Here is a 288358-nt window from a genome sequence, read left to right as displayed (position 1 = left end):
GCCTAACTGAAGTTTCCTTTGGATGTTAGATTCAACAAGCCAACATGATAGATAACAGCCATTGGTAGCTCACGCTTGTAATCTCAGCACTTTGGGATGTCAAGGCGGGTGAATCACCTGAGGTCAGGAGTTTGAGACTATCCTGGTGAACATGGTGAAACCCCTCCTCTACTAAAAATACAAAAAATTAGCCAGGCATGGTGGCACATGCCTGTAATCCCAGCTACTCAGGAGGCTGAGGCAGGAGAATCACTTGAACCCAGGAGGTGGGAGTTGAAGTGAGCCGAGATCACTCCACTGCACTCCAGCCTGGGCAACAGAGCGAGACTCCACCTCAAAAAACAAAACAAAACAAAAAACAGCCATGAAGTACACACAATGAGCCAAGTTCCATCCCAAGCAATTTACACGTTTTAACTTAGTTCTTCCTCACAGAGCTAATGAGGAGGGACGAATATTACCCCCACTTCACAGGTGATGAAACTGAGGCACAGAGAGATTAAGTACTTACTCGAGTTCTGTTAACTTTACCTAATATCCATATAATAATGCTTCCACACATATTTTCTTATTTAATGTCATAAGCTTGAGATTCATGGAGAAATATTTTATTATTTTTATCACCTCCACCTGTGGGAAACCAAAGTTTTTGCCTTGGTCCTGTCACTACTGAGCTAAGGAACCCTGAGCTTTTCCTCTCTAGGCCCCAGTGTCCTCCTCTGTAAAGTGAGAGGCTTGGAACTGGATTGTTTCTGAGGTCTCTCCAGTGTAAATACCCAAGATAATAAAGAGACAACCTTGTTCTCTGGAATGTCCTTCCCTTATGGTCTGACAAATGTGAGGTTTCTTGGCTTAAATACAGGTAGGTTGGCATCCCCTTCATGGTTGTAAATAAGTATGTGATTTAATTATCCATGTGCCCAAGGGCAGAGGAGAGTGGATGCATTTTTACATTGATCTTATCAAAGCCTGTTTAATCCAGGATGAGGCCTCTCATCTGGCGCAACATCTCTGTTTCCACGAGCACTAGATGTATGGTCTGGGCAGGCTTCTCTTGAGATGATGATGAAGATACAGGAGTTTACTCATGAAAAGTCCTGGGGGCACTAGCCAAGAAACAATCCACATGTTTCTCAATATATTTTCCTTTAGGACAGAGGGTAGGAGAATTTTTGCCATCAGACCACAACTCTCAAGGGCTAAGGCAGCAGGGAAACTCCCCACTCTCACATGCATGGCAAAATCAGAGGCTGAAGTCTTCGTGTTTGTTCTGAATATATTTGTTTCAATTTGGTTCTTGCTATTTAAGGCGATTAATTCTGCTTATATTTAAAAGGGCACTGTGTTCTGGCAGGATTTACTTTTAAAACAAAAGGTGAGGGATAGATAAGAAATTAATAGGCCCCTTGAGTACATGATGACCTGTCATAGCTTTGACACCTGACATTTGGATAGTGGGATAGTGACATGGGAAATAATATGGTAAGCCTTTCAATTAATCAAAAGGTTCAGAGAACTGGGCATTTTGTCAGAAACTGTCAAACAACTATAATGTGTTCAAACGTGGCTTTCCACCCATTACTAGAGTGAAGATTGTTTTTTTCTGCCCAATACAGAACCTTCCTGCTCTACAGAACTCCCCCACAGTGTGTCCTAGAGTAAGGCAAGCCCGCTTCTACTATAGAAGCCCAAAAGACCAAATATTCACTTTCCTGGCTTCCCTTGCAGCTAAGTCACAGACAATTAAATGGACTTATGGACTTTCAATCAGAAGCTGATGATGCAAAGAAGAAGGGACAATGGAAAAGGCATTCTGGTGAGGCCAGCAGCAATAGCAAAATGTCTGATATCCAGGGACCATGATGGCAGCAGTGGTACGCTCGGTAGTGTCCTCTGTTCAGCGGGGATACCAGCAGCATCCTCACTAGACTCTTCTCAGGTACGATTTTGGGCATAGTCTGGGCTGCCATCTTGCTTTCCTTGTTCCAACTCATGTTCCAAGCCTGGGTCTTCCTGGTGATTATGTGAGCTCCCCGGTAGCCTGTCAATAAATTCCTTTTCTTAAATCACCCAGAGTTGGCTTCTGCTGTTTATAATTAGGAATTCTAATGGATGTACTTGTTTTTTGACTTGGATAAGTTATTTAATCTCCCTAACTCAGCTTCCCTGTCTGTAAAATGAGAATCATACTCCTCTGTCTTTACAATGGAATATCGTTCAGTCATAAAAAGAAATGAAGTACTGATACATGATACAATATGGATGAACCTTGAAAACATCATGCTAAGTGAAAAAAGACAGGCACAAAAGGCCACATATTTCCTGACTCCATTTCTATGAAGTGTCCAGAATAGGCAAATCCATAGAAACAGAAAAGGGATTAGTGGTTTCCAGTGGCTAGAGAGACAGAGAGAATAGGGACTTCTAAATGTTATAGAGTTTTCTTCTGGAATTTCCTTCTGGAAATAGTATGAGAGGCTCATCTGGGCTACTGGGGAGCTCACAAAATCACCAGGAAGACCCAGGCTTGGAACATGAGTTGGAATAAGGAAAGCAAGATGGTAGCGCAGACCATGCCCAGAATCATACCTGAGAAAAGCCTAGTGAGGACACTGCTGGCATCTCTGCTGAACAGAGGACATTACCAAGTGTATCACTGCTGCCATCATGGTCCCTGGATATCAGACATTATTGCTACTGCTGCTGGCCTCACCAGAATGCCCTTTCCATTGGCCCTAGTTCTCTGCATCATCAGCTTCTGATTGAAAGTCCATAGGTCTATTTAATTGGCTTCTAATTTCCTTCTGGAATTAGATAGTGGTGATGGTTGCCCAAACCTGTGAATATACTAAAAACTACTGAATTTTACACGTGTAAAGGGTAAATTTTAAAGTATGTGGATTATATCTCAAAAGAGGGCTTTCACATTTATTCAGTTCTTCATCACTGTTTCCCTTTATGCCCCACCTACTTTCTCCCCTAACACTGATAGTTGTCCTCAGCACTACTAAAAAAGCCTCTGGCAACCTTGCATGCATGCCCTCTGGCTTAGCAGGCCCATCAGACAGAGAACTTCCCTCTCTGGGGGTCTCCCTAGATCAATTCCACAGAAGACTCTGATTGGCCCTACTTCGGTCACATGCCCATCTATGGCCCAATCACTGTTCCAAGGGTAGGAACTGTAACTGGCTCAGCTTTGTTACCTGGCAACCCCTGTTGGTATTGTGGGAGGAGAGAGTACTGTGATGAGCAGCTCCACAAGAACCACATGGAAAAGGGAAAATTTTACCCCAAAGGAAAGGAGGTGTGGTTAGCAAAAAAAAAGGGAGGATGAGATGGTGTACATGGCCCCCAACATCTATCCTGATTCACCATGATCACTACAGAAACCAAGCCTGTTCTAGGGGTGCCAGCAAGACTCTCCTTGAGGACATCAAAGCTGAGACTTAGAGAATAAGTAGAAATAGTGAAGTACCTGAGCAAGATTGCTATAGGTAGCAGGAATGCCTCACAGTAGGTAATATATGTTAAAATGCATCATCGACACTAAACCACTAAGTATGTTATTGTTATTATTTTGGGGCCCAGGAATCCTGACTCCCAGATAAGGTTCCTTTTTACTCTGGAGAGCTGGGACTTAGAAAATACCCTGCCTCAGGTTCCCCTGCAGAAGCTCAACCCTGAGAGCCATCCCTGTCAGTGGAGTAACTGCCTAATTCTTGAAGACTCTCCAGCTGTTTAGTATCACAAGCACAGTAAATACCATTTCATGCCTAGTGTTCCAGCCCTCTTCTCACATAAAAGTTATAATTAGATATTTTAATAGTCCTTGCTTTCATCTAGGTAAAACTGCTCTAAGGGATGATAACATCAGCTCAAGCACATTGCTTGGATCTTGGAATGCTCTGCAGAGTGGGCTTTTTTTCTTTTCTTTTTTTTTTTTTTAACTGCAAAAAGGGAGAGGGGAAGATTGCAAGACTGGCCTGATACAGATTCATAGCCTTTCTGGGGCCGGAAGAGAACATTAAAGTCAATCGCCTGCTCATCTTAAAGATCAGAAAATCAAGGAGAACTGACTGGAAGGCTTTAGTTGACTTAGTCAAATCCGCACAGATGCTCCTGTCCCTTGAACTGCCCATTTCTGAGTCAGTCAAGACCCATTTGGTTGCAAAGAACAGAAAACATAAGACAAAGAACAGAAAACAGAAAACAGGTGGGGTTGAATCCGGGGGCTCAAAGTGTTATCGGGACACGTTTTCACTCTCTCATTTGGGTTACCAACTGTCCTGGTCTGCCTAGAACTGAAAGGGTTCCTACAATGGGGAACTTTTAGTTTTAAAATCAGGACAGTCTCAGGCAAACTGGGATGCATTGGTCACCCTAGTCTACATCTTCAGTTATGCTGTCCTCTGTTAACTCCATTCTCTGGCAGGTTCTCCTCTCACAGAGGCAAGATGGCAGCCAACAGCTACAGGGTTACACCCCACTCTCTCAGGATTTCCTGTGGAAAGGGGCCTTCCCAGGCTTACTAGCAGAAGTCCTGCAATTGGATCTGATTGGCCTGATTTGGGTCACATGCCCTGAATGCCCCACTGTATCCAGGAGGATGATTGACCAGGCTTGTGCTCACCCTTCTAGACTTTCCAGAAAAAGATACACAAGCCAGCGTACTGGTCACCATTCCATCACTATAATTTTATGCCCATGTGTGATGCCTCTCCAGGATAGCAACCCAGAGAGAGAGAGACAGAGACCCTCCCTCTCTGGGGGTCTCCCTAGATCAATTCCCATAAAGACTCTGATTGGCCCTACTTGGGTCACATGCCCTTCTATGGCCCACTCACTGTTCCGGGGGTAGGAACTGTAACTGGCTCAGCTTTGTTACCTGGCAACGCCTGTTGGTATTGTGGGAGGAGAGAGTACTGTGATGAGCAGCCCCATCCAACCACATGGAAAAGGGAAAATTTTCCCCCAAAGGAAAGGAGGGGCGGTTAGCAGAAAAAGGGAGGATGTATGAAACCATACACATATATGGTTACTCACCCTTTATTTAGGGATAATTTGATATTCCTAATCCAAAAATCCAAAGTCTGAAATGTTCCAAAATCCAAAGTTTTTTGAGTGCTGACATGACATTCAAAGGAAATGCTCATTGGATTTTGGATTTCAGATTTTCAAATTAGGGATGCTGAACCAGTGTATATATGTAACCATATAAAAAGATATATAACCCAGGAACCCTATAGCAAGACGGCACTGATGACCCAGTGACAAATTGTTCCTAGAACCTAGATGTCAGATCCAGGTGACATAGCTTACAAAAGCACTTTTTGCAAGCACATAACACTGCAGTGATTTCAACAGGACTTCCTCAATCTGTACCAGCAGAATTCCATCACCATAAACCCAAATGTGTCTCCTGCAAGAAAAAGGGGTGACCTGAAGAAGCAGTTCCCCCGAAACATCTTCCAGCCTGAAACCCTCTGGGGCACTTTGCTAAGAGTGAAGCCTCTGTGCTTCCCACATCAGTAAGATTGTGACATCTGTAAGATTCAGGGTTGGCTTCTCAGAACTTTCAACCCAGCCCTCTGAGAACTGTTTCACCTGGACCCCATCCCCACCCTGTCTCCTGCAGGGGGTCAGCCCACCTGAGGCATGAGTGTGAAGTATCTGGAAGGGGTGGTCCACCAAGGAAAATGGGGGTGCTGCCACCAAAGAAAGGAGGAAATGGATGTCAGAGTGGTCAAAAACAATACACCTCCACTCCACCATACCACGGCTGTTTAACCTGTGCTTTTTCACATTATCCTCCAGACTATTGTAAAGGTGATGTGTGTAAACGTTGAAGAGCTGCTGCTTTAACATGCAGAGCAGACAAGGCAAGGGACCTGAACCAGGAATCTCCTCTTTATCCCTGACTGGTTGCACTGGGTATTTTCCATTTTCCTTTCCAGACCCAACACTTTGCCCTTCTCTGCCTTGGTCTGTGCCCCAGGAGGCTGACCCATATGGGCTGCATCAATGGGCTCCTTTGACCTCTAGCTTCTGGTCGGGCTTTGCCAGTGAAGGCCCTGGCAAAAGATCGACAGGCAGAAGGAGAGTGAGTTCAGAATATTGATATCCCTTTTGGCTGCATCCTTCTACCAAAGGCCACAGCTCCTATCTGGAGGCCCTCCCCTATATCATAGCCCTTCTCTCCAGGGCCCTGTAATTGCTCCCTCTGCCTCCCGCTTTAGGCCTAGAGATGGCGGTGTCCCTCCCCATGGCTATCCCCGGGGTGCCCCCCATTCTTTGTTCATTTCCCTTGCCCTGCCCATTCCACTGTAAACTGTCTTTTCACCAAACTATTCTCAATCCCCGCCATCTGCGAGTGTCATCTATTTCCTACAAGGACCCCAATTTGATATCCCAGCTAGGTGATCTAAAGCAAATTATTCAACTTCTGGGAACCTTAGTCTTATGATTGAGAATGAGGATAACTATACTTATGTCTCAAGGTCATTATGGGATGACATCTATGGAATCCAGCACGTTGCGTGACCCACAGCAGACACTCTACCTGTAGACATATCTCCTACACTAGACTGGTCTGATCTTTGAGACCACAGATCTCGTTTTATTCATCTGTGAATCAGTAGCACCTAACACTGAGCGTGGTATACTCTATGTGCTCAATAAATGTGATTTTATATATTGTTCTTCTCTTTTTGGCCCTTCTTCCTTCCCTTACGTCCTGGAAAATAGATAAGAAAAATAAAGCAGCACTTGACATTGATATCTAATGTCCACCAATGCCAGAAGCTGATTCTTCATGTTGTATCTTATATTTTTGATATGTTGTAAAAGGAAACTGATTTGGTCACATACAATCCATGTGCTTTCTCTAGAAGGAACCCGGCCAGGAAGGGATGCTATTTAAACATGATGGTCCTGTATCAATATTTGGAGACTTTGTACTTCAAGACAATACTCTGGACCCATTGGTTTCCCCTTGCTTAGGGACTTCTAATGCAGCTTCAGCCTTTTCAACTGTTTAAAGCACAAGAAAGTGGAGTGCCCCTCCCACAGGGATAGGCACACACTGGTTTCAACATGCCTCCAGTGTTCTAGGGTTGAACACCATGGGAGATGCTTACCTCACTCACATAGGGCTCTCTGCTTTTATTCTAGCTGAAGACTTCATATGGCAGAGGAAGATCTTCACAGGAGGCCCTGACTTGCCTTCCACTCATTCTCCGTATCTCCTTCCACGCAGCCTCTGCCCCAGCCAAACTGAGTTCACCACCTTTTCCAAAACACCGCAGATACTGTCACTCTTACATGGCTTTGCCCTCTCCCTGGAATGTCTTCCCCCTCATCATTTGTCCAGTGAAATTGGGCTCCTCTTTAATTTTTATTTTTTTCAATTTTTTTTTTTTCTTGAGACAGAGTCTCACTCTCTCGCCCAGGCTGGAGTGCAGTGGCACAATTTCAGCTCACTGCAACCTCCACCTCCCAGGCTCTAGCGATCCTCCCACCTCAGCCTCCCAGGCAGCTGGGATTACAGGCGTGCACCACCACACCCAGCTAATTTTTGTATTTTTTGTAGAGATGGAGTTTCAGCATGTTGCCTAGGCTGGTCTTGAACTCCTGAGCTCAAGTAATCCACCCATCTCGGCCTCTCAAAGTGCTGGGATTACAGGCGTGAGCCACCATGCTGGCCCCAGGCTCTTCTTTTAAATGTCACCTCTTCTATGGGACCCTCCATGATTTCCCCGTAACAGAATAAGTTCTTTCCTTCTCTGCACTCCCTTATTTGCACACATATACCACGCATTACATTTTATTGGAATGAGCCTGTCTCCCCAATAGAGGATCATGATCTCTAGCATTTATTAATCATCTACTATGTGCCTACTGCTTCATTTAATTCTCATCTCATTTAATTCTCACAACTCTGTGAAGGAGATCCCTAGACCACAAACACCATGACTGCAGAGACAATCTGGTAAGTGGGATTTATATTTGTTTGGGGTAGGTTATGTGTTGTTTTGTTGCTTTATCTTTTTTCTTTTCTTCCTGTTTTGGAGGCTTTTTTGTTTTGTTTTGCTTTCTTTTCTTTTTGGGGATTTGTTTCCCTCAGTCTTCTACCTCCACGGCCTGCATTGGCATATAGCAAGAATTCAGTGAGTAACTGTTGAATGAATGAAAGTCAGTATTATTTTTACACATGAAAACACTCTAGGCCTGGCACGGTGGCTCACGCCTGTAATCCCAGCACTTTGGGAGATTGAGATGGGTGGATCACTTTGAGCTCAGAAGTTGGAAACCAGCCTAGGCAACATGGTGAAACCCCGTCTCTACTACAAATACAAAAATTAGCTTGGTGTGGTGGCACACACCTATAGTCCCAGCTACTCAGGAGGCTGAGGCTGGAGAATCACTTGAACCCCAGAGGCAAAAGTTGCAGTGAGCCTAGATCAAACCACTGCACACCAGCCTGGGTAACAGAGTGAGACCCTGTCTCAAAAAAAAATAAAAAATAAAAAAAATAGGCCGGGCGCGGTGGCTCATGCCTATAATCCCAGCACTTTGGGAGGCCGAGGAGGGTGAATCACCTGAGGTCAGGAGTTTGAGACCAGCCTGGCCAACATGGTGAAACCCCATCTCTACTAAAAATACAAAAAATTAGCTGGGCATGGTGGCAGGCACCTGTAATCCCAGCTACTCAGGAGGCTGAGGCAGGAGAATCGCTTGAACCCGGGAGGTGGATGTTGCAGTGAGCCGAGATAGCGCCAATTGCACTCCAGTCTGGGTAACACGTGTGAAACTCCATCTCAAAAAACAAAACAAAACAAATACAAAAACAGAAAAAGCAAAAAGAAAACACTTTAAAGCACAGACTTGAATGAACTTGCCCATGGCGTCTCACACTGTGCCCAGCTTATTCCTGGTGGGCAAAGGCCACAGCTCACTTATCTTTGTTTCACCAATGGCAGGCCCTTGGTGTGGCACTCAGTAACTACCAAATAAAGGCATGGAGAAGGAATAAATGAATGTTTGGTTACTGCAAATCCCAAAGGATTTTCATTTGATGATAGCCAATAGAAAAAGGTGAAGTAATAGCCAAGTTCTACCACCACATGTCTGTAGAAGTCAATTTTCTCATTTATGACATAGACATTTTTGTGATAAGTCTGCTAGGAGGAAAGTACATTTGCCTAAGTTTCTTAGATAAAATCAACTTTTAAAGTAGCCTGCTCTCCTTATTTTATATGACTTCTGGCATGACTTCTTGGAAGTCTGCATATAAATCAGATGTTTGTAGAGCCAATTGACTTAACTATCACAGAGCTTTGCGTTTTCAAAAAACACTGTACATATCTTCTGGGAAAGTGAAGACTGCTTCAATAAAATGAAATCCACTCCCAATTTGTATCACCCGGGGGCCCAGCAGGTTACAAAACTCTGTTCAAATGTTTTGACTTAAGAGATTTTTAATAAAGGGATCAGTTACAGAGGTGCAGATGATAGGGTTAATGGAAACTATGAGACTAGCGTCTGCGGGAAGCTGTTGCTACCTCTGGGTCTTGAGGGACAAGCAGAGGAAAATGATTTCACAGAATCCAGTGACAGCTGAAATCAGGGCAGAGGGGCTGCCTGGCAGGAACTGAGGTCACAGAAGAACTAAGCCTTAGGTGCTGAAGCCTAAGCTCCTCTCATCTTCTGCTAAGAACCTTCAGCGACCAACATCAACTGGCAACCAGACAGCAAGAGAACCCAGGTGAGGTGGTTTGGAGTGCTCAGCCTCCTTGGGCCTAAAGAAGAAGAGAGAATGGATTGGAGAGAAGTGAAGAGGTGAGATGCAGAGAATAACCTGCATGGTCCACCCCTTTTGTTTCCACTCCGCTTCTATCTTGCCCGTCACTCAGGTGAAGAAACTCTCATCTCCAACATTTTCGAGACAGAGAGTCTTATATACTGTCACGTCATGGTAAGAGATGTCAATACATTCATACTCTTACCTGGAACCTAAATTGTAATGTGCCCTTCGCACAACAGAACAGAAAGGTGAGAGGTAAAAGAAAATTATAATCCATTAGATAAGACAAGTACAACAGTTACATTCCATGCCTCAGTAGCTGGTCATGAAATGGACATCAACAGCCATAGCTTCCTCCTTCCAACACCCATTCCACTTCTCCTTACCTTCAGCATCTCAGATGGGTGGAGTTTTTTACCTGATAGAATGACTCAACCCTTTATTTCCCAGGATCTAAGCCCTAGTGATCCTGTGTTACTGAGTTGTCACAGTTTGCCATCAACCATTATGATTGCATATAGGAGTGCTAAGAAGTGACCCACTGAGTCTTCTAGGCTCCTAGACATGGTTTTTCTTGCCATCGTTAGATAGCAGTGGCCTAATTTCCCTTGATTAAGATCAATCACTCTAGTCACTACAGTAACCTTCTTGTCTGTCTGTTGGTTCAGTAGCATGAGGATCTTAAAATGCCTAGGGGACAGTTTTAGCTTCAGATTTAATAGAAGCACGTCTGTGTTCCCAAGTGGAAATCAGATCCTCCAAATGCACCAACTCAGGGTTTCAGGAATGAAAACCCAAAAGGCTACATCTAAGTTATTACGTGTAATAGTCTCAAAGCGAGATGGGGCTATACCCATTCCTTCCACCCTTGATTCCAAGATCATGTATTCTGGACATAGGAGGAACAACACCATATTGACCTCCTTCTGTAGGGCACTACCCCTAAATTTTTAGAATGTTATTTCTCAGCCAGTCTTCAGAAAGTCATTCTGCAGTTCTATAAAGCTTCTGAGTGATGAGTTACACAGTAAGATCAGTTCATTTCATCAATAAGAGCACAGACCTGTACTTCTTTTGCTGTAACGTGAGTTTCTTGGTTATTTAGAGGTGATATTGTATGAGTTACCAAGACAATCAAAACTCCTCAGACTATACAATGGCAGCTATGAAAAACAAGTCAGCTGTGTCTTCAGTCCCAATTCTCATTTACATGGAAGAATGATCTTCTAAATTCTAAAGTCTCTCTCTCTGTACTTTCCTCCCCTGTTGACCTCATGAAATCTTTGAGAGGCAAAAGGTAGGATAGGTAGCTTTGGAGTCAAAAGTCCTGGATTCAAATCCCAGTTCTACCACTTGTGAGCTGTGTGATTCGGAGCAAGTCACTTACTTAGTTTCCTTGTGAATACAACAGAAATGTCATACCTCCCTTGTAGCGTTTTAGGATTTTGAGGTAAATTAAATAAACCAGTGTAAGGCCAGGCATGGTGGCTCACACCTGTAATCCCAGCACTTTGGGAGGCCAAGGGGGGAGGATCGTTTGAGTCCAGGAGTTCAAGACCAGCCTGGGCAACATAACAAGACCCTGTCCCTACAAAAAATATAAAAAGTTAGCCAGGTGTGGTGGCACATGCCTGAAGTTGCAGCTACTCAGGAGGCTGAAGCAGGCAGATCCCTTAAGCTGAGGAATTCAAGCCAGGAGTGAGCTCCGATTGCACTACTGTGCTCCAACCTGGGTGACAGAGCGAGACCCTGTCTCAAAAATAAAATAAATACACAAACCAATGCAGATGAAAGTCATTCACACAATAGGCACTCAATAAATGTTACTCCCTTCCTCCTGCCTTCAAACTAAATATCATGTCTGAAGCATGAATTTTAGAAAATCATTTGCAACAAAACACATGCCTTGGGTACATTTATAAAATCTCACCAAATGCACTTTCTCTGGGCTCGCCCTTGCTGCGGTGATGATACTCTTGCCATGGTTTTATAAGCGAAATCTACAGTTCTAAGCTTTTCAATGCCTCACCTTTGACTGTCACAGAGGGATATTTCGACATTCTTTTCTGTCTCAATATTTCTAAATCTGCCAGTTTTGTGCAACACAAAATCCTTTCTCTGGGCTTCAGTCCAGTTTTCTCAGCAGATGATTTCTTTTGGTAAGTCCCAATACAAATCATTCTTTCTAGTCTAATTCAACCCTTGGCCCCAGTACACACATAAGCACGTAAGATTGGAGGGGCTCTGGGGAGTAATGGGTGAAGGAGAGGGTGAGTGTGTGTGACCCTGTCTCTGGATACCTCTCCTGCATGGAAGGTCTACACTGTCAGGAACAGTTTGCAAGCAACAGAAACCAACCCTGGCTTGGGCAAAGATTTTATTAAAAGACTATTCGGGTACATAGTATCAGCAAGAGGCTGAAGACACAGACTTGAAAAATGCATGAATTGAGAAAGCTCCGGAGGACCAGGCAGCAGGAACCATAGCAAAGACCCCACAATAGGAGCCATTTGTGGTCAGCACCCCTCACTGATGCTGGCAGGAATGCTCTCCCAACAGAGAATCCCCAACCTCCTTCCTTCACTCCCCCAGAAGAATGTGTCATTCGCCAAACCTTTAAGTCACATACCTGACCCTGGCTGGACCACAGCAGAGAGTGAAAAGATCAGGTCTTTTTAGGTCCTGTTTTTGGAAGTGAGCATCACCTCCCACCAAGACTGCACACAGTGAAGTATCCCCTAAAAATGAGGGGGCTAGCAGAAAATGGGTCCTAACCAGATGGCAAAAAAAAATAAGATAAATTTTTACCATGAATTCATTGACTTATTGATTTTAGGTAATTTCATTATTTGTTTGTTTGGTTAAAATAAACAATACAAAAAACTTATAACTACTTTATAGAGAGAACTAGCACAACATATATATTCATAACATTTTTAAGGCATTTGAAAATGGAACATGTACAGGAGTGCTGTAACCACTGGCAGAGAAAGACCATCTTATTCAAGATGGATCAGAAAGGTGAAGGTAACAAGAACAGATCCCTTCTGAATGTTTTTCCAAATACAGTTCCTGCCTCTTCCTCTGGGCAGGCCTGGGCAATTAGGAAGAAGTCCTTCCAGCAACACAGGCAATCTCCCCAGGGGCAAAGGAAGCACAGAATTTGTTCTGTTCTTGGCCCGAAAGTCAGTGAAAGTGAAGTCTCTCTCAGAACAATGAGACTGCAGTCCTCAGGCTTCCACTCAACCATTTATTTCTTCTTTTACCTAAACCAGAATCTTTTTTTTTTCTTTTTTGTTTGCTTTATTTTATTTTTTTATTATACTTTAAGTTCTATGGTACATGTGCACAACGTGCAGGTTTGTTACATATGTATACATGTGCCATGTTGGTGTGCTGCACCCATTAACTCGTCATTTACATTAGGTATATCTCCTAATGCTATCCCTCCCCCCTCCCCTCACCCCATGACAGGACCCAGGGTGTGATGTTCCCCTTCCTGTGTCCAAGTGTTCTCATTGTTCAAATTCCCACCTATGAGTGAGAACACGCGGTGTTTGGTTTTTTGTCCTTGCGATAGTTTGCTGAGAATGATGTAGCTAAACCAGAATCTTGAAAGGCCCTGCTTGGCGCTTCCCTTTCCTCATCCATTGCAAGGAGGCAGTCAAGGTGTCCTGCAGTGTTTGCCTCTTAGGTATGGCATGAGTCTGTCCCAGCTCTCCGTGGCACTCCCAGTTCTGCTGCTCATCAACTGCTGCCTGGAAACAGCCACATCCTCCTAACTGGTCTCTTGCCCCCTGTCACGTACTTCTTCTATCCATCTCTCTACTCCGCAAGAGAATCTCCCTACAGCGCTATCTGCCCATTGGTGGTCTCCTGCTTACAGCTCTTCCATGGCTCCCATCATTTCAGATAAAGCCCAGGCTTTCCAGTAGGGCACATGGAGCCCTCTGCAATCTCACCCTTGCCTATTTCCCCATCACCAGCTATCCTCATGCCCTGCTCCACATCCTATTCTTCACCATGTCATATATATGCTGCTCCTTTCCTCTCTGCCATTGTTCCTACTGTCTCCTCTCCCTAGAATGCCCACCCACTCCCATCCTTACCTCCATTTGCTTGATTAATTCCTACCCGTCCTTTAAGACCTAGTTCGAGACCAACTCCACGAAGCTTCCTCTGACTATTCCAGGCTGATTAGGTGCTTTATCCTCCTAAGTGCTCTAATGGTACCCTGTATCTCTTTCTCTCTCTCTCTCTCTCTCCCCCCCCCCCCCGCCCCTCCCATCCCTCCCTACCTCCCTCTTTTCTCCACCCCCTTCACTGTACATAGGCTCGGCTTTAGGTATACATATTAATGTCTCTCTCTCTCTCCTTACAGCCCGTACACTCGCTAAGGGTAAGTGTTCATCTTTGTGTTCTCAAAGATGCTTTAGAAGAACACCAGGATCATAGCAAGGGCATGATGCATCCCTGCTGAGACAATGAATGAGTAATAATTTGTAATAAATTTTACCACCCCAAAAATGCTCTAAAACAGAACTAAAGATAAGCATTCCTATTGCTTACCTGATAGAGGAGGGGAAAAAAATCTAAGACATGCACCATCTCTTCAAAATACACACAGTTTCAAGACATTTAGCAGAGGTTTTATGGCACACCATTTTTAGCAAAGCAGATGTTTAAAATACTAAATTATTTCTTAAATTACTATCAACCGTGGTTGAAAATATTATTATGTCCCTTAAGGGACTGAACTTCTCAGGCTGTAGTTGGAATGAAAGAGAAGATGAACATTCTGTACTTCCTTTTAAATCACTTTCTTCTTCCTGAAATGAACGCACTATTTAAAAGAAATCAAGGATTCATTTGCTTTTTATTCTTATTGAATCGCCTGAGAGAAGCAGTAAGACGGCTTGCAGTTGATGGGCTACAGTTGACACACACTGAAATCTCCTATGTGCCAAGAATCAGGTTTGTTTTTTTTTTCATAAAATAACTTTGATACAGGATTAGTAGATCTGTTTACATACAAAAACAGAAAGGACCTCATTACAGTTAGATTTCACATAGATTACACATTGACTTTTAAAAACTACTATTCAACTTCATTTAAAGTCCCTTTTAAGGATAGCATTAGGAGAAATACCTAATGTAGATGACGGGTTGATGGGTGCAGCAAACCACCATGGTACGTGTATACCTATGTAACAAACCTGCACATTCTGCACATGTGTCCCAGAACTTAAAGTATAGTAATAAAATAATAATAAAGTCCCTTTTAAAAATTTCATTTTTGCTGGGGACCGTGGCTCATGCCTGTAGTCCCAGCACTTTGGGAGGCCCAGGCAGGTGGATCATGAGGTCAGGAGTTCAAGACCACCCTGGCCAACATGGTGAAACCCTGTCTCTGCTAAAGATACAAAAAAATTGGCCGGGCGTGGTGGCTCACGCCTGTAAACCCAGTACTTTAGGAGGCTGAGGCAGGCAGATCACGAGGTCAGGAGATCGAGACCATCCTGGCTAACACAGTGTAACCCCATCTCTACTAAAAATACAAACAATCAGCCGGGCGTGGTTGCAGGCGCCTGTAGTCCCAGCTACTCGGGAGGCTGAGGCAGGAGAATGGCATGAACCCAGGAGGCGGAACTTGCAGTGAGCTGAGATCGCGCCACTGCACTCCAGCCTGGGTGACAGAGCAAGACTCTGTCTCAAAAAAAAATAAAAAGATACAAAAGATTAGCTGGGCGTGGTGGTGTACACCTGTAATCCCAGCTACTCAGGAGGTTGAGGCAGGAGAATCACTTGAACCCAGGAGGCGCAGGTTGCAGTGAGCCAAGATCATGGCATTGCACTCCAGCCTGCACAACAGGGCAAGACCCGGTCTCAAAAAAAAAAATTTCATTTTGAGGCCAGGCACGGTGGCTCATGCCTGTAATCCCAGCATTTTGGGAGGCCGAGGCAGGCGGATCACTTGAGATCAGGAGTTCAAAACCAGCCTGGCCAACATGGTGAAACCCCATCTCCACTAAAAATACAAATATTTGCTGGGCGTGGTGATGCACACCTGTAATCCCAGCTACTCAGGAGGCTGAGGCAGGAGAATCACTTGGACCCAGGAGGTGGAGGTTGCAGTGAGCCAAGACTGCATCACTGCACTCCAGTGTGGGCAACAAAGCGAGACTCTCTCAAAAAAAAAAAATATATATGCATTTTGAAGGCACAGCGCATGAAATAAACCAAAGACTGAAGTACTTGAGATGAGTGGGTGTTGGACACCTCATATAAACAGCTATAGATTGCTCTAGAACTGGGAGTATCACTTGGAAAAAACTGGAGAGGTGAAAAGTTGAGCAGACTACAACTGCAGACTTTTGCTTTCTGTGAAAAAATTATAGACACAACAGGCAGAAATAGACAAACCACCCCAGAAAAAGGATAGGAGGAATTGTGTTTTTCTATTTCCTAATGAAAAATTGTCATTGCTGTTAATGATAATCCTTCAATCAATAATGTCAAAGATCCATACAACATGGCGGGGCATGGTGGCTCACGCCTGTAATCCCAGCACTTTGGGAGGCACAGGTGGGCAGATCACTTGAGCTGAAGAGTTCGAGACCAGCCGGGGCAACATGGCAAAACCCTGTCTCTACAAAAAAAGAAAAAAGAAAAAAAATTAACTGGACATGGTGGTGCACACCTGTAGTCCCAGCTACTTGGGAGGCTGAGGTGGGAAGATCACTTGAGCCCAGGAGGCAGAGGTTGCAGTGAACCAAGATCGCACCATTGCTCTCTAGCCTGGGTGACAAAGCAAGACTCTGTCTCAAAAAAATAAAAAAGAACCATACAACCACAACCATCTTTATAATGTGTGTGTGTATAAATGTGAAAACAGAACACCAAACAAGTTACATGACTTCTCCAGAATCCAACAAATCAAGAGCTGACTCATACAAGGAAACACACTTAAATGACTCAGAAAACGCTTCTCCAATCACTAGAGTCAACCAGTCAAAACATGCAGTGATGACAAAAACGTGTCCAAGAATAACCAGCAGCAGATCTGCATTTAATCTGGTAGTCAGGTAAGGACTTCCAGGGTGTCTGATTTTCAAATCTGTTGTTTCTCTAGGATTCTGGTTGACTTTGAAGAGTAATCGCTTTCGGGGCTTAAGTACCTGTTATTGTTTTTCTTGTGTTGTTTGGAGTAAACTCATTAGATGAGAAGTCCTGAAAAAATTCAGTTACTGGAATGTATAAATCAGATTATTTGAATTTTACTTCAAAATGACATTTCTCAGGGACATTGGTCAGAACAGTAAGTGTAATGGAATATTCTATCCCTGCTGGTTTGGTGTCATGGTGCCCAATTCTGCTGCTACCAGCTAGCTCTGTGTACCTCAGTGAGTCTCTCTTCTGTGAGCCTTAGCTTTCTCATGGGTAAAGGAGGATTGGACTAGGTCACCTCTAAGATCTATTCTGGGTTTTTTAAATTTTATTTTTGTTTTTAAGACAGAGTCTCGCTATATTGCCTAGGTTAGTCTCAAACTCCTGGTTGGTCAAGCAATCTTCCTGCCCCAGCCTCTCAAGTCTCTGAGATTACAGGCATGAGCCACTGTACCCAGCTCCTGTTATGATTTTTAAGCAGACCTATGAGTAAATTAACACATCTGAGCCTCAGTCTCTTCATCTGTAAAATGGGAATAAAAATATCTACCTTGCAAAGTTATATGAACATTGTTGATATAAGTAAACCACCAGACACATATCTAGACAAATTTCAGTCCAAGCTATTTTTGCATAGGAAAAATCTCAGAACTAAAATTTGACACTCACTCATCCAAGATACCGTTTGAAGGATTATTGATAGGCTGATTTTAACCAATTTCAGGCACTAATATTGTATTGAAAGCTTTGCATCCATAATAAATTTAACCTACAAATCGACGGTAACAAATTTAACATCCTCACTTTAAGATCTTTTTGTAAAGATACACTAGGAATTTGACCTATTGATGTGAATGTTGTGGTTTCATTCATTTCCTTATATTACACAAAAGTTAGCAGTCTTGTCTTCAAATTCTTTTTGCTACTTATTAAGAGAAAAAAAAGAACTTTCATTAAAACTGAGCAACTGGCCTACAAAGGGAGCAGGATTACAAAATCCCCTTGACCCTCTCTCAGAAACAGAACCAGGCCCACATGTGAGGAATGCCAAATGATTCTCATTAAAGTAATGAGCATATTTTCAGTGACATGTGTCTGACCGCCTTTAATTGAGTTGGCAGGACTTGCGGCAGCCAGAGACCCAAAAATAACCCACAGCTGGCAATTCCTGCTCACACACCTAACAGACGTATTTCACACTGTTTCAGGGGTGCCCCACCCTAGACAGATGGGGTTTAAGGTCATATGCAAATTGTTGTGACATTAAACATACATTCCTTGTGACCACACTAACAGGTTGAATTTAATACACTGAATTCCTCTAGCTCCTCCTTTATAAAATTCCCTCTAACTTGAACAGATTTAGTTGATTTCTGCTCCTGCCCTACCCGACAAGCTAAAGTTATTTTTAACTTACAACTACTGCTGATAAGTATTTTTCACCAAAAAAAAAAAACTTTCAGAAAGAGAAACTATGAAAAAACAAAATATCATTGCACTTCAGTGAGAAGTAGTCAGTCCCTCAGCCAAAGCTATAAACGAATGTCATTTTGGTTTAGAAGCAACAAAATGCTTTATATTTACGTTTTTTTCACAGTCCTTTCTACAAACAATTTCTGTAAACAGTCTTATGAGGAAGTGGACAGGCTAAATTTGTGTTGTGTGTACTGTGAAAATATAGTCTTCTGGCCGGGCACGGTGGCTCACGCCTGTAATCCCAGCATTTTGGGAGGCCGAGGCGGGTGGATCATGAGGTCAGGCGTTCAAGACCAGCCTGGCCAAGATGGTGAAACCCCGTCTCTACTAAAAATACAAAAAAAGGCCAGGTGCGGTGGCTCACGCCTGTAATCCCAGCACTTCAGGAGGCCAAGGTGGGCGGATCTCCTGAGGTCAGAAGCTCGAGACCAGCCTGGCTAACATGGAGAAACCCCGTCTATACTTAAAAAAATAAAATAAAATACACAAATTAGCCAGGCATGGTGGCAGGTGCCTGTAATCTCAGCTACTCAGGAGGCTGAGGCAGGACAATCGCTTGAACCCAAGAGGCGGAGGATGTAGTGAGCCGAGATCGTGCCATCGCACTCCAGCCTGGGGGACAAGAGTGAGACTTCATCTCAAAAAAATACAAAAAAATAGAAATAAAAATTAGCTGGGTGTGGTGGAGGGCACCTGTAATCCCAGCTACTCGGGAGGCTGAGGCAGAGAATTGCTTAGACGCGGGAGGCGGAGGTTGCAGTGAGCTGAGATCACACCACTGCACTCCAGCCTGGGCAACAGAGCGAGACTCCATCTCAGAAAAGAAAAAGAAAAGAAAAAAATAAAATATAATCTTCCACATTTTCTACAGAATAAGGCCCATTTCCAAAGTTCAAGTGTAATAAATAGTAACTAATAAGATGCAAGGAATTATTTCATTATACTTGTACCCCAATAGACACATTTGTCCCACATCTGGAAATTTGCTGAGTGAGCTATGCTCCATGCCCTCAAAACTTACAGTTTGATGGGGAAGGTGGACATGGCTTAACCGAGTAAAAGATGGAGGTGCAAACTTTGCATAAAGATAATGACAATAAAGACCCATTGTCATTGGCATTGTTAGAAGTTCTTCATACATATTATCTCAATAAATCCTCAAAACACCTTTTGAGGTAGGTACTATCATTATTTCCATTTTACGAATAAAGGAAGTATGGTACAGAGATGTTAAGTAACTTGCCCAAGATCACACAGCTTTTTAGGTGGGGAATATGATTTGAACCCAGTGAGTCTGGCTCTAGTCAGGGTTAGAGATAAGCCTGGGTACCAGTTGGAATCCCGCCACATTTGCTAGGTGATCTCACGCAGGCTGTTCAACTTTTCTGAGCTGAAGTTTCCTCATCTATTAAATGGGAATAACAATTCCTAGCCCACAGGTTTATGTGGAGTATGTAACAGGATTTTGTTTGCGAAGTGACTGGCACACCGTCCTCAGCATGGCAGGCATCTATCATCAATGGAATAGGACATTAAAACATACTTTTTCTAAGATGCCACCTTTTGACTACCTTCGCCATCTGCCTCACTAACCCGTAAAGCATCACTATTGGAGAATGCAGCTATACGAGGTAGGACTGGGGGCTGCCAACCCTCCCTTTGCTTCACCCTGCTATGTCCCTAGAAGTAATAAAATGTCAACAGGTAAAGACATGGGAATAACAGCCTTCCAGGTCAGCTCAACATTTGTTGATTTTTTTTTTTTTTTTTTTTTTTTTTTGACAAGGAATCTCACTCTCGTCACCCAGGCTGGAGTGCAGTGGCGCGATCTCAGCTCACTGCAACCTCCACCTCCCGGGTTCCAGCGATTCTCCTGCCCCAGCCTCCTGAGTAGTTGGGATTACAGGCACCCGCCACCATGCCTGGCTAACTTTTATATTTTTAGTAGAGATGGCGTTTCACCATGTTGGCCAGGCTAGTCTCAAACTCCTGACCTCAGGTGATCCACCTGCCTCAGCCTCCCAAAGTGCTGGGATTACACGTGTCAGCCACCGCATTGGGCCCATTTGTTGATTTATTGATGTAAATGTACCATGTACCAAGAACCTTATTAGACACTGTGGCACTAAACTCCTAAGACACAGCCCTGCCATCAAGGAGCTCACAGTCCTAGACAAGAGAAGAAAACACAAAAAATCAAATACCCAGCATGTAATCTGGGTAATGTGTTGTACAAAACAGTGCAGGAAAGGCAGTAGCTAAGTGTCTAAGCAATGAAACACACAGCCATGGTACACACATTGTGTACACTGCACACACCATTAGGCTACATGGGGTCCTGACCAGTCTGTGCTGTGCCTTGTGAAATTCTCTGAGTATCTATTTGTCTCTATGTCTTCAGCCTGAAGCTATAACACTGATATTTTGCTTTTGGTGATTCTCAAATGCTCAGCTATGATAGGGCTTACAATCACAGAGTCTTTGCAAAGTCAAGCCAGCAACTGATGTGAAGGTAACTGTTCTGGACATAGCCTAGCAAGTTCTTTATCTTGAGGGGTCCAGCATTACAAAACTTCCCAGTAGAAACCATGTTTAAATAAGTGTCAGCTGAGTATGGTGGCTCATGCCTGTACTCCTAGTAGTTTGGGAGGCCAAGGCGGGAGGATCACTTGAGGCCAGAAGTTTGAGACCAGCCTGAGCAACATAGCAAGACCCCATCTCTCCAAAAAAAATGTTTTAATCAACCAGGCATGGTGGTGCACGCCTATTGTCTTAGCTGCTCAGGAGGCTGAGGCAGGAGAATCACTTGAGCTCAAGAGTTCAAGGCTGCAGTGAGCCATGATTGCGCCGGTACACTCTAGCCTGGGTGATAGAGCAAGACTCTGTTTCAAAAAAAAAAAAAAGAAGTCTCAAGTTAGATTTTTTTATGGTGAGAGAAATCTAAAACAGTCAATCATACTTCAGAAGAAGCCTGCATTAAGATATGATAGCAACAATTCTGTCTTTGTTTGTTTTAAGGAACAGAAAGCTGAAGGACTAGAGACAAATACTGAGGCTTCCTAACATTAGTTATTAGACAAAAAGACAAGGACAAAAATAATTGTAATTTCCTATTTGTGCTTGAATTTTAGAAGTTAAAGAAACTTTCACCAACTTTGAGCCACTCAACCCTTTATAGGAGTCAGCTATCGACACAATAATGCTGTGTAACAGTAAATCACAAAAATCTCAGTGGCATTCAACAAGACACATTTATTTCTTGCTAACACATCTGTGGGGTCAACTGGAGTGTCTGCTCCATGTGTCACATCCTGGGACACATGGATGTCACTCCAGCCACTCCAGGAGCAGTGGCTACTCAGGGTATGCTCTTTTCATGGAGCAGGTGAACGCACAAAACATCAAGACCAACCAGGCAAGTACATACATCACATCCTCTGCTCACATCACATCCATCAGCATCCCATTGGCTAAAGCCAGTCACATGGCCAAGCCCGTTGTCAAGAATTAGAAAAATACACATCACCAAATAGTGTGGGCACATGACACTACTGAAAAGGAGGGAAGAATGTGTACTAATAATTCAATCTACCACAGCTTTTAAACCATCCTGAAAGGTAGGCATTATTGGCTCCATTTTTTCTTGACAGTTGAGGAAATGGGGCCCTAAGAGTTTAAGTCATTCATCCAAGGGAAGACAGGTAGTATGCTGCTGCAGCAGAATTAGAATTCAAATCTTCTACCTTCCGGCCCTCTGTGGTCTCCACAGGTATGTAGCCAGCTTACTAATACATAACTAACACACATTTTTAATAATCACATCCCAGCCGGGCATGGTGGCTCACGCCTGTAATCCCAACACTTTGGGAGGCCAAGGAAGGAGGATCACTTGAGCCCAGGAGTTTAAGACTAGCCTGGGCAAGATGGCAAAACCCTATCTCTACAAAAAATATAAAAAATTAGCCTGGTGCGGTGGTGAGTGCCTGTAGTCCCAGCTACTGGAGACCGGGGCTGCGGTGGGAGGATCGCTTGAGCTGGGGAGGCTGAAGCTACAGTGAGCCATGATCACTCACTCTAGCCAGGGTGACACAATGAGACTCTGTCTCAAAAATAATAATAATAATAATCACATCCCTTAATTACGCAGATACCAATTCCCTCCAACAGAGACCAGACCCAACACTGCCTCATTTGTTAGCACCATCACAGTGTTTAACATTTGTTTGGGACTTCTTCAATGTTTTTACAAGCTTTTTTTACTATTACTACACTAATAAATTATTTACGGTGGGAAATCTAAATCAGAAAGCTCTGGCTACTTGAAAACAAACTTTATTAAAAACATCTTCCCAGTCCAACATGTAGCCTCATAGGGCACACACAATTTCTTTGCCTGAGCCTTAAAGATTACACCGAGTCAATGGACGAGATGATATTGATGGCTGCAGAGAAAGGAGTATGGAAGAATCAAGTTTGAAGCTAATGCTTGAGCATGGGATTTTTACTCTGCTGCTGCTGTCCTGTGCAAACTAATTGCCAAATAGACCAGGCTGTAAAGCATCATAACCAGAGGTGATGAAGGGCAAGAAGCCACCCTCATGCCAGCAGCCTCCCGTATCCATTCACTTATTCACACAAATAGTTGTTGAAGGCCTGCACTGGGCCTGGCAGGGTGCAGGGGCTGAAATGCCTCCGGAACAAGACAGACCAGCTCTCATGGAGTTCCCACTGCAGACAGGGGTAGATTGTTATAACAACAACAAAAAGTAAAAGCAAACAGGGTAGTTTCAGATTGTACCGTAGCATTGGCCCTGGGTACATCATTTAACCCCTCTCTTAGAGTGTTCGGGTAGGATAGGGACGCTGTTCTTTTTCTCCACTCCCAACCTGCGGGAACCAGATACCTCTCGGGGCTTCCTCTCCTTCCCCTCCTTTGCTGCCCCAGGGGCAGGCCTGACGGAGGACTGGTTAGTGACAGCTAAGGGGCCTGGAGGGCTGGGAGGCTGTCCCTCCTCCCCCGCTCTAACCTCCGCGCGCTAGGGCGGGGTTGGGGCAGTGAGAGAGGTCAGGAGGCTGCGCCCCCTACTCTCCGCCGGGCCGCGCGGTGCCGGCCCCAGCTCTGCCAACGGCCCGGGAGGCTGATCTGGCTGCGGATCTGACAGCTCGGGGGCAGGAGGGGGGCTGGCCCTTCTCCCCACGCCCACCCCGCAGGGACCCAGACACCGCTCCGGCCTCCTCCCTGCACCTCGTCAGCCCGGGAGCTGCAGGAGACCGGGGCGCAGCTTTCCGAGCGCCGGGCCTCGCTTTGGGACGACGGTGTCCTGGGGACGGGGAGGGCGCGCGGAGGTGCCAGGGGCGGCGGGGGACCCGGCCTGGCAGCACCGCTTCAAGTTTCCACCGGCGCGGTTGTGCAACCGGGAAGGGAGCGTGAGCCGCAGGCGCCTCGGAAAACAAGCCGAGCCCATAAACAAAGCCACGTGGCCTCCGGGCCGGGGGGCCGGGCTAAGAGCAGGCGGCTCTTCCGGCAACAAAGAGCCGAGGCCGGCGGCGGGGATAAATACTGCCGCAGCTACTGCCGCGCAGCACTCCCGGAGCCTGCAGCGCTTGAGACCCTGTCCGCGCTTGCCGCCCCACAGGGTGCCCCGCGCCGTTCCCGCCGCCCCGCCGCCCCCGTCGCGGGCCCCTGCACCCCGAGCATCCGCCCCGGGTGGCGCGTCCCCGAGGCCACTAGGCCGGCCCCGTCTCCCCATCCGTCCAGTCCGCTCGCGGTGCCATGCCATTCCTCGGGCAGGACTGGCGGTCCCCCGGGCAGAGCTGGGTGAAGACGGCCGACGGCTGGAAGCGCTTCCTGGATGAGAAGAGCGGCAGTTTCGTGAGCGACCTCAGCAGGTGAGGGGACCCGCTACCAACTTCCAGCCCCGGCGAAACTGACCCGGGCTGGTCTGGGGGGCGCAGGGACGGCGAATGAGGGGCAGGCAGGGCTGGAGCGGGCTGAGGAGGGAGACCCTGACCCGGAGGGTGGGACTGCGGGGCCCGATTTCTGTAGAGGTCTTCGGACCACCGGAGACAGGGAATTCGGTTTCTCTTATTGTTCAAGGTCAGTGTCTCCAAGTGGACACGACTCCTTACAGAACACCTGGTCCCTCTGAGAGTCTGATGACATTCGCGGATCGTGTCCCCAAACGCTCGCTTTAGTGGTCCCTCCTTTAAGGACACCGGAGTCGCGCACTTTGCCCGTGTGGGGGCGCGGGCGGGTGGGTTGAAACCCTTCACCGCGGGGTGGCCCGGCTCCCAGCGCCCAAGCGCTGTGGACGCGACGGGTGACGGGATCCGACGCAGGTCCCGCCTGGAGCGCTTCCAGGCCCTGCTCAGGCACGGGCAACCACGAAGTGGCCGGGAGGATGAGTAACCAGAAAGGGACGGCCAGATGGTCCCTGGGGCAGCCGCTTACTGGGCGGACTTGCGAGCGGTGGAGGGTTGGGGCTGCAGAGGTGCAAAGGAGGGAACGGGGCAGGGGATGAAACCCACAAGAGCTCTGCTTCTGGGAGGACAAGGCTCTTGCACCTGTTTCCTCCGTGGCCCTCTCGGTCGGTCTGCTTTGTATAGAGTGCACTCCGTTTCCAGGGGTGCCTGTGAGCTGCGAAAAGCCTGCCTGGCCCCGGTGAGCCTCTGGATTCGAGGTCTCACCTGAGCTGTGTGGTCTGGTGGGAAACCTGAGGTCCGCTGCGCTCCCCGCTCAGCTTGGCTAACGACGCCAGCGCCGGCTAGTAAGTCAGGTAGCCTGGAATTTCTCAGCCCCTGACCTTTCAGAGACTCTTAGCATTTAGCCCGGTGAGCGTTGGGGGCGATGAAAGTGATTCCAGAATGGACTGGTGCAGCCAGAGTCACCCTTGGGAGCCTTTTCCTGCCACCTTTGGTTAAAACCATGAGCCCCTGCACCCTTAAATTGACTTCAATGGAGAATTCTGTTTCTGGGCCAGGTTCCCGCTTACTGAGATATACCAGTCGTTGCTTGGATGAAGCATTGGCAATAAATTTTGAGAAAACTATCAAGAAAATGTGGTTATTTTGGCAGCTTGACCTCCCGTGCCTCCCATTTGTTTGCGATTTGGAATGCATCAAATTCACATTGTCTCACAATGTAAAGAAAGACATTATTTAATTCTGGGGGTCTGTCCGGAGAGACTTGAGCGTATTAACCGCCAGCATATAACCATTTACGTTGGAGTTATTTGGAGGCAGTCCCAGGGGAGTTTAGGGACCACCATAAGGAAATCTTATTTACATAAAATCAGGTAATTTATTTACAGGAAAGTAAAACCAACTACTATTGACAGACTATGTCTTTTATCGACTGGAGTTACCAATTATGCCTAAATTATTCTCCCTCAACAAAATGGGAAACTTCCTTCCTTCCTCCTTTTTCCTAAGGACAATGATCTAATATGTTGGTACTTTATTTCTGTATACAAGTTCAGGTTCTTTCTACAAAAGTGCAGAAAGGGTCTCAAGAGTCATGTTAGAGCCGCTCACCCAAATATAATTGCAGGATGCTCCTCAGTGGAGAACAGATGATTGAGTTCAGCAGGAGAAGATTTAAAATATAGGGTCGTATTAATACTCACCCTACTCGGGAGGCTGAGGTGGGAGGATCGCTTGTGCCCAGAAGTTCAAGGCTGCAGCGAGTCATGACTGTGCCACTGCACTTCAGCCTGGGCCACAGAGCGAGACCCTGTCTCTAAAAATAAATAAAAATTTAAAATTTGTTTTAAAATACCCTATACCGGCATCAGGAGAGAAACTGGTGTCACTCTCCTTTAGAAATAGTAGTATCTCTGTCTTCACAGTATGGAAGACCTGAAGATGGTCTTAACTTACCACAAAAGTTTAGACTGAGCTGGAATCGGGTGGCTTCCTGCACACCCCCCACCCCCCGTGTCCCGTTCATGAGCCTCTTTTTCTTCCCATTTCACACCTGAGCTGGAGCTGTCACATCCATCATCATTACCGCAAATAGTCATTGATATACTGACCACCTGTGGTCCTTTGAGTCAGTGTTTAGGAATCATTTGGTAGCCTCCTAGCAAAGCAGCTGGCTGTTTGTTTGCAGGGTATTTTTTTTTTTTTTTTCCAGCAACTGTAAACAATCTCTTCCCTGCTTAGCATGAGAAGCCTGCAACTTCTTAAAAGCAGTATGCCTTCTGTGGTCTGGGTTTGTCATCTCAAATATCCTCACTGTTTTTGGTCTTGGTGACGTTTCCCCGTGATGTCAGGTTTGGGCTGCGTGCCTGCCTACACAGGTGAAGCTGAATGCCTCTCCTGTTATGAGAAAACAAAAGGCAGGCCCTTAAGCGGGGAGGGACCGTGAAACAGAGAACTACAGAGACATGGTAGACTGACTTCTCTAATTCCACGGACCATTCTGCAAGCGGCCCAAACAAGAGCCCAGGATGAAGGATGCATTTGGCGGTTTTCAGTCTGGGGTTATTGTTTCGTGTTGACCAAGTCTTGGCCACACAGCACACCTATTATGGACTCAGCTGGCCATCTTCTCTGTGGTCTAGGACTCCAGCCTTCTCTAGTGTAGAATGTTACAAATCCAGTCCCAGCCATGCGTCCAGGAGTGACATCATGGGAGGATTTCAGATAAGCTTAAAGCAGGACCCCTTCTCAAAAATGTTGAAATTATATAAAATAGAAGGGGAATGGCAAATGTTAAATATGCTGGGGCAGATCTAAAATGCAAGGAAAGAGCTTGGCGTGAATTGGGATGATCCAAGAATGCTTCAAGGAAGTGGTGGTTCAGGCACCCGCACAGCCCTCCTCAGTAACCACCCCCTCACCGCCCACCCCCAGGATGAGTAACCCAAGCTGTCTGAGCCTCTGCCACTCTTTTCTAAGCCTACACTTCTGTCATTGAAGACTGACTCAAATGTTGCTTTACTGTATAGCTAAGGCTGGACCCGGAAGCAGGAAGTTTACCTTGGTGCCTGGATAAAAATAATAGTTAAGATTTTATGAGTGCTTACTGTGTGCAAGACACTGTTCTATGAGCGTTATACACTAGGCTGTTTGTTTCACCAGAGCATTCCAGGTGCCAGCTTTGTGAGTGTGGCGATCTGGAAATGCGTCAGTAAATTGGTGTAGAAATCTCTACTGGCTTTAATCAGGCTATATAACTACAATTAAGCCTCTGGGGGCACGTCACAGCTTTCTTAAATGGTTTTTATTGCAAATGAAATGAGAAATAGGGCTTTATTTTTTTTCATTCCCTTCTTTATCTGCTGCCAAAACAGACTTATTTATGGTCTGATTTTGAATTTTTTCTACATTTTTAAAAAGTTGCCTTAAAGTATCTTGGTATGTGGTAACGTGGGGCTGTGGAGTAGATCTTTTTCTTATTCTAGGCCTGTACCTATAAAAATCAAGATTAGTAAATAGTGACTACAAAATAGCAACTTGCTGGCTATTATTGAATTTAGTGAAGAAAGCAGCCTCGTTGAGATGGTTTTGCTTATTTAAAAAAAAAAAATCCAGTGCTCCAATTCCTAAATGGTGGTGGTTTTTCTTTTTAAAAATTTCAGTTGTAATTTTCCATTGGCTTTGCATTTTCTTGAAAAGGACACAATTGAACTCTCAAAATAGCCTCTAACTGAATATATTATTGCTTAAAAGAAAACATATAAGTAGGCAACACAAATAAACCCCATAGCCCTTCTTTCCAGGCCCTTCCTCCGGAATCTAAAACCTAATACCAAGTGAAAATATAGGGTTTCTCTTTGGTTAAAACTTTTCTACATTCTACAGTGAGAGAACATCATCAATTATGTAAAATTCTTTCTAAACTAGCTTTTGAAATGAGTCACTCAGGCTTAAAGCAGGTTATTGTAGCTTCTGAGGAAAGTGAGTGCTCCAATTCCTTTAAAGAACCTTTTCAATTGGAAAAGAATAAGATGAAATCTAAATATTTGAACTTGCTAAGTAATGATCACAATCTATGGCCCAGGCTCGGAAAATCTGCTACTGAACCTTAAATGTTGAGAATAAGACAACCTCATTTTATGATTCTCTACATGTGGAATTTATACTGTAGGTTTTTGTTGTTTGTGGGGGTTGTGTGTGTTCTTTCTAAGTAAGCCTTCATGTGGTATTTTTGCACACAAAATGTTCTAGCTTTGCTTTCTAAAGCTGTTCTCAGCTGTGGTACATCATGGACCACTCAAATGACCTTCCATCGTTTGCTGTTTTTCTCAACGTTGATTGAAATGTCTTAAGTTAGCCTCAGGAATTCAGTTCTGTTCTTTGTTCTGTCCCTCTTTTCCTTCTGACCTTGGAGCAGATAATCAGCTGGTCAGTGATTCTGTACCCCTAGAGTCATGCAAATAGACAGAAACACACTCATGTGTTATACAAAGCCTGGCCCAAAACACTCATCCTTGGCTTGCTTTTGAAGGTGCCTCTGAGAGGACATTTCTTCAGGACTCTATCTGAAACCTAAAAATATCCTGTTTCCCTGAATGAAAAGGAGAAGGCTATTGAGTTTAGTAGGAAACTCAATAAATGGTATTAAGCAGGGCCTTATGAAGGAAGATTAACAAATGATTATTTATCATGTTTGTCCTTAAGGGTCCAGAAAAGCAACACTGAGTATATTGTTGGAGATGTCACATGTAAGCATATTAGCAAGATACTTATACTAGCCGAAGTGCTACTTGAGAGACTATTGTATTAATAACAAAAAGATACTAGAAGTTGCTTCAAATCTTTTCTCTTCTACCATTTACACAATGCCAAGGAAATAGAGAAGTGCAGATGTACATAATTGTACCCAACAGATGTATATCCGAAAAAGATGTAAATCAAATTACATTTTAAATTCAGCAGAGAAACTCAGAACATTAAAGGAGTATAAAATATCAGTGGTATAGCAAAAAAAAAAACCCTAATTTATGTTTTACCAGTTGGCATTATAAATCCTGTTTTATATACTTTGTGGGGGTTGAGGGAGTTAGGGAACCTATCTTATCATACCTCAGTATTTCTCCTGCATTCCTTCTGTGGAAATTATTCAGAGATTTACTTTGAAGTTACGTTGTATAGTAGAATAGTTCATTACCCCTCAAATGATTGCTCCGCCCACTGAGGGAAATAAGTGCCGGGCCCGAGATGAGCCTGCGCATCCTTCAGTGACCTGTGAATTAGGCAGGTACGTCCAATGTCTGTTCAGCCCTTATAAATTTATCAATTATAAGTTTACCTTGTATAGTCAAGACCCAAAGTCTTCACCTCGCAGCATGATGCCTAGTGTGTTTTAGTCAAGGCACTACATAAAACCTAAGCAACTAGCACTATACCCAAAGCATCTCCTAGAAATGGAGTTTATAAGTCAGATTTTTGTAAACGTGATCGTGTTTTAAAGACATGTTAGAAGGATGCTACTTAAAAGCAGCTTAAGTATACTTTAAATGGATGAATTGTATGGTGTGTGAAGTTTATCTCAATGAAACTTTTTTTTTTTTAAAGAAGCAGCAGCAGCTTGGGGTAGATGCTTTTACAAAATGAAGGCATTATGTAGTACAGCGATACCAGTAATCACCCCTCCCCCCATTCATCATTTTTGTTTAAAGTAATATTGTAGTGCTCTGCATTGCTCTTAGTTGAAGAGTAGAGTGCTGTGTGTCAAATTACAATGCAAGGCACTGTTAGGGAATTCAAAAGAAGTAGAAGCTCCCATCCCTGCCTTCCGCACAGATGTGAACCTGTTTCATCCTAAAGGAGAAGCCTGTGACTGTATAGACTTTTTTTTTTTTGAGTGATCATTTTATTGTTTTATTTTGTTTGAGAAGCCTGTATGTTTGTTTGTCTTGTAACTCAGTGAGTTATTTATAGAAACAGCTCAGGTTCATGTATAGCTGTTACAGCTCATCCTCTTTGTCTTCTGTTATTCATAGTTACTGCAACAAGGAGGTATACAATAAGGAGAATCTTTTCAACAGCCTGAACTATGATGTTGCAGCCAAGAAGAGAAAGAAGGACATGCTGAATAGCAAAACCAAAACTCAGTGTAAGCCATTTGTTTTGAACTTCAGAAAAAAGCTGTTTGAAGATAGTTATGATTGGTCCTTGGATGAAAAAAAAAATAACACCTGTCACACATCTGCCTCAGTGTTTTACTGTGTGTCACTGACAAAGGTTACTGAGATCTTAGCACTCAGAAACCTGGCTGTGCATTTTACAAGCAAGACTAACATGTTCTTTATAGTCTTGTTTGTAAGTCAGTTGCTAGTTGAGGGACTTTTTTTCCTGCTAGTCATTTGTATTTGACATAGGTTATTTTACAGTGATGTGGTCAGCTGAATCAGTTCCAGTATGTACTTTTATTGTGAACTGTTTTGAGGCTTTGAAAACAGATTTTTCTCCCTCTTTCCTTGTATAAATCCTATTAACATTTCTAGATACTATTTGTAAGTATCAGCAGAGAATATAAAGTTGTATTAATAGCAGGAATTACATACAGGTTATTTTATCTGTAATGCATGTTTTCCTCATGTTATCTGTTTGATTTTCATGGACTTATATAAGTTTCAGGTTTGGCATTTAAAATAAATTTGTACTTGAGTATTAGGGTTTTTTTTTTTTTTGGTGTTTTTTGTTTGTTTGTTTGTTTTTGTTTTTTGAGACAGAGTTTTGCTCTGTCACCCAGGCTGGAGTCAGTGGCATGATCCTAGCTCACTGCAACCTCCAACTCTCGGGTTTAAGCGATTCTCGTGCCTCAGCCTCCTAAGTAGCTGGGATTACAAGCACCTGCCACCATACCCGGCTAATTTTTGTGTTTTAGTAGAGACGGGGTTTCGCCATGTTGCCCAGGCTGGTCTCAAACTCCAGGGCTCAAGCGATCCACCCCCTCTGTTCACAGCATGTAACTCAGTCTGTCAAAGCCTAATTTCATTTTTTGGGGGGGACAGAGTCTCGCTCTGTCACCCAGGCTGGAGTGCAGTGGCACAATCTCGGCTCACGGCAACCTCCGCCTCCCGGGTTCAAGTGATTCTCCTACCTCAACCTCCCAAGTAGCTGGGATTACAGGTGCCCGCCACCACGCCTGGCTAATTTTTGTATTTTTAGAAGAAATGGGGTTTCACCACGTTGGCCAGGCTGGTCTCGAACTCCTGACTTCTAGTGATCTGCCTGCCTCAACCTCCCACAGTGCTGAGATTTCAGGCATGAGCCACTGCATCTGGCCTGTAATTTCTTATGGCATAGAGTTTTAGAAAAAATAATAATAGTTTGGAGCTTTGTATATGAAATATGGCTATCAAAGATTTAGAGTGCTTCAGACAAAGCAACTTATAGCCCCAGTATTTCTACACTGCAGAAATTAAGCACTTGAAACTTCTTCGGTTGTCAGTAGAGTCCTTATCTTTTTTGTCAAAACTTTTAAAACTTTGGAATAAATGAAATGTCTTAAATCTTGAGCATGTTGCAGATGTTAAAGCTGTGTATTCTTTTTGTCTCTGTAGATTTCCACCAAGAAAAATGGATCTATGTTCACAAAGGAAGTACTAAAGAGGTGAGCATCCCATTCATTTACTAAGTTATACTGAACCTTATCCCTTCCTGATAGCGCAGGGAGGGATATGGTAGGGAGGGAAATTACTTCAGATCATGAGAGTCTTCTTGGATGTGGGAGATGGCAGCTATTAGTCTATTATTTAGCCAACCATCAGAGTTTAGAACAGAGAGAGAAAGAAGCAAAAGTCACTAGGTGGACCCTCTAGTCGTTCAATGAGATTATGTATGTAAAAGTGCTTTATAAAGATTGACATGCCCATCTCAACCATATTATTATATTGTCCTCAACCATATTATTATATTATTATATTATATTATAATATTATATATAATATATAATATTATATTATATTATTATATTGTCCTATAATATAATATATTATATTATATTATATTTGCCTCAGGGCAAGGTCTCCCTTTTGTTCTAAGATCTCTTTGGACTTCAACTCAGTTAAATTTCAGTCCTGGAAGGGCTAATCACTAAATATAGTAGAAGTTTTCAGTGCCTGCTCAGTGTGATGTGGGAGGGGACAAGACATTATAATAACTACATTTGTATGGTACTTTATAAAGCCCTTTTATGTATATTTTCTCTCTGCACAAGCATTTGCTAAAATAACTAGGATACAGGCAATATGAAAGAATTTCTATGACTGTCAGGGACCTCAGTGAACATCTAGTCCCCTCTGTGATTTGAGGTCCAGAGGGGGTCACTGATAATTCCCAAGACCACCCAGATACTCAGAGCAGAGCTGGGACTTTATACTCCCAATTCCCTCTGTGTTCATAGATTAAAAGATCAAAACTTCTTTTGCTTCCTCCCAAACCTTATAAACACTTCTGATGATCACAGTGAGAAAAGCACTATTGGTATAAGGCAAGGTGGTGACACAGTTGGCGCAGGTAGGTCTAATTCTCCTCCCAGGAGTACCTTACAGTCACCAACCATCATGGCCTCCCATATCCCGTACCCTGCTCCCAGTCTTTCCTTAATAAGCAATTAGTTATGATTTTTCCAGACTAATATGTGGAAAAATCATAAGCAAGGTCCCAAATGGTACAAGTCACGAAAAGGGGGTGTTTAACATGTGAGGGGCTGACTGAGGCAGCTGCTGGCTGTGTTACCCATCTTGGTGGCTCTCAAGGGCTTGTGGGTACAGGAAAGAAGCCAGCACCCCAGGTCACCTAAGACAGGCATCAAGCTCATTTGGCAAAATCCAGTTGGGTTGTTCTAACTGGCTCATTCTTACTTGGATGACCTCTGCATGGCAGGAGTAACTTCTGTGCCTTTGTTTTCACATTCAGCGCCATGGATATTGCACCCTGGGGGAAGCTTTCAACAGACTGGACTTCTCAACTGCCATTCTGGATTCCAGAAGATTTAACTACGTGGTCCGGGTAAGTCTCAAGTGCCTAAAGGCTCATCCAGGCTCTTTCCTAAGTTGAATCATCTCTTTGGGTTGTCTTGAAGTAGTTTCCCCAAAAAATAACTTCTTAGGACCCTAAGAATTTTGAGGCAAGCAGAAAACAGACCCCTCAATCTCATTCTTCCCCAACATACTTCAGGTTCTTAAGTGGGTCCTACTAGGATGTCCCTGAGATTGGCCAGGACGGGCAGGGGCCGCCATAATACCCCAGTGAGTCGGTTAAAGAGCCAGTCTCTTCAAGTGAAGTTTCACACCAAGCCCCTTCCGAGCCCACCCTGTGGATACATGGGAACGTGTCACAGGCAACGCTGGCCCTGGCAACAGCCTTAGCAAGAGAGAATTCAGCAGGAAGCAAGCCCTAAAGCGCTTTGGACTGTTTCAAAACCCTGCATCTCTGACTGTTCTCACTGTCTCCCTCTTGTCCTACTTCAGCTGACTCTGGGGGACCCCCAAGGCATTCTCAGTTGAGGCCACAAAACTGGATGAGTTAAAGCACCTCCATGTTTTGTGCCTGTGGTTCCCTTCCACCCCCATGTGATAACAGTATTCAGTCCCATGTCCACCTAAAGCTTAAAACTGCCCATTTTGGCCGGGCGTGGTGGCTCACACCTGTAATCCCAGCACTTTGGGAGGCCGAAGCAGGTGGATCACCTGAGATCAGGAGTTTGAGACCAGCCTGGACAACATGGTGAAACCCTGTCTCTACCAAAAATACAAGAAAATTAGCCGGGCGTGGTTCAAAATGGGTGCCTGTAATCCTAGCTACTCGGGAGGCTGAGGCAGGAGAATCGCTTGAACCAGGGAGGCAGACATGGCAGTGAGCTGAGATCACGCCATTGCACTCCAGCCTGGGCAACAGGAGTGAGACTCCATCTTAAAAAAAAAAACTGACTGGATCTGTTGCTTTCCATTTTAAACCGTATTTTGAGGAAAAAAAACACAAAAAATCTGACTGGATCTGTTGCTTTCCATTTTAAACCGTATTTTGAGAAAAAAAAAAAAAAGGCTGGGTGCGTTGGCTCACGCCTGTAATCCCAGCACTTTGGGAGGCTGAGACAAGCAGATCATGAGGTCAGGAGTTCGAGACCAGCCTGGCCAACATAGTGAAACCCCATCTCTACTAAAAATACAAAAAAAAGTTATCCAGGTGTGGTGGTGGGCACCTGTAATCCCAGCTACTCGGGAGGCTGAGGCAGAAGAATCACTTGAATCCAGGAGGCGGAGGTTGCCGTGAGCCGGGATGGCGCCATTGCACTCCAGCCTAGGTGACAGTGTGAGACTGTCTCAAAAAAGAAAAAGTTAATGAGCAAAATATTAAAGATGAAGGTAGTAAAGCAAATCAGCTTAACCATGACTGTCACGTTATTATTTTTAATTGGTTTATTATTTTGTTCCCCCTGCCTGCCCTCCAAAGCTCCCTTGTGTATTTTTGTCAGCAGTCAACCTGGGAGGTAGCAGCTATTTGGGTTTTAGGCTCAGAAGTAGGAGGGAATTTTCCCCCTGTGGGTGTGGTTGGTTTGGTTTTTATTTTCTTTTTCCTGGGTTGTTGTGCTTCTTGGTGCCATGTCACTGAGTCAGATGATTACAGAGGCTCAGCCAGGGTGATGACATTCAAGGCCCCTTGAGGCCTGGATCCTTCACCTGTCATCTGGGCAGATGCAGGCTTGGCTGTCCAAAGTGACCTGATAAAAACGCAGGCCTGCAAGAAGCAGGTTAGGAGCTGTGAGCTGAGCCTGTGACCACATGAGCAGATCTATTCGCTCTTTGGCTAAGCTCTTCTTCCAATCCAAAAGGGATAAAAATAAGAGACCTTGGGTGAAATGTTCATGCCATGCCATTCAGTGTGACTCTGCAAGTTCACGGAGGTCACCTAGTCCTCCTAGGGCCCACAGACTACTCTAGGCTGGTTGGAAATGGGCTCAGGATGATCTGGAAACTTCCATTGCTAAGAATACAAATAGTTTCCATCTTCTAGGTATTAGAGGAAGATACTTAGATCTGATGTCTTATTACAAACTGATCTTCAAAATGGTCAGTTTTTAGATGGTCTTCCTTTCTACCTGCTTTTCCTTTTACAAGAAATAAAGCAAAGGAACAAGCATCATGATAGTGAAAATCTATTTCATCCAATATGTTCATTTTCACCTTTTATCTTTTCAGTAACCCTTTAAAATATGGGTGCTTTTATTATCTCTCTTTAAACAAATGGCAGTACAGTAAGATAAAATGGCTTGTCCACGATCCCAAAGGGATGAAATCAAGATTTGAAATCTGGGCAGTCAGAGTCTACACTTTTAACTGCTACCATGAGTTCTCTGTGAGCAGAGGAGTTGAAGTAAAATAGCCTCAGGGCAGGTCCCAGCTCCACTGATTTCAAACTGTCTCAGCCTCCCTAAGATGTGGTTTCCTCCTCTGTAAGAATGACTTACCTCAACTTCCCAGGGTAGCTGGGGAAACTCAGTGATATAAACAGAAGCACTTTGCACACTAGAATCTGTCTACTGTGCAAAGTCAGCCACTAATGTTTACTGTTACCCACTTACCAAAATTATTGATTTCCCCCTAAAACACCTTTTCAGTTGAGTTGATTAAAATGTTTTCTACTTTTAAAAAACTAATTGGTGAATCTGGCACTTGCTTAAGACTCAGCACAGAGAACACGTATCTAAGAGTATCTAATTGTAAAATATGTCATGAGCACTTTGCTTTAAATAATCTTAGAGAAACTGCTGAATGCTTTCAAAGTTGTTAGGTTCAGAAATGTGGAAAAATATTTCTATTTTGCAAAGAACAATTTTTCCCCATCACTATTAGAGACCTCTGTAATTTGAGGAATAATATGTTATTTTTATAAAGAACTTAAAACATTTTAATGATAGCCACCGTGTTTTGAGGTTTTCCTTCTTAGGAACTCAGTATACTTCTCATACATTCTTATCCTTAAACCAACTCTGCAAAGTAGCTTGCCAGTATATTATCCCCATCGTACTACTTTGACCTAATGGTGTTTAAATGCTACAATGATTACTGGTTTTGCTAAGGAGCTAAACTGATTTTAAGGGCCATTTGGAAAAAAAAAAAAAAAACGTTCAAAGCCTTGAGAGCCAAATACATTTTCTGAAAATCTGTTATGTTCGTGCTGGTTGTCATCTTCTAAAAAAAAAAAAAAAAAAAAGACATGCAGAGGTAATAAAAGAGATGGCTAACACTGCTATCTCAAAATGTTATCATTTTTATCACTCAGCATGAAAATTTCACGAATGTTTAGAGTCAGAAAATTTTTTACTATAACTTAGAAAGATGTTTATATAACATTTCTACATCATTTTCACTGGCTACAAGCTACATGCATTGGCCCTGCTCCCTCCCTACACAGCCCCAATGACATAAAGACAGTTCTAGCTATGTGTTTTAAAGATTTCACGTCTCTAGAAGCAGCAACTTACCTACTTGTGGAAGGACATTTAAAACATAGTTTACCCCATACCTCAAGACCAACACATTTTGGAAATTCCCTTGGGGAGATGGAGAGGATTCCAGAGGCCAAGCCAGTCGGACTGGAAGTTTGTAACCATGAGTAGGTGAGTGCTGACTAACCAGGCCACACAGAGGTCAGAGGATCGAGTGAGTCTTGAGCATCAAGTCAACCAGGAGAAGGTTTCAGAGACCATCACCCGTGTAATGGCTCTGCAGTGAGCCTGCTGTGACTCCAGTGGTTCTCAGCCCTGGCTGCACATTTAAATCACCTTTGAAGCTTGTTAGACTACAGAAGCCCACCTCTGGAGCTTCCGATTTAATTAGTTGAAGGTGGTACCCAGGCGTTGCTACTTTTAAAATATCTGCCTGGTGATCCCAATCAGTTTTCAAGGTTACAGACCAGCTCAGAAACTACTTTGGATCCCAGATGTTGTGTTTTGCATACTAATGAGAATTTTTAAACAAAGTGCACTGAGACATTAAACTCTAGATGTGACTTCTGGGGTGTGTACTGTGGTCCATCAGGAATTTAGTGATGGAAAGAGGACAGCCCCTCCTATATTCCAGCTCAAAGTTCAAAGCTTCTTTTTTTGTAGTACCTTCTGCAAATCAGTCATTTTACTTCTATAAACTGTAAATCTAGGATAACCATACCTGCATTGAAGCATTTTTATGAGAATGAAAAAATAAAATGTGAAAATAAAGGCAGTGGGTGTGAAAGTGTTATATAAATTTCAAAATGCAATGTAACTTAATTTTCAGAAAATTAAGTAGGATTTTAGCATATGCAGCCATCTTTCCAGGGTGATTAAAACCTGAAGACTCAATTCATAGGCCAGAAACAGTTGGGGACAGAGATTTGCCTATTTGCAATGGGACTTTTGAGGTCCTTAGAATGGTCGTACATTTTTAAAATCTTTATATTCTCCCCAGTGAGGCTCAGTGACAGAAAACATCAACATTTACCCAAACAACTGCCCCTGTTCCCCTGGTCCTTAGTGAGTCCCTTGAGAAACTGCATTATTGGGATAAGATGGAATTAAGATAAAAACTGAGCAGTACCAATAAAAAATATGACTTTAAAAGGGCATGAAAGCAACCATTATTTAGTATCTGTTATTGCTGAGTACAATGTAATATAGAGCTGGAACTTGAATTCAAACTTATACTCCTCCAAAACCTGTATTATTTTCTCCAGGCCCTGACACTAGCCAGTGAGGGAAATAGATGAAATAGATCTGACTCTACCTTGAAGGTCTGCAGCAGGGGTCAGCAAACTTCTAGCCCTCAGGTCAATAGCCTACCGCCTGTTTTTGTATGGTCCATGAGCTAAGAATGATTTGTACGTTTTTCAATGTTTTAAAAAATTGAAAGGAGTATAATGTTTCATAACACATGGAAATTATGTGCAGCTCAAATTTCAGTATCCATAAATAAAGTTTTATTGGAACACAGGTACGCTCATTCATTAGATATTGTCTATGGCTGTTTTTGTGCAAAATGGCAGAGTTGGGTTCAGAGTTGAGCAACAGAGAGCTTATAGCCTGCAAGCCTAAAATATTTACTATCTGGATTTCTACAGAAACAAAAAAATTATTGCCCCCTGCCATACAGTCTAACTGATAGCCTGAGAAGTATGCATTAAAAGAAGTTACCTACCCTGACACCATGAGAATGAATTTGAAAAGAACCAAGATGTGGTAGAGGCAGATAGGCTATGAAGTTTCAGAAGGGTAGCATCACTGTGGGCAGGATATTCAAGAAAGACTTCAAGGAGAAAGTGGGGTTTGAACTGGTCTTGAGTAGGAGTGAAACTCAGGGGAACTGGTTTGAGGCAGGCAGCTTTAAGGTCTGTTCAGAGATCAGTAAGCAGAACATTCAGGTATGGACAGAAGTAGCACAGTATGCTTTAGAGTATAGGATCATGGGCTGGGTGTGGTGGCTCACGCCTGTAATCCCAGCACTTTGGGAGGCTGAGTCAGGCAGATCACTTGAGGTCAGGAGTTCAAGACCAGCCTGTCCAACATGGTGAAACCCCATCTCTACTTAAAATACAAAAATTAGCCAGGTGTGGTGGCGCACTCCTGTTAATCCCAGCTACTCGGGACGCTGAGGCAGGAGAATCACTTGAACCCGGGAGGCAAAGGTTGCAGTGAGCCAAGATCGCGCCACTGCACTCCAGCCTGGGTGACAGAGGCTGTTGTTTTAGAAACTGTGTCTCAAAAAAAAGATCATCGAAGGGTGTTGCCACAAGCTAGTTACTATGATCTTGGTCAGGCCTCACTCGCCCATCTGTAAAATGGAGATGATGACAATAGCACCCTGCTCCTAGGTATGATGAGAACTAAATGAGATAAGCAGTTTATGAGTGTTAGTCATGTGTAGTAAGAAGTTTATAAACACTAGTGATGATTGTTCATTTAAATATGGCTAGAAAAGGACATTGGACAGACTTGAGAAGAGGCTTTGAGTGTGAGGCTACATTATCTAGTACGCAGGAGGAAGCCACTGGAAAAAAAACAAGAAACAGCACCTTGGCCAAGCAGTGTTTCAGAAAGTCATGACTTCTAACAGGCTCTGGCATCCCCAGATGCCATCAACCAGCAAATTATAAATCTATTACTTTGTGGTTTACGAATTCCATCTTTGTATATCTACATCTTTGATAAGCACAGTCAAGCTGTACAGTAGGCAGATGTTGTTAACCCATTTTAGAGGTGAGGAAGCAGAGGCCAGGGAACTGAGTGATTTGCACAAGGTTGCCTGCCCAGGAAGGGACATGGAATAAAGGCAGGACCTAAGCCTGGTTCTCCGACTCCTGCTCCAGTGCTCTCTCATTTCGACTGCATTGCTTAGAGGGCAAAATGCAAAATGGAGCCTGCCTTTTATCACCACTGAAATATTTGCACACATGCACACACGCTATCACAGGAGAGGGTCTTAATGCCAGAATAACCTTTGATCTGATTACTCCTAGCTCTCTCTGTAGAATGAGAATGAGCCCAAGTTTACAGTAACTGTAGCTACCATTAACAGCCCAGAAAGGTCACGGAGAACTTGAGTACCAATTTTCTCACTGAAGTAAACTGACCCATATGTGCTAGTGGATCAAGAAGGACAAATAAAAGCTTGCAACCCCAGTTTCTTTGTCCCTCTGCAGCAGAGCATCACAACCTAAACTGATGCACATTCTTATTTTTTTTCTGTGTTACCACCCTAAGTGCATTTGAATGTTTCTAGCAAGTTACTGCATTCCTACCACCCCTGAAAGCATTTTCCAAAAACATGTTTTAGTTTAAGTTGACTGGCGGTTTGGCAAACAAAAGGCTGGAATATGGCACGATGACTCAAATTTAAACCCAATGCCTTAGATTAAGGGCATGCTGTTGCCAAGCCCCTGGTGGGCCTTGATGTGCATCAGCATCCTGGCCCCTTCACACAGGGTCCTCTGCCACAGTGGCCTTGGATTCACTTGAGGCTGTACATGCAGGGGCCTTCCTCTGATGGAGGGTGGCCTCGGCCACCTGGGCTTTAAACTGGTGCTATCTGGGATGGAGAAAAGGCCAACCACTGCAGCAGCAATAAAGTCAAAAGAGCAGAGCCACGGGCCCATTTGAAAATGATGCACAGAGCCGGGCGTGGTGGCTCACACCTGTAATCCCAGCAGTGTGGGAGGCCACTGCAGGCGGATCACCTGAGGTCAGGAGTCCAAGAACAGCCTGGCCAAGATGGTGAAACGCTGTGTCTACTAAAAATACAAAAATTGGCTGGATTGATGGCACACTGCTGTAGTCCCAGCTACTCTGGAGGTTGAGGCATGAGAATCACTTGAACCCAGGAGCCAAGATCATGTCACCACCCTCCAGCCTGGGTAACAGAGGGAGACTCTGTCTCAAAAAAAAGATAAAAAGAAAAGAAATGATGCACAGAAGTGATTGTGATCCCACCCTTCTGAAACTTCATAGCCAACTGCCTGTACCACATCTTGGTACTGGGGTCATTAACTTTGAGGGTACAGGGTGGGTCCTTCAATGCCTGGTGGTTAAACTGCTAGTGATTTCACAGGAGGAAATCTGTATCTCTTGGAATTTCTGGCCTTGTTAGTTGTCATTAGCATTCAGGCAGGCAGATCCTGCGGTGTCTAGGTGTCCACAGAAGTGGGGGACACTCACAGACGGGAGGACCTGGCCACAGCATTAGAGGGGGCTGTGCAGAAAAAGGAGGCCGCCTGAAGAAGCAGGAGATGCCCACACCACCCTAGATGTAGTAGGGTATTTGAAGAAGTAGGAGGGTACCCACAGAAATTAGGGCTCCCATGGAAATGGGGGAAGACTAAGAGACTAGAGCATAGACCCCTAATAGTATAAAATAACTGAAGCATGCACTCTCAATTTATGCATATTCATAAATTCACTTATAACTCATATACCTCTAAAAGATGCCAGTAATGATGTCTACCCTGCAGTGTTGCTGTGAGAATGAAATTGAATTTCAACCTGGTAAATGCTGTAGAGCCGCGCCTGGTATGTGGTAATATTCAAGGAGTGTAATGGTTGTTGCTGTTACTGTCATCATCAACTTTAGGGACCTTATTGTGGGCATTAGAAAATACACAACATCAGAGATTAAAGATGATATAAAATACTGAGATTTCTGTTATATTATTTTTCTACCTGATTTTCTTTCCAGTACCACTTCAGAGACTGCTGAATCAAAAGTGTGCCCATTTTGTATAATTTTTTTTTCTTGATGACTCAGGATCTAAACCTAAACCACCAGCATCCCAGCAGTGTTTTCTTTCTTTTTTTTTTGTTTTTGTTTCTTTGTTTGTTTTGTTTGTTTTGTTTTGAGACGGAGTCTCGCTCTGTCACCAGGCTGGAGTGCAGTGGCGCGATCTTGGCTCGCTCTGTCACCAGGCTGGAGTGCAGTGGCGCGATCTTGGCTCACTGCAACCTCTGCCTCCCAGGTTCAAGCGATTCCCCTGCCTCAGCCTCCCGAGTAGCTGGGATTACAGGTGCCCGCCACCACGCCCAGCTAATTTTTGTATTTTTAGTAGAGACAGGGTTTCACCATGTTGGCCAGGATGGTCTCTATCTCTTGACCTTGTGATCCACCTGTCTCAGCCTCCGAAAGTGCTGGGATTACAGGCATGAGCTACCGCACCTGGTCAATGTTTTCTATTAAAATTCTACCTAAGCGTCTAGGCTCCATTGGGGGCTTATCATAGCTTGGGATATGCCAAATTGGGCAGGTGAGCTGGGTTTTCAGTGCCAGTCCCACAGACCTTTTCTCATGCAAGGAGGGATGCTCCCGAGAGTATTTATACTGTGCTCTGAGTATCTGGGACCCAGAATCTGAAGGCCTCACGAGTCCACTACAGGAAGAGGTCTCTGATAGCAAGGAGTGGGAATTGACAGCATCCTCCTGCTAGGTCTCCACATGCAGCAAATTGCTTAAAATGAATGCTTTTGAGTCCCTGAACGGGTATTTCTGTTTCGGGCCCAAGCACCTAGTGTTGCCGTAGCCACTTGAGAATCATGTCAGACCTGGCCCCTGCTTGTCAGGTACTTCTGGGCTACTCTGGGGGACAAAGTATAACTATTCAAATGGCAAGTTGAATTAGTACAGTCTAGGAGCCTTGGAGATGGCTTCTTGAAAGAGGTAGAACCTGAAATTCTCCTTCCTTGAGGGACGGCCAGGATTTGGCCAGATGGAAAGGCAAGTGGAAGGCTTTGCAGGGACAAGCGATGTAAGCAGAACCTAGAAATGGGAAGAAACAAAAGTGAAGGGGAATGATTGTGGGTCAGGGGCCAATGGCGATGTGACATTCAGCCTATAGAACCGTAGGGCAGAGGTGAGGGTTGCTGGAATAGATGGGAGCTCAGTTTAAGGAAGATCACCAAGCCAGACATCGCTGTTCAGATGGATGTAATGGGGAATAAACTGCCATTGTCAATTCAAAAGTAACCAGCGCTAGGTGTGGTGGCTCACACCTGTAATCCCAACACTTTGAGAGGCTGAGGCGGGTGGATCGCTTGAGGTGAGGAGTTTGAGACCAGCCTAGCCAACGTGGTGAAACCCCATCTCTATTAAAAATACAAAAATCAGCCGGACATGGTGGCAGGCACCTGCAGTCCCAGCTACTCAGAAGGCTGAGGCAGGAGAATCATTTGAACCCAAAAGGCAGAGGTTGCAGTGAGCCAGCTCACACCACTGCACTCCAGCCTGGGCAGCAGAGTGAGACTCCATTTCAAAAAAAAAAAAAAAAAAAAGTAACCAGGATGGGTAAAAGATGAAGAGGCAAGTCTCTCTCTGCTGAGAATACAATTAATGCATGTAAACTTGGCTCTCCTTATTATTTTAACTCCCTCTGTTAAAAGAGAGCTGTTTCACTTGCAAATAATATTTATCCAATCTTGACATGCCTGCAGATTATTAATGTCACTGAAATTTTTTTCTCTTTCAACCTGTCAGTGTTCAAGCTCAAAGTCAGAACAAAACTTTCCAGGTTTTTTATCTGTGTTATTCATTGAGTAAATAAGGGTCTTGGAAGTACCCAGCACTCAGAGCAGAGAGAGACACTGCCTAGTCTAACTAAAGGTTTATTATAGAAGATGCAACCTTCCTGTAGATGGGCACCCAACTTGGGTATTGAGCATGTGAGGCATGGCAAGGCTGCTTGAGGCTGGGACTCGTTTCTGCCTTTGATAACTCTGGCAGATTTTCCAATCAGACATATACTTTGTACTGTAACACCCCACTGTTATATGAGATAAGGAATTTGGGGATAAATTGTGCTCTTATTCTTAACAATTCTGTATGAGAATGATAGCGTATGCTTAGGCAACAGCCTTGTGGTTTTGTCCTTTTAAACTAACAGGTAGAGGAAGCTGCTATTTTTGTTGATGCTTCTGAAAACCCAAGTGTTTACTGTCCCTCCAGATCTCAGGCTGCTTGCCCTTCTGGAAAGTGTTTGAGATATGTTTGCATTATAAGTAATTTACTCCTAGGCCCATGCCACTCCTGGGGCATCAGTCTGGAACCAGTCCCCATATAGATATCAGCCTGACCAGCCAGATGGTCCACCATTGACCTTGATATGTCATTTGGCCATCATGAGCCGCCTCATCTATAGCAGGAGGAAATTTGGGTAAACTGTTTCCTGAGTCCCTTCCAGCTACAACACTCTTTGATTCAAAAAGACAAATGTATGTTTAAAAAAACACTATTTGTTGAGTGCTTACCATGTGCCAAGCTGGGGGTGGAGTGGGAAACAGGACAACATTTGCTGTCTTGAGGGTTCCATCCTAATTAGCCCATCAGCCAGTAAGTGAACAAGACCAATTCAGATATGCATAAATGGAACAATGAAGAACAATCAAATCATAGTAAGGTGAAGATGGCAACAGGGAGGTTCTCGCATAAGATGGCCAGGGAAGGGCCCTCTGAGCCCGGGGCAGGCCACATTTGAACTGAGACCTGAGGGATGGGATGGAGCCGAGCATGTGAAGATGTGGCAGAGGCAAAGGCCCAGAAGTGAGAATAAGCTTGACCTATTCGAGAGATGAATAACCTGTGTAGCCAGAGCAGAATGAATTTGTGCAAAACTAGGCTGGAAAAGGAGTAGAAACCAGATCAGGGAGAACCTTGCCAGTCATGGTAAGGAGCTTGAGTTTTTTCCTAAGTGCAAGGAGAAGCCATTTGAGGATTTTAAGCAAAGAAGTAACGTGAACTGACGGATTTTTAAAACTATGAATGCTATGCTAAAATAAACTGTAGGGAAGAAGACATAAGAAGCCTGCTCTTGACACGAGTGCAGTGAGATAAGAGGGAAATCTCTCTTCTGTCCATTCATCTTGCACACACCACTTCAAACTTTGGTTGATATCCGCTCTGAGATTTGCTATACGATATTGCTTGCAACTAGATTTGTCTCCTATTCATTGCCTCCAGAACTAGCATGAGCCAAAGCTGAAGGGCAGGATGTGGTTTCAGCATGCGGTGACCACGATCCCTCCCTCCAGTAGCTCAGAGCCATTCCTGGTACTGCACAGCTCGTCACTGCAGATCATGCCGGATGCCCAGAGTGCCCACACGATAATGACACCACGGAATTCCAGAGGAGCCGAGAAGCCTCCTCCTCCTTCCCCTTCCTCCCCCTGCCTCTCTTTAAACATAGCCACAAATTACTGGCACCTGGGCTAAAATTTGCCCAGTCAAAAACAACCAGCCACTTCCAAACAAGACATTTTCCTCTGTTCTTTTTTTCTCTTGTGGCTAGGGGCAAAGAATCCAATTGGCTAAGTCATCCTGGTATACAGATTGCTAGATACAAACCTACTTTCCTAGGCACGCATCTCTCTTAACACAAATAAAATCGATAAATTTGGGCTGCGTGCGATGGCTTACGCCTGTAATCCCAACACTTTGGGAGACCAAGGCAGGTGGATCACCTGAGGTCAGGAGTTCAGGACCAACCTGGTCAACATGGCAAAACTCGATCTCTACTAAAAATACAAAAAGTATCCAGGTGTGGTAGCAGGCACCTGTAATCCCAGCTACTCAGAAGGCTGAGGCAGGAGAATCATTTGAACCCGGGAGGTGGAGGTTGCAGTGAGCCAAGATCATGCCATTACACTCCAGCCTGGGCAACAGAGCGAGACTCTGTCTCAAAAATAAAAAAATTTAAAAATCGGTAAATTCTGCTCTCTTCACTACTAGTTCCATACATCACTACCTAGTAGCTCTGGGCCTATAGAGTAATGCTGATGTGGAAAGTAGACCCTGTGGTTTACCCAAAGCAGTTACCTCATCCTAAATGTGCTGTTAGCATTTCTGAGCATTATAGTGCCCTTAATATTAAAAGTTAATTACCAGTCACAACATAATATTATATAAAATTTCTTTTTTTTTTTTTTGAGATGGAGTCTTGCTCTGTCGCCCAGGCTGGAGTGCAGTGGTGTGATCTCGGCTCACTGCAAGCTCCGCCTCCCGGGTTCATGCCATTCTCCTGCCTCAGCCTCCTGAGTAGCTGGGACTACAGGCACCTGCCACCACATCCGGCTAATTTTTTGTATTTTTAGTAGAGACGGGGTTTCACCGTTAGCCAGGATGGTCTCGATCTCCTGACCTTGTGATCTGCCTGCCTCAGCCTCCCCAAGTGCTGGGATTACAGGCGTGAGCCATCACACCCAGCCCAATATTATATAAAATTTCTAGACTCTGTTTCCCCAGAACATAACAATAAACAGTATTGCTCCCATTTTGGAGTAAAATTTGGCCCTCCATACAAATTGATTGGCCTTGACAAACTGAAGTCCTGAAACTATCAGAATATATGTTCTGCCAGGCACAGCGGCTCATGCCTGCAATCCCAGCACTTTGCGAGGCTGAAACACGAGGATCACTTGATCCCACAAGTTCGAGGCCAGCCTGGGTAACATAGGAAGACCCTGTCTCTACAAATAGAAATAAAAAAAATTAGCCAGGCATAGTGCTGTGCCCCTGTGGTCCCAGCTACTTGGGAGGCTGAGGTGGGAAGATAGCTTGAGCCTTGGAAGTAAAGGCTGCAGTGAGCCATGACTGTGCCACTGCACTCCAGCCTAGGTGACAGAGTGAGACTTTGTCTCAACAAAAAAAAAGAAAATGTGTTCTCTGTTAGACATATCTGGGCTCAAGTCCTGGCTCCAGCATTTGCTACTGCTGGTATGGCTTTAGGTGAGTACTTCTCTGAGCCTCAATATCCTCAGTGGTTAAATGGAGAACCTATCTCATTGGGTTGTTGTTAAAGATAAGATTACATATGTATAGTGCTTAGCTGCAGTTGCTGACACATAGTAAGCACCCCATTGTTATTGTTATTGTTAGCAAAATAAGACTCCATGGTAGAAAAACTATGCAAGTCATCAAATGTATCAGCATTAACTTTTATCAACAGATAGGGTGCTATTAAATGTATCACCAACATAGTAAAATGACAGAAAGGAATATTACAGTGTGAAAGCATTTATGCATTTGTTTGACAACAGGTACTATTGAAATACAGCAATTCTGAAGGTCTTTAAATGGGTTGTACTTTGCCCTGTTAACTCACTATTTCCTGATTGGCAATAATTTTACTTGGTAATGCTCTGTATTATGGTAAAAGCTAACAATAATAATTTATTGAGTATATTCTTTGTACCAGGCACAGTTATGAGTGCTATGTGAATACATTTAATCTTCACAGCAACTTTGAAGTAGGTACTATTACTGTGCATATTTTGCAGATGGGAAAACTGAGGCAGACAGTTTGCCTCTGGAGCCCTCACTCTTAAACTCTTATGATAAACACCAGAAACTATGACATAGCCCAGGTGTCAAATCTGGCCCTCCACCTGCTTTTGTAAATAAAGTTTTGTTGGACTACACCCACGTCCACTCATTTACACATTGTCTATAGCCATTTCTGTGCTATAGCCTCAGGGTGGAGTAGTTGCTACAGAGACCATGTGGCCCACAAACCTTAAAACACCTACTGTTTGGCACTTTGCAGAAAAAGTTTGCTAACCCCTGATGCCAACTTTAAACTTCACAAAAAGACTGGAGTTTAAAGGGAAAGAAATAATATCTTATAATAAAAATGCCTTATGTTTGGTGTTTACTGTGGATTTGTACATATTTATCTTACTTAATTCTCATAGCAATCCTGTGAAGTAAGTAGTCTTTTTATTTCCATTTTAGAAATGAAGAATCAGGAGTTCAAAGGGATTAAATGACTTACACTGTAAGCTGGAGAGCGAACTCCATGAGTCTAGGGATCATGTGTCTTCATCATCATGTCCCTGTCACCTACTGCGATGCTAGCACAGGGTGGACACTCAGAAAATACTTGCTAAATGAATGACAGTTACAAAGGTCACCCAGCTAGAGAATCCAGGTCTTCTCCTCTTCCAGGGTTCTTTCTCCTGACTCCACAGCTATCTGACAGTCAAAAAAAAAAAAAAGGTGGGGGGGACTTTCCCTTGAGATAGGATGAAGCACAGAATGGTTAACATGTCGTTATGCTGTCCGTTGACAAATTTTTGCTGCTATATTCCTCCTTCTCCTTAGAGAAGATAATCAGACCAAAAGACAGTTCGTTTCTCCTCCAGTGCACAGTCATAGTGTTGAGAGTTTACTTGTCCTTGTGATTGGTGCATATTTTGACAAGATTAAAACTGACACCCTCATGAGACGGTAGTCACATGGAATCTGGGTTTTGGATGGATTTCAGGCAGAGCTCTGGCTGCCTTCCTCCCAAGCCCTTGCCTCACCTCCTACCCAGTGATGAGTCACAGGGCACAGCCGACTGCCCTTCAAGAGCCGACCCGAAGCTTTTGTTTTCTTTCATCTGCTTCATGCTGGTCATGTGAGGATCGGGGTATTAATAGACCATCATCTTAGCCTTCTGAATCTTGCTGTTGGTCCGGGAGGTAAATGAAAGGTTTGGCCAGTCCCTTTGTGCCATTTTCACTCCCCTCTTGACTGTCACGTGCTGGTTGGTGGCAAAGCCAAACCACTGCATTCGGTGTGGTCACCGCCCATGGCCATGGTCTCTACTGGTGTTTTGATTTCCCGCCTCTTTCAGCAGACACTGGGTGAGCTCCTGACTTCCAACTAGATCACCAGTACTAATTGCAACAAACCACCTCCTCCTCCCAGCCAGCTAGCCTCATCTCTCACTGAATGTGGAAAAGATACAGAAGCCAGGGAGAAAAAGGAGTTTGGTTTGGGGGTGGCTTTTTTTAATATGTAAAGTAAAATTACATTCAGGAAATTAAAAGTCTGTGTGGGTTTAACAGGCTCCTAAAGAGCTCCACGGGGACAAACATTTTATGCAAATGCCATGGAAGCAGAGGTGCTCTGAATTGCCTAGGCCGTTGATCCAAAAGTTTCCGTTCTCCTCTGCAACCCAATCTTTAAAATTTCATTTTGCTTCTTCCCTCAGCCTTGATTCCAGCACCCACCACAGTGTCATGCTCAGTGTTTATTGATCTGAAATGAAGTTGGGCTGAGGCCTGGCCAGGAGATGCAACTCTCTTAGAAAGTTTCCTAGGAGCGGAGATTCTAGCTTCAGTGTAAAGGAGAGGTCTCGGTTCTCTGTGTCTAGTCTACTAAGTCTCAGGCTAGTTATGATCGCAATTACTTTTGCACCAGCCTAATAGTTTTCTCTAGGGGCCTGGTGGGTTCTCATGAAGTTAATTACTTTCACTTTATATCAACCTCTTTTGTTTGTTAACCCTTAGAAAGCATGAAGTGTGTTCTTTTATTTTCCTGTGTTGAGAAGGACTCTGTTGAGTCCTCACTAGTTGTGGAGTGGCTCATAAGGTGGGTCTCTTGAGCCTTGCTTTGTTCATCTGTTAAATGGATTGAACTAGATGGTCTCTTAAGATTCCTTCCAGTCTAAAGTTTCATTTTTCAACAATAGGATCTTTGTTTTTTATTTTTTATTTTTATTTTTTAAGATAGAGTCTTGCTCTGTTGCCCAGGCGGGAGTGCAATGGCACGATCTCGGCTCACTGCAACCTCTGCCTCCTGGCTTCAAGCAATTCTCCTGCCTCAGCCTCCTGAGTAGCTGGGAACACAGGCATGTGCCACCATGCCCGGCTAATTTTTTGTACTTTTAGTAGAGATGGAGTTTCACCATGTTGGCCAGGCTGGTCTTGAACTCTTGACCTCGTAATCCACCTGCCTTGGCCTCCCAAAATGCTGGGATTACAGGCATGAGCCACCGCACCCGGCCTTTATTTGTTTTTTAATCTTGCCATGTCGGTAAAGAATTTTGCTATAGAAGGAAAAAAAGATTGGACTAAGTATGCACTAACTTCAGTTATTATCTTCATTTATTTTTGTCTGGCGATTATGGGGTTGGTAGGAATGGGACATACTTTTTCAACAAACAAACTGGCTGGGTGCGGTGGCTCATGCCTGTAATCCCAGCATTTTGGGAAGCCAAGGCAGGTGGATCACCTGAGGTCAGGAGTTCGAAAGCAGCCTGGCCAACATGGCAAAACCCTGTCTCCACTAAAAATACAAAAAAAAAAAAAAAAAACCATTAGCCAGGCATAGTGGCACATGCCTGTAATCCCAGCTACTTAGGAGGCTGAGGCAGGAGAATCACTTGAACCTGGGAGACGGAGGTTGCAGTAAGCCGAGATTGCACCATTGCACTCCAGCCTGGGCAGCAGAGCAAGACACCATCTCAAAAAACAAAACAAAACCAAAAAAACCCCTCTATTTAGCACCTAATTAGTGCCAGGTACTTGCTGAGGGCTTTATGTGCATTCTCCTATTATCACTCACAACAACCTTGTATTATTGACTCTACCTTGTATTAAAGGTATTAAATACTCAACCTTGTATTAAAGACTCTAAATATTATTAGTATAGATGAACAAACTGGGTGGGGCACCAAGAAATATAGTAACTTGCCCATCATCACGGAGCTAACACATGGTCAAATCAAGACTTGAATCTAAAGCCAAGAGCTACAAGGATCCAAGTTTTTAGCCACAGTGACGTCATATAAAATACATCCCTGAATTTCTCTCTCTTCTATGATTGGCGTCTTTCTACAGAAATTTAAGTGCAGTGAAAGAGTCTAATTAATAGACATCTTTATTGAACACTGCAGAAGCAGGAGGTATCAGGATAAGACTCTCCACTTCCATGGAAAGTGCACATGGCTGCTGAACATGGGCTTTAGGTGCCTTGCGAGCAGTCAGTGCCAATAAGGAAGAAGTTCAAGCGGGGGCAGAAGAATTCCCCCGGGAGGTGATTCTGCAGAACTCAGCCATTCACAGGTCATGGGAGATTTTGTTCCCTTCAGGGTACGTCAGCTTCACTTGCTGAAGTAGGACAAGTAGAATGAGTTAGCCCTGGCTGAAGCCAAAATTCTTTATATTTAAAAGAAGAAAAGCAATTAAATATGCAGCCCAATCCTGGGTTTTGAATTACCCCATTTATCTTTCACTCTGAGCATCTGCTTTTTATTGCATTGTGGCCCTGCCTGCCATTTATCTCTCCCCGTCAGTCTGTATCCACGTGTCATGGGACTCAAAAGTGAAGATTAGAGGAGAAAAATATCTCTGTATTCTAAGCCTGGCAACTTCTATTTTTATCCTCAGCTGTTGGAGCTGATAGCAAAGTCACAGCTCACATCCCTGAGTGGCATCGCCCAAAAGAACTTCATGAATATTTTGGAAAAAGTGGTACTGAAAGGTGAGCCTTCTCTCACTCTCTCGCCCCTTTTTATAGGCATGCAGGTGGGCAGATGGATTTTCCAGTGGAGTGGACGTGTCATTAGATTTAAAGACATGTGAATGGATGGAAATGAATAACTCCAGCTACATTTCAGAGGCACTAAATTCCAGTGCAGAAAGGGGTGCAACTCATCCTCATGGCAAAGGGTGAGACCATCACCCTCCTGTCCTTTCTTTGGGACCATCCACTTGCCCTACTATAAGCCTCGTAGGCTTCTCAGTGTAGACACAGGTCCCAACACTGGCTACCGAGCCTCTGGGTCCCAAATTCCTAGAAAATCGACATGTGTACAAAGTCAGAATAGATTCATAGACTATTCGAGCTAGAAGGAACCTTAGGTCTCTGGTTCAACTGACTCATTGTACCCATGGGGAAACTGAGGCCCATGAGGAGAAGTGATTTGTCCATAATCACACAGAGAGTCAGCCAGACAGGATTAGAACCCAAGCTCCAAACCCCTGAAACCATGCTCCCTCCACTGACTGTCCTAAACGGGGTCACTTCTGGGCAAAAGGAGTGGCTTTCTGATCAGGTGAACCATGGCTGCTAGGAGAACAATGAAAAGAGAAAGAGGCTTTATAGAAAATGAGAGAGAAGAGAACAAAGAGGGACCTAGATAATGGAAACTCTACCCTTTAACCTCAAGTGCAGCAGCTTGGCCAAGGGTACAATAAACACTGGTGAGGAAGAAAACCATATCCCCAGAGGCAGTGCCTGGGTAACATGAGTGGAATAGAGACAGAGAAAAACTCATGTATAAAATACAGGGTGTTCCAGTATCATAACTTTGATTATTTTTTTCTTCCCTACTCAAGTCCTTGAAGACCAGCAAAACATTAGACTAATAAGGGAACTACTCCAGACCCTCTACACGTCCTTATGTACACTGGTCCAAAGAGTCGGCAAGTCTGTGCTGGTCGGGAACATTAACATGTGGGTGTATCGGATGGAGACGATTCTCCACTGGCAGCAGCAGCTGAACAACATTCAGATCACCAGGGTAAGCGGGCAGGCCCAGCCTCCTCCCGGCAGTGGGTCCCTCCACAGAGACACTGGACAGCCTCGCCAAGACTTTGAATTCACTCCCGTGACGGAAGAGTCTGGCCTTTTCTGATCTGCTGCTTTGTCCTGGTGCTGAGGGTGGGCTGGGGGATCTCCTGATAAAGGGAGGTGGGAAGAAAAACTTGGCAAAACGGGATCAAAGTACATGAAAGATGACAGCCTGGTGAACTATTATGGGAAAGCTGGAAATTTGGCTTTTGGGGAGATGCTGGCCATCCTGCTGAAATCTTTAGCGGGGTTCAGAGATGTCTCTTTGCTCATTTCCTCATAAAGGATGAGTTGTTTGCAGCTTTAGGTTGCTGTCTTGAATACAGTAGAGCTGGGAAGGCAGTAGCTTGGAGAACTGGTACCAGCCTTTTAAAATCCTAGTTCCGATTATTGGTAGTTATGACAAAGGAAGCGTTTGATTAAAGTCTGCGAGCTTACATGTGGGAAAATGATGAGCAATTCTCAAAGCAAAAAGAAAAAGCCCTATATTACCAGTGAGGTTTGGCGATCTATAGCAGTTGTTTCTTTTGGCTTTTGCAACATAGCTTGGCCCTCAGCTCTTGTCCTCCTAATAGTGAGCAGGAGGACCAAGGCATAAGAAAAAAAAAAAGGGAGGAAGACGCTGGTGTAATCTCTTAGGGCCCACTAAGGGACAGACACACTCAGGCGGCTCATGTAGCACTTTGCTTATTTATCTCATCACTGACTGTAACTGGCTTAAGTGGTTTCCGGGACCCACACTGATAAAGTTTGAGGTTGCCTCATATCAGGAGAAGGTAGCAGGAAGAAATCCTTTGACTTCTTTTAAATAACTGTTTTACTACATGAAGTTTTCAAAATGCACGTTCCTGACTTTACTGGTAATTACCTCTCTGTACCTTCACTTTTTAAGCTGTGAAACAGAATCATTCGAAGGCTCAGAGGTATGTGACTTCCTTAGTCACTTAGGCTACAACGCCTACACGCTGCACCCACAGACACACACACACAGAGCAGAGCACAGATGCAAGTCATCTTTCAGAAATGATCTCAAGTATTTGATTTTTTAAGAGAATGTACATATTTATTATGAACATTTACCTGATTTATTCTAATAATTTACCCCATTCCCACATCTCAAGTGTAGGCACATAGTCTGACCATGTGAATGTGAGACCCAAGTTCCCAGCTTATCTCTCACAGAAAACCCACATACACTTTCTTCCTGGTTTCTGGCATTCTCTATGGCCTGGACTGACTGACCGGGATTTTTCTAAGGCCAGGAGAGAACTGTCCAGCCAGTGATATAAACAAGCGGGTCCCATGTGTCCCAAGGGCACTTCCCTTCAGCAACTTCAGAACACCCATTTAGATGATCACAGTTGGCCAGGTGCAAGTGGCTCATGTCTGTAATCCTAGCACTTTGGGAGGCTGAGGTGGGCAGATCACTTGAGGTCAGGAGTTCGAGACCAGCCTGACCAACATTGTGAAACTCCATCTCTACTAAACATACAAAAATTAGCCAGGCGTGGTGGTACACACCTGTAGTCCCAGCTACTCGGGAGGCTGAGGCAGGAGAATTGCTTGAACCCGGGAGTTGAAGGTTGCAGTAAGCCAAGATCATTGCTCACCAGCCTGGGTGACAGACTGAGACTCCATCTCAAGGGAAAAAAAAAAAAAAAAAACCTCTAGGTGGTCACATTTGCCTGGAGCTTGCCTCTGTTCCCTCTGTCCACCTCCAAGGACCCCTCCTGGCCACATCTGCCCACATACCCTGCCCTGCCATAGGCTCACGTGCTCAGAACTCTCCTTAGCTGATCCATGAACACTCTTCGGAGCTAGCTATTGTAGCTGTTGTTACCCCTCTTGGAGTGGAGGTGCAGTGGGGACCAGAGACACCCAGTGACTTTCTTAGCGATACACAGCACTTAGGGCCAGAGCTGAGGCCAGAACCTTGGATTCCGTATTCCTAAAATGGCAAAGCTTGCTTGACATCAGTGGTTTCCAAACTTTTTCAATCCAGCCTTCTTCCAACTGTTTATCCAATGATCCAGCTTTTTTAAAAACTCTCTTTAATCCAATGAGATCCCATGAAGAAGAGATCAAACACTGAAGTTCACTCACTATCTCTTCTGCACAAGGAGCTCCAGCTAAGCCAACCCATTCTCTGCACACTCCAAGCTTGGCCCTGCCTCAGGGCTTTGAAGCTTGCTGCCTTCTTTGACCATCCAATCTATGGACATCACCATCATATCACCTTCTTCTGAGCAGTTATGATCTGAAATTGTCTAATGTGTGTGCACTTTTCTGTCTCTGTCCACTGGCTTATAAACTCCACAAAGAAAGGACATTACCCATCTATTCCCTATTCCTGGCACAGAGCAGGAGACAGTCAGTAAATCTGAGCTGAATGAATGAATGGTTGAAAGGGAGTCTCCTCCCATTGCCTGCCTGAGTACTCGTTCAGTGTTCAAAGGAACACAATTGGAAAACATGGCCCTGTATTATGAATGATGATAATTTACCAGCTGTAGGATTTCTTTTTTTGAATAGGGTCTCTGTCACCCAGGCTGGAGTGCAATGGTGTGATCTCAGCTCACTGCAGCCTCCATCTCCTGGGTTCAGGCGATTCTTCTACCTTAGACTCCCCAGTAGCTAGGATTACAGGCATACACCACCACACCCGACTAATTTTTGTATTTTTTGGTGGAGACAGGGTTTCACCATGTTGGCCAGGCTGGTCTCGAACTCCTGACCTCAAGTGATCCGCCCGTCTCAGCCTCCCAAAGTGCTGGGATTACAGGCATGAGTCACTGCGCCCGGCCCCAACTGCAGGATTTGAGGCAAGTTATTCAGTCTCTCCATGCCTCACTTTCCTCATTTGGAAAATAGTTGCAATAGTGTCAACTCATAGCCATGGTGTGAGATTTAATAAGTTAATATATAGACAGCAGATGGCACAGCGCCTAATGCACAGTAAGTATTGTAAACGTATCAGCTGTTATTATTAAGGGCTGGCTCTGTGCAGGCCCTCTTCTAAGTCCTTTGCATGTATTAATTAACTCACCTAGTGAAGAATTGTAAATAGGAGTCATCACAATGGCTAGCATTTATTGGGCACTGTACTGAGTACTTCTATGCATTATCTCATCCGCCCCACCCAGCAACACTGTAGGATAAGCTTTTTCTCATGTTATAAATGAGAACAATTAGAACAAGTAGTTAAGAATAATTTGGCTGAGGCCTCATGCTCAGTAGGATGTGGCACAAGAACTGAACCCAGGCCTGTCCACAGAGGCTGTGCTTTCAACCACTGTACCTTCTTCCCACTGTCCTCTGTCCCAACCTTCCTTGGCTCTGAGCTTCCTTATATTGAGAGCTGTACTGGAACCCACGGAGCCTTAAACAGCTTTTCTTTTTTTGTTTTTGTTTGTTTTTTGTTTGTTTTTGAGACAGGGTCTTATTCCCGTTGACCAAGCTAGAGTGCAGTGGCATGGTCCTAGGTCACCGCAGCCTTGGCCTCCCGGGCTCACATGATTCTCCCACCTCAGCCTCCCGAGTAGCTGGGACTACAGGCACTCGCCACCACACCCAGCTAATTTTTGTATTTTTAGTAGGGGTGGCGTTTCACCATCTTGCCCAGGCTGGTCTCAAACTTTTGGGCTCAAGCAATCCTCCCACTTCAGCCTCCCAAAGTACTAGGAGTACAGGCATGAGCTACTGCGTCCAGCCTCCACACAGAAGCTCAGCTCAGCAGAGGAAAGAGAAATTGAGAGAGAGAGAAAGAAAAAGGACTTAATTACTTCAGTCTGGACTGTATTTTAAAACTTACTTTTTTAACAGTTTGGCCCAAAGAGAAGTATGTTATTACATGCAAATATAAAGTCAACTTTCAGAATAAATGCTTTCTATTTTGCCAAAGTTCTGTCAGTCTCCTTCCAGCATAAGATTTTGTTTTCCTGCAAAATTTTCATATCTAATTCTATGGAGCCAATTTTTATTAGCAAAATAATTAATATAATAAAGAATGAAGGAAACAAATTAAGAGAACTGGGTCTTGGGAAAAAAATCAAATACAGTGACAGTATGCGGTGGGCAGGGCACTGTTTTGAAGCATGTGAGGAGTGACATACACCCGAGTGGATGTTAGCCAAATGCTTGACTAGAGGAGCGAGAGTGACTAATTTTTCTTTTATATGTTTATATTCGAAAGGAAGAGGCATGTAAGCAGTTAACCACTTATCAGGAGGAAGGGCTTAGCATGGGGTCTGGGCAAGGATTTTGGAAAAGTTCAGGTTTGAAAATTTGACAGAGTGAACTCTGCCAAGTGGACTTGCCTTTAATAGGAGTTAATGTAATAATTGGCCTGGGAGTTTTAACCAAAAAAGTAGAGGCTTTGAAGTGTTGGAAACGAAAAGAAAATCTCATGGCAGTTTTATGAGCTCATATGATCAGCAGGAGATGATAAACGATAAATAGGTCTAGGGCCTTCTGCGGTTGGCAAAGACCTGAAGTTTGCAAACAATTGAGAGCTCTGCCCAGCAGCCTGGGGTAGAACTGAGCGGTATAAATTGTCAAGTCATAGATACTTTGAATGAAATAGGAGGCTGAAGTCCTTCTACATCTGAGATTGTTGGAGCTGGAAGGGATCTTCAGAGTCTTCTAAGCCATTCATTTTGGACATGGGGAGACTTCCCAGGGGAGCTGGGATCCAGATGTGCTGCCTGTTCATCTGTGTTCCTCCCCTGCACCTCCCATTCTTCTCCATAGCTCAGCCTTCCCAAGGCCCCTTGCCACTGCTCCCTCCCCACCTCGTGCCTACCCTGCCTTGCTGGGAACACAGGAGAGAACTGCCTAGACCTAGTGTCTCCTGGAATCCTCCATGTGTTTAGGCTTCGATGTGCTTCATACAGAGTTTGGCTCCTGTAAAAATTTAGGCAGGGAAATTGATACCCATTCTCAGGATATTTTCCCCTGAGCTAAGGAAGGGTTTCTTCATCCTGTATTATTTTTCCCCTGTGACCTCTCAGAGGTCACAGAACATTGATGGAAAAATGTGAGTAGTCCAAAATCAAGAGCTCACCCAGAACCAGCAGGGGCAGGACAAGGAACTGCAGTCCCAGGTGGTCTATTGACTTATCTGGATGGCAGCATCCTGTTGCTGTTCAAGACACATCAGCAAATACATATGCGTATTCCCAGGTGCAGATTCTTCCCACAGCGCTTTGTGCTTCCCTCCATGACAGCATTTACTGTATTATTTTATATTATTTTATGATTATTTGTTTCTGCCTCTGGGTCTCTCACCAGCCTGAAGAGCTCATTGCAGCAACTTCAGCACCAGGCCATAGTAGGCATTCAGGAGAGGTGGCTTGTGCTGGGCTAGTCTACAAGGGACATAAAATTAGACCCTGCCTTCAAGGGTGTAGATCTGGGCAGGGTATCATGAGCTCATCAAAATTTAAAACAATAAAGGCTTAAATATATTAATAAGTTCAGGGATGTACCAGAAGCTCTTGGAGAAGCTCGCGATTAATTACCAAGGTATTATCCACAGTCCAGCAGTTTTCACAATGCTCCACAGAGGCCTCGGTTGAAATAGAGATGTCTCAAGGGATGGTGGAGCTTGGGCCAAAGGCTTCTGGACCTGCCATTCCCAATGTGCGCGTACACACACACACACACACACACACACACACCCCAGCACAGAGTCTTTGTGTTATTGTTTTCTACCTATTTAATTATTTGGGCTTCATTCATTCCACAGGTATTTGTTGAGTGCTTTCTATGTGCTGGGCACTCTTGTAGACACCCAGGACACAGTAGTGAAAAAAGATTAAAATTCCTTCCTTCATAGAGCTTAAGTTCCAGCAAGAATGTTCCTTTCAAAGTTTCTTTTAGAAAAAAAGCTCATGTTTCATGACAAAAAGAAGGATATTGCAAAATGTGTCTCAAAGAGATCCTAGGAATTCTAGGAAGGTGCAGTGAGTAAAGGGAGTCACAAAAACAGAAAAGGCCTTTCAGAGGAAGTAGGTTTGAACTGGATCTGAGCAGGATGACCACGTGGCCAGGCAGAGAGGACTGGGGAGGCGAAGGCATTGAGGTCAGGCTGAGCCAGGTGTGTTTAGGTGCCAGTGAGTAAACCTACTTGGAGAGACCTGAGGTCTGGAGGGGGGCCAGAGAGATGGGACTTGGGGTGGCAGGCTGGGCCACTCCATCCAGGGCAGTGAAGCCTTCAGGAAAGCAGCGAACCTTGTAATTGTGTGAACTGAGTAAAGCACATGCGCTATTTGGAGAGTCTTTAAGAGTGAAAGTTTCAAGCTTTGGAAATGTAGGGCGATCCCTCTGGCACCACTCAGCTCAGCACACTCCACGCTTCTTTGTGGGTCATGGCCATGGTCTCGTGTCTGCATTTAGGATGGGGAGATTTACTACTGCTTTCGACCTCTTATCAATAAACTGCCTTGAGGGTGGAGGACAGGGGCACCGCTGCATGCCTGGAGGGTGTGGCTTGATGAATCGCTGCTCTCTGGCCCCCCCACCTATTGTCACCCTTCTCTCTGCAGCCTGCCTTCAAAGGCCTCACCTTCACTGACCTGCCTTTGTGCCTACAACTGAACATCATGCAGAGGCTGAGCGATGGGCGGGACTTGGTCAGCCTGGGCCAGGCTGCCCCCGACCTGCATGTGCTCAGCGAAGACCGGCTGCTGTGGAAGAAACTCTGCCAGTACCACTTCTCCGAGCGGCAGGTCGGCAAGGCCCAGCGGGCTTTCCTCCCACCGTCCTTCTCTGGCCCCCACCCCAAGCTTCCTTGGTGCCCTACTCAAGCCTGAGGTCTGGGTTCCCCCTACTCCTGGTTCCCTGGTTTGACTGAAAAATGACAGTTGAAGGAGTTTTGTGATTTTGTTTTTTGAGACAGGGTCTCGCTCTGTGGCCCAGGCTGGAGTGTAGTGATGCAATCATAGCTCACTGCAACCTCAGCCACTTGGGCTCAAGCGACCCTCCCACCTCAACCTCCCAAGTAGCTGGGACTACAGGCTCATGCCACAACACCCGGATAATTTTTTTATTATTGTTTTTGTAGAAATAGGATCTCTCTATGTTGCCCAGGCTGGCCTCAAACTCCTGGCCTCAAGCAGTCCTCCTGCCTCGGCCCCCCCAGAGCTCTGGGATTACAGGCATGAGCCCCCATGCCCACCCCGTCTGAGTTTTTAAATAGAGATGTTGTGTGTGTGTGTGTTTCAGGTAGTTTTTACGGAAAAAATTAAATTTACATTCTTAACCTATTCTCATTTTACAACTCACTCAAAAAAATCATAAATGGGCACCCATCCTTTTTTTCTATAACACAATAACGTACATTTTCTGAGTGCTTTAAAGTACTTTTTTTAATTTTTGTTTTTTGTTTTTTTTTTGTTTTTTTTTTTGTTTTTTTCTGAGATGGAATCTCACTGTGTTACCCAGGCTGAAGTACAATGGTGCAGTCTTGGCTCACTACAACCTCTGCCTCCCTGGTTCAAACGATTCTCCTGCCTCAGCCTCCCAAGTAGCTGGGATTACAGGTGTGCACTGCCATGCCTGGCTGATTTTTGTATTTTTAGTAGAGACAGGGTTTCACCATGTTGGCCAGGCTGGTCTTGAACTCCTGACCTCAGGTGATCCGCCTACCTCAGCTTCCCAAAGTGCTGGGATTACAGGCGTGAGCCACTGCGCCCAGCCTTAAAGTACTTTTATAGATATTATTTCATTTTATTCTGATGGCCCAGGGAAGGATAGGTATTGTGCCCACTTTAAACAGATGAAGGGACTAAAGCCACAAATGGCTAAGTGACATATCCAAATTAGTGAAGTAGCTCTTTGGGTGAGGAAACTGGCCCTGACCTTGAATTTGGGCCTTCGGACACCAACTCCAAGCCTGTTTCCCTTCATCATGCTGCCTCAAGTTTGTTGGTCTTTTTCCAGTTTCTTTATATGGATGTGTGAGTTCAACAAGTTCTGTTCGTGAAGCCACTAATATTTAGATATAAAATAGAGCCCTGGTGCCAAGCAGTTATTGCATCTCCCTGGAAATGATCACTCAAGTCTACAGCAAAGAAAAGATTAAAGTTGTTTATTGAGATCACCTAAACTTTAAAGGACCATCCAGCCGCAGTTTAGTAAAGGTCACTAGTAACATGTCACCAGCCACCTGGTTTTGTTTTTTTGTTTGTTTGTTTTAAGCTTGGTTAAAAACTACTGTTTAACTGAGGAGAGCTAAGCAGGTACTTCTTTATATAGTGACAGTTTTTCCTCCTGGCTATTGTAGAGCTGAAAAGAGGGGGAAAGGGTGAGAGTAAACCTTTTCAGAACCAGAAAACCACAAGCCATCTTCTTGACAAACTCTCTTGCAATTTCCTTTATTCATTTGATTTTTTAGATCCGCAAACGATTAATTCTGTCAGACAAAGGGCAGCTGGATTGGAAGAAGATGTATTTCAAACTTGTCCGATGTTACCCAAGGAAAGAGCAGTATGGAGATACCCTTCAGCTTTGCAAACACTGTCACATCCTTTCCTGGAAGGTATGTGTCTCAGAGGTGGCTGCCACAGACCCCCAGCCCAGCCCCTAAGAGCCAAGAGTGCCAGCCAGCATGGTGAGGCAGCGCCTTTCCGCCTCTTCCCCATCATAGCCCCCAGCTGAAAGTGAGGGTAAACTGATTCAGTGCCTGGGAGGGTTGGGGGGAAGGACTTTTATAGACCTCCATTTTCTTCACTTTCTTATAGTTTACTTTTTTCTGCATTCCACCCACCCCCCACTTAAATCCTCGTCTCTCTGTGTGTACGGGTACACACACTTACACATGGAAACACATAACTTTTAGTGTTTCCATACTTGTAAAATTTTTTCATTGATGCATAATAGATGTACATAGTTTCAGGGTCCATGTGATAATGTAATTCATGTAATTTGTAAAGATTAAATCAATGTACTTTGACACATTCATAACATTAAATATTTGTCACTTATTTATGCTAGAACCATTCCAATTCTTCTCTTCTGGCTATTTTGAAATGTTCAATAGATTTTTTTTTTTGAGACAGAGTCTCTCTCACTCTGTCACCCAGGTTGGAGTGCAGTGGTGGGACCTCGGCTCATTGCAACCTCTACCTCCCAGGTTCAAGCGATTCTCCTGCTACAGCCTCCCCGAGTATCTGGGACTACAGGCACATGCCACCACACCCAGGCTAATTTCTGTAATTTTTAGTAGAGATGGGTTTTCGCCATGTTGGCCAGGCTGGTCTTGAACTTTTGACTTCAAGTGATCCACCTGCCTTGGCCTCCCAAAGTGCTGGGATTACAGGTGTGAGCCATCGCACCCAGCCTGAAATATTCAATAGATTTTTGTAAACTACATTCACTTACTGATCTAACAGCAGGTCTTATTCCTTCTATCATACCATATATTTGTACCCATTGATCCACTTCTCTGCGTCCCCTTCCTTTTCCCTTTCCCTGCTCTGGTAACCACCAGTCTACTCTCTGTCTTCATGAAATTTACTTTTATAGCTCTCACATACGAGTGAGAACATGCAACATTTAGGCCTCACGCATTATTGTCAGAGAATTGTTGCTTTGAAGTTGGAAAATGCCTTATGGTGCTAAAAGCCAATGAGAGGCCTCTGAGAACTTGAAGCTAACCATGTGTTCCTTTCCAGGGCACTGACCATCCGTGCACTGCCAATAACCCAGAGAGCTGCTCCGTTTCACTTTCACCCCAGGACTTTATCAACTTGTTCAAGTTCTGAATCCCAGCACATGACAACACTTCAGAAGGGTCCCCCTGCTGACTGGAGCGCTGGGAATATGGCATTTGGACACTTCATTTGTAAATAGTGTACATTTTAAACATTGGCTCGAAACTTCAGAGATAAGTCATGGAGAGGACATTGGAGGGGAGAAATGCAGTTGCTGACTGGGAATTTAAGAATGTGAACTTCTCACTAGAATTGGTATGGAAAAGCAAAATACTGTAAATAAACTTTTTTTCTAACAATTTGCCAGCAAGACTATAAGGGCAATAATTCTATTTCACCGGTGAAAATGGAGTCCTCTTAATGGTTACAGAAACTCCCTTATAGTTCCCTAGGAAGAAAAAGGCAAAACTCAAATACAAAATAGGACGCTTTGTTTACAATGTGAAAATTTGTTTAGAAAAGAAAAAAAGAAGAAGGAAAACTACATAGGAGAAATTCCTGGGCTTTGGGGTTTGATCTGGTGTTTGTTTTGAGAAGGCGAAGGAAGCGCCACCCATCCTAAACCTGCATGGGCACAGAGCCTTACCCTACAGAGATACCACACAATGGTCTACCTCTAAAAGCGCAGAGTGCCCTCTCTGACAACGCATGTGATCCAGTAGGCAGTGTCTGTTTTTCTCGTAAGTGTTTTCATCACTATAAAAAGTGATTTAAAATGGAAAGGGATATTGGAGGCAATCCTTTGGTTTCACACTTCCTTTTCAGGCAAACAGGGCCCTCCTTAGAGTTATCTGTTTACCAGAACAACCGAAAAGCACATGTTCGTTTTTTCCTGTCATGTTGTAGCTCATTTGGGGGAAGAGAAGGCCAACTTAAAACAGTCCCAGGGGAGAATTGCTTGAGCCCAGGAGTCTGAGGTTTGCAGTGAGCTATGATCGTGCCACTGCACTCCAGCCTGTCTCCAAAACAAAACAAAACAAAAGCCATCCCAGAGGAAGTCCTGCTGCAGAAAAGATGATAGAATTGGTCACCCAATCAATAGCTGTGAAGACTTCCTTATTCCTGCTTAACTTCCTTCCTTGGATATCTTCATGGATAAGCCTGTGTCTGTGGACAGAGTGGGGCCCAAGTGCTGAGGCTCAAAAGACAGGTTTTACAATCAGCCAATTAAACATCTTACCAGTTGCTGTTCCCCTTGCCAGGGGGATGAGCGGAGGAGCTTCTTTTCTTTAGGTCCAACATCAAAATGAGTCCATCTGAGCTAGGGCTTTTTGCAAAGGTGATTAAAAATCAAGGCTGGAGTTCCAGCCAAATAGGGAGGAGAGGTACCACAAGTTCATCTTAAACTTGCTTCCGGGCTGGGTTGTTAAAACAGGAAGTTCCCAAGGGGATCTTACGAGGCAAATATCAACAGGTAACTGTGGAAGAAAGGAAATCTCAGGACCTAATGAGTTCATTGTAAAATATTCCTGGGAGTAGATGGGGGATCTACTCCCAGTTTTTTACTTTTTACAGAATATTGTTGCTTTCCTACAACAATGTACATATATTTGCAGTTGTATATGCTTTTTTTTTTTTCCAAATAAAGTTGTCACCCTGCATGCCCTTGGCAAATAAGTGAAGCAGAAATAGGAACACAGTCCACATTCAAGTTGAGGAACAGTGTATCTTTAAGAGCTGACCTTTGGATGACCCGGAAAGGGGGAAAGATGGCTAAGCACGGGGAGAAACGAGGCAAGAGACAAGCTATATGATACAACACCTCTTCAGCCCCTGCCCTCAATAGCACACAACCCACGTATCAGCTTTCTGAAGAGAAGGAACCTACTATTTAGTGCTCCTCACTTTGCAATGTTTGTGCTACGCCAGGATTTCTCCAGTTTTTTTTCATTATCATCCCCCAAGGAGAAAAAAATTACACTGAATTTAAATTTTCCCTAATAAGAAAAATTAAATATGAAAGAATAGGATTTTGTTGGGTAAGATTGAGCTTTGGAAGGTCACGAACCATTATTCTATCTAAGGTGTGTGTTTTTTTTTTTGCAATCCCTCTCCCCCTGAATCAATTTCACATTGGGAATGCGGGACCTAGACTGTTGAATAAAAAGCTACTTCTTCCATAATTGTCAGGTTCTCTCCAATTTCTCAGCTTCCTCAAAGATGTGGGGTGGAGTTGGGTGTGCTATCACTGAGAGAGCTCTGGAACGTTTGACTCTTAGTGACATTTTTAGATTTAGGGGTTCGTGGCCTTCCACATGTTGCCACCGACTTGTGATCTCTGCCCCTTCATGCTGATCAAGAAAGTAGAAACTCCTCATCGCCTTCAGGTTTGCAGTCCCAGAAACATTGCCTGCTGTGGACTGTCAGCACAAAACTGGGACACTGGTCTCATTTAGACTGTCAGCAGTGCACATGATTGTATGATAGACTCCAGGCAACCAGTGCATCTGTGCAAGATGACCTCTGCCCCAAGAGAAGGGTTATGGTCTTCTTAAATGTTTACCAAGATGGTACCAGTGGGCTCTCCCCGTGTCCTTTGGTGTTATTGGAGCTGGTGTATGACAGAGTCAAGGAAATTTTTTAAGGAAAATGAAGAAGAAATCAACCTTTATGGTTCTCTTTCATTGGAAGAGGAGAATAAGGAAGGAAATGGCAGGTAGAGAGGGAGGGGGAAAGGAATAGAAATGGTATGTCTTTGATGCTGTGGCTTGTGTGGGGACGATGGGAAGAGCACAGCAGGCACAGTGTATCTGTGTTAGTGCCACGTGGTATCTGTTAAGTATGGCCAGAGCCTCACATATAAGTGAAGCGAGTTAAGACAATTCTTGCTCTTTGAACAATAATAGTCTATAGAATTTCTATTGGCAAACCATCCCAGACAACCTGACCTATCAAACAAAAGCAAATAATCCCTGTCTCAGAACTGCTGGTCTAAAAGCCAGAAGGGGCATGACAATGGAAATTGCTAGAAAAGAGAATGCTATACTCTCTTTCCTGTGCCTACCTACCCCCATCCTAAACCCTGTAAAACAGAATTTCAAAATAGATGTCAAATATGAAGTAATTCAGACTTCCAAAGAAGGAAAGAGTTCTGCCCAGGGCAGTATGAGCAAATCCACAGGGATGTTAAGATTTGGTCCAACCCAAAGGTTTATGGGCAGTGAGCCTAGAGTCTCTTGAGAGTAAACCCTTGCATTTGGGACAAGGAGAATATGTGAAGTTCAGGAGTGCTCACACTAGAGCAAGATCCAGAAAAAAAAAATCCAATGGCATTTTAAACTAGATTGCATTATCACTCAATGCTGTTACTTTGAGCAGACAAATCAGTTGAATGGGAGGGCAAATGGCAGAAATGAACAAAAGCTATTAGGTGAAAGCATCCCCAATGTATCAGTTGTGAGATGATTTTTGTTTAATGATGATCAGGTTTACATTGAAGTGGCTTGGAAGACGTATTTCAGAGGGACTGGGTTTGCACTGCAAAACTCTGAACACTAGAGCAGGTTCTACTAGCACTTGGGCAGTAAGGTAGCGGGTGTGTATTATGCTATTGCCATAGTTCTCGTCTTTGTGGATTCACATACCCTTTCCCATGAGGAGCTTCCTACTAACAGGCTCCTTGTTTCTATTGTTTTTATATGGGAGAAGAGAAAGAGCTTGGAATTTCAATTGTCTAAACAATTGGTATGATTTACAAGGAGGCAAACCGTTCAGGAGATGTTCAACAGTGTATCATTCTTAGCATTCAATACAATGTTTATTATAAAATATACACCTGAGTTTATGTTTTTCTGCCAGGCTGAAGGGCAATAATGTCTTGCTATGCAAACACTCTATTTTATGTGTGAATTTTTTTAACTGTAATTTTATGTGTGAATTTTTTTAACTAAACTCTATCATCATTTTCTATGTTGACATTTTTTTTTTAATCTGTTTCCAACTCTGAGTCTGTGAACTATCTCTTCTGACTGGATGCTGGCCTAAAATCCTATTAGTGCTTAAACAGACCTCAAAACACTCTGAACCTGTAGGCCAACACAGAGATGTTGTTCTTTGATATATCTTGGGTCCTTGAGGGCTTCAACAAACAAGGTCATAATTTGTTTAAATTCAGTGTTTTCTGTAGATATCTTCTTCTCAGTTTCATTAGGGAGAGTAACCATCTTTGGTTTTCCAAAGAATGGAAACTCCTACCCCAGACTTTAGACTTAGAGCTTCTGCCTTTCACGATGAGGAAGAGATCCAGAATGTTTAGGGGATGTGGGTCAGCCCACCTGGTACTCAGTGGCAGAGCTGAATGCGAACTTGAGGCCTCCTGAGGCCTGACCTTGTGTGCCCCAGCCCTCCACCCCAAGCACCTTTTGGTGTGGCTGGAAACACATGACATTGGATGTGATTTTTCTCAAGCCCTTCACTGTGGAAGGCATGGGAGACTGCCCAGCATTGAGCATCTGGCTGTTAACGTTTCCATTTCAAGTCCCTGATTCTTACTGGAGAAGTTAAGGAGCCACTTAATGTTTTCACAGACCTCTGATTCTGTTGTGAATGTGGCATTCCAGTGAGTACAACCTGCTTGCTATAAAGCAAGCAGCATATTTTGACAACTTTATTTTTTCCTTGGGTACTTACATTTTTATTACAAAAACGGCCCTCATAAAAAAAGACAGAAGGGCTGGGCAGTGGCTTGCTCCCTAGAAACTGAGATTCCGAAGCAGGTGTTTCCTCTCCCCTAGACTCAGAGGTACATTTAATCCATCTTCTCCATTTCCTCCTTCAGGACCAGCTATGAGATTCAGTGCATTTCTATCCCAGCGGATGTTCATTCTCCGCTAAACTTCATCTTTTACTAAGCAAAGGGGGATTATTCCATGAGGCAGCCAGGAGCAAGGGGCCATGATATTCATGACTTCATCTGCTGGGCATTTTTCAAAGTGTCCTTGAATTCACTCAGCAAACAAAGCTTTCTGGAGAATCTCTCAAAACTTAGGCCCTGCTCCATTTGGCCAAAAATGATGGCTGCTCCAAAACTCTGAACTTCTTAAAACTCCATCTGCTACATTATTTCTGGAGTTTAAACATGACTTTTTCTGTCTTTGAGTATAGATGTGTTTGTTTAATTAACGAAGCACAAGTCTGTTAAGCAGAAGGCTCCAAGCTGTATTCTATACTTGGGAATCCTTGGTGCCATCTTTATTCTACCAAGTGCCAATCACCATGGCTAAAGTGGGCGTATATTACAGCCTGTGTCCTAAGCTTAGAAGCTTTAATGTACTTTTTTAAATGAAAAATATTAGAGGGGGTTGAACATTGTAACTAAAGCATAAAGTTAGACCAATTACATGCAGAGATGTTTATTTAATATTGTGTGAGCTGAGTCCTTCTGTATAAATTATTTGCACACTTTTCTTGCATGATGAACTGATTTTTTATAGTTGTTTGTACCAGACGGTGGCATATTTTTGTAAAAAGCTTTTGACACTGAATTGCAATAAATGTTTTTCCAACAACACACACTAGTGCATTTTTAGTATGTCCCAATTCAAGTTGGCTTTTTATCATACCAAATATGTTTATCTTTTGCCTATTTAGACTTATATTCCTTCTCCCAGAAACTTGTTACCATTTTTGTAAAATTTCTAGGAATCCATAGAAAAATAAGCTTGTTGCTGAATACCAACCTGAGTCCATAATACAGCATTATGCTCAAATTGAATGTTTTCATATACTGTTTGCCCAGCAGAATGATTAGGGAATAATGACTTTTGAAGTCAACATCAATTTATTCATCAACAGGCATTCATGGAACAGCTACTATACGCTAGACCTGTGCAAGGCACTGGGAATAGGGTAGTGAACAAGACAGAAATTGTCCCTGCCTTTTGTGTGTGGTTTGGTTTGGTTTTGTTTTGTTTTTTGGTGACAAGGATGGGATCGTCCTTGCCTTAATGAAATTTAGATTTTAGTAAGAAAGGGGGCCCAGGTGCAGTGGCTCACACCTGTAATCCCAACATTTTGGGAGGCCAAGGCAGGTGGCTCACTTGAGGTCAGGAGCTCAAGACCAGCCTGGTCAATATGGTAAAGCCCCGTCTCTACTAAAAATACAAAAATTACCTGGGCATGGTGGCAGGTGCCTGTAGTCTCAGCTAATCAGGAGGCTGACGCAGGAGAATCTCTTGAACCTGGGAGGCGGAGGTTGCAATGAGCCGAGATAGCGCCATGCATTCCAGCCTGGGTGACAGAGGAAGACTCTGTCTCAAAAAAAAAAAAAAGGTGGGGAGCCAGGCACGGTGGCTCACGCCTGTAATCCCAGCACTTTGGGAGGCCGAGGTAGGTGGATCACGAGGTCAGGAGATCGAGGCCATCCTGGCTAACACGGTGAAACCCCATCTCTACTAAAAATGCAAAACAAGTTAGTCGGGCATGGTGGTGGGCACCTGTAGTCCCAGCTACTCAGGAGGCTGAGGCAGGAGAATGGCGTGAACCTGGGAGGCGGAGCTTGCAGTGAGCTGAGATCGCGCCACTGTACTCCAGCCTGGGCGACAGAGCAAGACTCCATCTCAAAAATAAATAAAATAAAAATAAAAAAATTTTTAAAAGGAGGGGTGGGGGAGAAAGCAAGTAAAAAAAAATTATTTGTAATAACCAATATGAGGGGAATAAACAAAGGGTTGAGATCTAGAATAACAAGTGGGACCCAGTTAAGACAGTGAGGACTGAAGCAGCAGGGGCCTCTCTGAAGAAGTGATGAAGAAGCCAGCCCCAGAGGAATGAGGGCAAGAGCATTCTGAAAAGAGAAACAGCTTGTGCAAGGTTCAAATCATGGTCCTGCCACTTACCTGCAGAGTAGCCTTTGTCATCTCACTTCACCCCTGTGTCTCAATTTCCTGGACTCTAAGAATACCTATCTCTTATGGCTCAGAGGGTTAAGTGAACTAACACATATGAACTGCTTGGAGACAGGCACATAATATGAGTTCAGTCAATGTTAATGATTATTGTTATTTCCTGAGCAACAAGAGTCTAAGAATCGGGTTCAGAATTGCACTGTGTTTCCGGGAGGGTATGATTTATTCAGGTGACTGACTTGCGAGAGATTGGCTTACTTGATGCTTTCACTCTGGGACGCCCTCCGATCTGACCACTAACTGTCAATCAGAAAATGACAGAAGGTACATGAGAGTAATTAGAGATCATTTTTTTAAACCTCCACCAGGATCACAAAATCTCACCATTCCCTAAATATGACAAGCCTTCTCTGCTCAGGTAATGTGCCTCCTTAGAATGTTCTTCCCCTACCATCCACCATCTGTCTGATTAGCACCTTTGGGCCACTTCCTCACTAAAGCCTCCCCCAGCTGAGTAAATCCCATTTCTTATCACACTTCTTTGCCTAGGGACTTTGTTACATCATAGTCTTACTTGTGGCAATTGCATAGTACCTAGCACAGTGCCAGGGCTGAATGAATTAATAGGACCATATATACCAGGGGTGCCCAACCCCCAGACCGTGGACCAGCACTGGCCCATGGCCTGTTAGGAACCGGGCCACACAGCAGGAGGTGAGCAGCAGGCAAGTGAGTGTCACCACCTGAGCTCCACCTGTCAGATCAGCGGTGGCATTAGTCTTATAGGAGCATGAACGCTGTTGTGAACTGCGTGTGCAAGGCATCTAGGTTGTGTGCTCCTTATGAAAATCTAATGCCTGATAATCTGACATAGAACAGTTTCATTCCAGAACCATCCCCCCCGCACCTGCCTGGTCCACAGAAACCAGTCCCTGATACCACAAAGGTTGGGGACCACTGATATATACATTCAAAAAATGCTTTTGAAAGTCTTAGGACCATATACCTACTCTTAACTAGAACAAAAATTGGCATGAGTTTATGTCATAGACAGAATTATTTACAGCTTTTTGGTTTAAAATTAATGTTCGTTGATAAAGTAACAAATACAGAGACCCAGTTTTCATTAAAGTTGCCTTTAAATTCCACTAACAAATCTTGATATTTACAAGCCTAGTAAATTTTAATACAAAATAGTGGGACCTTTTATTACTCTTAATAAACTCAAATTTAATAGACCACAGTCCCTCTAAAAAGTAATTCTCTTTTACAAACTTAATAAAAAAATCCTTGAAACATTTTAAAGCTGTAATTATAAATCTGATACATTTGATTTTTAAGCACTTCAATTATAAATTGAATGCATTTGCTTTTTAAAAAAACACTGCAGGCTGGGCGCAGTGGCTCACACCTGTAATCCCAGCACTTTGGGAGGCCGAGGTGGGTGGATCATGAGGTCAAGAGATCAAGACCAACCTGGCAAACATGGTGAAACCCCCTCTCTACTAAAAATAGAAAAATTCGCTGGGTGTGGTGGTGTGCACCTATAGTCCCAGCTACTCGGGAAGCTGAGGCAGGAGAATCACTTGAACCTGCGAGGCAGAGGTTGCAGTGAGCTGAGATTGTGTCACTGCACTCTAGACTGGGAACAGAGTGAGACTTTGTCCCAAAAACAAAACAAAAAAAAAGAAAAAACACTGCAAATATCTGCTCATATAAGCTTACAGCCTTAATAAGCAAAACATTCTAAAGTAAATAAGTTACAAATTTAACAAATAAAGCATAAATGTATTTTATCTCAAACTCTTTTAGAAACTCTAACGTTGTTAAACAAGTAAAATTATCACATCTTTCCATTTAAAATCATATCTTACACTAATCACTTATTTTAAATGGAAATCATAAGGCCACCATGGTGGGCAAAATAATAGCTCCCTAAGGATGTCCACATCCTAATTCCTGGAACCTATGAATATGTTGCTTCATGGTAAAGGGAAAATTGCAAATGTGATTAAATTAAGCACCTCTAGATGTAGGGGTTATCCAGGACCATCTGGGTGAGCCCAATGTAACTTCCTTTTTTTTTTTTTTTTTTTTGAGACTGAGTCTCACTCTGTGGCCAGGCTGGAGTGCAGTGGCGCGATCTCAGCTCACCGCAACCTCCACCTCCCAGGTTCAAGTGATTCTCCTGCCTCAGCCTCCCGAGTAGCTGGGACTACAAGCACACGCCACCACGCCCAGCTAATTTTTGTATTTTCAGTAGAGACAGGGTTTTACCATGTTGGCCAGGATGGTCTCGAACTCCTGACCTCATGCTCTGCCCTCCTCGGCGGCCTTAAGTGCTGGGATTACAGGCGTGAGCCACCACACCCGGCCTTTTTTTTTTTTTTTGAGATGGAGTTTTACTCTTGTCATCCAGGTTGGAGTGCAATGGCGCTATCTCAGCTCACTGCAACCTCTGCCTCCTGTGTTCAAGCAATTCCCCTGCCTCAGCCTCCCGAGTAGCTGGGATTACAGATGCCTGCCACCACACCCGGCTAATTTTTGTATTTTTAGTAGAGACAGGGTTTCGTCATGTTGGCCAGGCTGGTGTCGAACTCCTGACCTCAGGTGATCCACCCACCTCGGCCTCCCAAAGCGCTAGGATTACAGGCATGAGCCAGCGCACCCAGCCCCAGTGTCACATTTATGGCAGAATCTTTAAAAATACAAGAGGAATGCTGCAGAGGTCAGACTGATGCAACACAAGGACTCCACTGGCCCTTGCTGACTTTGAAGGTGGAGGAGGAGACCACCAGCCAAGGCATGAGAGCATCGCCTATAATCGGGAAAAGGCAAGGAAAGGGATTCTCCCCTAGAGGTCCCAGAAGGGAACAGTCTTGCCAACATCTTGACGTCAATCCACCAAAACCTGTGTCAGATCTGACCTGCTGAACTATAGAAATAACAAATTTGTGTTGTTTTAAGCCACTGAAGGTGTGATTTGTTGCAGTAGTAATAGGAAACGAATACAGTTAAGCTGGCAGCTTCTCTAGTACATCTAGCAGCCCACCCTTACAAAAGCTTTTCCCTGCCAGTTCTGCCCCCACCCCAGACAAACTCCCACTGTCCCTATTGCTGCATAGCCCTCAGTCCAAGCTGGGCAAGGATCTGTCTGAAAATAAAAGGCACAACCATCTTCACAGCCTAATTCAGCAGCGAGACTTATTTTGACCACCAAATACGTGGAAGTGCAAAAGCTAGACAGGGGGTGTCAGCCTCTGTCCATGGTAGGTGTAAAGTTTTCTCCTTCCTGTTTTACATAGGCTTAAATTGAGGCTGACACTAATCACGTTTCTGCCCAAGAAACATCACAGAGAATCAGTGTTGTCTCCACTGAGCAATGTTTATTGAATGTAAATTGAATGTATTGAATGTAAATTGTCTCCACTGAGCAATGTTTATGAAGCAGCAGTGTTGTGGGCACTGGAGCAGCCAGGCAGAAGTGTGAGCTTAGCCCTTGCCCTCAGGGAACTTACCCGCTGGTGGAGAGTGGGAGGGGCTGGAAAATGTGTAGCAATTACAATACAGGAGCCAAAGTTTTAAATGCCCCAGAGTCAGTTACAAGGTACCAGAGGAGTTCAGATAGGAAGAAGAACTGAGTTCACGTTTTTGAGAAGGAGAACAACGTGGGATGAAACATGAGCTCCTTCGTTGGAAGCCAGAAATGGGACTAGGGATCAAGGGCCAGAGACCAATACTTAACACTTACCAACCAAAGTCCATTCTGTGCGTTGATAGATTTCTTGGGAGGGGAAAAAAAAGTACTCCAAAGTTTGGACAGAGTTCCCTTTTAGAGAGAATTGAAGCTGTGTCCCCTGGGGTCTCAGGACCAGAGCTTTCCCAGTGTTCTAGAAAACTAACAGAAGCTCAAATGAACCTCGGCTCCCTTCAAGTGGTTCTGTGATGGTTAATTTTATGTGTCAACTTGGCTAGGCCATGGTACCCAGTTATTTGGTCAAGCATCAGTCTAGTTGTTGCTGTGAAGGTATTTTTTGGGTGTGATTAACATTTACATCAGTAGACCATGGGTAAGGCCTTCCATAATGTGGGTATACCTCATCCAATCAGCTGAAGGCCTTGAGAGAACAGAGTGACATCTCCTGAAGAAGGAATTCTGCCTTTAGACTGCCTTTGGACTCAAGATGGCAACATCAACTCTTCCCTGGGTCTCCAGCCTGCCAGCCTACCCTGGAGATTTTGGACCTGCCACCCTCACAATTGCATAAGCCAATTTCTTTTTTTTCTTTCTTTTTTTTTTTTTTGAGACAGAGTTTCACTCTGTCGCCCAGACTGGAGTGTAGTGGCGCAATCTCAGCTCACTGCAAGCTCCACCTCCCAGGTTCAAGCAATTCTCCTGCCTCAGCCTCCCAAGTAGCTGGGACTACAGGTGCCCGCAACCATGCCCTGCTAATTTTTTGTATTTTTAGTAGAGACGAGGTTTCATGGTGTTAGCTAGGATGGTCTCCATCTCCTGACCTCATGATCCACCCACCTCAGCCTCCCAAAGTGCTGGGATTATAGGCGTGAGCCACAGCACCCCGCAAGCTAATTTCTTAAAATAAATCTACATACATACTGTATTAGTCTGTTTTCATGCTGCTGATAAAGACATACTCGAGACTGGGAAGACCATGCTGCCGATAAAGACATACCCGAGACTGGGAAGAAAAAGAGGTTTAATTGGACTTACAGTTCCACATGGCTGGGGAGGCCTCAGAATCACGGCAGGAGGTGAAAGGCACTTTTTACGTGGCAGCAGCAACAGAAAAATGAGGAAGAAGCAAAAGTGGAAATCCCTGATAAGACCATCAGATCTCATGAGACCTACTACACAAGGATAGCACAGGAAAGACCAGCCTCCATTATTCAATTACCTCCCCCTGGGTCCCTCCCACAACACATGGGAATTCTGGGAGATAAAATTCAAGTTGAGATTTGGGTAGGGACGCAGCCAAACCATATCACATACATACACAGACGATAGAGATAAATAGAGATAAAGGTATAGAGAGAGATCAAAAAAAAATTTTTTTTTGAGACAGGGTCTCACTCTGTTGTCCAGGCTGGAGTGCAGTAGTACAATCATGGCTCACTGCAACTTTGAAATCCTGGACTCAAGTGATCTTCCTGCCTCAGCCTCCTGCGTATCTGAGACTACAGGCACACTCCACACACCGGGCTCTTATTTTTATTTTTTGTAGAGATGGGGTCTTGCTATGTTGCCCAGGCTGGTCTAACCACCAGCCTCAAGCAATCCTCCTACCTCGGCCTCCCAAAGTGCTAGGATTACAGGCATGAGCCATTGTGTCTAGCCAAACATAGGTCAATTCTAAGGAACAAAATATTTTACTTTACCTAATAAAGTAGTTAAAAGAATAAAATATATCGGCCAGGCACAGTGGCTCACACCTGTAATCGCAGCACTTTGGGAGGCCAAGGCAGGCAGCTCACTTGAGGCCAGGAAGTCGAGACCAGCCTGGCCAACACAGTGAAACCTGCCTCTGCAAAAAATACAAAAATTAGCCTGGCATTGTGGCATGCACCTGAAACCCCAGCTACTCAGAAGGCTGAAGCACAAGAATCGCTTGAACCTGGGAGGCAGAGGTTGCAGTGAGTCGAGATCATGCCACTGCACACCAGCCTGGGCGATGCAGCAAAACTCTGTCACGAAAACAAACAAACAAAAAAACAAAAAACACCTACCTATATAAGCATATATGGAGATGATAGATGATAGATAGATAGATGATAGATAGACAGAGATACTAGAGAGAGAGATTTAGAGACAGAGAGATCATATATATATATATATTTATCAATAGAGAGAAAGACATGTACCTCCTACTGGTTCCGTTTTTCTGAAGAATAATACAAGCTCCTAGAAAGAGAACAAGGGTAAGGGAAGTCTAGAGGAAGGTTTCAGAGGGCAGGGGGAAAGGGAGAAAAACCAGAGAGAGAATGGAATCCAGTGGCGACAAGGGCAGTCGGCCAACCACCACATCCTGAGAAATCATGCTTGGCAGATGCCAAAGGGTGCAACAAAACAGTCACTCCTGACCCACATAAAAGTGCCTGTGTGGCTCTCTCTTTTTTGTACTTTTAAAACGCGTATTCAAACGTTTTCATTATATTGTACTATTTAATCCTTTCTTAATGTCAAAAGTATCCCGAAGAGCCCCTGCTTCCTTCAGAGACGCAGCATAGCACAGTGGTGAGGGGCACAGAACCTGAAGCCAGCCCACCACTTCCTAGCTGTGTTGGACTGTGTGTTAAACCTTGACCAGCCTGGCCAACAAAGTGAAACCCGCCTCTACAAAAAATGCAAAAATGCCTCAGTCCCTCTATCTGTAAAACAGGCACAATGACAGCATCTGCGTCATAGGATTGCCATGAGGAGTCATTGAGTTGGTGCGTTTTGCGTGATTTGATACATGTTATGTGGTTAGAGCAGTGCTTGGCACATAGTAAGCTTCACATAAACATTTATTATTCGTATTCACTAAGTCCACTTTCCATTTTTTGTTTCTGTCTTAGATGCTCAAATCTGCCTAGCCTTATACCCAGTGTTGGTTTTTTTGGGGGGAGTTTTTGTTGTTGTTGTTGTTTCAGAGAAGGAGTCTTGCTCTTTTGCCCAGGCTGGAATGCAGTGAAATGATCTCGGCTCACTGCAACCTCCACCTGCCAGGTTCAAGCGATTCTCCTGCCCCAGCTTCCCAAGTAGCTAGGATTACAGGCATGAGCCACCATGCCCAGCTAATTTTTCTATTTTTTAGTAGAGACGGGATTTCACTACATGTTGGCCAGGCTGGTCTCAAACTCCTGACCTCAGGTGATCCGCCCACCTCAGCCTCCCAAAATGCTGGGATTATAGGCATGAGCCACTGCGCCTGGCCTACCCAGTGTTCTTTTATGACACCACCGTTGTCTCTCCCACACAGCACCTAGTACAATACTTTGGGAAGAGTCTGTGAAATATGTTTCCTGCACCAGATACCCAAGGTCTCTAGGATAAACCTTCATTAGCCTTGCCAACCAAATGGGCTTTCGATTGGAGGAAGACTTGCTGACAAATAATTTTGAAATAACTCGACTTGTGCTAATAGCCCTGCCTCTGATAACTGGGAGTAGACTAGACACAGAGCACTGTTCGGCTTCCATTTCCCTCACGTGGATGAACACAATGCTCTCTCCTTCCCCAGCTAGGATTTGTCCCTCTTTCTATGTCTGGCGCTTCATAACTATGAAGTGCTTTGACATGAATGTAGTTTTTGAAACAAAGATGAGAAGAGAAAAACCTTGAAATCAAGCAAACCTAAAACCATGAACTCTATAGACTCAAAGCTCTACCTGACAAAGATCTGAAGAGGTGACATGGTCCAGTTTCTGCTACCTTCCTAGAGGCATACCCACCACCCCCATCTCACAGATGAGACAACCAAGACCTAGAAATGTTAACGACCTGCCCCCCAAAAAACTATAATAGAGCATCACACTCTGTAATTAACCAATTACTGTAATAGATGTTGAATGGAGTTTATCTTATTTTCCCAGAACTTTGGATAAAACCTAATGCTGGCCGGCCATGGTGGCTCACGCCTATGATCCCAGCACTTTGGGAGGCTGAGGCAGGAGGATCACTTGAGGCCAAAAGTTCCAGACCAGCCTGGCCAACATAGAGAGACCCCCATCTCTAAAAAATGTAAAAAAAAAAAAATTAGTCTGGGGTGGTGATGTGCACCTGTGGTCCTAGCTACTCAGCCTGCAGAAGGACCATTTGAGCCCCAGAGTTCGAGGCTGTAGTAAACTGTGATCACATCACTGCACTCCAGCCTGGGTGACAAAGGAAGACCCTGTATCTAAAATAAATAAATGAATTTCTTTTAAAACCCAGTTCAGAGGACAAATGGCATTGAGTATCCTCCTGATATTTAGTTTCCAGTTTCAATAGTTGGAGCCAGCCACCTCCATACAGGGTTTATCAAGAGGCCAGAATTGATCCTATTCATTCCATTCCCAGCATCGATATAAAAGAAGGGGTGAGGAGAAAGAAGGACACCCTGGAAAGGAGAATAGTGTTCATGGAAAGAGCCTATCTTCTTCTGTAAGTCACAGTGGGGACTCCAGGAGAATCATTCACAAAGCCCCGAAGTGGAACAGCATCATTCATCTGGGGTGATACCTGAGATTCGTTGTCTCATGGCCACAGAAAGCTAGGACACAGACACACAAAGAGTGAGTTTAAGAGCAGACGTTTAATAGGCAAAAGCAAGAGAATAGTTCTCTCTGCTGCAGAGAGAGGGGTCCCCAATGGGTTTCGGTTCCGTGGTGAAATGCAGGGGGTTTTTTCAGATGAGCTTGAGGTGGTGTCTGATTTACATAGGGACAAAAGATTGGTCAGACCAGGTGTGCCATTTGCATAGTGTGTGAATTTCTGGACGCTCCACCTTAATCTTTTATTATGCAGATGCTCTCTACCTGGCTGGCACCAGGTTGCCTATTTCTGTATTGTACATGTGGTAACAAATAAAAGGGAAGATGGAGCCTCCATGTTGAACATACCTGGCCCCCAGGTAGCCCTTTCTATTGGCACAGTGGCCGGCATTCACCTGTGCAAGCTTCTAGCTTGCTTATCTGTTTGCAGCTTGATTTTTCAGTCTGCTCTTTATTAGAAAAAAGAATTTCTTAGGCTTATTTTTGTTAAAAGGGAAGTCCTGCAGAGGACTCTTTTACCCTCAGTGTCTGCCTACATAATTCTTTTTTTTTTTTTTTTTGAGACGGAGTCTCACTCTGTCACACAGGCTGGAGTTCAGTAGTGGCGCGATCTCAGCTCACTGCAACCTCTGCCTTCTGGGTTCAAGCGATTCTCCTGCCTCAGTCTCCCAAGTAGCTGAGATTACAGGCACCCATCACCACACCTGGCTGATTTTTATATTTTTAGTAGAGACAGGGTTTCACCATGTTGGCCAGGCTGAATCCTGATCTCAAGTAATCTGCCTGCCTCGGCCCTCCAGAGTGCTGGGATTACAGGTGTGAGCCACCATACCCAGTATGCCTTAATAATTTCTTTCTGTCTCCTGTACCAGAAGCTCCAGTCGGGAAAGTGTATGGGGAAATAGTCCCAAAGGACTTGCTCCCATGCCCCACGGGATAGCCAGCTTGGAATGCCTGCCCCAGGGAGACCCGGCAGCAACAACCCACAGGGAGAGGAGAGAAACCTCTTCTTGAACGGCCAAGTCAGGAGGCAACTCTTCCTACTCCTAACCACCACCCCACCACGCCCTTATCCCCCAACACCCATGTAAGCTCCAGAAACAGAGACAGCTATGAGGGTACCAGCGGCCATTGTAGTCACAGCCTCGCCCTGCACTGTCAGGGAGAAAAGGAGAACTACAGATGGATCTGAAATAGACATTATGAAATAATGTCCTGTATCAGAAGTGCCAGCAACATGCAAGCCGGTCAATCATTCCCCTATGCATGGCTGCTGGGGCAACAGACTTGCAAATATTGCCTGGGACTGGGGAAGAGAGACTTGGAAAGAACAGAGGCCTGGGAGCTGGAGGGGTGGTGAGGCAGCTTTCATTGCCCCCAGCAGCACACAAGGATACGAGAGCTTTCCATAAATTGAGTGGATACCAAGAAGGTAGCTGGGTTTGAGCCATGTCTGCTGCATCTCATTAAGGGATGTTCCCCAGTTCAGCAGCCTCAGCAGCCAGTAAAGGAGGTGGGGACTGAAGTGGTGTTTGTAGAACCATCCCAGCTCCCAAATGAGGGCTGCTAGTCACTGTAATTACAGGCTTGCAGCCTGTCACTGGGGAGAAAAAAACACGGATAATAGCTCCATCTGCCTGTGGAATCCAAGCTCTCTCTGGAAGTCATTCAGAACATCTACTTTTATTAAACAAATAGAATATAGCTGCCCCCTACCTGAAGAGGACCGTGGCCTCATAAATGACATCATTGCATCTGGGTAGCATTTTGTGAAAGTGAGAGGCTCCTCTGAGGTTCCCAACCATACAAATCCCCCAAAACATGTTCTTTAATTAAGAATAGTGAGTTCCACTTCACAAGCATTAAGACATGTTCATTAATCCATACTGTGGAGCAGGATTCCACATACCCAAATACTGCATAGCATCTTAGATCCAGTGAAACAGACTCGTGACTGAGACACACACAGCCCATCAATTCTAAACACCTTTCTCGGATCAGCCCCCTCCTCTCCTCCACCACCTGCCCTCTGACACGCGCCCTCAGCATTGCTTGCCTGTACATTTGCAAGAAGTGCTTAACCTGTCTCCCCTCCTCTAGGCTGAGGCCCTCCAATCCACCCACTTAGCTTTCCCACAGGTCTTTCTAGAACACATTCCTAATCGTATCACTCCCCTGTTTATAATTCCTCAATAGATGACTGTTGAATCTGGGTAATGGGCAAATAATTCCTTTTACTGTTTTCTCTATATTTGGTAGATTTGAAATGTTACATCATAAAACACATAATATGTCAATGAAGATGCCACCAGGCCATTAACAATGTCTGCAGCAGGACAAGCCGCAGACAAAACCCCTCAGACACCGAGTTAAACAAGGAAGGGCTTTATTTGGCCGGAAGTGTCGGCAAGACTCACGTCTCAAAAACCGAGCTCCCCGAGTGAGCAATTCCTGTCCCTCTTAAGGGCTTACAACTCTAAGGGGGTCCGCGTGAGAGGGTCGTGATCGTTTGAGCCAGCAGGGGGTACGTGACTGGGGGCTGCATGCACCGGTAATTAGATCGGAACAAAACAGGACAGGGGTTTTCACGGTGCTTTTCTATACAATGTCTGTAATCTATAGATAACATAACCGATTAGTTCAGGGGTCGATCTTTAACTACCAGGCCCAGGGTTGGCACTGGGCTGTCTGCCTGTGGATTTCATTTCTGCCTTTTAGTTTTTACTTCTTTCTTTGGAGGCAGAAATTGGGAATAAGACAATATGAGGGGTGGTCTCCTCCTTTTGTCTACCTCGTTTTGGATGGGAGGAGGGATTTGGATGGACACAGAGAGGGCATCCAAAAAAAAAAAAAAACTGCGTAATTTGGAAGTTTGCCAAGAGTTCCTTTTTTCATTTTTGCAATAAATTTTAGAATCATTTTGAAGCTTCCCATTAACTCTGGTCTAACACCCAAGCTCACTGCCATGGCAACAGGCTAGTGCTCCCAAAGCCTCTCATTGAGAGCCACATGCGTCCTCTGTTCCAGCCACACCAAATCATGTGCGGCTCCCTGATCGGGTCGCCTACTTCATGCCTCTGTTGTATATGCTGGTCTCATTGTCTAGAATGCCCTTCCCTGACTTGTCTGCCTGGTAAACTCTCTCCCTCCAAAGCCCAGCTCAATTAAAGGCTTCTCTAAGCATCACCCCCTCCAAGTCAACCTTTTCTCCACTTCTAATTCATTTTCCACCCTTCTTTGTCTTCTTTGTGGCCTGGGAGGTGAACCTGCTGAACTGCATCTATGGGTTCCTTGCCTGTAGCTTCTGGCTAGGCCTAGCCTGTAGAAGGAAGACAGGAAGATTGGAGTATGAGGCAGGGTGAGGACAGAGTGTTTATTCTAACTGACACCTCTCTGCCAGGCCACAGGAGAGCTGGGTGTCAGTTGACTGTCCATGCAGCCTCCCTGGGATCCGGTCACACCCACCTCTCCTTGCTGCTGCTTTATGCGTAAGGGCTGTGAAGCCCCCTGCATCCGCTTCCTATTGCTGCTGTAAGAAATTACCTCACATTTGTGGCCTTAAAATAAGACAAATGTGTTATTTTATAGTTCTATAGGTCAGAAGTCTAAAATGGGGCCGGGCGTGGTGGCTCACCGCGCCTATAATCTCAACACTTTGGGAGGCTAAGGTGGGAGGATCACCTGAGGCCAGGAGTTCGAGCCCAGCCTGGCCAACATGGTGAAACCCCATCTCTACTAAAAATACAAAAATTAGACAGGCATGGTGGCGCCCACCGGGAGGCAGAGGTTGCAGTGAGCCAAGATCTCACCACTGCACTCCAGCCTGGGGGACGGAGAGAGACTCTGTCTCCACAAAAAAAAAAAAAAAAAAAAGAAAAGTCTACAATGGGTTGGCAGGGCTCCATTGCTTCTGGAGGTTCTAGGAAAGAATTCATTTTTTGTCTTTTTCAGTTTCTAGAAGCTGTCCTTATTCCTTGGTTCATGTGCCCGCATCATCTGGCCTCGGCTTCTATGGTCACATCCCTTTGCCATCTCTGACCTTACAGCCTCCCAGTTACAAGGACTTGTGATTGCATTGAGCCACCTGGATAATCCAGGATAATCTCCCTCCATGAAGATCCCTAACTTAACCACATCTGCAAAGTCTCTTTTATCATGTAAATTAGCATATTCACAAGAACAGGTGATTTGAACCTGGGGACTTTGGGAGCCCATTGCACTGCCTGCCACAGCTCTCCATCACTATTTTTATTTTTATTTTATCTTATTTGAGACAGAGTCTCATTCTGTTGCCCAGGCTGGACTGCAGTGGTGCAATCACAGCTCACTGCAGCCTCGACCTCCTGGGCTCAAGTGATCCTCCCACCTCAGCCTCCCAAGTAGCTGAGACTACAGGCACATGCCATCATGCATGGCTAATCTTGTTTAGTTTTTGCAAAGATGAGGTCAAGGTCTCACTATGTTGCAGAGGCTGGTCCCAAACTCCTGGGCTCACACAATCCTCTCCTGCCTCAACCTCCCAACATGCTATGATTACAAGCATGAGCCACCTGGCCCGGCCCACAGCTCCCCATTATTCATTACCGTGGCCACTGCATCGTCCTTGGTTGCTTCTCCTAACCGCTCATGCCTTTGTAAACACTGCATTTACTATGTTAAGAGAGATGTTATACTCCAAATGATCCAGATGGAGTATTACATCTGTTTCTTGCCAGGACTCTGACAATGGAACCATCCAAGACAGAACTCTATTCTGCATTTCCAGCCTCAACCGTCCCTTGGTTCCACATAAACCCTCTGAGGTCGTAATTCTCCTCGGAACAACCACAGGCCTTTCCCATGGGTTTCATATCCAGATTACCAGGGAAAAGGAGGGACACAGGGACCAAGAGAGAAAGCCCCAGAATCACAGGAACCATGGGAGGGCTCAAGGCTATCACGCAACTGGGGATTCAGGTCAAGCGTAGTGAGATCTCTAAGGGGAAGGAAAGCCTCAGGTGATATCCAGGTGACACTATTGTATGTGCAGTTATGACACAGGGTGCAAGAGCTGTCTGTGTTAGAGGCCAGTGTGAGACCACCTGAATACAGTGTACATGACTGTCTGTGTTAGAGGCCAGTGTGAGACCACCTGAACACAGTGTACATGATATGTACACCTGGGACCAGGGTATGGTGGAATGCCTCCTTCCTCACTTAGGGAAAGTTCTTTGGTCTCCACCATCTCTAATAGTTGGTCGGCCAGGCTCCACTTTGATTCCAGCAACACTGATTTCCAGTGGCAAGGAGGTGACTACTACAACACAACAACAGCTCTGGAAGGAAGCTCTTCTCTGGGCTGTGCACAAACCTCCCTGTCATTTGCTCATTGTTCCACTTCTGACCCCAGAAGCCACAAATGTAAGTCTAATTCACGTGCGCACTTCAGCCCTTCCAATATGGAAGACAGCCCTCGTGCCGTCTGCCCTAAGTCTTTTCACACAAACCACACTCAGTCAGGGTGGAACTCTGAGACTTCTGCAATTATTTCTAAGCTCTTCACTGTCCTGTTCCCTGCCTCTGAAAGCATTCCAGAACTTCAAGACACAGGACCCAGAAATGGCCCAAACAGTGCAACTCATCCCTCCCCACTCTGTATACCCCATGTATGTTAATATATTATATTTTAATGTATATATTAAGATGGAATTAATTGTGGGAAGCAACAATGACTTACTGTTGACCCACATTATGTTTTCTGTCAACTAAAAGGCCTGGGACTTCCGGCTCTCCATCACGTTGAACCTTTTTTTTTCAACCTAGCTATGACTTCTCATTTTCTTTACTATTACGTGTTATCCTGATTTCCATCTCTTCCTCAAGTCAACAAAGATTTTTGGAGGTCTCACTTCTGTCATCTCTCTTTTATTTTATACTTTCTGTATCTTTATTCAAGTTGGCACAGAATATATTGAAGAGGATGAGATGAAGGGACAAACTCCACCCACAAGTTTCTCAACCTCTGACTCGGCCCATGAGTGTGCCATGGCTCCACCAGCCTTGAAACCATCCGGCTGTGAGTTAGCAGCCACATTTCTCCATTGCGCCCACATCTAATCATGAGGGCCTCTGCCAGCCGCTATAATGAAATCAAGACACACTTCATTCAGGGCATTCTCCTTTCTACACTTGTTCTTAGCCAAAAGGCTGAGAAGTGACGGGCATTCTCCTTTCTAAGTAGTCTTACACAGTAACACAATAAATTTAAAAAGCAATGAGGTTCTTCTGGTATGAATTTATTCTTGAATTTATGGCGGCCTTTCATGATCATAGCTTCTCTAAGTATGTACATTAATTTTCCCTCTTGGAAATACTTGACCACCTCTGCCACTCCTTCTTCCCCAAGATGCCCTCTTCCACCAGCTTCCAAGGTCCCACACACCTTGTGTTGCATACAGGAGGGTTACTGGTTGATGGGCACAGAAGTAGGAAGTAGTCACTGTATACCCTTTTGCAATTTTATTTTATTTATTTATTTATTTATTTATTTTTGAGATGGAGCCTCACTCTGTCACCCAGGCTGAAGTGCAATGGCGTGATGTCAGCTCACTGCAACCTCTGCCTCCTGGGTTCAAGCAATTCTCCTGCCTCAGCCTCCTGAGCAGCTAGGATTACAGGCACCCACCACCATGCCCAGCTAATTTTTGTAGTTTTAGTAGAGATGGGGTTTCACCATGTTGCTCAGGCTGGTCTCAAACTCCTGACCTCAGATGATCCACCCACCTCGGTCTCCTAAAGTGCTGGGATTACAGGTGTGAGCCACTGCACCCGGCCCCTTTTGTAATTTTAGATCTTGATATCTTATAAATGGATGACATGTTAAAAAATAATTGTTAAAAAAAAAAACTGTGGCTCACGCCTATAATCCCAGCACTTTGGGAGGCCGAGGTGGGTGGATCGTGAGGTCAAGAGATTGAGACCATCCTGGCCAACATGGTGAAATCCCGTCTCTACTAAAAATACAAAAATTAGCTGGGCATGGTGGCGCATGCCTGTAGTCCCAGGTACTTGGGAGGCTAAGGCAGGAGAATCGCTTGAACCCAGGAGGCGGAGGTTGCAGTGAGCTGAGATCATGCCACTGCACTCCAGCCTGGGTGACAGAGCAAGACTCTGTCATAAATAAATAAATAAATAAATAAATAAGCTATTTTCTTCTATTTGAGAAAATCCACAAAATATTCATTTCCAAATTCTGCATATCATCTTTCTTTCCTTAGGTAAGGCATACAAAAATCCCTGACATGTAGCACCACTTCCTTAGTTTCTAACCTAACAAGCCATGTCCTGGGGGTGAGCACCATAACAGCATTTGAAATTGGGGTATTTTATATTATGGTTCCAAATGATTACCCCTTTGTGTAAAAGAATAATTCTTCCTTGCCCCATTGACATCTCTGATGTGTAACTTACTTCTGCCAGTGTAATGCAAGCAGAAACGACATGTGTCACATTGAGTAGATGTTTTAAGAGCTATTGCATGGTTCCACAGCAGCTCTTCTCATGTGCCATAGATTGGTGTGTCCCAGATAGGGGCTATTTCTTCAGCCTGGAGCCCAACTGAAAAGCCACAGTGGACTCACAGTGGACATATAACACAAATGGAAAATAAGATTTTGCTGTATAAATCAGAGAATTGAGGGTTATGTGTTACTGGAGCAAAACCTAGCAAAAACTGACAAAGATAGTAATAAGTTTACATATTTGTTTACTTTAATACCCATGAGATGGTATTTCCCCAAATTAAAATCTATGAGTCACCTTAATTTCTCCCCTTTCCCTCATCCTCCACATCCAATCCTCATGGATCAAGTTTCATCAATTCCCAAATCTGTCAATCTGTCAGCTTCTTTCTCTCCATAGCTGCCGCTTCATCCAAGCCACCATAATTTTTTGCCCAACAAGGTCAAACAACCTTCTTATTCCATCTAGTCCTTTCTCCGCATGGAAGCAAATCAAATATGGCACTCACCTATTCAGGACCCTTTGGAGAGTTTCCATTAAACTTGGAATAAAACCCAATTTCTTATCAAGAGCCACAAAGACCCTGCATGATCTGGTTCCAGTCTCCTCTTATCCTGTTAGGCTCCAGCCACACTCATCCTGTAACCCAGGGTCCCTGGTCTTTGTGGTTACGCTATGATAGGGTAACCACTTGTAACTGTTGTGCCTTGAGCTTCCGTTGTTCCAGGAAGAAGCCCAGCTATAGCAAAACCAAAACCAGCTGGAAGAGAGACGCCTCAGTTAGAGATGAACTTTGGTGAACTCTCAGCACTATCATACTAAAAAGCCCATCCAGGGAGGAGCCTATTCTCCATTTTCATTTTCTTTTTTGTAAGGAGCAGAGAGTTTAACAGGCAAGAAAGGGAAAGAAGGAAGGGAGAAGTAAGAAACTCTCCTGTATAGAGACAGAGGGAGGGAGGCTCCAAAGCCGAGAGAGGGAACCCCACCTGCCACAGATACCAGCTAGGTATGTATAGAGGCTGGAGGAGGCGGTGTCTGATTTGCATAGGGCTCAGGGGATGGGTTTGACTGGGCATGTCGTTCACACAGCCCTCAAAAAAGCTGGCCCTCCCACCCTAGCCTTTTAATATGCAAATACAGGGCACCATGATGTTCTACACACGTGGGGATACATGGGCGCGGCCATGTTGCCAGTAACTTGTGGGGAAAGGGCAAGAAGGCCGGCGGGAATCGCCATGTTTGGGCGGACTCAGTTTCTAATGGCTTGCATTTGCATATCAAAGGTTGCTGACCTGGCTCTAAGAGCCGCGGCTTTACAAGAAACTTTTCTGGGGATGCTTTAAAAAACGAAAACTTCCCAAGGACCCCTTTTCCTCTCTATCTGCCTAAAATAATTTCTTAGTAACTCCTATGACATCCCCCCCTGTGGAGATGCCACACTAACTGCTGTTAAGGGGTTTTGGGCGACGACTCCTTCTGGCTACTTCCTGCTGAAAAAGGGCATTGAATGCGGAACAGCAGCTAGGGCTCCTCCTGAGGCCGATCTAAGGGTCCTTGGAAGAATGGTGTGTCCATGTGTGGTTCAGTTTACAGCACTATTTGGAATTTGATTGCTTCCAGGCGAGAAGAAACAATTTGAGTTATAGTATTGTGTATGCAGGGTCCAAATATCAATACAAGACATATAAGCAGGAGAGGGATTAATAAAGGGGTTAACCGATTCCATAAAGAAGACTGGAATTTATTAAAGAGGCATTGTAGCCACTCGGGACTGAAGCTGGCATTTTCCCTGAGCCTGTCAGTAATTTTCTATTCACCATTTTCAATACATGCCATGTGTGAAGAAGCAGGATCTGCGCCTGCACCTGCACTACCTTTACCCCACCTTTACATGCAATGACTCAACCAGCGGCACAATAAAAGCCCCGCTTTCACCTTCATTCCAGGAGACACTGCTTTGGGAACTGTCCCCAGTGTTCTTACTCGTTGCAAGTACTAAAACCCCATTGTTACATTCTCCTTCATTGTGGTCACTGGGTTCACAATAGCCCTACAAGGGTATAGCATACCAACTAAGAACATATGTTATATGGAATCATATTGATTTAGGTTCAAATGTCAGTTGCTACTCTTCCAAATTCCTTGTCTGTACTTTCATTTCTTCATCTGTAAAGATGTTCACCCACCAAGCAACCGAACCCAACCATTATATGGGTAACAATCCTCCAGCTCCTCGAACTCGTCAAGCTCTTTCCTGCCTCAGAGCTTTTGTGTGTGTTGTTCCCTCTTCCTAGGTTCTTTCCCATCATCTGGTCTTAAATGTCACCTACTACAGGAAGCCTTTCTTTACTACCCCATACAAAGTAGGATCCAGACCCTCCTCCCCATGTTCCAACTCCATTACTCTGTATCTTAACCCTTTGATTATTTTCTTGGTGGCACTTATCACAATTTGCAAATATTTCTTTTTATTTTTAATTCTCTACTAGACTGAAAATTCCATGAGCAAAAGGATTAAGTCTTATCTAATACTGTGTCCCTACAGGCTTTGAGTCTGAGAAAGCAGGCATTTGGTGCAATATTTGTTACATACGTTATATGGTCATTTTATAGACTCTAAGAAGTAATGGTTAATACAGTCAACATTGCAGAATTTATCTCAGTGTAGACCAGTTTCCTTTACTTGTTTACAAACTCTTTAACCCAATCAACTGTCACCATTATTGTATCTTCAGCCTCACTGAAATGCTGCATAATATAAATACATTTAGCACCAATCATCACTACTGCTATTCAATTCTTTTCAAATAAATAGATACTTAAGAGCATTAAGTGCTGCGTGTCTTATTAATACGCCAAGAGGATGAGTAGCATCACCTACTTATATGAAAAACCAGCATTATTTTGCTTACACATGTAAATAATACCTGGAATTAATTGTGATGCTTATCATGGACCTGGGCCTTTGATAAGTTTGTTACATACGTCATCTCCTGTAATCTTCACAACAGCCCTACAAGGGTATAGCATACCAAGTAAGAACATAGGTTATAAAATCATATTGATTTGGGTTCAAATGCCAGTTATGCTACTGTTGCAAATTCCTTACCTTCTCTGTGCTTTCATTTCTTCATCTGTAAAATGGGGGCAATAGGCTGGGCACACTGGCTCACACCTATAATCACAGCATTTTGGGAAGCCAAGGTGGGCAGATCACTTGAGCTCATGAGTTTAAGAACAGCCCGGCCAACATGATGAAACCCTGTCTCTATTAAAAATACAAAAAAAAAAAAAAAAAGCTAGGCGTGGTGGTGCATGCCTGTAATCCCAGCTACTCGGGAGACTGTGGCACAAGAATCGTTTGAACCTGGGAGGAAGAGGTTGCAGTGAGACAAGATCACGCCATTGCACTCCAGCCTGGGTGACAGAGAGAGACCCTGTTTCAAGAAAAAAAAAAAAAAAAAAAAGGGGGCAATAGTAGTAACCACACCTTAGGAATGATTGCTTTGAGGATTAAATAAGATAATGCATGTAATGCACTTAGCTCAGTGCCTGACACATAGAAAAGTGTTCCATAAATGTCAGCTGTCTCTTCTTAACTTGCTCTTCTGGGGGTCATTTTATGTCCTAAAGCATCAATGTGTCCAGCACAGAGGGAGAATGAGTTCCTGCCCTTTAGGATCACACAGTCAGAGATAGCTGGGAGCACGTTTGCAATCAGAAGAGGACAGCAAACAAGTTCTTAGAATGGTTGCGTTCATTTTTATGGTCCACGCATAGTAAACTCATGTTCTCATTTCCTTTTCCACCAAAACAGCTATCTCTGCTCCCTGAAGAGGTCTTGGATTATTATAGTTCCTTAAATTCCCTGAAATTCTCAGGAGAGAAGGAATATTTTTTTAAAGCAAGCACAGCTTGGAGCTAGAAAACAAAAGGTTACTAGGACAATGTAACTCATTTCCTGTTTTTCTCAACTGTCTAGACACAGATCTCATAAGCATTAGCCATGAATCCCACCATCAGGTTAAAAATAGAAGGTTTAAATATGAAATGCTGTGGTGGAGGAAAGATTATAGGTTTCTACCTTTGTCCACAAAATGACTACTTTGAAATAGGATTTTTTGCCTTTTTTGTTAGTTGTGCCGTAAGTTTTGTGAAATAATATTTCAATGGCAGGAATAGAGAACACCTTTTTTCTAAAGAATATATTTGCCCCTTGTAAAGCTAATGCAATTTAGGTTTTAAAAGCCACTTGAAGACAAGCTTATGGCAGCCTATCCAAACAAAAAATCTGATCACAATTATAGTACTTGAAACATTTCAGGTTATTGCACATACCAACATTTAACCTCAAATAAATTTGTGCAACAGAAAATGCATACAGATTTGGTTTTACTTTTTCTTTTTTTCTATCTTCTGCCTCCATAAAATTATTAGACAAGTATTTTGTTTTGAACACAGAATTACTCTGTAAAACAAAAAAAAAATTTTTTTTTGAGACAGGGTCTCACTCTGTTGCGCAGGCTGGAATGCAGTGGTGTGATCTCAGCTCGCTACAACCCCTCCCTCCAGGACTCAAGTGATCCTCCCACCTCAGCCTCCTGAGTAGCTGAGACTACAGGAGTGGACACAGCTAATTTTTTTTGTATTTTTTTGGAGACGAGTTTTCGCCATGTTGCCCAGGCTGGTCTTGAACTCCTGGACTCAAACGATCCACCTGACTCAGCCTCCCAAAGTGCTGGGATTACCACTGTGAGCCACTGCACCCAGCCTGGAAAACAAATTTTTAAAAACTCCTTTAATAATCCATAGGCATGCTGGGCATGGTGTCTCACACCTATAATCTCGCAACTCAGGAGACTGAAGTGGGAGGATTGCTTGGGCCCAGGAGTTTGAGGCCAGCCTGGGCAACCTGGCAAGACCCCATCCCTAAAAATAAATACACATATGAAGAAAATAATCCATCGGCAGTGTCACACAAGTGTGGAGGATCTACAATGCTGTTTCCCAAACTTATTGAACCACAAAACCCTTTCATCAGGATAATGCTATTAACAACTCCTGAAATAGTATTCCATGGAATACCAGTTTAGGAAATATGAATTGGATAGTTCCATGATTTCTTTTTCTGGTTCCAGAATTACATAAGGCTAGGTCTCTTCTCTGACAACCTCAGCTATCCGAATTACAACATAAAACTTGAAAGTAAACAAGTACTAATGACTCTGCAATAGTGTAATGGACCTACTCTCTTTATTATTGGGAGATAAGTAGAAGTATGCCTTAGAGATATTCACACATTTACCTTTGAATGTATTCATTATGGTCCTTAAGAGTTATACAGATATATGTTGAAATAAACATAGATTTATAACATATTTATAATTTTATAATACAGAAATTTAAAATTATACAATTTTATAATTTACAAATATAAACATATGTGTGTGTGTTAGCATACCTACATATATTTCCAAACTCTGTCCACTGAGAGGACGTAGAAGCAATGAAACTCCAGTAGCAATGAGACTACTCAATGCCAAGATCTTGGTTCTTAAGTCCATTTTCCAATAAAAGGAATTAGAGTTCTTTGGAGAAAAGATCAGTTCCATGGTTGGGGCAAAGAAAGTACAAGATGAGCCTAGATTAAAAAGTAAGCATCAAAAAACAAGAAAGCACCAAAAATAATGAGGCATGTTGAAAGGATACAGGAGCCAACCTGTTTAAGCTCCTAATGCCCAGAGCTGGAACAACTGGAGCAACAAAATAAATAATGACAGTGTTCGATTATAACGCATAAAATAAAATAAATATTCATCAGCCCATATTGATATAAAAAAAATGAGGGAGAAGGAATAACTCTTTCTTAGAGAAGAATTCCTATTAATAGAGAAGAAATGAAGGAAACAGAAAATCACTAATAGGCAAATGCCATAGTAATAATTGTGGCGGGCAAGAATCATCCATAGATGCTAAAACTAGTGGGTGAAGGTACAAGAAACAGGATATTTGCATAGTTTTGTTTTTGTTTTTGTTTTTGTTTTGGAGACAGAGTTTTGCTCTTATCCCCCAGGCTAGAGTGCAATGGCACGATCTCGGCTCACGGCAACCGCCTCCTGCTGAGTTCAAGCTATTCTCCTGCCTCAGCCTCCCGAGTGGCTCTGATTATAGGCACTCACCACCACTTTTTGGTAGAGATGATGTTTCACCATGTTGGTCAGGCTGGTCTCAAACTCCTGACCTCAAGTGATCTGCCCGCCTTGGCCTCCCAAAGTGCTAGGATTACAGGCATACGCCACCATGCCCGGCAATATTTGCATAGTTTTAAAGTATTTCCCCAAGATATTTGTTAGTCACTGAGGGAAAAATGGTAATTTAGTGGAGAAACCTGGAAGACACCACTTTAACCCAGAGATCAACGTTAATTTCACCAGTAATAATATATATCAGCATTGTGTACTTCTGGATATGGTGTATGAGAAAGGACATAACATTACTTCTGAGGTATTCTTGCCAAAATTGTGTTATCTCAATTTAATCAGAGAAAATACAGACAAAGCCAAATTGGAGGGCATTCTACAAAGTTACTGACCATCTTTCCTCAGAAGTGTCAAAATCATGAAAGACAAGGAAAAACTGTTATTAAAGACTAAGTTTGTCTCCTTCTCGTAACTAAGTTCAATTGGAGATCAAGGTTTGGATCCTGGATCAGAAAAAACCGTTAATGGGAAAACCTGCAAATTCAAGTCAAATCTATAGTTTACTTAATAGTATTGTAGCAATGTTAATTTCCCAGTTTTGATCATCATACTGTGCTTACGTAAGATGTTAAACAGTAGGGGAAGTTGGGTGACGAAATATATGGGAATTGTCTGTACTATTTTTGTAACTTTTTTAAGACAAAAGTTATTTCAATTTTTAAAATAACAAATATATTCACAAGTCAAATATGTATAACTCAGTGTCTTGCATACCAATGACATTAATAATAACAGTAATAATAACAACAATGCAATTTAAAAAAAAAAAACTTTTACTTCCTGACTACCCATAATGTACCAGGAGCTTTTATATGTGCTCTTTCCTTTAACCTTCACGATTAGAGGTCATAAAGTTAAATAACATAAACAAGATGATATTTCTAGTGAGTGGCAGAGCTATAATGTCAACTTTTGTTATAACCTAGCAGAGAAGATCAAAGTAAATTACTTACCGCTTGAAAGAGACCAAATAGAAACCTAAAATTACGTGGCAATGTTGAATATATGTGCTACATGATTTCTGTTTCTTGCTCATTGTCTAAGACTTCAAGGCATGTCAACAATGTAGAAATTCAAAAATACAGGCCGGACATGGTGGCTCATGCCTATAATCCCAGCACTTTGGGAGGCTAAGGCCAGCAGATCAGTTGAGGTCAGGAGTTCGAGACCAGCCTAGGCAACATGGTGAAACCATCTCTACTAAAAATACAAAAATTATCCAGGTGTGGTGGCATGTGCCTGTAGTCCCAGTTACTTGGGAGGCTGAGGCAGGAGAATTGGTTGAGCCCAGGGCACAGAAGCGCGCCACTGCACTCCAGCCTAGGCAACAGAGCAAGACTCCATCTCAAAAAAAAAAAAAAAAAAAGAATTTCAAGAATACAAATTAATTAATACCCTAGGTGAGTAATGGATGCCTTACTTTCTGAATGATTTTCTACAAAAGTCCCTCAGGGCTGTATGCCTTGGAAGATTTTCCCAGACACTTTCTTACACATTGATTTTGTGATTAGTTGTATGTGATTTAATAATACATGCAACCACCAAATGAGACAAGTTCCATTTTCTCCATTTTTGCAAAAAAAGTAAACTGACTCTCAAGGAGATTGAGAGACCTGCCACTGAACACCTTCCCATCCCCTCACCCCAACAGTTAACAGTTAACAATGGGCATTTTTCTCCATTCAAATGAAGGTAAACTAATATCCAGGGCATCCTTGGATAAGAAAATAGGTGATGAAAGGAAAGAGGGAAAAGGGCAGAGGGGAAGAAGGAAGACACTTTGGCTAATGAGTACACATGAAAGCTCTGCTCAGCCACTTAACAGTGATCTGGGCAAGTTACTCTCCCTGCCTCTTTCTCTTCCACAGAAAAAGAGTTTTAGTATAGGGGGTTGAATAGCGTCTCCCTCAAAATGCATGTCTATCCAGAACTTCAGAATGTGACATCTTTGGAAACAGGGTTTCTGCAAATGTAATTAACTTAAAATAAAGTCATGCTGGATTATGGTGGGCCTTAAATCCAATGACTGCTGTTTTTATAAGAGAGGGCACACAGAGAAACAGAGGGAAGTCCATGTAAAATGGAGGCAGATATTGTGGGGAGCCAGCTGCAAACCAAGGAACACCAGGATTGCCAGGAACCACCAGAAACTAGGGAGAGGCAAGAAAGGATTGGAGACTTCAGTCCCTGGATGACTTCAGATGGAGCATGGCCCCTGTGACATCTTGATTTTAGACTTCTAACTTCCAGAACTATGAGACAATATATTGCTGTTGCTTTAAGTCATCAAGTTTGTGGTAATTTGCTGACATCCCTAGAAAATAAAGTAAGCAATATGGGAGGCCGTGCCTGTAAAGTGACTAGCAGAGGGCAATTAATAACCCATGAGCCATTTCACCCACTCTGCTTTAGTAAGGAGAAAGGGCAAAGGAGGTCAGGGCTAATTACACATTTCTTAGCTTTGGGTATTTTTTAGCACTGTTTGGCCTACTTCCTTCCTTTCTGTCCCCACTCACAACTGTCCTGAGTCACTGCCCAGCTGCCAGCAACCCTAAAATCCTGGAAAATAGCCTCTGCCACCCTTGATGGATAGGAGTGGGGTAAGACCCCTATCAAATAATAACAGTACAAAGCAATAGGTACAGATTTGAATTAATCCTTCTATCTCTTCATCTAAAAAAGTTCTCTAGGCATGATGGTTACTTTTAGGGGTTGAATTGTGCTTCCCAAAAAGATATTTTAAAGTGTGATGGTTAATTTTACATGTCAACTTAACTGGGTCATGAGGTGCCCAGATATTTAATCAAACATTATCCTGGGGGTTTGTGTGAGAGTGTTTTTGGATGAGAGTAACACTTATATTGGTAGACAGAGTAAAGCAGATTACCCTCCCTAATGTGGGTGGCCCTCATCCAATCATTGAAGGTCTAAATAGAATAAAAAGCTCATTCTCCCTTGAGTAAGAGAGGGTTTCTCCTTCTTGACTGCCTTTGAGCTGGGACATTGATTTTTTCCTGTCTTTGTACTTGAACTGAAACATCAGCTCTCCCTGGGTCTCAAGCCTGCTGGACTTCAGACTGAAACTGTACCATTAGCTCTCCCGGATCTCAGGTCTTTAGACATGGCCTGGAACTAAACCAACTGGCTCTCCTGGATCTCCAGCTTGCTGATTCACTATGCAGATCTTGAGACTTTCCAGCCTCCATAATCATGTGAGCCAATTCCTTATAATAAATGTATTTCTATCTATAGAGACGGAACCATCCTCTTGGTTCTGTTTCTCTGGAGAACCCTGACTGCAACAAAGTCCTAATACCTAGTACCACAGAATGTGATCTTACTTGGAAATCATGTTGTTGCAGATGTAATTAGTTTATTTGAGATGAAGTCACAGTGGAGTAGAGTAAACCTTTAACCTGGTATGACTGATGTCCTTATAAAAGGAAGCAGAGGCAAGGCATGGTGGCTCACACCAGTAATCTCAGCACTTCGGGAGGCCAAGGCAGGAGGACTGATTGAGCTCAGCAGTTCGAGAACAGCCTGGGCAACATAACAAGACCCCATCTCTACAAAAAAAAAAAAAAAAAATCTTTTTTTAATTTGCCAGGCATGGTGGTGCATGCCTGTAGTCCCAGCTACTTGGGAAGCCGAGGCAGGAGGATCACCTGAGCCCAGGAAGTCAAGGTTGCAGTGAGCTATGATCATGCCACTGCACTCCAGTCTGAGCAACAGCGTGCTACCCTGTCTCAAAAAGAAAAAAAAAAGGAAGCAGAAACACACAGGGAGAGGAAGACGATATGACTTTGGAGGCAGGGATGGGAGTGAAGCATCTACTAGCCAAGAAACACCAAGGATTACAACCAAACACCAGAAGCTAAAAGAGGCAAGAAAGGATTCTCCCCTACAGTTTTCAAACAAAGCATAGGCTTGATGACACCTTGATTTTAGACTTCCAGCCTCCAGAACTGTGGGAAAATAAACTTCTATTGTAAAAACAACTGGGTGTTTAAAAAACACCCAGTTTATGGGACTTCATGCACAGCACTAGGACACTTATAAAATTACTTTTTAAAGGTGGTGTGTCTGGCCTCCAAAAGTTGTCTTATGAAATAAGTGAATACAGTCAACATAGGTTCACTTTTAAGCACCTACCTGATTATTCTCCACTTACACACTCCACTGTTCTCACTCTTTGGGACACTGACTCCTTCAGACACCTGGTTGTAACCCTCAGCCTGTAGGGCCTCATCCCTTTTATTCCCGTTATAAAATGCGTCCATCTCATCAGTGATTTGCCCTTAGCAAAGATAAGTGAACACAGAGGGACTGCGGAGGCCACGGTAACAAGTTCACGAACCCTTGAGAGAATGAACAGCATCTCACTGTCCCTTATGCCTTGTATTAGTCTGTTTCGGCTGCCATACAAAATACCATAGACTGGGTGGTGGCTTAAACACAGGAATCCCAGCTCTGAAGCCTGGAAATTTCAAAATCAAGGTCCAGCAGGGTTCAGTTCCTAGTGAGGACCCTCTTCTTGGCTTGTAGATAGCTGCCTTCTTACTGTGTCCTCGTGTGGCAGAAAAAGAGAAGAACCTCTCTTGTTTCTTTTCTTATAAGGCCACTAATCCCATCATGGGTACCACACCTTCATGACCTCATTTATATCTAATTACCTCCCAAAAGCCTCACTTCCAAATACCATCACATTGGGCATTAGGCTTCAACATGTGCATTTTGGGGGACACAAACATTTAGTCCATAACATGTCTCTCCAAACTTCTAGCAGAGGGAGGGCAGGCAATACATGTTTGTTGATGCTTCTAACGGAAGATGAGATTCTGCATAGACTCACAGACAGCAGAGACTTGTCTCTTATACACACCTATATTGCCTTGGCTGGTTAGTGCCCAGAACATAGTAGACATTTGATAATCACTTTTGGTGAATGAATTAGTAAAACAACTGCTGCTCTTTGGCATTGACGGCATTTGAAGAAAAGGTTTAACTAGGTCTCCATCTAATAGTCTCAAAGTTTTATTCACATTTTAGTATTTTTATTTTGACCTCTCCACCTCACTCAAAAGATCAGTACATGCTCCTAAATCTACCTTATAAAAGAAGAATTCTGTTATTTTGTTATTTTTCCTGCCGTTAAAAAAATTAACATTAGAAGGGAGAAGACAAACAAAAAGGAATAAGTTCACATTATCAGTGGGATCTCAGATTCCATGGTGTATGTAAATTTGTAGGGCTGTTTTACAGGATGAATAACCAGCCTAGACTCTTGTCTGTAAGCTTGACCAAGGCTTACTTTTCCAAGATGTTAAAGTCCACTCAAACCGTATTTCCTGCCACAGGCTTAAACATATGAAAAAACATATTTCCAGTGATTTCTTGGTATGATACTAAATGCACAGGCAACAAAAAGCAAAAATAGACAAATGGAATTATATCAAACTTAAAAACTTTTGTGCACCAAAAGATACAATCAATATAGTGAAAAGGCAACTTATGGAATTGAAGAAAATATGCTCATGTAATACATCTGAGAAGGGACTAGTATCTAGAATATATAAAGAATTCCTTCAACTCAACAACAAAAATCAAATAACCCAATTAAAAAACGGGCAAAGTACTTGAACAGACATGTCTCCAAAAGTGATATACAAATGGCCAACAAGCACATGAAAAGATGTTCGCATTACTAATCATCAGAAAAATGCAACTGAAAACCACAAGGAGATACCATCTCACTCCCATTAGGATGGCCACTATGAAAAGAAAGAAGGGAGACTGTATAACAAGTGCTTGCTGGTAAAGATATAAAGAAATTAAAACACTTGTGCACTGTTTGTGGAATGTAAAATGGTACAGCCCATGGAAAACAGAATGGAGGTTCCTCAAAAAATTAAAAATAGAATTACCAGCAACTATATGACCAGCAATCCCATTCCTTGATATATATCCAAAAGAACTGAAAACAAGATCTCACAGAGATATTTGCACAACTATGTCACTTGCAGTATTATTCACAATAGCCAAGAGGTGGATGGAACCTAAATGTTCAGTGATGGAAAAATTGATAAAGCAAATGTGATGTATACATACAATGGAATATTATTCAGTCCTTCAAAATAAGAAAATCCTATCATACACAATAACATGAATGAAACTGGAGGACATTAAGCTAAGTAAAATAATGCAGATAAATGCTTTATGATTCCACATATATGAGGTATCTAAAGTAGTTAAACTCATAGAAACAGAAAGTAGAATGGTGGTTACTGGGGGGATATGGGGAGAGGAGAATGGGGAGTTGTTTGATGAGTACAGAGTTTCCATTTGCAAAATGAAAACTTCTGAGATATGTGGCATGATGACGCAAACATACTTAACACTACTGTAGACTTTAAGATGGTGAATTTATGTTATATTTTTACCATAAATAGATAAATATATAAAGTTTTGAATTTATTGGTGTTTGGGGTAGGAGGAAGCTTATTCCCTACCCCACTACCCTCTTTGGGGGCCACACAAGAATCCCTATCTCCTGAGGCCCTTTTCCAGCTCATCTCCTGACATCATGGTGGGCATCTCCTTGCTCTGGCGTCCTGCTTCAGTTTGTTTACCTCTCATTTAGAGATCTCGAACCTCCAGCACTTTGGGAGGTGAAGGCGGGTGGATCACTTGAGGTCAGGAGTTCGAGACCAGCCTGACCAAAATGGCAAACCCTGTCTCTACTAAAAATACAAAATTAGCGGGAAGTGGTGGCTGGCGCCTGTGACCCTAGCTACTTGGGAGGCTAAGGCAGGAGAATCGCTTGAACCCGGGAGGCAGAGGTTGCAGTGAGCCGAGACCGTGCCATTGCACTCCAGCCTGGGCAATAAGAGCAAAACTCCATTTCTAAATAAATAAACAAATAAAATAAAAATAGACACCTTGAACCTGTCTCTTATATTCACTGCTCCTCTGGCCCTTGCCTCTCCCTTTCTTCCTTGCCCACAATTCTACAGGATTTGGTCTGGTTGTAACTGCTCCAAGGAACCCTCTGGAACCTGGATATGAATGGCCAGTAATTAATTTATGAAATCAGACCCTCAGCTACATTCTATACTCAAGATATTAAAGTCAAGCTTAAAGACATTGATAAAACACGTAATGCAAAAATTATATTATGAAAACACTTTTAAAATTATGTCAAACATCAAAATGGCACTTAAATCTCATTACATTAACAATCTTATGACACTATCTCATGCTATTGAATATGTGATAAGACCTTCATACAATATCTGGTGGGAATGTAAGTTGGCACAAACATTTAGAAAAGCAATTTGGCGGCCGGGCGCAGCGGCTCACTCCTGTAATCCCAGCACTTTAGGAGGCCAACGCAGGTCAATCACTTGAGGCCAGGAGTTCAACACTAGCTTCACCAACATGGCGGAACCCCATGTCACTAAAAATACAAAAATTAGCCAGGCATGTTGGTGCATGCCTGTAATTCCAGCTGAGGGAGGCTGAGGATCACTTGAACCCAGGAGGCGGAGCTTGCAGTGAGCCAGGATCATGCAACTGCACTCCAGCCTGGGCAACAGAGCGAGAAAAAAAAAAAAGGAAAAAGAAAGAAAGAAAAGCAATTTGGAATATGTTTCAAGAACCACAAATATTTCCCAGCCCTTTGACCTATTAATCCCATTCTCAGGAATTTGCTCTAAGGAAAATTATACTATTAAAAAAAGAACTTATAGATAGAAGATGTTTATTTCCAAGTTATTTATGTAACTGATATGGTAACATAATCAAAATGCCACTTTATTGTTTTTCTTTCATCATCCCTTTACTGTAAAATCCATGGTATCACCCATGGAAAACAGAATGGAGGTTCCTCAAAAAGTTAAAAATAGAATCACCAGCAATTATATGACCAGCAATCCCATTCCTTGATATATATTCAAAAGAACTGAAAACAAGATCTCAAAGAGATATTTGCACATCCATGTATACAGTTTGCCGGGGGGAATAGGGAGGAGGGGCAGCAGGAGAAAAGAATCTTGTCCTCACTCCAGATGAAAACAATTGCAGGCTCCTGCCTGCTGTGTTACTTTCAAGTAATGACAGTCTGATGGTCACATCAAGTCACAAACATGGTCTTATTAGAGTAATTCAGTGAGTCAGTTCATTCTATTCATCAACAATTCCATCTTCACTCAAAAGATTTCTTCCCCTTCTTTGGGAGAGCTGGCAGTTCCCAGGGAGGTGAGGGGAAAGTAGTCGTTTTCTTCTGTCTTGCACCATACGCCACAATCCTCCTCCACTCACTGGCTACTGGTTTGGATCCCATGCCCAGATGGACAGAAGGCAAAGAGGTAAGTGGTTATGTCTGGAGCTACTTTAATTGGCTTCTGAGTGGCACAGTTGTAAGCTGACTTCCTGCTCACTGGGCTTTGCAGCTATATAAAGCTGCCTCTCACTTGGGGCACTTTTCTTGGGATCTTTGGTGATTCCCATCTCTGGGAACCTCTCCAGTTGTAATTCTCAGAACAAGGGAGAAGCATTCCATTCCAGCTGCTATTGCCCTCAGCCCCTGGTTCTCTGACAATCCCGTCCACTCAGACTTCACTCTTTGGCTTCCTCTCACCCTCCCAGAGGGTCCTCTTGGACAGGATTTAAAATGACTTTCATGCAGAATGACAAACTGTGAATGGGTATACAACCCTAAGTTATAGAGAAAGAATGAACTACTGACACATGCAACAATATGGATGGAACTCAAAGATGTCATGCTGGCTGGGTGCAGTGGCTCACGCCTGTAATCCCAACACTTTGGGAGGCCGAGGTGGGTGGATCGCTTGAGCCCTGGGGTTCCGAGACCAGCCTGGGCAACATGGTGAAACCCCATCTCTACTGAAAACACAAAAATTAGCCTGGCATGGTGGCGGGCGCCCGTAATCCCAGCTACTCAGGAGGCTGAGGCACAAGAATTGCTTGAACCCAGGAGGCAAAGTTTGCAGTGAGCCGAGATCGCGCCACTGCACTCCAGCCTGAGTGACAGAGCAAGACTCTGTCTCAAAAAAAAAAAAAAAGATGTTATGCTGAGTGAAAAAAGCAATCTCAAAAGGGTACGTACTGTACAATTCCATTTACAGAACACTCTTAAAATGACAAAATTCTGGTGATAGAGAACAGATGAGTGGTTGCCAGGGGTTAGGGTTGGCAGGAGGGTCTGACTACAAAGCTTTAGTGTGAGGGAGTTTCTCTGCAGTGACGGAAGCTGGTGACGATGTCCTTGTTGCGGTGGTGATTACACTTATCTATATGTGTGACAAGATTTCACAGTACTGTTTATACACATGCACACACAAGAGCATGTCAAAATTCGTGAAAATCAAGGTCTATAGTTTAATTCACAGTACTGTGTCAATGTCAGTGTCAATTTCCTAGTTTTGAAAATGTACGGTGGTTCTACATTATCACTGGGGAAAGCCAGATGAAGCGCACATGGAACCCCCTTTCATTCTTGCAGTTTCTTCTGAGTCTTAAATTCGTTCAAAATAAAAGGGTTTTAAAAATGGCTCTGGCTCAGTATCGTCTCTCCCATGGGGCCCACACTTTTTTTTCCTGAGACAGAATCTGGCCCTGTTGCCCAGGCAGGAGTGCGGTGGTGTGATCTGGGCTCACTGCAACCTCCACCTCCCAGGTTCAAGTGATTCTCGTGCCTCAGCCTTCCAAGTAGATAGGATTACAGGCGCGTGACACCACACCCAGCTAATTTTTATATTTTTAGTAGAGATGGGGTTTCACTATGTTGGCCAGGCTGGTCTCGAACTCCTGACCTCAAGTGATCCGCCTCCCAAAGTGCTGAGATTACAGGCGTGAGCCACAGTGCCCAGCCAAGGGCCCACATTTAAGTCCCAGGAAACACTCTCTCATCTCTTGCCCCAACAAACCCTGGGAACACAGGACCAAACCCAGCCCTCTGTGTCCTGCTGCCACAGGCCACTCTAGCCAGTTACATATTTCTCAACCATAGGAAATATATAAGTTAAATATGTGGTCCTATGGGAGACCCATCATACCCTTGAGGTAAAGGTGGTAGCACTCCTGGCCCTTCCCCCTGGGGAGGGAGAGTGGAGGCACAGCCTGGCAATGCTCTCTCCAGCGGCGTCTCTCTACCCTTCCTCCTCCTCATGCTGCTGCCACTCTGACCTCTCGTGTATTCAGTCTGAGGGGATCCAACGTTAGGCAACATGTTCATAAGCATTTCCCTGCTGTTATGGATGCTGTGGTCCCTGCCCAGATCTCCCCTTCAGGCCCTCATTTCTATTCCAAGTCTCTCTGAAAATTGCTCTAAGCTGAAGGGAGTTACCGTGATCACATCTCTGTCCCAGGGGCAACCTGCATCCATTGACTGGTCCCTTTAGGTGTATAAAGACCCAGCCTCCTTGCTCCAGAAGGGAACAACTCTGCAAGACCATCTCTATTAGTCTGTTCTCACACTGCTAATAAAGGCATACCTGAGGCAGGATAATTTATAAAGGAAAGAGGCTTAATGGATTCACAGTTCCACATGGCTGGGGAGGCCTCACAATCACGGTGGAAGGTGAAGGGAAAAGCAAAGTCACGTCTTAACATGGTGGCAGGCAAGACAGCCTGTGCAGGGGAATCCCCTTTATAAAACATCAGCTCTCGTGAGATGTATTCACTATCATGAGAACAGCACAGGAAAGACTTGCCCCCATGATTCAATTACCTCCCACCAGGTCCCTCCCACGACACATGGGAATTATGGGAGCTACAATTCAAGATGAGATTTGGGTGGGGACACAACCAAATATCACCATCCCAGCTCTAGAGGTCCCTGGGGATTGGCTGAGTAGGGATTGCATCACAGTTCAACACCTCCCTGTGTCTCATCCTGCTTCGTTTCTTCCCCCTTAGCTGCTGAGCCCCAAACACTCCCCCAATAAACTGCCTCCATACAAATGTCCATCAAGAGCCTTTTACAAGGAACCTAACCTGTGACAGTTGATGAATTCCATATACCACATCAATCTCACACTCACTTTGGATTCTGATATCTATTTAATTGGTGCCTGAGTCAAAACTGAGAAAGGGGAAGTCCCACTTAACGTCATGGTATACTTATAATAGGAATAAACAATAGCAATCAAAGAGAAACTTACTAAAGCACGGCAAATCAACTTTATGAGTCATTCAATAGACAGTAAAAATTATAAGCATTTCGCAGCAAAATATTCCAGAAGAATAACTGTGATCTAATATTAAGAGAATACAAAATTTATTCTGGATTGAAACCAAAAAAAAGCAATAAAGAACATCTTGGGGATATCTGGAGAAGTTTGAATACAGACCACATATTAGACATCATTGTTGCATCAATGTTAAGTTTCTTGGACGTGATAATAATATCATCATAAGGCAGAAGAATGTCTTTCTTAGGAAATCCTTCTGAAGTATTTATAGGTGAAGTCTCATGATATCTGCAACTTGCTTTCAAACTGTTCAGAAAGAAAAATGTGTTTTTCAGTGAGTGAGAAAGAGAGAAAGAAAAAATATTCTTCCTACAAAGAGCAGGAATAGTCATTTCCTGGAGCCACCTTATTCCCATTCCTGTACTAAATGCTCCCCCTGGTGTACCAAGAGAGCAGAATGCATTCATTAAAATGCATTTCAAAATGCCCTTCACAGTGGGAAAGCAAAGCCCCAAGACTTTTACAGAACGTAATCAAAGTGTCAGACTTTTTAATTTATCTTCTCCCAAGTCCTAACCAACAGTGTAGTTCCTGTTCCCCAGTTTGCTCTCTATGGTGTCAAAATCTTGAGTTTCAATTCTGGTGAATTGGGGGCATGCTTGGGGAAGGAGTGAAGAGAAGGGTGCCTGTAGCCATGCCTGTGAATGCATGAGCTCTGGAGTCAAACAGTCAGATGAATCCCACTTTGGCCACTTATTGGCTGGGGGACCTCTTTGAGTGTCAGCTTCGTAATCCGTGAAGTGGGAATGATAACAGGACTCATATCAAAGAGGATTAAATGAGATAACGCAGACCAAGACTTAGCATGGGGCTTGGCACATAGTCTAATTAGAATTCAATAAGTAGTAATCAATTATTATCATCTCCTCCTTTTTGAGGAGGCTGCTAAGAGAGTGCCTTAGAAGTCCCAGTGCCTTGTGTAGTTCAAAAACCACTGCCCTAGAGTATCTGAGTTGTAGACTTAACTCTGCTGAGAAAATCCATCTAATGTTCTTTCTACAAAGTTATAATAACTAATCTCATATTAAAAACAAAACACAGGCCCAGCACGGTGGCTCACGCCTGTAATCCCAACATTTTGGGAAGCTGAGGCAGGCAGATCACATGAGGTCAGGAGTTCAAGACCAACCTGGCGAGCATGATGAAACCCTTTCTATACTAAAAATACAAAAAAATTAGCCAGGCGAGGTGGCACGCGCCTATAGTCCCAGCCACTCGGGAGGCTAAGGCATGAGAATCGCTTGAACCCGCGAGGAGGAGGTTGTAGTGAGCTGAGATCACGCCGCTGCACTCCAGCCTGGGTGACACAGCAAGACTGTCTTAAAAATTTTTTTTAAAAAGAAAACCTCCCTTTTAGGGATACATGCACTGAAAAATATTTTTTCACTAGATTTCCCTGTCTCACACATTATTTTCAAGAAAAATGATTTTTTAAGTTCTCTAATTTTCTGCTCACCCGTGGGCCTCCTGGGCTTCTGCCTGTGACGCTCTAGCCATAGCCTCCTCCAAAGCAAGTCACTCTTGTGCCCCATGTCAAGAAGGAGCACAAGAGTCTCTCTCCTCTGCCCCAATTTCATGCTCCCAACTGTCTCCTCTTCCTCTCACATACTTCCTCTTGCTCTATCTCCCTTCCTTTCAATAAATCCTTATTAAGGAAAGACACAGTTCCTGCTGTTCTTGAATATACAAAGTTATCAAGGTCATAGTTCTGCTTTTTATGAGTTTATGGTCTAATAGGCCAGACTCCTGCAGGAAAGCCCAACATGTAAAAGGACCTAGGGTGTCATTATAGCAGATACTAAGCATGGTAGAGCAGAAGACAACACCAGGCTGGGGCTAAGGAAAGCTGGGTTAAAGTCCTAGATTTGTTACATACTGGATATGTGAGCTTGAACAAGTGAAATAACCTCTAGGGGTGTAGATATTATCATCTGGAAACTGCATTGGGTTGAGTTTCCCCAATGCATGCCTTGAGACAGGAAATTGGGTAGAAGTTGTTTATTTGAGAGGTGATCCTAGGAAACACCAGTAGGGAGTGGGGACGTGAGTCAAGGAACAAGGAAGCCAGCCAGGTCACTGAGCAGGTGCCAAGAGGATAGGCTGTTGTGGGCAGCTGGGGACCAAGGCTGCTGGGGACCCTGGGAGATGGTGCAGCATCTAGCCCAGAGTTGTACCCTCCAAGGAGCAAGAAAGCTAAGCCACTTATCCACCTACTCCCACCCATCAGGGCTGAAGGCTGCTCCAGGATGTATTAACTCCATGCTTCCCGCCTGCCCAAGCCAGGACCAAGTGTGTTAGGTCACTTAGGCAAGGAATAGTAAGGAGGGTGCCTATGGAAAGGGGGGATTGACAGCATCCATACACCACCTGCAAACACTGTATGGAGGAATACATGAAAGAAAGATTCCAAAAGCCCTGAGCAGAGTACCTGACAGAAGCGTGAAATGTGCCTGAATGTAAAAGTCAGACGGCACACCTCCTCAACTCGTCTCTGGATGCTGGCGCATGTTATTCTCTCCTTGCTTCCTTTGTAACCTTCAGCCAATACAGACTCCACTACGTCGTCAAAACCAAACCTACCAGGTCCATCCTTCCCTCATTTCACTCCCAACCCCCTGCCATTGCATGCAGGTCTCCCCCAGCTGGTCTCCACTGACCCTTCTGCCAGCCCAAACCTGCCCACCACAGCCAAAGGACACTGCAAAACGCTGGTCTTCTCACATCTGATGTTGAAGAACTTACCCTGACTGCTTTTTTCCTACAAGATTCAGCCCTACATCGCATCTTGTGGTTCGAGGCTGTCCAGTAGTAAAGACATCCTGTGTGCCACAGACAGCCCACTCCATCTTTTCCCCTTGGCTCTCACCTCTGCAATATGCCCCTCCTTAGACCCAAGACCAGCACAAGAAGCAATGCCCTCATTTTGCCTTTGGATTTATTCCAATGTGACTGAATCTCCACTTTATGGTGTAGTGATTCTGGAGTCAGGCCCAGGTTCAAATCACATTCCTTTACATATTAACTGTGCTACTTTGGGCAAGTTGCCCACTCCCATTTCTTCATCTGAAAAATAAGGATAATAATAATTCCTATTTCATGAAGTTATTGTAAGGACTAATAATTTCATGCCCAACAAGTAGTTTTGAGCAGTGCCTGGCACAAAATGAGTACTCAATACATATTATCTGTCATTAGGGGTTCTCTCAAGGTACTATTTAAGATTTTTTTTTCAAAGAAATCAAGAGATATCTGCTGTGAAATAAGAATCATGTATATTGGGCCGGGCGCAGTGGCTCATGCCTGTAATCCCAGCCCTTTGGGGGGCCAAGGCAGGCGGATTACCTGAGGTCGGGAGTTCGAGACCAGCCTGATCAACATGGAGAAACCCCGTCTCTACTAAAAATACAAAATTACCCAGGCATGGTGGTGCATTCCTGTAATCTCAGCTACTTGGGAGGCTGAGGCAAGAGAATCGCTTGAACCAGGAGGCGGAGGTTGCGGTGAGCTGAGATCGTGCCATTGCACTCCTGCCTGGGCAATAAAAGTGAAACTCCATCTCAAAAAAAAAAAAAAAAAAAAGAATGATGTATATTCGTCTCTACCCCAGGTTCCTGGCACAGAGCTTCAAAAACCCTTGTGATTTCCTGAGCAATAGGTGTTCTAGGAGAAACTTTTGTTGGGATTATTGGGTCTCTGCCCCAGGTACCTGAGACAGACTCTTAAACCTTTGTAATTTCCTGAGTAATAGGAACACCTGACTTAGAGTTCCTGAATCCCTTGGAATTTTTCTGAGGAGCGTGTTTTTTTCTAATGAGGGGACTCTTGGTGAGCTCCTGGACAGGGGCTGCTCACTGGAAAGACTGAGCAATGATTAGAAGCTTGGAGCTTTCAGCCCCATCCTCCATTCTTTAGAGATGGGGAAGGGCTAGAGACTGAATTAATCATCCATCTTGCCTACCTGATGAAGCCGAAGTCCTGAACTATGGGGTTCAGAGAGTTTCCGGGTAGCAGAACATGTCCATGTGCTGGGAGGGTGGTGCACCCCAACTCCATGGGGACAGAAGCTCCTGCACTCAGGACCCTTCCACACCTGATCTCTTCATCTGGCTGTTCATCTACATTTTTTTTTTTTTTTTTTTTTTTTTTTGAGACAGGATCTCGCTCTGTCACCTAGGCTGGAGTGCGGTGGCATAATCATGGCTCACTGCAGCCTTGACCTCCCAGGCTCAAACATATCCTCCCACCTCCTGAGTAGCTGGGACTACAGGCACACACCACCACATCTGGCTAATTTTTTCATTTTATTTTATTTATTTATTTGAGACAGAGTCTCGCTCTGTTGCCAGGCTGGAGTGCAGTGGCACGATCTCGGCTCACTGCAACCTCCACCCCGAGGTTCAAGCAATTCTCTTGCCTCAGCCTCCGGAGTAACTGGGACTACAGGCGTGCACCACCATGCCCAGTTAATTTTTTTGTATTTTTAATAGAGACGGGATTTCGCCATGTTGGCCAGGATGGTCTCAATCTCTCGACCTTGTGATTCGCCCACCTCGGCAACCCAAAAGTGCTGGGATTACAGGCGTGAGCCAACGCACCTGGCAGACTTTTGTAATTTCTATAGAGATGGGGTTTTGCTGCGTTGCCCAGGCTGGTCTCAAACTCCTAGGCTCAAGTGATCTTCCGAACTCAGCCTCCCAAAGTGCTGGGATTACAGGCATGAGCCACCATGCCCAGCCTCTATCCTTTAACAGAGGCTTTATTAATATAATAAAAGAGTAAAGGTTAAATGTCTCCCTGAGTTCTATGAGCCATCCTAGCAAGTTAATCCAACCTGAAGAGGAAGTCATAGGAACTCCGGTTTATAGCAAAATATAGGTGACCACCTACTACTTGCAACTGATACATCAAGTAGGGGACAGTCTTGTGGAACTGAGCCCCTCACCCTGGGATCTGACTCTAACTCCAGGTAGACAATGTCAGAGTTGCATTGAATTCTAGAAGAGCCAGCTAATGTCACTGGAGAAACGACTGAGATGTAGGAAAACCCCACACACGTCTGATGTCAGAGGCGAAGTATTATGTTGAGTGTTGAGTGTGAAAGTACCAACTGTGGCCAGGCGCAGTGGCTCACGCGTGTAATCCCAGCACTTTGGGAGGCCGAGGCGGGTAGATCACGAGGTCAGGAGATCGAGACCATCCTGGGTATCACGGTGAAATCCCATCTCTACTAAAAATACAAAAAATTAGCTGGGCGTGCTGGCGGGCGCCTGTAGTCGCAGCTACTTGGGAGGCTGAGGCAGGAGAATGGCGTGAACCCAGGAGGTGGAGCTTGCAGTGAGCCGAGATCGCGCCATTGTACTCCAGCCTGGGCGACAGAGCGAGACTCCGATTTAAAAAAAAAAAAGAAAAAAAAGAAAGTACGAACAATTTTTCCTGTCTCACACATCTGCTAAAAAGGTTTTCTCTCTTCGCATGAGCTCATGGGCTTTCTGAGCATTTCTGTACCCAGATCACAGCTTAATGCCATAGATGCCACAGAAACACACCCCTGACCAGCACACAGACAGCTACTTAGCTGTTTAATGGTTTCACCTAAACTCACATTTTCAAGGTCTCACTTTCACTCACAGCATTCCAATCAAAGGATTAGAATTGGTAAACAAACAGGCTCAGAGCGGTATAAGAGAAAAATAATTTCTTCTGGCTTTTCTTGCTTTTGGTCAATGAAACTTTGATCAGAGAGAACATCTGAGGCTACACTTGTTTCAAGTTGTGTTTGTTTGAAAAAAAGTTAGCCAGGCACAGTGGCTCACGCCTGTAGTCCCAGCACTTTGGGAGGACAAGGTGGGAGGACTGCTTGAGTCCAGGAGTTCCAGACGAGCCTGGGCAACATAGCAAGACCTCGTCTCTACAAAATAAATAAATAAATAAATAAATAAATAAATATTTAAAAAGTGAGGGAAAGTGTGATTTATTTGTTTTTTTTTATTTTAATTCTTTTTTTTTTTTTTTTTTTTTTTTTTTTTGAGACAGAGTCTTGCTCTATAGCCCAGGTTGGAGTGCAGTGGCGTGATCTTGGCTCACTGCAACCTCCGCCTCCCGGGTTCAAGCGATTTTCCTGTCTCAGCCTCCCGAGTAGCTGTGACTACAGGCACATGCCACCACACCCGGCTAAATTTTGTGTTTTTAGCAGAGATGCGGTTTCACCATGTTGGTCAGGCTGGTCTTGGACTCCTGACCTCAGGTGATCCACCTGCCTCGGCCTCCCAAAGTGCTGGGATTACAGGCGTGAGCCACTGCGCCCAGTCAATTCTACCGTTAATAAGTAATATATTCACAGGAGTCACAACACTTAAAAACACAAAAGGGTACACAGTGAAGTTCCCTCCCTCCCGTGACCCTAGCCACCCAGTTCTCTTCTCAGAAGCAACCAATATTACCAGTTTGGTACTGGATACTGGATATTCCTATAGGCATTCTGTACAAATATAAGCAAATACACATATATGTTTTTATCTTTTAGTACAGATTTCCACTTACTCTTTAAATTTAATTGTATTACATATATAATATAGGTTTATTACATATTTAATATAGGTTTAATTTGAAAGTAAAGGCAAAAACTGCAATTACTTTTGCACCAACTAATACATACAAAAGAATATTTATATCATGTTTAAGATTCTTTTTTAAATTTTGGCTGGGTGCAGTGGCTCATGCCTGTAATCCTAGCACTTTCTCGGAGGCCGAGGTGGGCGGATCACTTGAAGTCAGGAGTTTCAGACCAGCCTTGTCAACATGGGGAAACCCCTTCTCTACTAAAAATACAAAAATTAGCCAGGCATGGTGGTTCACAGTTGTAATCCCAGCTACTTGGTAGGCTGAGGCAGAAGAATTGCTTGAACCAGGGAGGCAGAGGTTGCAGTGGGCCGAGATCGTGCCACTATACTCCAGCCTAGGTGACAGAGGGAGACTCTGTCTCAAAAATATATATATCTATATATAGAGAGAGATTTTTAAAAAATTTTTAAGCCATCACTCAGCTTAAGAAACATAAACATTTCATCAGCCCCCTGTTGATAAGCCTACAGGTGGTTTCCAACTGCCTGTTGTTATGCCCAGAGCTACAATGAGTTTCCTTGTGTATCCACCATTTTATATGTGTGCAATATATATCTGTAAGATAAATTCCTAGATGAGGAATTCCTAAGTCAAAGGGGATGGTCACAGGTCATTTCTATAGATAAATATCTGATTGCCCTCCACAGAAGTCGAAAAAAATTGATTCATTTGTTTTTGAAAGTGTCCAAGATGCCTAGAAGTTTAACAGGTGGCAAAATCATTTAAGTGACAAAAGACAGGAAAGCAAAAGGATCTTATTTTAGTGACATTTCTTGTTAAAAATATATAAAGCATTAACTATCTCTTGTTTCCCCTGAGGCAATCATGTAAAACAACTCCTGACAGTGTCTTCGATACTTGGGGAAGTGCCCAAACATATACTTTATTCTGGTGTAATTCCTGTAAGGCTTAATATTGCTCAGAACTGACAGGAATTATTAGTTCCCACAATGAGGTAATAACAGAATCAAGTTCAGCCACACTTTTTGTGACTTTGTTTACTTTAAAATGCCTGCTGCCTTAGATATTTAAGACGTGCATCTTGGGTTCCAAGTTTTGAAACAAAAATCCCTGCAGAGCAGGAGGCTGCAGTGAGCCAAGATCGTGCACACCAGCCTGGGCGACAGAGCAAGACTCTGTCTCAAAACAACAACAAAAATCCCTGCAATATATAAGTTCTCTCAATATTCAAAAGCATAAGGAACAAACAGGATGATTATTAACAAAGGATTTATCCAGAAATACAACTGTCAGATTATAGGAACCTCTGCAATGCAGTGTCATGGCCACTGGGGTTTGGCATTGGAGATGCAAGCACCTAAATATCACCCTCTTTGGGGAGGGCCACTAACTTGAGCCCTGTCATAAGGATCAGACCTAAAAAGATGTTCTTAAAATCCAGAGACTGGAGAAAGTCAGTATTCCCCCACCTGACCAGATGCCTAAATCAAGAGTATTAGCACATTTTAAAACCAAACAGGAATGGGCTGAGACAAAGTTCCTGACCTCTCTTGCCACTTTCCGTAACTAGCCACACCAGCCACCACTTTGGAAAGGTACTAAAGTTTACCCACTTACTAAAAACAGCCTAATTACACTTAAAATTAGCAATATACCTAAATCCATATTTCATGATACATGGTCCCAGAACACCTGCAGTAGACTTCTGGGTGGGGAAGTGGGAGTGAATGTGGCTATTAAAATGCTGATTTCGGCTGGGCGTGGTGGCTCATGCCTGTAATCTCAACACTTTGGGAGGCCTAGGAGGGTGGATTGCCTGAGCTCAGGGGTTCAAGACCAGCCTGGGCAACATGGTGAAACCCCGTTTCTACTAAAATTACAAAACTTAGCCGGGCATGGTGGTACACACCTGTAGTCTCAACTACTCAGGAGGCTGAGGCAGAGAATCGCTTGAACCCGGGAGGCGACGGTTGTAGTGAGCTGAGATCGCGCCACTGCACTCCAGCCCGGATGACAGTGTGAGACTCCATCTCAAAAAAAAAAAAAAAAATGCTGATTTCTGGGCATGGGGTTTGAGGATATTGGTAACACAAGTGGTTGCCCATTACAGGTCCTCACTGGAAACAGCACTAAAGAACCAGGGTGCCAGGCGTGGTGGCTCACGCCTGTAATCCCAGCACTTTGGGAGGCCGAGGCGAGCGGATCACCTGAGGTCAGGAGTCCGAGACCAGCCTGACCAACATGGAGAAACCCTGTCTCTACTAAAAATACAAAATTAGCTGGGCACGGTGGGGCGTGCCTGTAATCCCAGCTACTCCAGAGTGAGGCAGGAGAATGTCTTGAACCTGGGAGGCAGAGGTTGCGGTGAGCCGAGATCGCGCCACTGTACTCCAATCTGGGCAACAAGAGTGAAACTCTGTCTCAAAAATAAATAAATAAATAAATAAAATAAAGAGCCAGGGTATGGACTGACTCCTCTGTGCAAGTCACTGACAGTGCCCCTGTGTTTATACTGTGGGCCCACGAACCAAGCAGCAACGGCAGCAGGGATGGAGGTGTGCATGGACTCAAACACTATCTTTTCCTCACCAGAGCTGACTTGGCTGCCTTCTCGCCGAAGCCATAAGTGGAGACCAAAGCTGAGCTATGGCATCTTAATTATGAGGGATCCCTTCCAAAAGGGAAGACAGAGCTTTGCGCAGTGGCACTGTCATAGCCAATGAGGTTTATCCGAGGCATGATTATTGCTAATTGAAAACAAAATGGAAGACAGGTGACTTTTCCCCTCCCTTGAATAAACACTTCTTCCACAGATGGATTTCCTTTTCCTAATCACCATGCTTCTGCCAGCAACTTACCAACTCAATGAGTGCCTCGTCCACTGCCACAATGCCAGACACCCACATTGCTTCTGATCACAAATCCATTCACAGCAAAAGAAATGGGTCCACATGCTGGTGCCCCCCAGATACTCTGATCTTACCGTGGTCCCCAGGGGTAGGTGATCTTCTGGATGGTAGAATGAATGGCCCATTGGAGACTGAGCTACAGCATCCGCTGGCAGACACCACCTGGTGACACTGGGGTTCTGTCCCATAAGATGTAGTAGATGCTCTGAACCAGTGACAGTACTGCCAGAGTTCACAGGTCTGGGCACCAGGGCTAGAAGTGAGTGCATCTCCGACTGCTACACCTATGACTGTTTCTCTAGATGTTTCCCGTCTCCATCACTCTGAATCAAATGCCTTTTGGACTCACGTAGCAAGCAATTTCTGTTCTCCGCCGCTGAGACCTGACCGGGATGCTTACTAAACCAGAACCACTCAGGGGGGTTCTGGACATTTGCCTTTTTAACAACTTTGACGTTTACTGATAAAGTTTCTTTGCAGTAACTAGAGGGTAAGCTACTTCAGGTGGACAGCTGTGAAGGACACTTCATCCCGACCGCGGGGAAGCTCAGTGACCCACTCCTGCCCTACAACAGACAGCACCTTGCTAGTGACCCATTATCTGATTACAGCATGTGGGCATGAACTTGGAACTGGGTGAACTGGGAATTGGGTGGCAGCCAGGCCCTGGAGCGGGAATGCCTAGATTCAAATCCTGTCTCCACCACTCACTAGCTATGTGGCTTTCTATAAGTCACTTTACTGTGCCTGTTTCCTAATTTGTAACATGAGGAGAATAATGGTATCTACCTTATATTGTTGTTTTGAGGATTAAGTGAGTTCATACACATGAAGAGCTTAGATGAGCTATCTGGGGCCAGGCATGATGACTCACACCTGTAATCCCAGCACTTTGGGAGGCCAAAGCAGGCAGATCACCTGAGGTCAGGAATTCGAGAGCAGCCCGGCCAACATGGTGAACCCGTCTCTACTAAAAATGTAAAATTAGCCAGGCATGGTGGCAGGTGTCCATAGTCCCAGCTACTCAGGAGGCTGAGGCAGGAAAATCACTTGAACCTGAGAGGCAGAGGTTGCAGTGAGCTGAGATCGTGCCACTGCACTCCAGCCTGGGTGACAAGAGCAAAACTCCGTTCCAAAAAAGAAAAAAACAAAAGCAACAAAACACTTCACCTTTCGGTGTATGAAATATTCTCTTCCCCGCCAACACACACACAATCTCATTTGAGCCTCAAAATAATTCTTAGGTGAGGCAACGAAGGCCCAGAGAGGTTAAGTGACTTTCCCAAGGTCACACAGTATGTCACTAGCAAATGCAAAACTGTAACGGGGGCCAAGGACTTGAACTTATTTTTCCTGTATTCCAGGGGCAGGGACAAGATCTCCTCAGCATCTGGCCCCAAGGAGGTCAAACATAGCTCTGCATCCTGTGGGCCTTGAGTGGGAACTGATTCAACCGTCACTTATGGCTGCAGAAACAGCGGGTGCCAGAACAGTGTGACTGTATTAACATCTTGCCCCACAATTTCCTTCCAATGTTCTTCCCAGAAATTGCTCTAAAACTCCAGGTCCCCATGGAAACCTCAGGAGAGATTGCCTATTGACTCTAAGTGAAGTTCTGCTACGACTGCTCCCTTGATAATAAATGGATGCAATTTTTTTTTTTTTTTTTTTTTTTTTTTTTTCTGAGAGGGAGTTTCACTCTGGTTGCCCAGGCTGGAGTGCAATGGTGCAATCTCGGCTCACCACAACTTCCACCTCCCGGATTCAAGCAATTCTCCTGCCTCAGCCTCCTGAGTAGCTGGGATTACAGGCATGCGCCACTATGCCTGGCTAATTTTTTTGTATTTTTAGTAAAGCCGGGGTTTCTCCATGTTGGTCGGGCTGGTCTCAACGCCTGACCTCAGGTGATCCACCTGCCTCGGCCTCCCAAAGTGTTGGGATTACAGGCATAAGCCACTGTTCCCAGACTTTTAAAATTTTATTTATTTATTTTTGTGTGTAGAGACCGAGTCTTGCTGTCACCCAGGCTGGAGTGCAATGGCTCGATCTTAGCTCTCTGCAACCTCTGCCTCCCGGGTTCAAGAGATCCTCCTGCCTCAGCCTCCCAAGTAGCTGGGATTACAGGCATCTGCCATCATGCCCAGCTAATTTTCATATTTTTAGTAGAGACAGGGTTTCATCATGTTGGCCAGGCTGGTCTTGAACTCCTGACCTCAAGTGATCCACCCGCGTTGGCCTCCCAAAGTGCTGGGATTACAGGTGTGAGCCACTGCGCCTGACCAATAAATGGATGTTATTAAAAGCCTGGCCCGAACAGATACCTGCTGTAAAGCTCAGGGCCAAAGCCACATTCTCCCTGGACTGCCAGGGTAAAAGACATAGTTCATTCTCTGGTGCTAGGCTGCGTGGTCAGCTTGGAGCAAAGGGGAAAAGTGTACTGTGAGCTCCTGCTCTCAATATCAGACACTAGACATGGTGCTTTCCATATCTGCGTTTGTGACAAGAGGCTGGAATGAGGTGCCTGCCAAGAATGTGAGAGAGCTAATTAAATAAATCCATGGTGTTCTTTGCTCTCTGCAGAAGTCATTCATAACGTGCTTTTCACACCAAAAGGTGGAAGAGTAGGGCTTGGAGTTAAGGCTGAAGGGACTGCAGACAAAACCGGACAAGATGAAAAAGGACAAGATCATCTAAAAAAGGAATAGAATCTAGTCAAAGGGAATAATTCAAAGAACAAGACTTCAGCAGCAGTTTTCATGCATTATCCTGAAATCCAGTGGAGTGGCGGACTTGAAGTTCCAGACTCCTTTGGTGACAGGAGTTGTTTCTTTATGGAATACTTGAGGAATATTTGTTGAGTGCTTACTATAAGGTGTCAGATACTGTACTAGACACTGTATTACAGTGGAGAATAAGGCAGGGAGGACTCACAGTCCAATGGAGGGAGATAGAAAACAGACGTTTAGACCAGGTGTGGTGGCTCATGCCTGTAATCCCAGCACTTTGGGAGGCTGAGGTGGGCAGACCAATTGAAGTCAAGAGTTCGAGACCAGACTGGCCAACATGATGAAACTCCGTCTCTAATAAAAATACAAAAATTAGCCAGGTGTGGTGGCACATGCCTATAATCCCAGCTACTTGGGAGGCTGAGGCAGGAGAATCCCTTGAATCCAGGAAGCGGAGGCTGCAGTTAGTGAAGATCACGCCACTGCACCCCAGCCTGGGTGACAGAGCGAGACTCCATCTTAATTTAAAAAAAAGGAAAACAGACTTTTAAACAAGTGTGGAAGATCATTTCAGTTAGTGATAACTGCTATGAAGAAAAAATGGTACTGTCATGTTGACTGGGGCAGTCAGCTTTAGATACGTCACCAGGGAAGAATTACCAGACTCGGAGCTCAGACCTCAATGTCAGGGAGTGTCAGCCAACAGAAGATAAGGGGGAAAAAATGGGTCAGATCAGGGTAAACAGAATGTGAGGTCCCTGAGGAAGGAATGAGCTTGTCCTGCTCACCAAAAGAAACCTAATGGGGGAAGTAGGACAGGTAATGGGCCAGCAGTAGCAGAGCTGAAATCACAGAGACAGCCGCAATCCAGACCACACAGGGCCCGAGAGCCAGGGTAGAGCAGTGGATTTCGCTTAAGGACATGCTGAGGCCATGGCAAAGTGGTGGTGGTTTGTTGTTGTTTGAAAACAGGGGAATGAGATAGTCTGGTTTTTAACAGATCACTCTATGAAGGAGAAATGAAGCAGAAAGAAAAAAAAAAGATCACTTTGGCTGCTTTGTGGAGAAAACACTGCAAAGTGGGAAGAGGTCAAGGAAAAAAAGCAAAGAGTTATTAGAGTGGTGCCTGAGGCTTCCCCATGACCTGGATGAAATATCCCTGAAAGTTATCCAGCTTTCTGTCCTCTCTGTCAATGCTGAAGAAGGGCTGCATGAACCAAGGGATGGATCGAGTCAAAGGGAGTGTCCTTCAGAGTGAGAACTGAGGAGTGTTTGCCCTGCTTGAGAGACAGTGGCCCTGGAAGACAGACAGGTTCTGATGCCATGAGAGGTCTCCTTGGAGGGGCAGAAATGGATAATTCGTTCTTCATAATGGAAGAACCGGCTGAGAGCCAGGCAAACAGCAGTCTCCCCTGCTGACCCACATCCCCCTGCAGTACTGCCCCCATTTTCTGCCCCCTTCCCAAACCACTCTACTTCCTTCCTCCCATTCCCTCCTGAACCTACTGAAATTAGGCTGTCATCCCCATCACTCCACTGAAATTGCCCAAAGACCTCCACACTGCCAAAACCAATGGTCATCCCAGTCCTCAACTTACTCAGCTGATCAGCAACATCTGACAGAGCTGATCCCTCTCCCCTTCTAATACCACTTTCTCTTTTGGGCATCCTTGTTTTCTCCTCCTTCCTCCATGACAATTCCATCTGTCTTCCCATCTCCTAAGCCCTAAATAAAAGCTCCCTAGGCTAGGTCTCTGGACCTTTCCTCTATCCACACACATTCTCTCAATGATATCATAGAGGCCGGTACCTTTAAATATCATCTATTAACGGATGTCTCCCAATTTGATATTCCCATCCTACACCTCTCCACTGACTCTGGGACCCCTTTATCCAGCTCATACATAGATAGATAGATTAGATAGATAGATTAGATAGATAGATTAGATAGATAGATAGATAGACAGACAGACAGACAGACAGACAGACAGATAGATAGATAGATAGATAGAGACAGAGAGAGAGAGAAAGAGAGAGAAAGCAAGCCGGAGTCTCACTCTGTCGCCCAGGCTGGAGTGCACTGACGTGATCTCAGGCTCACTACAACCTCCGCCTACCACACCCGGCTACCAACTCCTGTTTGACAGCTCCTCTTAGACACCCAACTGGCACCTCAAATTTAACATGCCCCCAATAAAACTCCTGATCTTCCTCCCCAAAATTACTCCACCCACAATCTTCCCCAACTCAGTAAATAGCAACCAATCTTCCACACATTGTAGAAGTTCATTGTCTGTCTTCTCCACAAGAATGTAACATCCATGAGCGCAGGATTCACTGCTGAATCACCAGGGCAGTGATACAGCAACAGTAGAGGTCTTGAACTCCTGGCCTCAAGTGATCTGCCCACTTCAGCCTCCCAAAGTGCTGGGATTATAGGCATGAGCCACCACACCCAGCCCTCCAGCTCTTTTAAATAAGCATCCTCCATGAAGAATTTCTGCAAATCATCAAGGTGTTGATTGCTATATGCTGAATGTACACAAGCCCCTACCAGTCTGAGAGTCCTCTGTAAATCATTTTCTCTTTCAAATCCTGATGAAAAGAGGACTCACAGAGAATCCAAACCACAGCCTGCAGGCTTCCTCATGCTTCTGCTTCACTGCTGAGCCAGCCACTGGTCATAGCGTGTACTGCTGTCAACCACCAAAATACCAGACTCAGTCAGAACACTGCTGTCCACTGTTCTACAGAAAATCAGCAGCTACTTCCAAGGTTCCCACAGAGCCACATGGGGCCCCTAGTGACACAGTTCTTTCTTTCCTTCCCAGGAGACAGGGTTTTCAAGAGAGTAAGAGAGTAGGGGTAAGGGTGCACCGTGGCACATCTCTCATGGCACCTGCCATCAAGGAATGCTCTAATGTATAATCATCTAGTCTGGTCCTCTCAGCCAGATGTCATCTTCACTTACATTGATTTTCTCTCAGGGACCTGTTCATGTTTTTCTCTCCTCTAGCAAAGACATCTTTGAGGACCTCTAGCCCACGGGACAAGTCTATACACGTCTGAACCCTAAATGAAAACACAGACCATTTGGCTTCTTTCCCACAAGGCTCCTGAACCTCGTGCAAAACAACAGGACTGGATAGACATCTGTGTTCAGGGTTTGTGAACATTCCAGGAGGGGCAATAATTCCACAAAAACTGTGGGACACTAAGGGGGCAGTCTGCGCAAGGACACAGAGGCTTATACCACAAATTCTTTTTAGTCTTTTTCTTTTTTTTTTTTGAGACAGAGTCTCACTCTTGTCGCCCAGGATGGAGTGCAGTGGTGCAATCTCGGCTCACTGCAACCTCCACCTCCCAGGTTCAAGCGATATCTCAAGTGATACTCAAGCCTCCCGAGTAACTGGGATTATAAGCATGTGCCACCATACCTGGCTAATTTTTGTATTTTGGGGAGAGATGGGGTTTCACCTTGTTGGCCAGGCTGGTCTCGAACTCCTGACCTTAAGTGATCCACCCGCCTTGGCCTTCCAAAGTGCTGGGATTACAGGCGTGAGCCACCATACCCCGCCTGGAACACCACAAATTCTTATTTCTGACCCAGCTAAAAATATCCTGTTACATGCTTGAATGGGCACTGAATTATTTAGGGAGGACTAAACAGCCAAATCAAAACTCACCAAGAATTCTGTGACTTAAAAAATACATAAGTTTGTCTCCTATGAAAGAGTTCCACAATATACTATTTAGGCAGGCATGCAACTCGGCTCCATAGAGTCATCAGGAATCCAGGCTGATGGTGGCTCTTCTGCCTTTGATAAGTAGCTTCCGAGGTCACTCCAGTCATCACCATTTCATCTGGTAAGAAAGTAGGCAAAGGTGTGAAGGAGTGGGCAGGAGTTTCACAGGTCAGTCATGAAAGTGGCACACATACTTCCTCTTATATTCAGCTGGTCACATGGCCACGCCTGGCTGGAAAGGAGAATGGGAAACGTAGTCCATGGCAGAGCAGCCACACACCAGTCACAGCTCTATTGCTGTAGAACAAGGGACAGCAAACTACAGCCCAAGGGCCAAATCTACCAGCTCTTGGTTTTGCAAAGTTGTTTTTTGTTTTTGGTTTTTTTTTTCTGCCATACACAAACATTTTTATATGAAATTATATAAAATACAGAAAGAGGCACAATGAATGTATGCAGTTAGAAAGCAGGATAGTGGTTACCCTTAGAGAGTAAGGAGGTGATCAGAAAGCAGCATGAAGCTTCTCAGGTGCTTTTTTCCCTTAATTTGAATCCTGGCTCTACTACTTACTGGCTAGTGACTTGGTGAGCTATATGAAAACCTCTCTCTGTATCAGTTTTCTCATCTGTAAAATAGGGATTAAAACTAGTACTGACCCCATCAGATTGTCAGAAAATTGCCTGGCATACAATGACTTCTAGATAATACACAATGAGCTCTATTAGTTATTTTCTCTAGACAGTTATATTCTTAAAACCAGGGTGATTATCAAAAAGGACATTCGATTTATCCATCACATTGTGTATTTTTTAAAAAAGAACACGTTCATATATTAATTATAAATAAAAATTAATCTTGTAATATGAACATTAAGCAAAAGAAAAGCACTGCTCTTTAGTTGTATGTGCATCTGAGCCTAAGATTAGGTTTTATTATAAAAATGTAAGTATAATTTTTTTTAATAGTAAGCAACTCAAGCCTAGCAAAAATACTACTTCTATTGCTACTCAGTGAGAAAGCATATTTATATATTTAAGAAGCTAAGTGATTTGTACAAGGACACCCAGACAGAAAAGTAAACTTAGAACGAGGTTTCTGATAGTGAAGGTTATTGTTCTCCCTCTCTATCGATAGACAGACAGAATATTCAAGCAGACAACGAACAGGGCACAGATGATAACAGAACCCTGACCCCCAGCTCGGCGGCGATCAGCATGGAGAGATCAGGATGTGGTCAAAACTTGCAGGCTTCCCCATGTTGTTGTTGTTCTTACTTTCAACTTGGAACCAGACAGAGAAACCAAACATGCTCCTCCAACCAATCACTTAGGATGTCCAGCTTCTAGCTGGAAAAAGAAAACCATGTTTTTCCTTAACTTCCTAAGTTCATGGTTGGAGCAGAGTCTGTTGCAGAGGCTGTAAGTCCAAGATCAGGGCTGAGCAGATTATGTTGTCTGGTGAGGACTTGGTCTCTGCTTTGAAGATGGCACCAATACGGTTCTGATGAGTGGAGGAGCACCAGGGCTCGTCTTGCGCGAATTGGATAAAATGACACGGACACAGTTGGAGTGGTTTTAAGGAGCAGAGTGTTTAATAGGCAAGAAAGAAGAGAGAAGAAAGAAGGAAAAAGCTCCCCTGTACAGACACAGAGGGAGGGGGGCTCCAAAGACAAGATAGGAGACCCAGGTTTTGCAAAGTTTTATTGGAGCTCAGTCACACCTATTCACTTACATATTGTCTGTGGCTGCTCTTTCCGGCTACAAAGGCAGAGTTGAGTAGTTGTGGCAGAGGCCTTATGGCCTGCAAAGTCTAACATTTCCTGTTTGGCCATTTACAGAAAACATTTGCCAACCCCTGCTCTAGAAGAAGAAGAGAATGGGCCAGGTGCAGTGGCTGATGCCTGTAATCCCAGCACTTTGGGAGGCTGAGGTGGGGGGATCACTTGATGCCAGAGTTTGAGACCAGCCTGGCCAACATGGTGAACCTCTGTCTCTACTATAATAAAAACACACACCAAAAATTAGCCAGGTGTGATAGCGCACCTGTAATCCTAGCTACTCAAGAGGCTGAGGCATGAGAATCACTTGAACCTGGGAGGTGGAGGTTGCAGTGAGCTGAGATCGTGCCATTGCACTCCAGTCTGGGTGACAGAGTGAGACTCTGTCTAGAAAAAAAGAAAGGAAAGGAAAGGAAAGGAAAAAGGAAAAGGAAAGAAAAGAGAATGGATTTGGTGGGACAACCAGCAGTCTACAGTTTCAAAATTCATCTTGGGGCGGGCGCGGTGGCTCACGCCTGTAATCCCAGCACTTTGGGAGGCCGAGGCAGGCTAATCTCTTGAGGCCAGGAGTTCGAGACCAGCCTGGCCAACATGGTGAAACCCTGTCTCTATTAAAAATACAAAAATTAGCCAAGTGTGGTGGTGCATGCCTGTAATCCCAACTAATGCGGAGGCTGAGGCAGGAGAATCACTTCAACCCGGGAGGTGGAGGTTACAATGAGCTGAGATCACAACACTGCACTCCAACCTGGGCAACAGAGTGAGACTCTGTCTCAAAAAATAAAAAACTTAAAAAATTTTTTTAAATTCATCTTGGAAATTTTTATGAAGACACATAAACAAAAACATTTATCGTAGCATTTTTTTTGGCACACCAAGAAGCAAAAAACAACTTATAAAGGACTGTTAAATTATGGACCATATGTATCGCAGAATACAATGTAGCCTTTAAAAATAATGTAGATATTTTCTCATTCTTGTTGATTTTCCAATCAATATGTACTGATTAGAAAACATCCAAATATATTAACTTTAAAAAGTAAAATGTATTTTTCTTTGCTTAGTGAAGGGAAAAAAGTAAAATACAGAACAATATGTTTAGGATGCTACCATTTGTCGGGGGGGCAGGGAAACAAAATTTAATATATAATACATACCTATATGTTTACATAGAAAATTCCTGGAAAGAAGGATATAAAATAAACTGAAAAAGAGGTTATTTCTGGGTGGGAACATCAGAAAATTGGAGGACAAAGCAGGAGGGAAGTTTACTTTTCACCAAATACTCTTTCATACATTTTGAATTGGTACAATGTACATGGTACCATCTATTTTTTAATTAATTAAAAATTAAACCAAGAAAAACACACAAAAAGGTTTGCATACTACCATTGCTAACCAACTCCTCTTCTGAAAGACATAATTTCCTTAAAAGCTCCAATAATATCTTCAATCAGGGATAGCCAGTTCTACTGAACTGGGAACCATTTTATATTTTCATATTTGCTTCCCAACTCCTTGTTGTGTCAGGTTCTCAGAGATACTCTGTTTCTGTTGCTTTCATAGTCAATTAATTTACAAATTCTGCTTTAGGCTGGGCACAGTGGCTCACGCCTGTCATCCCAGCACTTTGGGAGGTCGAGGCAGGTGGATCACGAGGGCAGGAGATAGAGACCATCCTGGCTAACACGGTGAAACCCCGTCTCCACTAAAAATACAAAAAGAAATTAGCTGGGCGTAGTGGTGGGTGCCTGTGGTCCCAGCTACTCAGGAGACTGAGGCAGGAGAATGGCATGAACCTGGGAGGCAGAGCTTGCAGTGAGCCAAGATCATGCCACTGCACTCCAGCCTGGGCGATAGAGCAAGACTCCGTCTCAAAAAAAATTTTTTTTGCTTTAGTCAGCCAGGCACTATGGTTCACACTTGTAATCCCAGCATTTTGGAAGGCCAAAGTGGGTGGATTACTTGAGGTCAGGAGTTCGAGACCAGCCTGGCCAACATGGTAAAATCCCATCTCTACTAAAAATACAAAAATTAGCCAGGTATGGTGGCGCATGCCTGTAATCCCAGAAACTCAGGAAGCGGAGGCAGGAGAGTCACTTAAATCTGGGAGGTGGAAGTTGCAGTTAGCCAAGATTGTGCCACTGCACTCTAGCCTGGGAAACAGAGCAAGACTGCATCTCAAACAAAAAGAAGCAAACAAACAAAATTCTACTTTAGTCCCCTGCTTTTCTTGAAATATCTTCTTTCCAAACAGAAAATCCTCTCACACATGTTGAATATTAAGAGAAAGAAATCTGACCTCAAAAGAAAAATTGTCTTAGTTTGGGTTAAAAAAAAAAAAAGAAAAAAGTTTAAATAGAAAAATTAAGCACAGAGAGACATAAATAACAGTTCCTAAGCCTGATAAACAACTCTGAAGAAAAATCTTGTAAGAAAACCTATCTTTCAGTTAAAAATGACAGAAATCCAGCTCGCACAAGCTGAAGAGAAAAAGGAATCTACTGGCTCATAGAAGCAGGAACCGCAGGCCGGGCACGGTGGCTCACACCTGTAATCTCAGCACTTTCAGAGGCCAAGGTGGGCAGACTGCTTGAGTCCCGGAGTTCAAGACCAGCCTGAGCAACGTGGCAAAACCCCATCTCTACTAAAAATATAAAAATTAGCTGGGCACTGTGGCACACCTATAGTCCCAGCTACTCAGAAGGCTGAGGTGGGAGGATCGCTTGAGCCTGGGAAGTGGAGGTTGCAGTAAGCAGAGATCACACCAGTGCTCTCCAGCCTTGGTGACAGAGCAAGACGGTCTCAAAAACAAAAAAGGTGGGCTTGGCTTCAAGCACAGATCAATCTGATACAGAGCAGGCAAGCCCCAAAGTAGGACTGAGCCCATGAGACTTCTTGGCTTTGCCCAGGAAAGAATTCAAGGGCAAGCTGAAGGTGAAAGAAAACAGCTTTATTGAAGCGGTAGTGTTACAACCCTGTGACTGCTCCTGCAGAGCAGGTTTACCCTGTAGGCAGAGAGGAGCAGCTCCGGGCAGTTTGGCAGTCACATTTATACCTAATTGTAATAACATGCAAATTTGGCCGGGTGCAGTGGCTAATGCCTGTAATCCCAGCACTTTGGGAGGCCGAGCCAGGCAGATCACCTGAGGTCAGGAGTTTGATGCCAGCCTAGTTAGCATGGCAAAATCCCATCTCTATTAAAAATACAAAAATTAGCTGGGCATGGTGGTACACGCCTGTAATCCCAGCTACTTGGGAGGCTGAGGCATGAGAATTGCTTGAACTTGGGGGGCAGAGGTTGCAGTGAGCCGAGATCATGCCACTGCACTCCAGCCTGGGCGACAGAGGGAGACTTTGTCTCAAAATAAATAAGTAAATACAAATAACATGCAGATTAAAGGGCAGTTTATGCAGAAATTTCTAGGGAAGGGGGCTGGGCGCGGTGGCTCATGCCTGTAATCCCAGTACTTCGGGAGGTGAAGGCGGGCAGATCACCTGAGGTCAGGAGTTCAAGACCAGCCTGGCCAACGTGGTGAAACCCCGTCTATACTAAAATACAAAAATTAGCCCAGCGTGGTGGCACACACCTGTAATCCCAGCTACTCAGGAGGCTGAGGCACAAGAATCACTTGAACCTGGGAGGCGGAGGTTATAGTGAGCCGAGATCATGCCACTGCACTCCAGCCTGGGTGACAGAGCAAGACTCTGTCTCTAAATAAATAAATAAATGGTTACATTTGTACCCTCCATAGCACAAGGTGGAGGATTCGCATTAAATGTCAGTTTCTTTTTTTTTTTTTTTTCTGAGATGGAGTCTTGCTCTGTCACCCAGGCTAGAGTGCAGCAGCATGATCTCAGCTCACTGCAACTTCCACCTCCCAGGTTCAAGCAATTCTGCCTCAGCCTCCCAAGTAGCTGGGATTACAGGCGCCTGCCACCACACCCAGCTAATTTTTGTATTTTTAGTAGAGACAAGGTTTCACCATGTTCGCCAAGCTGGTCTCAAACTCCTGACCTCATGATCCGCCCACCTAGGCCTCCCAAAGTGCTGAGATTACACGCGTGAGCCACCATGCCCAGCCGATAGTTTCTTAATAAGTAGAAAGCTCATCTAAGAATAAAAGGTCAGACATCCTTGCTGTAAGAAGTTGTTCATTTTTAAAGCAGAATCGTGAAAACATGAGAGCTGGTACTATATGCCAGTGTAATGCCAAATATCTTTCATTTGGAATGATATGATTAAAGCCAAATGACCAAGATGTCTTCCAGAAGGCACATGTAATAAATATTTTTTAAAGCCCTGGTTCCCATCTACAATTGAGGCATATTTAGGTATTTCAGATCATCAAGGGTGACACAAAAATCTTCAAAACAAAACTAATGTTAAATCAATTTTATTTAAAGCCATAAATAAATAAGCCAATTAACACTCAAGTCTGAGAGGGCTGCAATCTTTTTAACAATACCGTAGTCCAAAAAGACTAATACTTATTGCTGATTCAGCTCACAATATTACCCCTTTCCAGACAACAGCACATTCAAATATTCAAGAAAACATTTTATGGGCACCTTTTATGGGCATTTGAGATTCACAGAGCAATGGGCCATGGCCCTGCCCTCAAGGAGCTTACAATGTAGCTGGAGAGACACAAAATATCCAGAACAGACATGAGGGGCTGGCTCTACCTCCACACCTCTATCTGAACAAAAACGATTACTGGCTTAAGTCCTCATGTTTTAACACATGAGCCACAGGAATATCTTAGCAAGTACGCACTTTATCAAGTTTCAATTTGACATGTCAAAAGTTTTTATGTTGTTCATTTATATTTGTATTCACTCAGATTTCCACTCAATCAAATTAAAAGAGAAAGACATAATTCCAAGCCAACTGTACCATAATGTTTGCTGTCCTCGATGAAAGGATAGCTTGTTCGTGTCCTAGAATTTCTCCACAGTTCCACATCCTGAGGCCAAGTTCAGCAGTTTTTACTGCCAAACCGATGTGTAAATTCGGATAGTGTGTAGACAGCACCCCATCCTACCTTGGGATCCATACTGATGAAATCGTTCAGGTTCATTTTGGAATCTAAAAAAATATATGAAAAAAAAATGTCCACTGAAAACACAATTTTGGTTTAACAGCAATAAAACAATGCAGAAGACCAAAAGTAGGTAAAATTATTCAAATGGATAAGGGCTTAATGTCACTTCTGTAGTTTTCTTGCCTTGAATGTATAACTTCAATCCAATCATGACAAAACACACACACCCAAACTGAGGGAAACAGAATATCAGTGAAGAGGGGACTACACAGAGAGTCAGAGCTCTGAAGATCAGCAGAGGGGACCCCCTGAGTCTTTGGCTAAGTACTGATCTTCTCTTCTATGGAACGAAACTTCATGAGGCCAGGGAAAGAAGCACCAAGAAGGGGTGGGTCTAATAATACCAGAACTTCCACAGGGCTAGAAATAATTCATGTCACCACCAGCCAAAGTGGAGAGAACTCGTAATATGCAGCATTCAGTAGTGTCCTCAGAAGGGTCATGTCAGAGTAGGGGGTGCTAAATTAGCCCTCGATGAAAGGCTGCTCTGAGCCAAGCACGGTGGCTCACACCTGTAATCCCAGCACTTTGGGAGGCCGAGGCAGGCAGATCACTTGAGGTCAGAAGTTAAGAGAACAGCCTGGCCAACATGGTGAAACCCCATCTCTACTAAAAACACAAAAATTAGCAGGGTATGGTGGCACACCTCTCTAATCCCAGCTACTTAGGATGCTGAGACAGGAGAATTGCTTGAACCTGGGAGTTGGAGAGTGTAATGAGCCAAGATCACGCCACTTCACTATAGCCTGGGCAACAAAGCAAGGCTTTGTCTCAAAAAAAAAAAAGAGAAGAAAGAAACGCTACTCTGAACCTTTACTCAAACAGATTAAAAGCAGCCAGATGTGGTGGCTCACGCCTATAATCCCAGCACTTTGGGAAGCTGTGACGGGTGGATCACTTGAGGTCAGGAGTTCGAGACCAGCCTGGCCAACGTGGTAAAACCCAGTCTCTACTAAAAATACAAAAATTAGCCAGGTGTGGTAGTGGGTGCCTAGAATCCGAGCTACTTGGGAGGCTGAGGCAGGAGAATTGCTTGAACCCAGGAGGCAGAGGTTGTAGTGAGCCAAGATTGTGCCACTGCACTCCAGCCTGGGCAACAGAGCAAGACTCCGTCTCAAAAAAAAAAAAAAAGGAGTTAATCCTGGCCAGCATGGTGGCTCATGCCTGTAATCTCAGTATTTTGGGAGGCCAAGGCAGGAGCAATATACTGAGACCCTATCTTGATTTAAAAAAAAAAGAGTCAATTCCATAACTAAATCCAACATACCCAATAATGCATGTATCTAAAACATGCATTAATTTAAAGTCTGTTTTCTTTGTTTTGAGACAGAGTCTCCCTCTGTCACCCAGGCTAGAGTGCAGTGGTGCAATCTTGGCCCATTGCGACCTCCACCTCCCAGGTTCAAGCGATTCTCCTGCCTCAGCCTCCTGAGTAGCTGGGATTACAGGCATGCACCACCACGCCTGGCTAATTTTTGGTTAATATGGGCCAGGCACAGTGGCTCACCCCTGTAATCCCAGCACTTTGGGAGGCCAAGGCGGAAGGATCACCTGAGGCCAGGAGTTCAAGACCAGCCTGGCCCACATGGCAAAACCTCATGTCTACTAAAAATATAAAAACTAGCCAGGTGTGGCCGGGTGCGGTAGCTCACGCCTGTAATCCCAGCACTTTGGGAGGCCAAGGCAGGCAGATCACGAGGTCAGGAGATCGAGACCATCCTGGCTAACACGGTAAAACCCCATCTCTACTAAAAATACAAAAAAAAAAATTAGCTGGGCGTGGTGGCAGGCGCGTGTAGTCCCAGCTACTCGGGAGGCTGAGGCAGGAGAATGGCGTGAACCCGGGAGGCGGAGCTTGCAGTGAGCCGACATCGCACCACCGCACTCCAGTGTGGGTGACAGAGTGAGACTCCATCTCAAAAAAAAAAAAAACTAGCCAGGTGTGATGGTGCATGTCTGTTATCCCAACTAATCCAGAGGCTGAGGCATGAAAATTGCTTGAACTCAGGAGATGGAGGTTGCAGTGAGCTGGGATCGTGCCACTGCACTCCAGCCTGGGCAACAGAGTCTCAACAAAAAAAAAAGAAAGCAAGAAAGAAAATTGGGCTGGCAGTGCTCACTTTGGCAGCCCATATAGTATTTGGGCTGGCAAAGGCCTAGCACAAAACAGCATCCAATGACTAGCAGTCATCAAAACCAAAGGAATTGCCCCAGTCGGACCAGGGCTGACAAGGGGTTCACTAAATGCCTGCTATGCACTAGGTTCTGTCTTAGGTGCTCACATCTCGAGGGGAAACAGGTTGCTGCTAAAGGCACACTGTGGCCAGACCAGGCCCTGTAGAGCAGGTTGCCGTAGATGCTAAGGCAGACCCCTCAAGCCCTCTCCTTACCAGGGAGCTTCGCCAGTTCTCACACCGAGGCCAGGAAGCAGCTCTGTGTACCGATAAGCAATTCCAATATAAATTTTTTAAATTATGAGAGCTTTTCATAGACAGCCTCAAAAATCAGAGTTTGAACCCTCTCTTAGTGTTCAGTCCCCTCAAATATGCCAAATGTATTTTTTACTTTCTTCTTTGTTAAACTATTTTTTTCTTTTTCTTTTTTTTTTTTTTGAGATGGAATCTCGCTCTTGTCACTCAGGCTGGAGTGCAGTGGTGCGATCTCGGCTCACTGCAACCTCTGCCTCCCAGTTCAAGCGATTCTCCCGTCTCAGTCTCCCAAGGCACTGGGACTACAGGCACACACCACCACACCCAGCTAATTTTTGTATTTTTAGTAGAGACAGAGTTTCACCACATTGGTCAGGCTAGTCCCGAACTCCTGACCTCAGGTGGTCCACCCACCTCAGCCTCCCAAAGTGCTGGGATTACAGGCACGAGCCACCATGCTCAGACCCTTGTTGAAGTACTAACACTACTGCCCTATTTTTCTGACATGCTGCAGAGCTCACAGAGCACTTTCACACAGACTGTATTATCCAGGTGTTGGGATGATCTCATCCCTAAGTGGGAATGTTGTGAATTACTTACAAATGTAAATAATGCTTCAAACTCATATGAATGCCAAACAATAGTAATAGGGTGAAGGACCCTTTATCTTCTTAAATGTCAGGAAATTATCAACTGGATTGATGCCTAAAAGCACATAAATGAGACAAGTGGTACAATAAAACCTGCTAGCGCTCACCTCCCTCTAACGCAGATTTTATTATATAGCCAAAGTGACATTTCACACATCATAAGGATGAAATGGGGATTTCTTTCACCATAACACAAAACCCTACCATGGCAAGGTGCTACTAGTCCCGCTGTTAAATGACACAAGCATGCTAGTCTCCTGATGTTCAGTGTCCCTGCAGTAGCTACATCCAATAATCCAGCAGTTTGCAGGTGCCCTGGTTCTGATCCTTAACACCCTTCCTCTCCCACAAGTTCTTATGCCTTCCAGTCCTATTCTCTGTGCCTTCATTTCTGAATCTAATACACACACAGAAGTATTATTTCCTATGACCTCCTTATCATTCATGGAATTTTTTGTTTTTTGTTTTTTTTGAGATGGAGTCTCACTCTGTCACCCAGGCTGGAATGCAGTGGCCTGATCTCAGCTTACTGCAAGCTCTGCCTCCCAGGTTCGCACCATTCTCCTGCCTCAGCCTCCCTAGTAGCTGGAACTACAGGTGCCCATCACCACACCCGGCTAATTTTTTGTATTTTTAGTAGTGACAGGGTTTCACCGTGTTAGCCAGGATGGTCTCAATCTCCTGACCTCGTGATCCGCCCACCTCGGCCTCCCAAAGTGCTGGGATTCATTCATGGAGTTTTATTCAAAGAACGACCTGACTTTTGTCCTCCGTTAAGGAAAAATGCTGATGTGTAGGTGATCAATCAGAACCCCCTCTGAGAAGGCATCCTGGCTCACCTCCAGTCTCAATGCAGGGATACGGCGGCGGAGGCTCTCTCCAATTCCCACTGGAGTCTTTCATGTGAGATCGGTCAGAAGCAAAGTTCTTCAAATATGAATCTGCACGGATCACTCTAAATTTCCTGCAGAAAAATCAATATACACTCACATTAGGGAGGTGTCACATTTGAAATTCTAACTCCATTTTTATATGGACTCATTTCCTATGACATGCACAAAACTACTCATGCATTTCTGTATGGTTAGTAACACAGTCAACTTTACTATGTATTAGAGAAGCATAGGAAATGATCAACAAAAACCCGAAACAGAAAGGCAAAGGCACAAAAATATATCTGGTTGCCTTGATTTACTCGATTTGTGTATCAAGGGCAACAGGCATAATTTTCTGATGCCGCCTTCACAGCCCTCTCAATGGTGACAGCACGAGGTATCCCCACAAAAACAAAAAGAATATAAGAAAAATCCCCAATCTGCTTGAAATTAAATGTTTGAGATCTTATCACACAAAATTTTAAAAGAATGCCAACCTTTTGTATGATAGATGACTTTTAAAGCTTTAAAACATCTTGAATCTCCTGTGTTGCAAATACATCATTCTTAAACATCAACTCAATGGTGATGCCAGACGAGATCTTTACAAAACAATTGTCCAAAAAAAAAAAAAAGAACCTCTGTGGAATCGTCAAATTCTTACTTCAGAAAATAAGTAAATCCATCCTGAATGTCCTCACCTCCTAAACTGTGGGTGAATGTCATCATCAGACTTAAAGGCATCTTCTACATAAGTGTCAAAGAGGCAGGGAAATGGCAAGACAGTATCGAGATCATAAATGAAGCTCTGTCCTCCACTTGAAACATGAAGCAAAACAACATGGTAATCCTAGAAGTAAAAGTTGCTGAAGTTAACCAAGTTACTTCATAATGATGAAATCCCAGTATTCAGACACATACATTATCACTAAAAAGGATATAGGACTGCTACAGCCCTCCTTATAATAGCAAAATAGAATAAAGCAAACACAACACCCTGAAAACATGAAAACAGACTAAATGTCCACAGATGGGGGAAATGGTTAAATAATGCAAATGTTCATAGTCATTAAATGCACATCCTCTGAAACTGCAATTTTACCTCTAGGAAACTTTTTTTTTTTTTTTTTTTTTGAGATGGAGTCTTACTCTGTCACCCAGGTTGGAGTGCAATGGCACGATCTCAGCTCACTGCAACCTCCACCTGCCGGGTTCAAGCAATTCTCTTGCCTCAGCCTCCCGAGTAGCTGGGATTACAAGCGCGCACCACGATGCCCAGCTAATTTTTTGTATTTTTAGTAGAGACAGGGTTTCATCATGCTGGCAAGGCTGGTCTTGAACCCCTGACCTCAGGTGATCCACCCGCCTCAGCCTCCAAAAGTGCTGGGATTACAGGCATGAGCCACCGTGCCTGGCCCCACCTATTTTTTTTAATTGAGACAGAGTCTTGCTCTATCACCCAGGCTGGAGTGCAGTGGCATGATCTCAGCTCACTGCAACCTCCGCCTCCTAGGTTCAAGTGATTCTCCTGCCTCAGCCTCCTGAGTAGCTGGGACTACAGACACCTGCCACCACGCCCAGCTAATTTTTGTATTTTTAGTAGAGATGGTGTTTCACCATGCTGGCCAGGCTGGTCTCCAACTTCTGGCCTCAAGTGATCCCCCCTGCCTCAGCCTCCCAAAGTGCTGGAATTACAGGTGTGAGCCACGGTACCGGCCCCACCTGCTATTTGTTAAAAGCTATCTGTATATAAAGACATACATGCGCATTCAGAAGTACATTTGCATGCATTTGAATGCAGAGGAAAACATCTGCAAGGATCTGCTCCAAACTAATAACAAAGGAGGCTTCTGGGGGTCAGCCTGGAGAGGAGAAGGAGGACTTTAATTTCTAGTTTGGAACCACTTTTGCAATTAAAAGAAAGGAAAAATTATTTTTTAAAAAAAGAAGTTAGCCAAGCCTTCATCTGTAGCCACTAAGGGAGAAAGAAAAAGACAGCTTTTCCCACACAACTCTGTCACAGTGTGGATGTTAATTCTCACCCTCACTCTCAGACTCAAGGTACTGCCCAACACCAGCGATGAGCTGAAAGGGATTTCAGGGAGGTGATCAAGCGACATGAGCAATGTGGTGCTCCGAGTTCTTGCAAAGAAAAACGTTCTCATAGAGAACAGCACTGTGAAATCAAAGCAACCTAGCAACATTAGTAATACCATCTTATATTTCTACAATATCTCAGAGTTTAAAAGGTACTTTCTTTCTCAAATATCATTCTACTTGAGCCCTGTATAAATCCTGTGAGGTAAGAACAATACTTCAGACTAGGGATGCTGTGCCTTTAAAAGCCTGAGTGCTGCCTTTGGCTCTAAGTCTATCTTAGCAAAACAGAAAGATTCAAAAATGAATGCCTATTCTCTGGACTTCCCCAGATACATCCTATCCTCCATGCCCCCAAACAGTCCACCACTGCCTCCCATTGGGTCTGCTCATGTCATTCCCCTCCATCTGCAGCAACCTTCTCTACCTCTTTCCACCACACAAGCTCCAGCTAAAGGCTTTCTTCCCACTAATCAATTTTTTATCTTCTCCCATCCCCTGCCAGAATCTCTGCCTTACCCAAATTCTGTTTCTCTCTTAACATCTTCTAATTCATATTACAGGTTTGTTGTTGTTGTTGTTTTGAGACAGAGTCTCTCTCGTGTCACCCAGGCTGGAGTACAGTGGCATGATCCCGGCTCACTGCAACCTCCGCCTCCGGGGTTCGAGCGATTTTCCCACCTCAGCCTCCCGAGTAGCTGGGATTACAGGCGCGCCACCACACCCAGCTAATTTTTGTATTTTTAGTAGAGATGGGGTTTCACCATGTTGACCAGGCTGGTCTCAAACTCCTGGCCTCAAGTGATCTCCCTCTCTGCCTTCCAAAGTGCTGGGATTACAGGTGTGAGCCACTGTGCCCAGCCCCATATCAGTTTTTTTGAACCGCACACTCTCTATTCTACGTGAAAGACTGTGCTGCTGAACTGCAGATGCAAAGATGAAAAAGATAAGTTCTCACCCTCAAGAAGCTCCCAGAGAAGTGAGTGGGAACCAGGTAAACTGCTGCGGGACATTGTGGAGAACAGAGAACATCAGAGGCAGGAGAGCAATGCGGGCAGGAGCAGGTAAGCGCCTGGTTCCAATCTCAGCCCCTCCCCTCAGCAGCCTCAGTCTCCTCTTCTATAAAATGGAGATAACTGGAGTATCTAACTCAAGGGTGTCCAGTCTTTTGACTTCCCTGGGCCACATTGGAAGAAGAAGAATTGTCTTGGGCCACACATAAAATACACTAACACTAATGATAGCTGATAAGCTAAAAAAAAATTTTAAAAAAATCACAAAAAAATTTCATAATGTTTTAAGAAAGTTTACAAATCTGTGTTGGGCTGCATTTAAAGCTGTCTTGGGCCACATGCAGCCCACAGGCTGCAGGTTAGACAAGCTTGGTCTATCTCATAGTGCTGCTAGAAGCATTAGTGTGTAAATGATCAACCCTTTTAAAAGACAACCAAAGGCTAGGCATGGTAGCTCATGCCTGTAATCCCAGCACTTTGGGAGGCCGAGGCAGGTGGATCACATGAGGTCAGGAGTTCGAGACCAGCCTAGCCAACATGGTGAGACCCCCGTCTCTACTAAAAATACAACAATAAGCCGGGCGTGGTGGCATACACCTGTAGCCCCAGCTACTCAGGAGGCTGAGGCACGAGAATCACTTGAACCCAGGAGACGGAGGTTGCACTGAGCTAAGATCATGCCACTGCACTCCAGCCTGGGCCACAGAGCAAGAATCTGTCTCAAAAACAAATAAATAAACAAAAATTAAAAATTAAAGCCAACCAAGAAAGGAAGAGGACGGGAGCCCAATGGCCAAGGAGAGTTTCACAGAGGAAAGGACCCCATTGCAGAATCTTGCCTGATGGGGACAGCTTTCCAGAAAGAAGGTACAACTTGCGAAAAGGCATAAACAATGACTATTCACAACTCTCTAGTAAGTTCAGGTCCACACTCCTATACACTAGGCAGCTGAGGGACTGCAAAGGAAAAGCGTTGGCCCAAAATTGCCTTCATGGCACAGATGAGGAGCCAAGGAATGCAGGCTTGAGCAGCGGCCTCACTCTCTGAGTTGGTTCAGTGTCTGCCCAGCTGCCAGGAAAAGACTGACTATGTTAGGAGCAGGGATGTCACCTACAGATGCCACCATCTGCTCCATGTTATTTGGTCTAAGACAGAAGCACCATAGGCATATTTTCTTTTAACTTCTTGTTTTGAAATTATTACAGGAGGACAGGCGCAGTGGCTCATGCCTGTACTCCCAGCAATTTGGGAGGCCGAGGCGGGCGGATCACTTGAGGTCAGGAGTTCAAGACCAGCCTGGGCAACATGGCGAAACCCCATCTCTACTAAAAATAAAAAAATTAGCCAGGCGTGGTGGCACACGCCTGTAATTCCAGCTACTCAGGAGGCTGAGGCAGAGGAATTGCTTAAACCTTGGGGGGGCAGAGGTTGCAGTGAGCCGAGATCACACCACTGCACTCCAGCCTAGGCAACAGAGTGAGACTCCATCTCAAAAAAAAAAAAAAAAATACATAAATAAAATTTAAAAAAAGAAATTATTATAGGAATGATTTTTTTTGAGATGAAGTCTCACTGTATTGCCCAGGATGGAGTGCAGTGGTACGATCTCGGCTCACTGTAACCTCTGCCTCCCAGGTTCAAGCAATTCTCCTGCCTCTGGCACCTGAGTAGCTGGGCCTGCAAGCGCCCGCCACCATGCCTGGCTAATTTTTGTATTTTTAATAGAGACAGGGTTTCACCATGTTGATCAGGCTGGTCTCGAACTCCTGACCTCAGGTGATCTGCCTGCCTCTGCCTCCCAAAGTGCTGGGATTACAGGTGTGAGCCACCACACCCAACCTGAAATTATTATAGGAATGATTTTAAATGGCTAATGTGGCAGATATATTTGTGATGTCATAGACTTTTATCCATTTAGCATGGGAAGGGACTTTGGCAATATGTAGTCTGGCTACACATTAGAATTATCCAGAGACAGTGTTAACAATGTAGTTTTCTGATTTAGTAAATCTAGAAAGGGGTTCAGGATTTAGTGTTCTTGAATTTTACTCACTACTATTCACTGGTGTCTGTGCTAACTCAGCGAGGCCTACCCATGCCCTACAACAGGACAGCAGCGAGGCAAAGCAAAACCTGCCAGAGGGTGTGGGGAGACTTCTTGCAACAGGATTCCCCATCTTGAGCTGCCATGAGATGTGTAAGCGGGACATGGCTACTGGTCCTTCCCCTCCAAGTTTCCCTAGGATGGGGAGTAAGACCACCACTCAAAATCAGCTAAGCTGTTCAGCAACAGGGATGATTTCTCGTGCACACGGACCATCTATAACGGGGGTTAGGTACCACTGCTAACAGTAATTGCCAACACTTCCTGAGTACCAGTAGCAGACACCAGGAAGATGCTTCCTGTGCATTATCTCATTTAAGCCTCACGACCCCACTGACCGGGGGGAGACACTGAAGACAGAGGGTAAATAACCTATCTGGATCCCACAGCTGACCAATGAGAGGCCTGGGACTTAAACCCAGTATGCCTAACTCCAGAGCCCGTGCTCCTAACCCCAGAGCTGAGGGGCTTGGGCTTTCATGCAAGAGCAGCTTTCATGCAAGATCACCTGCTGGCAACGAAACTGAGAACGTCAGCTCTGTGAGGCCACGGGTTTTAATCTGTTTTTAGCCTGGCATATAAAACACACTCAATATACACATGTTAAATAAATGAGTGAAGCCAATTAAATGATACATAATTTTAAATAAATACCCAGAAACTAGGAGTTTGTTACATTTCATCAGTGTCGTTTTCCTTTTCCTTTGCTTTCGTGTTTATTAGCATAAAAACTCTTTTTTTTTTTTTTTTTTTTTGAGATGGAGTTTCATTCTTTTTGCCCAGGCTGGAATGCAATGGCGTGACCTCGGCTCACTGCAACCTCTGCCTCCCAGGTTCAAGCGATTCTCCTTGCCTCAGTCTCCCGAGTAGCTGGGATTACAGGCACCTGCCACCATGCCCAGCTAATTTTTGTATTTTTAGTAGAGATGGGGTTTTACCATGTTGACCAGGCTGGTCTCGAACTCCTGACCTCAGGTGATCCACCCGCCTCAGCCTCCCAAAGTTCTGGGATTATAGGTGTGAGCCACTGCGCCCAACCCTGGTCTCCATTCTTTAGGGGAACAGGTTAAGATGACATGTAGATGTGTACTCAAAAGGACCTAGGTCTGAGACCCAGTTCTGCCACTGACCATGCGACTCTGAGCTACTCACTTTGCTCTCTGTGTTTATTTCTTCCCTGAAAAACAAAGGGGTGGGAGTAGATCTGTATTTTTCAAATGCCAGTCACATTCACCCGGGAGTTCATCAAGAACACTAACTCCTGAACCCCTCTCTAGATTTACTAAATCAGAAAACTACATTATTTATTTATTGAGACAGGGTCTCTCTCTGTCACCCAAGCTGGAGTGCAGTGGCACAATCTCAGCTCACTGCACCTCCCGGGTTCAAGCAATTCTCCTGCCTCAACCTCCTGAGTAGCTGGGACTACAGGTGCGTGCAATCACGCTCAGCTAATCTTTGTTTTTTTTTTAGTAGAGACAGAGTTTTGCCATGTTAGCCAGACTAGTCTCGAACTCCTGGCCTCAAGTGATCCACCTGCCTTGGCCTCTCAAAGTGCTGGGATTACAGGCTTGAGCCACTGAGCCCGGCCGAATATTTGTATTTTTATTATAGATGGGATTTTGCCATGTTGGCCAGACTGGTCTCGAACTCCTGGCCTGAAGTGATCCATCCGCCTTGGCCTCCCAAACTGCTGGGATTACAGGCGTGAGCCAATGCACCCAGCCAAAAACTACATGTTTAAGTCTCCGGATATTTCTAATGTGTAGCCGAAGTTCCTTCCTGTGTGAAATGGTAAGAGTCTAGGAGATCACAAATATATCCACCATTTAAAATCATTCCTATAATAATTTCAAAACAAAAAGTTAAAAGAAAATATGCCTACAGTGTTTCTACCTTAGACCAAATAACATCTATTCTCAAAAGGTCAATTTATAAATAATTACCGTAGCCTTTCTCTACTGCTTAGGTCACCTCTGCTTTACCAAAACATACAGAACACTAAGGGGTTACAAGTCATAATGTATCAATACTCTCTATATTAACTGTCTTACCCAGATCACAGGTCCATCTCCAGGTCTCGCCTGTTGTTTCCAGATAGGTATCTACAAAATACAATACATTTCATAAGCCATACCTTCAGTTAAACCACTACTAAATTATTTTCCCTTTTTTTTTTTGAGACGGGATTTTTTTTTTTTTTTTTTTTTTTTTTGAGACAGAGTCTTGCTCTGTCACCCAGGCTGGAGTGCAGTGGCACAATCTGGGCTAACTGCAACCTCCGCCTCCCGGGTTCAAGCGATTCTCCTGCCTCAGTTTCCCAAGTAGCTGGGATTATAAGCGTGTGCCACCACACGCGGCTAATTTTTTATATTTTTTTTTTGATAGACACAGGGTTTCATCATGTTGGCCAGGCTGGTGTCGAACTCCTGATCGCAAGTGATCTGCCTGCCTCAGCCTCCCAAAGCACTGGGATTAGAGGCGTGAGCCACTGCACCCAGCCAAGACGGCATCTTGCGATGCTGCCCTGGCTGGAGTGCAGTGGCTACTCACAGGTGCCATCATTGTATACTGCAGCCTTGAACTCTTGGCTTCAAGAGATCTGCCCGCCTCAGCCGCCTCACAAGTAGCTGGGACTACAGGCACATGTCACTGTACCTGGCTACTACTAAATTATTTAAAGCAATACACACATGAGAAATAAAATATTTTTAAGCATGCAAAAATCAAGGTGAAGGAATGAATGAAGAAGAAGAAATCTAAATCCTTCTAAGTATCCCCAACAATGAAAGCTCTCAAGAGCACAAGTTATTGTATGATGGTCTTCGGAGAATGAAAAGGGATCTGAACTAGGAATCAGAAGTCCTGGCAGGTATCAAATCTTGCTTTCCCATTTAATTATTCATAGGGCCACCCTAAGTCTTAATTTCCTCATCTATAAAATGAAGAAAGTTGTCCAAACCTTGCCTACTTCACAGGGCTTCCATTGGGGTCAAATGAGATGATGCCTGCAAACGTGTTTTATAAAATATGAAAGGCTTACTTTTTCTAATTCTTCATATAAGTTGACTGTAGTTCTATTTAAACTCCAGAGACAAATCCTTACTTTAAAACTGAGAGTATGCGTCTCTAAGCAATTTTTAAAAAGTCTACATCTTCCATCTTGAATTTAAAAAAAGAAAAAAAAATGGCCAGGCACAGTGGCTCATGCCTGTAATCCCAGCACATTGGGAGGCCAAGGCAGACAGGTCACCTGAGGTCAGGAGTTCGAGACCAGACTGGCCGACATGGAGAAAGCCTGTCTCTACTGAAAATACAAAAATTAGCCAGGCATGGTGGTGAGACACCTGTAGTCCCAGCTACTTGGGAGCCTGAGGCACAAAAATCACTTGAACCTGGGAGGCAGAGGTTGCAGTGAGCCGAGATCGCACCATTGTGCTATAGCCTGGGCGACAGAGTGAGACTCCATACCAAGAAAGAAAAGAAAAAACAAACAAACAAACAAAAAAACAGGTCTACATTAATACCTAAAGAAAAGGGACTTTATCTGTGTAGACCATCACATATTTCCTTACCTAAAGTAAGGGACTAAGCTGGGCATGGTGGCACACACCTGTACTCCCAGCACTTTGGGGGGCTGAGGTGGGAGGGTCACTTGAGGCCAGAAGTTCAAGACCAGCCTGGCCAACACAGCAAAACCCCATCTCTACTAAAAAATACAAAAATTAGCTGGGCGTGGTGGCACACGCCTGTAGTTTCAGCTACTCAGGAGGCTGAGGCAGGAGAATCGCTTGAACCCAGGAGCTGGAGGTTGCAGTGAGCCAAGAATCATGCCACTGCACTCCAGCCTGGGCGACAGAAGGGACTCAACTCTTCTAACTCAATCGTGCCTTGTAAGGAAAAAAATCTCATTCAAAAGCAAGCTTTTAACTGTTGCTGTATTTAATAAAGCACACTTCAGAAGAGTACTACACCCATGCTATATTTAGCTTCTTTTTTTTTTAATTTAGCTTCTAATGTCATCCTAAATCTCTTGTTTTCTTTCTGCAATCACTCACCAACTTACCATCTTCCTCTCATTAGATATGAAGACAGCATAACATTCTTCTAAAGGATACTGGTCATGGTTTTTGATGTATTCACAGAGCTTCCAAATATTTTCTTCACTGAAATAAAATAATTGTTTAATCAAGATTAGAGAACATTCTGTGTGTCTTTTAAATTTGAACAAAATACTGATAATGACATCAAAAAGTTGGAAAAGACCTTAAACACCATGTCATCCAACAACTGGCTAACGTTTGAATCTCCTCTAAAACATCCCAACAAGCTGGTATTCAACCTATACTGTGTTTAAACCCCTCTCCACACAGAGCTGATTACCTCCCCTAGCAGTGCTTGTACATGGAGGCATTTTATAACTGATAAAATATGTCAATATTCTATGAGTTTTGGGCCCAGCAACTTGTAATACAGCTGAAATTCTAACTCAGCCACTTATAAGGTAAGAACCTTTGACAAAAGCCAGGCGTGGTGGCTCAGGCCAGTAATCCCAGCATTTTGGGAGGCCGAGGCAGGCGGATCACGAGGTCAGGAGTTGGAGACCAGCCTGGCCAAGAGACCTGCCTGACCAATATGGTGAAACGCCATCTCTACTAAAAATACTAAAATTAGCCAGGCATGGTGGTGGGTGCCTGTAATCCCAGCTACTTGGGAGGCTGAGGCAGGAGAATTGCTTGAACCTGAGAGACAGAAGTTGCAGTGAGCCAAAGATCACACCATTGCACTCCAGCCTGGGCAACAGAGCAAGACTCCAACTCAAAAAAAAAAAAAAAAAAAAGGCTTTGACCATCTTGACCTCTCCAAGAATCTGCTTTTCTCATTTGTAAAAGGGGCATAATCATATACTGTAAACACACAAAAATCTTAGTTAACACTGGTTCCCTGCTCTCTTTAGAAATGGGGCAGGATGGGTGTTTTGGGTTGGAAGCCTCCTGGCTGGAAAGAATCAGGAGCAATTATGTGATATGTCCAGGAACTCATTTGGGGGGAATCCCTGTGAGTGGGATTCCCCATGGCCCTCTAGTAAGAAAGGGACACAATTTTATTTTTATTTATTTATTTATTTTTAGAGACAGAGTCTCACTTCACTGCCCAGGATGTAGTGCAGTGGTGTGATCTCGGCTCACTGCAACCTCCACTTCTCAGGTTAAAGTGATTGTCATGCCTCAGCCTCCTGAGTAGCTGGGATTACAGGCGTGCACCACCACACCCAGCTAACTTTTGTATTTTTAGTAGAGATGGCGTTTCACCATGTTGGCCAGGCTGGTCTCAAACTCTTGACCTCAAGTGATCCACCCACCTCAGCCTCCCAAAGTGCTGGGATTACAGAGTGAGCCACCGTGCCCAGCCTATGTTTATTTTCAGAGATAGGGTCTCACTCTGTAGCCCAGCCTGAAGTGCAGTGGCTCAATCACAGCTCACTGCAGCCTCAAACTCCCAGCCTCAGCCTCCTGACTAGCTGGGACCACAAATGCACATCACCACACCCAACTAATTTTAAAAATTATTTTTGTGTGTGTGGAGACAAGGTCTTGCCACATTGCCCAGGCTGGTCTTGAACTGCTGGGCTCAAGCAATCTTCCCACCTCAACCTTCCTAAGTACTGAGATTACAGGTATGAGCCACTGTGACTGGCCTTCTCAAGAGGCCTGATTTTTAGAAAGTTCTTTCTCATACTGAACTGAAATCAATCTTCCCATACCTTTCCCCAGATGAATCTCTCTTCTACATGACAGGTCTTTGGCAATCTGAAGCAGTGCTCGGAACCCGCCTAAATAAAGTGACTACATCAAACAGAGCAGTAACCGAGCTGCACCCCCATGCACGGGAAACCAGTCACTGCAGGCAGTACTCACAGCTCAGCTGTTGGGTTCCTATCTTTTTCTAATAAGATACACAGCACCTTTGCTCAAAATGAGCTACACTAACACTCTGTTCACAGAATGTGGCTCAGTCTGTCAAAGCCTAGTTTCTTTTTTCGGGGGGAAGGGGGGATGGAGTCTCGCTGTGTCACCCAGGCTGGAGTGCAGTGACACAATCTCGGCTCACTACAACCTCCACCTCCTGTATTCAAGCGATTCTCCTGCCCCAGCCTCCCAAGTAGCTGGGACTACAGATGCACACCACCACTTCTGGCTAATTTTTGTATTTGTAGTAGAGATGGGGTTTCACATGTTGGCCATCACGTGTTGGCCATGGCTGGTCTTGAACTGCCGACCTCAGGTGATCCACCTGCCTCGGACTCCCAAAATGCTGGGATTACAGGTGTGAGCCACCGCGCCCGGCCCAAAGCCTAATTTCATCCACGCCACACTACCTAAAAATGAAGCAAGGCATGAACAGCCCTGAGGATGGTCACCATCTTACAGAAGCAGACACTCTTTCAGTTCATCCATCTTTGCCTTGCCTGTCTCAAATGCTCCATAAAACTAGGCTTAAAATACGGAAGTTGGACATATTTTTCTCCCATGGTTTTCTTTTTCTCTAAAATAACTAGGAAACCACAAGGGAAGAGTGATGGTTGTGATTTAAAAAAAAAAAAAAAAAAGTGGGTGGGGGGAGATTGCTACTGCTACTGACTACTTCATATGATATGTACTATAGAGTAATAAAAATTTACTGACTGGGCTGGGCATGGTGGCTCACGTCTGTAATCCCAGCATTTTGGGAGGCTGAGGCGTGTGGATCACCTGAGGTCAGGAGTTTGAGACCAGTCTGGCCAACACGGTCAAACTCTGTCTCTACTAAAAATACAAAAATTAGCTGGGCGTGGTGGCTGGTGCCTGTAATCCCAGCTAGTCAGGAGGCTGAGGCAGGAGAATCACTTGAACCCAGGAGGCAGAGGTTGCAGTGAGCCGAGATTGTGTCACTGCACTCCAGCCTGGGTGACAGAGTGAGACAACCTCTAAAAAAAAAAATTTTACTGACTGTTTCAACATGACATATGGTATATATACAGTCGATAAAATTTCCTTAATCTAAATGTTCTAACACCAGGTTTGAAGAAGGCAATTATCTCTCTGGCTTATAGAAGTTTTGGGGGGAGTTTACCGCAAATATCTTCAAGAGCCTATAATGTACAAAATACTGTGCTAAGTGCTTGGAGGATATGATGATAAATTAGAGTTTACAGACCATGAGCAGAGACATCCAAATTCATAAATGGCAAGCATCATAGAAGGCCATAAAAGATGCATGCAGCAAGGAAGAGGGAGTCATTAATTCGGAGGGATATGGGAAGAGGTATAGGTTGTAGTTTCTGTTTGTTCATTCCCCTCTAAAGGTGTGCTTAGAGTTAATACAAAGGGGCCAGGCAAGGTGGTTCATGCCTGTAATCCAGGCACTTTGGGAGGCCGAGGCAGGCAGATCACCTGAGGTCAGGAGTTTAAGACCTCGGATCACCTAAGGTTGGGAGTTCAAGACCAGCCTGGCCAACAGGATGAAACCCTATTAAAAATACAAAAATTAATGGCCGGGCACAGTGGCTCACGCCTGTAATCCCAGCACTCTGGGAGGCCGAGGCGGGTGGATCATGAGGTCAGGCATCCAAGACGAGCCTGGCCAACAGAGTGAAACCCCGTCTCTACTAAAAATACAAAAAATTAGATGAGTGTGGTGGCAGGCACCTGTAATCCCAGCTACTCGGGAGGCTGAGGCAGGAGAATTGCTTGAACCTGGGAGGCGGCGGTTGCAGTGAGCTGAGATCGTGCCACTGCACTCCAGCCCAGGCAACAGTGCGAGACTTTGTCTTAAAAAAAAAAAAATACAAAAATTAGCTAGGCATGGTGGCACAAACCTGTAATCTCAGCTACTTGGGAGGCCGAGGCATGAGAATCACTTGAGCCCAGGAGGCAGAGGTTGCAGTGAGCCGAGATCACACCACTGCACTCCAGCCTGGGTGACAGAGTGAGACTTCATCTCAAAAAAAAAAAAAAAAAAAAAAAACACACACATAAAAATAAAAACACAAAATTAGCCGGGCGTAGGAGCATGCGCCTATAATTCCAATTACTCAGGAGGCTGAGGCACAAGACTCACTTGAACCCGAGAGGCGGAGGTTGTAATAAGCCAAGATCGCATCACTGCTCCTCCAGCCTGGGTGACAGAACAACACTGCGTCTAAAAATAAAAAAAAATAATAATTAGAAAAACTACAAAGAGTTCATGAATCCACAGATACCACAAGCACTACTGGTAAGCTGAATACATAATGTGGCTTGAACATACACTGTTATTTTTGAAATATATGTAAATGTTACACAGAAAAAAATGTAAACTTCGTAAGAGTCACTGACTTTTTAGTCCCTTTTAGTCAGCAATTGTTTTTCAAGAGCACAGTGACTATCACGTAGGAGAATCCCATGAAAGTTTCGATGTTAAAAAAAAGGAGGAGGTGATCTTATACTTGGAAATACAAGGAGTCACAGCTGAAACAGAAATACCTGTAGGTGGGGTGCAGTAGCTCACAACTGTAATCCCAAGGCCTCAGCTGAGGTGGGAGGATCACTTGAGCTCAGGAGTTTGAAACCAGCCTGGGCAGTGTAGCAAGACTCTCCAGAAAGAAAAAGAGAAAGAGAAGAGAAGGAAAAGGAGGGAAAAGGAGGGAAAGGGAGGAAAAGGACGGAAAGGAAGGAAAAGAAAGAAAGAAAGGAAAAGGAGGAAAGAAAGAAAGAAAGAAAGAAAGAAAGAAAGAAAGAAAGAAAGAAAGAAAGAAAGAAAGGAAAGAAAGAAAGAAAGAAAGAAAAAAGAAAGAAGGAAGGAAGGAAAGAGAGAGAGAAAGAAAGGAGGGAGGGAGGGAAGGAGGGAGAGAGGGAAGGAACAAGGGAGGGAGGGAAAGGAAGGAAGAGCAAGCAAGTTCTGGAAGAATTAGAAGAAACTATTCTAAAATTCATATGCACCAAAAAAGAGCCCAAACAGCCAAAACAATCCTAAGCAAAAAGAACAAAGCTGTAGGCATCACACTACCCAACTTCAAATTATACTAGAAGGCTATAGTAACCAAAACAGCATGGTACTGGTACAAAAGCAGACACACGGACCAATGGAACAGGTTAGAGAACCCAGAAATAAAACCACATATTTACATTTACAACCATCTGATCTTCAACAAAGTCCAATAACAAGCAATGGGGAAAGGATTCCCTATTTAATAAATGATGCTGGGATAGCTGGCTAACCATATGTAGAAGAATGAAACTTGACCCCTTCCTTTCACCATATACAAAAATCAACTCAAGGTGGATTAAAGACTCAAATGTAATACCTAAAACTATAAAATCCTAGAAGAAAACCTAGGAAATACCACTCCAGACATAGGCCCTGGCAAAGATTTCATGATGAAGACTCCAAAAGCAATTGCAACAAAAACAAAAATTGACAAGTGAGACCTAATTAAACTAAAGAGCTCTGCACAGCAAAAAAAAAAAAACTATCAATGGAGTAAATAGACAACCTACAGCCAGGCACTGTGAGGCTCGTGCTTGTAATCCCAGCACTTTGGGAAGCCCAGGCAGGAAGACCACTTTCGCCCAAGAGTTCAAGATGAGCCTGGGCAACATAGAGAGACCCTGTGTCTACAAAAAGTAAAAAAAAAATTAACCAGGCATGCTGGCACATATCTCCAGTTTCAGTTACTTGGGAGGCTGACGTGAGAGGATTACTTGAGCCTGGGAGGTCAAGTCTGCAATAAGCTGTAATTGTGCCACTGCACTCTAGCCTGGGTGACAGAGTGAGACCCTGTCTCAAAAAAAAACCCAAAACAAAAAACAGACTACCTACAGAATGCAAGAAAATATTTGCAAACTATGCATCTGATAAAGTCTAATATCCAGAATCTATAAGGAACTTAAATAAACAAGCAAAAAACAACCCCATTAAAAAATAGGCCAAGGACATGAACAGATACTTCTCAAAAGCAGATAGACAGGCACAGTGGCTCACATCTATAATCTCGCACTTTGGGAGGCCAAGGCGCGTGGATCACTTGAGGTCAGGAGTTCAATACCAGCCTGGCAAACATGGTGAAACACTGTCTCTATTAAAAATACAAAACTTAAGCTGGGCACGGTGGCTCACGCCTGTAATCCCAGCACTCTGGGAGGCCGAGGCGGGCAGATCACGAGGTCAGGAGATCCAGACCACAGTGAAACCCTGTCTCTACTAAAAAAAAAAAAAAACATACAAAAAATTAGCTGGGTGTGGTGGTGGGCACCTGGAGTCCCAGCTACTCGGGAGGCTGAGGCAGGAGAACGGTGTGAACCCAGGAGGCAGAGCTTGCAGTGAGCCGAGATCCCGCCACTGCACTCCAGCCTGAGCGACACAGCAAGACTCCGTCTCAAAAAAAAAAAAAAGAAAAATACAAAACTTAGCTGGGCATGGTGGTGCACACCTGTAATCCCAGCCACTCTGGAGGCTCAGCTGGAAGAATCACTTGAACCTGGGAGGCAGAGGTTGCAGTGAGCCAAGATCGAGCCACTGCACTCCACCCTGGGCAAGAGTAAGACTCCATCTCAAAAAAAAAAAAAAAAAAAAGGAAAAAGAGACACGCACACGGCCAACAAACATATGAAGAAATGCTCAACAGCACTAATCATTAGAGAAACGCAAATCAAAACCACAATGAGATACCATCTCACTCCAGTCAGAATGGCTATTATTAAAGTCAGGCCAGGTGCAGTAGCTCACATCTGTAATCCCAACAGTTCGGGAGGCCAAGGCAGGAAGACTGCTTGAGCCCAAAAGTTCAAGACCAGCCTGGGCAACATGGCACAACCCCATGCTACAAAAAATATAAAAATTAGCTGGGCATGGTGGTGCACACCTGTAGCCCGAGTTACTCGGGAGACTGAAGTGGGAGGATTGATTGACACCAGGTCGAGGCTGCAGTGGGCCATGATTGCACTACTGCACTCCAGCCTGGGCGACAGAGTGAGATTCTGTCTCAAAAAATGAATAAATAGGCTGGGCACGGTGACTCACGCCTGTAATCCCAGCACTTTGGGAGGCCGAGGCGGGCAGACCAAGAGGTCAAGAGATCGAGATGATCTTGGCCAACATGGTGAAACCCCGTCTCTACTAAAAATACGCAAATTAGCTGGGCGTGGTGGTGCATGCCTGTAATCCCAGCTACTTAGGAGGCTGAGGCAGAACGGCTTGAACCCAGGAGGCGGAGGCTGCAGTGAGCCTAGATTGCACCACTGCACTCCAGCCTGATGACAGAGTGAGAATCCATCTCAAAAAAATAAATAAATAAAAATAAACAAATAAAAATAATTTAAGAAGTCAAAAAAGCGGTGGTACCCACCTGTACTCCCAGCTACTCAAGAGGCTGAGGTGAGAGGATCACTTAAGCCCAGGAAGTTGAGGTTGCAGTGAGCCATGATCATGCCACTGCACTGTAAGCCTAGGTGACAGAGTGAGACCCTGTCTCAAAAAAAAAAAAGGCAAAAAGTAACAGATGCTGGCAAGGTGGTGGAGAAAAGGGGATGTTTATACACTCCTGGTTGGAATGTAAATTAGTTAAGCCACTGTGGAAAGCAGTTTGGAGATTTTTCAAAGAACTTGAAACAGAACTACCATGCAACCTAGCAATCCCATTACTGTGTATATACCCAAAGGAATATAAATCCTTCTACCATAAAAACACATGCACACATATGTTCATCACAGCACTATTCATGATAGCAAAGATATAGAATCAACCTAGGTACCTATCAATGGTGAACTGGATCAAGAAAACGTGGTATATATCATCCACCATGGAACAGTACACAGCAATGACAAAGAACAAAAATCATGTCATTTGCAGCAACATGGATGGAGCTGGAGGCCAATATCCCAAGTGAATTAACACAGGGACAGAAAAGCAAACACTGAATGTTCTTGCTTATAAGTGGGAGCTAAACCTTGAGTACACATGGACACAAAGAGGGAAAGAGTAGACACAGGGCCTACTTGAGGGTAGAGGGTGACAGGAGGGTGAGGATCAAAAGCTATCTATCTGGTAGTATGCTCACTATCTGGGTGACAAAATAATTTGTACACCAAACCCCCAACACATACACTTTACCCATGTAACAAACCTGCACATGTAACCCCAAATCTAAAATAAAAGTTGGAAGGGAAAAAAAGATTTTTATTACATCAAAACTCAAACAAAATATGTGATTGGACATCTGAAATTGTTCTTTAGACTCTAAACAAAAGCAAAAGGGACTTAAAAAAAGGGAGGGAGGGAAGGAAGGAAGGAAAGAAGGAAGGAAGGAAGGAAGGAAGGAAGGAAGGGAGGGCGGGCGGGCTGTGGATTTGCATCAAGCTGTCGGCTGATCATCTTGGCAGCAGAAAGGTTGGGACGCTGCGGGGTTCCCAGTGATGAGCTGAGGTCAGAGATGCATGCAGATAGGGAGGACCCCTGGCACAAAGCAGGCACTCCACAATTGTTTGAAAAACACAAAACAATTAAGTCAGAATCAGAAATGCTCTGCCGACAACACAGTCCCAAACAAATACTGGCTGCCACTATTATCATTAAGCAGGGTCTTGAAGCGTAAGTAACATCTGGAAGCCAACATGACGGAAGCTAACAGAAGTAGACAAGAGGCATTCATTTCAAGTTAAAAAAAAACCTGCAGGATGGCCGGGCATGGTGACTGGGCACGGTGACTCACACCTGTAATCCCAGAACTTTGGGAGGCCGAGGCAGGTGGATCACCTGAGGTCGGGAGTTCGATACCAGCCCGGCCAATGTGGTGAAACCCCATCTCTACTAAAAATACAAAAATTAGCTGGGCATGGTGGTGGGTGCCTGTAGTCCCAGCTACTCAGGAGGCTGAGGCAGAAGAATGGCTTGAGCCCGGGAGGCGGAGGTTGCAGTGAGCCAAGACAGTACCATTGCACTCCAGCCTGGGCAACAGACTGAGACTCCATCTGAAAAAAAAAAAAAAAAGAAAAGAAAAACCCACAAAGCTGCAGGAGCCAAAGTAGTGCGGTGTCCCCACCTGATGTGTTCAGACAGGGTAGAGCGCTGGTTCTCAGCAAGAGGCAGTTTTGCCCTCCAACCCCTAAAGGACACTTAGCAATGTCTGGAGACATTTTTGATTATCATAACTAGGGCTAGGGTGCTAACAGCATCTAGTGGGTAGAAGCCAGGGATGCTGCTACAGGTCCTGCCAATACACAGGACTGCCTCCATAGCAAAGAATTATCATGCTCAAAATGTCACTCAAGCCAAGATGGAGAAACCCTGTGGTAGAGTGGTCATCTCTTACTGTTCTTCTACAAGACTGCTCTAACTCCAATACTCCAATTGTACCAGCCTCCTCACTGTTCCTATCACACTCACAGCACGATTCCTTCTCAGAGCCTTTGTACCTGCTGTTCTCCCTGCTTAAACGACCATCCTCCAATAGTTGCAAAGCTCCCACCCTCTTTTTTTCAGATCTCTGTTCAAATATCACCTTATCAACAATGTCTTCTCAAAATATCCTAATAGAAAGTAAGTCACCATCCTTTATCTTATTTTTCTCACGGTACTTAGCATCACCCAAACATGGTTTACTTGGGTTTTTTTTTGTTTTTGAGATGGAGTCTCGCTCTGTTGCCCAGGCAGGAGGGCAGTGGCATCGGCTCACTGGAACCTCCGCCTCCCGGGTTCAAGCGATTCTCCTGCCTCAGCTTCCTGAGTAGCTGGAACTACAGGTGCATGCCACCACACCTGGCTAATTTTCATATTTTTAGTAAAGGCAGGGTTTCTGCATGTTGGCCAGGCTGGTCTCAAACTCCTGGCCTCAAGAGATCCGCCCACCTCGGCCTCCCAAAGTGCTGGAATTACAGGCGTGAGCCATCGCACCGGGCCTTATCTGCTTTTCTCTCAAAATGAAAGAACCAACGGATCCATGAGGGAATTTGTCGATTTTGTTCACTGCTGTATCCCCAGTGCCTAGAAGTATGCCACATACTCCAAGTGCCTAATAAACATTTATTGAATGAATGAATAAAACAATGAATGGACATTAGGGAGGAGAACTAACGGGATTTAGAAGAGAGGCAGGACAGAAAAATAGTGCAGTAGTTAAGATGCATGAACTTCAGAATCACGAAGAGGTTCCAGTTTCAGCACCACTTGCTAGATGTGTGATTTGGGGGCCTCTCTGTGGCTCAGTCTTTTTATTAGTAAAATGAGGATAACAATAATAAAAGAAGCTACCTCCTGGACATCGACGGAAGCACCTGCCACTGAGCCTGACATGCAATCAGGGCCGAACAAATGTTAAGCTCTTGGTGGCATTGGTTTAGTGACCAGCAGAAGGGGGAGGGGTAGGTTTAGATAGCACTGAGGTTTCCTGTACAAGGACTACAAGCTCGGGAAGAAGCCATTACTCAGGAAAGAGTAGGTATGAGGACTAAAGGCAGGGGCGGTGCTTCAGCTGCAGAGGTGGCCTAGGACAGGGGTGCAGTGCGTGGATTCCGGGGCCAGACCCTGCCTGTAAATCCCCACTCCTTCATTCACAAGCTACGTGGCCCTGCGCAAATTACTTGCAGCCCTCTGTGCTTCAATGCTCTCATCTTTAAACTGGGGATAACGATACCTACCTCTTAGGGTTATTGTGATGCTCAGTGATTTAGTTTACCTAAACCACCCAGAACAACGCGTGGCATATAGCAAGTGCTCTATGAATGTAACCATTATTATAATGACAAGATGGTTAAGATCATGGTTTCTGGTGCCAGCGAGCCTGAACTGGATTCCTGGCTGCTATTAGCTGGGTGACCTTGGGAAGTTATCCCAAACTCTCTGTGCCTTCATTCTCTTCCAAAATTAAAATGACCTTCACCTCAGTCTGAAACCCCACAGGCTTCAGCAGAGTAACCTCCAAAGGTTTTCAGAGCTCCACCCTTCCTGGCCCCGAAGCAGAGATCTGCTGAGCAAATCCAACCGACAAGCGCCAGGCACAGGTAATGCACTATCGACCCTATGATTCCGGACGAATTCCCAACCCCATCCAATAGCCCACGCTCTACTCAAGAGACGAGAGCTGCCGTTCCCGCTCCCTCCTCCCGCAGAACTGTAGAACCCGCCGGTAGAGGCCGGGAGCGCCCCAGAGGAGGGCCCGGCAAGAGGCGGGGCCTGGTTGCGACTCGCGGCCCGGGAGCCTGGGAGACCCAGAGGCTGCGCCCGCGCCCCCTCACCAGTAGCAGCTGCTGTAGACGCAGGCGTCCCGCGGGGGGCTGGCCGGCTGGTAGTGGACAGCAGCGGGGCCATTACCCTCCATGGCTGGCTAGCTAGGCCAGGGCCCGGGCCGGAGGAAGACCGACTGGACCAGACGTAGGAAAGGGCGGGCTTGTAAGTGGCCCGCGTGGGTTCCCGGCTCGGGGTGGGCGGAGCCCGGGGCGGCCGGGGCAGTTTCCGGGTGGTGGTGACAGTAGCGCGGAGGGCGGGGCCAGGGCGGGGCTAGCAGCATGAGTTCCCGGCGCGGGAAGCCCGGGACGAAGTGGGCGGAGCTCGGGGCAACCGGCGCCAGTTCCTGGGAGGGTGGAGCCCAAGCTAAGTGGGCGGGTCCGGGGTGGGGTGAGTGGCGCGAACTCCCGGTGGGCGGAGCCCTGGACGAGGAGGACAGCGCGCTTCCGGGTAGGCGGAGCCCGGCTGGTGGGTGGGGCCCGGGATGGGGCGGGACTGGAGGACCGGGCTCTGGTGGGCGGAGTCAGGGGCGGGGCCCCGGTGAGCTTTGGGAGTAGAGGGGTCTCTGGCGGCGGCTTGGGGAGGAGCTAGGTTTGGGCTTGGAGTTAGGCCCTGAATGGCGCTTCGCTGTGAATCTCCCCGGGGAGGCTCTTCCAACCAGGGGCTGAGCTTCTGCGCTGTGGAGAAGCCAGGTGAGACACTGAAATAACAGAGGTTTGGGTGTGAAAATCTACGCTTCTGCACTCAGCCTGGAGTCCGCGGGAGCCCAGAGAAGAGGAGGGGAGTGGAGGTTAATTCCAATATGACCGCATCGAGGACGCCTTCCGAAAGGGATAGCACCCCAAATCTCACTCTATTGTAACTTAATCTTTTAAATTGGAAGGCCTGTATCTATTGGCTCGGAAAGATATATTAATTCCCTGATATAGTAAATTTGAAAAAAAAAAGTTTAAAGAGTCCATATGGTATCCTTTTTGTGTTAATCATATATTTTTTCAATTACTGGCAGTCTGGAAGAAAAGACACCATATTGTTAAAATAGTGTTTAGGGCCGGCGCGGTGGCTCACGCCTGTAATCCCAGCACTTTGGGAGACCGAGGTGGGTGGATCACGAGGTCAGGGGTTCGAGACCAGCCTGGCCAACATGGTGAAACTCCGTCTCTACTAAAAATACAAAAATTAGCTGGGCGTGGAGGCGCGCCCCTGTAATCCCAGATACTCGGGAGGCTGAGGCAAGAGAACCGCCTGAACCCGGGAGGCGGAGGTTGCAGTGAGCCAAGATCCTGCCATTGCACTCCAGCCTGGGCAACAGGGTGAGACTCCGTCTCAAAAAAAAAAAAAATAGTGTTTATCTCTGGTGAATGAATGATATTAATACCAGGGACTTTCAGTTTCAAGGACTTTACACTTAACAGTCTTCTGAATTGTTTATATTTGCAATGAGCATAGCTAGCTAATCAGGGTACTTCCCATTATAAAAACAGATGTTTACATTGATTTTAGCCATCCACAGTCGGATTCTCCAATCTCTTGAGTCTCAAAGCGGATAAATCCTAAAGATTTGGAGCACAGTTCCTGTGTCAATTACCAATTTTATTGCCTCTCAGCTCCTAATACAAACTTCCACCTAGCCTCTATGCTGTATAACAACTCTGGTAAACATTTCTCCTTTAAAGTGAGTGGGAAACCCTATAAGCTAGAAGGAATTGGGGCCCTATCTTTAGCCTCCTCAAACAAAACAATTATCAGCTAATAATTTTGTATCCAGCGAAACTAAGCATCATATCTTAAGGAAAGATACAGTCTTTTTCAGACAAATGGTGAGAGAATTCACCACTACCAAGCCACCACTACAAGAACTGCTAAAAGGAGTTCTAAATCTTGAAACAAATCCTGGAAACACATCAAAACAGAACCTCGTTAAAGCATAAATCACACAGGACCTATAAAACAAAAATACAATTTAAAAAGAAAAAAAAAACAAGGTATACAGGCAACAAAGCACGATGAATGGAATGGTGCCTCACAAGTCAATCCTAACATTGAATGTAAATGGTCTAAATGCTCCATTTAAAGTGAGTGGGACAGGTGTAGTGGTGAGAACATCCTTGTGGAGTCTGCCCCAGCCCCAGACTCGGAACATGGTCCCTCCCTAACCTTGCAGCTTTAGCCTAGCAATAACCTTTCTTCAGCCTCTTGACACAGAAACCAGGGTCCTCCCTAACCCTACCTTCTATACAGTAAGGTACTGAATAGAGTTTCCTTATATGTTATCGTTACGCCTTTATCATAGTTAATAATAATTTTTTTGGGGGGGACAGGGTCTCCCTCTATCACCCAGGCTGGAGTGCAGTGGTGCAATCATAGCTCACTACAGCCTCAAACTCCTGGGCTCAAGTGATCCTCCAGCCTCAGTAGCTGAGACTGCAGGCACGCACCACCATGCGCAGCTAACATAATTAATAGTTCTTTACGTTTAACTTCCCTTGCTTGACCTACTGTGTAGTTTCTTATCCTGATTGGGCACAAACTACTTACTATAGGACTTTGAAGCCAGGCTGGGTAGGTTCTACAACTTGCCAGTTGGGTCATCTTGGGCAAAGTTACTTCACTCTTCTGTGTCTCACTTTCCCCATCTGTACATCTGTAAAATGAAGTTAATGATAATGCTACTACCTCATAGGGTCATTATGAGGATTAGTTGAGTTTATGTATATAAAGTACTTAGAATAGTTGGTAGCATATAATATAAATGTTAGCAACTATGATTTCTCGTTAAAAAAATCTGGTTTCATTATTTCCCATATACCCTATACTTTTTTTTTTTTTTTTTTTTTTTTTTTTTTTTTTTTTTTTTGAGGTAAGAGTCTCACTCTGTTGCTCTGGCTGGAGTGCAGTGGTGCAATCTTGATTCACCGCAACCTCCGCCCCCACCACCCCAGCTAATTTTTTTGTATATTTTTGTGGAGGTGGGGTTTCACCATGTTGGCCAGGCTGGTCTCAAATTCCTGACCTCAAGTGATCCGCCCACCTCGGCTGCCCTCCCCCGCTGCCATACTCTTGTCACTGAGTGTCTTATTCTTCCTTTGATACATCAAGCCTTTGCACAAGATGTATGTACACTCTGTCTGATGCACTGTTTCACATGCCTTATTTGCAGCTTTTCCCAGGAAGAGTTTATTGTTGGCTTCCATCTTCCTGGAGCTTTTTTTTTTTCCTGTTTTGTCACAACTTTTTATTCATATGTCTTGAAAAGCAGTAGCATGCCCAGCAACTCAATCTGTCTCTACCTCTGCCATGAGCTCTTCCAGGGCATGGGTCTTGCCCTGAGAGGTAGAATAGTATAAATAGTGCTGTAGTCAGAAACACACTCGAATCTTATCTTGGCTACTTACTACCCTGAGTGACCTTGGATAAGTAACACTAGGATTTCTGAGTGTCAGTTTCTTTGCAAAATGAGGATAATAATAGTAGAGTGCTTATCTAATGGGTGCTGCAGTGAAAATTAAATAAACTAATCTCTGCAAAACACTTGGCATAGTGCCTGGCAGAACATAGGTACTGTCAAAAATAAACATAGCCGTTGAACATCAGTCAAAGCGATGAAAACAGATTTTATTCAGCAATTATTGACAGTAGGGGAAAGAGCTGAGCTCCATTCCAATTATGCAGAGGTAATTTGGGCATTTGGAAAGGAGAATGAGGAAGCAGGGAGGGGTTGGGGGGTGGGGGGGGCACTCATTAGAGCCAGGGAAGTGAAAATTACAAAGGGTTGGTCAGTGTAAATACCATTAGGCCAGCCATGTCTGCTAGCTGGCAGTTATCTAAGTTAGGATTCTATCCTCCCACAGAGACTGGGAGTCAGAGGCCCTATCTCCTTCCTGATGATTACATTTCAAAGGAATGGCTCTCTAAGTCCTTGAGAAGGACTTCTGAGTTGTAAGTAATACATATTTACAATTCTAAGCCCTTTTAGTAAATGCTCTAAGAAAAGGAGGTCAGGGGCCTATGATCAGGTACTGGCAACAACAAATAGTAAATTTTCCTGGCAGCTTTGAGCTTTCTTAAGCAGGCATTTTAATGGGGGTTTTGGGGGAGAAGGCTGACATAGCCTTATACTGCTAGAAGCCATGCTAGAGTTTGGTCAAGTCTGTTAGTGCAGGGATTTGGAACCAAGTTGTGCTGAGAGTTCTGCAGTTCTCAGTACCCTACGTAATAAACAACTACAATAGGCCAAGTGTAGTGGCTCACCCCTGTAATCCTAGAACTTTGGGACACCAAGGCAGGAGGATCGCTTGAGGTCAGTTTGAGACCAACCTAGGCAACACAGCAAGACCCTGTCTCTACAAAAAAAAATTTGTTTTAATTAGCCAGGCATGGTGGTGCCTGTAGTCCTAGGTACCCAGGAGGCTGAAGCGAAAGAATTGCTTGAGCCCAGGAGTTTGAGGCTGCAGTGAACTATGATTACGCCACTGCACTCCAGCCTGGGCAACAGAGTGAGACCCTCATCTCTTAAAAAATAAATAAAATAACGTAAAAAAAACTACATAATTTTGCAGTTATGATTATTATCATCACATAGCTCTGAGCAGGGTATAAGCATTGTAGCTGGCATAAATCCTTGTTGAATTGATACTTTTATTAATTAAAATACAGGTGACATTGCTGTAACAAAGAAACCCGAAAATATTAGTGACTTAAATGAGATACAAATGCATCTCTCATGCCACAGCCTGAGCATATACATTCTAGAGCTGATATAGTGTCTCTGCAATATCTGTTACCCAGGCTCTTGATGTCTTATTGGGGGCCATATCTAGAGTGATGCCCTAGTCCGCGTGGCTGAAGATGGCTTGCCACCCTACCTGCTGATTGCATTCCGACTGGTAAGACCAGGGAAAAGGAGTAGTGGGAGGTTCAAGGACAAAATCTGCAAGTTATGCACATCACTCTGCTCACATTCCATTGACCAAAAGATGCTCACAGGATCACATCCAGGTGTAAAGGAGATCAGGAAACATACAGTTTATTCTGAGCAGTGCAGGTATTTGAGTGCCTCAAGGAAGAAGGGGAGAATGCATACTGAGAGATAGCCAGCAGTTTCTAAACTGCCACATTGTGCTTTTTTTTTTTCTGTTTCTAAACTTTCTATCATAAGCAGGAATTACTTTTTATTTGTTTATTTATTTATTTATTTTTGCAGTTGCAAGATTTAATAGAGTGAAATAGAGTGAAAACAGAGCTCCCATACAAAGGGAGGGTACCCAAAGGGGGTTGCCGTTGCGGCTCGAATGCCTGGGTTTATATCCCGATCCTTGTCCCTCCCGCTGTGCTCTCAGGCAATAGATTGGCTATTTCTTTACCTCCTGTTTTTGCCTAATTAGCATTTTAGTGAGCTCTCTGATTGGTTGGGTTTGAGCTACGTTGCAAGCCCCGTGTTTAAAGGTGGATGCGGTCACCTTCCCAGCTAGGCTTAGGGATTCTTAGTCGGCCTAGGAAATCCAGCTAGTCCTGTCTCTCAGTCCCCCCACTCAACAGGAAAACCCAAGAGCTGTTGGGGAGGTTCGCCGACGACCGCTCTAACTGCTTCTTGCTGAATTGGGGTGTAGTAGGGGTTGTGCAGTTGAGATTTCCTCGGGAAGGGTGCCTTTGATGTCATTAACATCGGAGCATGGGCTAGCAGGCCGGTCCAGGGTTCCGCGGTAGATCTTAGTCATAGACTGCATCTGGGGCTCCATTTGAAGAATGATTTGTAGTTTTGCAGCTTTGATTCTGGAAGAGACAAATGCTTTGGAGGTTCCTTCATGGTCACCAAAATGTTACTGGGGGTCCTTGTTCACAGAGCTTCCAAGATGGTGGCGAGCTGCTTCCAAGATGGTGGTGGGCTGCTTCCAAGATGGTGGCGAGCCTCGTGTTCTCTGACCTGGGGTTCTTGGCCTCACGGATTCCAAGGAATGGAATCTTGGGCCATGCAGTGAGTGTTATAGCTCCATTAGAAGCAGTGGGTCACGGAAGAGAACTGTGGAACCCAGTGACTAGTATTCAGCTCGATTAGGATGAACCCAGGCACTTAGCCATGCAGGAACAATGGCAATCCTTTAGCCCGATCGGGAGCGGCAATGGGTGCCTCGCTGGATCAGGAGCACAGCGGACACCCTGCTGGATCCGGAGGGATAGAAGTCAGCAGCGGGTCTGCCACGCGGCAAACAGCAGTGGTGGATGGCGAGTGAAAGCTCAGCTTGAGCTGTAACAAACATGGTCCAGAAGAGTGCAGTAGCAAGATTTAATAGAGTGAAAACAGAGCTCCCATACAAAGGGAGGGGACCCAAAGGGGGTTGCCCAGGAATTGCTTTTTAGATTGAAAAAAATAGATCATAAAAAGCATATAGGTTGGGCATGGTGGCTCACGCCTGTAATCCCAGCACTTTGGGAGGCCAAGGCAGGTGGATCACTTGATGTCAGGAGTTTTAGACCAGCCTGACCAACATGGAGAAACCCCTGTCTCTACTAAAAATACAAAATTAGCCGGGCATGGTGGCGCATGCCTGTAATCCCAGCTACTCGGAAGGCTGAGGCAGGAGAATCGCTTGAACCTGGGAGGTGGAGGTTGCCGTGAGCTGAGAGTACACCATTGCACTCCAGCCTGGGCAACAAGAGCAAAATTCTGCTAATAAATAAATAAATAAATAAATAAATAAATATGATCCTACAATAGAAACTATAAAAACGGATATGGTTTCAGAAGAGTAGGAGATGCTTAGAACCAGATTCTGACCTACAAACTCCAATGATCTGGTTAAGGAAGAAATACGAAATGCTACTCAAGGAAGCCTGTATCCAGTGAAATTAAGATATTAAAGGGCAGGTGTTTAGAAGAGAGATAAATAACAGAGGAAATTATAAGAAAGGCCACAGACATGTAAAAGGAGATCCAGGGAATCTACAGCACACAGTACATTGAGCTTTAATAACAAAAGAGTTTTTTTAAAACTATTTTTTATTGGAAGGATGTGCTTTTAATGCTTTTTCTTGTCTTTTTTTTTTTTTTTTTGAGATGGAGTCTCACTCTTGTCACACCCAGGCTGGCGTCTAGTGGTGCAATCTCGGCTCACTGCAACCTCCACCTCCCAGGTTCAAGCAGTTCTCCTGCCTCAGCCTCCTGAGTAGCTGGGACTACAGGTGTGTGCCACGACACCCGGCTAATTTTTGTATTTTTAGTACAAAACTAAACCAACCCCAGGTGATCCACCTGCCTCAGCCTCCCAAAGTGCTGGGATTACAGATGCGAGCCCCCGTGCCCGGCCAAGAATTATTATTTAAAAACAAAAACTAGAATGGGTGTAGTAGCTCAAGCTTGTAATCCCAGCACTTTGGGAGACTGAGGCAGAAGGAGCACCTGAGCCCAGGCGATCAAAGTTGTAGTGAGGTATGATTCAGCCACCGCACTCCAGCCTGTGTGAGAGAGTGAGACCCTGTCTCAAAAGAAAAACAAATTGGCAAAACAAAACAACCAAAACCCTGACATTCCCACTGTTATTCTAATTTGCATTTATCTGATTTGCATTATGCTGTTTTCCCAAGTTAAAGCAATCATTTCAATACAAAGCAATTTGTGCTATGGCAGCAATGTACTATGTGAACTCAGAGGGTGAGTCCTTATCACTGGGGGTGGGAAGTTGGCTGGGTTGAAACACAACATGAGACCCATCTGAATTAGATTGGGGTGGGAAGCAGGTCCATACTTGTGGTATTAGACTCACTGCTGTGTACCATACCTTACATGGGAAAACTGAGAAATTGAACTGTGTATGTTCAGGAGAGGTCGATAGAGAGGTAAGGCCTGAAAACCACATTATAAGAATATATCGGCTGGGGCCGTGGCTCACACCTGTAACCCCAGCACTTTGAGGGGCAGAGGCGAGTGGATCACCTGAGGTCAGGAGTTAGAGATGAGTCTGGTCAACACAGCAAAACCCCATCTCTACTAAAAATACAAAAATTAGCCAGGTGTGGTGGCATGCGCCTGTAGTCCCAGCTACTGGGGAGGCTGAGCCATGAGAATCGCTTGAACTTGGGAGGCAGAAGTTGCAGTGAGCTGAGATGGCACCACTGTAGTACAGCCTGGGTGATAGAGCGAGACTCCGTCTCAAAAAAAAAAAAAAAGAAAAAAAGAATGTATCTTCCAGGCTGGGCGCGGTGGCTCAGGCCTGTAATCCCAGCACTTTGGGAGGCCAAGGCGGGTGGATCACCTGAGGTCAGAAGTTTGAGACCAGCCTGGCCAACATGGTGAAACCTTGTCTCTACTAAAAATACAAAAAGTAGCCGGGCATGGTGGCAGGCGCCTGTAATCTCAGCTACTTGGGAGGCTGAGGCAGGAGAATAGCTTGAACCCCGGAGGTGGAGGGTTCAGTGAGCTGAGAACATGCCATTGCACTCCAGCCTGGGCAACAAGAGTGAAACTCTGCCTCAAAAAGGAAAGGAAAGGGAGGGGAGGGGAGGGGAGGCCACCATTAATGCCATGGCTCTGTATCCTTTGCTCTGCCACCATGAATAATCTCTGTCCCCGCATCTTTGGGTCATTCCTCCCAGAGGCAATAAATGCCTCAGATAGGAGCAGCCCATTGGCTGAATCCTTATTGCCAGGTTTCTAGGGAAACGAAGTGTATTTCCCTGTAGGATTTCCACAGAAGGAGGCTGGGCCCTGCCTAAACCAAACCCACCCAAAGAGAAAAATCTCCCAGACAGAAGGGGAATCTGGGATATAGTTAAAACATGGAATAGAATAGCTAATATATGGCAAATGTCAATAATGTCTCCCCACCTCCATTTAATTAATTTTTTTTCTTTTGTGGGAAATCAATAAGATTGGGTATAAAATTTAAGTAAGCTCACATTTGCAACATTCCTGAAAGAAATCCCAGTCCAAATTAATGTTTACTTTCTAATTTTGCTACCAAAGAACAGAAAGGGATCCACCTATGACCTCATCCCAAATGAGGTAGTGGAATCATGATTAGCTCTTACCTGAGCCTCGTTTCTGTAGCACGTGAAGTAAAAACACTTGAGTCTTTTTGAAGCAGTCAGGGTTACCAACAAGAACCTCCATTTCTTTTTTTTTTTGAGACGGAGTCTCACTCCATCGCCCAAGCTGGAGTGCAGTGGCACAATCTCAGCTCACTGCAACCTCCGCCTCCTAGGTTCAAGCAATTCTCCTGCCTCAGCCTCCCGAGTAGCTGCGATTACAGTCGTGTGCCACTGCACCCAGCTAATTTTTGTATTTTTAGTAGAGACGGAGTTTTGCCATGTTGGCCAGGTTAAACTCTTGATCTCAAGTGATCCACCTGCCTTGGCCTCCCAAAGTTCTGGGACTACAGGCGCCCGCCACCACACCCAGCTAATTTTTGTATTTTTAGTAGAGATGGGGTTTTACCATGTTGGCCCAGCTGGTCTTGAACTCCTGACATCAGGTGATCCACCCGCCTCAGCCTCCCAAAGTGCTGGAATTGCAGGTGTGAGCCACCACACCCAGCCTCTACTGCCTTTTTTTTTTTTTTTTTTCCTAAATCAAGTCACTCCTAACTAGAATAGTTAAGATTAGAAAAGATAGAATTGGTCACCAAGAGAAGACCAATCCCAGACCAAATGTACAATATATATTTCCCAGGGGTGCTATATGTAACAAATTACCACAAACTTGGTAACCTTTAAAAACACAGGAATGTATTCTCTCACAGTTCAAGAGTCCGGAAGTCTGAAATCAAAGCGTCAGCCAGGTTGATTCTTCCTGGAGATTTGGAGGAAGAATCTGTTCCATGCTTCTCTCCTGGCTTGTGGTGGTTGCTGGCAAACCTTGGCATTTCTTGGCTTATAAACACATCACTGCAATCTCTGCCTGTCTTCACATCACTGCCTTCTCTGTGTCTGTATGCACCAATCTGTCTATCCTTTCCCTTATAAGAACTCTAGTCATTGGATTTAGGGCTCACCATAAACCAGAATAATCTCATGTCGAGATTTTAATTACATCTGCAAAGATCCTATTTCCAAATCAGATCACATTCACAAGGGGAGGTTTATATCCTTTATGGGGGCACAGTTCAACTCACTAATCCAACCAAAAGCTGAAGCCAGTGTGGTAATTTTTTTTTTTTTTTTTTTTTTTGAGACAGAGTCTCGCTCTATCGCCCAGGCTAAAGTGCAGTGGCGAGATCTCGGCTCACTGCAGCCTCCACCTCCCAGGCTCAAGTGATCCTCCTGACTCAGTCTCCCAAGCAGCCGAGAGTACTGGCGTGCACCACCACACCCGGCTAATTTCTGTATTTTGGGTAGAGATGGGGCTCATGTTGCCCAGGCTGGTCTTGAATCTTTGGCCTCAAAGGATCCTCCTGCCTTGGCCTCCCAAAATGTTGGGAGGGCTAAAGCCACCACCCCCGGCTCCAGTGTGGTAATTCCTTAATGTTTAATATTATAAAGAGAGAATAAAGGAATAGAGAAAAGCTTTTGGCTGGCCATCTATTAGTGTTCTGGAATTTTGATTTCTTTGCTTAGTTTTTTTTTTAATTTTATTAAAACTTTTTTTTTTTTTGAGACAGTGTCTTGCTCTGTCCCCCAGGCTAGAGTGCAGTGGCGCCATCTTCTGGGCTCACTGCAACCTCTGCCTCCCAGTTTCAAGCAATTCTCCTGTCTCAGCCTCCAAGTAGCTGGGATTATAGGCGTGCCACCACACCCAACTAATTTTTGTATTTTTAGTAGAGACACAGTTTCACTATGTTGGCCAGGCTGGTCTCGAACTCCTAGCGTCAAGTGATCCGCCCACCTTGGCCTTCCAAAGTGCTGGGATTACAGGCATGAGCCACTGTGCCCAGCCTGCCTTCATGTTGTACAACCCCAAGAATAATCAATATTCTGACTTCTAACAGCAAAAGTTAGTTTTGTCTGTGTTTCTGCTTAATATAAAAGGAATTATACAGGCTCCTTTTGCTTAATATTCTGTTTGTAAGATTTATTAATATTATTGCATCTAGTTATTGTACATAGTTTTTGACCTAGCCATTGCACTTCTAGAAATTTATTCTACAGATACAATGTAGAAGTGATATTTGAACCTATTTATTCATAGCAGTTATGCAATAGCAAGAGAACAGAAACAAATGTTCAGCAAGAAAGGTCTACTTAAATAAAATACAGTGTGTCCACAAAGTGGACTATGATGTTGCTGAACAAAGAGAGGAAGTTCTCTATGTACTCACAGGGAAAGATCACTAAGACCTAGATAAAGAAGCACAATACAGAACAGACTGTACAGTATGCTATATTTGTGTAAACAGGGTGGAAATTAATACCCATGCAAACACATGCTCATACTTACTTGTATAGTATAAATCAGAGGTTAGAAAACTAGCCAGGTGTGGTGGTTCATGTCTGTAATCCCAGCACTTCGGAAGGCCAAGGTGGGCAGATCATCTGAGCTCAGGAGTTGGCGACTAGCTTGGCCGATATGGTGAAACCCCGTCTCTACTAAAAATACAAAGAAAAAAAAAAGCCAGGCTTGATGGTGCTTGCCTGTAATCCCAGCTACTCGGGAGGCTGAGGCAGAAGAATCACTTGAGCCTGGGAAGCAGAGGTTGCAGTGAGCTGAGGTCGCACCATTGCACTCCAGCCTGGGCAACAAGAGCAAAACTGCATCTCAAAAAAAAAAAAAAAGAAAGAAAGAAAGAAAAAGAAAACTGTGACCTCCTTGGGACAAATACAGCCTGAGACCTGTTTTTGTAAATAAAGTGTTATTGAAACACAATCATGCCCATTTGTGTCTATATTGTATGTGGCCACTTTTTCACTATTATGGGATTGAGTAATTGCTACAAATATCATACCATCCACAAAACCTAGAATATTTACTCTCTGGCCATTTACAGAAAAAGTTTGCCAGCCCCTAGGGTAGTGGGTTAAATAGTGGCTCCAAAAAGATATATTCAAGTCCTAACCCCCCTCTTATCTGTGAATGTGATCTGATTTGGAAACAGGGTCTTTGCAGATATAACTAAGATCTTAAAATGAGATCATCCTGGATTTAGGGTGTGCTCTAAATAGTTCAATGACTGATGTCCTTATAAGAGAAAAGGGGAGCTGGGCGCGGTTGCTGACGCCTGTAATCCCAGCGCTTTGGGAGGCCGAGGCAGGTGGATCATGAGGTCAGGAGTTCAAGACCAGCCTGGACAAAAATACAAAAATTAGCTGGGCATGGTGGCAGGCGCCTGTAATCCCAGCTACTCTGGAGGCTGAGGCAGGAGAATCACTTGAACCCGGGAGGCAGAGGTTGCAGTGAGCCAAGATCGCACCACTGCACTCCAGCCTGGGCAACAGAGCGAGACTTCATCTCAAAAAAAGAGGAAGTGGGGAGAGATTTGAGTATAAGCACAAAAAGACAAGAAAGAAGGACATATGCTGGTGAAAGCAGAGTGTGGACTTACACTCCTACAAGCCAAGAAACTCCGAAGGTTGTCAGCAGACACCAGCAGCTGGGAGACAGGCATGGAATAGATTCTCGCTTAGAGCCCCCAGAAGGAAGCAACATGGCCAACACCTTGATTTTGGATTTCTTGTCTCCTGAACCATCAGAGAATAAATTTCTGTTGTTTTAAGCCACCAAGTTTTTGGTAAGTTGTTGCAGCAGCCTCAGGAAATGAACATACCTGGTATAGATGATCTCTGGAAGGATACCCAAGAAATGAATAACTTTGGTTGCTGATGGGAAGGGTGACAAGATGGCTAGCAAACAGGCATATGAAGGAGACTTTTCATCCATATGCTCCTTTGTAACTTAAAAGTTAACCATATGAATATACTACATCTTGAAAAATAAATACAAATGTAAGTAGAAAAGTTAATAACTCCCAATTGGTTTAGCCCAGGGAAGAGAGTTACCTCTGATTGTAGCAGGTGTCCAAAATAATCACTGTAAAGCGTGTTGCCTTTTTAGTCTGCTCAGCTCTGACCAGCTAAAATAGCCTCCCCTCCTGCTGGTGTGGCTTCCTGTGGATGGCCTCACAAAGTCACTTTATGTCAACAGCACACCTAGACAAAGTCCTTCTGCTGAAGGCAGACAGGATCTTCTGTAGGCTGTGATCTGAAATAGATCCCCCATCTGTGTCCATTTCGCTTCTGCTCACTGCTGCTAGTCCAGGCCAACATCTTCTCTCACCAGGACAGTGCAGTAACCTCCTAGTTTTTCATTCTACATCTGTTCTTGCTACTTCCAATCATTCTCACCAGAGCCAATCATGTGACTTCTTTCCTTTGCTGTCCTTTCACAGCTGCTCTTTGCAAATAGATCAAAACCAAACTCCCATCCTGGCATGGTGGTGCATGCCTGTAGTCCCAGCTACTCAGGAGGCTGAGGTGGGAGGATTGGTTGAATCCAGGAGTTCAAGGTTGTAGCAAGCGGTGATTGCGCCTGTGAATAGCCACTGCACTGCAGCCTGGGCAACACAGGGAGACCCTGTCTCTAAAATAAATCAATAAATGTTTAAAAAAAAAAAAAAAACCCTCCTGGCTGGGCGCAGTGGCTCACGCCTCTAATCCCACCATTTTGGGAGGCCTAAGTGGGCAGATCACCTGAGCTCAGGAGTTGGAGACCAGCCTGGGCAACATGGCAAAATCCTGTCTCCACGAAAAATACAAAAAATTAGCTGGGAGCAGAGGTGTGCCCCTGTAGTCCCAGCTACTCCCAGCTACTTGGGAGGTGGAGGTTGCAGTGAGCCAAAATCCCACCACTGCACTCCAGCCTGGGTGACAGAGTGAGATCCTTTCTCAAAACAGCAACAACAACAACAAAACCCCTCTGTATTGTGCTCTTGAAGCGCACCATCTTGCCCATGCATACCCTTCTATTCTCAATAGCTATCTCTCTAGCAATCAACTCTTTCCTCACCACATTCCAGAACAGCGCGACACAAATCACTCTGTGGATAAGAATCACCAGGAGACTTCCTGAAAGAAATCCAAGTTTCCAGGCCTTATCTCAGACCCATGAAATCAGACTCTTTAGAGGAGGCACCTGAAGCTGTGTGTAGTGTGTTGATTTTTATTTTTATTATTATTATTATTATTTTTGGCATTGAGACCTGCTTGATTTATTCTGATTATTTAATACACAATGACGCAACTGTGATCCCAAAGTGTGCAAAGTTAAAGCCTTCAACTGCAGCTGAGAAGAGGGCAGGAATGGTACACCTGGGGATGGTGGTGAGTCAGGAAGGAGGGGCAGGCAGCCATGACCAGAGCAGCCTTCTCCCCAGGGCCAGGGACAGGGGAGTGGCCTGAGGAGCAGGACCCAGGGGTAGCCCAGGGCTGGGGAAGGGGGCAGAGACCTCCCCTTGGCCTAGGTCAGGGGCTCAGAAGTGCCACATGGCTGAGGGGGCAGCGGGCCAGAGGCAGAGCCAGGAGAGCACCATTTCCTGGGGGGCTGGGAGCAGGGAAGTGCCCTACAGGAGAAGCCAGGAGGGGCTGCCTGCCCCTGGGGTGGGGGCCAGGCTGGAGCAGGCTGCAGCAAGACCTGAAGCAGGCATAGGGCCTGAGAGCCCAGCTGGCTGGGCTCTGGGGGCCTCCCAGAGCAGCCTGGCCCAGGGAGCAGTCCTGACTCTGCAGGGGATGCCCAGCAAGGGGCCGCAGACCCCTCAGAACTTCCCCTCCTCTCTCCCTGGAAAGGAGCTGGGGAACCCGTAGTGCAAATCTGGGGACAATTCAGTGACGGAGGGAGGCTATACCTGAAGGTGGACACTGGGGGATGCCCCCTCCATCACCTTGGCCTCCACTGTTGTCCTCAATACAGCCGCTTCGAAGAGTGCAGGCCATGGATGCCACCCTCGATCTGGGCCGACATGGTACGCTTCTCACACTTGAGCTCTCCTGAGTACATCGTGGACCAAAGGACAGACAGGCTGCGGGCCCTGATATCCTGGCAGCCATGCTGGATACCCGCTATGAGGTAGGGCACGAACTTCTGAATGGACCCTTTGTCCTGGATGGAGCCCGAGACACCCTGTGTGATCTTCACCTTATCCCCATCGCTGAAGTATCGTTTCTGGCTGCTGCTGCTCTTCTTCGTGGCATCCAGCGAGCCTGTGCCCTGGTATTTCTTGAGCCGCACCCCATCTGAGAACTATTCGCTGGGGGCCTCCGAGGTGGCAGCCAGCAGGGAGCCCATCATCACTATGGAGGCACCAAGGGCCAGCACCTTGACGTGCCCCACAGTCAGGACGCCACCTTCAGCTATGATGGGCACACCAAAGTGCCGGGCATACTCAGCCACCTTGTACACACAGTGCCCTGGGGCCAACCACAGGCCATCACTTCCTGGGTGATGCAGAGGGAGCCACAGCCTATGCCCACACACAGCCCGTCCACACCAGCGTCAATCAGGTTCTTGGCCTGGGCTGCTGTCACCACGTTCCCCCCAATCACCTGGAGGTGGGAGTACTTCTGTTTGATGTAATACACCATGGCAGTTGATACACCAAGTTCCCTTGGGACAAGTCCAAGACTATGACGTCGACGCCCGCCTGGGTGAGCAGGTCCAGGCGGTATTTGTCATCCTCACGGGTGCCCACAGCTGCCCCACACAGCAGCTGCTCATGGGAATCCTTGGAGGCCACAGGGTAGTCTCGGTTCTTCAGGTCAGTGAGGGCAATGATGGCCACCAGCTCATCATCGTCATTGACGATAGGCAGCTTCCCTTTCTTGCTGTGCTGCAGGATCTCACTTGCCTCTTTCAACATCACTCCTGCTGGAGCCACCACCAGCTCGATCCTTGGCATCATCACCTCACTGAGGAGGGTGGTGTGATCCTTCTCAGCAAGAAAGTCAATCTCTCGGGAGGTGATGATGCCCACCAGCTTGCTGCCCATGGTGCCCATCTCAGTGATGGGGATACCAGAGAAGCCATGCCTCATCTTGGCCTCCAGCACATCACCCACAGGGTGCGAGGGGCTCAGCACCACGGGGTCCGTGATGAAGCCACGTTCAAACTTCTTGACCTTCCGCACCTCATTGGCCTGTAACTCTGGGGTGCAGTTGTGGTGAATGAAACCAATACCTCCCATCAGAGCCATCACGATGGCCATGTCACCCTCTGTCACAGTGTCCAAGGAGGAGGAGATCAGCGGCGTCTTCAGCGTGATCTTCCAGGTAAGGGCTGAGGTCAGGTCCACCTCATCAGCTATGAAGTCTATGAATCCTGGGAGAATCAGGAACTCGTTGTAGGTGAGGCTGTTGGCGCTGGCGAAGAGCTGCTGTGCGGTGAGCCCGCTCTCGGGGACGTAGCCGGTGCCAGGGCTCATCAGGTCATCTGCCATGCTGCCGGAGACCCCGTGACCCAACATAAACACCCGCGCAGCCGCCAGCCCGCCAGGGCGGGCTATTTTTATTTTTTGAGACTGGGTGTCACTATGTTCCCCCCACTGGTTTGGAACTGCTGGGCTCAAGTGATCCTCCCACCTCAGCCTCCCAAGTAGCTAGTACTACAGGCCCGCACCACCACACCTGGCTTTGTGTAGTGTGTAATAAGCTCCCTGGGGAATTCTATCTTTGAAGTTCTGGAAGCATTTTCAACTGTTTTGGACTTCCTACCTCAGGGCCTTTGCACTTGTTCTTCCCATTCCCTGGAAAACTCTGCCAATTTTTTGAATGGCTGATTCCTTCTCATATTTTACGTATCATCTAAAATGTCGCCTCCTCAGACTGATCTTTCTTTTTTATTTATTTATTTTTGAGGTGGAGTCCCACTCTGTCGCCAAGGCTGGAGTGCAGTGGCATGATATTGGCTCATTGCAACCTCTGCCTCACGGGTTCAAGCAGTTCTCCTGCCTCAGCCTCCCGAGTAGCTGGGATTACAAGTGTGTGCCACCATACCTGGCTAATTTTTGTATTTGTAGTAGAGACAAGGTTTTGCCATGTTGGCCAGGCTAGTCTCGAACTCCTGACCTCAAGCAATCTGCCTGCCTCGCCCTCCCAAAGTGCTGGGATTACAGGTGTGACACATGCATGGCCTCAGACCTTTCTTTCTTTCTTTTTTTGAGATGGAGTTTCGCTCTTGTTGCCCAAGCTGGAGTGCAATGGCGTAATCTCAGTTCACCGCAACCTCTGCCTCCCAGGTTCAAGAGATTCTTCTGCCTCAGCCTCCTGAGTAGCTGGAATTACAGGCACCCGCCACCACGCCCGGCTAATTTTGTATTTTTGGTAGAGACAGGGTTTCTCCATGTTGGTCAGGCTGGTCTAGAACTCCCGACCTCAGGTAATACCCACCTCGGCCTCCCAAAGTGCTGGGATTACAGGCGTGAGCGGCCCCGCCTGGCCTCAGATTGACCTTTCAAGTCCACTGTGTTTCTCTCCTCTTCCTTCAACCACTCTGTATCACATGACCCTGTTTCATTTTTTTTATACCACTTGCTATAATGAAGTTACCTTGTTTATTTACTTCCTTGTTTATCCACTGAGTACCTCTTAGAATGTAAGCTCCATGAACCTAGGGTTTCTGGTTCACTGCTTTACTCCCTGCACCTCTAACTATGCTTAGAATAAGACGGGGGCTCAATTAAAATTTCCTAAATAAACAAATCAAGTGAGATGGTATATACGGTATATAGTCTTGTGGGTTTTGTTTTTTTTTTTTTGTGACGGAGTCTCGCTCTGTCACCAGGTTGGAGTGCAGTAGTGCCATCTCGGCTCACTGCAACCTCCGCCTCCCAGGTTCAAGCAATCCTCCTGCCTCAGCCTCCTGAGTAGCTGGGGCTACAGGCGTGCACCACCACGCCCAGCTAATTTTTTGTATTTTTAGTAGAGACGGGGTTTCACCATGTTGACCAAGATGGTCTCAATCTCTTGACCTTGTGATCTGTCTGCCTCGGCCTCCCAAAGTGCTGGGATTACAGGCGTGAGCCACCATGCCCAGCCATATATAGTATTTTAAAACCAAGTAATAGTAAACTCTGCTACTTTTTAAATTTTTTAAAACTGTGCTACTTTAAATATTGTTCCTTCCTTTTTCACTTATGTTGGTTAAACAATTATTTTAAAGTTTTTTCTATTGTAAAAGTGAAGCATATTCATGCAAGAAAACTCAGAAAAATTGTTTGGGCATGGTGGCTCACACCTGTATGTAATCCCAGGCTTTGGGAGGCCATGGTGGGAGGATTGCTTGAGGCCAGGAGTTTGAGACCAGCCTGGGCAACAGAGTGAGACCCCGTCTCTAAAAACAAATTGGTCCCAGCTACTCGGGAGGCTGAGGTGGGAGGATTGCTTGAGCCCTGGAGGTCAAAGCTGCAGTGAACCGTGGCTGCGCCACTGCACTCCAGCCTGGGTGACAGAACAATAATCTGTCTTCCTGGGGACGGTGGCTCACGCCTGTAATCCTAGCACTTTGGGAGGCCAAGGCAGGTTGATCACCTGAGGTCAGTAGTTCGAGACCAGCCTGGCCAACATGGCAAGACCCCGTCTCTACTAAAAATACAAAAATTAGTTGGGCATGGTGGTGCACGCCTAATACCAGCTACTTTGGAGGCTGAGGCAGGACAATTGCTTGAACCCGGGAGGCAGAGGTTGCAGTTAGCTGAGATCATGCCACTGCACTCCAGCCTGGGCAACAGAGCAAGACTCTGTCTCAAAAAAAAAAAAAAAAAGAACAAGAACCTGTCTCAAAAAAAAGCAGGACTCCCAGTTAAATGCGAAGTTCAGATAAACAACAAATACTTTTTATATGTCCCCAGACATTGGATTCTTCATTCAGCAGCCACGCAGATTATTTTTAAAGCCGAAATAAGTCAAACCTCTGTTCAAAACCCTGAGATGTCTTTTCATCTCAGGGTTTTGAATGGGAATTTGGGGGCTATAATAAAAGCCCTCAAAAGTTTCAAACTAAGACCCAGAGTACCGTAGGATCTGCTCCCAGTGGCTTTGTTCTCATTGGCCTCGCCACTCTCCCCTTCCTGCTTCCCGCCTCTTCTTCCAGAACCATCTAACCTTTAGGCCTTTGTCAGACTTCTCAGCCAGACCTTCCCTAATCACCCTATTTTAAATTGCACTCTTCCCTCCTCCTTCCTTACTTTATATTTCTCTGTAATGCTTGCCACTTTAAAACTTTTACATTTAGTTTATTGTCTTTCTCCTTCCACTAGAGTTTAAGTTCCATTAGGGCATTTTTGTTCTTTTTATTCACTGCTGCATCCCCAGTGCTTAGAATAATGCCTGGTACATAATAGAGGCTCAATATGTATTTAACAAATATTAAATTAATGAACTGTAGTTATCCAAATCAATAAATAGCTTTCGTTTATTTCACTAAGATCCCTCGGACATTCTGATCATTCAGCGTGTTACCTATTTCAAAGAAGTCAAGTAACTGCCATCTTAGAGAAGCCATCTTCTGTATTCTGTGATAATAGCGAACGCTTATTGAGCACTTATTATGTGCAAGCACGGCTCCAAGGTATCATAATAGTACTTTAGGGCCTTAGGTATTATAATCGGAGTTACTTTCCGATTATATGTACGTTCCGAAATACATATAAAAAGTATTTGTTGTTTATCTGAATTTCACATTTAACTGGGAGTCCTGCTGTTTTTGAGACAGGTTCTTTTTTTTTTTTTTTTTGAGACGGAGTCTTGCTCTGTTGCCCAGGCTGGAGTGCAGTGGCACGATCTTGGCTCACTGCAACCTGTGCCTCCCGGCTTCAAGCGATTCTCCTGCCTCAGCCTGTGAGGAAATTAGAACCCGGGGAGGTGAAAAATTTGTTCGAGATCTTCTGCGTGGGATGATCAATGGCAAAGATGGGTACAGAACCCGCGTCCTTAACTAAACGATGGCACTCTGCTGGCTCGCTTTTAGCTCCTTGTGTTTTCTTTCTTTTTGGTGGTTAACTTGTTTTCGTCAAGCCCTCAATTATTAAAAAAAAAAAAAGTTCTTAAGGCGCAAAGTCAAAACCTGTCAAAGGCTGAGTGCTTTATTTCCCTTCAGTCAAGGACTGGGCATTTTGCATTTGAATCCTGGATGGCGGGAAGCAGCAAGCAGGTGTCAACAGGGGTGGGGAGGAGACGCCGACCCCACCAGCCAATCAGAGCGCGCGGAGGCCTCCCTTCCCCCTTCGCCGTCCCCGCGCCAAAATTCCAAACGGGCTACGCACCGCTCTCACCGTCTCCTTCCGCCGAGCTCAGCGAGCCGGAACTATGTGAAGAAAAAGAAGTCAGCGTTTTCCCCAGGACTGTCCGCTCAGGTCCTCTATACTGTCGGCCTGTGTTCCTCTCCACATTGGCCCGGCCTCCTTCGCTCTACAAATGGGAGGAGAGTTTCGAGCCTAATGTTCTATGGTGGTGGCGTGGGCGGGACAGACAGCGGAGGGATTCTGGGCGCGCGCGCTGCGGCCGCTGGCGCGGAGCTTGTGGCGCCAGAATTCGGAGCGCGGAAGAGCCCGAGCTGCGGGCGACTGGCGCTGGAGCCCTCTCCGGTCGCGCACGCCGAGGACATTAGGGAGAGAAGATGGTGGTTCTCCGCAGCAGCTTGGAGCTGCACAACCACTCCGCCGCCTCGGCCACGGACTCCTTGGACCTGTCCAATGACTTCCTCAGTCTGGAGCAGATCGGCCGGAGGCGGCTCCGCTCGGCCGGCGCGGCGCAGAAGAAACCCGCGGCGACCACAGCCAAAGCGGGCGTGAGTACCGGCCTGAGGCGGGCTCCCTGGGCGGTTCCCGTGGGAACTGCCGGCAACCCGGCGCTCGGAGGGGCCTAGGGGTGGGCGTCGCCGGTCGGGGTGACAGTTGTCGGGGGAGAAGTGTGGTCGAGGACGAGTGAAATGGTAGCTCTCGGGATCGGAGGTGCGGGTCGGGTCGCTGAGCTGAGGCTGGCAGGGAGAGGACTAAGCATTTGGTCACCACCTACTTTTACGCAAGAGGAAATCGAAGCCCGCCACAGCAGAGTGCGGTCTGGGGCCAAGCCGCGGCTGTTCGGCCGCCCGCACGACCCCCCACTCCCTGGCCGATCGATCGCCCAGGCTCCTGCCCTAGGTTCGCATCAACCTGGAGGCAACACGCATCCCCTGACTGCTTTCTGTCTGCGCCATAAACGTTGTGGGGGAGGGGGCACAGGGACAGACAGGTGGTAATTCAGGTTCTTTGACCTCCATTAACGATCCAGAGGGGTTCCGTAATAACAGCGCAGTGAATAATACCAGGTTGCATAATGTGGAGGGATGAGGACCAGCATTTCCTGTACCCCCCCCCCAAGCCTCATCATAACCCTTTGAGAATGCATAGTTGTGATATCTCTTTGACAGATGAAGAAACGGACTCAAAAAGGTAAACAGTAAGGGGTAGATCTAAAATTGGAACTCAGATTGCCTGCCTCCCAAATCGTTCCCTTTCTATTCCGTCATGCTGCAGTTACAAGCAGTGTCTATAGGGGAAGTTTGGAAGGGAGGAAGGTCCTCTTGAAGTGCTGCTTCTAGGTCTGAAGTGCAGTGACGGTTTTTGCAGGGCAGAGTTAAAGCTGAGCAGAGTTACTCCCCTCCCATCCACCTCCCCACCCCAGCTGCTGAAAGAGGCCTAGATGGAGGGGTTTCAGCATTCACAGAAGGTTGAAGGAGTCGAGGAAGCTCGCTAGTAAATTTAGTTAAGGCAGTAAGTAATATATAGTTGGACTGAAGGTGTTGGAGTGAGTGAGGGTAGGCATGGAGTAGGAAAAATAGGACCTGAGAGAAGGTTGGGAACTTGGGAGTGAGAATGAGAGGCGCAGGAGAAGTGTGTGGTGGAGGTGACAATGTAATCCTCTTCAGTTCAGCAGACAATTTCAGGGTCTTGTATTAAGTCTTCTATTAAGATCTTGTATTTAGATAACTATATAAAATTAGTTGCCAGTATCTTTTGTGGGCATCCCATTCTGGTTGCTGCTCTACTGAGGGGAATGGGTTAAAAACTATAGTCCCTTCAATCTCTGAAATTGTGATTCCGAATTGAAAAGACAAGTAATTTCCTGATTCTCAGGATTTGTTTCTCAGTCATCTGCCAGGAATTGGCAGAGACCTGGAGAGGCCAAACACTTCTGCACTGAAATTGGTTACCTGACTTAATCTGTGTTCAGAAAAGCTGTTTCAATACTGATTGATTATTTATGTCCAGGGTAACACTAGATCCTATGAACATAATGATATATACTGATGTATTGAATACTGGTTAAATACATAGGCTCTTTTTTTTTTTTCTTCGAGACAGAGTCTCACTCTCTCCTCCAGGCTGGAGTGCACTGGTGCGATCTCGGCTCACCGCAACCTCCACCTCCCGGGTTCAAGCAGTTCTCCTGCCTCAGCCTCCCAAGTAGCTGGGATTACAGACGTACACCACCACGCTGGGGCTAATTTCTGTATTTTTAGTAGAGACAGGGTTTCTGTATGTTGGCCAGGCTGGTCTCGAACTCCGACCTCAGGTGATCCACTCGCTTCAGCCTCCCAAAATGCTGGGATTACAGATGTGAACCACCCTGCCTGGCCAAATATATAGACTCTTAAGAAAACTGTTAATTATGAATTTCAGTTTCAGCTTCTCAGGTTTACCAAAATCAGCAGGTTTCTACACTTGTTAAATGGGGTGCTACCCACCACATCGGTAGTGAGGATTAAATGTGATCATGTATGTAAGGAGATTAATTGAACAGTTAGCATATGGTTAGGACTCAGTCATTGTCAGCTATTAAGACCATCGTCAGTTTTAGTTAATGGCCACTCCGTTTTTTTTTCAGTTCCTCAGGAAAAAAACCTTAGGTCGTTGTTGACTCCTCACATCCAGTGCGTTAGCAAATTCTGATGGCTCTACTTTCAAAATATATTCCAAGTCTGACCACTTTATATGTCCTCCAGTGTTGCCATGCTGGTTCAAGCCATAATCTCTTTCCTGGATTATTTATTTATTTATTTATTTATTATTTTGAGAAAGAATCTTGCTCTGTCACGCAGGCTGGAGCGCAGTGACGTGATCTCGGCTTGCTGCAGTTTCCGCCTCCTGGGTTCAAGTGATTCTCCTGCTTCAGCCTCCCAAGTAGCTGGGATTACAGGCACACACCACCACGCCTAGCTAATTTTTGTGTTTTTGGTAGAGACGGTGTTTCACCGTTTTGGCCAGTCTGGTCTCAAACTCCCGGTCTCAGGTGATCGGCCCACCTCAGCCTCCCGAAGTGCTGGGATTACAGGCATGAGCCACTGCGCCTGACCATCTTTCCTGGATTATTATAATAGATTCTTGATTGGCCTCCTTCCTATTATGCCCCACCTTCCCTCAACAGTGAGTTCTCTTTATTTATGTATTTATTTATTTTCGAGACAGAGTCTTGCTCTGTCACCCAGGTTAGAGTGTAGTGGCACCAACACGGCTCACTGCAGCCTTAACCTCCCAGGATCAAGTGATCCTCCCACCTCAGCCTCCTAAGTAGCTGGGACTACAGGGGCACGCCACCACACCCAGCTCATTTTTAAGTTTTTTGTAGCAATGGAGTCTCACTATGTTGCTCAGGCTGGTCTCGAACTCCTGGACTCAAGCAATCTTTCAGTTTCAGCTTCCCAAATTGCTGGGATTAAAGGTGTGAACCACCACGCCCCACAAATAGTCAGTTCTTAATGCAGTGAATCTTTCTCTTTTTTTTTTTTTTTTTTTTTGAGTTGGAGTCTCGCTCTGTCACCCAGGCTGGAGTGCAGTGGCGCAATCTTGGCTCACTGCAAGCTCCACCTCCCGGGTTCACGCCATTCTCTTGCTTCAGCCTCCTGAGTAGCTGGGACTACAGGCGCCCGCCAACACGCCTGGCTAATTTTTTGTATTTTCAGTAGAGACGGGGTTTCACTGTGTTGGCCAGGGTGGTCTCGATCTCCTGACTTCATGATGATCCGCCCTCCTCAGCCTCCCACAGTGCTGGCATTAGAGGCGTGAGCCACCGCGCCCAGCAAATGCAGTGAATCTTTTAAAAAGTCGAAACAGTTGATCACTTAACACCCTCTTGAGACTCCCTATCTAAGTAAAAGTCTATAAGTTTGGAAGCAGCCCTAAGGTTCCCTGCATCCTTTATAATGACATCTTTTTCTACCCCTTTACAAAACCACTCTATTCCAGCCACACTGGCATAGCTACTTCTTAAATACCAGGGTCTTTCCATTTGGTATACCTCTGCTGGAAATACTCTTCCCCTTGATATCTGCATGACCCATTCTTTTAACTTTTTTTTTTAACATTATTTTAAACTAAAAAACAAAACCCCAGGAGTTATAGTACTTTAGTGTGGTCCAGAAATTGTACATATAAATAACTCAGTCCTTATAACCTTATGTGGTAGGTAAGATTTTTTTTTTTTTTTTTTGTATGAGAAAACTGATGCACAGAGACTTAAATAATTGCCCAAATTCACCTTATAGTAAGCTGTGTGACTGTGATTCAGATTTAGGAGTCTGTCTACCTCAAGTCTTTGCTAAAATTTCACCTTTGCAATGATGCTTACCATAAGCACCATATTTAAAATTACAAACCACTCACCTGACATGCCTCTCCTAGCACTTATCACCTTCCAACATTTTCTATACTTTTCTATTTTTAAGTATTTTTCTCTCTTCCCGAATCAGAATGTAACTGCACGGGAACTTGGATTTTGACTTTTTGTTTGGCAATGTTATCCCAGCACTTAGAACAGAACCTAGCAGGAAGTAAGTGTATATTAAATATTTGTTGTTGATTGTTCTTACTCTAAAGAGATATAAGTCTAGCAGAGGAGACCTAATAGCAATATACAGAGACTATTTGCCATAAATCCCATATTTGTGGTATATGGTGGTTGAGCAATTAGAATGCACTCTGCTGGATGTTGTAGGGTAGAAGGGATTCCCCCGCAACCCCCACCACAGTTCCCAGCAGGCATTATACCTTTTCGAGACAAAGTTTTCCTCCCTTTTATACATCAAGGTGTCTGTGTAGACCAAATTATAATCACAATGTTACTTAATGAGCATGGGATTGGATTGAAATAAATTGGTGGTCTTTAGGGGTAATATTCATACTGACAAGCCCATCAGTATCAGAAATGAAACATGTCTCTGTAATTGGAATGTTTTCTGATTTGGGGGCTTTATATTCAATACGTTTGGTTGGATTACACCTTGCTGTTTTACATCAATCATGCATTTCAGAGACTTCACTCCCTGATCACCCTGATTATATTTGGATATTTCTTAGTTTCCTCAGCCACATATTTATTGACAGAGCATTTCTTAGGCTAGGCTACTTTTATGGGTGATTACATTTATTCATATTAATTCATTAACTTGAATTTTTCCTAGTCTGATCTCAGACTGACCTTTTTTTTTTTCAAAATTTCTCATTACCTCTGATCAGGCTGATCTTATCTTCAAGTTCTGAGGTTACCTATAGTCACCTATTTATTAACTCCATTCTATTTTTACATTTTGAATATGATCTCATTCAGCTGGGCTTATAGATTTGTGTTTTTGTTTTTTCCTGACTTGTATGGGTTCCCTGAATATTGTGGTGGTGGTAGTCTAAGTTTCTTTCTTGTTGTTTTTTTAAAACTTTTATTTTCATCCTACCAACTTTATGACTTTGGATATCTTTTCTGTAGTTTCTTTTTCTTCCAGAATCAGAGTAGCCATTGTCTATTTCTGTACTTTCTTTGTTTTCTAAGGTCTGAGGTTTTTTGGTTTCTGTAAATTTAGGGTTGTTTCTCATGTTGAAGAGTCACTTAAGGATGGATAGTAGGGTGTTTTTTTTAAACTGATGATGATCGTACATTACTTTTGGTTTTTTTTTTTTTTCTTTTGAGACTGTGTTTTGCTTTTGTTGCCCAGGCTGGAATGCAGTGGCGCAATCTCTGCTCACTGCAACCTCTGCCTCGTGGATTCAAGCAATTCTCCTTCCTCAGCCTCCGGAGTAGCTGTAAGCGCCTCCCAATTACAGGCGCCTGCCACCATGCCCAGCTAATTTTTGTATTTTTTAGTAGAGACAGGGTATCAAACTCCTGACCTCAGGTGATCCACCTGCCTCGGCCTCCCAAAGTCTGGAATTACAGGCGTGAGCCACTGCGCCCAGCCTACTTTTGGGTTGTTTACCTACATTTTTATTTTTCCGTGTGTTAGGTAAAATAGAACATTCTGCAGTATGTAGAAGGTACTGTTTTAAAAATTGTATGTTTATTTGAAAGTCTGGAAAGATACTCAAAACTCAACACCAATACGTGTAACATACAGGAGATTTTAAAAACTTAAAGCATAACACAGTACAGAAACATGAAAAGTATACAGCTTAATGAAGTATCACAAAGCATAGATAGGGAGCTTTTGGGTGTGGCAGTGAATGGTGTTCCCTGGAATTGTGTGACATGGCAGTTCTGTATTCAGTCATAAGCAAGAAGAGGCCCTTGATTTTAGGTTTAGAAGTTGCAGCTTTATTTGGGAGACAGTGAAGAGCTAGAACAAGGATCTGATGAGACAGTGTTTAGGATGGATTATAGTTAACAAATCTAGAGCTAAGAAGACCAGTTAAAAGATTATAATGGTAGGCTGGGTGCGGTGGCTTATGCCTGTAATCCTAGCACTTTGTTCGGGAGGCCGAGGCGGGCATATCACCTGAGATCAGGAGTTCAAGACCAGCCTAGCCAACATGGTGAAATCCCGTCTCTACTAAAAATACAAAACTTAGCCGGATGTGGTGGTGTGCACCTGTAATCCAAGCTGCCTGGGAGGCTGAGGCAGGAGAATTGCTTGAACCCTGGAGGCGGAGGTTGCAGTGAGCGGAGATTGCGCCATTGCACTCCAGCCTGGGCAAGAGAGCGAGACTGTCTTAAAAAAAAAAAAAAAAAAAAAACTTATAACAGTAATAGCTACCACTTATATAGCAGTTGCTATGTACCAGGCATAGTACTTGATAAGACACATATATTTCTCCTGTTTATTAACTATTATTATTCTCATTACTAGATTCTTAGTCTCTAGTATCCATATACTAAGTATTCTAGATTCCTAGATCCTTAGAGTTTAAATTAAGGTGGTATTAGTAGGAATGGAGAAAAATGTCAAATAATACAGCACAGGATCTGAGAGTTGTTTGAACACAGGGAGGGAAGACAGTGTTGTTTCCAGCTAAAGAAGTGAGCAGTAGACCATTGGGAGTTCTGTTTTTGTTTTGTTTTTGAGACGGAGTCTTGCTCTGTCGCCCAGGCTGAAGTGCAATGGCGCGATCTGGGCTCACTGCAAGCTCCTCCTCCCGGGTTCACGCCATTCTCCTGCCTCAGCCTCCTGAGTAGCTGGGACTACAGGCGCCCGCCACCACGCCTGGCTAAGTTTTTGTATTTTTAGTAGAGACTGGGTTTTCACCGTGATAGCCAGGATGGTCTCTATCTCCCAACTTTGTGATCTGCCCACCTTGGCCTCCCAAAGTGCTGGGATTACAGATGTGAGCCACCGCGCCTGGCCGACCATTGGGAGTTTTATGCCAGAATTGCTAAGAGGTTGGGACTGCTTATCCTTGAGGATGAATAAAAAACAGCAAAGCACAGGCCGGGCGCGGTGGTTCACGCCTGTAATCCCAGCACTTTGGGAGGCCAAGGCGGGCGGATCGGGAGGTCAGGAGATCAAGACCATCCTGGCTAACAAGGTGAAAACCCAGTCTCTACTAAAAATACAAAAAAAAATTAGTTGGGTGTGGTGGCAGGCTCCTGTAATCCTAGCTACTTGGGAGGCCCTGGCAGGAGAATGGCGTGAACCCGGGAGGCAGAGCTTGCAGTGAGCCAAGATCGCGCCACTGCACTTCAGCCTGGGCGACAGGGCGAGACTCTGTCTCAAAAAAAAAAAAGAGAGAAGAAAACAGCAAAGCACAAAAAGAATTAAGGAGGACTGAAGCAATGCCTATATTTTAAAGGTGAGAAGTTGAATCATGGAACCAAGAGTATTAAGTAAACCAAGGGATCGAAGCATTTTAAGAAAGTAGTAGCCAGGCACAGTGGCTCACACTTCTAATCCCAGCACTTTGGGAGGCCAAGGTGGGAGGATCGCCTGAAGCCAGAAGTTGGAGACCAGCCTGAGCAGCATAGTGAGACCCCCCCCGCCCCACCATCTCTAAAATAAAAAATAAAAATTGGCTGGGCATGGTGGCTCACACCTGTAATCCCAGCACTTTAGGAGGCTGAGGCAGGTGGATAACTTGAGCCCAGGAGTTCAAGACCAGCCTGGGCAATGTGGTGAAACCCTGTCTCTACAAAAACCAGCTGGGTGTGGTGGCGCCTGCCTATAGTCCCAGCTACTCAGGAGGCTGAGAGAGAGAATCGCTTGAACCCAGGAGGCAGAGGTTGCAGTGAGCTGAGATCGTGCTGCTGCACTCACTGCACCCCAGCCTGGGTGACAGAGCAAGACTCCGTCTCAAAATAATAAAGTAAAATAAGATAAAATACGTAATCAGTAGCCAGGCGTGGTGGCACGTGCCTGTAGCCCCAGCTACTACTGGGGAGGCTGAGGCAGGAGGATCTCTTGAGCTCAGGAAGTTGAGGCTGCAGTAAGCCATGATTGTGCCACTGTACTCCAGCCTGGGTGACGGAGCAAGACCCTATCTCTAAAAATAAATAAAGAAGGTAGTGATCAGTTCTGTAGAAGTCAGTGACATAGAGAAAAGACTATTGGATTTAGCTATTGGGAGACAGTTGTGAATGTACTGAATGAGCTGTAGAGGTAGAAACTAAATTGGAGTTTACCGAGTAGATGGTGAGGTGATTTAAACTCATGTTTAAAGACAAAGCTAAGGAAGGATATCACAACTATAGTGATATAACATGTATATCGTGTATTAGAATATACTGCTGTTTAAGTTTTCAAGGAGCCCTACATTGGTGTTGAGTACATCCTATTTCAACCTTATTTATTGATATTTGAATTGACTCAAACAACTGACCTCCCCTCTAAACATACTTTTTAAAAAATGAATTTAAAGCTTGAATAAGCTTGGCCTTCTGTGAAAAATAACGTAGAATATTTTTATTATGCAACTGTGTCTTTATTTTATTGCTGCTTTTTCTCTGTGTTAACTTACTGATTCTGCAAGGTTGTGAGGGACTTAAAATTTAACAAAATACTAACATTTCCTCTCTTAAAACTTCACTTTTAAAGAACTATAAGTGCTCTCAATATTTAAGTAGATTTTAGCCAAAGAATAAATGAGAATATTACATCTCTAGGTTAAAATTTCAGATTAAGTTTGTTTTCTCCTGGTTTTTTACTTTTTAGGAATTTTTTTCTGGTAATACATGTGAAAATGTGAAAAATAGAAAGTGAAAGTCCCCATCTCTGTCATCCACTGTTAATTACTGTTAACAGTGTTGAACTTACCTCTTGGGAATTAGATGACTTCGATTTAATACCTGTGCTGGTCTTCCTTAGGAAATAAGATATACACAAGATAATTCATCTAGAGATATTTATAACATCAGAAAAAATTGCAGGCAACCTAAATATAATACATTCAGCAATTTGTTAAATAGATTCATGTAATGGCTGAAATACTATTCATTCATTAAATTTTTAGAGTAATATTTAATGAGATGAAAAAATGTTGATATTACTAGAAAAAACTTATAAAACATATATAGTATTATCTCAGTTTTAAAATCATGTAAATATGTTTGCATAGGAAAAAAATGGTTTTTGCACCAAGAGATTAAAAGAGGTTGTCTGTGGGTGGCTGAAATTAAGGGTGACATTTTCATTTTTCCAGTTGTAATGGGCATGTATTGCTTTTATTTTTTATATTGCTTTAGTTAGAACTGTTTTTGAAAGATGCATTTAAAAATTTTTTGTGTATGCTCTATATAGAGGACTCCCAAATATATATATATATATTTTTTTCTTTTGCCCACGTTGTTGAGTCTTTCTTGCTGCCTAGTGCTTATTTGGAGAGAATGACAAGCCATTCACTATGCAAATCAAAGATTCTCTTATACCACTTATAAGATTGTCTTCCAAGTTTCTTAGGAAATGTTTTTTCCTAGTATTGTCCCCACCCACCCCTTTTCTTGTTTTGTAAGGAAACAAAATCTTTTTTTATCCTCAGGAATATGGTAGCATTTATTTTCTTTTTTAATATACCAAAATATACATAACATAAAATTGACCATTTTAACCATTTTTAAGCTTATAGTTCGTTAAGTACATTCACATTGTTCTGCACCATCATCACCATTCATCTCCAGAATTTTTTCATCTTCCAGAATTGAAACTCTGTACCCATTAAACACTTACTCCCAGTTCCTCTCTCCTCCTAGTCCCTGGCAACCAATATTCTACTTTTTGTCTCTGAATGTGACTGTTCTCTGAATCTCATATCCCTAGACTAATCATATTTGTCTTTTATGACTTGCTTATTTCACTTAGAATATCTTCAGAGTTCATCCATATTGTAGCATGTGTTAAAATTTCCTTTTCCAAACAAAAAGGAATAATATTGTATGTACCACGTTTTATTTGTCCATTCATCTGTCAGTGGACACTTGGGTTGCTTCCCCTTTTGGGAATTGAATAATGCTGCTATGAATATGAGTGTACAAATATTTGTGCAAGTCCCTGCATTTGCTTCTTTGGGTATATACCCAAAAGTGGAATTGCTGGATCATAGAGAAATTTTGTATTTAACTTTTTGAGGAATTGCCTTACTATCTTATGTTACCACCAGCAACACACAAGGATTCCAGTTTCTCTACATCCTCACCAACAATTGCTATTTTCTCCTTTTTTTTTTGGTCAATAGCCATCCTAATGTGTGTGAAGTGTTATCTCTGGTTTTGATTTGCGTTTCTCTAATGACTAGTGATGTTGAGCATCTTTTCATGTGTTTATTGGCTATTTGTCTATCTTTGGAGAAATCTCTATTGACATCTTTTGCTTATTTTTTAATTGGTTTGCTTGTTTTGCAAAGGAGTTCTTTAAATATTCTGGAGCAGCTCTGTGTGTGTGTGTATGTATATATAAAACCCTATATACCTTATCAGTATGTATATATAAAACCTTATATACCTTATCAGTATATGATTTGCAGATTTTTTTCCTATTCTGTAGGTTGCCTTTTCACTCTGTTGATAGTGTTCTTTGTGCATAAAAGGTACTCATTTTGATGAGGTCTAACTTACATATTTTTATTTTGTTGTCTGTGCTTTTGGTATCATCCAAGAAATCATTGCCAAATCCAATGCTGTTTTCTCCTAAGAGTTCCTGAATTGTGTTTTAGTTCTTTATTCTCTCAGTTTTAAGTTATCATCTCAACTTCCCCCTCATTTATTTCTTTCAAAGGATGTAATTTCTGTCATCTTTTGATGTTGACATTAAAAAGAATAAAACTATTATGTCAGACTTTACGTGTATCCACTGCAGTCGAAAAACCAGTTATGTTTTGAAACATTTAAAAATAATAACATGAGCAAACTCTTAGCAAACAAAGTTTACCTTGATTCTTTTTTTTCTCTCTTTTAATTTGCATTTTCAGTCCACTTAACCCACTGCATTTTATGGTGATGTGAAATTTTTTTCTATACAAGCCGTTTATTTGAAATGTCTACTATATGTAAGACAGTCAGTGTTAGCATGCTCATCAATAACAGTAGAAAAATAGAACCAGTGGAAACCTCTGTATAGCTGTAATGGTACTCAAAAGAGAATTGTATCCTTTTAAAATGTTTTACACAGGTGAATTCAAGTTTGGAGGTACCTAAATAAAAATACTACATATTTCTTTAAAAACTTTTATATACAATTAAAGTATAAACAAGTTGTACAAAGTACTGGTTATGCAGGTTGTAGACAACACTTGAATAGGACATGAAATCAGGTTAAGAAAAATTTCTGAGCCTTAGAGGGCTTCTGAGTGCCAAGAAATAAAATGTTTGTGGGTAGAGTTGTTAGAATTAATGCTCTGTCAATCAAAACAAGAACATTATCTACTTGGCTTTGAAATGATAAAACTTAGAAAGTAAGATTTTAAAAAATTGTTTCGCTAATCTTTGTATTGTTCCAATTTTGTGAGCAAGAAAAGATTTTATGAGATCTCACGTGGTTGAAGTTCCCTTACCCACCCAATTAGTTCATGTATCTGTGGATGTATCGTAGTTATTGCTAAAGACAGTGTTCTCTTGAAAATGCCTTGCATGGGCCTGGCACATGAGTGCTTATTACATACTCTTGCTTTCTTGCCTCTGGGTTGGGGAGGCACTGCACTGCAAAGGGAGCCCCTCCATTCTGAAGACATTGCTAGGGGAGAGTCTGGACTTCTACCTGTGACCAGAGTGAAGGGAAAATTCTTGCCTTGTCAGAGATGGATCAATGACCATGAAAAATCTACCCTGTGATCTTTTTCAGTCTAAGCATTAAAAGCTCCTAAAGCAAAACAAACAAAAAATCAAGACTGTGTTTTTGTGTATCAGTTCCCTTGTTTTTATAAATGTAAGTATTGTTCATATAAATAAGTAGACAGTAAAAAGGAGTTACGCTTAGCAGTGCCACTCAGTTTTTTTGTTATACATCAAAAATCACTTGCCAAAAATGATTTTTAATGTTCTTTTAGCTTTATTAGGTCTCCTTTCAATTTTATTGAAAGCAGAGAATTGAAAACCACCTAATAAGGGAAAGTATCTGTTGCCTTTCTTTAGTCATTCAATTTCTTTTTTTCTTTTTCTTTTTTTTTTTTTTTTATTTTGAGACGGAGTCTCGCTCTGTCACCAGGCCGTAGTGCAGTGGCATGATCTCAGCTCACTACAACCTCTGCCTCCCAGGTTCGAGCAATTCTCCTGCCTCAGCCTCCCAAGTAGCTGGGATTACAGGCGCATGCTACCACACCCAGCTAATTTTTGTATTTTTAGTGTAGACGTGATTTCACTACGTTAGCCACAATGGTCTCTATCTCTTGACCTTATGATCCCCCCGCCTCAGCCTCCCAAAGTGCTGGGATTACAGGCGTGAGCCACCACGCCTGGCCTAGTCATTCAATTTCTTTTTTTTTCTTTTTCTTTTTTTTTTTTTTTGAGACTGAGTTTCACTCTTATTGCCCAGGCTGGAGTGCAATGGCGCAATCCTGGCTCACCGCAACCTCCACCTCCTGGGTTCTAGTGCTTCTCCTGCCTCAGCCTCCTGAGTAGCTGGGATTACAGGCATGCGCCACCTCGCCCGGCTTATTTTTTGTATTTTTAATAGAAACAGGTTTTCTCCATGTTGGTCAGGCTGGTCTCAACCTCCCAAATTCAGGTGATCCGCCAGCTTCAGCCTCCCAAAGTGCTGGGATTACAGGCATGAGCCACCATGCCCAGCTGTCATTCAATTTCTTAACACCTATACCAGTGTTTTTCTTTGGCTTTATGAAAGTTTTTAATACCTTGAAGTGTCTGCAATAGTGAAATTCAGAATGGGTGAGAGATAGAACTTTATTTTATTTTATTTTATTTATTTTTAAAATTATATTTTAAGTTCTGGGATACATGTGCAGAACGTGCAGGTTTGTTACATAGGTATATATGTGCCATGGTGGTTTGCTGTACCCATCAACCTATCATCTACGTTAGGTATTTCTGCTAATGCTATCCCTCCTCATGCCCCCCACTCCCCGAAAGGCCCCAGTGTATGGTGTTCCCATCTCTGTGTCCATGTGTTCTCACTGTTCAACTCCCACTTATGAGTGAGAACGTGCAGTGTTTGGTTTTCTGTTCCTGTGTTAGTTTGCTGAGAATGATGGCTTCCCAGCTTCATCCATGTCCCAGCAAAGGACATGAACTCATCCTTTTTATGGCTGCGTAGTATTTCCATGGTATATATGTGCCACATTTTCTTTATCCAGTCTGTCATTGATGGGCATTTGGGTTGGTTCCAAGTCTTTGTTATTGTGAATAGTGCTGCAGTGAACATGCGTGTGCATGTGTTTTTATAGTAGAATGATTTATAATCCCTTGGGTATATACCCAATAATGGGATTGCTGGGTCAAATGGTATTTCTGGTTCTAGATCCTTGAGGAATCGCCACACTGTCTTCCACAATGGTTGAACTAACTTACACTCCTACCAACTGTGTAAAATTGTGCCTATTTCTCCACCTCCTCTCCAGCATCTGTTGTTTCTCGACTTTTTAATGATCACCATTCTAACTGGTGTGAGCTGGTATCTCATTGTGGTTTTAGAACTTTCTTTTTTAAAATGGAGAAGGGCAAATGAATGGGATGCCTTGTGCCTTTTCAGGCTGATCAGTTTTAAGAAAAAGTACATATGAAAGTTGATAATTTGGAAATAGATTCCCTTTAAATATTCCTTGGAAAATGGAAGTCTTATACACTACACTGATCTAAGATGTAAACATTTGTCTTAAAAATAATACACCACCCAAGGTGTAAGTATTCTTTTTTCAAACATCCTCAAATATAGGTACATTGATAAAGTTGGTGACAAATCATACACATCATTTAATATTTTTGAAGTACCTGTCTAATTTTTACACAAATTATTGTGGTATAAATATCCTTTTTATTGTGAACCAACCAAATATTTTGCTCAAATCAAAAATAAATGCCCTGATAAAACAACATTTGACAATAGAGTAAAGCCAGCCTGGGATGTGATCCAAGGACTCAAATATTTGGTGTTTTTTTCCTAAAGCACTGCCTGTTTTTCTAAACTGATCAGTTTTCAGAGTAGTAGGGCATAGAATTATAGAGTTGTTAGGAACCTTTGACTTTGATTTCCATCTTTGGTTTGTTTGTTTGTTTGTGATGGAGTCTTGCTCTGTCGCCCAGGCTGGAGTGCAGTGGCACGATCTCTGCTCACTGCAACCTCCGCCTCCTGGGTTCAAGCGATTCTCCTGCCTCAGCCTCCCAAGTAACTGGGATTACATGCACGCGCCACCAGGCCCAGCTCATTTTTGTATTTTAGTAGAGATGGGGTTTCAAAATGTTGGCCATGGCCAGGCTGGTCTCAAACTCATGACCTCAAGTGATCCACCCACCTCGACCTCCCAAAGTGCTGGGATTACAGGCATGAGCAACCACGCTTGGCCCTATCTTTTTTTGTTTGTTTTGTTTTGTTTGTATTTTAGATACCTTTGACTTCTAATGTGAAAATACTCTATATGATCTCAGAGCGGTGTATGAACTTTGGAATACTTTATGACAGAACCTCTAGCTCATAAAGCAGCCCATTAACTTAGCCTCTAGTCTATTTATTGTACTAAAATGAAGTTACATAAAGCTGTATGGTTTTTACAACAGATTAACATACTTAAACAGTTTTGTTTTGTGGCAGGGTCTCACTCTGTTGCCCAGGCTGGAGTGCAGTGGTGCGATCACAGGTCACTGCAACCTCCACCTCCCAGGCTCAAATCATCCTCCCACTTCAGCCTACCAAGTAACTGGGACCACAGGTGTGCTCCACCATGCCTGGCTAATTTTTTTGCAATTTTAGTAGAGATGGGGTTTTGCCACGTTGCCCATGTTGTTCTGGAACTTGTGAGCTCAAAGCCATCCACCTGCCTAGGTCTCCCAAAATGCTAGGATTGCAGGCATGAGCCACCATGCCCGGCCCCTAAACAGTTTTTTAATTCAACTGTTGCATTGTGTGTGTTAAACTGGGCAAAATATACAGTAATAACTCTTTTTCATTGTTCAAGCCAAAATTATAATTCTGATGGACCAGTTATTTTGAGGTTGCTGCTGGTGGTTTGTTGACAGTATTTTGGTGAGTCTGTATCTTTCTTAGGTCTTTCTAACTTCTATAGCCTTAAAATAAATGAGTACCTACTATAATAAACTATTACAACTTTTTGTCAGTGGTGGAAAACTTCACTGTCTAGACTACTTTTTATAAAGTGGTTGTGAACTACTTGTTATGAAGTATAAACCAGTAAATCTTATATTAGCTGCTTCATAGACATTGCTGATACTTGTTTATCATGAAATGGTTATTCTAGATACTAACTTGTAGTTTCTTGGGGAGATGCAAAATGATTCTGCACAAAAAGCAGTTTTTACTAACTTGTAATCAGAGAATACTCTTTGGAGGAATTTAAATTGGGAGTTTTGTAAAGAAAAACTTAGATGGCTTTCTTAATTTTTCTTAAAGGATGGGTCATCAGTTAAGGAAGTTGAAACCTACCACCAGACACGTGCTTTAAGATCTTTGAGAAAAGATGCACAGAATTCTTCAGATTCTAGTTTTGAGAAGAATGTGGAAATAACGGAGCAACTTGCTAATGGCAGGCATTTTACAAGGTAATACAAAATGGTTGAACACTAATTCAAAATAGTTTTAAGGCAGTAATTTAGGATTTGCTTTAATTTTTGAAGTGTATTTTTGACTGGTCATCAAGGTTCCAGGGCTATAAAATGTAGTTTATTTGAAAATAAATGATCACAAGTGAGTATTACTAAATTAAAAATCAATATGTGGCCGGGCACAGTGGCTCACACCTGTAATCCCAGCACTTTGGGAGGCCGAGGCAGGCAGATCACCTGAGGTCAGTAGTTCGAGACCAGCCTGACCAACATGGAGAAACCCCGTCTCTACTAAAAATACAAAAAATTAGCCAGGAGTAGTGGCGGGCGTCTGTAGTCCCAGCTACTTGAGAGGCTGAGGCAGGAGATGGCGTGAACCCAGGAGGCGGAGCTTGCAGTGAGCTGAGATCGTGCCACTGCACTTCAGCCTGGGCGACAGAGCGAGACTCTGTCTCAAAAAAAAAAAAAAAAATACAAAATTAGCCGGGCGTGGTGGCGCATGCCTGTAATCCGAGGTACTCAGGAGGCTGAGGGAGGATAATCACTTGAACCCGGGAGGTGGAGGTTGCAGTGAGCGGAGATCATGCCATTGCATTCCAGCCTGGGCAACAAGAGCGAAACTCAGTCTCAAAAAATAATAATAATAATAATAATAATAATAATAATACGTGGCCGGGCGCAGTGGCTCACACCTGTAATCCCAGCACTTTGGGAGACCGAGGCAGGCAGATCACGAGGTCAGGAGTTTGAGACCAGCCGGGGCCAATATGGTGAAACCCCATCTCTACTAAAAATAAAATTTAAAAAATTAGCTGGGCATGGTGGCGTGCACCTGAGGTCCCAGCTACTCGGGAGGCTGAGGCAGAAGAATCTCTTGAACCCGGGAGGCAGAGATTGCAGTGAGCCAAGATCGTGCCACTGTACTCTAGCCTGGGTGACAAAGCAAGACTCCATCTCCAAAAAAAAAAAAAAAAAATTAATATGTACACATTCATGCTTTTATTATTCAAAGATGATATCTGTGATACATATGAGTACGGCTAACAAGGTTAGCTGACGTAGGATCTGTTCTCAGGTATTTGAGTATCTAAAGAGACCTTTTGTGACTATAACTTAGCTTGTGGTTTATGGCTCCACTTCATAGTCTATAAAAAGCCTTCATTCATTGTAGTTCTGTTTCTGATTGCTTGCTATAAAGTTTTTTATCAATTCTGAGTCATTTATGAATTTCTATGTGTTGGTGTATTTCTAAAGCAGTCTGTACGTACGGTTTTTTTGGTTTTGTTTTTAGAAGAGGTGGCATGAAACCCATTTTAAACTCAAGAAATCAATTTTAATGGATTAGGTAGTTTGGCTAAATTCATGGAACTGGAATATCTTTGGTTCAGGGCGAAAAGCCCCAATTAGAGTAAAATTTGTTTGATGAAATAATTGTTTTGGCTGGGCACCGTGGCTCACACCTGTAATCCTACCACTTTGGGAGGCCAAGGCAGAAGGATCACTTCAGTCTGGGAGTTTGATACCAGCCTAGGCAACATAACGAGACCCTATCTCTACAAAAAATAAAAATAAAAAAATTATCTGGGCATGGTGGCGCACACCTGTAGTCCCAGCTACTGTGGAGGCTGAGGCAGGAGGATCACTTGAGCTGGGGAGATGAAGGCTACAGTGAGCTATAATCATGCCACTGAGAGTGAGACCCTGTTTCAAAAAAAAGAATCATTTTTATATTACTTCTTCTCATAAATAAACAATTTGTAGTGACTTAGAAGACTGAAATCCTCCTGCTCTTAAATGGAATTTCGATTCTTTTTTTTGTTTGTTTGTTTGTTTGTTTGTTGTTGTTGTTGTTGTTGAGATAGTCTTGGTCTGTTGCCCATGCTGGAATGCAATGGCATGATCTCAGCTTACTGCAACCTCCGCCTCCCAGGTTCAAGCGATCCTCCTGCCTCAGCCCACCTAGTAACTGGGATTATAGGCACGCGCCACTATGCCCAGCTAATTTTTGTATTTTTAGTAGAGATGAGGTTTCGCCATGTTGGCCAGGCTGGTCTCGAACTCTTGACCTCAGGTGATCCACCCACCTCAGCCTCCCAAAGTGCTGGGATTACAGGTGTGAGCTACTGCGCTGGCCTAGAATTTTGATTCTCTTATTTTGTATACCATATTTTCTAGATAAGCAAGATTATGCCCTTTTCAGTTTTTAATTTTTTTCTCAGCTATTTCATCATTCTTTTAATACATATTTTTTAATTTGCATCTTATCCATTATTTATGGAGTGTTTTATATTGTATTTTGTGAAATCCATAGTATCAGCAATTACATGACAGTGTTTATGGTACACTAAAAAAGAAAAAACACTGACAGTAAACTGTGAGGTGCCATCAGTAAGACACATTCCAATTTCAGAGATGTTAAAACGGGGAGAAACGTACAACTTTTAGAATCGATGAAGTACAATATAAACCAGCCCGATATTTCTGAAATTTGAAGTCTTAAGGTTTATTCTTCTGGGGTGAGGTAGTGGTCCATTAACTGTCTCTGAGCACTTAAAATTGTTTTTGATGATCTGAAGAAAAAAATAAACATTTTAGGCCCCCTAAATTGTTACCTTATAGAGAATTGCCATAAAATTTGAGGCCATACATTTGTGTTTACAGTTGAATTGGCATCAAGTAGTACTACTTTAGTTATCTTAGATTAGTGAGATAAGAACAGAATCAGACCTGAATGCATAAATGATGCGTCTGCTTCTGTATGAAAGGCAATATGATGTGGTAGCATGACATACTATTTAAATGAATGTTTGGCACATTTCCAATAAAGAGAAGTGGATGAGTTGCCCCATCATGGTACACAGCAGTATATATAGCAAATATGATACACAACATGCCAAACTCGAGAGAAACTGATAGCAGTCAATACCACATTCATACACCAAATGGTTATTTCATTTTAGCAAAACCCCTTATTACATTAATATTTATTGATGGTTTTATAGTTTTATTTGTATAAAATTTATAGATGAACTTCTATTTAGTTTGGTTTACATAGTCATACAAAAAAATTAATGTTGGAAGTCCTGTTTTTACCTTTAAAAGGATCTGTACATTATTCAAGTTTATAAAACATTGTTTGGCTTTATGTTAGAAAGGTCTTAAGAGAGATAATAAATGCTTTCGATCTGGATTTAAAGAGGAATGACTTGGTATTTTTAATTAGATTACTTCTAAAATATATTGAATTTCTATCCTTTTTATTAATTCTTTTTTTCTTTTTGAGAATATTGCCTTGGTCATGTAGTGGCATGATCATGGCTCACAGTAGCCTCAACCCCCCAGGCTCAAGTGATCCAGTGGTCCTCCCACCTCAGCCTCCCAAGTAGCTGGGACTACAAGTTTGCACCACCACACCTGGCTCTTTTTTTTTTTTTTTTTGAGACAGAGTCTCACTCTTTTTGCCCAGGCTGGAGTGCAGTGGCGCCATCTTGGCTCACTGAAACCTCCGCCCCCTGGCTTCAAGTGATTCTCCTGCCTCAGCCTCTGAGTAGCTGGGATTACAGGCATGCCTTACCACACCCAGCTAATTTTTGTATTTTTAGGAGAGATAGGATTTCACCATGTTAGCCAGACTGGTGTAGAACTCCTGACCTCAAATGATCTGCCTGCCTTGGCCTCCCAAAGTGCTGGGATTACAGGCGTGAGCCACCACGCCCTGCCTCGTTGTTAAATTTTTTGTAAAGATGGAGTCTCACCATGTTACCCAGGCTTGTCTTGAACTTTTTTGGACTCAAGCAATCCCCCTGCCTCAGCCTCCCAAAGTGCTGGGATTACAGGTGCTAGCCACTGTGCCTGGCCATATTAATTATTTCTTAATAACAGCTTTATTGAGATATAATTTATACACCATACAATTCACAATTCTAAAGTGTACAATTCCATGGTTTTAGTGTGTGTATGTGTGTGTGTGTGTGTGTATGTATTTTTTTTGGGATGGAGTCTCGCTTTGTTGACCAGACTGGAGTGCAGTCTTGGCTCGCTGCAACCTCTGCCTCCCAGGTGCAAGCAGTTCTAACTCAGCCTCCCGAGTAGCTGGGATTACAGTCATGTGCCACCATGCCCAGCTTTTTTTTTTTTAGACAGAGTTTTGCTCTTGTCACCCAGGCTGGAGTGCAATGGCACAATCTTGGCTCACTGCAACCTCCGCCTCCCAGGTCCAAGAGATTCTCCTCCCCCAGCCTCCCGAGTAGCTGGGATTACAGGCGACCACCACCACATCCAGCTAATTTTTCTATTTTTAGTAGAGACAGAGTTAGACCATGTTGGTCAGGCTGGTCTCGAACTCCTGACCTCAGGCGATCTGCCCGTCTAGGCCTCCCAAAGTGTTGGGATTAGAGGCATGAGCTACTGCACCCAGCCTAATTTTTTTTTTTTTTTTTTTTGAGATGGAATCTTGCTCTGTCGCCCAGGCTGGAATGCAGTGGCTCAATCTCGGCTCACTGCCACCTCCGCCTTCCAGGTTCAAGCAGTTTTCTGCCTCAGCCTCCCGAGTAGCTGGGATTACAGGTGCCCGCCACCATGCCCGACCAATTTTTGTATTTTCAGTAGAGACAGGGTTTCACCATCTTGGCCAGGCTGGTCTTGAACTCTTGACCTTGTGATCCACCCGTCTGAGCCTCCCAAAGTGCTGGGATTACAGGCATGAGCCACTGTGCCCAGCCACTAATTTTTGTATTTTTAGTAGATACGGAGTTTCACCATGTTGGCCAGGCTGGTCTTGAACTCCTGACCTGAGGTGGTTCACCGGTCTTGACCTCCCAAAATGCTGGAATTACAGGCATGAGCCACTGCGGCCGGCTCAGTACTTCTTATTGTTGAATAAGAATCAATTGTATTAATATACCATGTTTTGTTTATTCATTCATTGGTTGGTGAGCATTTGGATTGTCTACTTTTTGGCCATTATGAATAATGATATGAATGTAGGTATACACATTTTTATGTGGAGGTAGGTGTCAGTTCTTTTGGGTATACACCTGGCAGTGGAATTGCTGACTCAAATAGTAACACTAACATTTTGAGGAAGTAGCATACTTTTCCAAAACATTTACAGCATTTTACATTCCTACCACCAACGTATGAGGGTCTCTACATCCTCACCAACACTTGTCATAGTCTGCCTTTTTGGTGTTCGCCATTTTAACAGGTGTGAAGTATCTCACTGTGGTACTGATTTACCTTTCCCTGATGGCTAATAATGTTGAGCATCGTTTTATGTGCTTATTGGCCATTCGTATGTCTTCTGTCAAGAAGATTTCCTGTACAAAAATCCTCTCCCTACATTCAGGTGATTATTACAAATAGTGATGATTATTTTACATAATGGTAACATCAGTATCTGTTTGCATAAGGCTTATATAAAAGAGCCTACCGTATTTCTGAGTCCTTTTTCATATACTTTTCCTGTTTCTTTTTCACTGTTGTCAGCCTGCCTGACTATAGAAATCTCTTTATTTCCTTCCTTTCCATTCTTTTTTTTTACTCTTTGTTTTCAATCTACTTGAGGCTCAAAGACCAGAGGATCAAGATTGTTAGAAAAAGACAGAAAGATATGAGTAACTGTGTCATGAGGGCAGGATCTACATACTTACTTACTTGATCCTGGGGTTCTTAACTAGGGTCCAGTGATTAGGTATAGTCTTCGCAGAGGGTACACAAAACCTCTGAAGTAGTGTTTAAACTTGTGTATACCGTAGCTTTCATCAGATTTGCAGCGGTTGACAAAGTCCAGCTGCATATTTTTGTAAATAGTTTCCTTGGAACACTGCCATGCCCCTTCATTTTGTATGTGGCTCCTTTCACCCTATAATGTTAGGTAGCTGTGACAGAGGAGACTGTATGGTTTACAAGCTTAAAATATTTAGTGCATAGCAATTGAAGGAAAAGTTTACCAACCCTTGAAAGGTTGCTTTCCTCCTGCAGGCAAAAAGAAGGCAGTAGGGGTGAGTGGTTCAGAAAAATAGTGCTTTAGTCATTCTGTTTCTAGCATCTGAAAGGGGCCTGGTTTATAAAATGTATAGACCTACATGGTGTGAAGGGAGGAGCCTTTGAAGAAACTACGCCTTTACCTGTAGATGGACTACTCAAAAGTTTGTTTGTTTGTTTGTTTTTGAGATGGACCCTGTGCTCTGTCACCCAGGCTGGAATGTAGTGGTGCAATCTAGGCTCACTGCAGCCACTGCCTCCCAGGTTCAAGTGATTCTCCTGCCTCAGGCTCTTGAGTAGGTGGGACTACAGGCACCTGACTGGTTTTGTTTTTTGTGTTTTTTTTTTTAACTAGAGATGGGGTTTCACCATGTTGGCCAGGCTGGTCTTGAACTCTTGGCCTCCCAAAGTGCTGGGATTACAGGCATGAGCCACTGTGCCCAGCCAAAAGTTTTTATTTTCTTCTTAATTCTTACCTGTCTTCCAAGAGAGATGAGGAATTAATGATGACTTACTTTGTTAACGAGAATATATAAGTTAACTCATCTGGGAAAGATGGTTTTATTTTACATTAAGTTGTAATATTTGAAATTCCACATATAAACCAGCCCACTTGCAAATGGCTTGATACATAGGTTGATTAACAGATGCAGCCTAAGGATGGAAAATTGAGTCACTAAAAACGAATTAATGGCACATACTGTTTTGCCTAGTAGATTTTTTTTTTTTTTCTTTTTTTGAGGCGGGGTGTCACTCTGTTGCCCAGGCTGGAGTGCAGTGGCACGATCTCGACTCACTGCAAGCTCCGCCTCCTGGGTTCACGCCATTTTCCTGCCTCAGCCTCCTGAGTAGCTGGGACTGCAGGCACCTGCTACCACGACCGGCTAATTTTTTTGTATTTTTAGTAGAGACGGGGTTTCATCCTGTTAGCCAGGATGGTCTCGATTTCCTGACCTTGTGATCCACCCGTCTCAGCCTCCCAAAGTGCTGAGATTATAGGTGTGAACTACCGTGCCTGGCCTGTTTTTTTCAGTATATTTTCAGTTCTTAGGTATCTTAGTATTTGTTCTCCAGGCTGATTTAACTTTTTGTCTTGTTTGTAGTATTATGGAATATAAGAAATACAGTTATGTCAGTTATAGCCAGGTATGGTGGCTCATGCCTGTAATCCTAGCACTTTGAGAGGCTAAGGTGGGAGAACTGCTTGAGGCCAGGAGTTCAAGACCAACCTGGACAAAAAAGCGAGACCACCCCCCATCTCTACAAAAAATGTTGAAAGTTAGTGGCCGGGCACGGTGGCTCAAGCCTGTAATCCCAGCACTTTGGGAGGCCGAGGCAGGCGGATCACGAGGTCAGGAGATCGAGACCATCTTGGCTAACACGGTGAAACCCCATCTCTACTAAAAATACAAAAAATTAGCCAGGCGAGGTGGCGGGAGCCTGTAGTCCCAACTACTCAGGAGGCTGAGGCAGGAGAGTGGCGTGAACCCGGGAGGCGGAGCTTGCAGTGAGCCGAGATCGCGCCATTGCACTCCAGCCTGGGTGACAGAGCAACACTCCGTCTCAAAAAAAAGAAAAAAAGTTAGTTGGATGTAGTGAGGTGTGTAGTTCTACCTACCGGGGAGGCTGAGGTGGGAGGTATTGCTTGAGCCCAGCAATTTGAGGCCGTAGTGAGTCATGATTGTGCCACTGCACTCCTGTTGGACGACAGAGTGCGATCCCATCTAAATAAATAAAAATAAAGTTATGTCAATTATTTTGAATTAATCTAATTTTTTAAAATATAGGCAGTTGGCCAGACAGCAGGCTGATAAAAAAAAAGAAGAGCGCAGAGAAGGTAAGTACTGTTAAAGGCATTTCACATCTTAAAATGTTTACAGATTTACAGGTTTCTTGAGATACATACAACAAATTTTACATGTTTAAAGTATATAATTTGTTAGGTTTTAACATAAGTATATGCCATGAAGCCATCACTACAGTAAGATAGTGAAGGTAGTTATTACCCCCAAAAACTTCCCCGGGCCCTTTTATAATTCCTGCTGGCTCTTCTAGCTTCTCTCCTCACTCTTTGACACTACTCCCCACCAGATTCCTGAGCAAATAATTTCATTGGAACATAGCCATGACCATTCATTTTAGAATCTGTTCTCTGTTATTATGGCTTAGTTTGTATTATCTAGAGTTTTATGTAAATGGAATCATACAGTATTTATTCTTTGTTTGGCTTCTTGCACTCATCATAATTGCTTTGAGAATCCATGTGGTCACTTTTTTGTTACTGAGTAGTATTCCATTATATGGATATACCACAATTTATCTCTTCACCTTTTGATGGACTTGGGTTGTTTCTGGTTTGGGGCTATCACAAAGCTGCTTTGAACATTCATGTACAAGTCTTTGTGTTACATATCTTTCCTCTTTTCCTGGGAGTAGGTGGACTCAATCTTATGGTAGGTGTATGTTTTAACTTTATTTTTGTTTTCTAATGTTTTTAAGAAAGCTAAGTTTAAGATACTGTAATTTTGTTACATGGAAGTATAGCTTTTCAATTGTTCATTTTAGAATTGTTTTATAAATACTATTACTTCAAATGTTTCTATTTATTTTTATGTATGCATTTGTGAAGACAAAGTGATTCCAGTTACTCGGTCACTGAGGGCTAGAAACATCGTTCAAAGTACAGAACACTTACATGAAGATAATGGTGATGTTGAAGTGCGTCGAAGTTGTAGGATTAGAAGTCGTTATAGTGGTGTAAACCAGTCCATGCTGTTTGACAAACTTATAACTAAGTAAGTAAAAATTCCTTAGATCAAGATGATTTATCTGTCAGAGACTTTTTGTTGGGGAGGAATCATGGATTTCAACCAGCCCAAACATTTAATGCATTCTACTACATAAAGCATAGAGGAGAATGATTATCAGAGGTCTTTGTGACAATTCTGTATATGTCTCTATTCTTGGAAAGAAATTTTAAAATATTTTTATACAAATAAATCAATGCTTCTTATAAAAATATTTAAAACCCTAGTGCCAAAAGATTGCAATGGAAGAAAAATAAAGTTTTTAAAATTCTGCTACTCTTTTACAATTTTCACTTATATTTATATCTTTTTTTTAAAGCACTGCTGAAGCTGTACTTCAAAAAATGGATGACATGAAGAAGATGCGTAGACAGCGAATGAGAGAACTTGAAGACTTGGGAGTGTTTAATGAAACAGAAGAAGTAAATATATTCTTCCATTAAGGGAATGATTTAATAATATCCAGTTTAATTTTTTTTGTAGTACCTAATCCATTTTTGGTTAAACATCACTTTTTCCAGCATTTATTTGATCAGTCATTAGTTACTGCTGGAAATGTAAGAGTTTATGGCTGTAAATATCTTCATTTTAAACAAGATTGGAGGATCCAACTTAATTTTTTTAATAAATAGATTCCAAATGTTAATGGCTTTTATTTAAACATTTTTAGAGCAATCTTAATATGTACACAAGAGGAAAACAGAAAGATATTCAAAGAACTGATGAAGAAACAACTGATAATCAAGAAGGCAGTGTGGGTTAGTCTCTTCTCTTGTTCTGTCTTCTGGGATTGAATTTAAGAACTTTTTATTTAGTAGAAAATAGCCTTTTTATTTAGAAGGTGTGACATTTATGATAGTTTGTGAGAGAGCAGAGGATTGGTAACTTAAAAGTGGGGACGGGGAGAGCTTAAAAGGATAGTATGTTTTGTTTGGGAAAGTAACTGAAATCAACAATCTAAAGCCAATAATATTGGTCTGTTTATGTAATACATCCGCTATGGACAACACACTATATCTTTTTTAATTTAAAGGTGATTAAAATTATGTTTTGCTATTCCATTTAGGACTTATTACCATAATCTATTAGAACTTATCTTAAGTGAAAATCAGTTTTCTGAAATGCATTTTAAATGTTTGGTGAGCATGTTTTACCATAATCATAAGTAGATTGAGTTATGCAGCATGTAACTCCATGACAGCCAGATGGGCTGGGTGAAATGTCAAACTTAAGTTTAGAAAGCAAAAGCTTAATGAGGAAATTTGAAAACTTGTCAAAAAGTTATGTTAACTTGGAAGCTTAAGTTTAGTCACCTACATTAATGAAATTCATAGAAAGACTATAAATTTTAGTTTGGTGCTTGCTTAACAGTAGCCTTCAAACTTCTTTCTCTGCTTCCTTTTTTCCTTCCTTGCATTTTTCTACAGTTTTTTAATGTTGGAAAAGAATTACAGATTCTTCCCATGAACAATCTAGGAGTAGATAAGTTTGTTTGTTGTTTTTTTTTTTAGGAATAGATAAGTTTTTAAAAGGGTGGATCTTTCTCTCCCAACTCACCTATGTTAAAAATTGTTAACATTTTGCTGAGTATCCTTCTGGAAGTAAGTATCTCTTAATTGTAGAGTCATCTGAAGAGGGTGAAGACCAAGAACATGAAGATGATGGTGAAGATGAAGATGATGAAGATGAAGATGATGATGATGATGATGATGATGATGATGATGATGATGATGAAGATGATGAAGATGAAGAAGATGGAGAAGAAGATAATCAGAAGCGATATTATCTTAGACAGAGAAAAGCTACTGTTTACTATCAGGCTCCATTGGAAAGTAAGTGCTATACATACTCTTTCCAGGAGATGTAATTATATTAGCTTTATATTCCTGTTTCTCCTCTGTTATTCTTGTCTTTTTGGTATTTTTCATATTTTCATTTTGTTGAATACGCATTACTGTTGTCTTTACCTATCTTAAGTTTGTAACAAATAATTTCTCTGAAGAAAGTTAAATGTTTGCCTTGACCAAAGCAAATAATTGGGCTATTTTTGAATTTTATATCTGTCTTTATTTTAGTTTGCACAGCTTTCTACTTAATTTATTTTGTCAGTTTGTTTAGAGATAGGACTTCTTTTGATTTATGTTAATATTATACCACAGTACTTGTGAGCATTAACATACAAGGCTGATAATCACCTGTTACACATCTCTACAGTCACGATGGTTGTTTACGGCCTGTGTGTGTTTTGGTTGGTTGGTATCTGTGCTGTACATGTTATCAGCTGCAACCCTCTGGACATAAATGACTTAAAATATGAACAGCAAAATATTCCATAGTAGATATTTACTAGTACTTCATGGAAGGCAATAAGCACCTTTGTAAGTATTTAGATGAAGAGCAAAATTATCTTCATACATATTTATACGCCATATATATATATACATATATATATATATTTCTTTTTTTTAGAACCTCGTCACCAGAGAAAGCCCAACATATTTTATAGTGGCCCAGCTTCTCCTGCAAGACCAAGATACCGATTATCTTCCGCAGGACCAAGAAGTCCTTACTGTAAACGAATGAACAGGTTTGGTTCTGATATAGTGATTGATTTATGACAACATAATTGTTTTTGTGTTAGGGCTGGACTCTAGACTTTCAGGATTGGGTGTATTAGGATAAAATTCTAGAATTGTGTATTTGGGAGAGCTTAGTTTCTATGCCTTTAGTAGTCTAATCCCCAGTACCACTGACTAGTTTTTGCTTTTGCTTCCACTAATAGGAAGTGTTAGTAACTACCATAGTAAGGTAGTTTATTCCATTTTCTCACACTTTAATAATAGAGCAACCTTAGACTCAGGGTTTACTTTAGTCCTGGCTCTGTGTTAAGCATTTTACTTAGATTGTTTCATTTAATCTTCACATTAAGTTAGAATATAGGTTTAGTCTTTTCTTTGCATACTATCACAGATGCATTTTCCTACCATGTCAGATGTTCTAAGCTACATGGCCTCTAGACTTTTCATGACTCTGTTTATCTTTTTCTGGATCCATTTTATAATTTGTTCCTCTTCTGTTGTAGGAAACATTTGTTTTCTTTGACTATTCAATATTTGTGGATTTCTTTTCCTTCTACATCCCAACAGTTGTTGCTTGTTGGTCAAATTTAAGTCCAAAGAGATAATTCTTCTATTTTTATTTTATTTATTTATTTTGGGGGAGGTGGGGGCGGAGCGGAGTCTTGCTGTGTTCACCAGGCCGGAGTGCAGTGGCACGATCTTGGCTTATTGCAACCTCTGCCTCCTGGGTTCAAGCGATTCTCCTGCTTCAGCCTCCCAAATAGCTGGGACTACAGGTACCTGCCACTACACCCAGCTGATTTTTGTATTTTTAGTAGAGACGGGTTTTCACCACATTGGCCAGGCTGGTCTCAAACTCTTGACCTCAAATGATCCACCCACCTCAGCTTCCCAAAGTGCTGGGATTACAGGTGTGAGCCACCACACCCGGTCAAAGAGATAATTCTTGATACTTCCTCATCAATGCATTGGAATAATTTGGTAGTTCATGAATGAGAGAGAAGACTAAGAAACCAGGAAAAAAATTTTATTTGTATGGGAAATGGTACTTTTTTCCCTTAATATTAGAATTTTCTCAGAAGTAAGACCAAAGCCTTAGGATATTTCAATTATTTGAACAGTTCTTGTAAGTTTTCTCCTAAAACAGACCATCTGATCATGTTTTGGTCATGGAAGGCAGCACCTTTATAAGAGCTGAAAGTTAATTTCTTTTAGGAAAAATAAAAAATACTATTTGTATCCCTAGGTCTTTTCATTTCATTGTAAGAATCACAAGTGTACATCTAGATTTCTTATTTCATCATCCTATTTCACATGACCAGGGTCCAGAAAGATGGAGGATCGGGAAGACAAACTCAGTCTCTCAGGGCTTCTCAAGATTAATTGCACTTGAAAGGAGGCTGCACGTCAGTATTCTCACAGGCCCCTTAGAATGTAAAGACCTCTATTTTGGTGGTGAAATGTAATGATCTTCAGAAAAGGAGAGGAAGGTATAGTGTTCCCTAGAATCCCCACCACCACCAGGCACAGGACCAAGGCACTGTTATGGTTACCTAACTCAAGGAGTGGATCTCTGTTTGATCCAGCAGTACTAAGAGGGTGGCAGCTACTTTGGGATCTTATTTCTTCTCCTGTTTTGTTTTGTTTTGTTTTGTTTAAGAGGAAATCTCACTCTCTCGCCCAGGCTGGAGTGCAGTGGCGGGATCTCGGCTCACTGTAACCTCCGCCTCCTGGGTTCAAGCGATTCTCCTGCCTCAGCCTCCCGAGTAGCTGGGATTACAGGCGCCTGGCACCATGCCCGGCTAACTTTTTTGTATTTTTAGTAGAGACGGGGTTTCACCATATTGGCCAGGCTGGTCTCAAATTCCTGACCTCAGGTGATCCACCCTCCTTGGCCTCCCAAGTGCTGGGATTGCAGGCGTGAGCCACCATGCCTGGCCTCTTCTCCCATCTTTAATGAATGTATGCTTCTGAAAGTAACGTATTTGTTGGTTGACTAACTCTACAGTTACCACCTACAATGTATGTATCTTGCAGAGGGTAGTTTTTTTTTTTTTTAATCCCTTTGATGTTCATGAGTTTCCATATTTGGTTCACAGTGTCTAGTCTTCTCCTGTGGAAAATGCCTCACATCGTTGAGTAGCTCCTTGTTACAGGATTTTTTTTCTCCTCTAATTATTTGGGTGTTTTGTTTTGTTTTGTTTCTGACTTTTTTTGTTTTTTTGAGACAGAGTCTCGCCTGTTGCCAGGCTGGAGTATAGTGGCGCAGTCTCAGCTCACTGCAACTGCCGTCTCCCGTTTTCAAGTGATTATCCTGCCGCAGCCTCCCGAATAGCGGGATTACAGGCCTGTGCCATCGTGCCTGGCTAATTTTTTTTTTAAAGGTAATGTTACCTTTGAATTAGGTAACGTAATAGCACAATTGCATCACTAGTATTTCAGTATATTCTGTATCTTTTGTCAAAGAACTAGAACTGGCAAGAAGTTGAAGTTCTTGGTTAGATTTTTTTTTTTTTGAGTCGGAGTCTCACTCTGTTGCCCAGGCTGGAGTGCAGTGGTGTGATCTCTGTTCACTGCAAGCTCTGCCTCCCGGGTTCACGCCATTCTCCTGCCTCAGCCTCCCGAGTAGCTGGGACTACAGGCGCCTGCCATGACACCCGGCTAATTTTTTGTATGTTTAGTAGAGACGGGGTTTCACCATGTTAGCCAGGATGGTCTCGTTCTCCTGACCTCATGATCCACCCGCCTCAGCCTACCAAAGTGCCGGGATTACAGGCATGAGCCACCGCACCCGGCCGAGTTCTTGGTTAGATTCAAAGTGCTGGTCAAGTGTTTGTGGGTGTCAGATTTTTAATTGGCTTTCAGTAAAATGGAGATTGGGAGATGAGCACATGTAGACAGATATGTGTGTTTAAAATGTTCTTTATTTTATTTTTGGTTTTTGTTTTTCAAATTTAGGAAACATTTTCCTATGAAAATGGATGATACTGACTTGCCTCAGCCCCTCTTTTCCTTTTTTTTTTTTTATTTCCGTAGGTTTTTGGGGAGCAGGTGGTATTTGGTTACATGAGTAAGTTCTTCAGTAGTGATTTGTGAGATTTTGGTGTACCCATCACCCAAGCAGTATACATTGAACCCAACTTGTTGTCTTTTATCTCTCACTCCCTTCCCACTCTTTCCCCCTGAGTTCCCACAGTTCATTGTGTCATTCTTATGCCTTTGCATCTTCATAGCTTAGCTCCCACTTATTAGTGAGAACACATGGAACATACGATGTTTGATTTTCCATTCCTGAGTTACTTCACTTAGAGTAAGTCTCCAATCTCATCCAAGTAGTTGCAAATGCCATTAATTCATTCCTTTTGATGGCTGAGTAGTAGTCCACTCGATTGATGGGCATTTGGGTTGGTTCCACATTTTTGCAATTGCAAATTGTGCTGCTATAAACATGCGGGTGGAAGTATCTTTTTCTTATAATGACTTATTTTCCTCTGGGTAGATACCCAGTAGTGGGATTGCTGGATCAAATGGTAGTTCTACTTTTAATTCTTTAGGGAATCTCCACACTGTTTTCCATAGTGATTGTACTAGTTTACTTTTCCACCAGCAGGGTAGAAGTGGTCACTATATACACACCAACATCTACTATTTTTTGATTTTTTTGTTATAGCCGTTTTTGCGGGAGTATCACATTGTGGTTTTGATTTGCATTTCCCTGATCATTAGTAATGTTGAGCATTTTTTCATATGTTTATTGGCCATTTGTGTATCTTCTTTTAAGAATTGTCTGTTCATGTCCATAGCTCACTTTTTGATGGGATTGTTTTTTTCTTGCTAATTTGTTTGAGTTTGTTGTAGATGCTAGATATTATTAGTCTTTTGCCAGATGTATAGATTGTGAAGATTTTCTCCCATACTGTGGGTTGCCTTTTTACTCTGCTGAGTCTTCCTTTTGTTGTTCAAATGCTCTTTGGTTTAATTAAGTCCCACCTGTTTATCTTTGCTTTTATTGTTTTTGCTTTCGGGTTCTTGGTCATGAAACCCTTGCCTAAGCCAATGTCTAGAAGGGTTTTCCTGATGTTATCTTCTAGAATTTTTATATAGTTTCAGGTCTTAGATTTAAGTCCTCAATCCATCTTGAGTTGATTTTTGTATCAGGTGAGAGATGAGGAACCAGTTTCATTCTCCTACATGTGGCTACCCAATTATCCCAGCACCATTTGATGAATAGGGTGTCCTTTCCCCACTTTATGTTTCTGTTTGCTTTGTTGAAGATCACTTGGCTGTTAAGTATTTGATTTTATTTCTGAGTTCTCTATTTCTGTTCCATTTGTCTATGTGCCTATTTTTATACTAGTACTGTGCTGTTTTGGTGACTATGGTCTTATAGCGTAGTTTGAAATCAGGTAATGTAATGCTGCCAGATTTGTTCTTTTTGCTTAGACTTGCTTTGGCTATGTGGGCTTTTTTGGTTCCATATGAATTTTAGGATTGTTTTTTCTAGTTCTGTGAAGAATGATAGCTGGTATTTTGATGGGAATTATGTTGAATTTGTAGATTGCTTTTGGCAATATGGTCGTTTCCACAATTTTCATTCTACCCATCCATGAGCATGGGATGTGCTTCCATTTGTTTGTGTCATCTGTTATTTCTTTCAGCAGTATTTTGTAGTTTTCCTTGTAGAGGTCTTTTGCCTCTTTGTTTAGGTATATTCCTAAGTATTTTATTTTATTTTGCAGCTATTGTAAAAGGGGTTGAGTTCTTGATTTCATTCTTAGCTTGGCCACTGTTGGTATATAGTAGACCTACTGCTGATTTGTGTACATTAATTTTGTATCCTGAAACTTTGTTGGATTTTTTTGTCAGTTCTAGGAGTTTTTTGCAGGAGTCTTTGGGGTTTTCTAGGTGCACAATCATATAATCAGCAAACAGACAGTTTGATTCCCTTTTTACTGATTTGGATACCCTTTTATTTTTTTCTCTTGTCTGATTGCTGTGGCTAGGACTTCCAGTACTGTGTTGAATAGAAGTGGTGAGAGTGGGCATCCTTGTCTAGTTCCAGTTCTCAGAGGGAATGCTTTTAACCTTTCCCCATTCAGTATTATGTTGGCTGTGGATTTGTCATAGATGGCTTTTATTACATTGAAGTATGTTCTTTGTATGCCGACTTTGCTGAGAGCTTTAATCATAAAGGGATGCTGGATTTTTTTGAATGCCTTTTCTGCATCTGTTGAGATAATCATGTGATTTTTGTTTTTAATTCTGTTTATGTGGTGTATCACATTTATTGACTTGAGTATGTTAAACCATCCCTGCATCCCTGGTATGAAACCCCCTTGATCATAGTAGATTATCTTTTTGATATATTGTTGGATTCGATTAGCTAGTATTTTGTTCAGGATTTTAGCATCTATGTTCACAGGGATGTTGGTGTGTAGTTTTTTTTTTTTTTTGGTTATGTCCTTTCCTAGTTTTGGTATTAGGGTGATACTGGCTTCATAGAATGATTTGGGGAGGATTCCTTCTTTCTCTACCTTGTGGAATAGTGTTTACAATGTCTTTAAACTGAAGTAATGACCTTTCTACAGTATAGCGTAATTGCTAAGAACCTGGGCCCATGACTAGGACTGTCTAGGCTTGGAGCTCAGCTCTACTAGTTTTTAGTGGCCTTTGGCAAGTTACTTAACTCTGTTTCAGTTTTTTTTAATCTGTAAAGTGAGGATAGTAGAACCTATCTCATAGTATTGTGAGAATTAGATGAGTTAATACATGTAAAGCATTTAAAATAGTGTCTGCCATACATTAAGTGCTATATGTATTTGCTATTATAACTGTAGTTTGATGTTTAAAAATAATCTCCATTTTGCAAATCAAATGTCAGAAATTTCATGTTGGTCCACAGGTTGTGTTATTGTTTGCTTTTAACTTTATTGGTTTATGAAATAAAAAACTGGAAATCATCAGTATGGTAATGTATAGAATGCAGATTTTTTGAATAAACATATAGGCTTGAATTCTGACACCATCAATGACTAATTCTGATATTTTGATTAAATTATTTAACCTGGAAGCCACACTGGCCCTAACTGTAAATTGAGCCTACTAATAATCCACTTTCCCAAAATTCTAATAAAGATTAAATACTATATCAAGTACATGGTACAGAAAGCAGTCAGTTAATGTTAGTCTTTTTTATTAATTGGGAGGTTAGTCTGAATTCTGTGACTACATAGTGAGTTCACATAAAATTATGTGAATACATTAAAGTCTAATATTCATGGTAATAATGAATAAGTTAGTTTTTCATATAAAATTGCAGACTTGTACTGGATATAATAATTTTAGTTTCAGGCTGATCACAAAGATGGTCTTGGGTGTATTTGGGTAGGTGAATGGGTGAAAGATTATTTTCTCATTTATTTCTGTGTTTCCACAACCCCTTATCCAAAACCCTTGGAAAACCATTTGTGTTTCAGAATTCAGACTTTTTGGCTGGATTTACAGATAACACACAACATATGTAGTATGGCAACATTAACATCTCTAGGGTCTCCAAGCCAGCACTGTGTAGTCAAATATATTAATAATTCTGTAGTAAAACATATGAATAATCATAGTAAGTGGGACAAAATAGAAACTAAAAACTACCTTGTACTATGTCAGGTTATGATTTGCTGCAAGTGAATAATGGAATAACTTCTTTTCAGAGTTTTTTTAATATATGTTTCTGGAACTACATTATGCAGACAATAGATTGTGAACCTTTTATATTTTTGGAAATACCTACTTACCATCATTGCACTCTGACTCAGAAAAGTTCTAGACCCTGAGCAAGTAGAATAATTAAAGTTCTTCCCAACCAGACTCTTTGTTTTTTCTGAGTCTTTTGCAACCATTCAGAGGTAGAAGTGATTAAAAATTTTCTTGTCTATTTGTAATACCTGGCATCTTATTTAATATTACCAACCAGCCTAAGTATTTGATAGTATTTTTTTCTTTTTTGTGAGTAAGAAAACTTATGGGTTGAGTAACTCATCCACATTTACACAGCTGTTAAGTGACAGTTGTGAATTTACAGTGGATGGTATACTGTTGATAAAAGGCCATCTTATTCGTCACTGTTTCCCAGCATTTAAAAAGTCTTTCTTGATGCCCTTTTGTTTACATAAAATCTCATGTCCTTCTTTTAAAATTGTTTGATATTTTAGGCCGGGCTTGATGGCTCACACCTTAATCCTAACACTTTGGGAGGCTGAGGCGGGCGGATCACAAGGTCAGGAGTTCAAGACCAGCCTGGCCAACGTGGTGAAACCACATCTCTATCAAAAACAAAACACAAAAGTTAGCTGGGCACAATGGCGCGTGCCTGTACTCCCAGCTGCTCGGGAGGCTGAGGCAGGAGAATTGCTCAACTGGGACCCAGGAGGCAGAGGTTGCAGTGAGCTGAGATCACGCCACTGCACTCCAACCTGGGCTATAGAGCAAGACTTTGTCTCAAAAAAAAAAAAATAGAAATTTGATTTTTTAAAGTAGGTGATTTCCTCCCAAATGTGAATATTATGTATAGTATAATATTGAAAATAGTTTCAAATTACAGCCCCAAATGCTTTTTTTTTTTTTTTTTTTAAATAGAGGCAGGGGCTTGCTTTGTCACCCAGCAGGCTGCAGTGCAGTGGTGCAATCATGGCTTGCTACAGCCTCGTCCTCCCAGGCTCAAGCAAATCTCCCACCTCAGCCTCCTGAGTATCTGGGACAACAGATGTGCTACAACCATACCTGTCTAAGCTTTTTGATTTTTAGTAGAGACCAAATCTTGCCAAGTTGCTCGAATGATTTTTAGTGGAGACGAGGTCCCGCTACGTTGTTCTTGAACTCCTGTCAAGTGATCCTTCCCCCTTGGTCTCGTAAAGTGTTGGGATTACAGGTGTGAGCCACCACACCCAGCCCCAAATATTCTAATACCCTCGTAATCCCACCTTTGTCTTCGAGAATAACTGATTTATATCAAGACTAAGAAGTCACCCTGCCTTCTCCTGTCTTCATGAACATTTGATATTCAGCTCTGCCACAGTCTTTAGTCTTTTTTCCTTTCCTCTCAGTTGTTTAAGCCTTTTATTCCGTTTGAAATATTCAACCAACAAAGTTTATGTCAGTGGGTCAGCAGATGTATTAATTTTATGATAAACCTTTTTGGAGCATTAGATATTTCTGATGCTTTTCTTATGCCTTTTCTTTTTCCTGCCCTTCCTTATCATGATTTCAATTTTGTTTTTTACTTTAGGCGAAGGCATGCAATCCACAGTAGTGACTCGACTTCATCTTCCTCCTCTGAAGATGAACAGCACTTTGAGAGACGGAGGAAAAGGAGTCGTAATAGGGCTATCAATAGGTAAGTGCCATATCGATGCCTTTTTAAACTAGCAGATACATTTTTTAAAAAATTGCTAGGAAAACAGAATAATTTGGGTATAAGTATAGGCTGGCTGATAAAAAGTTGCACAACAGGTTAATGTATAAACTAGAATGCTGTCTTGTTAGAATTATCTACAGTTGAATCAGAATAACAGGTTAGAACATATGACTGATTTCTTGACAATTTTTTTTTTTTTTTTTTTGAGACAGGGCCTGGTTCTGTTGCCCAGGCTGGAGTACAGTGGCGTGATCTTGGCTCACTGCAACCACCACCTCCCGGGTTCACACGACTCTCCTGCCTCAGCCTCCTGAGTAGCTGGGGTTACAGGTGTGCATCACCACACCCGGCTCATTTTTGTAGTTTTAGTAGAGATGAGGTTTCGCCATGTTGGCCAGGCTGGTCTTGAACTACTGGCCTCAAGTTATCCACCCGCCTCAGCCTCCCAAAGCTTTGGAATTACAGCTGTGAGCCACCATGCCTGGCCCGCTTGCCAAATCATTATATATGGCCCACAGTGGTTCTGGTCAAACAGTGACTTAAGGAAATAACCTTTTCTTTTCATTTCATGTTTTTTTGTTTTTTTTTTTTTTTTGCTTATAATAATGATAAGTTCTGAGGAACTCTTAAGGAAAATGGAAGGCTTTACTCATTTTATAACTCCTTGTAGTGTAAGTCCACATATACTAACCAGCTTATTTGATTTTCCCAGTAATTATTTAAGGGAGATAGAGCAAGGATTATTTACATTTTACAGATCTGGTTGAGTAAGTGAAAATGCAGTGCTTAGGTGCTTGGATTCTTTTTTTTTTTTTTTTCTTTTAATAGAGAGAGGTTCTCACTATGTCACTCAGACTGGAGTAGAAGCTAGGCTGGTCTCGAACTCCTGACCTCAAGTGACTTGGCTGGGATTACAGGCATGAGCCACCACACCTGGCCATAACTATTTCTGAATATTTTTGAAAGTAGTTAGGGAACTTCCAGCCTGTCCAGCATGGTGAAACCCTGTCTCGACTAAAAGTACAAAAATTAGCCAGGTGTTGGTGGTGCACACTAGTAATCCCAGCTACTCAGGAGGCTGAGGCAGGAGAATCGCTTGAACCCAGGAGGCGAAGATTGCAGCGAGCCGAGATCACACCACTGCACTCCAGCCTGGGCGACAGAGTAAGACTCAGTCTGAGAAAAAACCCAAAAGACAAAACAAAACAACAAAAAAGGAAGTAGTTAGGGAACTTGCTTGAGAGGATTGATGTTGGATCCAAATGCTGGTAGACTGCGAATATTTTTTCTGAGAGGTATTATAGCAGAGTTGTTATAGGTCTGGAGAGAGACCACTTGTGTTTGATTCCTGGCCCTGCCATTTACTAGTTGGGTGATCTTGGACAAATCAGTTAATCTTTCTATGTCTTGGTTTTGTTTTAAAATGGGGAAAATAATAATACCTTCCTCATAAGACTGTTGTGAGGATTTATTGACTTAATCCATGTAAAGTACCTAAAACTAAAACAGTGTCTGGCCAATGGTAAATACCCTGTCTATGTTAGACACCTCCATTAAAATGTAGGTTAGTACTGTCTGATTTCACCACCGTGAATCACTTTACGGTGCCTGTGGCATCTTGATATTTTTATTTGACTATATGTCTTTAATTTCATAATAAAGCTTCAGATATAAATATTTCTGACACTTAAGTTCTGGACCTATTACAGAAAATGAGGAAATTAAAATACATATCTTAAGATTGCTCCAGTTGAAATTTAGATTTCTTTTTTTTAACTTAAATGTTTATATTCAAACATGGAATTTGGCAAGGAGGGTGAGTTGATGGGTTTGTGTGGTTTTAAAAAATCTTTTTAAATAGGTGCCTCCCACTAAATTTTCGGAAAGATGAATTAAAAGGCATTTATAAAGATCGAATGAAAATTGGAGCAAGCCTTGCCGATGTTGATCCAATGCAACTAGATTCTTCAGTGAGTACTCTGTTTTGAAACATATGCTTGAACTATAATGTGCTTTGTTTTAGTTTTAAAGTTAAAAAAAGGAACCAATGATTTTTCTTTTTAGTCAAAACTCTAACCTTTACAGACGTCTTTTGTTAATCTTCAGGTCACAATTAAGATATTATTACTTCATTGACTGTGTATGGTGTGGGGTGACATTTTAATCTGGACTCCAAATCTAAAAATGTACATGTTTGCTTCCATTACCAGGTACGATTTGATAGTGTTGGTGGCCTGTCTAATCATATAGCAGCTCTAAAAGAGATGGTGGTGTTTCCATTACTTTATCCAGAAGTCTTTGAAAAATTTAAAATTCAACCCCCAAGGTAATTTAATTATATTTTTAATTTTAGCTGAAAATCTTTGCTATTCTTGCTTCTTGTAGTTCTTATACCTTGCTTATTAACCCATTTTTAAGCGATAGTTCCCTTTTCCCTTTTCATTATACAACTTTTCTCTCTGAATCACCTTTATAGAAGCAGTAATTTAAATAAACTTTTAAAAATTAGTAAGCTTTCCCCCCATCGTAAAAGTAATATGCCGGGCGGGGCGCGGTGGCTCATGCCTGTAATCCCAGCACTTTGGGAGGCCAAGACCGGTGGATTACCTGAGCTCAGGAGTTCGAGATCAGCCTGGGCAACGTGGTGAAACCCCGTCTCTACTAAAAATACAAAAAATTAGCCAGGCCTGGCAGCATGCGCTGAGGCAGAATTGTTTGAACCCGGGAGGCGGAAGTTGCAGTGAGCTGAGATTGGGCCACCGCATTCCAGCCTGAGCGACAGAGCGAGACACCATCTCCACAAAAAAAAAAAAAAAAAAAAGTAGTGTACCATATATCAATCACAGGTAAACACCGGTAGCTTTTAAATTAAATTTTGTAATTTAAAAAATTAGAAAGTGGCCAGGCACGGTGGCTTTCGCCTATAATCCCAGCACTTTGAGAGGTCGAGGTAGCTGGATCACAAGGTCCGGAGTTCAAGACCAGCCTGGCCAACATGGTGAAACCCCGTCTTTACTAAAAATACCCAAAAAATTATCTGGGCATGGTGGCGGGTACCTGTTGTCCCAGCTACTCGGGAGGCTGAGGCAGGAGAATTGCTTGAACCTGGGATGCAGAGGTTGCAGTGAGCTGAGATCGCATCACTGCACTCCAGCCTGGGTGACACAGCAAGACTCTGTCTCAAAAAAAATAAAAATAAAAAATAGAAAGTGCCAGGCATGGTGGCTCACACCTGTGATTCCAGTGACTTGAGAGACTAAGACAGGAAGATTGCTTTAGCTCAGGAGTTTGAGGTTGTAGTGAGCTATGATCATGCCACCGCACTCCAGCCTAGCTGACAGTGAGACCCCATCTCTAAAAATAAGTCAGAAAGTTATTAATGTTAAATAACATTTACTTCTTACAGGAAATGTTGGAAGTGCCTAGTTAAAGTAATTTAGTAAATTAAAAACAAATTTCTTGAATTTTCTTTCACATTTCTTCTTCCTTACAATATACGTTTTCCCCCATACAAATTGAATTATATGATTGTGATATGTGATTACATATGCAAGGTAAGATAATATGATGAACATGATGAATGAATTGTTAAACTATTTCAAATAGAGTTTTATTTACAGTTTCAATATTAATTTTACAGTATCAGTATTAACTCCCAGGTTTTAAGTTGTGCTTTGTGGCGTGAAACTGTACCATAATTCAGTTGTCTTACACATTTTAATTTTCTAATTAAATGAATCATGAAATTGGTTTCTAATTTTTGTTTTAAAAGTCTGCTTTTTAAATGTAATACTAAAATGTTAATGTATTGTTTTACAGAGGTTGTTTGTTTTATGGGCCACCTGGAACTGGAAAGACTCTGGTTGCCAGAGCACTTGCCAATGAGTGCAGTCAAGGGGATAAAAGAGTAGCATTTTTCATGAGGAAGGGTGCTGATTGTCTAAGTAAATGGGTAGGAGAATCTGAAAGACAGCTACGATTGCTGTTTGATCAGGTATGATATTCACATTTTATATATCTGGATAGTTCTGTAATCTAGGCAGATGTGTGTGAGGATTAGATAAATCTTACATTTAATCAGTGTTCTAAATAAACCCAGAGGAATTAGACTAAATATGTCATCTTTCTAGATTATTTTCTTTTATATGTCGAGATGACACTGACCTACAGTGAACAGTTTTATAGTAAGAAGGGAAAGAAATAATTGGATCTTAGTTCTTTGGAGTCTTAGGTCTCATGCCTAGGAAGAGAGTGGTAATCTCATTTAGAGAGATTGTAGTAGTTAATTATGGCTCAGTATGGGAGTTGAAGACTAGTTCTGCCCTGGAGCGGCTTTCATTTTCATATCCCAGATTGTATTGAGAGCACATTGTGAGATAATACATTCTGATCTACTGAGGCATATTGCTGCAAATGCTTTTAAATCTCTTTTTGGAACTCTCCCGAGATTCTTTTTTACTTCTATGTTTATGGAAATGGATAAAAACTGTGGCATCTTGCTAATGTTTTCCCTTCCTGACTTGGAGGAAGACTATGTCACTGTCTTCTATTCTTTGTCTTGTTTCCATAGTTCAATAGATATTTTTGCGTGTCCAGGAACGATAGCTATATGAAATCTAAGGTATATAACCAGTGGAGTATGTCTTTTGAATACTTCTAGTTGAAAATGCAATTGAAAATTAAACCATATGTCATTATAATTTAGTTTGAATTCTTAAAACCCAGTTACTGGAACTTACGTTTAAATTTATAAATTATAAATAGTTATAAATTATAAATAAATTGAGGCTGAGGCAGGAAAATCACTTGAACCCAGGAGGTAGAGGTCGCAGTGAGCCAAGATCACGCCACTGCACTCCAGCCTGGGTGACAGTGAGACTCCATCTCAAAAAAAAAAATTATGAATAAATTCTGGTAAGCAAGTTTGAAGAAAAACCGATTGAAATAGTATATATTCAGCTTTATAAATTCTGTTAAGCATGTTTGAATGAGAATTGATTAAAATGGTTTATATTAAGTGTACGTGTTTGAGGCTGTTTATGCTAACCAATGACCACTCAACCTACTTTCTAGGCCTATCAGATGCGCCCATCAATTATTTTTTTTGATGAAATTGATGGTCTGGCTCCAGTACGGTCAAGCAGGCAAGATCAGATTCACAGGTAAAACTTGCTTGATGGCACTTCAACATTTCTTCCTATTTCCTGAGTGGTATTGATGTGTGAGAGATAGAATGTTAAATGGTGAAAGAAACTTTATAAGCTAGTAGTTCCTTTTTTTGGTAGTAGAACCCCAGTATATAGTACAAAAATAAAAAATGTGGACGGGTGCAGTGGCTCGCTCATACCTGTATTCCTGGCACTTTGGGAGGCCAAGGCAGGCGGATCACTTGAGGTCAAGAGTTTGAGACCAGCCTGGACAACATGGTGAAATCCTATCTCTACTTAAAAAAAAAAAAAAAAAAATTAGCCGGGTGTGGTGGTGCAAACCTATAATCCCAGCTCCGTGGAAGGCTGAGGCAGGAGAATCAGGAGAATCACTTGAACCTGGGAGGCGGAGGTTGCAGTGAGCTGAGATTATGCCATTGCACAGCCTGGGTGACAGAGCAAGACTCCCTCTCAAAAAAAAAGTAAACCTGCTCCGAATGTCAGTGTGTTCTAAAGCATGGTTTAAAAATCTTGGTTACAGAAGATTTAACTCATGATAGAAACAAATGTCTGCGGGTCAGTGATGTTAAGCCACTAGTAAGAGTAGGGCTATGGTGGGGAATGTGGCTGAATGTCCTATCACAAGAGCATATCCAGTTGCTTTTATCTCTGACCTGTTACTGATGTGCAGAAGCTTACCCAGACTTGAAAAATCGGTTTTGTTCCCTCAGATTTTATGTTCAAATTGTTAAGTATCTTAAATTTTACCAACTAATTTAGATGCTTTTAAGACATTGCCTGCGCTAAACAAAATCTAACTTAGGGCATTACTACTAGTTTAGGATTCTAATACTAGACCAATCTCCCCATTTTAAAGATGGGTAAATTGAACCCTCAACCCCCATGATTAGTTGCTTATCCAAGGGAGCACTTTAACAAGTGCTACTGTCCCAACCTGAATCTAAATTACTTTTAGTCCCAATTCATTTCAGTTTTTTAGAACTTCTTTTTAAATGGTTTCATGAATGATGTGTAATTGATTGATCAATTTGGAATATCCTAAAGGAAATATTTGCATGCTTTCATATATGCTAGTAGTATTGTTTTATATTGTAGATAATGTAGATGAATAAGATATAGTGTGTGATTGATAGGTGGGTTTTGGCTTTTCTAACATCTAACAAGATTTGCTATATTCTAATGGCCTTTTAAACTTGATGATAAACAGTTTTACTTGTTGCTGTGAGTAAATTAAAATATATGTTAAGTACCACAGTAAAAGTAGTTTTGTCTCTGCATGTCCTATTAGTAATCAGATAAACTTTTTATATGTGACACATTTCATTATCAGTCACACTATATTCATTGTGCTAACAGGAAGAAACATATTTAACAATACTTCCATCACTTCATAATCAAGTAAGTTGAGTACTTACTGTTTTTTGAGATACTTCGAAAGGTATTGGAGGAATTTTGGCAAAAAAATTACAGAGTAATTGTAGCAAAACTATGCCATCTCAAATATATATATATATATTTTTTGAGACAGAGTCTTGCTCTGTTGCCCAGGCTGGAATGCAATAGCGTGATCTTGGCTCATGGCAACCCCCATCTCCCAGGTTCCAGCGATTCTTCTGCCTCAGCCTCCCAAGTAGTTGGGGCTACGGGTGTGCCCCACCATGCCCGGCTAAATTTTTGTATTTTAGTAGAGATGGGGTTTCACCATGTTGGCCAGGTCTTGAACTCCTGACCTCAGGTGATCAGCCCGCCTCGGCCTCCCACAGTGCTGGGATTAGACGTGAGCCACCGCGCCCAGCCTGTTCTTTGTATTTTTAGCAGACACTGGGTTTCGCCATGTTGGCCAGGCTGGTCCTGAACTCCTGACTTTAGGTGATCTACCTGTCTCTGCCTCCCAAAGTGCTGGGATTACAGGCGTGAGCCACCGCGCCTGGCCAAATATAGCTACATTATTAAAAGAAATTTAGTATTCAAGTTATTTTAACCAAAAACTTAAAAATTATGACAGTAAAAATGTATGTTAAATTAAGCTTTTTTAGAATTTAGCACATTTCATGTTGAAGATGATTAAACTGTATTCTGTACCTTAATTTTAGTAATAATACTGTAGAATAATGCAAATAATTATGTGAATGTCATTAGGTAATAATATTTTCAACCTAAGAGAAAGAAGATAGAAATGTGAAATAAAGAAGTCAAATTACCCTAAATTGTTTTTTTTGAGACAAAGTCTTGCTCTGTCGCCCAGGCTGGAGTGCAGTAGCACAGTCTTGGCTCACTGCAACCTCTGCCTCCCGAGTTCAAGGGATTCTCCTGCCTCAGCCTCCCGAGTAGCTGGGATTACAGGCATGCACCAGCACACTTGGCTAATTTTTTGTATTTTTAGTAGAGACAGGGTTTCACCATGTTGGCCAGGCTGGTCTTGAACTCCTGATCTCAGCCTTCCAAAGTACTGGGATTACAGGCGTGAGCCACCCACTCGACCTGAAACCCTGATAGTCTTTACTTTGAATTGCAAATATCAATAGAAACTTGGGACGAAGTTTTTTTTTTTTTTTTTTTTTTTAAGAAAAAAAAATCCTATCTCTGGACACTTTGGAAGGCCTAGAAGCAATCACAATACAGTAGCAATTAATGTCCGTCCCTGAGTGTGGTCTCTATATATTAGGACTCAGGAGAGATGGCAGATTGTAACACTGAAGCAGAAATGATCAAGACAAGCCTGGAATACTTTGTAATACCTGAAAGCAATAAAAAAAAAAAAAATTACTAGAATCATACCAGAATGACATAGGAGCCAATTTTGAGGGCTCTCTCACTGGCTGAAGATTAAACAATTTAAGCATCAAAAATAATGACTACAGTAGATAGAAATATATCAAATACCTAAAAAACATCACTTTTTTTGTGTTGTTTGTTGTTGTTGTTGGTTTTGGCTTGTTGTTGTTGTTGTTGTTTTGTGACAGAGTCTCACTCTGTCACCCAGGCTGGAGTGCAGTGGCATGATCTTGGCTCACTACAACCTCCACCTCCCAGGTTCAAGCTATTCTCGTGCCTCAGCCTCCCTAGTAGCTGGGATTACAGGCCTGTGCCACCACTCCTGGCTAATTTTTGAACTTTTAGTAGAGACGGGGTTTTGCCATTTTGGCCAAGCTGGTCTTGAACTCCTGGCCTCAAGAGATCTACCTGCCTCAGCCTCCCAAAGTGCTGGGATTACAGGCGTGACCCACCGCACAAGGCCTTGTTTTTGTTTTTTGAGACAGGATCTTAAACTCTGTTACCCAGGCTGGAGTGCAGTAGCATGATCACAACTCGCTGCAGCCTTGGTCTCTTGGGCTCAAGCAATCTGCCCACCTCAACTTCTCGGAACTACAGGCACACACTACCACACTCAGCTGGGTTTTTGTTTGTTTGTTTTTTAGTAAAGATGAAGTCTCTGTTGCCCAGGTTGGTCTCAAACTCCTGAGCTCAAGTGATCCTCCCACCTCGGGCTCCCAAAGTGCTGGGATTACAGGCATGAGCCACCATGCCCAGCCACCATCAGTTTTTTGTTGTTGTTGTTGTTTTTGATTTTGTTTTTTTAAAAAAAAAAAAACTTATTTGTAAGAAAAAGGTATGATTTCTTAATTTCTATTCTTGGCATAAATTTTCTTTCCAGTGCAACCAAAACTTCCTGAACCCTTTTCAGCACTGTTATTCAAAACTTGGAGTTCTATTGCTGGATAAAAAGAATTCATTCACAAATAAGCTGTGCAATTCGATCACCTTGAAGTTTTGACTTCAAACTTTTCTTTGACAAAACACCAATGTTTGTCCTATAACCTTCATCTAAGACACCCAGCTCCTAAGTGTTTTGCAGCCAAGCCAAAATGTAGAGCTACTCTTCCATAACACCCAGAAGGAGGAGCTATCTGAATGTCTGATAGCTTCTTCCATAGGTGGTATTGTATAATCATATGCACTGTATAGGTCATAGCCCTTGGCCTTTGTGGACTCCCAGCTCCCAGGTTGAGTCCAAAACCAGGCAAGGTGGAGCTGCATGCCCCACCCCACCCTCCTCCGCAGGCCAGACCCACTTGCGGCGGGGAATGACAGGTGTCTCTTTGGAGCAGGGCATGGCAGAGCAAGGAGGTGAGGGGAGGAGATAGCCACGAGAACCAGAAAGTGCAGAATGAGCCTTCTCCCCATCACCACCACCCCCGCCACTGCTGGCAGGGAACACACCAAGATCTTAAAAATCATCAGTTTTTAGGGCCGGGCGCGGTGGCTCACGCCTGTAATCCCAGCATTTTGGGAGGCCGAGGCGGGTGGATCACGAGGTCAGGAGATCGAGACCATCCTGGCTAACACGGTGAAACCCTGTCTCTACTAAAAATACAAAAAAATTAGCCGGGCATGGTGGCAGGTGCCTGTAGTCCCGGCTACTCGGGAGGCGGAGGCAGTAGAATGGCACGAACCCAGGAGGCGGAGCTTGCAGTGAGCTGAGATCGTGCCACTGCACTCCAGCCTGGGCAACAGAGCCAGACTCCGTCTCAAAAAAAAAAAAAAAAAATCATCAGTTTTTAATAATGTTTTTAATTCCACTGAATTCCACTGGTCACCTAAGGTTGCTGAGTTATTATTTATTACTCTGAAAATTGATAAGAGGGAAAGAATCAAACATTTCTTCTTCCTGTCCTATACAGGCCATGATTGAGGGTAATTCAGCAGTTGATGAAGTAGTGTAGTTCTTTGTATAGGAAAATCACAGCTAATAAATGCAAAAGAAATGATTGAATTAGAAAGTCACCATTTTGCAGCCTCTTATGAAATAGTGGATCTAGACCTGTCGTTTTTTAACCAGGGATGATGCCATCCCCCTCCCCGCAGGGACAGATATCTAGAGACAGTTTTTGTTGTCACAACTGGTGGTGGCAACTACTTAGCATTTGGTAGATGAAGGCCAGACATGCTGTTAAACATCTTACACGTACAGGACAGCTCTCCACAACAAATAATTATCTGGCCCAAAATGTCAGTAGTGCTAATTTGGGAAACCTTTATCTAAACAATAATTATCAATGGCCACTCAAGCAGTAAGATAAAAAGGAAGGTTGATGGGGATATTTATGATGGGTGGAAAAAGCTGTTAACACCTGACTGAAACTCAACCCACTAATTGACCTTAAATGGAAAACTGGTATTAGGTGCCTCCTGTGGGGATATAATAGGAATTACGTGGTATCTTCCTGTAAAAATGTCATCCCAAATGGTTTAGCCAGCATCCATTAAGCTTCTAGATCTAGGCCAGGTGCAGTGGCTCACGTCTGTATTCCCAGCACTTTGGGTGTCCTAGGCAGGCAGATCACAAAGTCAGAAGATCGAGACCATCCTGGCTAACACGGTGAAATCTCGTCTCTACTAAAAAAAAAAAAACAAAAAAAATTAGCCAGGTGTGGTAGCGGGCGCCTGTAGTCCCAGCTACTCGGGAGGCTGAGGCAGGAGATTGGCGTGAACCCAGGAGGTGGAGCTTGCAGTGAGCCGAGACCGCGCAATTGCACTCCAGCCTGGGAGACAGAGCGAGACTCCATCTCAAAAAAAAAAAAAAAAAAGCTTCTAGATCTAGCTACCAGTTTCCAGGAAATATGAAAGATAGAGGGGGACAACTTAAATGACCCTATCAGGAAGCAATCAGCCCAGTCCAGAATGTGGGAAGGAAATTCTACAAGCCAAATGACCCAGTTTCTTCAACAAATAAATGGCATGGAGGGGAAAAAAATGTAAGAGGCACAGTGGGAACTGTCAAGGAATTCAGTGACAAATAATCAAGTGTAGTGTGTGGGTCCTGGATTAACTAAATCAAATGTAAACAGGTATTTTGAGACAATCAGGAAAAATTGGGTATTAGATATTATTAAAGAATTAGTCATTTACTTAGGATGATGATATTATTGGGTTTGTTGTAAGTCCTTATCTCTTAGAAATACATACATGAAGTACTTACATGAAATATTTATGAATTGAACTGTGTCCGAGGTTTTATTTTTCTTTTTAAAAGTGGTCAGGTGAAGACATTAAAAAAGGCATACTGATAATTGTTGAAGCTGAGTGATGGAAATTTGGAGATCATTTTACTATTCTGTCTTTATAATAAAAAGTTTAAAATGTAATGAAAACTCTGTTATGCTTTATGTATATTCTATTTTATTTTGCTGTCCTTTGATAATGTATATACAGTGGAAATTTTATTATTTTTAGATACTGTGTGTCCTACCTGGTGCTACCAGCACTTTTTTTCTTTTTCTTTTCTTTTTTGTTTTTTTGAGACAAGGTCTTGCTCTGTCGCCCAGGCTGGAATGCAGTGGTGCAATCTTGGCTCACTATGTACAACCTCAGCTTCCCCAGTAGTAGGACTACAGGCACAGGTCATGTCACCATGCTGGCTAATTTTTTTTTTTTAATAGAGATGGGGTTTCCCTATGTTGCCCAGGCTGGTCTCAAACTCCTGGCCTCGAGTACTCTTCCCACCTCAGCCCCCAAGTTCTGGGGTTACAGGCGTGAGCCACCATGCCTTGCCTTTTTTTTCTTTTTGATGTTACATATTGTTTGGGAACTCTTAAGTTCCTTTGTGAAATTATGCTTTATGAAATGTCTTCTAGGATTCATTTGTGGGGGTTTAACAACCATCTGTTTTCCATTGATTTCAATTTCTGTGGGCCATTTGGGATGTTATTTTATAGATTTTTTTAATCCATTGGAAATAGTGAGGTGCCCTGAGAAAATTTATTCACGTGTAATGCATTAAATCTTACAAAAGAAGAAATATTACTGAATGATATAGACTGTGTTCATAGTATTAATCTCTTCTCTCTTATTTTTAAAATTTAGTTCTATTGTTTCCACCCTGCTAGCTCTTATGGATGGATTGGACAGCAGAGGGGAAATTGTGGTCATTGGTGCTACCAACAGACTAGATGCTATAGACCCTGCTTTACGAAGGCCTGGTCGCTTTGACAGAGAATTCCTCTTTAGCCTGCCTGATAAAGAGGTAAGAATTTAATGTCACTCAAATTTTGACAAAATATATTGCTGTTTATTAATAATAAGTCTTGGTATAGTAAAAATTTGGAGATTCTTGAGTTTTGTATCATGGTCTTTCTTGTCAAGTGATAGTTGTTAGTAAACAACTCAAATGGGGACAAATTTTTATTCTTTTCTTTAAATATAGTAGTGCCTTCCCAAAATTACTCTTAAAATTTTTTCAATTTGAGTGTATAGCCTTTGGATGTTCTAAGTGTTGCTTCAGAACATATGGCTTAATGAGTAATCAATCCTTAGCCAGTTTGTTAGCCTTGGCTTTTTCATGAATATCATCATATAATCCTACCGAGTTTTTTTAAGTCTACTTAATCTTCTGGGAACCAAAGAGGAAAATATGTGAAGAGCTGTCTGTACTCTTAAAAACAGCTCTTAATATGCACCAGAATGAATAGCTACTTTAATAGTTACTTATTTTCTCTTATTTGTATTTATGACGAATATAACTTTAGTGCTATAAATGCAAATATGTTTAATAATGAGACTTAAGTTCATTAAACTCTTAAAAGTACATCCTTTTTCTTATTTTCACTTTCATATTTTGCTTATATTAAGTTTTTTTGGTTGTTTGGTTGTTTGTTTGTGATAAAGTCTTGCTCTGTCACCCAGGCTGGGGTGCAGTGGCACAATCTCAGCTCACTGCAACTTCCACCCCCGGGATTCAAGCAATTCTCGTGCCTCAGACTCCCAAGTAGCTGGGATTACAGGCACACGCTACCACGCCCAGCTAATCTTTGTATTTTTAGTAGAGAGTGGTTTTCACCGTGTTGGCCAGGCTGGTCTCGAACTTCCAACCTCAAGTGATCCACCTGCCTCAGCCTCCCAAAGTGCTGGGATTACAGGTGTGAGCCACCGCACCCGGCCATTAAGTACTGATCACTTTAAAATTTTAGATAATCAAAAGTATTTTAATTGAAATTAATGTAATCTGAATAGCATTTATTATTATAGTTGTAAAAAATTAAATTGTTTTTATTCATAGGCTCGAAAAGAGATTCTAAAGATTCACACCAGGGATTGGAATCCCAAACCACTGGACACATTTTTAGAAGAGCTAGCAGAAAACTGTGTTGGTAAACATTGTTTTAAGCAGTTAAAATAAATACTACATTTATTTCAAATATGAAACAAGTTATATTAGGTTGGTGCAAAAGTAATTGTGGTTTTTGCCTATAAAAGTAATGGCAAAAACCACAGTTTCTTTTGCACCAGACTAATAAAGAAATACAAGGTTATATTTGTTTCTTATCTCTCATTTGTGGCATTTTCTTCTCACGAAGTGTTGGTATTAAATAGAGATATTTGACAAATTGGCCATCGGGGCAGAGTAGATAATTATATAATTGTATAAAATACAATATATTATTATATCATAATAAGATAATAGCTATTCTTTACTGACCATTTTGTAGTCATCCTTTTAAGCATTTTACATATATTATTTCATGTAATTTTTACATCATTCCTGTGATGTAGGTAGCAGTATCTCTACAGATGAAGAAATGGCTGGAGAGCATTATGTGAATCTTCTAAGGTCATGCAGCTAGTAAATTACAGACTGGAATTTGAATCTAGTCGGTGTGATTTTAAAACTCTTGCTTTTGACCTCTGTGCTATACTTAGTGCTTGTGTATTGCACTCTTAAAAGTTGATTGATTGTTGATGGCCATTACTACCCTATAAGTTTACTGGGTAAAAGAGATTTTGGTCTTATTACTCTTAAATATTTGCTAACTATATTGCGAGGCTGATTTTTAATTTTTTCTTAACCATGGTCATGCTAATAGAGTTTTGTGTTTTCTTTGTTTGGTCGGCTGGTTCTTTTCTTCCCCTGGTTGCTTTGGATAGGATACTGTGGAGCAGATATTAAATCAATATGTGCTGAAGCTGCTTTATGTGCTTTACGACGACGCTACCCACAGATCTATACCACTAGTGAGAAACTACAGTTGGATCTCTCTTCAATTAATATCTCAGCTAAGGATTTCGAGGTAGCTATGCAAAAGATGATACCAGCCTCCCAAAGAGCTGTGACATCACCTGGGCAGGCATTGTCCACCGTTGTGAAACCACTCCTGCAAAACACTGTTGACAAGATCTTAGAAGCCCTGCAGAGAGTATTTCCACATGCAGAATTCAGAACAAATAAAACATTAGACTCAGGTATAAAACTTGATTGACCATTTAAAGTTAGTTTTTATAATCAATAAAGTGAAATGTTTCATACATACCAGAAATATTTATTTGTAAAAGAATCTCTTGAAAAGAATTTGGTAATGCTTTACCTGGGATATGTGAAGGAAATTTACTCCATGGATTGCCCTTAACTTAATTTATTGTAAGTTTGGGGTACATTTTTACATTTACTTATTAATTCATATGTACACAAATATTTTTGATTCTTTGAAAAAATTTAATTGAAATATGCTGACTTGGTAACTGAAGCATTAAAGATTTGCTTTGCAATCCAAAAGTTACTAATGTACAATTTTTTGGTTTTATAGATATTTCTTGTCCTCTGCTAGAAAGTGACTTGGCTTACAGTGATGATGATGTTCCATCAGTTTATGAAAATGGACTTTCTCAGAAATCTTCTCATAAGGCAAAAGACAATTTTAATTTTCTTCATTTGAATAGGTATATTTTTCTTGCAAATCAATGTTTTGCATGTGTAAATTTTCTAAAAATAAATGAGATGCGGTTGAAAAAGTAAAAAATGCTAACCAATCTGCTTTTTATTTAAATTAAACTACCAGAAATTTTTTGTTGTTACGGTTGTCACAACAGTAGAAATTACAGTCTATAAAAATATTCCTAAAAACCTTTGGGGTTGGTTTCCAGAAACTATGTGAACCATGTTATGATTGGTTGGCCTTATTGACAAGACATTTTACTTATGAAAGTTTATAGTTGACAATTTAGGGAGAAAATTTAAACTGTGTTTTCTAAAACAGCTTATTAATCATTTCTCTTTCAGAAATGCTTGTTACCAACCTATGTCTTTTCGACCAAGAATATTGATAGTAGGAGAACCAGGATTTGGTCAAGGTTCTCACTTGGCACCAGCTGTCATTCATGCTTTGGAAAAGTTTACTGTATATACATTAGACATTCCTGTTCTTTTTGGAGTTAGTGCTACATCCCCTGAAGAAACATGTGCCCAGGTAATTTGTTGGTGCCCAAGTATAAGACAAAACAGCCTTTCGGAGACAAAAGCTAAAATTGCCCCATTTTTTGTATTGTGTTTTTTTGTCTTTCTGATTTGTAACTTCAGGTTTACAAAACAGAATTATGCATGATTGCTTAGTCATTAAAGAGAATGACTTTAAATCCCACATTCACCCTTAATATCTTTGTGACCTTAGTAAAGTTGTTAGATCTCTCTAATTTTCCCCTTTTGGAAAATGGAGATAATAATACTTACCTCATACAGCTGTTGTGAGAATTAAATGAGTAAAGTACTTAAAATGGTGACTGCTCCTTAGTAAGTACTCAGATATTCTGCAGTTTCTGTTTTTGGTATTTGTATATTAACCTTTTTTTGTTTGTTTTTGGTTTTGGTTTTTTTGAGACAGAGTCTTGCTGTGTCACCAGGCTGGAGTGCAGTGGCACGATCCCGGCTCCCTGCAACCTCCGCCTTCCGGGTTCAAGCAATTCTCCTGCCTTAGCCTCCCGAGTAGCTGGGACTACAGGTGCATGCCGCCACACCCAGCTAATTTTTTTTTTTTTTTTAATAGAGACGGGGTTTCACCGTGTTGCCCAGGATGGTCTCGAACTCCTGGGCTCAGGCAGTCCACCCGCCTTGGCCTCCCAAAGTGCGTGGATTATAGGCATGAGCCACCATGCCTGGCTATATTAACATTTTTAAAATATAAAAATATTTTATATTTGTAGTTTTGTTTACTTTTGATTACAATAGAAAAATCTTCTAGATTTCTCCAGCTGTTTTCTAGTTGCTTGAAGAAATTATCTTTTTCCAAAAAAAGAAACTTTTAATCAACATTTAAAAATAAGGTTGTGGGATTTTGGAGAAGCATTTTAAAAACTTGAGGACTTTATATGTTACTCCTGGGAGGTTAAACATTGTTTCAGACTAATAGAACTAGCATTATTAATATGCTGACTCTAACTAAATTTGTTTTGTTCTCTCTCTACTAGGTGATTCGTGAAGCTAAGAGAACAGCACCAAGTATAGTGTATGTTCCTCATATCCACGTGTGGTGGGAAATAGTTGGACCAACACTTAAAGCCACATTTACCACATTATTACAGAATATTCCTTCATTTGCTCCAGTTTTACTACTTGCAACTTCTGACAAATCCCATTCTGCTTTGCCAGAAGAGGTAATTTATGTGGGGCAGTATCATTATACTTTTAAAAAGAGAGTTGTTTGTACCACAATAATCATAACTTATTGAAAAAATACAAATGCTATAGAAGTGAATAAAAGGATAAGTTTTCTTATCAAAGATACCATTGTTAACTATTTGGTATATATGCTCATTGGGTAAGATGGTATATGTATATGTGTATGTATATATTAAGGATACATAAATTTTTTCTCTTGAAAAATGGTATTATATGCCAGGCGCAGTGGCTTACGCCTGTAATCCCAGCACTTTGGGAGGCCGAGGCGGTTGGATCATGAGGTCAGGAGATCGAGACCATCCTGGCTAACAGGGTGAAACCCCGTCCCTACTAAAAATACAAAAAAAAATTAGCTGGGCGTTGTGGCTGGCGCCTGTAGTCCCAGCTACTCGGGAGGCTGAGGCAGGAGAATGGCATGAACCCTGGAGGCAGAGCTTGCAGTGAGCCGAGTGAGCCACTGCACTCCAGCCTAGGCGACAGAGCGAGACTCCGTCTCAAAAAAAAAAAAAAAAAATTTAAAAAACGGGATTATATGATACATACTATTCTGCAATTTGTTTTATTCACTTATCAATAAATGTATTCATGTATTTGTTAGTGCTAAAGTCTCTTTAAGAGCTGCATGGTTTTTCCACTCTTGATGTACTATTATTTATTTATCCAAAGCCCTGTTGACAGGTTTTTTGGTGGTTTTCCAGATTTTTTTCTACTGAACTATTATAGTGAGCATCCTTGTGTTTTAGTTAGTATGAGCACTAGTATGTGGATTTTTCTAGTATTGATTCCTAGAAGTGGAATAGCTGTAGCTGAATCAAAGAGTATTTTACATTTACAAGTTTTAACAATATTAAATTACTAATTCAAGTTTGTGCCAATTTAGACAACTGCCAGTAGTGAACAAAAGGCCATGCTGCTTCTGCCTGGAATACTCTTCTTTTACATACTTGCCTGGCATCATTTTTTATTTTTCTCAAATCTCTGCTCAGATATCACCTCAGGGAGGCCTTCTTTGATCAGAGTTTCTCAATAATACCAATAGCTCTTTCACCCATCACACTCTTTTCCCTTTTCCTGCTTTATTTGTATTGCCTCCTGCCATTAAATATTAATTTGCTTGACTCTGTTTCCCCATCAGAATGTAAAGTACATGAAATTAGGGACTATTTTTTGTCACCTTTGTGTCCATAGAGCACATAACAAGCATATTGTAGGCTTCTGTGTATTTTAATGAATGAGTTTAATTTTTTTTTCACACTTGACAAAATTGGTTTACACTTTTTAGAACACTAGTAGGAAGATAAGCTCAAATACTTATTAAAGAAATATTTATTGAGTGCTTATTTTCTCCCAGGCGTGGTTCTAGGCACTGGAGATAAAACAGTGAATAAGATACACAAAAATGTGTATCCTTACACATGTAGGGCTAACATTTTAATTGAGTGGGGGAGAGAAGTTTTAAAAAATTTATAATACTAACTATTATTGTGGAGAAAGATTTAGCTAAGGGGTACCAAAAGAGTATGGGTAGGTTACCATGTTAAATAGGCTAGGTAAGGCCTCATTAAGAAGATGATATTTGGCCGGGTGTGGTGGTTCACGCCTGTAATCCTAGCACTTTGGGAGGCCACGGTGGGCTAATCACCTGAGATCAGGAGTTCAAGACCAGCCTGGCCAACCAACATGGTGAAACCTTGTCTCTACAAAAATTAGCCGGACATGGTGATGTGTGCCCGTAATCCCAGCTACTCAGGAGGCTGAGGCGGGAGAATCGCTTGAACCCGGGAGGTGGGATTTGTCGTGAGCCAAGATCCCACCACTGCACTCCAGCTGAGGCGACAAAGCAAAACTCCATCTCAAAAAAAAAAAAAAAAATGATGATGATGATATTTGAGGAAAGACGTGGAAAAGGTAAGGTAGTGAACCATTGGAATAGCTGAGGGACAAAAGGTCCTAGCAGAGGAAGAAGCAAATGCAGAGGCTCTGAGGCAGATCTGTGTCTGGCAGGTTGGAAAAATAGCAAGAAGGCCAGGATGATAGAGCAGAGTAAGTGAGGGGTAATGTAGGAGGAAAGGAGGCCAAGGTTATCAAGGGACCAGATTATGTCCCCAGTGACTCTGTATAATAATAATTGATTACGGAACCTCCAAGTTAAATAAGCTAGGAAATGAATATTAAGTATATATTATAAACTCTGAGTGGGGGAGGTCCTTAAAGGTTTCCAGTTTAGTAAATTATCTAGTTTCGTACTCTACACTATCGCCTTTATGTGGATATCTCACCTATGTTGAAACACTTTTACGCAGTTCTTTTTGTTACCTCTGACTCCTAAAAATCGAACTTATTGAGGGAGGCTTTCATTTCTCTTTCTTTTTTTTTAAACTTATAAAAGGGGTCATGCTAATCTTCTGTATTGTTCCAATTTTAGTATATGTGCTGGTGAAGTGAACTTCTGTATTGTTCCAATTGTAGTATATGTGCTGGTGAAGCAAGCACAAATCTACCACTTCTTAATCTCCATTCATTTCCCAGATTGCATATAGAACTTGACTGATACATCTTCATCATGACAAGTCTTTGTATATTTGAATACTCTTATGTCTTGCTGACCCAGGCCTTTTCACATTAAACAGGATATGGTATATTCATTAGGGCTATTAATAAAGTAGAAGTTTATTTCTTACTCACTTTAACAATACTAGGCAGGTTGATTACATTGGCAAGTTTGTCTTCTGCTGTGCAGTCATTCAAACACTCAGGCTGAAAGATATTTTATTTTACTTTATTTCATTTTATTTACTTATTTATTTATTTATTTTTGGAGATGGAGTCGCACTGTGTTGCCTAGGCTGGCAGTGTAGGAGCGCAATCTTGGCTCACTGCAGCCTCAGCCTCCTGGGTTTAAGCAATTATCCTGCCTCAGCCTCCCGAGTAGCTGGGATTACAGGCATCCGCCACCATGCCCAGCTAATTTTGTATTTGTAGTAGAGATGGGGTTTCACCATGTTGGCCAGGCTGGTCTTGAACTCCTGACCTCAGGTGAGCCACCGTGCCCGGCCTGTTGTCTTATTTTCATCATGTAGCCTTCCAGGTCGCTTTCAGTACAGTCAACTGAAAGGACAGGCTCTTGCTTGTGCCTGACTTGGAAGTGGTGTAAATCATTTCCTCTCAAATTCCACTGGCTAAAGCTCAGTCACATAGCCTACTTCATTGCAAGAGAGGCTAGGAAATCTGACCTAGCTGTGTGCCCAAAGAACAAGAATACAGATTGTGGTAATAGTAGACTTTGTTACACAGCACACCAGGTTGTAGTTTCTTCAAAATTCTAGTCACTCTCCTGAATGTCTTTCTTTTTTCTAGTTCTTTTGGAAGGCCAGAGCCAGAATGAATGAAGTACTCTAGCAGTGTTCTGATTAACACAGTGGAAAAAAAGATTGTTAGCCATAGTATTACTGGCTTCTTATTCTATCAACTGAAACTGTTAATCATTTTGAGATTTGAAATAAAGATAATAATGGCTTTATGCTCCGGGTAACAAGTAAGACAAACTAGGTGAACTTTGTATGGATGTGGAGAGGCTGAAAAAATGTAATCGGTTTAATCTGGGGAAACTTTATCGAGAATGGAAATTCTATACCAAAAGATCTTTTCTTAAAGGATAGCTTCTCTTACTTTTTTTCTGGGGATAATATTTTTTAAGCATATAATTGCAAACTGGGTAAAATATTTTAATACCACATTCTATAAGTAGGGGAGAATGGGCCTGGGACTAGGAATTACCCATTTTTATAAAATGAGCATGGTGATGTGCGCCTGTAGTCCCAGCTACTCGGGAGGCTGAAGTGGGAGAACCGCTTGAATCTGGGAGGTGGGGGCTGCAGTGAGTCGAGATTGCACCACTGCACTCCAGCCTAGGTGACAGAGTGAGACCCTGTCTCAAAAAAAAAAAAAGACAAAACTTACCATTTCATCCATTTTTTTAAGCATATAGTATAGTCACATTAAGTGCATTTACAATGTTGGGCAACCATCACCACTATCCAGATCTTTCTTGTTATCCCAAGCAGAAACTCTGTACCTATTAACAGTAATTCCCCATTTCTATCTCCCCACAGCCCTCGGTAACTTCTGTTATAATTTGGCTCTGAATTATTTATTCTAGGTACCTCATATAATTTGAATATGTATTTGTCTTTTGTGTCTTATTTAGTGTAATGTTTTCAAGTTCATCCATGTTGTATCTTGTGTCCAAATTTTATTCCTTTTTAGGGTGAATACTTTTCCATTGTATGTATATACCACATTTTGTATCCATTCATCTGGTGACAGACATTTGGGTCATCTTCACGTCCTGACATTTGTGAATAAAGCTGCTGTGATTACTGGAGTACAAATACTCGTTTGAGTTTTTGTTTTCAGTTCTTTGGGATCTATACCTAGAAGTGGAATTGCTGCATCATATACTAATTCTGTGTTTAAACTTTGAGAAACCACCAAATTGTTTTCCGCCGCAGCTACACTATTTTACATTCTTACCAGCAGTCCACTGAGTTTCCAATATCTCTCTTGTAGCCCACACTTACCTTCTGGCCTTTATATTTTGGTTTTTGTTTGTTTATTTGCTTTTTATTTTTGAACAATTGCTCTTTCTTATATCTCATCTCATTTGGGGTTGGGAAAATGAATTAATTGATCTCAACAAACCTTTTAAGTATCAGGGCCAGGCACAGTGGCATATGTGTGTAATTGTAGCACTTTGGGAGGCCAGGGCAGGAGGATCACTTAAGCCCAGGAATTTGAGATCAGCCTGGGCAACACAAGGAGACCCTGTCTCTACAAAAAGTTTAAAAATTAGCTGAGTGTGGTGGTGCGTGCCTGTAGTCCCAGCTACTCAGGAGGCTGAGGTAAGAGGATTGCTTGAGCCCAGTCTGAGGTTACAGTGAGCTATGATTGTGCCACTGCAATCCAGCCTGAGTGACAGAGCCAGACCTTGTCTCTTAAAAAAAAAAAAAAGAAAACGAAAAAAGTAAAATATAATCAAGTCAGTTCCTTTATTAGTTTGGGTTCTTGAGTTCTCATGATTTTTAGTTCCTTAATCTCTTGTAAACATGGTTTATACATAAATCTAGCATTCTTTAAGGACTTGTTTAAAAAATTTACAATTTAGCTTGTCATTAAAAATATGTGTATAATAACCTGCTATTGTCTTAAATGACTGACACATGCATTTCATATGCATGTGTGTATATATACTGCATACATATGTTTATATGCTGTACAGATGCTCCTTGACATATGATGGGTTTATTTGGACATAACCCGATTGTTAAGTGGAGGGACCTACTGAATACATGTCACTTTCATGCTGCTGTAAAGTCTAAAAATTGTAAATTGAACCATTGTAAGTTGGGGATCATCTGTATATATGATATATATTGCATTTATTTTCTTTTTTAAGGTGCAAGAATTGTTTATCCGTGATTATGGAGAGATTTTTAATGTCCAGTTACCGGGTAAAGAAGAACGGACAAAATTTTTTGAAGATTTAATTCTAAAACAAGCTGCTAAGCCTCCTATATCAAAAAAGAAAGCAGGTTAGTTTCTATATCAAAGTTAATATTTAATAATTTTGAGAAAGTAGGAATGAAATAGTTAATGGCATTGACATGTGTCTGATAACACAAGCTCAAAACCTCAGTCATGAGGTTGATGCATCTTCCGCTTAAAAATCTCTATGCTTCCCATTAAAATAGACTAAAGTTCTTAAGGTACACAAGGTCTTTCATAGTATAGCTCCAATCTGTCTTTCTAAGCTCATTTTGGGCACTTGTGTTCTGCTCAACCCTCTACCCCCACATTTTTTTTCTTATAAAACACTATCTTTAAACCATATGTAACATAATTTTACCTTTTCACTATTTTATTAATGCTTGCTCTCTCATCAGTAAAGCTTCTATCTCTATCCCCCATCTCTGTCTAAAGAACTACTTATTATTTTATTTTTGTTTTTTGAGACAGGGTCTGTGTCATCCACTGGAGTGAAGTGGCATGATCAAGGCTCAACTGCAGCCTCAACCTCCTGGGCTCAAGCATCCTCCCACCTCAGCCTCCCAAGTAGCTAGGACTACAGGCTCATGCCAAAATGCCCGGCTAAATACTTGTCCTTTTAGTATACCTCATTTATTCTTTATTATGAAGCCTTTCCTAACTTATATGGGCAAAATGAATTGCTTCTGCCTTTATGACCCATCATACTTTTAAAATACTACTAATATGGCATTACAATGATATAATTATGCCTCTTACTCCAGTAGTAGTTTGTCAGCTCACTGTGGCAGGACTCTAATAATCTTTTTTTTTATCCTGAGTACTCACTGGATATCTATTTAAACAAAATAACCTGTTGTTATATTTGAAACATATTACACATTTTCATTAGTTCAAAACTAGTAAAGAAGGCTTTTTTATAGTTAGAATATTTTTGTCCTGGAAATAATGCAATTTCGAAGTTTAATAGCCTCTTAAATTTTCTTTTTTTCTTTTTTTTTTTTTTCTTGAGACGGAGTCTCTGTCTGTCACCCAGGCTGGAGTGCAGTGGCACGATCTTGGCTCACTGCAAGCTCTGCCTCCCAGATTCACGCCATTCTCCTGCCTCAGCCTCCTGAGTAGCTGGGACTACAGGTGCACGCCACCACGCCCAGCTAATTTTTTGTATTTTTAGTAGAGACCCGGTTTCACTGTATTAGCCAGGATGGTCTCTATCTCCTGACGTGGTGATCCACTCACCTCGGCCTCCCAAAGTGCTGGGATTACAGGTGTGAGCCACCACGCCCAGCTGCCTCTTAAATTATCTTAAAATGGAACAGAGGTAATGACTTGTAGGAATTAGCATTCCAAATTACAAGTTACTAATGATTTCTGGAGGGGATGTAGGGTTCGAGATTATGGTAGTACTTTTGTATTTCAAATCTTTGGATTCCTTGCATATATAAGGAAGATAATCCCTCAAATCCTGACTCTGTTTTCATTAAATCACTTGTCACCCTCAATGTTATGGAGGAGCAGTAACTAAACTCTTCCATTCATGTGAAGTTTTGCAGGCTTTGGAGGTACTCCCAGTAGCACCACCACCTGAGCCAAGATCGCTGACAGCAGAAGAAGTGAAACGACTAGAAGAACAAGAAGAAGATACATTTAGAGAACTGAGGATTTTCTTAAGAAATGTTACACATAGGCTTGCTATTGACAAGCGATTCCGAGTGTTTACTAAGCCTGTTGACCCTGATGAGGTATTAGTTTAATCTTGGATCAAGTGTATTCTAGGCCATAATGCTTCACAATCAAAGGATATTTGAAGAGTTTATGTAGTTCTGCCTACACCCTGAACTAGTTTTATCTATTTGGAAACATGTACCGGGTTAGTGTCCTAAGCACATGTAGACTTAAGAGCAGGGTGACGCATTTTCCCTTCCTGCAGACAATTAACTTTGTCTCCCCAACCTAAACATTCCAGAAGTAATTGAGAATGTCTTATTTTATTTTTTATTTTTTTGAAACGGAGTTTTGCTCCTGTTGCTCAGGCTGGAGTGCAATGGCACGATCTCGGCTCATTGCAACCTCCACCTCCCAGGTTCAAGTGATTCTCCTGCCTCAGCCTCCCAAGTAGCTGGGACTACAGGTGTGTCCCACCACGCCCAGCTAATTTTTGTATTTTTAGTAGAGACAGGGTTTCTCCATGTTAGCCAGGCTTGTCTCAAACTCCTGACCTCAGGTAATCCACCCACCTCGGCCTCCCAAAGTGCTGGGATTACAGGCATGAGCCACCATGCTCGGCCTTTTTTTTTTTTTTTTTTTTTTTTTTTTTTGTAGTAAGGGTTGAGGCCTCACTCTGTTGCCCAGGCTGGAGTGCAGTGACATAATCATCTTTCACTGCAACCTTGTAGAGATAGGGTCTTGCTATGTTGCCCAGCCTAGTCTCAAACTCTTGGCCTCAAGCAATCTTCCTGTCTCAGCCTCCCAAAGTGCTGGGGATTACAGGCATGATATTATTATGACCTACACGGTTGGAAGAGACCTGGAGAGCCAGGTCTTAAGTTGCCCTGAAGGATGGGTGGCAATTGGATGAGGAAAGAATATAGGCTGTTACTGGAGAATACAGCTGCCCAAGGAATAGAAACAAATAACAAAAACAGCCTTAAATCAAGTGAAAGGTTTTATGTTAAATATATTATCATAATCTCTTACGTATTTATTCTCTGTGTCCTATATTGCCTGGCAGAGAAACTTGACTCACATGTTATGTTTAGAGTTAATTTCGTGATTTGATCATTTGCTTGAATTTTAGGTTCCTGATTATGTCACTGTAATAAAGCAACCAATGGACCTTTCATCTGTAATAAGTAAAATTGATCTACACAAGTATCTGACTGTGAAAGACTATTTGAGAGATATTGATCTAATCTGTAGTAATGCCTTAGAATACAATCCAGATAGAGATCCTGGAGGTGAGCATTAGTGAATTTTTTTTCAGGGGGTTGAGTTGGGGGGCAGCTAACACTTAGCGTTGATTTTTGTGTCAGGTGCTATATTATAAACATAATCAAAATACTATTTAATCCTCACAACAACCATTTTACAAATGGTAAAAATGAAGTGTAGAAACGTTAAAAACATTGCTGAAGGTCAAACTTCCAGGAAGGGACACAGTGAGAATTTGAATGCAGGTTTCTTTCATTCCCAAATCCCTGTTTATTAACAATTACACAAAATTGTAATAACAATTACACAAAATTGTGTAAATTACACAAAATTGTATACAAGACACAAAATGGCTTGTATACTTTGTATATCAGTGCTCTTCCTCAAAGTGGAAAAGTAGGCACTCTGTAATGAAATAGTTTTTAAAATATTCTATTAGTTAAGACCATTATAATTTTTATTACAAAAGCAATATAATATAGGGCTTACTAGTAGTAATATTTTAAAAAATCTAGTCCCCCATTTCCTTTCTCCAAAGGCAGACACTGTTAAGTTTGAGGATATCTTTTCAGACCTTTTTCTGTGCATATACCCTTTCTGCTCTCACCTATCCCCTCTATTAATATAAAATTTAATGGGTACAATGTATGTTATTTGGGTGCTGGATACCCCCAAAGCCCTGACTTCAGGTGCAGTCTGTGCCTGTAACAAAAATTACACTTGCACCCTATAAATTTTTACAAATTTTTAAAAATAAAATGTATAAAGGATTTTTAATGATATGTTTGTTCTGCAGCTTGTCCATTTCCAAGAAATGTTCTTTCTTGGGTGCTTATTTAATTTTTTGATGGCTTCCTGTTCTTACAGATGCAGAGTTCTTTAACTCTTACCAGTGGATACAAAGATACATTTTAAAAATAGTTGTTTTCTGTATTAATTTCTCCTCCAGTACATTGGCTTTCTGTTTTTAAATTGGTGGTGCTTGTTAGATTGATTAGTTTAGGAAACTACTAAAAATTTTTTCAACAATTGAAAAGCTTACTATTCTTTCCCTCCCAGTCCTCTAGCTCACCTTCCCTAGGCATTTCCCTGTAGTTCAGAGTTCTGGAGTTAAGCAGTAGGAAACAGACTAACAAGATGAGAACAGTCCATTGTATGTAGGAAGAAGAAACGAGGTACCCTGGAGGCAGAGGGCTTTCTCTGTTGCATTGCAATCATGCTGTTGCTGCTGCTCCCTTTCTGTCTATTGTGGCAATCTAAAATTACTTCAGGCTAGTGGTATCAAATGTTAGTGGACATCAGAATCACCTAAAAGACTTCATAAAATACGGATCACTGGACCCCATCTCTAGGGTTTCTGATTCTGTAGGTGTGGACCCTGAGAATTTGCATTTCTAATGAGTTTCCCAGTGACACTGATGCTGCTGAGTTCAGGAACCACTACTTAGACCTTGCCCTGACTTTCTTCAGGCCCAAATGCCATGTTAGAAAGCCCACTTCAACATTCTGTATGTAATGTACTATATAACCTGGGAGTGAATTTTGCAATCTCTTGTCCTTTGAGGAGGATTGATGTGGCTCAAGCAATCCTGCATTCACTCATTCCATCTTCTGCCTCAAATCATATTCCAGTTTGTAGTATTCATACTCTGAGCTTAGGATTTTCCCAGTGTTTCCTGTGGAGGGTTGCTTTTTCATTGTCTTTGTCTAGTTTCTTTGTCAATGCAATAACAACCTCCATAAATTTCTTGCAAAATTCTTTCACATTCTTTGTTCACTAATGACACTGATAGCCTTCTCTTTTTTGTTGTCATGTTTAATCTCTTGCTATTGATTGATTCTTTTTTTTTTCTGATATTTCAAAGGGATCTGAACAGGACAGAGCAGTAAAATTGTTTGGGTTTAGTTTGCCATATTGAATCAGATGTCCAGAACATTAGATTAGCACCTGAAACAGAATAGGACAATTCCAGTAACTTTTACTATTCTTGGTAAAAGTCAAAAGGAATTGTAAGAGCTACTATCTTAGCCTAATATGCTGAGTTTATTTTTGGTATGTTATTAAAAGGGAAATTAAAAATTACATTTTTTACTCACTTCATAGATCGTCTTATTAGACATAGAGCCTGTGCTTTAAGAGATACTGCCTATGCCATAATTAAAGAAGAACTTGATGAAGACTTTGAGCAGCTCTGTGAAGAAATTCAGGAATCTAGAAAGAAAAGAGGTAGGAAAGTGATTTGGTTGATTTGTACCAACCTAATATTATGAATGAATTTCAGAATATATGAATTTCAGAAGCATCTGAAAAGGATGCTTCAGATGTATTTTGTACTTTTAGTTAATCCTTCATGTAATTTTGAAATCTGGAAATCCTTTTGACATCCCACATATCTATTTATAAGGTTGTAGCTCCTCCAAATATGCCCCGTCTTACTACCATGTGATGCCAAAGCAAAATTCCACTCTTGTTGGTGATAAAAGATCAGACCCAGAGCAGAATGAAAAGCTAAAGACACCGAGTACTCCCGTGGCTTGCAGCACTCCTGGTAAGTACTCAAGTAGTTTTCATTTATGAAATTATAACTTTATTCTTTTCTAATACCATTAACTTTCTCCCTTATTTTCCTTTATTTGTGTTAATGCAGTGAATTACATTGATTTTGTTACTATTAAGACAACTTTGTATTCTTGAAATAAATCCAAGTTTATAATGTACGACTTGCAACCCAGAAGTCACCATCTAATTGTGGACTGTCTTGATTTGAAACTGATGTCTGTAAATTCTGGTCTATTTCCTACTCCCCCTTATTCTTAGAAGGTAACTCCACGTGTTACCTATTCAAAGCCTGTAGGGTTTTCTAAGGCCTGCCTTCCTTGGCAGACTTCTAATTCCAGTTTTTGTTCTTTAAGCCCCTTTGTCAGACTGCTCAGCTTCTCAGCCTCTGTTATTCATTTGTTTTCCCAGATTTTAGCACTGTAATTCCTCACTACCCTTTTTGTTTGTTTGTTTGTTTTTTTGAGACGGAGTCTCGCTCTGTCACCCATGCTGGAGTGCAGTGGTGCGATCTCGGCTCACTGCAACCGCTGTGTCCCAGGTTCATGCCATTCTCCTGCCTTAGCCTCCTGAGTAGCTGGGACTACAGGTGCCTGCCACCACGCCCGGCTAATTTTTTTTTTTTTTTTCGTATTTTTAGAGAGACGGGGTTTCACCGTGTTAGCCAGGATGGTCTGGATCTCCTGACCTCATGATCCACCCACCTCGGCCTCCCAAAGTGCTGGGATTACAGGTGTGAGCCACTGCGCCTGGCCATTCCTCACTACCTTTTTAGATCTCTGTGTGTGTGTTAAGGTTAGGCTTAGTGGTGTTTGCTGGGGTTGAAACTTCTATTGCAAGTTTGTCCATCCTCAGGTAATTGATTTGAGATAGATAAAGAATAAGCCCTTCTTTTGAAAAAATGGGAGGAGGCAGCTGGGAAAGGAAAGAGAAGAGAAGAAAATTATCAAGAGGCCTTCACTACCAGAATGCTGACAGTCAAATCAGCTTTAAGCAAGAATATATATGTGTGGAAATTGATGACATGGAAATTGGCTCCCTTAAAACAATTGTTTGATAGATACCCAACAGGATTACATATTTTGTGTCCACCAAAAGACATGTACAAGAATATTCAAAGAAGCAATATTCATAATATTAGGTTGGTACAAAAGTGGTTGTGGTTTTGCCATTAAAAGTCATGGTTCAACACTGGGGGTAACTCAAATGCCCATTACCAGTAGAATGGAAAGATATGAATTATTATACAGTGAGAATCCTTAAACGTCAACTACACACAACAGCATAGATGAACCTCCCAAACAATGTTGAGTGAATCCTAGATACATTCACATGTGAAATAAATTTTAAAATATATATTTAAAATTTTTATATATGTATGAAGTCAAAAATGGGCAAAACTAATCCATGGTGTTATAAATCAGGATATTGTTTACTTTTTAGGATATGACTAGAATTAGAATAAGGGTGATTTGGAATGTTAGTATATATTCTGTTTCTCAATCTGGGTGCTGATTATGTGAGTTTCTTCTGTTGGTGGATATTCATTTCATGTTTATGTTCTAAGTACAATTGACCCTTGAATAATACGAGTTTGAGGTACACAGGTCCACATATGTGTGGATTTTTTTTCAATAAATATCTTGGAAATTTTTTTGGAGCTTTGCAACAGTTTGAAAAAACTTGCAGATTGAATCACGTAGCCTAGAAATAGTGAAAAAATTAGGTATGTCACAGATGCATACAATATGTATAGACAGTAGTCTATTTTATCACCACCATAAAATATACACAAGTCTATTTTAAAAAGTTAAGATTTATCAAAACTTATCACACAAACACAGATTGTACATAGCACCATTTGCAGTCAAGAGAAATGTAAACAAATGTAAAGATTCAGTATTAAATCACAACTGCATAAAATTTACTGTAGTACATAACTTTACTACCGCAATTTCGGAGCCACCTCCTGTTGCTGTTGTGGTGAGCTCAAGTTTCGTGAGTATCTGCTTAAAACGATGTGTGATGCGGTGAGCAGTTGGCCTCTCCAGTAAATTGCTTATTGCAGTAAAAAGTGATTTGCGGTTCTCAAGTATTTTTTTGTGTGTTTAGTATAAAAAACCTTGAGTAACACCATAGGACACATAGGAGATGCCACTAGTAATGCTGGAAGTGCTCCCAAGAAGCAGAGAAAGTCATAACCTTCTAAGATAAAAGTTGAATTGTTTGATATGTACCATAGATTGAGGTCTGCAGCTGTAGTATCCTGCCCTTTCAAGACAAATGAATTCAGTATAAGGACCATTGTAAACAATAATAATAAAGAGCCAGGCGTGGTGGCTCACGCCTGTAAACCCAGCACTTTGGGAGGCTGAGGCAGGTGGATCACTTGAGGTCAAGAGTTTGAGACAAGCCTGGTCAACACAGTGAAACCCCGTCTCTACTAAAAATAAAAAAAATTAGCCAGGTGTGGTAGAGAGTGCCTGTAATCCCAGCCACTGGGGAGGCTGAGGCATGAGAATCACTTGAACCCAGGAGGTGGAGTTTGCAGTGAGCCAGATTGCATCACTGCACTCCAGCCTGGCCAACAAAGCGAGATCCTTGTCTCAAAAGAAAGAAAAGAATACCAGGCACAGTGGCTCACGCCTGTAATCCCAACACTTTGGGAGGTCAAGGTGGGCGGATTGCCTGAGGTCAGGAGCTCAAGACCAGCCTGGCCAATATGGTGAAAACCCGGCTCTACTAAAAATACAACTAGCTGGGCATGGTGGTGTGCGCCTGTAATCCCAGCTCCTCCTGTAATCCCAGCCCTCAAGGGACTGAGGCAAGAGAATTGCTTGAACCCAGTGGGGCAGAGGTTGCAGTGAGCCAAGATCGTGCCACTGCCTTCCAGCCTGGGCAATAGAGTGAGACTGTCTCAAAAAATAAAGAAAGAAAAGAAGGAAATTTCTGAAGCTGTTGTTGCAGCTACACTAGCAGATGCAAAAACTTTGTACTTTTTGTGAAATACCTTTTGTCTGATACTGAAAATGCAGCTTTTATCCGGATGCAAGATTGCTATAAGAAAGGCATACCTGTAGACTCTAATACAATTCAAGAAAAAATGAAGTCATTATATGACATAGCAGAAGGAATTTAATGCCAGCAAAAGATGGTTTGATAATTTTAGAAAGAGGTTTGGCTTAAAAAATATCAAGATAAGGCCAGACGCGGTGGCTCACGCCTGTAATCCCAGCACTTTGGGAGGCCAAGGTGGGCGGATCACGAGGTCATGTGATCGAGACCATCCTGGCTAACACGGTGAAACCTCATCACTGCTAAAAATACAAAAAGTTAGCCGGACGCGGTGGCGGGCACCTGTGTCCAGCTACTCGGGAGGCTGAGGCAGGAGAATGGCGTGAGCCCAGGTGGCGGAGCTTGCAGTGAGCCGAGATCACGTCACAGCACTCCAGTCTGGGTGACAGAGCAAGACTCCATCTCAAAAAAACATCAAGATAACAAGAGAAGCAGCTTCTGACAACCAAGAGGCAGCAGACAAGTTCCCAAACACCATTAAGAAAATCACTGGACGGAGGCCAGGCACTATGGCTCATGTCTGTAATCCCAGCACTTTGGGAGGCCAAGGTGGTAGGATTGCTTGAGGCCAGGAGTTTAAGACCAGCCTGGGCAACAGAGCAAGACCCCATCTCTAAAAAACAAACAAAACACTGGCCAGGCATGGTGGCACACATTTGTAGCCCTACCTTCTTGGGAGACTGAGGCAGGAGGATTGCTTGAGCCCAGGAGTTCAAGGCTGCAGTGAGCTATTGATTATGCCACAGCACTCCAGCCTGGGTGACAGAGCAAGACCCTGTCTCAAAAAAAAAAAAAGCCGCTGGGGAGAAAGGTAATCTTTCATTCTCCTTTGTCATTTCTGTTACCTAAAAGTTTTACCACTTCTTTCCAGGACTACTGCTGTGTGGTTATACTGCATCTAATCTAGACAGAATATTTAACCTCTCTGTACCTTAGTTTCTTCATCTGTAAAATGATGATGATAATGGTAGCAAACTTCATTGGGTTAAAGTGAAATTTTTTTTTTTTGAGACGGAGTCGTGTCACGCAGGCTAGAGTGCAGTGGCATGATCTCGATTCACTGCAAGCTCCACCTCCCAGGTTCACACCATTCTCCTGCGAGTAGCTGGGACTACAGGCACCGGCCACCACGCCCGGCAAATTTTTTTGTATTTTTTGTAGTGATGGGGTTTCACTGTGTTAGCCAAGATGGTCTCGATTTCCTGACCTCATGATCCGCCTGCCTCAGCCTCCCAAAGTGCTGGGATTACAGGCGTGAGCCACCGCTCCCGGCCAGGTTAAATTAAATTTTAATGAGTAAGCATACATAAGGGGCTTAGAAGAATTCCTAGTATATGCTTGATGCAGTGGCATACACCTATAGTTGTAGCTACTCAGGAGGCTGAGGTAGGAGGATCGCTTGAGCCCAGGAGTTTGGGGTTGTAGTGAGCCAAGACTGTGCTTCTGTATAGCCATTGCACTCCAGTCTAGGCAATGTAGTAAGATAGTTTCTAGTATATGATAAATGCTCAATAAGTGTAGCCTATTTCAAGTCTTGCCCTTCTTCCAGTCCATTTCTCATGCTGCTGCCAAAGTGATCTTTGCAAAATATGCGTTAGACAGATCATGTCAGTACCCTCCTTAAAATTATTCAAGATTAAAATTATTCAAGATAGGCCGGGCGCGGTGGCTCATGCTTGTAATCCCAGCACTTTGGGAGGCCAAGGCGGGCAGATCACGAGGTCAGGAGATCGAGACCATCCTGGCTAACATGGTGAAACCCCGTCTCTACTAAAAATACAAAAAGTTAGCTGGGCGTGGTGGCGGGCGCCTGTAGTCCCAGCTACTCAGAGAGGCTGAGGCAGGAGAATGGCGTGAACCCGGGAGGCAGAGCTTGCAGTGAGTCGAGATCGCACCACTGCACTCCAGCCTGGGCGACAGAGCGAGACTCTGTCTCAAAAAAAAAAAAAAAATTCAAGATAAAATCAAAATTTTGTTACCATTTTATGATCTGGGCCTTACCCACTTCTCCACCTTCTCACAGTATGCTTTATTCTTGTTTCTGTATTTTAATCATACAAAACTACTGTGGTTTCTCACTATTTATCCTTTCATATATCAGGGTTTTTCACTCTTTGAATTTTAGAAAATGGTTGAATGTTCTTTCATCATTTTTCTTTAAATTTCTTGAAGCTCAGTTGAAGAGGAAAATTCGCAAAAAGTCAAACTGGTACTTAGGCACCATAAAAAAGCGAAGGAAGATTTCACAGGCAAAGGATGATAGCCAGAATGCCATGGATCACAAAATTGAGAGTGATACAGAGGAAACCCAAGACACAAGTGTAGATCATAATGAGACCGGAAACACAGGAGAGTCTTCAGTGGAAGAAAATGAAAAACAGCAAAATGCCTCTGAAAGCAAACTGGAATTGAGAAATAATTCAAATACTTGTAATATCGAGAATGAGCTTGAAGACTCTAGGAAGACTACAGCATGTACAGAATTGACAGACAAGATTGCTTGCAATGGAGATGCATCTAGCTCTCAGATAATACATATTTCTGATGAAAATGAAGGAAAAGGTACGTCTTTTTCAATTAAAATAATTTACTAATTTTAAAAGATATTTCAAAGTTTCTAAACACCTAATTGCATCTTAGGTTATTGCTTTTTGCTTGCCTTTCAGAGAGCAGATGTTAGTTAATTAGAAAACAACAGCATCATCTTTACTATTGAGCTAGTAAGGATAGTTACAAGCTGTGGCATCAAACAGACCTAGATTTGAGCCTCCAGTTCACTACTTAGTAGCTTGTGACCTTTGGCAAGATACTTAACTTGTCAGCCTGTTTGCTCATCTGCAAAATTGGGGTAGATAAGATAGTTGCTTGGTAATGAGGTATTTTGAAGATTAAATGTAACAAACTAAAGCATATGATACCCTTTCATTTTTAAGCAAGATAAGAGTGCTATGATTCTTGCTGAGTGGTATGAACGACTCTTACCCCAATCATTTTTCTATCCCTTATTGTAGGTTAAGTCCAAGATTATTTATATTTATTCCACTGATCCTGCTCCCCAAATTTTCTATTTAGAATTGTCCTCATTTGGATCTGCTGGAGCCCTTGACAGTAGATTTGTTTGGATTTTAGAAAAGCCAAACATTATTTAATCATACAAAGCAAAATAGTGGATAATGGGGCCAAAAATTTATTTTGGTCAAAAATAAGCATTGACTAAGTTAATGGACTTTTTTTTTTTAGTGGCTGATACACTGAATGCAAGCCTTTTGCAAGGGCTTCTTTGACATGAGTTCTAAGCGTGTTTGAATAATTAGCAATAATAGACTAGGATATACTTTCTAGTATGAATATTTTAAATGTTAATCTTCTGGCTGTATAATATGTTTTGTTTTGAATCAGATTTGTTTTATTTTTCTCTTATTGTTTTCTTTTTAAAAAGAATACTATTTAGCTGTACAGGTACTTGCTTCGATATCAAGAAGTCTGAGTTCTTATCCTGGCTTTCATAACAATTAGATGTATATCCTTAGAAAAGTCTCTTCATGGTCAGGCGCGGTGGCTCACGCCTGTAATCCTAACACTTTGGGAGGCTGAGGTGGGTGGATCACGAGGTCAAGAGTTCGAGACCAGCCTGGCCAATATGGTGAAACCCCGTCTCTACTAAAAATACAAAAATTAGCTGGGTGTGGTGGCTCACGCCTGTAGTCCCAGCTGCTCTGGAGGCTGAGGCAGGAGAATCGCCTGAACCCAGGAGGCAGAGGCAGAGGTTGCAGTGAGCCGAGATCATGCCACTGCACTCCAGCCTGGGTGACAGAAAGACTCCATCTCAAAAAAAAAAAAAAAGAAAGAAAAGTCTCTTCACCTCTCCTGGCCTTATTTTTCTCGTTTATCATTGAATGTATTGTTCTAAATCATGGATCAGCAGACTTCTTTAAAGAACCAAATACCAGATAGTTAAATACTTTAGCTTACACAGGGGCCCGTACAATCTTGGTCTCTGTGACAACTACTCAACCCTGCTGGGAAAACTACATTGACAGTAGATAAAATGGATATGGCTGGGTTGGTTGGTTTGTTTTGAGAGTCTTGCTCTGTCATCCAGGCTGGATTTCAGTGGCATGATCTTTGCTTACTGCAACTTCTGCCTCCTCGGCTCAAACGATCCTCCAACCTCAGCCTCCCAAGCAGCTGGGACTATAGGCATGTACCACCATGCACAGCTAATTTTGTTGTTGTTGTTGTTGTTGTTAAGAGATGGGGTTTTTCCATGTTGCCCAGGCTGGTTTTGAACTCCTGTACTCAAGGGATTCACCTGCCTTGGCCTCCCAAAGTGCTGGGATTACAGGCAGGCTGTGTTCTAATAAAACGTAATTTACAGTGGTAGGCCAGATTTTGACCATGGATGGTATTTTACAACCCCTGTTCTAGATTATTGAGGTCCCTTCTAGCTTTTCAGTTCTGTGTGTCTTGTGCTCAAGTAGAAGACAGAATTCTAACCTGTTGAGAATCCCTTTGAAATACTCAGTATGAAACCTACTTCTCAAACTGTCCTTAATTTTTGAGTGTATGAGTGGCAGTATCTTAATCTTATAACAGAACGAGTTAATAAGCCAGAATTGCTGTTTATGTCCTTAGTAAACATGCCCTGTTTAATCTGCCTAATATTATTATTTAGGCATCATAATATCTATGGACCAAATAATAATTATTTGATTTTTCATTCTAGAAATGTGTGTTCTGCGAATGACTCGAGCTAGACGTTCCCAGGTAGAACAGCAGCAGCTCATCAGTGTTGAAAAGGCTTTGGCAATTCTTTCTCAGCCTACACCCTCACTTGTTGTGGATCATGAGCGATTAAAAGTATGTAAACTGAAATCATAATGCTTTTACTCTGCAGATTAGTAATCCCCAAACACTGGCTTGTGACTAGTAGCATTCTGGCTACATGGGATTTACATGAAAAAGTAAAACTTTTTTTTCCTCCAAGCTTCCCTTTACTGTTCTTCTCCTTCCCCTGTTCCAAATTAAGAATAGGTCAGGCGCAGTGGCTCACGCCTGTAACCCCAGCACTTTGGGAGGCTGAGGTGGGCGGATCACCTGAGGTCAGGAGTTCGAGACCAGCCTGGCCAACAGTGTGAAACCCTGTCTTTACTAAAAATAAAAAATTAGGCTGGGCGCAGTGACTCATGCCTGTAATCCCAGCACTCTGGGAGGCCGAGGTGGACGGATCACGAGGTCAGGAGATTGAGACCATCCTGGCTAACATGGTGAAACCCCATCTCTACTAAAAATACAAAAACAAAATTAGCTGGGCATGGTGGCTGGCGCCTGTAGTCCCAGCTACTTGGGAGGCTGAGACAGGAGAATGGCATGAACCCGGGAGGTGGAGCTTGCAGTGAGCTGAGGTTATGCCACTGCACTCCAGTCTGGGCGATAGAGCGAGACTCTGTCTCAAAAATAAATAAATAAATAAATAAATAATAGATAAAATAAAAAATTAGGTGTGGTGGTGGGCACCTGTATTCCCAGCTACTGGGGAGGCTGAGGCAGGATAATCACTTGAACCCGGAGGCGGAGGTTGCAGTGAGCCGAGATCGTGCCCTCCAGCCTGGGTGACAAGAGCAAAACTCTGTCTCAAAAAAAAAAAAGAATTATTACTATTATTTTTTAATATAAAATAGATTTTTAATTCTTAAAAAAAATAGACAAAGTCTCACTATGTTGCCCAGTCTGGTCTCGAACTCCTGAGCTCAAGTAATCCTCCCACCTCAGCCTCCCAAAGTGCTAGGATTATAGGCATGAGCCACCATGCCTGGCCCAAAATTAAGAATTATATCCAAGGATCTGTGGTAGGAATCAGAGAGAAAATAGCTAAGTGATTCTGGTAGCTGCCAGGTTATCTGTTGCTCATTGTATTCCCCTGCCTGTTCCCCTAAATTCAATTTTCATCCTAACCACTGTAATAAAATGACATCCCAATAGCTAATAATACTTGACTTTGTTAAATTGAATTCTTCTTGCCATATCTGTAACACTTGACACTATAGATAACTCTTCTTCCTTGACTGTTGTGTCCTTAAATCATCCTTGCCTTCAACTACTTGTGTAAGCTCCTCAGGGTTTTTCTGATCATTTGCTCTATTATTCTGTACTTTTGGAATAGCCATCACCTCTGTAACGGTGATCCTACATCTGGAACCCCACACCCTGACACACCTAAACAACAGTCTTATCTCCTCAACCAACAACTTGGATGTGTTACAGTTGCCTTAACATATTTGAAATAAGATTGATTTCTTGCCCCTTTCCTTCAAAAGTAAAAACATTTTGCATCCCAATTCCAATTTGCCTGTTTTATTTTGGCCACATTTCAAGTCTGAAAACATTATACATCTATCAAAGATACATTATTTGTAATACAGATAAGAGTTTTGGCATTTTAGAGGGAAATCTGCCCTGTTTAAGTACAAAGTGAACCTGTTAGTACTAATGAACTTAGGAGAGCCTTTCTCTTGAATGTAGCAGAGCTAGTAAGAACTTGATGTCTACACTTGTTAGAGAAGGAAGCAGCAATATTCCTGGAGTAGTTTCAGAAAACTGTAGTCTTTCTGAAAAACTCTATTAAAAAATATGTGTGGAACTGAAAGCCTATGTAAATCTCTTGACAGTGAAATGTATTCCTAGTGCTGAAACAGGAACTTGTGTGTAAGTTCACCGTGTTATGTTGTTTGGGGTTAAGAGTAGCAATTATTATTCCACTTAATTTTTATAAATGTTACAGCTTTGTTCTGCTCAGTATACATGTATATCATTCAGAGTCAATTAAATTCATTACTGAGACTATTTCAATTTTTACTTTTTCTGATAATATAACCCATCAAAATAGACTATGTAATAGTACCGTATATCCATTAGGCATGCAATAAATAATGGCCTTTTATGAGAGGATATACTTGCTATAGAAAAATTTGCATAAAGGATGTAGTTGGAGGTGACTATTTAATGTATTAAATTGCAGTTTTTAACTTGCTGATCTAAATTATTGGTCCCATACATTGTTTTTATGACCATTACCTATGGCCATTTTAGTTGGTTTTTACTTAACTGTAATGTGTTTTTGTTAATTATGAGGTAATGGCAGCATATTCTGGTAGGGCCAGACTTGAAGAATTACAGAAATCCAGTAAGTCCACCATTTTAGTCATAAGAAAAAAACACTTAGCAGATGGAAAATCCTTTTTATATAAGAACCCTGAAGTGGTGAGGTAGTTCACCATTTATGTAGTATCTTTTTTAGTTTCACATAATAAAATTAGTTAAAATGTACTTATACTATCATAAAATCTCCTGCAAAAAAACTTTGCTTTTCTCCTGTTAATCTAAATTGAGGTTAGTTTTTGTTTGTAGATGCTTATGGCTAGACTTAGAATTGGCAATCCCCTCAGCTCTAGTTTTTAGAATATAAGTTACTCAAGGTCAAGGCCAGGATTATAGCTAGACTTAAGTACATTTAAATGTCAGAGCCACTGCCAGAGGCTGCCCTGTGTCATCAGATGGCTTGGTCTACCCTCTGTCAGGCTTGTAATAATTCCCCAAACCTTCTAAATTAAGTATCTTGTCTGAGGAAGTTTCTCTCTCACACATATTGACACTCATATTTTCTTTTAGAATCTTCTGAAGACTGTTGTTAAAAAAAGTCGAAACTACAACATATTTCAGTTGGAAAATTTGTATGCAGTAATCAGCCAATGTATTTATCAGCATCGCAAGGACTATGATAAAACATCACTTATTCAGGTAAACTCTTGAGTGAAAACCTTTTACAAATGCTTTTATGGTCACATTAATATATCACTTATGTAGGATTGTTGAGGCTTTGTTTAATCTGTGTAAGAAGAAACTGATTGTAAGAACTTAAAGACCATCTTTCTATTTCCAAAGTTGATGTCCCATTCCATAAAGATCATTTTTAATATGTGGATTATGAACTATTTCTAAATGCAGGTTGAGTTTAGTATTTTTCCAATCTAGAACTTAATTAGTTTATTTATTTATTTATTTAGAGACAGGGTCTCTGTCGCCCAGGCTGGAGTGCAGTGGTGCCATCTCAACTCACTCACTGCAACCTCCACCTCCCAGGTTCAAGTGATCCTCCTGCCTCAGCCTCCCAAGTAGCTGGGACCACAGGCACCTGCCATCATGCCCAGCTAATTTTTGTGTTTTTTGTAGAGATGAGGTTTCACTATGTTGCCCACGCCGATATTGAGCTCCTGAGCTCAAGCCATTCAGCCACCTCAGCCTCCCAAAGTACTGGAATCACAAACGTGAGCCACTGCACCCAGCCAGTAGTTTGTGTCTTTAATAAATAGTGGAACATAAACTATGAATACCCTTTTTGTGTGTATGTATTAATGAAGAATAATAGCTTCTTTTAAGACTTGTCAGCCAGGCACAGTGGCTCATGCCTGTAATCCCAGCACTTTGGGAAGCCAAGGCGGGTGGATTGCTTGAGCCCAGGAGTTCAAGACTAGCCTGGCCAACATGGGGAAATCCCATGTCTACTAAAACAACAAAAACTAGCCAGATGTGGTGGTGTGCACCCATAGTCCTAGCTACTCGGGTGGCTGAGGCATGAAAATCACTTGAACCCGGGAGGCAGAGGTTGCAGTGAGCCGAGATCAAGCTACTGCACTCCAGCCTGGCCGACAGAGTAAGACTGTGTATGAAAAAAAAAAAAAAGAAAAAGACTTATGTACTTAATCTTCCTTTATAGTAGGTATTAGAGTGTTAATTAGAGCATTAATATTTATTTTTGAGATAGGATCTTTCTGTGTCACCCAGGCTGGAGTGCAGTGGCAAGAACATAGCTCACTATAACCTGGAACTCCTGAGCTCAGGCAATCCTGCCTCATCTTCTCAAGTAACTGAGATTATAGGCAAGCGCCACCACACTGGGCTAATTTTTAAATTTTTTGTAGAGATGGAGGTTTTGCTGTGTTGCCTAGGATGGTCCCAAATTCCTAGCTCCAAGCAGTCCTCCCGCCTCAGCCTCCCAAAGTGCTGGCATTAACAGGCAGGAGCCACCATGCCTGGCCTTATTATTTTTAATAACAGATCATTTCACTAGAGAGTGCTAAATTTTAAAAAAAGATATTACTTACATATGCATATTATTGGTAACTACAAAATATAAAAATGATACCCATTAGTATATATATAGTATTTAATATACCTACTAAAGTATACTATGTAGTATATATATAATATTGATACCTACAAAGTGTAAAATACTAAACTCTTTAACTACATCAGTACCTTGATTAATACTATTTGAATTTAACATAAGATGAATGCACCCCAGACTCATTTCAAAGTTATTTAAATAATAAAGTCCTACAGGTAAAATGTTTATGTGGCAGTCTTAAATATTGAACTGAATGTTTATTTTCACTATCAAATATATACATGAATATTAATATTCTTAAGGTTGTTTACTGAAAAAAAACAGTAATGAAATGTTTCTTTAGCTTATTCCATATTGAAACTTACTATTTGCTCTTCGTCCCCTTTATCTAGAAAATGGAGCAAGAGGTAGAAAACTTCAGTTGTTCCAGATGATGATGTCATGGTATCGAGTATTCTTTATATTCAGTTCCTATTTAAGTCATTTTTGTCATGTCTGCCTAATTGATGTAGTATGAAACCCTGCATCTTTAAGGAAAAGATTAAAATAGTAAAATAAAAGTATTTAAACTTTCCTGATATTTATGTACATATTAAGATAAATGTCATGTGTAAGATAACTGATAAATATTGGAACTTTGCTAGAACAAGACCCTGTAGTAATAGTAATAATAGTTGAAGTTTGGAACTCTTAATAAAGTTATTTTGGTAACTAATGTTTTACAGCACTTAAGAATAATTAGCAGCGTTAAATTTTGTTTGTATTAAGCACTTTTAATTTTATCCTTCCTAAAAATAGTTTATTGTATCAGACAAGAAACTTACTTAACCATTGTGTCCTTCCCATCTTTTTTGTCATCTTTGTTTTCTCTAAATGCCCTCCTCCCAATCTGCCTTGAGATTCCCTTGTCTTCACTTAAAAGCCAGAGTGCAAGTCATGATTTGCGGGAGGGCTCTTGAACAACTTCTGGCTGCACCACAATTCTGTACTTGAGTATCACAGTTATTGTTTTTGAGACGAACATTTTTATAATTCTAATTTGGGTTAATAAAGATTTTAAATATTTCTTGGTTTACTTTTGTAATTATATACACAACAAATGTATTAATAACTACCTTGTTAAATACCTTTTAATAGCACAAAGTTTTTATATTTGCAAGCTGTTGATATCTTTCTAAAATTGTGTTTAGGCTATATTCTATTGATACTTTTTATATACAATTTTATAAATATAAATATAATTTTATATTAATGATACCAAAAATACATTTCTTAAGGTTAAAAGCATGCACTTCCATGCATACTTGCTTTTGGGGAGAGTGGGGAGAAGACATTCTAATAATTAGTTTGTGAAATAGCTTCTATTGGAAACCTTTTGAGGGGAATAAGGAATGGTCATCTAAAATGAGAGATTCTGGATTTTAATGCAGTTCAAAGTTGAGCTGTATTTTTGTTGTTGATTTATCTGGATATTGTTTTTAAAGCCTTCTAAAACCCAGTAAATTCAATACCTTAATTAGTAGATACTGTCTTATGTAATGCATAAAGCAATGCCAGTCACTGAGAACATTTAAATATGTCTATATTCCTGGAGATACACATTCCCATTTTTGTTGGTTTATTATAAATTATTCTTCTAGATGCATCTTTTATAACTAGGATTTCATTTTGTGTGTATAGCTTATGTAATAAATTTTAAAGGTGAAAACTGTCTCAAATTTGTTTCTATTTCTTAAGATTTTAAAACATAGCAAAGATAATTCAGTGCAAAAGAAGTGTAAAGTCTGTTCTTTCATATATTACTGTGCAAATTTAAAGTGCTGTTGACACTGGAATGTTTATATGGTACATGTATTTTAGGTACAATGACTAAAGTGCTTCCTGAAATGTCTTCTACAGATTTTAGAAGTGTTATGTCTACATTCCTATGTAGAGTTTGAAAACCATGCTGAAATTGCAGTGTTGAATGTTATCTCTCATTTGTTGCTCAAAAGTGCAGTTAAGGCAAGAAAAACAAAAGGAACTCAGAAAGGAAAAAGTGAAATTCTCTTTATTTACAAATGACATGATTTTATATGTAGGAAATCCTTTTTTGAGACAGTCTCGCTCTGTTGCCTAGGCTGGAGTGCAATGGCATGATCTCGGCTCACCACAACCTCTTCCTCCCAGGTTCAAGCGATTCTCCCGCCTCAGCCTCTTGGGTAGTTGGGACCACAGGCACATACCACCACGCCCGGCTAATTTTTGTATTATGTAGGAAATCCTAAAGAATCCACAAAAAATCTGTTAGAGGTAATAAAAGAACTCAGCAGGCTGGATGTGGTGGTGCATGCCTGTAATCCCAGAACTTTGGGAGGCCAACGTGAGTGGATCACTTGAGCTCAGGAGTTTAGGGCCAGCCTGGACAACATGGTGAAACCTTGTCTCTACAAAAAAATACAATCATTAGCTGGGCATGGTGGCACATACTTGTAGTCCCAGCTGTTCCCTGGGAGGCTGAGGCAGGAGGTCAAAGCTTGAGCCCAGGAGGTCAAAGCTGCAGTGAGCCAAGATTGCACTACTGTACTTCAGCCTGGGTGGCAGAGTGAGACTCTGTCTTTTAAAAAAAAAAAAAACAGCAGAGTTACAAGATAGAAAACATACTAAAATCAGTTGTATTTCTATATACTAGCAATGAACAGTCCCAAAGGAAAATTATGAAAGCAATTTTACTTATAATAACATCTAAAACAGTAAACACCTAGGAATAAATTTAACCAAGGATATATAAGAACTTACATACTGATAACTACAAACTGTTGCCAAAAGAAATTAAGTAAGACCTAAATAAACAGAAAGACAGCCTGTATTCATGGTTTGGAAGACAGTACTGGTAAGATGGCAGTAATCCCCAAAGCGACTACAGATTCAATGCAATTTCCATCAAAATCCCAACGGCCTTTTTTTGAAAAATAGGAAAGTAAATCCTAAAAATCATGATGTATTGCAAGTACCCTGAATAGCCGAAAAAATCTTGAAAAAGGAGAGAACTCACTTCCTGACTTTGAAACTTACTACAAAGCTACATATATTAAAGCGGTATAATACAGGCATAAGGCTAGACATATAGGTCAATGGTATAGAAAGTCCAGGAATAAACCAATATATCTATGGTCACTTGATTTTCAACAAGAGTGCCCACATCTATTCAATAGGAAAGAACCATTTCTTCAACAGATGGTGCTGGGACAACTGGATATTCACATGCGAAAGAATGAAGTTAGATCCCTATCTGAGAATAGCTAATACGTGCTGGGCTTAATACCTAGGTAATGGGTTGATGTGTGCAGCAAACCACCATGGCACACGTTTACCTGTGTAACAAACCTGCACATCTTACACATTTACCCCAGAACTTAAAAGTTGATTTAAAAAAAAAAAAACACAACAAAATGGATTAAAGACCTAAGTTGAATAGCTAAAAGTAAAATTCTTAGAAGAAAACAAGGACATTTTCATGAACTTGAGTTTGGCAATTAGATAAATTGGACTTCATTTTAAGCATTTAAAAGCAAAATTTAAAAGCGTCATTTAAAAGCAAAATTTTAAAACTTTGTGCTTCAACAAATAATGTATATAACTCCTAAAACTCAACAACAAAAAGACAACCCAATGGATGTGGATGTTTTTGATGACAGTAACAATATTTAGGATACCAGGCAAATATTTTGGAAGATACCTATTTTGGAATAGTCTAATGTTTTTCTCATGACCAGACCAGGGTTATGGGTTTGTGGAAAGGAAGATCACAGAGGCAAAGTGGTCATATCAAGGTTGCCTACTAGTGATGTGATTTTTGACTATTGGTTGACTTTGATCACCAAGTTAAGTAGTATTTCTCAGGTTTCTCCACTGAAAAATTAATCTTTTCTGAACTATACTTCTCTCTTTTGAACTGTACTCTGAAAAGAAGTCACACAATGAACAGCCCACTCTTAAGGAGTGAGGAGTTATACTCTGCCATTTATTTTTAGGCCAGTTCTATCAGTGATCTGTAAATGTACACATTGTAGAGTTAATTGAGCTTATTTTAGACTTGTGTCTTCTCCCTACTACTCCCCACCTTATACACAGTATTTTGTTGTTCAAAGTAATGTAATTAAGAGATTGCTTCCTGACATTGAGGAAAAGATTGCCAACTTGCCTTCTAATGTACATTCTTCCGTTATTTGTAACAAAGTCCCATTTGGAAAATTATGTTTCATCCATTGCAGCAAAATATGGCCATGTGACTAAATTCTAGCCAATGAGATAGGGAATTGCACACAGTTTCTAGGAAAGCTCTCTGGAAGGGCAAGGATGAGAGTACTTTCTGCCTTCTGAGCTTCCTATACACACACACACACACACACACATATATATATATATATATACACAGTAAGAAGCATCTCTGTGTATGTGTGTGTGCATGATAATTTTAGGGAATTGCTGTTCAGTATTCTTGAGTGGATCTCTGTTACTGATAGTGGAATGTAATTCTTAACCAGTAAAAGCATATAAAATAAATATGTATTTTTTTCAACTTTCATTTACTATAAGCAGCAGATCCTGAGCAAGGCCTTTAGAGACCCTTAAGCATAAAAAATATTGTCTCCAATTCTTATATGTATTTTGTATTTATTGTTAACATCTTTATTGAGGTATAATTTATATATCATAAAATTCACTGATCTTAACAGTACAATTTAATGATTGTTAGTAAATTTACAGAGTTGTGCAACTATCAGCATAAATCAGTTTTAGAACATTTCCATCTCCCCAAAAGAGAGATTTGCAATCTCTTCCTCATGCCCATTTGCAGTCAGGCCTCCTACCCCCAATCCCAGGCATTCCCTAACCTACTTTCTGTCTCTATAGATTTGCATTTTCTGGACAGTTCATGTAAATGAAATAATATATAGTCTTTTATATCTGGATTCTTTCACTTAACATAATGTTTTTGAAATTCATCAGTGTTGTAGCATGTATCAGTAATCTGTTATGTTGTATTGTGGGATAGTATTTCACTGGATGGATAGGCCCCTTTTGCCTATTCATCTACAGTTGATGGACATTTGGATTGCTTCACATTTTGGCTAATATGAATAGTACTGCTGTGAACATTTACATGCAAGTCTTTGTGTGACTTATGTTTTCATTTCTCTTGGATAGATACTTGGGACTAGAATTGCAGAATTATATGGCAAATTTATGATTATCTTAAACTGCTCTCCGAAGAGGCTGCTCCATTTTACATTTCCATTGGCACTATATGAGAGTTCCACCTTGTCCACATTCGTACCACCCTTGTTATCATCTGTCCTGTTTTTGTTGTTTGCCTTTTTGTGTGTGTGTGTGAGACAGAGTCTTGCTCTAACACCCAGGCTGGAGTGCAGTGGCGCAATCTCAGCTCACTGCAACCTCTGCCTCCCGGGTTCAAGCGTTTCTCCTGCCTCAGCCTCCTGAGTAGCTGGAACCACAGGCACTCACCACCATGCCCAGCTAACTTTTGTATTTTTACTAGAGACAGGGTTTTGCCATGTTGGTCAGGCTGGTCTCGAACTCCTTGCCTTAAGTGATCCTCCTGTCTCAGCCTCCCAAAGTGCTGGGGTTACAAGGCATGAGCCACCAGGCCTGGCCTTGTCTGCTTTTAATAGCCATGCAGGTGGGTACAAAGTGGTACTCTTTATGGTTGTTAACTGCATTGCTCTAATGATTAATGATGTTGAGAACATTTTTCATGTACTTATTAGCCATTCATATATCGTCTTTGGTGAAATGGCCTTTTGAATATTTTGACCATTTTTTAATTGTTTCCTTATTATTGAGTTATGAGAGTCTTTATGTATTCACTTATTTTCAAGAGAGTTGCCAAGGTAGTTGGGAAAAAATAGTTATTTTTTAACAAATGGTGCTGGATTAATTGGATATTCACATGCAAAAAAAAGATGAAATTAGATCCTTACCTCACACCACATAAAACATTAACTCAAAATTGATCAGAGACCTGTCTATAAGAGCTAAAACTATAAAACTTTTAGAAGAGAGGATAAGAGAAAATCATCATGCTCTTACTTTCTTTTTTCTTTTTTTTTTTTTTTTTTTGAGACGGAGTTTCGCTCTTGTTGCCCAGGCTGGAGTGCAATGGTGCAATCTCAGCTCGCTGCAACCTCTGTCTCCCAGGTTCAAGTGATTCTCTTGCCTCAGCCTCCCGAGTAGCTGGGATTACAGGCATGCGCCACCACACCCAGCTAATTTTTTTGTATTTTTAGTAGAGACAGGATTTCTCCATGTTGGTCAGGCTGGTCTCAAACTCCTGACCTCAGGTGATGTGCCCACCTCGGCCTCCCAAAGTGCTGAGATTACAGGCATGAGTCACCACGCCCAGCCAATCTCTTTTTTCTATAGCTTCATATTTGAAGTGACACATGATCTTAAGTTAGGCAAAAAGTTCTTAGATATACTAAAATCACAATCCATAAAAAACACAAAAAATGATCAATTGAACTTCAAAATTAAAACCATTTACACTCTCTGTATTTTCTCTATATATGTAGAGGGTCCTCGGCAATGACATTAAAAGAGAAAAGTTGCCAATTTCAGCTATTAGTTGATTACAATTGGAAATATCTGGATTTTTCAGGTAATGTAGGGATGCTGTCGAGGCCGAAGAGAATAGTTTGTTTTTTTGAAATGCAGTGGCACAATCTTGGCTCACTGCAACCTTCACCTCCCTGTTCAAGCTATTTTCCTGCCTCAGCTTCTCAAGTAGCTGGGATTACAGGTGTGTGCCACCACACCTGGCTAATTTTTGTATTTTTAGTAGAGATAGGGTTTAACCATGTTGGCGAGGCTGGTCTCAAACTCCTGACCTCAGGTGATCCACCCACCTCGGCCTCTTAAAGTGCTGGGATTACAGGGGTGAGCCACCGCACCCAGCTCAGAAGAGTGTTTTTACAGTTCATATGTCGCACAAAACCTTTGTGGTAAGATGAGAAATTACCCCCTTCCCCACTCCCAAAGATATCTTTGTCCTAATCCCTGAAAACTGTGAACGTTACAATATATGGCAAAACAAAAAAGGAGGAAGGGTTTCTTTTAGATTTTGAGATCTTGAAATGGGAGATTATCCTGGAGATTACCTCTGTGGGCCCCAAATCAATCACATGTATCCTTATAAAAGGAGAGCAGAGGAAGACTTTATGCAGAAGGGAGGCTGTGAAACCACAGAGTCGGAGATTGGTGTCCTGCAGCCACAAGCCAAGGTAATGTCAGCAGCCAACCACCAGAAGCTGAAGAAGCACACAACATTCTTCCCTAGATCCTCCAGAGTAGTGCAGCCCTGTCAATCCCTCGATTTTGGCCTAATGATACTGATTTCAGATTTCTGTCTCCAGAACTGTGAAAGAATTTTTTAAACCACCAAGATTGTGGTAACTTGTTACAACGTTTACAGAAAACTAATACAACCTTACACCAACTACCAACACAAAACTGCCATTTTATAAACAATGCCTTTTCTTGCACCATGTATCCCAGAACTTAAAGTATAATTTTAAAAAATGATAAAAGAAAAAAATGCCTTTTCTCTCCTCAGGGCTTCTGTTCAGGCTATATCCTCTGCCAGCAATAATTTTTCTCACCCACTCTCAACTCTCCTTTCACTTGACTACTTTAGGCATCAGAGATGGTCCAGAAAGATCTCCCTAATTCTTCAGGCTAAATTGGGAACTTTTAATTTCTCATAGCTTCCTGTATAAGTCCCTTCCACTTTTAAATTTAATGTCAAGTATACAGAATTAATCAGCATGCATTATGACACACTTGTCATCGATTCATGCATGCCCCCCTTTTGAAAGTTTATTTTTTAAAATAATAAATGCCCATAAAAACCTGTTTCTCAAAAGGAACTAACCAAATCACCTATTAGACACATTAACCCATTACCAACCACTATAGTTATAATCCTCAATCATTCATCATTCCTTGCTTTCTATTGTATGTAATTTTATGCATCCGTGTGTTTTAAAGTATCAGATTTTTACCTTAGAGAAAGGGTATTACGCTACTACATGTGTGATATCTTCTGGAGCTTCCTTTTTTCACGTAATGTTATTGCTAAAATTTTTATAGGATTACATATTGTACATCATTCGACTGCTGTAGAATCCATTTTGTGAGTAAACCAGTTTATCAATCCACTTTACTGCGGGGCATTTAGAGTTTTTCCAGGTTTTGATTATTGTAAACTGTTTTAAGGACATTCTTGCACCTTCTATCTGTCGTACATGTTGTGCCAGAGATCCACTTGGGCATTAGGAAACACCATACTGAAGATAGAATAACTCAAGGAAAGATTATTGGTGTAGGAGAATGTCAAGTAGTAACTTGGCCCTAGTTACCTTTCCTAGGCTGTAATGGATGAGGAGTGGCTGCTGAAACCCAAAGGAAGTTGCGTGTAGTCTGCCACCTTGAGAAAAGCAGTGATTTGCAGTCACAGCGTCTATTCAGCCCCAGGCAACATTACCTCATAAAGGGAACCAGGAGAAAAAGTGCTCTGACTTCACTCTTCTCTTCAGGCTCTTGCTAGGGTTTCCAGTTAGTCAAACACGGTCAAAACCACACTTACAGAGCCCACTGCTGTAATCTATATGGTCAGCTTTCTGGAGCAGGGAATAGAGTGAAGAAGGATGGAGGACAAATAAAATAATTGGCACAGTCTACCCTTTTGCTCCCCTGTATCCACTTTTATTCTTTGTCCATGTGAAAAGTTTGTCTTTAACATCAGGGATATAAAACGTCCATTAGATACTGAATCACTGTGCGATTATGTCATTTTACCCATTCCCACCTGAAACCTAAAATGATACCACAACCAGTGTTACTCATGTAAGGTAATGGAGGTTGAAGGAAGAGGAAGAAAGATCATTTAAAAACCAGCTGCTATAGTATTTACCTCTGTATCTACTCATAAGGTTTATGTTGGCAATCAGAACTGCCTTTCACCACCCATTTACCTATTGCCCTTCCCTTCCATCAGTACCTCAGTTGGACAGGGTTCTTTACCTAATGGGGTAACCCATATTTTCATTCCTACAAGATATGAATTCTTTGTGGTCTATTGCAGTGTTTCAGTGACCAAGACTATTGAAAGCGAGTACTTAAAAGCATCCCAAATGAATTCCCTGGGTTGCAAACACTTTTCCTGGCTTCCATATTTCCCCCTAGTATAATCAGAATCAATTACCCTGATCAGTACAGTAATTGCTGTCTTTGCCAGTTGGTTCAGTGGCATGGGGACCTAAAAGAGGCCAATCAATTGGAACCATGATCATGTTCTCTGGTGAGAGCTTCTTCCTTGAGCACTAAGATAAGATTCTAAAGTCTCTGATCTCAAGGTCTCAGGAATGGGAAGCAAAAATTCCACTGGGTTATTAAATGCAGTGGTGAGAGGGGACAGAAGTTATCCCTACCCTTACTTTTCTATTGCATTTTGGAGTTGGGGGGAGGTGGCATAAAATACTGCTGATTAACACATATACTGTAAAGTTTCTCGGAAGATGGTGGAGTGGGAAACACCGGGAATCTGTCTCCCCACCTAGAAGACAATTGTACTGGCAAAATCAGTCTGATGTTACTATTTTGGAATTCTAGGGTCTGTTCAAGGCTTGCAACTTCCAGGGGAAGGCTTGGACACTAAATTGTGGTTAATTCAGTCAATTTCAGCTTTTAGCACAGTAGTAGTTACCCATAATCAGCCCTGTGACAGGCAGCTGTGCACGTGTTCCTGCAGCAGCTTACACACAATTTGTTGGAGCCAGAGTGGGCAGAAAGGACCCTGTCCTCCAAATATCAGGATCTGTGCTCTGATTGTTCCTCCTGATTACAGGGGTACAGATGAAGGTGGATGGCCATTGTTGCACTTCCCTCCAATGTTGCAAGTCTTTTTTCCTGTGGCTCTTGGGGTATTTAGAAGTCTGGCACCCTTTTTCCCTTTTGGAAGCCGGACATTAAGACTAGGCCATTCAAAAACAACTGCATATATTGTCAGATGTGGTGGCTCATGCCTGTAACCCAGATCCTTGAGAGACCAAGGTGGGAGGATCACTTGAGCCCAGGAGTTTGAGACTGCAATAAGACATGATTGTGGCACTGCACTAAAACCTGGGTAACAGAGACCCTGTCTAAAAAAAAAGTGAAGAGAAAAGCCTCAACAACTGCATATACAGGGAAAATAAGAAAGTGACTGTGCATGCCCAAAGAGAGGCTCAGAAAAGCTGAGAAGACCTTAAGTTTACAGCTCAGGCTGATTCTTGGCACAGAGACAAAAATTTTTTTAAAAAAGCAAAAACAGTAACAAAAACAGCAAGCCCTGGGGAAGGGGAAGAATCTGATTTCCAGAGTTACTACAGTAATATATTTAAATGCTCAGTTTCCAACAACAACAAAAAAATCACAAGGCTTACAAAGAAACAGGAAAGTATGGCCCATTTAAAGTAAAAAAAAATAATCAATAAAAACTTTCTGAAAAAGACCTGATGGCAGATAAACTAGGCGAAGACTCTTTTAAAAACTGTCTTATACTAAGAGGCATGTAGTATGAAGAAAAAAACCTGTCTTAAAGAGCTCAAAGAACTAAAGGAAAATGTGGAGAAAGTAAAGAAAACTGTGCTATTTGTTTATTTTATTGCATTTACTATTAATAATAAAAAGACACAAACTCTAAATCAGAAAATTCTGGAGCTGAAAAGTATAATAACTAAAATGACAAATTTAGTAAAGAGATTTAAAGGCATAGTTGAACAGAAATCTGCAGAAGAAGAATCAGCAAACTTGAAGATAGGATATGGAAAGTACTGAGTCTGAGGAACAGAAAAAAAAATTGAAAAAAAATGAACAGAGCATCAAGAACCTGTGGAACACAATAAAGTAGACTAACATACACATTGTGGGAGTTCCACAAGGGGAAGAAAGAAAGCAGCAGAGAAAATATTTGGAGAAATACTGGCTGAAAACTTCCCAAATTTGATGAAAGATATGAATATAAACATCCAAGAAATTCAGTCTCCAAGTAGGATTAACTGAAGGAGATCCACACCAAGACACATAATCAAACTTTTGAAAAGCAAAAGAATCTTGAAAGCAGCAAGAGAGAGACAACTCATCACATACGAAGGATACTCAGTGGGATTATCAACAAATTTCTCATCAGAAACATTGGAATACCAAAGGCAGTTAGCTAAAATGCTAAAAAACAAAAATCAAATAAAAAACTGTCAACTAAAGATCTTATATCTGGCAAAAGCTGTCCTTCAAAAATGAGGGAGAAATTAAGACATTTTAAGGTAAACAGAAGTTGAGGGAGTATGTTACCACTAGACTTGCCTTGCAAGAACAGTCAAGGGTCTCCTGCAGAGTGAAATGTCAAAAAATACTAGACAGTAATTTGAACTTGTATGAAGAAATAAAGAACTGAATAATGGTAAATACATGGGTGATTATAAAAGCTAGTAGTATTATTGCAGTAATGGCTTGTAACTGTACTTTTTGTTTTCTACATTATTTGAGAGACTAATATATATTTAAAAACAATTATTAGTACTGGGCCGGGCATAGTGGCTCACGCCTGTAATCCCAGCACTTTGGGAGGCTGAGGCAGATGAATCACCTGAGGCCAGGAGTTTGAGACCAGCCTGACCAACATGGAGAAACCCCATCTCTATTAAAAATACAAAATTAGCTGGGTATGGTGGTGCATGCCTGTAATCCCAGCTACTTGGAGGCTGAGGAAGGAAAATCGCTTGAACCCGGGAAGTGGAGGTTGCAGTGAGCTGAGATCACACCACTGCACTCCAGCCTGGGTGACAGAGCGAGACTCCATCTCAAAAAAAAAGAAAAAGGAAAACACATGCTTGCTGTTTAAGCCATTACATTTTGGGTGGTTTGTTAAGCAGCACTAGCACAAAACAATTATTAGTACTAACACTAGTGTTACTGCGACTTTGGTTTGTAACTCCACTTAATTTTATTTTATTTTATTTTATTTTTTTGAGACAGAGTCTCACTCCATCACCCAGGCTCAAGTGCAGTGGTGTGATCTTGGCTCACTGCAACCTCCACCTCCTAGGTTCAAGAAAAAAAAAAGAAAGTAATTAATTTAAAAGAATTATTTGTTTATGTTTTTGGAGAAACAGTTTACACGGATGTAGTTTTGTGACATGAACAACTTAAAGGATTGAGGATGGAGCTGTAAAAGAGGGTTTTGGTATGTTACTGAAATTAAGATGGCATGAATTCCAATTTGAGCATTATAAACTTGGTAATACCATGGTATACACAAAGAAAATCTCTATAGAATAGGCACAAAAAGAAATAGGAAAGGAATTTAAACATTTCACAGCAAAATCAATTAAACACAAAGAAAAACAATAATGCAGGGAATGAAAGGTTAAAGACTATAAGGCATATAAGGGGAATAAAGCAAAATGACAGAAATAAGTATTTTCCTATTTGTAATTACTTTAAAGGTAAATGAGTTAAACTCTCCAGTCAAAACATAGAGATTGACAAAATGAATAAAAACTCATGATTCAACTATATGCTGTCTATGAGAGACTCACTTTAGATCCAGACACAAATAGGTTGAAAGTGAAAGGGTAGCCAGGCGCAGTGGCTCACGCCTGTAATCCCAGCACTTTGGGAGGCCAAGGCGGGTGGATCACGAGGTCAGGAATTTGAGAGCATCTTGGCTAACATGGTGAAACCCCGTCTCTACTAAAAATACAAAAAATTAGCCAGGCGTGGTGGTGGGCACCTATAGTCCTGGCTATTCGGGAGGCTGAGGCAGGAGAATGGCGTGAACCCGGGAGGTGGAGGTTGCAGTGAGCGGAGATCGCGCCACTGCACTCCAGCCTGGGCGACAGAGCGAGACTCCGTCTCAAAAAAAAAAAAAAAAAAAAGAAAAAGAAAAAACAGAAAGTGAAAGGGTAGCAAAAAATATTTCATGCAAATGGTAACCAAAAGAAAAGCAGGGTGACTATAAGACAAAATATATTTTAGTTTTAAAAAGTTCACGAGAAATGAAGTCACAGAATGCATTCAATAAATGTTTCTCCTTACATCCATCTGTTCACCTCCATCCTGGCTTTTGTCTGTCCTCTCCTTTTGTCTGTTAGTCTCTCACTTAATTGTTCTCTTTAATGAAAGCTATACCTAAATTTTGGCTATCTATGCTGATGGAAAGCAGGTGAATAGGAAGATCTTAAATCTGTAAATTATTCAAAAGACTCTTTAAGGAAAAAGAAAAGTTTACAGTAGACAAAAAAATGACTTTTATTAATAAAGGTTCAATACAGCAGGAAGATAGAAACATTATAACCATTACACACACATAATGACAGTCCATCAGAATATATCAAGCAAAAATTGACAGAATTGAAGAAAGAAATAGATGATTCTACAATGACATTTAGAGACTTCAATACCCCACTCTCAATAACGGATAGAACAACCACACAGAAGATAAGTAAAGAAATAGAAACCAACTAATATAAGAGTCATATACAAAATGCTCTACCCGACAACAGCATACACATTCTTCCCAAGTGCAACATGGGACATCTTCCAGGATACACCATATTTCACAATTTAAGTCTCGATACATGTAAAAAGATACGAAGTATCTTCTCCAATCACATTAGGATGAAGTTAGAAATTAGTAATAGAAGTAAAACTGGAAAATACACAACTTCTGGAAATTAAACAACACACTCTTAACCAATGGATCAAAGAAAACATCATAAGAGGAATTAGAAAATAGAGACAAGTGAAGATGCAAACAACATACCAAAGCTTATGTGACACAGTGAAGCAGTGCTAAGGGGTGCTTTATGACTATAAACATTTCCACTGAAAAACAAGAAAGAGCTCAAATCAATAACCTAGCTTTACAACTTAAGGAACTAGAAGAAGAAGAGCAAACAACCAAAAGCTAACAGAAAGAAAGAAATATTAAAGATTAGAGCAGAGAAAAACAACATAAGGAATAGAAAAACAACAGAGAAAATTAATGAAACTAAACATTGGTTCTTTGAAACAATGCAATCAACAAACTTTTAGCTGGATGGACTAGGAAAAGATAAGAGAAGACACGTTACTAAAGTCAGAAATTAGGCTGGGCACGGTAGCTCACGCCTGTAATACCACTTTGGGAGACCAAGGCAGGTGGATCGCTTGAGGTCAGGAGTTCAAGACCAGCCTGGCCAACATGGTGAAACCCTGTCTCTACTAAAAATACAAAAATTAGCCAGGTGTGGTGGTGTGCACCTGTAATCCCAGCTACTCAGGAGGCTGAGGCAGGAGAATTGCTTGAACCTGGGAGGTGGAGGTAACATTGAGATGAGATCGGACCACTGCAGTCCAGCCCGGGAGACAGAGTGAAACTCTATCTCAAAAATAAGTAAATAAATACATAAATAAATGAAATAAAGTCAGAAATGAAAATGGGGACATTATTACTGATGTTACAGAAATATAAAGTATTATAATAGCACTGTGTGAGCAATTATATGCCAACAAGTTGGATACTCTAGATGAAATGGACACATTTATAGAAACACAAAACCTACCAAAATTAAATCAGAGAAATAGAAAATCTGAATAGATCAATAACAAAGAGATTGAATTTGTAATCAAAAATTTCCTGACAAAGAAAAACCCTGGAACTGATGGCTTCACCAGTGAATTCTAGCAAACATTTAAAGAACTATACCAATCCTCAAACTTTTCTAAAAAAAAAAAAAAAATTAAAGAAGGAACACTTTCTAACTCATTCTGTAGCCCGAATTGTCCTGATACCAAATCCAAAGACAGTACAAGAAAACTGCAGACAAATATTTGTAGTTTTCTGTAGTATCCTTTACAAACACTGATGTAAAAATCCTCCATAAAATACTAGCAAACTGAATTCAGCAGCATATTAAAAGGATTGTAGGCCAGGCGTGTGGCTCACTCCTGTAATCCTAGCACTTTGGGAGGCCAAGGTGGGTGGATCACTTGTGGTCAGGAGTTCGAGACCAGCCCAGTCAACATGGTGAAACCCCATCTCCACTAAAAATACAAAAAATTAGCCAGGCATGGTGGCTGTCACCTGTAATCCCAGCTACTTGGGAGGCTGAGGCAGGAGAATTGCTTGAACTCAGGAGGCAGAGGTTGCAGTAAGCCAAGATCATGCCACTGCACTCCAGCCTGGGCAACAGAGTGAGACTCCATATCAATTAAAAAAAAAAAAGGATTGTACACCATGACTAAGTAAGATGTATTCCTGGAATGCAAGGATGATTCAATATACAAAAATCAATCAATGTAATACACTAAATTAGCAGAATGAAGGGGAAAAAACACATGATCATCTCAGTTGATTCAGTAAAAAGGCATTTGACAAAATTTAGCACCCTTTTATTATAAAAACACTCAACAAACTACGAATAGCAGGAAACTACCTCAACGTAAAGCTATATATGAAAAACCCACAGCAAACATCATACCCAATTGTGAAAGACTGAAAGCTTTTCCTCCAAGATCAGGGAGAAGACAAGGAAGCCCACTTTTGCAACTTCTATTCAATGTAGTACTGGAGGTTCTAGCCAGAGCGTTTAGGAAAAAAAATAAAATAAAAAGCATTTATGTTGGAAAGGAAGAAGTAAAACTATCTGTTTGTAGATAGAACTTATAAGTAGAAAAAAAGATTACATGCACACACACACACACACCCCCCAAAGAAAAAACTGTTAAGAGCTAGTAAGTGAATTCAGCAAAGTAGCAGGTTACCAAGTCAACACACAAAATCAGCTGCATTTCTAAATACAATGAACAATCCGAAAAGAAAATTGCAAGAACAATTCCATTTACAATAGCAACAAAAAGAATAAAATATTTGATAATTAACTGAACCAAGGAGGTGAAAGACTTGTACAATGAAAACTATAAACCATTGCTGAAAGAAATTAATGAAGACATATATAAATTGAAACACATCCCATGTTCATGGATTAGAAGACTTAATATTGTTGATGAGGTCAACATAACCCAAAGTGATCTACAAATTCAATGTAATCCCCATTAAAACCCCAATGACTTTTTGGGATTTTTTTTTTTTTTTGCAAAAATAGGAAAACCCATTCTAAATTTCATATGGAATCTCACAACACCTTGAATAGCCAAAATCATATTGAAAAAGAACAAAGCAGAAGGATTCATACTTCCTGATTTCAAAACTTACTACAAAGCCACAGTAATCAAAACAGTGTGGTACTAGCATAAAGACAGACATAAGGACAAATGGGATCGAATAGAGAGCCCAGAAATCACCCTCACTTATATGGTCAAGAGATTTGTGGTAAGGGTGCCAAGACCATTCAATGGAGAAAGGACAATCTTTTCAACAAATGGTGCTGGGAAAACTGGATATCCACATGCAAAAGAATGAAGTTGGACCCTTACCTAGCACCATATACAAAAATTAACTTAAAATGGATTAATGACCTAAATGTAAGACCTAAAACTATGAAACTCTTAGAAGAAAATATATGGCAAAATTTCCATGACATTGGAATTGGCAATGACTTCTTGGATATGACACCAAAGGCACAGATAATAAAAAAAATAGACAAATTGGACTTCATGGAATTTTTTAAAATTTTGTGCATCAAAAGACACTATCAACAGAGAAGAAAGACAACCCACTGAATGGGGGAAAATATTTGCAAATCATATACCTGGAATTAATATCCAGAACATAAAGAAAACTCCTAACACTTAACAACAACAAACTCAATTCAAAATTGGGCAAAGGACTTGAATAGACATTTCTCCAAAGAAGACATACAAATGGTCAAGCACATGAAAAGATGTACAATATCACTAATCATTAGAGAAATGCAAATCAAAACTATGAGATACTATCTCACACCCAGGAGGAAGACTAACGTTAAAACCAGAAAATTGGCCACGCATGGTGGCTCACGCCTGTAATCCTAGCACTTTGGGAGGCCAAGGTGGGTGGATCACCTGAGGTCAGGAGTTCGAGACCAGCCTGGCCAATGTGGCGAAACCCCATCTCTACTAAAAATACAAAAATTAGCCAGGCATGGTGGTAGGCGCCTATAATCCCAGCTACTGAGGAGGCTGAGGCAGGAGAATCACTTGAACCCGGGGGGTGGAGGTTGCAGTGAGCTGAGATTGCACTACTTCACTCCAGCCTGGGTGAAAGAGAGAAACTCCATCTAAAAAACAAAAAAACAGAAAATTACAAGTGTTGGTGCAGGTATGGAGAAACTGGAAATCTTGTGCACTGTTGGTGGGATTGTAAAATGATACAGTCACTGAAAAACAGTATGGCAGTTCCTCATATGATCCAGCAGTTCCACTTCTAGGTATACATTGAAAAGAATTGAAAGCAGGACCTTGAAGAGATGTTTGTATATCTACGTTCATAGCAGCATTAGTCACAATAGCTAAAATGTAGAAGCAACCCAAGTGTTTATCCATAGATGAACGGATAAGCAAAATGTGGTGTGTGTGTGTACGTATATATATATATGTGTGAATATTAAAAAGAAGGAAATCCTGACGTACGCTACAATATGGACAAACTTTGGGGCCATTTTGCTAAGTTAAATGAGCCAATCACAAAAAGACACATCCTACATGATTTCACTTATAGGAGGTATCTGGAGTGGTCAGTCATAGAGACGGAAAGTAGAATAGTGGTGGCCAAGGGCTAGAGAGAGGGTAGAATGAAGAGTTGTTGTTTAACGAGTGTAGAGTTTTCGTTTTACAAGATGAAGAGAGTTATGAAGATGGATGATGGTGATGTTTGCACAACATTATGAATGTATTTAATACCACTGAGCTGTACACCTAAATGTAGCTAAGATCACAATTTTTTTGTTATTTGTATTTTACCACAGTAAAAAATAAGTGGAAAAAAAACAATATATGCTGCATCCTGTAGGACACCACCCCAAATTCAATGTTGTCTCCCCCCAGTGCCATAACAGTCTTCACAGGCCAGTTCACTGTTCTGTCAAGCCAGCTGCTTCTAGGTGGTAGGCTACATGGTAAGACAAATGAGTTCTGGGAGGTAAGCTTATTGCCTACATTGTTTGCCATAAAAGCATCTCCTGATCAGAGATGAAGTTGTATGGAATACCCCAAAGATGGTTAAGGAAAACTATATGTTCACAGATGGTGGTACTGGTGGAAGCACTATGGTAAGGAATCATAAATCAATATTCAGATATGTTCTGATACTTTATTTTCTGGTGTTTCCATTGCTGTGAGAACAAAGTGCTTCCTCTTCCACTTCCCACCAGGTAGCCAGCCGTTCTCCCTGGGTAATAGTGCCATATTGGGGCCTCAGTATTGATCTTGCTCTTAGCTGTTTTGGTACTACTCAGCAGAGGTAGTAAGTGGGTCAGCCTTGATGAGGACAAGACCATTTTGTCGAGTGCTTGCATAGCCTTAATTCCTACTGCCATGATCACTTTGTAAAAACTTTTCAGTGAGCATTGGGATGGCTAGGGAAAGAAGCTAACATCTACAGGATGAGGTCGTCTTGTCAACTGATCAATGAGAGGCTTTCTGGTTTGAATACTCTTTGATAGACATTTAATAATTCACACACTCTACATACCTATTTACTTTTTCCAAAACTTCATGCCACCAATTTTCCAATTTCATTCCCTTTAAGTCCTTGACCAGTCAGCCAACCCATTATCCACTTCTCATAGTCCAGTGCAGATCAATACCTCAGGCTCTCTCTCCTTTTACTTGATATGGATTACTAGATATACCAAAGTTCTTGCCTGCTGGGATAATTTCCCTTAACTATCGTCTTTCAAGGTTACCCCTAAGTGGGATTTGTAGCACAGTAGTCATCCACTTTTGGGGTTGGTGCCTGCATACTGTATAGATCCAACTATGAATCAGATCAACACTTTTTTTCTTCATTAATATACATATATGTATGTGTGCATGTGTGTGTATATATATATAAGTTCTTCATTAATTGATATGTATATATGGTATATGGTATTTTGTACATGGTATGAAGTATGTTTTAAAGAATACATATATAATTGACAATACTTATATAATTGGCATACAATAAACTGCATTTATTTAAGTACACAACTGATAAAATTACAAATAAAGTTGCTACAAACATTTATGTACAATAGTCTTAGAGGTGGCTGGATAGTAGGTATATGTTTAACTTTTAAGAAACTGGTAAACTGTTTTCCAAAATGGTACCATTTTACATTCCCACAATAATTCTATTTCCTCCATATCCCGGCCAATACTTGGAATGGTCAGATATTTCTTGTTTTTTTTAGTCATTCTTCTAGGTATTTAGTAGTATCTCATGATTTTAATTTGCATTTCCCTAGTGATTAATGACATTAAGCATCTTTTCACATGCTTATTTGCCATCCATATATCTTCTTGGTGACATGTCCAAATCTTTTGCCCATCTTACATTTCATTGTTTATTTTCTTATTACTAAGAATTATAAGGCCAGGCACAGTGGCTCATGCTTGTAATCCCAGCACTTTGGGAAGCCGAGGCGGGCAGATCACTGGAGGTCAGGAGTTCGAGATCAGCCTGGTCAACATGGCGAAACCCTGTCTCTACTAAAAATACAAAAATTAGCCATGCGTGGTGGCACACACTTGTAATCCCAGCTACTCAGAAGGCTGAGGCAGAAGAATCGCTTGAACCTGGGAGGCAGAGGTTGTGGTGAACTGAGATGGTGCCACTGCACTCCAGCCTGGGCGACAGAGCAAGACTCTGTCTTAAATAAATAAATAAATAAATAAATAAAATAAAAGAATCATGTTCATAACTCCTAAGAGTTTTGATGAACCTTAAATTCATCTGATTAGTTTTTTAAAAAGAGTTCTTTATATACTCTAGATACAAGTCCTTTACAGGCTTTGCAAATATTTTCTCCCACTCTGTGGCTTGACTTCTCAAACACTTACTAAGTATTTCAAAAGCAGAAATTTTAAATTTTGATAAAGTTTAAATATTTCACTTTTTTCTTTTATAAATTAGAGTTTTGACATTTTATCTAATAAATATTTATTTCCCTTAATATCCCAACAATTTTCTCCTGTATTTTCTTCCAGAAGTTTTTTTTCTTCCAGAAGTTTTATAATTTAAAGTTTTACATTTAGAACTGTGATCCATTCTGAGTTAATTTTTGTTTACAATATGAAGTATGTTTTGAAGAATATCCATATGCAGCACTTTGGGAGGCCGAGGATCACTTGAGGCTAGAAATTCGAGACCAGCCTGGCCAACATGGCAAAACCCTGTCTCTACTAAAAATACAAAAAATTAATTGGGCGTGTTGGCAGACACCTGTAATCCCAGCTACTTGGGAGGCTGTGGCAGGAGAATCGCTTGAACCCGGGAGGCAGAGGTTGCAGTGAGCCGAGATCGCACCACTGCATTCCAGCCTGCATGACACAGCGTGACTCTGTCTCAAAAAACAAAAAAAGAAAAATCCATGTGGAAAGAAGAACTATCCTTTTCCCACTGAATTGCCATTGTACCTTTGTCAAAAATTAGTTGTCTCTATATGTATGGTTTCATATCTGGGCTCTATTCTGTTCCATTGATCTACTTGATTACTATACTCCATACTATACTATACTATACTATACTATACTATACTATACTATACTATACTATACTATACTATACTATACTATACTCCATACTCTTGATTGCTATAGCTTTATAATAAGTCTTAAAATCAGATAGTTTTAATTCTCCCTCTGTGTTCTTCTTTTTCAAAGTTGTTTTGGCTGCTCTAGGTCTTTAAAATTTCTATATGAATTACAGAATCAACTTGTCAATTCCGCCACCCCCCCCAAAAAAGCCCTACTAAAATTTTGACTGAAATTGCATTGACTCTAGATCAAATTTAGGGGAAAATTGACATTTTAACAAGTTTGAATCTTTCGATCCATAAATACAGTGTATCTTTCCATTTACGTAGATATTCTTTGATTTCTCTCAGCAATGTTTTATAGTTTTCCTTGTACAGATTTTGCACATTTTTGTCAGATTTATTCCTAAGTATTTTATATTTTTGAATCCTATTGTAAATGATACTGTATTGTAATGTTATTTTATTATTATTATTTTTTTGAGATGAAGTCTCGCTCTGTCGCCCAGGCTGGAGTGCGGTAGTGCCACCTCAGCTCACTGCAACCTCCGCCTCCCGGGTTCAAGAGATTCTCCTGTCTCAGCATCCTGAGTAGCTGGGATTACAGGCGCAAGCCACCACACCCGGCTAATTTTTGTATTTGTAGTAGAGATGGAGTTTCACCATGTTGGTCAGGCTGGTCTTGAACTCCCAACCTCGTGATCCACCCGCCTCAGCCTCCCAAAGTGCTGGGATTAAGGTGTGAGCCACCGCACCCGGCCTCTGTATTATAATTTTAATTTCCAATAGTTTGTTGCTAATATGTAGAAACACAATTTTTTTCCTTTTTTTTTAAACTTATTTTAGGTTCAGGGTTACATGTGCAGGTTTGTTATACAGGTAAACTTGTGTCATGAAGGTTTGTTGTACAGATTATTTCATCACACAGTTACTAAGCCTAGTACTCAATACTAGTTACTGGAATCAGAAAAAATACAGTTATTTTCTGATCTTAAAGGATTAGAAAAAATACATTCCTTTCTCCCAACCTCCACCCTCAAGTAGACCCCAGTGTCTGTTGTCTCCCTCTTTGTGTCCATGAGTTCTTATCATTTAGCTCCCACTTGTAAGTGAAAACATGCAGTATTTGGTTTCTGTTTCTGTGTTAGTTTGCTAAGGACAATGGCCTCCAGCTCCATTCATGTTCCCACAAAAGACATGATCTCATTCTTTTTTATGGCTGCACAGTATTCCATGGTGTATACATACCATATTTTCTTTACCCAGTCTGTCATTGATGGGCATTTAGGTTGATTCCATGTTTTTGCTATTATGAATAGTGCTGCAATGAATATTTGCATACATGTATCTTTATGATAAAATGATTTATATTCCTTTGGGCATATACGCAGTAATGGGATTGCTGAGTCAAATGGTAGTTCCATTTTTAGTTCTTTGAGGAATCGCCACACTGCTTTCCACAGTGGTTGAACTAATTTAAACTCCCATCAACAGTGTATAAGCATTCCCTTCTCTCCACAACCTCACCAGTGTCTGTTATTTTTTTACTCTCTTTAATAATTGCCATTTTCACTGGTGTGAGATGGTATCTCATTGTGGTTTTGATTTGCATTTCTCTAATGATCAGTGATATTGAACTTTTTTTCATACACTTGTTGGTCACATGTATGTCTTCTTTTGAAAAGTGTCTGTTCACGTCCTTTGCCCACTTTTTAATGGAGTTGTTTGGTTTTAGCTTGTAAATTTGTTCAAGTTCCTTATAGATGCTGGATATTAGACTTTTGTCAGATGCATAGTTTGCAAATATTTTCTTCCATTCTGTAGGTTGTCTGTTTACTCTTTTGCTAGTTTCTTTTGCTGTGCAGAAGCTCTTTTACCTTAGATCACATTTGTCAATTTTTGCTTTTGTTGCAATTGCTTTTGAAGTTTTCGTTATGAAATCTTTGCCCGTTCCAATGTCCAGAATGGTATTGTCTAGGTTGTCTTCCACTAGCCACTACGCCCAGCCGAAAGCAGAATCTTGAAGAGATATTTGTACACCCATGTTCATAGCAGCATTATTCACAATAGCTAAAATGTGGAAGCAACCCAGGTGTCCATCCATGGATGAATGAATAAGAAAAATGTGATATATACATACAAAGGAATATTATTCAGCATTAAAAATAAGGAAATTCTGACATATGCTACAGTATGAATGAACCTTGAGGCCATTTTGCTAAGTTAAATGCACCAATCACAAAAAGACAAATCCTCTATGAGTTCACCTATAGGAGGTATCTAGAGTAGTCAAAGTCATAGAGACAGAAAGTAGAATGGTGGTTGCCAGGGGCTGGTTGCTGGGGAGTTATTGAATGATACAGAGTTTCAGTTTTGCAAGATGCCAAAGTTCTGGAGATTGGTTGCACAACTACATGAATATACTTAACATTACTGAACTGAACACTTAAAAATGGCTAAGATGGCAAATTTTATGTTATGTGTATTTTACCATAATTAAAAAACAGAAATAAAAGACATACAGATTGGAAAGGAAAAAGTAAAATTGTCTTAATTAATATATATATAGCATGATCATCTGTGTAGAAAATGGAATCTACAAAAAAAAAAAAGGAAACTTCTAGTACTAATAGTTGAGTTTAGCAAGGTTGTAAGATATAAGTTTAACATAAGAAAATTGTCTTTCTGACTTAAATGTAAAATCCAAAACTATAAAACCCTGGAAGGGCTGGGCACAGTGGCTCATGCCTGTAATCCCAGCACTTTGGGAGGCTGAGGCGGTTGGATCACCTGAGGTCAGGAGTTCAAGACCAGCCTGGCCAACATAGTGAAACCCTGTCTCTACTAAAAATAAAATACAAAAAAATTAGCCAGGTGTGGTGGTGCATGCCTGTAGTCTCAGCTACTTGGGAGGCTGAGGGAGGAGAATTGCTTGAACCCAGGAGGTGGAGGTTGCAGTGAGTTGAGATTGCGCCACTGCACTCCAGCCTGGGTGACAGAGCAAGACTCCATCTCAAAAAAAAAAAAAAAAAAAAAAAAAAAGAAAGAAAGATCTTGCTTCCAGGCCAGGCATAGTGGCTCATGCCTGTAATCCCAGCACTTTGGGAGGCCAAGGCAGGCAGGTCACTTAAGATCAGGAGTTCAAGAGCAGCCTGGCTAACATGGCAAAACCCTGCCTCTACTAAAAATACAAAAAAAAAAAAAAAAAAAAGCCAGGCATGGTGGCACATGCCTATAATCCTAGCTATTTGGGAGGCTGTGGCATGAGAATCACTTGAACCCAGGAGGCGGAGGTTGCAGTAAGCTGAGATCGCGCCACTGCACTCCATCCTGGGCGACAGAGTGAGACTCCATCAAAACAAACAAACAAAAAATGCCAGGCGTGGTGGCTCATGCCTGAAATCCCAGCACTTTGGGAGGGCAAGGTGGGCAGATCATTTGAGTTCAGAAGTTTGAGACCAGCCTGGCTGACATAGTGAACTCTCGTCTCTACTAAAAAATACAAAATTAGCCAGGCATGGTGGCGCACACCTGTAATCTCAGCTATTCAGGAGGCTGAGGCAGGGAGAATTGCCTGAACGCAGGAGGTGAAGGTTGCGGTGAGCCGAAATCATGCCACTGCACTCCAGCCTGGGTGACAGAGCAAGACACCATCCGAAAAACAAAAAAATAAAAAATCCTGCTTTCAATTTATTTTATTTTATTTATTATTATTATTATTTTGAGACAGGGTCTCACTCCATCACCTAGGCTGGAATACAGTGGTATGACTACGGCTCACTACAGCCTTGACCTCCCCGGGCTGAGGAGATCCTCCCACCTCAGCCTCCAGAGTAGGTGAGACCACAAGTGCATGCTACCACACCTGGCTAATTTTTGTATTTTTTGTAGAGTCGGTGTTTTGCCATGTTGCCCAGGCTGGTCTGGAACTCCTGGGCTCAAGCAATCCGCCCTCCTGAACCTCCCAAAGTGCTGAACTAACAGGCATGATCCACTGTGTCCGGCCCTGCTTTCAATTCTTTTGAGTATATACCTAGAAGTGAAATTGATGGATCAAATAATAATGCTATTTTTAATTTTTTGAAGAACTGCCATACTGTTTTTCATAGCAGCTATATCATTTTACATTCACAACAGTGTACAAGCGTTTGAATATATGACTAACCCAGTCCCAGAATCCTATTTTGAGAAGTTTCTTTGTTTTTTGTTTTGTTTTAACCTAGGTCTGGTGTCAATTACTGTATCAATCAGTGTCTTAGCATGCAATAGTACCTGTGAAGAGCATTTATTTACAAATGTGTGGGTGCATGGTGCTAGTTACTACCCCTAAGCCCAAAGGAACAAGGGCGGGGAATAGTTACTGAAACCTGGAACGAGAAAGAGTCATGTAGACTCTGCTACCTTGAGGGAAACAGTAACCATCAGATAAGGGATATGGCCACCTCACAGCAACCTCACAGAGGGAATTGGAATAAATGCCCTAACCTCACTCTCCCTCTTCTCCTGTTGTTGCTCTCCAGTAGCTAACCCAACCAGAAGCAATGGTGTATGGGATCCTGTTGATGCAGTCCATACAAGTCAGACATCTTAGTGGAGAGCAGGATGAAGAAGGGCGGAAAGCAGACCTGGAGGGACAAACAGAAAGTATCCAACATGCTGTATACCTAGAGTCATAAGGCATGTGAATGTCCACCTTTAGGAAGTGATGTCAAACTGTTTTCAAAATGGCCACAGAACTTCCACTCCACTTGCAGTGTACAAGAGACTTTGTGAATGCATATCTCCTCCTCCAAAACTTGACAATGTCAAACTTTGTAACATTTGTCTATTAAATGGGTGTAAAATGGCATCTTAATGTGGCCTTGGTTTCCATTGGCCCAGTCATCAATGATTTTATACATATTTATGGTCCATAAGTAATTCCTCTCAGTAAAATACTTGTTTATATCTATATCATACCACTATCTCTGCTTATTCTAGGAATCTATAAGCTTCTTGAGAATAAATACTGTGTCTTTGTATTTCTAGTGATAAAAGTATACAATAAATACTTGTTAAATAATTGAATTAATGCTAGAGGCAAATGCTAGAACCAACGTTTCACTCAACAGAAAACTGGTGGAGTTATGATTGCCTGGAAGTAATGATGGAAAGAAAGAACAAGTATTTTAAGTTCTTCTCCTTGAAGTGGATCTTCCTCAGAAGATGGGGAGGTTGTCATATGAGAATAAGGTGAGGAAGGAAATGAAAGAGGTTTTGAATTCATTTTATATGAAGGAGAATTTCTCACCTTGGAGTAGGAGTGCTATAGATTTCAAAGCAAAATGTAGGAGAATGGTTTTTGCTTTTTAAAATTTTTGGTCAGGGAGAAGAGCATGATTGGAATAGGGCACAGCAAGTTGCAAAAACACTTCTTCAAACTAGTCTACGGGGATCATTGACAGCCATGTGACCGAATCAATGTGCACTTTTTTAGTCTTTTTTTATATTCTGTCACTTAGCATTATTCCATGAAATACAGCATACAGCTTTCTTGAAACAAATTTTTTCTTCTGCCTGCTTTCTTATGCTGACTCTACACTCATGTGGTTTTTCCTCCAGATTCTATGGCTGTTCTTTTGTTCTTAAACATTTTGTCTTTTTTTTTTTTTTTTTTTTAATTGAGGTAAGTCTCCCTCTGTGACCCAGGCCGGAGTGCAGTGGCACAATCTTGGCTCACTGCAACCTCCGCCTCCCGGATTCAAGCAATTCTCCTGCCTCAGCCTCTCGAATAGCTGGGATTACAGGCGCCTGCCACCACACCCGGCTAATTTTTGTATTTTTAGTAGAGATGGGGTTTCACTATGTTGGCCAGGCTGGTCTTGAACTCCTGGCCTCAGGTAATCCGCCCGCCCCAGCCTCTCAAAGTGCTGGGATTACAGGTGTGAGACACCGCGCCCAGCCTTTTTGCCTTTTTGATGGCATCCTCCTCTACCTTTAGCTTCATGTTGTTCTGCAGAGTTGGTGTGGGGTTCTGTTCTCTTACCAGTCGACACTGTTTTCCCAGGTGGTGTTTTCTACTCTCAAGGCTTTAAATACCATCTGTATATCAACTGCTCCCAAATTTCTATCTCTAGGCCATATCATTTTTCTGAACTACAAGCCCATGTATCTTGATCTTCCCCTGAAACCTACTGCTCCTCCAAAGTTCCTTGTATCAATAAATTCCACTACCATCCATCTAAATGCTGAAACCAGAAACAAAGCTTCTCTCTCCCTTTTTTTTTGGAGATGGAGTTTTGCTCTTGTTGCCCAAGCTGGAGTGCAATGGCACAATCTCAGCTCACTGCAACCTCTGCCTCCCAGGTTCAAGCGATTCTCCTGCCTCAGCCTCTTGAGTAGCTGGGATTACAGGCACCTGCCACCACGCCAGGCTAATTTTTTTGTATTTTTAATAGAAATGGAGTTTCACCATGTTAGCCAGGCTGGTCTCGAACTTCTGACCTCAGGTGATCCACCTACCTTGGCCTCCCAAAGTGCTGGGATTACAGGCGTGAGCCACCGTGCCCGGCCTACAACTTGTCCTTTTTAAAGTTCTTTTTCTTACCTCTGGGCTTTTTCATATGCTGTTCCTTTTGTCTAGAATGCTCTTTCCTTCTCCTGTACCTATCTAACCTCTATTCCTTATCCTTCATTTATCAGCATAGAAGTCACTGTCTTAGAGAAGTTTTTCTCACCCCTTGAATCTAAACAAGACTTCGTATTTTAACCTCTCATTTAATGTACAATATTCCCATATTACATATTTCATGATTTTTAACTAGGTATTTTTTTAAAGGTATCAAAGTGGCCCTTATTCATTTAATTTTCCTTTTAACTTTTATAAATGCTATCACAAATTCTAAAGAATCTAGACTTGAGTGAAAATTTTTTATTATGAAGATATAGATCTAAGAACAGAAGGATAACTATATGCTAGCTTATATATAGTACCTTGTAAAAATAATGATACATTTAAAAAATAGTAGAAAATAAAAATCTCAGCTGGGCACAGTGGCTCACGTCTGTAATCCCAGCACTTTGGAAGGCCAAGGCAGGTGGATCACCTGAGGTCGGGAGTTCAAGACCGGCCTGATCAACATGGGGAAACCACATCTCTACTAAAAATACAAAAATTAGCTGGGTGTTGTGGTGCATGCTACTCAGGAGGCTGAGGCAGGAGAATCGCTTGAACCTGGGAGGCGGAGGTTGTGGTGAGCTGAGATCGTGCCATTGCACTCCAGCCTGGGCAACAAGAGTGAAACTGGGTCTCAAAAAAAAAAAAAAATCTGAAAACTTATCTGACATCTGAAAATGGTAAGTAACTTCCTCTGCATCTTAGTTCTGATCACTTCTGCAAAAGAATCAAGCATATTTGGGTGAAGAGAGTATTTAATTATTCTATTTTTATTAATAATATAGTGTGCCCTTCAGAAATTGGTGTAGTCTTTTTTTTTTTTTCTTTTTTTAAGACTGAGTGTTGCTCTGTCCCCCAGAGTGGAGTGTATTGGTGCAGTCTCGGCTCACCACAACTTCCTCCTCCCGGGTTCAAGCGATTCTCCTGCCTCAGCCTCCTGAGTAGCTGGGATTACAGGCGTCTGCCACCATGCTCAGCTAATTTTTGTATTTTTAGTAGAGACGGGTTTCAGTTGGTCAGGCTGGTCTTGAACTCCTGACCTCGTGATCTGCCCACCTCGACCTCCCAAAGTGCTGGGATTACAGGCGTGAGCCACCGCGCCCAGCCAGAACCTGGTGTAGTCTTTAAGAATCATCTGAAGTTTCTGGCTCAGCATAATGTTCCCTCTGGCCTTCAGTCGGCCAGTAACAGATGCCTTCTGAGGGTCAAGCTTGCCTAGAACTACCTCCATGAAATCTTCATCTGAAAGTATGCATCAGCAAAACCTTTTCCAGGTTTTGATACACTTTTCCAGAACCACTTTTCAGGTTACTTAGCTGCAATATTTCCACCTTTAGTAATATGCCACTCAAATACAGCATTTACTTTCTTTGCCATCTCACACCCAACATCCTTAAAAGGCAGTGACCTTTTTCCTCAAATATAAGGGTATTCTGAAGTTCCTCACCTTCAGAGGGTGTCTTAGCTGAAATATCAGATGTTGGCATAAGATTCACATATGCATTTGAAATGACAGTGTCTCTAGGTCTTTGGACCGTGGTTTGAAAGTGAATTCTGTTTCCTTCCTTCCACATCTCAGTTTGCAGAGTTTGCCCTGGATATACTGGTTTTGCAAAACAAGTCTTAATCACTTTGAATCTTGACACATTACAAAACATGCCTGGCAAAAAATCTAAATGTACATAATCCATGTACACATAATCCACGTACACATGGCAAAACATGCTAGGCTAGCAAAGTTAGGATCAACGTGTAACAGATTCCAGTTTCTGCTGAGGCAGTACAAAGCAGCCTGATTAAGAGAGATGGTATCTGTAAGTATAGCATCAGGTGGTCTATTAGGTATGGCTACAGCCACCTTGACTTTCAGGTCCATTTTCTACCAAAGCCTCCAGAGCCAATGAGAAAGAGAGAGGACTGATTATAGCACATAAATTCCTTCTTAGAATAAGAATAGACATCCATAAGAATTACTACACCAGATCCTTTATCTAGGACATCAGCAACAACTGTTTCACATTTTCATTTTCCTGCTCTAGGAAGTGGTTTATATAACTGCAAGTATCGTTCCCCATAAAGAACCTTTGCAAAGTTCCTTGAAATCCCAGGAACTTCTGCTAATTCTCCACCCATTATAGATTTCTGACTTATGATAACTCCAAAGGTAGGCAAACAGAAGAAATCAGAGCTTCTTTCATGAACAAATTTAAAATCTTTTGGATCCTTGATTGATGCTCCCACTCCAAGGGCATACATAATAGCTTCCAGTTCTGTATAAGCAGAAGAAAATGGAGGGAGTTTATGGCCAATAGCTCCAGCAAATCCTGATGTTGCTGTAGATGTTGCATGACTGATATGATTTGTTGAAACTCCTCCTTCTGAATCTATTTTACTTAGAACTACAATGATACTGCCAGTTGATTTTTGGATACTCTGAGGCTTGCTGGCATTCTCAAAGTCACATGTCTTCTTCCAGTTAGCCTTCACTGCTTCAGGAGTCATTGGCTGATTTTTTCTTACAACCACTCCAAGGGTCCGGTCCCAGAATAATTTTCCAATCCATCCTGCTCCAACCTCAAACAAGCCCCCATTCTCCTCACAACTCTCTTAGCAAAGCTGAAGGACCAGCGATGCTACATAATCTGGCTTTAGGGCTTCCACAAAATCTTCAGGCATAATTGAGTCAACCCTGATTCAGCATTAGGAGAAATAGTGTTACAATGAATGTTGCTTTTCCTGCCTTCAACTGCAATAGAATTTGCAAGGACCAGAAGACCCAACTTCGCAGCACTATAATTTGCCTGGCCAAAGCTGCCATATATTCCTGAAGCTGATGAAGTGATAATGATCCTTCCATATTTCTGCTTCTTCATGTGATCCCATGCTTTCCAGGGTCACTTGGAATGAGCCCCGCAATTGAACTCTGTGGATGATATCCCAGTCTTCATCACTTATCCTAGCAAAAGAATGGTCCCTTAGAATTCCAGCACTGTTGACCACAACATCTATTCTAAAAGCATCCAGTGCTGTCTTTACAACCTTCTCTCCTGTTTTCACTGAATCATAGTTGGCCCACTTTTCCACCTTTGTCTTTTATTTCTTCAACAACCTTATCAGCGACTAAGGAGCCTTTACCAACTCCCTCTTAAATAATTCGCAACAATTAGTGCTCCTTTTTCTAGGAACGCCAGGGCATAGACTGGGTGCAGTCCTCCCCTACACCAGTGACCAGTATCACCAGCTGTTGAAACTCAGTGGTGAGACCATGAGTCCAGCCTGCAGTGACACATACTTTGACTAGGTTTTTTTTTTGTTTTTTTTTTTTGAGATGAAGTCTCGCTCTTGTCCCCCAGGCTGGAGTGCAATGGCACGATCTCAGCTCACTGCAACCTCTGCCTCCTGGGTTCAAGTGATGCTCCTGCCTCAGCCTCTGGAGTAGCTGGGATTACAGGTGCCTGCCACTACGCCTGGCTAATTTTTGTATTTTTAGTAGAGACGGGGTTTCACATGTTGGCCAGGCTGATCTCGAACTCCTGACCTCAGGTGATCCACCCACCTCAGCCTCCCAAAGTGCTGGGATTACAGGCGTGAGCCACTGTGCCTGGCGACTAGGTATTTTTTAATGCTTATTTATTTAATATTTGTCTCACTATGAGATCATAGGCTTTTTAAGGTCAGGAACTAAGTTTGTTTTGTTTTGTTTTATGATTATAGATCTAGCACCTACCACAATCAATTCACAGTTGGCACTAAATAGGTATCAGTTGACTTAATTGCTGGATAAATAGATAAGAAGAGGATTAAGAAAGCAGAATAGAAAGATATGAGTTTACTAAGAAATGGAGGCACATATAGCTACAGTGAAGGGAAGCCCATACTTCAGAAAAGGAGAGAAGGATCTTGCTAATAATAGCTTATTTTTAAAAAGATACAAGATCATCTTGATTATATTTTTAGAAGCTGCTTCTGTTAGATTTATCTCATTCCAAGGCCATGAAAGAACAAATATTCAGTTTGATTTGCTTACAGTTAATTGCTTACATATTGGGCACCTTCATGAGATTGAAATCCATTTACTTATGACTGTATATCCTAAGCTTTGCATAGTCAGTCAGCAAAATAACTGCAGAAAGGACCGAAAGGTTGTGGGAGTTTTGTTTTGTTTTTTACTAGCTCTGGGAACAAGTATAAAATACCAAGAAATATTATATTTATATAAAAATATTGATAAAAGAAGAGAGCATCCAAAAGTTAATTAAATTATTAGGTTAAAAACAGATGGGGCTGGGCGCAGTGGCTCACACCTGTAATCCCAGCACGTTGGGAGGCTGAGGCAGGCCGATCACCTGAGGTCAGGAGTTCAAGACCAGCCTGGCCAACATGATGTAACCCTGTCACTACTAAAAATACAAAAATTAGCTAGGCGTGGTGGTGCATGCCTGTAATTCCAGCTACTCAGGAGTTTGAACCTGGGAGGTGGAAGTTTCAGTGAGCTGACATCGCACCACTGCACTCCAGCCTGGGCCCAGGGTGAGACCCTGTCTCAAATAAAATAAAATAAAATAAAAACAGATGGGTTTTTGCTGGACACTGTGGCTCATGCCTGTAATCCTAGCTCTTTGGGAGGCTGAGGCGGTAGGATCGCTTGAGGCCATGATTTTGAGACCAGTCTGGGCAACACAGCAAGACCCCATCTCTACAAAAATAATAATAATAATAATAATAATAATAATAATTCACCAGGTGTAGTGGCACATGCCTGTAGTCCCAGCTACTTGGGAGGCTGAGGTAGGAGGATCACTTGAGCCCAGGAGTTTGAGACTTCAGTGAGTCATGATTGCCTTACCACGCTTCAGCCTAAAATACAGCTCTAAAAAAATAACAAAAATAAAAAACAGATGGGTTTTATTGGTTAAGATTCTTTGGTTGTAAGCAACAGAAATCCTCTTTCTAACTTTAACAAAAAGGCACATTTTTGAAAGGATGTAAATTACCTCATGGATGTTTAGAACAACCAAAGGTCAATGAGAGGGAACTAGTCCTGCTTCAAGCCCTTGGCTGAAGTTCCTAAAATAGTTGCCATTAATGTGACCCGACAAAGACAAAGCCACCCAGGCTCAGTGATTCTCTGTTCTAGACTTCATAGTACCCTCCTGGTTCCAAAGAATTGGATTGGTCCTGATGTCCACCCTAGTTCCTGCCAGAGACCAATGTCACATAATTTAGACATTATTAGGGGAAACCCATATCATAAGAAAGTGTGACCCTGGCAGGCAACCCGGGAGTTGTCTACCACAAAAGTTTAACAGACAAAATTTGCTGACTTACTCTCTCATGTCCATTTGAGCCAATTATTTGATACATATGGTGAACACTCACCTTGTGTGCAGTTTATACACAGTATCTCATTCATACTTACAATGGCCATAAAAGGCCTAGTAGGTAGGTTCTAGTATTATTTTTATTTTACAAATAAAGAAACAGACGCTGATACTGATTAAGTCATTCACTCACCATCACACATAAGTGGCAGAAGCAGGACTTAAATGAGGTCTCTGTGACTCAAAACCCATGCTCTTAACCACCTTCCTTGAACAGACACTGTATGGCTTTGGCACTCAGCATTCCAGTATGTGCCAGTGGCAACTCCTGCAAATGTTTGTAACCCTCCACCTGAGGGTTTTCTCATGACTCACGCTGGAGGTGGTCTGGAAGTGACAAAGAGTTAACACCCCTGTGAGTAGCTTCTGGCTAGACATAGATGGGAGTTGGTAAATAATACCCCTGTTCCCTTGGCCCTTTGGTGGGATATCTCTGAGGTGTGTTCTACACTTTATCTCTAGGTTCTCCATTAGAGTTGAGCACTAGGTCCCACAGCAGCAACCTGCTTGAAACTGTACCGTTGCTAGCTTCCTTCCCTTCCCTTTCTTACATCCCCACTCCCCTACTCATTCTTCTTGGCATCACCTCCCAAATGAACCACTTGCCCTCATATCCTTTACTCAGGGTCCGTTTTAGGGGCAGCCCAACCTAAGACACCCACTCTCTTTAAAAAATAAAAGTAGGAAAAATTAAATACTCCAACAATAACTTTTTAAAGGTTTCGCAGCTACTAAACCTCACAAACCAGCATTAATATCCTCAATATGTTATTGTGACAGCATTACAATTTTATTTTCAAATTTCTTCCCATTTTAAAGACTGTTTTATTTATGGCAATTTTAAGTTGTGCTTCTAAGAGGGAAAATCTGGAAGTTTTGTGTTTAGGCTATGTAATTTTAGTGTGCAAAGGTTGGAAATGAAATCACTACATTTGAGCCATCAACCCTGCCAACATCCAAGCTCTGGCTGGGAGTCAGAGAACAGCACTTAACATGCAGCGAGAGGGCTCCTGAAATACTTCTACCTTCACAGCACATGCTGAATCAAAATGAATTAAATGCCCAAAAGATATGGAACTAAAACATCTAATAGATCAAAGGGAGCCAGACATGAGTACTCTGGACATACAGACATTGTGAGCTACAAGTATTGATTTAAAGGACCATTGTGAAACTTCAACTGGCTTGAAGATTGACTTGTGAGGAAAAAGGGGGGCTCGATGCAAGAGATAATGTATTCATGAAATAATTTGGAAACTGATTACGTGTGATGAATCCTAATTATAGCTATTTACCCTGGTGAATATTTAGGAAAATCGGGATCTTAAAAAAAGACACAAGCTTTTGCTTTAATTATTTAGGAAGAAAAATAAGTTACCCCCAATTTTATGCTCTGTAATTTTTTTTTTCATTCAGTTTACATGTCTTATATTTAGGACCACTACATATGTCTCTTTTCTGTTTCTTCCTTAAATTTTTCTTAAGTCTTTTTTCCCATCCCACTAGGGAGAAAATGTAAATTACCATCAACCAAACGAATTCCCTGGTTTCTTCTGAACCTTCACCTCACAGCTGTTGCATGAAATATAATCACTAAAATACTAGCTAAATGAAAATGTCTATCCAAAAAGACATTTAAAAAATATTCTTAGACCAAATAACCTTGCAGGAGAATAGGCAGAGACAACTACACATTTTCTTTCATCTAAAAATAGCCAGTTTGGAAAACACTGAAATGCTAATAGTGGCTAGGAAGGGAGAAACATAAATGGATTCTCATCTCTATTTTTTAATGTTTCTGTAGTGAATATATTCCTTTGTTCATACAAATGTTTTATACAAATTTAAAAATTGTTTTTAAGCCAAAATTCTTATTTTGTTATAAAACCTGAAATATCTTAAAGGCGGGCCAAAAAAGATCAGAAAAAAAACCTTGTGGTTGTAAACTGAAAAATTTAAAAATATAAAATAAATTTAAATATAAAATACAAATAAGTATAAATAATAAAATTTAAATATAAAATATAAAAAATCTTATATTTTTATATTGTCCCTCAACTGTCTTTGGGTGAGTATTTTTCAAGAAAGTTGTTAAAAGTCTACAAATCTATCTGTATGATCAGAAAGGTGTTTAACCTTTGGGTATATGTGTAACATAAGCACAGCAATATATTATCTTGTTAGCTGTAAATTGCATACTTGCAGTTTCATAGCTGGATGCATAAGCTATGAAACAGGAGTGAAATAAATGTGTGAGTAGACTACAAATTGAGAAATTAACTTAGTGAGAAGTCCAAGCTAATCAGTCTATTTTTTTAATATTCCAAAAGCATATGTAGTAACACCTAGGTCTATATTTTCAATTTTTAACATTCATAACTAAAATGAGATCAAGGTAGCTAAAATATATTACAATTGACAAGACCCAACACTAATTTAAGTTATGATTAGGGATTTTTTTTTTTTTTTTTTTTTTTTTTTGAGACAGGGTCTTGGTCTGTCACCCAGGCTGGAGTGCAATGGCGTGATCACTGCTCACTGCAGCCTTGACATCCCAGACTCAAGTCTTCCTCTCACCTCAGCCTCTCAAGCAGCTGGGACTACAGGCATGTGCCATGGGGCCTGGCTAGTTTTTTAATTTTTAGTGGAGACAAGGTCTTACTTCAAGACCCAGGCTGGTCTTGAACTCCTGAACTCAAGCAACCCTCTAGCCTCAGCTTCCCCAAGTGTTGGGATTACAGGCATGAGCCACTGAGTCCAGTTGGGATATTTTAATTATAGTCATGAGGGCAGAGACTGTGTCTGTTTTGTTCCATAAATATGTGCTAAATTTATGTATATATAAACATATAAGCTATATTAAAGATCTACTGTGTGCAAGGCATTAGGAAAGATACAAATATGAATGCAATATGGTCCCTGCCCCCAAAGAGCTTATAATACAATAAAATATATCAAGTTGTGTCTAAATCTAATGTAAACATCCAAACTGCATCATACCTCACCAAAGAGTTTAGGTTTGCCTTGACTTTTACTCTTTTTTTTTTTTTTTTTTTTTTTTTTTTTGCAACGGAGTCTCACTCTGTCGCCCAGGCTGGAGTGCAGCAGTCCTGGCTCACCGCAACCTCTGCCTCCTGGGTTCAAGAGAGTCTCCTGCCTCAGCTTCCCAAGTAGCTGGGATTACAGGCGCACATCACCATACCCGGCTAATTTTTGTATTTTTTGTAGAGACGGGGTTTTGCCATGTTGGCCAGGCTGGTCTCGAACTCCTCATCTCAGGTGATCTGCCTGCCTCGGCCTCCCAAACTGCTGGGATTACAGGTGTCTGCCACCGCGCCCAACCTGCCTTGACTTTCTTAATCATCCAAGGCACAGAAGGATGGACTGTAGGCTTTACTGTGTGGTGGAAAAGGAGGGCCTGTGGAGTCAAACATGCGTTTCAATCTTCTTGAATAGGTTCTCCAAAAAAGATGCCTTTTGGTAAGGTAACATGGAAGAAACATTTACTGCTCACCAAAATACCTATTTGCTCTACCACATTTCCTATAACTAGCCACATTTCTTGTATATGGCCAAAAAGAGGAAGCAGCCTGGGTCCCTGAGTCACCACTTAGAAGTGAATCGCCCTAGAGAATCACTGAGGGCCCAAAGAAGCCTCAATGACTGAAAAGTTATGTTAAGACTGGGTATTTGGGGTTTGTTACAGCAGCATAGCCTAGTCTGTTCGGACAAATAGAGATAACGTGTTCACATGATGGTTGTTGACCTTCTGATGGAAAAATCTCCAGCCCTACCAGCATCCTGCAACCCAATATTTGAACTTCTGCCTCCACAATTTGTGGAACTTGAGCAAATAAATCTTACGCCCCAATTTTCTTATCTACAAAATGGGGGATGTAGTATTAATACTCATAGGATTGCTCTGAAAATTACATTAGATTATATAGAAAAGTACTGAGCTCAGAACCTGGCAGGTAGAGGTTCTTCATATGAGTTGGTTACCTCCCTTCCCCCTTGAATGAGGCCAGTGGTTCTCATAACTGACTGCATTTTGGAATCATCTGGGAAGCTTTTTAAACACAAAACAAAACGGCGCCTGTATCTCACCATAAACTGAATAAATCAGAATCTTCGGGGGGTAGAGCTGGGATGTAGATTTTTTTTCTTTCTTTGAATAGACCAATAAAAAATAGATGTTTTTAGAAAACACCAGGTGATTCTACCGTCTAGCTGAAAACCATTGCCTTCGGCAATGTGTAAACAAAATGCTATTTGATTAAACATAAGATAAACTCGCCATAATATAAAAAGCCTTCAAAAAGTAGCCAGTATGACCACCCTTTTCATAGACTTGGAACTTTAAAAAATTACAGACCACAGAGAGTCAGTAAGTAGTTACTGAATATTCTTAGGGACTGAAAGACATTCCGAAATGCAGAACTGTGGATAAGCCCAGGAAAGAACAGGCTGAGATACTACTTGCATTTTGTAGTTTATAGTGATGACTGTTTTCCTCCTACTATGGGCTGAATTGTGACTCCCTCAGAATTCATATGTTAAAGCCCTTAACCCCAGTGCCTTAGAACGTGACCAAGGTTGGACATAGGGTCTTTGCAGAGGTCATTTAAAATGATGTCAGGAGGGTAGATCCTAATCCTGTGTACTGGTGTCCTTATAAGACGAGCAAATTTGAACACCAACATATATAGAGGGAAGATCACGTGGAGACGCAGGGAGATGGCCATCTGCAAGTCAAGGAGACAGGCATGGAAAAGATCCTTCCCTGACAGCCCTCAGAAGAAACCCCAACCCTGGCTAGGCGCAGTGGTTCACGCCTGTATTCCCAGAACTTTGGGAAGCCGAGGCGGGCAGATCACAAGGTCAGGTGATTGAGACCATTCTGGCTAACACAGTGAAACCCCGTCTCTACTAAAAATACAAAAATTAGCCGGGCGTAGTGGTGGGCACCTGTAGTCCCAGCTACTCGGGAGGCTGAGGCAGGAGAATGGTGTGAACCCGGGAGGCGGAGCTTGCAGTGAGCCAAGATTGCACCACTGCACTCCAGCCTGGGTGACAGAGCCAGACTTTGTCTCAAAAAAAAAAAAAAAAAAGAAATGTACAGAGAGGAGATGGATTTTATAAGATCCTTGAAATTGAGTCCTTTCACTATTTGATGGAAAGGTAAACTCAAATTGTAGAGAAGGCGACATATGTCCAGAAGATGTAAAGCATTGTCTTTGCTGGCTCACAGCCATCTTCTGAAGGAACCGTCCTTGCTTACAGCCTCTGCTGCTCAAGTAAAGCTGCTCTTTCCCCACAAGACTGGCTTCCCCTCCTAACCTGGCAGATTGCACTAAGCTGACCTTTTAAGAAGAAATGTGTTGGACCAATCAGGTTCTCTCTTTAGATTTGGGAATTGAGGCATTAACTCTAAGGAACAGAGCTCAGCAGTCATGTTGGACTCCTTGGCTGAGGCTACTTGGCCAGGCCATGTTCTCGAGGAGACTTAAAAGGAGTCAAGAGGCCAGGCGCAGTGGCTCATGACTGTAATCCCAGCACTTTGGGAGGCCGAGGCAGACGGATCACATGAGGTCAGGAGTTCGAGACCAGCCTGACCAACATGGAGAAACCCCATCTCTACTAAAAATACAAAATTAGCAGGGTATGGTGGCCCATGCCTATAATTCCAGCTACTCAGGAGGCTGAGGCAGGAGAATCGCTTGAACCCGGGAGGCGGACATTGCCGTGAGCCGAGATTGCGCCACTGCATTCCAGCCTGGGCAAAAAGAGTGAAACTGTCTCAAAAAAAAAAAAAAATTTAAAAAAAGGGCATCAAGAGAGGAGAGGATGGAGTAGACCTGCAGGGTCAAAGAGTAGCTTTCGTTCCTGGATTGAGCTAGCTTAAGAGAGTTTCTGTACCTCACAACCAGAACTATGTTGACTGGAACTGTACGAAATCAAGAGTAAGAAAATCAGGGCCAACATCCTTCCCTGAGGAGCCACATAAATCAGCCTGGTCTCTCTTCCATGCAAATTCATAGACTTTCAGGCTGGAAAGACCATAGAGAGCATCATCAGGCTGATATTTTCTGGGAAGTTAAGGTAAGCCAGGCACTTTTCATGAACTATTAACCCTTTGATATAGGACACAACAATTGTAATGTTATCTTCATTTTACGGATGAGTGAAAACATAGACAGGTTAAGAAACCTGCCTTCAGTCACATAGTGTGGTAACTCAACGACAGAAATGGCCACAATTATTTGCCGTTCCTGTAACCTCATCCTTTGCAATGTGACTTTGCAGCTGCTTTCAAGAGGTGGGATCGAGCCGAAAATGGCAGTGCACGCCTGTAGTCCTAGCTACTCGGGAGGTTGAGGCAGTAGGATGCCTTGAGCCCAGGAGTTCAAGGCTGCAGTGAGCTATGATTGTGCCACTGCACTTCAGCCTGGGCAACAGCAAGACCCTGTCTCTCTCTCTAAAAAAAAAAAAGAGGTGGAATCAGGGCTGGCTCTGTGATTGGCTTTGGCCAGCAAAATGTGGCAGAAATGACAGTTATGTCAGCTCTGAGCCTAGGCTTCAAGAGATCTTAAAGGCCGCTTCTGGTTTTCTTGGAACACTGTGGCTGCTTGTGAATGAGTCTAGGCTACTCTACTGGAAGATGAGACAAAGAGGCCCAGTTCCTGCTATGATCAACAGCCAGCCATCCACTGAAGGTGTGGCTGAAGCTGTCCTACGTAAGCCAGCCCCTGGACATATGAATGCAGCTGTCCTAGACCAGGCAGCCCCCAGACAGCCCACCTGCTGACCACAGATGCCAGAGCAAGTCCAGCCGAGATCAGCCAAAACTGCTCCAGTTCAGAACCATCCAGATTAGCAGACTCAACAAGCTGACCCACAGACCTCTGAGGTAAATAATTGCTTCATTTTTTAAGCCACTAAATTGTGGTGGGTTTGTACTTCTTGATACAGTTAGCAAGTGGCAGAGAATCTGGGATTTGACAGTGACCATCTGACTTCAATGACAGTGAATGCTCTCAAATCCAGTGCACACTGTAGTTTGGCTAATGCAATGCCTTCTTTCTTAGAAGCAGTGTGTCTAACATCTTTATTAGGATTTAGGACTGGTCAGGATGGATTCAAAATCCAGTTTACTTATCCTGGGTAGGTTAATCTCTCCAAACTTTAGTTTCCTCATATGTTAACTGCAAACAATACCCACTATCTCACAGAGATACTAGGAGGGTATAATGGGATAACATATCTAAAGTGCTCAGAGTTTAATGAGCTGTAACCTTTCCTAGAATATGGAAAGTCTGCAATGGGTCCGAAAGTTCTTAACGACTGAAGGCATTTCCTTCCCAGTGTTGATGTCCATGTAACTGACAATTTTAGGAATGGTATTTCTTTTCAGAGTTTTTGTAGCTTGTAACCCTTAGTTATTTCTACAAGAAATTTTTCCTTAATTATAAGTGTTTGTTTAGACGAGTATTTCTCAAAGTCTGCAGCTGCATGTCAAATACAGATTCATGGCCTCATCCCAGACCCACTGAATTAGACTCTCCCAGAAGTGGGGTCTGAGAATCTATTTTTAAAGAAAGTTCTCCATAATTTTCATGAACGTTAAAGTTTAAGGACTGCTACTTAGACTTCTCCGCAAAGACTGAAACACAGTGAATTATTGCATTTTCTCACTCTAGCATTGCTTTCTAGTGGAGTGTTCCCTAGGGTTATTTGTATGCTACATTTTTATGTTAAAAAAATAGATACTGCCACTTTTTCCTTAGAAGTCATGCTGACATAGCCACTAAGGTTTTTTTGGTTGTTTGTTTGTTTTTTTGAGACAGAGTCTTGCTCTGTCACCCAGGCTGGAGTGCAGTGGTGCACTCTTGGTTCACTGCAGCCTCCGCCTCCCGGGTTCAAGCGATTCTCCTGCCTCAGCCTCCTGAGTAGCTGGGACTATAGGCACATGCCACCACGCTCGGCTAATTTTTGTATTTTTAGTACAGACAGGGTTTCACCATGTTGGCCAGGATGGTCTCGATCTCCTGACCTGTGATCCACCTGCCTCAGCCTCCCAAAGTGCTGGGATTACAGGTGTGAGGCACCCTGCCTGGCCAAGACACTAAGTTTTGGTGGATATAGAGTTACACACCAATGAATGAATCAACCCAGATGACACTATGATTAAAATATAAAGTGTATCAATGTGTTACTCTTTGAATGAATACTGGAAAATCAGTTTTCCTCTCTGTTTTTCTTGTTTTTCCTCTATAGTCCTGTAGTACTGTATATGGTCCTATGCTAGAAGTAGAGGGAAAGAGTGGAGTGGGAAGGAATTTTACAAGTACCAAGAATATTGACTTGTTTTTACTGTTGTTATTACCAATAACATTATTATTTTCACAGAGCAAGCACTAAGAGAAACAGGAAATGGCTTGACCCCTAAACTGTCTTAGAAAGTTTGTTCAGCCTGAACTAGTTTTAGTAGGAACATTTTTGTTCACCTTCTAATGTAGCCATTAGAGAAAATAGTGGGAGCACTTCACTAGGGCTAAATTCTTAAGTTCACCTAACTATAGTCAAAAGTTTAAAGTGTCTTAGTTTGATGTCTTTTTGGCTGGTCTATTTCATGGTATCATGTTTTTAAAAAGACTTTTTCACAAAAAGTGGAAAAAGGAAAAATAATAACAGAAGGGAACTACTACAAAAAGTGCTGTTGGAAGCCTATTCCTCTTCAGATGACACCAGAGCTTAGAACTTTTTATCCAAAGCTCTTCATTTCCTACCAATATTTTTTTTTCACTGTTCCAAAGGTGGAAGAGGCTCTGAATAGCAAAAGTGCTGTGCTTTTTAAAACCTGCTGAACAATTTCTATCTCTAAGAGTACTGAAGTTTTGCCATACCAGTTTGAGTATGACAAACTGCAAAACATATGCATAAAAAAATCTAGACTATTCTAATTGTGCCAATCCATGGTTAAAAAAAAAAAACTTCTGGAGCCACGCAGCTGTTAAAATCCATCATATTTACAATTTTTATAAATGAATTTATTTTAATAAAAACAAGTTACTCTGTGAGCCTGATCTCTAAGCAGATTTATGTGGGCTGGCACAATCTGCTATGCTAAACATATATTCATATTGCTTAAGTCTGCAACCAGTCTTTTTTTTTTGAGTGGTGATGATAATAGTCTTGCTTTGTAGAAGGATACCAAGTAATTGGCAGCAATTCAGCTTAGGACATTGTTCTCAGCACTGTGTTTTCTTGGACAGAATTGCCCTGTGGGCATGACCCTAAACTGGGAGAATTCTGGGCTGCTGACATTGGGCAGTGAACCAGGGAAACAGCTTATAGGGAGGAGGAGGTGACTCTATAAACTAGTGCTAAAGTAGAAGAGGAGGAGGAAGAATAAAGCGAGGGAGGAAGTGGGAGTAAAATGTGAAGTTACAGTCAACAGCTCCACATCCCTAAAGGGGTCTCTTCTCATCTTTCACTTGACACATCTTTATGCTCCTGTTTTTTGCTTGGCTACTTGATTGTAAGTTCCTGGAAGACAGGAATGTTGACTAACTCAGCTGTACATCTCCCACAGTGCCTGGCATATACTGGCACACACAAAACCTAGTCATCGGCCGGGTGTGGTGGCTCACACCAGTAATCCCAGCACTTTGGGAGGCCCAGGAGGACGGATACGAGGTTAGGAGTTCGCAACCAGCCTGACCAACATGGTGAAACCCCGTTTGTACTAAAAATACAAAAATTAGCCAGGCGTGGTGGCGCGCGCCTGTAATCCCAGCTACTCAAGAGGCTGAGGCAGAAGAATGACTTGAACCCGGGAGGCAGAGGTTGCAGTGAGCTGAAATCGCACCATTTCACTCTAGCCTGGGTGACAGAGCGAGACTCCATCTCAAAAACAACAACAACAAAAGAAAACTTGTCATTAACTGTGTAGACAAAAGAATGAATTTCTCTATTTGAAGCATCTCCAGACCTCTTCCTCGGTCTAAAGAGGTTCCCAGCGAGGGCAGTACTGCCCCTCAGGGGCATACTGAAATTTTGCCGGGGCAGTTTTTGTTTTGCATTTTATTGGTGGCAGAGTATTTACATTGTGAAAACTCTGTTATTTTAAAATTTTTCTTGATATTAGTACATAAAGCATTTTATTATGAACTACTTTCTCTTTTTTCACCTTTATTAGAACATTACATTGGTTTCTTGAAATTATT

At 42.4% G+C, this 288358-nt stretch overlaps 3 protein-coding genes, 1 non-coding gene and 3 pseudogenes across 13 annotated transcripts; 3 read left to right on the top strand and 4 right to left on the bottom strand.

Annotated features, from left to right (window-relative positions):
- Window positions 1-23559: 23559 nt before the first annotated feature.
- FBXO32 (F-box protein 32) lies at window positions 23560-62263 on the top strand. Its single transcript, XM_024251097.3, has 9 exons — window positions 23560-24334; window positions 30397-30509; window positions 31963-32012; window positions 33320-33412; window positions 51066-51159; window positions 52017-52201; window positions 58797-58979; window positions 60647-60790; window positions 61926-62263. The coding sequence occupies exons 1-9, from the start codon at window positions 24219-24221 to the stop codon at window positions 62013-62015; spliced, it is 1068 nt and encodes a 355-aa protein (XP_024106865.1). The 5' UTR covers window positions 23560-24218; the 3' UTR covers window positions 62016-62263.
- Window positions 62264-101893: 39630 nt separating this feature from the next.
- NTAQ1 (N-terminal glutamine amidase 1) lies at window positions 101894-149560 on the bottom strand. Of its 7 annotated transcripts, XR_008509269.2 has the most exons (8): window positions 149363-149556; window positions 138180-138279; window positions 136168-136218; window positions 129600-129748; window positions 128863-128987; window positions 124737-124928; window positions 117999-118176; window positions 101894-102341 (listed from the first exon to the last, which is right to left on the bottom strand). XR_008509269.2 is itself a non-coding variant. In XM_024251619.3 (7 exons), exons 1-7 carry the CDS (start codon window positions 149443-149445, stop codon window positions 118165-118167), a joined length of 564 nt encoding a protein of 187 aa, XP_024107387.1. In that variant the 5' UTR covers window positions 149446-149558; the 3' UTR covers window positions 115789-118164. The 7 variants fall into 7 exon arrangements, 5 of the variants coding, with proteins under 5 accessions (XP_024107387.1, XP_054374779.1, XP_024107385.1 ...); XR_002916082.3 differs by lacking the exon at window positions 101894-102341 and having other exon boundaries at window positions 115789-118176; XM_024251619.3 differs by lacking the exon at window positions 101894-102341 and having other exon boundaries at window positions 115789-118176; window positions 124885-124928; window positions 149363-149558.
- Window positions 111368-111449, top strand: LOC112134855 (U4 spliceosomal RNA; annotated as a pseudogene).
- Window positions 149561-149911: 351 nt separating the features above from the next.
- Window positions 149912-270936, top strand: ATAD2 (ATPase family AAA domain containing 2). Of its 4 annotated transcripts, none has more exons than XM_054560981.2 (29): window positions 149912-150043; window positions 154140-154237; window positions 185500-185648; window positions 193424-193473; window positions 194266-194431; window positions 194763-194865; window positions 195114-195201; window positions 196066-196275; window positions 196913-197030; window positions 205304-205411; window positions 207294-207402; window positions 207643-207758; window positions 209252-209426; window positions 210506-210594; window positions 217465-217624; window positions 218657-218747; window positions 219523-219837; window positions 220179-220311; window positions 220652-220838; window positions 221833-222018; window positions 227499-227634; window positions 229133-229329; window positions 230385-230544; window positions 232623-232745; window positions 232924-233067; window positions 238323-238712; window positions 240877-241010; window positions 243819-243947; window positions 245727-246399. In XM_054560981.2, exons 5-29 carry the CDS (start codon window positions 194406-194408, stop codon window positions 245766-245768), a joined length of 3669 nt encoding a protein of 1222 aa, XP_054416956.2. In that variant the 5' UTR covers window positions 149912-150043; window positions 154140-154237; window positions 185500-185648; window positions 193424-193473; window positions 194266-194405; the 3' UTR covers window positions 245769-246399.
- LOC100444620 (inosine-5'-monophosphate dehydrogenase 1-like) lies at window positions 163989-165703 on the bottom strand (annotated as a pseudogene).
- Window positions 224387-224490, bottom strand: LOC112134775 (U6 spliceosomal RNA). Its single transcript, XR_002916127.1, has one exon. It is a non-coding gene; the product is annotated as a U6 spliceosomal RNA (small nuclear RNA).
- A 2628-nt stretch (window positions 270937-273564) lies between the features above and the next one.
- On the bottom strand, window positions 273565-278161 carry LOC100444254 (peroxisomal multifunctional enzyme type 2-like; annotated as a pseudogene).
- Between the last annotated feature and the right edge of the window lie 10197 nt (window positions 278162-288358).

Source organism: Pongo abelii, chromosome 7, assembly GCF_028885655.2.
Source record: "Pongo abelii isolate AG06213 chromosome 7, NHGRI_mPonAbe1-v2.0_pri, whole genome shotgun sequence".
Lineage (NCBI taxonomy): Eukaryota > Metazoa > Chordata > Mammalia > Primates > Hominidae > Pongo > Pongo abelii.
This window is presented reverse-complemented; position numbering and strand designations above follow the sequence as displayed.

Excerpts from the sequence above, each read along its gene's own strand:
- FBXO32 (XM_024251097.3), top strand. The coding sequence starts at position 24,219 with ATGCCATTCCTCGGGCAGGACTGGCGGTCCCCCGGGCAGAGCTGGGTG. Across the intron at positions 32,013-33,319 it reads ACAAAGGAAGTACTAAAGAG|CGCCATGGATATTGCACCCT; the intron begins GTGAGCATCCCA and ends TTTCACATTCAG. Across the intron at positions 60,791-61,925 it reads GTCACATCCTTTCCTGGAAG|GGCACTGACCATCCGTGCAC; the intron begins GTATGTGTCTCA and ends GTTCCTTTCCAG.
- NTAQ1 (XM_024251617.3), bottom strand. The coding sequence starts at position 149,445 with ATGGAGGGTAATGGCCCCGCTGCTGTCCACTACCAGCCGGCCAGCCCC. Across the intron at positions 138,280-149,362 it reads GTCTACAGCAGCTGCTACTG|TGAAGAAAATATTTGGAAGC; the intron begins GTGAGGGGGCGC and ends ATTTTATTTCAG. Across the intron at positions 136,219-138,179 it reads TATCTAATGAGAGGAAGATG|ATACCTATCTGGAAACAACA; the intron begins GTAAGTTGGTGA and ends TGTATTTTGTAG.
- ATAD2 (XM_063726333.1), top strand. The coding sequence starts at position 169,879 with ATGGTGGTTCTCCGCAGCAGCTTGGAGCTGCACAACCACTCCGCCGCC. Across the intron at positions 220,312-220,651 it reads AATTTTCTTCATTTGAATAG|AAATGCTTGTTACCAACCTA; the intron begins GTATATTTTTCT and ends TTTCTCTTTCAG. Across the intron at positions 222,019-227,498 it reads ATTCTGCTTTGCCAGAAGAG|GTGCAAGAATTGTTTATCCG; the intron begins GTAATTTATGTG and ends TTCTTTTTTAAG.